Source organism: Daucus carota, chromosome 3 (genome assembly GCF_001625215.2).
Source record: "Daucus carota subsp. sativus chromosome 3, DH1 v3.0, whole genome shotgun sequence".
In the NCBI taxonomy this organism is placed as follows: domain Eukaryota; kingdom Viridiplantae; phylum Streptophyta; class Magnoliopsida; order Apiales; family Apiaceae; genus Daucus; species Daucus carota.
Genome location: NC_030383.2, coordinates 27,542,329 through 27,830,686, shown reverse-complemented (window position 1 = coordinate 27,830,686; position 288,358 = coordinate 27,542,329). Strand labels below are relative to the sequence as shown.

General features: G+C 37.7%; 4 protein-coding genes, 1 long non-coding RNA gene and 4 other non-coding genes across 14 annotated transcripts; 1 reads left to right on the top strand and 8 right to left on the bottom strand.

Moving 5' to 3' along the window:
* Positions 1–118,470: 118,470 nt before the first annotated feature.
* Positions 118,471–118,577, bottom strand: LOC135151772 (small nucleolar RNA R71). Its single transcript, XR_010290691.1, has one exon. It is a non-coding gene; the product is annotated as a small nucleolar RNA R71 (small nucleolar RNA).
* Positions 118,578–134,336: 15,759 nt separating this feature from the next.
* Positions 134,337–134,443, bottom strand: LOC135151913 (small nucleolar RNA R71). Its single transcript, XR_010290820.1, has one exon. It is a non-coding gene; the product is annotated as a small nucleolar RNA R71 (small nucleolar RNA).
* Positions 134,444–135,311: 868 nt separating this feature from the next.
* Positions 135,312–231,848, top strand: LOC135151449 (uncharacterized). The gene is made up of 6 exons (XM_064089899.1): positions 135,312–135,531; positions 137,503–137,663; positions 137,715–138,086; positions 138,213–138,969; positions 189,890–190,598; positions 230,564–231,848. Exons 1-6 carry the CDS (start codon positions 135,312–135,314, stop codon positions 231,846–231,848), a joined length of 3,504 nt encoding a protein of 1,167 aa, XP_063945969.1.
* Positions 187,381–187,487, bottom strand: LOC135151912 (small nucleolar RNA R71). The gene has a single exon (XR_010290819.1). It is a non-coding gene; the product is annotated as a small nucleolar RNA R71 (small nucleolar RNA).
* On the bottom strand, positions 206,905–208,831 carry LOC135151081 (uncharacterized). Its single transcript, XR_010289551.1, has 5 exons — positions 208,712–208,831; positions 208,432–208,500; positions 207,928–208,150; positions 207,324–207,448; positions 206,905–207,120 (listed from the first exon to the last, which is right to left on the bottom strand). It is a non-coding gene; the product is annotated as an uncharacterized LOC135151081 (long non-coding RNA).
* LOC135151902 (small nucleolar RNA R71) lies at positions 227,985–228,091 on the bottom strand. Its single transcript, XR_010290809.1, has one exon. It is a non-coding gene; the product is annotated as a small nucleolar RNA R71 (small nucleolar RNA).
* An 8,603-nt stretch (positions 231,849–240,451) lies between the features above and the next one.
* On the bottom strand, positions 240,452–241,090 carry LOC135151448 (uncharacterized). The gene has a single exon (XM_064089897.1). The coding sequence runs from the start codon at positions 241,088–241,090 to the stop codon at positions 240,452–240,454; it is 639 nt and encodes a 212-aa protein (XP_063945967.1).
* Positions 241,091–250,207: 9,117 nt separating this feature from the next.
* LOC135151447 (uncharacterized) lies at positions 250,208–250,846 on the bottom strand. The gene has a single exon (XM_064089896.1). The coding sequence runs from the start codon at positions 250,844–250,846 to the stop codon at positions 250,208–250,210; it is 639 nt and encodes a 212-aa protein (XP_063945966.1).
* A 23,094-nt stretch (positions 250,847–273,940) lies between these two features.
* LOC108205936 (uncharacterized) lies at positions 273,941–278,966 on the bottom strand. Of its 6 annotated transcripts, none has more exons than XM_064090960.1 (15): positions 277,739–278,960; positions 277,620–277,689; positions 277,444–277,551; positions 277,218–277,289; positions 277,042–277,128; positions 276,841–276,912; positions 276,694–276,753; positions 276,458–276,604; positions 276,282–276,373; positions 276,140–276,200; positions 275,455–275,526; positions 275,306–275,369; positions 275,064–275,184; positions 274,870–274,985; positions 273,941–274,247 (listed from the first exon to the last, which is right to left on the bottom strand). In XM_064090960.1, exons 1-12 carry the CDS (start codon positions 277,754–277,756, stop codon positions 275,359–275,361), a joined length of 870 nt encoding a protein of 289 aa, XP_063947030.1. In that variant the 5' UTR covers positions 277,757–278,960; the 3' UTR covers positions 273,941–274,247; positions 274,870–274,985; positions 275,064–275,184; positions 275,306–275,358. The 6 variants fall into 6 exon arrangements, with proteins under 6 accessions (XP_063947030.1, XP_063947028.1, XP_063947029.1 ...); XM_064090958.1 differs by having other exon boundaries at positions 275,101–275,184; XM_064090959.1 differs by having other exon boundaries at positions 274,890–274,985; positions 275,101–275,184.
* Between the last annotated feature and the right edge of the window lie 9,392 nt (positions 278,967–288,358).

The window sequence follows — 288,358 nt, the reverse complement described above, 5'->3', positions numbered from 1 at the left end:
CCTCTTCATTTAGATAGACAGTGCAGAGGATTTCCAAGTGAACAAACTTGACACAGTAAGGGTTCTTAACAACCTGAGGACTGTTGAAAACAGCACAATCCAACAGTTTGTCACGAAGAAGTTCATTCAAGTTTGAGCAACGCTTGACTTTGTTGCGAAGTACCCAGAGCTCAGATACGGAGAATGATTTGAGAAATTCGACAGATAGTCTGAATGAACCATTTCTCCGTGTGTAGACAATCAGCTCCCATTCTTCTAGCAGTCCCCTAACAGCAGTAGTTACATATTCCAGTTCTAAGGCAAAGGCATGCATAAACACATCCTCATCAGGGTTCACCTCTCGAAGATCATATATCAGAGATAAGAACTTCTTATCATCGAAAGTTTCCCTTTGAGGTCCATTGAATATTCTCCTAGCAATGTCCCAGCCTTTTCCTTCTTTTCTTTTAATTTCAAGATTCTTCTGCTTGATCGCAGCATCATAGATTTTTTGCTTTTCAATCTTGATTTGTTCCTCTGTGATCAACTTGTCTTCCAGAAGTTTCTGATAATCACGAAGCTTACGCTTCCTGGCTTCATTTTCTGCTTTGAACTTCCTGACATTCTCCTCGTGTTCAGGATCAACAGGTTCTTCCTGAAACAAATAGCTTTCATCAAATTTACCTTCTTCTTCAGCCTGACGATAGGTAGCATCGAATACGTCATCATCATCCATGTCTTTGGGATAATCATCATAATTGTCAGTGTTGAAGACATTTTCAGATTGATGTAGTGGTTCTTTGCCTTTAGACCTTTTATAGCTTTTATCAGCTTCAGAAGATTCTTTGCCACTTGCTCTTTCTCCACCCTTATCACTCCTGTCAGCATCATCCTTATTACTCCTATCACCAGCATCAGCATTGCTGTGATCATCTTTGTCCTTATCTTCCTTATCCTTCTCCCCCTTAGTTGAGGGATCCTCTGGAGTGGACTGAGCTGTTGACGGATTAAGCTTTAAGTGATGAATAACTTGAGCCAGAGTTTGCTCCAAGTTTCCAAGCTTTGTCAGACAGAGCTCCTGAGATTGATCAAACTTGTCCATCCTAGAATGAATACCCTTGACATGAGCATCTAATGCCTGTTTGAGAGAAGAATATGAAGGATCAACAACCTTTTCCTGTAGAGTTACCAACTCTCCACTTCTGAATCTGGCATTCTCAGCATTCAACCTTGAAATCTCAGCTTTCATAGCAGCCAATTGTTCCTGTAACAGATCAGTGTTGGTGTGTGCACTCACCTCACGAACACTCAAAGATTTATCACTATCCTCTCGTGCATGTGTTTCGCTCGGTGTTTGCCTGATTTCACTCTTGTTTTTCACACCGTCACCAGTACCTGTATAGACAACCATAGTTCCCTGAGATGGAACTGTAGGTTGTGAAGGAACAAATTGTCCTTCAGATGCCTGTGAAGGCTGATGTACTTGCAGGTTGCCAAGTAGATCCTGATCCAAAAAGAAAGAGTGATCAGAAAGTTTTTCATATGACAATTTTTGAATATCTGTGCTCTCTCTAAGTGAAGAATTAAAAGACAAAGGTTCAACTAGCGTGAGTGCTAGTTGTGTGCTTGACTCTTTACAGGATACCGCGGTCGGACGGCCAATTTCAATAAATGCATTCTGTGGAGAGAATGAATCTAGAGACTGTATATTTACCATGTCAGTGTCCAAATCCTTTTGGGAGGAAATGGATGCGGCTGCAGTTGTCTCCGGTTCTGCCACCCTTTGCTTCTTATGAGACAGAGCTGCGGGTTCTCTCAGAATTGCACTACCACTCCGTTTCCGGGCTACCTTTCGAACAACTGGTGTTTGAGTAGTGTCGGTTGATGTGTTTGACGAAGAATCAGTTGTTGAAACGAAAACGTCAGCTTGGTTATGAACCTGGGTGTTTACAGGTTCAATGCTGGGAGTCTGGAAATCAAATCCAATATCACAATCAAAATCTGCGATATCAATATTAAAGGTATCAGTGAGATTAGAAAGTACCTGAGCTACCTGTAAATCTGTCCTGAAGTCCTGTAGCTCTGGATTGATAGCAGAATCAGCAGGCAGAGGCTGAGAGGTGGATTGTGGTGGAGGAATGGTATGTGTATGTGTAGGTGAAGGTGTTGGTTCAGATTGAGAGGGAAGAATGGAGGCTTGTTGGTCTGGGAAGAAGTTGTATTGTGGAGGGGATTGATGTTGAGATTGGTGAGGTGATTGTTGTGGTGAATTATAAGGAGGGTTGTAGGGAGAGTAATGTGAGGATTGGCTTGATGATTGATAATCTTGTAGAAGTTGAAGTGGTTGGAAGTTGTGAGGAGGAGATTGTTCCTGAGGTTGGTCTTCTTGAAGTTCAGGTTGATATTGTTGTTGTTGTAGTGGCTGAGGAACTTGGACAGGTTGAAGGGGAACATTAAACTGTTCCAACATGTAAGGAGTCACAACAAGAGGCACATTCTCATGCTTCTTTTGATTAGCAAGTCTTGATTGAATCTTGGTGCAAGTTCTTAGAATGGGCACCACTGCAGAATCAACGTACATTGCTCTATCTTCATCATTCATCTTGTCACTTAAGAATAGCATTAAGAACCTTGGAAAGTGACACTCCACCTTGTCATTGTCATGAATGGATCTCTGAGAGACAGAACCCATTTTTCTGATAATCTCCTTTAGTAATATCTTCCCGAAGTTAATTCGACGATTATAAGCCACGGAGAATCCAAAGATTTGTAGCATGGAAGATATATTGTGAAAATTCTGCCTCGTAGTTGGAGCAAATACCTTTGCCAAGGTATCGAAGAAGACATCCCATTCAGCCTTCAATTTGCTTTTAGACATTCTAGGGAGAAAAATCTGTCCCTGGTAGTGGATGTCTTGGAAGAATTGAGTTAACTCAGCACTGGTTGGTTCCACTTGAAAGTTATTCCTTGGAAACCCTAGAATTCTGTTCACATCATCAACAGTTATAACAATCCTTCGTCTATTTGGTAGATCACCAATCAACTTATAATTCTCGAGAGTTGTAGAGTTGACGGCATTAGAGTAGAAGTCGAAGAGTGGGTGCACTTGAATAGGAACATCAGCGGTTAGTGCAGTACTGACAAGACTTTGTTGAGTCAGAAAGCGGATCCACTTCTTGAAACGATCAGAACAATCCTCGTAGTTCAGGCTAGCACAATAGTTGGTCTCAGCAATCTCAAATTCTCCGGCCATTTTTAGTAATTAAAAATTGAATTAAGCGAGAAATTTTCAAATAAAAGATTAATTCTCAATTATCTCGCAAAGTTCAGTTAATAATTAAAAATGATTAATTAATTATTAATTCGAAATTTTAGAAAAAAAATCGAATTAAAAATTAATTAAATAAAATGGAGCTTAGTCAAATAATCCAACTCAGCCAAACACTCCCTTAAGTTCAAACACCACAAACTCACAAAATCAGCCAAACAGTCCCTAATTGAGAAAATCCCCAAATTAACCAAGAACCCTAACTCCAAATCCTTTCAAATCAGTTCGAAGGTCACACGAATAACACAGATTAATCGAACTCTAGTCAATCCACAGTACAAACTCAGTCGAAGAGCTTTAAAAATCGACTAAACTTCGGCGAAAATCTGACTAAAATCCGGCAGAGTTTCGTTTAAACAAGGACGAAATCGAGTAACCAGCAAGCGTGAAAGCTTGTAAAAACGAAACCCAGCAAGTTTTTGATGATAAAACTTGAAAAACAATGAACGGAAATCGTGTATAGGAGAGGGCAGATGGAGAAGATGAAGTAGGATCAGCAAGACAATCGAATTGTCTTGCACGATTGTCTTGTAGATATATATATACACGTACGCAGTAAGACAACGGGAGAGTAGTCTCGGTAAGACAATTCAAAATTGTCTTGCCGAGACCAAGTATAACAGACAAAAGGCTGTGTCAGTAAGACAATCTGATTGTCTTACTGATACGACAACTGACTTAAGACAGACTCGGTAAGACATGGGATTGTCTTGCCGAGTTGTTTGAAAATCGGTGAAAAACCGGTTCAGCAAGACAATCTAATTGTCTTGCCGAGCCTAATTGTAGACAAAACCATTGTCTTGCCGAAAATCAAATAAAAATAATAGGATTTTTGATTATTTTAAAAGATAAAACATTTTGCAATTAAACTCAAAAATCTATAATAAAAACAATAGTATATAATACACGAATATTTTGTAAATTTCAACTTTAGTTAAATATAAATATTTACGACTTTAACTTTAATTCAATAAAATGAATTAACTTAAAATCAAATATTTATACTTAATTAATTTTGAAAAATACAAAATAATTACAAATAATTATCTAGATGCCTAGAGAATATTACAGGGGAGTGTATGAGCATTTAGAAAATCATTTACTAATTTACAGGCATGCATAATTAATTAGAATATTATCAGATAATATACAGGAAATCATATAAAATCTAATAATATAGATATAATTACACAGAAAATTCACAATAAGTATACAAACACATATAATACATATGAAAAATATATACAAGAGAACTATGTCATATTTAACATCCCTAACTCACAAACCAGCTTAGAGAAAGTGGATTCATCCAGTGGTTTCGTGAAGATGTCAGCAATTTGCTCAGTCGTGGGTACAAAATGTAACACCACTGTACCATTCATGACATGTTCTCGTATGAAATGATACCTGATATCAATGTGCTTGGTTCTTGAGTGTTGAACCGGATTGTTGGAAATGGCTATGGCACTTGTATTATCACAAAATATAGGAATTTTGTTTACTACAACACCATAATCATTCAGTTGATTCTTGATCCACAAGATCTGAGCACAGCAGCTACCAGCAGCTATATACTCAGCTTCAGCAGTAGAGGTAGACACAGAGTGCTGCTTCTTGCTATACCAGGAAACCAACCGACGTCCTAGAAATTGACAGCTTCCAGACGTACTCTTCCTATCAATCCTGCATCCTGCATAATCAGAATCTGTATAGCCGGTTAAGTCAAAACCAGTATTCTTAGGGTACCAAATACCTAAACCAGGTGTACCCTTAAGATATCTAAAGATTCTTTTGACGGCTATAAGATGTGATTCTTTAGGATCAGCTTGGAACCTAGCACACAAACATGTTGCAAACATGATATCTGGTCTACTTGCAGTAAGATAAAGTAAAGAGCCAATCATACCACGATAGCTTGTGATATCAACTTTCTTACCAGAATTATCCTGGTCAAGCTTTGTGGCAGTGGCCATGGGTGTCTTTGCCGGTGAAGAGTCTTCTAGATTGAACTTACGAAGAAGATCTCTGACATACTTGGATTGGCAAATAAATATTCCATCATCCTTTTGGCTTACTTGAAGACCAAGGAAGTAGGACAGCTCACCCATCATACTCATCTCATAGTTACTCTGCATTAACTTAGCAAATCTCTTGCACAAGTTATCGTTAGTAGAACCAAATATAATATCATCAACATATATTTGTACAAATATCATATCTTTATCATGCAATTTGTAAAAGAGAGTTTTGTCTATGACACCTCTAGTAAAGTTGTTTTCTATTAAAAACTCAGAGAGAGTGTCATACCATGTCCTTGGTGACTGCTTGAGTCCATAGACAGCTTTGAATAGGAAGTATACAAAATCAGCAAACTCTGGATTTTCAAAGCCAGGGGGCTGTTCCAGATATACTTCTTCTTCTAGCTTTCCATTCAGAAATGCACTTTTCACATCCATTTGATATACCTTGAAGTTGGAGTGTGCAGCAAATGCAAGAAATATTCTGATGGCTTCAAGACGAGCAACTGGAGCATAGGTTTCATCGTAATCAATTCCTTCTTCCTGAGAATAACCTTTTGCAACCAGTCTGGCTTTGTTTCTTACAACAATGCCATCACCATCTAACTTGTTACGGAAGACCCATCTAGCTCCAATGGTAGATTTTCCTTTTGGTCTTGGAACCAGGGCCCAGACTTCTTGTCTCTCAAATTGATTGAGTTCTTCTTGCATGGCAAGAACCCAATCAGGATCAGCAAGTGCTTCTTCTATTTTCTTTGGTTCTAGTTGAGATAGAAACCCAGAGAATAGGCATTCATTTGTCGTAGCACTTCTAGTCCTTACACCAACATCAGGATCACCAATAATTAGATCAAAGGGATGATCTCTGCTCCAAATCCTTTCCCTTGGAAGGTGTGTCCTTGATGATTCAGCTGTATTAACATTTGGCTGATGTGTATGACTAGTTGATCCACCAACTCCCCCTGAGTTGTTGCCAGGTTGACTTGATGATCCACCACTGGCATCAGTGGAATCTCCAGCATTATTGCCATTTCCTCCACCATTGCCTGGATCATCATCATTGTTGTCATCTCCTGTTGCAACCTCAGGTGGGACATCATCATCTGAATCAGAATCTGGATAGTTGTCAAACTTCAGAGATTCAGATGGATCAGCAGATTGTATACTTGGAAGTTTAGTGTCATCAAATGTAACATTGACACTAACTTTTACTGACAGAGTATCAATTATAAAAACTCTATAAGCATTATTTGTATAACCAACAAAAATTGCTTCAGAAGCCTTTGGCTCAAACTTGTTTAAGTTCTCTTCACCATCCTTGAGAACATAACACTTGGCTCCAAAGACATGAAGATGTTTGACATAAGGTTTCTTGTTGTTATACAGATGAAATGGAGTTTTCATATGATCCTTGTTGATCAAAGTTCTATTCTGGGTATAGCAGGCAGTAGACACAGCTTCAGCCCAAAAGTACAGAGGAAGCTTTGCTTCAGCAATCATAGTCCTTGCAGCCTCGATCAGTGTACGATTCTTTCTTTCGACGACTCCATTCTGCTGAGGAGTCCTTGGTGCTGAATACTGCCTTCTAATTCCCTTTTCAGAATAAAAGTTGATTAGAGTTTGATTCTTGAATTCAGTGCCATTATCTGACCTTACAGCTTTCACTGGCACACCTTTTTCTAATTCAACTGACTTTATATGATCAATCACTGTCAGGGGAGTTTCATCCTTGGAAGACAGGAAGTAAACCCAAGTAAATTTCGAGAAGTCATCCACAATGACTAAGGCATATCTTCCTCCATCAATAGATGCAACATTCACGGGGCCAAACAAATCCATATGCAACAAATGAAGTGGATCTGTAATGGTATTGATGGTTTTGCCTTTGTGAGATGCTCTCTTCGCTTTTCCTTTTTGACAAGCTTCACAAAGATCATCAGTTGAGAATTCCAGGGAAGGCAACCCTCTCACTAGATCTCTCTTGACTAGAGAGTTCATGGTTTTGAAGTTGAGGTGTGAGAGCTTCTTATGCCATAACCAACTATCTTCAGCAGACGCTTTGGCGTAGAAACAGTGAACTTCGTTTCCTGGTCCTGAAGACAAATCAGCTACGAATATATTGCCTTTCCTTATGCCACATAGTGAAGGACGCTTATCCTTGATATGTTTAATGATACATATCTCTTTTTCAAAATGAACATAATAACCTTTGTCACAGAATTGACTGACACTCAGGAGATTATGTTGAAGTCCTTCAACTATTGCAATATCTTCTATGATGATCCTTCCAATTTTGTACTTGCCATATCCCACAGTACGACCTTTGCTATTATCAGCAAAACTGACTGTAGGGCCAGCTCCTTCTCTTATGTCTTCCAGCAGGGATTTGTTGCCAGTCATGTGCATTGACGCTCCACTGTCAAGCACCCAGGTAACACGAACAACTCCACTGGCACCCTGCAAAAGACAACTTGATTAGACAGTCTTTGGGACCCACACTTGATTGGGTCCGGCAGTCTTAAAGAACTGATTTCTATCAGGTAATACAACAGAGCCCCTTGGACTGATACTTGGTTCAGATTTGACTGAACTTACTTCCTTAACAACAGCCTTACAAACCTTGGTTTTAGGCTTTGGAACATAAGTCTCCTTTCTCTTGTGAGAAGGACTAGCAGTCTTTGATCTAGCATGCTTGTAGTTTGTGTGTTGTCTAGGTGATGTGTTTTCATTTTTAGCATGCAAATTTTTAAAATAAGCAGACATCAAATTGAAAGCACAAGTCATACAATTATCAACACTACAAGATTTATGACATGCATCAAAAGCAGGAGCAACAGGAGTATCAGTCATAGTAGTAGGAACATCAATAGATTCTACTTTAACCTTATTATCAGATTTAAAGTTCTCAGTAGAATGACACCTATTGTTCTTGTTCTTACTATTAACAAAATTATTGGGCTTGTTGAATTTAGTTCTCTCAGAGTTGACACCTAAACCAGCTTTAGGCAACCTAACATTGCCTTTCACTTTAATTGGTTTCAGGTTTGTCAGAATCTCATCTCTCATCTCATTACTCTCTTTCATTTTAAGGTCTTCCTGTTTTAGTTCATATCTAATGACAACAGGAGTCTCTAAAAGAGGTTCAGCTTCTGAGGTTTTAAACAAAGGTTTAAGGGAATCTTTCAAAACAAAAGGAATCCCTCTCTCTTCAGCACTCTTCTTAAAAGGAGTAATGTTACTAGCCTTACCTACAGATTTGTTATAGTCAAAGCCTATTCCAACAGTTCTCTTGATCTCTTGTTTATCATTAAGTTCTTTGACTATCAAGGAGGCATCCTTAAAGGCTTTACACTTCACTTTCTCTTCATCTAGCTGAAGTCTTAAAGCAATCTCACCTTTCTCTAGAACTTTGACTTTAGCACATTGTAATCCTAAATCCATAGTCAATTGTTCTATTTTAGGTTTTAATACTTTCATCTCATTCATTTTATAAGCATGAATTTCTAAGACTAAAGTATCAATTTTAAGATTAGCAGCTTTCATCCTTTTAATAGCATCATCTCTTTCAAGTCCTAATTGCATAAAAAGTTTAGGGCATGTAGGATCTACCTGAAAGCTTCCAGCAGGAGGAGGTGAGGATGATCCAGTGTTAGCCATGAAAGCAACATTCCCTAGCTGCTCCTCTTCATCACTATCTGTATCATCCCAGCTTTTGCCTTCTGCCAGATAAGACTTGCTTTTGAAACCTTGACTTCCAGAAGTACCATGATGCTTTCTAACCAGTGCATCATACTTCTGCTTCAGCTCATCATACGAATCTTTTCTTTTTCCTTGAACCTTGGGCTGTTTGCATTCAGTTGCAAAGTGTCCAGGTTCACCACAATTGAAGCATTTAAACTTGCTTCTATCCACCATCCCAGTCTTGTATCCTCCTTTGCTTGTAGAAGATGAATAGCCTCCCTTCTGAAACTTACTAACAGTAGGTTTGTATTTATAGGAAGGGTTCTTCCGGAATCTCATGTTTCCAAACTTCTTGGCAAACAGTGATAGAGATTGATCTTCTAACAGTTCAAGCTCTTCCATCGTATAGAACTCTTCGTCACCACTGGTAGAAGCAGTCTGACCCATCTCAGGTACAACAAATTCCTGAGTAGTCTTAGAAGGAACAACAACATCCTTCTTCTTTTCTTCCAGTACAGGTGACTCAACAACTAGAGCTCTCGAATGGTTCTGTGTTTTACCCCAGCCATATCTCTGTTTACTCTGAACTTGCTCCAGTTCATAAGTTTTCAAAACTCCGTAGAGTCTTTCCAGAGAAATCTCATTCAGATCTCTGCTTTCCCTGATGGCAGTGATTCTGTGTTCCAGATGTTCGGGAAGGGTTAAGAGAAACTTCATGTTGACCTCTTTCTTGTCGTAGAATTTCCCATTCAGATTTAAATTATTTATCAAATTATTAAGTCTGATAAATACTTCTGAAATCCCTTCACCGGGATGGGAACCAAACTGTTCATACTGAGCCATCAGTATCTCTTTCTTGTTTTCCCTAACTTCCTCTGAGCCTTCATTGATAATCTCTAACGTATCCCAGATTTGCTTGGCGTTTTTACAATTAACAACAGCATTGTACATTACTGGATCTAGAGATTCCACCAATATTAGTTGAAGAGCGTCATCTAAATTCATCTGTTCACTCTCTTCATCTGTGTACTCAGAAAGTTCTTTCGGAATGATCTGATGAGGTATTAACACACCATCCTCTTCGTGTGCTAATATGACATTCATCGGAGTAGTAACACCTTTGTCCAAAATCCCGATGTATTTTCTGTTCGCAGTGCGGAGGAATAGGAACATGTGCCTCTTCCATAGGCCAAAGTGTTCCTTGCTGAACGGTGGGATTTTAATGCTACTGATCTTTTGTGTACTCATGTTTAAGGATTTGAAGTGAATAGTGTTTGGATGAGATTTGGATTTTTGAAAGAAAAATATTTTAAATCAAAATTAATTTTTGGAATAAAATTAATTCGAATAAAAAATATTTGGACGTTACAGAGTGTGTATAGGATCTGATACGGAAAAATGGTATCAACCGCTCTGATGCCAATTGTTAGGTCCAGATATGATTGTAGAAGGGGGGGGTTGAATACAATCAGTACCAAATCGTCGCGGAAGTGAATCTGATTGAATATGATTTGTTAATCAGATTATAATTAATTAATATAACAATGTTTGAAGTCGTTATATAATTAATATGGTTCAGTTTTAATGTCCACTAAAGTTCGTAGAATAAATTCGACAGGGTATATTCTAGATTTAGTGATTAAAACAACCGGGTTATCAAAGCACAGAAAACTGTGGATATAACGAACAAGCAAGTTACTAACAACTTGAAAGCTTTACAAATGCTTTGAATACAAAGTGAATGAACACTTTCAAATGAAGAAACCAAGCCATATTTATAGGCAAGGCTTTGTACATGCAAGACAATCACTAGACAAGACAATTACAAGCTAGCAAAGACAATTACAAGAAGGGTAAGACAATCTAGGCTTGGGCAAGACAATAAGGGGCAAGGGAAGACAATCTCAGATTGTCTACCAAGCTTCAACCAAGTCAGTAAGACAATCAAAAGGGAAGGGAAGACAATTCCTTTGTCAGAAAGACAAACACTACAAACGGCAAGACAATGGAGGATTGTCTTGCACACCTTAAGCATTCGGCAAGACAAGACAAACAGATTGTCTTGCTGGAAGTGTGTCTCTCGGCAAGACAAGACAAACAGATTGTCTTGCAGACTTACACATGCCTTCGGCAAGACAATCTTCAAGGATTGTCTTGCACACCATTGAAATGAATCGGCAAGACAATTAGAGATTGTCTTGCTGATTCAATCAAGGCTAATGCAGACAATGAAGAATTGTCTTGGAAGCATGATGAATCCACTCGGCAAGACAATCCAGAATTGTCTTGCTGAGGTGATTTTTGTGATTAAATAAAGAAATAAAATGGTATATTAAAATAGAAAATTATTCACTTAATTAATTTAATCATATAAATTCATAAATTAAATTAATTCGAGAGTGAATTAATTTAATAAATAAATTACATAATTAATATAATTATTTGAGAAGTGAAATAATAGTCTATTAAAATATTTAATCACACAATCTTCAGTAGAACAACTTCCGGTCTTCTTTAAACTTGAATAATTTCTTCTTGATTTGTCGAACGAGCGAACTACCACTTCTGCTTGACTTTAAATATTTAATTTGGATAACTGATACATAGATGTACTGTCTGGTTCATCTGTATCTAGTTAAATCAAATATTCTTCGTCAAATAAACAATAAGAATTTGGTTAGTTCGTCGAGTCTTCGTCTTGTACGTACATCTTCATTAAATGGAATCTTCTGATGAAATAAAGTATAGAAACTTTATGTCTTCTGAATTCCTGGACGTGCCACAAAGGATTATTTGTGCACTGAGGCTTGAACATATTAATGAACTTCTTTCAGTGGCGTGCAGCAGCATCCTGGAACTTATCTGACATATGATTTCCATAAATCATTTGACGTTCTTCGTACTGATTCCGATGACTTGCTATTTACTGAGCTTTCTTATCTGAGTTGAGTTGTACCTCTTTAAATACAAATAGGCTGAACATATGCCTTTCAAAGAGCAGTATGTATGTATGCTTATTTGTGTGTGCTTCTGTATGTATATATTCATGATTGTAGTATATATTGATTGTTGAGAGTTGTGCTTGAATTGAATATACAGTCACTGACAAAAGCATATGACCAGGAACCATACATATAAACATCAATAAAGGTTGCAAATAATGTCACAAAAGTTGCAGCTGGTAATAGTAGTTGAATAAATACATATAAAATTCAGTTGCGTATCGATCTTATGTAGTCATGAGTGTTTGTTTGAGTGTATTATATTTTGGCAAGTGAATGCATATTTATGATATGATGTTTGTGATTAAATAAGACTTTGTTTATGATGTTTGTCATGCTTAATTAGACTAAGTGTTTGGTATTGTGATTACATTCTGTTGAGGAGGCACCGTATTATGTTGCTTTGCAAAAAGGGGACAAAAAGTGGCACACATGATATTAATCTATTTCTAATGAATTATAGGCCCTGGAGTATCTTACTTGTTTTAGTATATACTTGTTAAACATAATGTATTGCTGGATGCAGAGGAGAACATTGATATTGTAAGGTATATTTGGAAGCCTTTTGTTTTTCATCGATGGATTAGCAAATGTGATCAAAGTGTTCAAGATGCAACAAGTAGATAGTCTAAGGCTAGAGAAACTCGGAAGCAGAGCACAAGAATGATTAGCTAATGAACGGGAAGCCCGAGTCACTCTCATCCTAGAAGAGCAAGGGAGGATAAAAAGGAATAATGTAGAAGTTCAACATAGCACAACTCCAAATCCAACTCCTTATAGAGATGTTCTTGTTGATCAGAACTGAGCAGTCGATACTTATATTTACATTAGTATGTCGATGTCCCATTATAATATAATTCTGCAATCATATCTAGGTCCATGACTTCTAATTTGCTTTGTAAACTCATTTGATCCACATATCAAGCATAAAGGACTTCTTCCATTTCTTCTTTGCTTTGATTATATAATTTTGTATACCTACTGTATATATATATATACTTTTATAGTATTTTTGACTTTGAGTAGAATTACATGTTCATCAAGTTGCAAAAAGATTGTGTATTTTGTTTAAACAGAAAAACTATATGTCATAAGTAGCATATGTGGTTTGGAACTTTTGCAACCATGGTTGCAACTCCTGCAACCATGGTTGCAAAAATTGTAAATAAATTTACAACCCCTACAAACAAGATTGAAATATGACTTAATTGCCAATTTTTTTGGAATCTTAATTGCGATTAAGAAGAATGTCTCTGCGGGGCGTATTCTAGATAAAACCATCAAATGGAAAAATTAATGAATAGATATTAAATAAATCATAAGTGAATTGATAATTTGATTAAGTTGAAAATATTAGTGGAACCGATATGATTTGTGTTTCTAAATTTTAAAGTTTTTTTTTTACTTTGAGCAGAATTACATGTTCATTAAATTGCAAAAACATTTCATATTTTGTTTAAACAAAAAAACTGTATGTTATAAATAACATATGTGGTTTGCAACTTTTGCAACCATGGTTGCAACTAGTTGCAAATGCTGCAACCATGGTTGCAATTATTGCAAATAAATTTACAACCCCTGCAAACAAGATTGTAATATGACTTAATTGACAAATTTTTGGAATCTTACTATTGAGATAGGTGTCCCTACAGGGCCTATTCTACATAGAATCATCAAGTGAAAAAAAAATAATGAATTGATGTGAAATTAATCATAAGTGAATTGATAATTTGATTAAGTTGAAAATACTAATGGAACCGATATGACCAGTGTTTATAAATTTTCAAGTTCTTTTGAATTTGAGTAGGATTACATGTTGATTAAGGTGCAAAAAGATTACGTATTTTGTGTAAACAGAAAAACTATAAGTAATAAGTAGCATATGTGCTTTGCAACTTTTGCAACCACAATTGCAACTTGTGCAACCATGGTTGCAACTTCTGCAACTATGGTTGCAAATAAATGTCTAACCCCTACAAACAATTGTAAGATGATTTAACGGATAGATTTTTGGAATCATACTATTAAGATGGTTGCCCTGCGAGGCCTATTCTACATAAAATCATCAAATGAAAAAATTAATGAATAGATATAAAATAAGTATCATATGTGGTTTGCAACTTCGGCAATTATAATTGCAACTTTTTCAACTGATGCCACCATAGTTGCAACTTCTGCAACTGCTGCAAGCAAGGTTGTAACAATTTGCAAACAAATTTTCAACCCCTGCAAAAAAGATTGTAATAGAATTTAATTGACATATCTTTTGGAATTTTACTATTAAGATGGTTGCCCTGTGCGGCCTATTCTGCATAATCATCAAGCGAAAAAAATTAATGAATAAATATAAAATAAATCATAGGTGAATTGCTAATTTGATTAAGTTGAAAATACTAATGAAACTGATATGACTTGTGCTTATATATTTCCAAGTTTTTTTGAATTTGAGTATAATTACATGTTCATTAACTTGCAAAAGAATTGCGTACTTTGTTTAAACAGAAAAATCATATGTCATAAGTAGCATACGTGATTTGCAACTTTTGCAACCACAGTTGCAACTTTTGCAACCATAGTTGCAACTGCTGCAATCATGGTTGTAACTTCTGCAACCATGATTGGAACAATTGCAAGTAAATTCCCAACGATTGTAATATGATTTAATTGGCAATTTTTTGAAATCTTACTATTAAGATGGGTGCCCCTGCGGGGCCTATATAATATCATCAAGTGAAAAAAAATAAATGAATAGATATTAAATAAACTACTGTACTCTGTTTAATATCATTAAAATCTCAAAATAATAAACATGCATCATCAACAATGATAATTGCGTTTTAACAATCGAATTCATCAAACTAAAAGAAGTACAGAATATTATCAACAACCTTGATTCTCTACTACCTAATGTCATTGAACAAAGAACGCAAGTCATTCTTTCACATCTTTTGTCTTCACATCTTTCCTTTTTCTATTTCTATCATACGCTCGTTTTGATGGAGCCTATATTGTTGGGAGCCTTTACAGTGTTATTAGACTCACTCTCATAGTCGTATATTTGCTTTGCCATTACATACGAATAAATCAATAGGGCAAGCCTGCTTTTGTGAGCACTGATATCTAGTTCACCTCTGGGAAAATCCGGCATAGTAGCATAATACTCGGCATTTGATGACATGTAAATTCCATTGTCACTGCATCAAGAAAAATATATCAAACTAAATAATAGCGTATAATATGATTATGCATTACATAAATTTGAATAGTTTTGTAACTTACATAGGTGATGAAGTAAAATCCAAATAATACAAAGTCACTCCAAACCAATCAAGAGTTGACTTCTTAGAATATGCATCTGCTGTGAAATCCGATCATAAAAACCAGTTGCCTCGAGATACTTTGGCAATAATTGGACGAAAGGATTGGATGCCTTTGTCAGAATATCCCTCACACCATCGCAGTTCAATGTATAATAGACATTGGACTACGTATCCATGTACTGTGACAATTAATGGATCATAACAAATAACGAAGTGTCTACAAACATAGCTGAATGTTAAACAAACTACTGAATTTTACTGCTTTTAAAGGATGAACTAATGGACATACATAAGAGGCACCAACTCACTATATAGTACTCCCTTCGTTTCAAAATACATGTCCACTTTAGAAAAAAGAATTCTTTCAAAATACTTGTCCACTTCAACTTTCAATGTACATTTATATTTCCAAAATCAACTCTCCTTCACATATTTCAAATTTATATTTCCAAGATCAACCATATACCACATATTAGGTTCAATGAATGTCTTAATACACCTCTTTCTTCCCACAATCCAATTTTCTTAAACTATGTGATTTTTTTTAAAGTGGACATGTAATTTGAAATGGAGGTAGTAGCTGGGTGATACAAAGACTTCAAAAAAAACCTCAATTACTTAATCAACTACTCCTAATATTACTGACCAGTATCCCACTTCTGTAAATTACAGATCAGTTATCACAACTATCATTGACGACTTCCCATAATGTTTATTGACTCTGAAAGACTAGTTCAACTACAAAGAAATAGAATGTACTAATTTTCAACAAACATAAAACATAAAGCCTGTTATCAGATGGTAGATAACAAAAAGTACAAAAGCAATTAGCAACTAATTTATTAAGTTAAAGCAAAGTTAAACAAGTGCTTTAATTTATATACACATAACTAGCTTGAAAATCACAAAATCAATCTGATACACCATTCTAAATCATGTGTGTGCGTGTGAGTGACAGAGGGAAAGCAGAGGAAGCGAGCGAATGAGAGAGTGAGAGAGGGGAAGAGAGATGGAGAGGGAGTGAGAGTACAGATCTGGATAATTGTAACAACAAACGATGAAGAAACTCGTCCGCATAGTTTCGAGGTCGCCGAACTTTAAACTGCCGTGAATGAAGGAGAAGAAGAGCAGCGGAGACAAATGAAAACAGTGAAGAAGAAGCAATTGTCGTAAAATTGAAAAGAGAGAAAGCTAAAACTAAAAAGAGTCCTAATAATAAGAAAATAGTAATATAAAACTCAAAGAGAAAACGAGTAACAGTAAATTTGTAAACATAAGTTAAAAGTATATGTATTTTTATAAATTTCTCAAAATATAATTATAATTCAAAATATCAGGTTCAGGGATTCTAAAAATAATACGATTTTATTTATTGGAATCTTAAGATAATAAAATTCTTTCCTTATTTAAAAATCCTAAAAGGACTAGGATTATATAAACTAACAATCATACATAGTGTAACGCCTGCAATATTTGACTTAATATATATTACGATATCTCGTTTTGGTGTTATATAAATTTTCATCTCTTAATTGTCAAACTAGCATAAAAGCCCGTGCGATGCACAAGCCTCTAGTTTATGTCGTGTTTTAAATAATATTGACGTGTCATCATATGTTTCGAGCAACCTAATAACAAATATGAAAATTAAATAATATTGACGAATTTTTTATTTTTTGACCAAATAAGTAGATATGAAAATGTTATATTTGCAACCTAATAGCATTAATGATGATGATGATGATGATGATGATGATGATGATGATGATGATGATGATGATGATGATGATGATGATGATGATGATGATGATGATGATGATGATGATGATGATGATGATGATGATGATGATGATGATGATGATGATGATGATGATGATGATGATGATGATGATGATGATGATGATGATGATGATGATGATGATGATGATGATGATGATGATGATGATGATGATGATGATGATGATGATGATGATGATGATGATGATGATGATGATGATGATGATGTGATGATGATGATGATGATGATGATGATGATGATGATGATGATGATGATGATGATGATGATGATGATGATGATGATGATGATGATGATGATGATGATGATGATGATGATGATGATGATGATGATGATGATGATGATGATGATGATGATGATGATGATGATGATGATGATGATGATGATGATGATGATGATGATGATGATGATGATGATATGATGATGATGATGATGATGATGATGATGATGATGATGATGATGATGATGATGATGATGATGATGATGATGATGATGATGATGATGATGATGATGATGATGATGATGATGATGATGATGATGATGATGATGATGATGATGATGATGATGATGATGATGATGATGATGAGGACGACGACGACGACGACGACGACGACGACGACGACGACGACGACGACGACGACGACGACGAAGATGATGATGATGATGATGATGATCATAATAATAATAATAATAATAATGATAACAACAATAACAACAATAAGTACTATATTTTTTAAAAATTTATGTATCAAAAACTACAACTGAATTGATTTTTCTATATTCAAATTCGTGAGGATATAGAGGTCATCATCATATTATCTATATATTATTCCTCATTAAAAGTATTTGTAGTTTATTGTTGAAATTTATTAAATTATTTCACCTAACATAACATGATTTTGATGAAAACTTGTTCTTGATATATTGAATTACGATATCCTAAATCGTCATTAGAAGAATATGTGTGGCGTGCATTGTTTCACATTTATTTCTTCTTTTTGAGCGTAGATTTGGCGTCATAGTTTATAATATCGGCGTGTTGTTAATTTTTTTTTATAATTAGTTTTCTAAGCTTGATGATTAAGACTTTTAATGATTCTTCATGTAATTGTTATAAACCAGATCTCAAACAACGATTTCTTGGAATTCGAAATAGCAAAAACAGAGTAAATATAAGTCACACCCCATAAAGTTCACAAAGACTTGAAATATTTAGTTCAATTAGTTGTGTATTTATTTTTTTTAACTTTTTGCAAACTTAAATTTTTAAATATTTTGATACTCGTATTTGTTAGGAGTGAGCAATGTAGCATATCAAGTTCATTTATTAAAGATTAATTCAGATATTCAATATCCAATATTCTGGATTACGAAAAAAAACTATTCTTGTTTTAGTTCCGTTTAATCAGACATTAGTTTTCACCGTATCGCGTCAGATTATCCGGTTCAAAATTAATTATATTTTTGGATTAATTTGTAAATGATTAGTTAATTTAATTGTAGTTTGAATCATTTTGTTTAACTGGTATGTTATATATTGATCGATGACATATTAAAAATTATAGTTTTAAGACTTTAATATATATATATAGCTTATTTCTCCGTGTTATTTTATTTTAACAAAGTAATTTTTTTAAAAAATAAATCAAGAAAAAGTTATAACTCAATTCTTTTTAGTAGGTCTCGTAAACGTTTTTATTATTATCTGATTGACTTTTGATTAACAATATAGAATTTCCCTAAAATCAACTTTATATCACAAGTTATAATATTTCAAATTTATATATCATTAAAATTACATCATTTAGATACATATTATGACACCAAATTTGATGTCTTTAACATTATTCTTATATCTATATTTTTTTAAAATAGATTTAGTTATACGACCAATTCTGAATCCATAAGTTTAAAATAAAAAATATTTTAAATAAGAATATTCTTTTAGTTACCTTATTTAGTAATCTCCAAAATATTGTAATCTCTTTATAAATTACCTTTCATATAAATTTTTTTAATATGACATAGTCTATTTTGAAAGCCCATCAACCTTTTGTTTCAGATATGCTCACTGAAATCTTAGTTTTTGAGCTTATTTGTCACATTCATTTCTTAAAATTCTGTAATATCGTATTGGTACTCGTTTAAACTATTAAGTTAGATTTGAATTTGTTCATTTTTATTCGAATATGAATTATATCTATTTTTAGAAAGTGGAATCATGATTCGAGGCCTATTATTCAGATTCTTTTTCAATATATGAGACTTAGCTGAAATAAGGGGAATTACCTTGTATACTTTTTTTCAATCTTATTTTCAAAAATACTACCTTCGCCAATCTTATTTTCAAAAATACACCTTCTCTAAAATCTTTCAAATATACTATCTTTTTAAAAATATTTTCCAAAAATACGGTGATTTCATATGCAACCATATATGCAACTACAATTCCTGATTTCAAGTTTCAGTTTTCAAATGTCATTTTCGACCTCATCTTTGAAATCGATATATAAACTGAAACTTGAAATCAGGAATTGTAGTTGCATATATGGTTGCATGTGGTTGTATTCAGTTGCATATATGATTGTATATGGTTGTATTCAGTTGCATATGGTTGCATTCAGTTGATTTTATTGTAATCTAATGGCCCCGCCAGGGGCACAGCATACATCCGTTGCAACTTACAGTTTTCAGTTGCATATGATGTTGCATTCAGTTGATTCTATTGCAATCTAATGGCCCCGCCAGGGGCACCCATACATCAATTGTAACTTACAGTTTTCAGTTGCATTTAGTTGCATATAAGGTTGCATGCAACCTCATATGCAACTGAAAACTGTAAGCTACAACTGATGTATCGATGCCCCTGGCGGGACCATTAGATTACAATAGAATCAACTGAATACAACCATATGCAACCATATATATATATATATATATATATATATATATATATATATATATATATATATATATGGATTCCAAGGATGAGGTCGAAAATGACCTTTGAAAACTGGTACTTGAAATCATGAATTCAGTTGCATATATGGTTGCATATGCAACCACCGTATTTTTGAAAATATTTTAGAGAAGGTAGTATTTTTGAAAATAAGATTGAAAACTTGGCTATGAATAAAAAAAAAGCCCCTGAAATAATAACTTATCTTAAATAAATAAGATATGGAAAAGAATATAGATACAATAGTTTTAATGTAATGTGGTTAATGCTTTTGAATAACATGTTGATTGCTTGTGTAGCTCAAGTGGTTTAAGTGGTGCACATGAATTAGAGAGGTCACGGGTTCAATTCTTGTCAAAAACATTTTTTTTTTATATAAATGAGGAGGAGGTAGGTTCGGAGTTAGGCTCGGGTTTGGAGTTAGGTAATTTATTTGCTCAGAAAGGAGGCTTAACACGAACCTGTTGTGCTATTATATATATATATATATATATATATATATATATATATATATATATAAGTAGATAAGTAGAAGTAGATTATGTGGATTCGACTTACTTTTCGTTATATGACTTCCGGATATGATAAGAATGTACTTGTTTGATTTTTGGCGAATAAATTCGCTACGCGATTAAATGATATTCTAGTTGCGACAATTTTGATTTAATAATTTTATTCGTGATCGTTGTCGCTACCCTATTTAATAATAATAGAGATTTAAATGATTTAGTGATATTTGACAAAATTGCGAGTAGCCGATAGATTTAACTTGTAAAATAGCAATTCGAAATATATTTCTCTTGCGATATTACGTGTAATTATATTCTTGTCACTTTATTTTGTGTGGTGTGTAAATTAGAGCTTCCATTGTATTCATTCTTTTTAAAGTATTTTCTTGTCCAAAATTTTTGAAAACTATTTTATTAAACTTCTAAAATCTCATATTATTTGTGATATTAATTTCATGATTTATAGATTTGTACTTTATTTATTAAAACTCTTTCTTTAAATACTTTTTAAATCACACTTATAATAATTAGCAAATGTCTAGTCTACCCTTGCATGCATTTTCCACTAACAGTTGGTGGGAGGATAATCTTGTCATCTCTACATTCCACTACCACAATTTTGGTCAAGTCAAGCACAAAACAACAAGAAAATACATACTCTCACACCCCACTCATTCTCACACACCCACCAAAAATCAAAACCCTCCTCTCTCATCTCTCTCTTCTCTCTCCCTCTCCTCTCCCTCTCGGCTGTTTACCTCTCTCCCCTCTCCCCACCATTTTCTTTCATTTCTTCATCTTTCCAAGCTTTGTCAAGCCAAGTCTTTCAACATTCAAGCTTGTATATTCAACTTTGAGGTTAGTTTCACTTTGCATGTTGTAAATGGAGCCGAAATAGGGCCTTGGTTCTTATGAGCTTAGGGTCTCTATTTTGGTGGCTCCTATTAAGATGATCAAGATGAGGTTTTGGAGAGGTTACCCACCTCTATTTGACCAAAGCACAATTGATTCATCACATTTGGCAATGACTTCCTAAAGGAGTCGAATGTATATGTAATGGTTTTAGAGATTTCATGATTTTTGAGTTTGGTTTCTTGAATATACGAAGGGTATGATGATTTGGTGAGATTTTGGTGTATTTTCAGCCCTTGCATGTCTAGTATTTGGATGATACGATATGATTTAGAGCTATATATAAGAGGTTCTAGTGATGCATGTTGCTTTATGTGAAAACCGAATGAAATGCCATGATCTTGAGTTTTGTATGAGATTTTCATGTAATGCATGCCATGATTCTAGCGATAAAATGTTAGATTAGAGTATGTATGATGATATTAAGTGATGCTCAGTGGTTATGCTATAGATAACATGCTTGTTAAGTCAAAAATTTGATCAAAGTTGCCATGTAAAAATCTGCTCTGTTTTGCTATGTAATTTTCCTCGGTTATGTGCATTTAGGTGGCTAATTATTGTTGTAAACTCCCTTGAGATGGTAGTCAGTAGATATATGTAGTATATAGAATAGGATTTGTGGCTTGGCTGATTGATTATGGAGTTTTGGAGGGAGTTAAGGTGGAAGGAGACACACACACACTATGGCAGAATTTTTGCACTAGATAAACTAAGGGAGATAGTTATGTTTTGGTTAGGCCCTCATAGGCCTGAGTTTCTTGGAGTTGGGACTTGGTTTTTACAAGTCTCCAGTAACCTTAGAAGTCATAAAAACTTCCATTTAGATAGGTGCACACACCCATTTCAGAGTACAACTCAGAACAGGGTACTTTGTAGTATAATGCATCTTTGAGTGATTTAAACCTTGTCATTGGTGAGGCCTTCATGGGGCCTTGCTTTAGATAAGTCTAATGAAGTCTTAGGAACCTTAAAAAGTAATTAGAATGGTTAATTGAATTAGTTAATGAGTTTTTAAGTGAGTGAAATCAGGGCAGTGTACACAGCAGGGTAGGCTGTTCTGTGCCAACTTGGCATGGAGGCCTAGGGAGGCCTGAGCATGGCCTTAGTGTCAAACCAATTGCACAACTTATATTTAGGTCTTAGGTATCCAGAGGAGTAAATAGTTCACCAAGGCACAAGGTGTAAGCAATTGTTTTTGCAAAGGCACTCCAAGAGGTGCCAAAGTGCCTAAGCAGAGTAGTCACTTTAGTGCATTAGTTTTTAAGGGTCCTTGTAAGCAAGGCCTTTGAGTCACACCACTTCACAATGTTAGTTTAAGATCATGTCAACCTTTAGAAATTAAGTTGGAGTGAATTCCTTAAATGGAGATGCCTCATTTCCACTAAATTACACAAGTATCACCTAGAGAGTCACATTTTAGAACCAAGTTGGCATGCATTGCATATGAGTGTGTCAACAGTGAGGCCTAAACCTCATATTGAGTTCATAAGTTAGTTTTAGGTCATATAAGATAGTGCAAGTTAGTTTAGGTCAATGCACTTAGTATAGATGCATCATTTTTGCCAAGGCACACAAGTGTTGCCAAGGTAAGCATTCTAGTAAGCCAAGTAGGATGCACTTCATTTGTGAGTCTTGTGATGTGGGGCACAAGTGTGCCTTACTCTTATTTGGTTAAGTTAAAGTCAGTAGGGTGTAATTAGGAAGTGTTGGTCTTAGACCATATGTGTTACTTGACTAATTGCTTAAGTGATTTAGGGGATAACTAGAGATTATTGAGTAATATTAACTAAGTAGTAGAATGCCATGCCTTACTTGTTACGTGCATTACTTGTTGAACATGTTACTTGTTATTAGTTGAGCTTAAGTGTATATGGTTATATATGTGTATATATTTATATATATATATATATATATATATATATATATATATAGGGTCATGTTCTCGTACAAACTGCTTATTGTACAAATCTACAAACTAACCCAGGCCCAGCCCAATTCCTAAAGACAGCCCAATTAACTAACTAGCCCAGTTTAAAAAATAAAAACCACGCGACTGATTTAAAAACAGAAAAAGGAAACTATACACGCGCATATACATACATAACCGTTACTCTCTCTCGCTCGCACTGTTCATCTCTCTCGCTCGCACAAGGTTAATCACTAAAAAACTGAGATTAACTACTGTTATTCTTCGATTTCTTGTGTTTTCTTCAATTCTAACAAGTTCTAATACTTCGTTTCGAACAAAATTTGCAGCAAATCGTAAAACTCACACTGGACTTGGCCTCGAACTCAAACTGAAGAAGAATACCTTCAAATTTTTCGAATCGGTAACTAACTACACTCCAAATCTCGTATTGTAGTTATAGTAATGCTATATTTTCAATGCATGCTGGTGCGACAATTTTTCTAGGGTTTTGATTGTAAATATTATCAAAAACTAACAAATTATGTTTATGTGTTCTGAAAACAGCAACTAGTTGTCTAAAATATCACTGTGAAAGGAATATATTATGGCTAGGACTAGAGGAGGTATGTTTTTGGGGTTTTGTATTTTTTCCTTTTCAAATTGCAAAAAGTATATGTAAAATTTTGTGATCAATATATGTACAATTTTGTGATCAATATATGTACAATTAGTTATTACTGTGGTTATTTATTGCTAATTCTGAACAGTGTTACTGATTTTGTGTTGATTTGGTATTTTTTGTGATGATTTTTTGATTTTTTAATGATTTTGAATAGTGTATATATCTTTGACTCCTTTAATGGATGTTGTGATATGAATTGTGCTGATTTAGTGATTTTAAGTTTGAAACTAAGGAGAAACTTGTTTATTGTAGTGCAGAGTAGTTGTTTTTTATGTGCAAAGTAGATGTGTCGAAGTAGTTTCAAGGAGATTATTGTAATGAGCGGTATGGTATTAGTGATAACTGTATTCTCCGTATCAAGTAGATAGTAGGAATCTAGATGTTATTTTTTTATATAGTGGGAAATTAATAAACAAAAAAGTTATGATAATTGTTAATGAGGCTCAGAGGCTTGAAACTGTGACATTATTAGGAATTAAATTAGTCAAAATATACATGAAACTAAAAATAAATAAGGTTTTTGGTAAAAAATACTAGTGATTCTTCATGGTTATTGTTGTACATATTAGTGATTATTACTTGATATATTAATGATTATATGATTTGCTGCGAGTCCCACTCCGAGTCTTTTCTGAGTTCTGTTCAAAGCACCACTGCTACTACACTGAGTTTTTAGTTTCATTTTTGATGTCCGAAGTCTTCACCAATCTGAGTCATGGGTCGAGTCCTGGCTTGAGTTGTGCTGCATTGCTTTGCTTGGTTTTGTTTGTATCCAGTTTTTGTCCGAGTCAATGTCAGTTGTAGCCTAGTTGCGTCCGAGCCTTGTGCGAGTTGGGTTTAGGAGTTTAGATGGGTGGTTTTTCGTTTATTTGGTGCTCAGCTTGTCTTCTGGTTTTGTAATTGAGTTGAGCGTCGAGTTTTGATTCATGTTTGCTGTATTAGTTTTCGCCAAGTAGTGTAAGTCTTGCTAACCGAGTCATTCCCCTGTATCGAACCTCCGAGTTGCTATGTTTCGTTTTGAGTCGGTATCGAGTTATTGCTTTCTCGAGTACTTAGTTCTGAGCGTTGCCAAGTATTAGTGTTTGGCTGTTTATTGTGTTGCTGCATATTTCTCTCATTTTAGTCCTGTGTTTCGTCCGAGTCACTGCTGTTTTGTTTTAATTTGTTTCGTTTCAGAGTCATGGTCTCAGTTTTATTAGTTTAAGCCACATATTTTATTTATTAAGTTAATAATAGGCCGCATAGGTTTTGGTATATAAATTGAATTCATGGAAATAATTGACATGCCTGCCGTTGTTTTGAGTTTTGTGTGATGTGACCACTTATCAATATGTATTAATTTAATTTATTAAGTTGTGCTGCATTGCTTTGCTTGGTTTTGTTTGTATCCTGTTTTTGTCTGAGTCAATGTCAGTTGTAGCCTAGTTGCGTCCGAGTCTTTTCCGAGCCTTGTGCGAGTTGGGTTTAGGAGTTTAGATGGGTGGTTTTTCGTTTATTAGGTGCTCAGCTTGTGTTCTGGTTTTGTAATTGAGTTGAGCGTCGAGTTTTTGATTCATGTTTGCTGTATTAGTTTTCTCCAAGTAGTGTAAGTCTTGCTGGCCGAGTCATTCCCCTGTATTTCGCCAAGTAGTGTATTAGTTTTATTAGTTTAAGCCACATGTTTTATTTATTAAGTTAATAATAGGCCGCAGCATAGGTTTTGGTATATAGATTGAATTCATGGAAATAATTGATATGCCTGCCGTTGTTTTGAGTTTTGTGTGATGTGACCACTTATCAATATGTATTGGTTTAATTTATTAACTTAGCTTTGTTTATAATTCCCTCGCTATATCTCGTTTTTAGAAGTGCATATCACTTCCATTTTTCAGTGCTGACAACTACTGAATCAAGAAACAGTTATTGCTATACTAATTACTTCTACTTATGCATATTTTATCTCTATGGCTTGTCTTAACTTGTTTTATGTAATGGATAATAGTCTTTTTAATCAATCATAGAATGACAAAAGGAGATGAAGTACTCAGAAATGTAGAATCACCACAAAGATACTAAAATTATCCCTATAGATAGCAAGTTGATTTACAGTGCTCATTCTAGGCTAAGTTATGATAAAAACTATTATGTTTCTTTCATAAAAAGGTAATAGTGATTGATATGTATTGATCTCTTTTCCTATATTTTAATTAATGCCTCTACAAGAAACTAAATTTTCAGGATATAGAGTACAATTGTGAAGAAGTTCCAGGCTTCAAAGGTGCAACCGCTTCAGCAACACTGCAGATGACCCGATCGACCTCGAACCTACCAAACAATCTGAAGTAAATAACAATATGGAAGATGATCAGCAGAATAGTACTCCTACCACATCTGAAGGAAGTAGAAAGAAGAGATATAAACATGCAGCAAAGAAAAATAAAGTCAAACCTGGACAAAAATCTACCCCTGATTCTGATGTATATTTCTATACTATCTATTACAGTTCAATTCCTCCTTCTAACTTTACAATTGATTTTAATTATTATTCCGAATGTTAATGTAATATTCTTTTACACAGGAAAGTAATGAAGAGACCTATTCAATTCATGAATTGTACAGGGCTCAATTTCAAGCTACAAATGCTAACAATCAAAGTGAAGCTACACAAGCTCAGAATCAAAGTGAACAAACTGAAGATGCACGGCAGACTGAGGATCAAACTGAAGGAAATTTTCAACCTCCAACTGAAGAAAATTTCATGAAGATCAAACCATGGATGAAGAACATGCTGAAGAAAATCAACAATCTCAGAGTCAAGAAGAAGCTCAAAATAAAGACAAATCTCCCACTGCAAAAAATAAGAAATGGAAAAGAAAGAAGACCGAAGAGGTACATAATTAGTTTTTTATTTACAATCATAAATATGTGTTTGTGCCTTTTTTTAAAAAAATATGAGTGTTATAGCTATTGTCTTTATAAAAACATATTGTGTAGCTATCAATCTTTCATCACTTTTATCATTTCAATTCTATAGAAATTGTGAGCAATATAACGTGTAATATATAATACATTACTGACTAATCAGTAATATATTACTGACTAATCACTAATATAATGTAATATGTTTAGTTTTATAATATAACATTTAATCACAAATATATTGTAATACATTCCTGACTAATCAGTAATATATTGTAATATATTACTGACTAATCAGTAATATATTCCTACTAAATATTAAAATTCCAATCCCTAATAAATTTGATATGCAACAGGAGGAAGCTCAGCCTAAAGCAAAGCGGCCAAACTTTCATTTGCCAACAAAGAAAGATGCAAATGAAAAATATGAGGTATATTCCTAAACATAAATGTATTTAATTTCACTTATTGCTTCTGTTAGATTCCAACATCTAACTTTTATTAACTATCAAACAGGGTCAACCTGCAAAACATTTGCAGACTCCAAAAGATGACTTGAAATTAAGAAATTCACCAAGGCTTTTTAGTGAAATGATCTCTGATCTCACAGAAGACCAGAAGAAATGGGTTGAGAGAACTGGATTTGGACGACTTCTTGATTTTACATTGGAGCTTATTCCGGCGAACTTAGCCTATAATGTTTTTCAGATTTTTGACCCAAACACTGTTTCACTGAACTCGAACAACGAGCTGATACCAATTTTGGAGGAAGATGTATATGAAGTTCTCGTGTTGCCATGTGGACGTGAGAGCATAACCCTTGGAACATATGATTACTATCGTTCTAGAATTGACGAGTGGTCAGCACAGTTCAAAACAGAGAAAGAAAGTACTCAAGTGACAGTGGCAAAACTAGTTCAGTTGATTAAAAATCAAGGCTTAACTCAGAATTTCAAGTTCAATTTCTTACTTGTCTTGTCCAATGTTCTCATAGGAACACCTACATACTCATACATTGACAGACAAATGCTAAGATTACATGGGAACCTTGACGAGTGCTATAGATACAACTGGGCAGAGTTCCTAATTAGTTATCTCGCGTCTGCCACTAAAAGTTGCATGAAAATGCATCAAGTCATTTCAGAGGTTCAGCCATTTTTCTAACGGTAAGAATCATCATAATTTACATCTACCAGTTTATTTTGTTTAGAACTAGTAATAATTATTGAAATTTATCTTGCAGTTGTTTTATGCTGATCGAGTTAGACACAAGGGGATTAAGCTTGTTGAGAGGCAGTGTCCTTTCAAAGGCTGGACACAGGAAAAACTAAGAGAAAGACAGGCAATTGATGTCTATGGCGGCCCTTTTGGATTTGGCTTAATTATGAAGCCATTACGGGACTTGCCATCTTCTCAGGAACAGACTGCAACAGAGGTATACAACTTAATAAATTAGTCATTATATATCAAACTTAATAACAAAATCTTTTAATTAGCACTGTGCTTGTAAGTAGCTACTAGTATTTGAATCAAACGATCATTGATGCTAAATTACAACTTGTAACAATATTTAGTAATTTACTGATTTTTTTATTTTCAATAATTGATGCTAAATTATATCTTTCATGATTTTTTTTCCTAATTTTAGAATGCAAAAGGAAATGACAAAGGTACAGATGTCCCTAATCCACCTTTGCATGACTGGAATTCTCATCAAAATGATGATGACCTATGGGAAGAATGGGAAAGGGCACAAAGACAATCAGTTCAAAATGAGGTAAATATTTATACTACATAGTCGATATTCATTTTCTCTTAAAATCAAACACTGGTACATACTAATTTTTGAAATTTAGACCAATGACCGTGAGGATGTCCGTGATACTGAACAACACATCCAAGTTGAGCAACAACATGATGATGGACAGGCATCATCTGAAAAGGTACAGGTAATCTTACATAGATGGTAACAAAACCATAATATGTGATTGATTATTTACATATTAATGATTGATTGTCCATAATTTAGAAATTAAGTGCCTTAGAACTTAGGGATTTCATGTTAATTTTAAAATAATATGACAAAAAATCATATTATTTTACCTCAATGAATATACCCTAAAATTTCATAACTGCGGTGATTAGGATTATCAAATTTTCAATCCAATTTCAAGAAACTGAACCTTCGACATGGAATAGTCGATTTTGCTCACCCCAGTACCTTCGACAAGAAAGAATATTTCACACCAAAACTTGAAAGAGACTGAATGAATTAACTTAATTATGACATGCATTAAACTCTCTCTCTTAACGTATGTGCATGCTACTATAAATAACATATATACCGGTCAAGTTTTAACTCAAAGACATGGACCCTGGAGTCTGGACTCTGGACTGTTGCCATGCTCACCCTCACTCTAGACCAGGCCTGCCACGAACCAGCATCTATATTACCACCAGGCCTGCCACAAACCACCATCTACATTACCACAACTGCATAATATGTATTGTAATTTGGAATAACTCAGCCCAGAAAAAGCTTCAACAGCAAACTTACAGGTGCAAGTGTGCAGCTGATAGGACTATCTTTAGTCTTTACAAACAAGTGAAGACTGAGGAAAAACTTTTTAAGGAAGAAGATAATGATAGTAATAACAAATGATGATCCATATATAGGAAAATAAAAAAGTTTTGCACGTGCACCACTTTCAGTTTTTAATAGTAATTAAAAAACACATGCATTATTTTACTATTCTAATCAAATTCTTCTAGTATTGTAGTAGTTTAGTTTTTTTTTTTAACTTACTTTACTGAATATTTTTAATTCTATAATGTTTTAACAGGATTTTCTAGAGAGTATTAGGTCAATGGCTAATGAGCTCATTGATACTAAATTGCTCTTTGACACTGAGCTAAACCTAGCCTTGCAAAAATACCCAACAAATGAACAGCTCCTTGATAACAAAAACATTGTTTTTAATGTTTTCCATCAACAAGGAACTGAAAAAACCACAAACACTGGTCCCCCTGAACAAACAACAAAGACTCTTCCTCCTGAACAAATGACAAACACTCGTCCTACATACTCTCGTCCATCAGAATAATGCACAGACTCTTCTCCTCCTGAAGAAAACACAGATACTGAAGAGTTTCAAGATTGTTATGAAGAAGAGGATTTCCATCTGACAATAGAAGATGTTGAGCAGCTTGATCTTTTAAGTTTTGTAGACTCAGCAAAGATTAATGCTCAGCAGACGGATTTATTTGAGACTGACACTGTGGGTGAGATATATCCTTCCTTTTCACTTGGAATAGATGATGAAGAAGATATTCCACCAATTACTCCCAAACCAGCACTATGGGAAAAGAGTTCCAGAGCACTGAAAATTGGTCGATATGGAAAATCTCCCTTCATTGAAAGGGTGATTGACATCCATTCAAAAATAACTAACCAAGAATTTGGAGTTTGGCGTTATATGACTGAAATTAAGGATCCAATGTAAGTTTCTCTGTATCTAACTTAAGTTTCATTCCCCCCCCTCCAATATATATACTTTTAACCACACACTTAAACTACTATTTTGTGCAGGGAGCAAATATTTCTATGCAATGATTTCTTCTCTTTAAGAGAAGATATGCAATCACTAAATATTGGAAAGCATATAGAAACCATGGTTGTTGATACATGGGCTATAGTTCTCAATGATGCAGAGAAATTCAAGTCGGATGATTCGCCCCTTCGGCTTTTCTTTACAATAGGATGTGTGGTAATTAAATTTATATGTTTTCTCTATATTTTTGCTTTTAAATGTATATTTCAGTTTCCTATCTTATATGTCTCTAAATTTTTGCTATAAAGAATGCCACATTGGATGAAAAAAAGACTCTTGCAACAACATACAAATTGTTTGCTGAAAATGTTGATAGTATGCTGATCCAATGCAATCGTACAAAGCTGGATCTCATTGATATGGTAAGACAGTAAATATTTCGATTATAATTTAATTTGAAATTTCCATACGTTATATATAATTTTTGCTTTTTTCCTTTCTTTATAGGCATTTTTTCCAATTTGTGCATTTGAGCATTACTACTTGATTGTCTACCACTTGAAGAATTGGACATATGAAATCATAGATAACATTGATAGATCTAAAATTGATCCGAAAAAATGCTATGGCGAAAAGCCAAAGATTCTGGTATGTATTAGTCCTATGTAACCTACTTTGTACCTTGCCCTGTAATAGTTTATAGCTCACATTACATAAATTTGTCCACTGATCATTTGCTTTTACATTATTTCACAGCATTCTCACTTTGTCAAATATCTGCACGCGAAGGGTCATGTTGGTATTTCAGGAAAAGTTAAAAAGATGAAGCCATCATATCTACATTTGCCATGGCAGACAAGGAACAACTCCATTGATTGTGGAGTTTTCCTCATGCGACACATGGAAAGTTACAAAGGAGATCTAAAATCATGGTCAACTGGATTGAATGCAGAAAAGGTAAAAAAATATCAACTTTCTTTAACATTATAAACTATTTCATTTCTGTATTTCTAATTGGATTAATTCAAAAATGAAGGATGGCCAAGACCATCAGCTGATTAAACTAAGAATCAAGTACAACAATGCCATTCTTTCGTCTCAATTAAATCAGAAGAAAAAAGAAATTCTGAGACAAGGCAAAGAACTTTACATTGAGGCTGCATCAAAAAAACTTGTCGACCTGGTCATCAACTCGTCACAACAATCTCAGGAAGAAAGGCCAACAAGTACTATTGCAGCAAAGTCTCAGAACAAGAAAAAAGTCACCTTTGCCAAGAATTTGATTACTCCATTTGATGAAGTTGGTGATCCACCAAAAGATGTCTAATGCACTTAGTTGAAATTCTGTGAATACTGATTGTTATTGGCACTGTTATTTTGTGATTACTGATGCAATATATTAGTGATTGGTACTGTTGCTATTTGTGATTACTGCTACAACTATTAGTGATTGGTATTATATAAAAACTGTGATTAATGATTTTTCTTTAAAAACTGTTATTGTTATTGTTGTTATTAATGTTCATCAGTGCCTAAGTGTTAAAATTTATAAAATCAGTGTACTAATATATGTTATTAGTGTATTTGAAACTGTCTGCCATTTTAAACTAGAAATAGTGTCATGTTCGAACACAAAAATAAACATATTAAAACACTAAAAAAATTTGACTACTATAATTTTACTTGAGAATATTTTGTATTTTTAATATTAAAATTTACAGTAAACGCTAACGAGTGGTTGGTTATGGTAAAGCTTACGTGCATTTTTCTAAAACCCAAAAAGAAAACACTAAACACTTATTGTTAAAAAAGCCTCCCGGCCCTAAAGCCTCGCATAGTAACGAGTGGATAGTTACTATAAAGCTTATGTGGATTTTTTTAAAACCCAAAAAGGAAACATTAAACCCTTAATGTTAAAAAAACAAAATATTTCTTTTTCCGAATTTAATATACAGTATGAATTAAATCATTCTACAACCCAAACCTAAACCCTAAATGTTAACGGTTATAAATTTATTTATTCCGCCGGAGTCTCGGCTTCACGGCCTTCGGCCCTTCAGCCTCGCTTAGTTAGGGTTTAGGCTCGGAGGAGTAGGGCCTACCGGCCCTACACCCTCAATCCTAAACCCTAACCGTCGGCCAATTTATTATACATTACGAATTAAATCATTCTGCAACCCAAACCTAAACCCTAAATGTTAACGGTTATAAATTTATTTATTCCGCCGGCGTCTCGGCTTTAGGGCCTTCGGCCCTTCAGCCTCGCTTAGTTAGGGTTTAGGCTCGAGGGAGTAGGGCCTACCGGCCCTACACCCTCAATCCTAAACCCTAACCGTCGGCCAATTTATTATATAGTACGAATTAAATCATTCTGCAACCCAAACCTAAACCCTAAATGTTAATGGTTGTAAATTTATTTAGCCTCGCTTAGTTACTGTAAAGTGTACGTGGATTTTTCTAAAACCCAAAAAGGAAACATTAAACCCTTAATGTTAAAAAATGAAAAATATTTCTTGTTCCAGTTTCTCGGCTTCTGGGCCTCCCGACCCTGAATCCTCGCAATAATTAATGTTAAAAAACGAAAAATATTTTCCTAAAACTTTATTTTTACAAAAATATTTAATATTTTTTTTACATTTGATATATTTATTCAAATTGAAGTAGAGCTCAACTAATAATATTTATGAAAGATTCTAAAACACCTAAAATTTACAAATACCTATGCTCTAGACTCAAAAAAGATAAAAGATAATAATATCAAATGAAGCATTTATCTAACAATGATAACATTAAAACCAAAAAAAAATTCAACAAATATCACTAGTGCAAGAGCAAAAATGAAAATGACTAAACAATTCATTACATAAAAAGCAACATCTCATTTACATAATAGTTTTTTGCCAAAAAACAAAATAAGAAGATATTCTACGAATCTTTATTTCTGTAACTTCTTCTTTGGACAAGTACGTGAATCATGAGTAGTTGCTAAACATTCTTTACACTATCGGATTCTCTTTTTGGTAATTGCTTTCTCTCTCTCTCGCTAATCAACCTTGTTGATTTGAAATAGTTTCCTTTGTTTTTGGATACATTAGGAACTAAAACTGTAATCTCACCCTGAGGTTGGTCACCAATCAAAGAAGCAAGATGGTCTTTTTTTGAAAAACCACCACCATCAGTACAACCACCTCCAACTTCATTGCCCAACTGCTTGACTGTCTTATGAACAAATTCCAGAGCTTCCATCTGCAATCCAGCCTTGTTAAGAACTTGACGAAAGTCAAACCAAATGTTCATCAATTTCAAAGAAACATTTTCCATCTTCAAGTAATTAGTAGATATCATATCACATGAGCTTCCAGAGTCCGCAATTTTGGACCAACGGTTAAGAAGAAGACTTCTAGGGAATTTAGTTACTCCAATTTGCTTCATGCCACATAAGCTATGTCGGCAAACTATACCACACATCACAAACTTTTTGCAGGAACAAACAGCATGATCTTTACTGACCGACACCTGAATAAACATCAACTTTATTCAGGTATAAACTTAATTTGGCAGATCTGCTGAAATAATTTCAGAGGTTTTCCCTGACTTTACTAGAATGGCAGTTTAATTTTGCAGGTTGAGAATGCAAAAATAAAATAATCAATCAATATATGAACATAACAAATATAAGTTTGACTGACAACACAACAAATTAAACTACATCAGTAGAAAAGAAAAAAGACACATGATTGGGAAAATTATAATCGTACTAAAGCACTAAAAATATACAACAATCACTAACATATTGAACAACAATCACTACCATTTAGGATCAATAATCACTAACTTAAGCAACAACAATCACTATTCTTTGAACCAAAACTATATCATAGGATTACATAGGATTGACTATATCAGAAATGAATTGTTACAGGGAGTCCAAATTTAATGGTGCAAATCACAAGCAAGTAAGTTAAAAAAAATTATCAAACTGTAATAAATATAAGTGGAAGAATAATATAATACCTTGAAGATCTTTTCTTTAACTTTCACATCCTTAATTTCAAAGTTCATAACACCATCTATTTCTTCACTCATTCGCTTTATCTGCATATCCAAACAAGCTGCCAGAATTTCCTGCTGAACTCTGTAAAAAACCGTTCGAGTGAACAAATCAGCTGCATCGTCTTCAATAAACCATCTAGACAAAGTAGTAGGAAAGCTTGATTTCGACTCTTCATCCAGTCTCTTTGTCTCATTTTTTTGTCTTTCTATGGCACTTTGAAACCGCAACCAAAACTCACATAATGTGTCAGCTTGTCTATGAAACTGAGCAAAGAAAAAATTCTCGCTTTCTGACCTAGATGTGGTCCTCATCAACCCAAACATAGGCTTATCTCTGAAAAAGGCTGGAATCCATAATGATCTAATAGCATACATATCAGTCAGCCACTTGTCATTCTCCAAATTAAATTCTTTGATAACAGCTTCCCAATTGTTCAAAATCAGTAATCTCTAGGTGTGTTGACCACATATATTTTTTCATTTTCTCCATAAAGTCTGTTTCTTTACATAATCGATTACCAAGCTGTAAAAATATTTAAAAGCCACGTCAAATAATAAAAAAGCAAAAACATATTACTATACAGTTTTACATTGGAAAATAAATTAAACTAAGCTAAGGAAATTTCACCAATACCTTTATAGGAAACTTTTGCATGATATGCCACATGCACAAACGGTGCTTAGTAGCAACAAGACCATTTTTCGAAGAAAGCGACGAAGAAAATGCAATTTTCATTGCAAGACACTGATCTGTCACAATAACAACAGGATGTCGCCCCATACATGTAGAAAATTGATCAAAAACCCATTTATAGTGCGTGACATCTTCCTTTGACAAAAGGCATGCAGCAAAGGTTATGCATTTTTCATGTTTATCAACCCCAGTAAATGGGGCAAAAATCATGTTATACCTGCAAAAATATATAAAATACCCCTGTATAAGAAGACATCAAATCCAGTTTCTTTTAAAATTTATAATAAAAACATCAAGGACTGAAACCATCCACTTAGGACCACTACACATTTACCTACCTCAAACTAATTTTTTATTAAACATGAATGCAAATGTCTTGCCAGAAGTTCCAAGTACAATGCAAAAGTCTAACACAAGTACTAGATACAATGCGATCGTCTACCAGAAGTTCTAAATACAGTCTGCAGACTGAATTACTCCTCAACTAACAACTGATGTATCAGGAATTCACAACAATCCACCATATTTGCAAGGACTATAACTGATTCCTAAAGCTCATCAAAAACACCATGCCAGGTTGTTCTAAATGTTTTTGAGTTACATAGGAATCACTTAATGATACCCATACCTGACACTAATCTCATGGGAAAAAACCTATGATACTAACTCATCAATTACGACAGCAAATCCATTAAGGTGAAAAGACTCAAAAGGCAGGTGACAATACTAGACTTAAACCATCCAGTCTTACAAAGTTAGGAACTATATTTAGGTCTACTTGAAAGATATATCTTCTGTAACCGACTGTCTTCTGCTGCTCAACAACAGCATACTTAATTGGAAAATTCCAAGCATATAACAAACACTACTGAGATAATTCAATCTCATGCATATTCAAATAACTCTTAATCAGAACTTTCAAAATTTAAGAATATTAAATCTATAGCACAACCTGTTAATGAGATAATTCAATCTGATTTGTTTAAATGCTAACAAAACTTCATGAAGAATGGTCCAACATTACTGTCTACAAGAAATTGTTTTAACAACTAAAACAACAAGTTAACAAAAATTATGCATCATCACACAAAAATTCACTAGCTGACATGAAAGTTTTTCTTACTTATTTGTGTCAAACGTCGCATCAAATGAGACGGCATCACCATAAACCTCAAAATTCCTCCGAGAAATTGCATCAGCCCAAAAAAGCTTTGTCAAACGCCCTGCTTCATCAAGCTCATACGCATAATAGAAAGAACTTGAGCTCTCCTGAAAAACTTTAAACTTATCAATCAACATCTGCCCATCTCTTTCACCAACGTACTCTTTCAAATCCCGATTACAGTTCCTAAAATCCCTCAATGTAGCTCCAACATTCGAATAACCACAAACCATTTCTTTCATCAATCCATAAGCTTTACTACAACCAATGTTAACTTTTGCAGCATCAAACACAAAATTTCTAGAACTAACTGTCATTTCCCGACTAGATCGCAAAAACTGCCTTCCAGATTCATCAACCAAGGGGTGATTATGCACTTCATCAAACTTAAACACAAAGTATTGTCTATCTTTATTAAGCTTCAAAACTAACTTCGCTTTGCAACAACACCTTGTAGAAGCAGTTCGCCTACGCTTCACATTACTTGAATTACTGTCCGAAATACTACGAAACTCATTAGAACCTTCTTTATTGCATGTATAGTGTTTGAAAGTAATAGTACCAAATGCATCCTTCTTTTCAGTTCCCTTCCTCACATCAAAACCACTTAAACGACCATAATCTTTATAGAATACAAAAGCCTGATCCAGACTCTGAAAAGATTGATTAATATTTGGCTTTGAAACATCAGGAACATTAACAGGAAGATAAAATCTTTCACGAACATCTGAGTAACTTGTCACAGATTCTTCGTTCCGACTCGAGGGAACATTTCCACTAGCAACGGAAGTAACATCATCACAGCCACGATTAACAAGAGAAGAATCCCCACAACTCGAACCTATCATATGAAATATAAATAATCAATACTTATAATAAAATAATAACAGCCATCGCAGTCACAAAAATGTCAATCAAAGTCTCACATATATCAGATTTAAAACATGCAATTACCCTCTCCACAAAAAATATCTAAATTAGATGAAAATACAACAACAACCAATAATATATGTACTTATAATCATTATTTTAAACAAAAATTACTAATACATTTAAATTAATAAAATATCAAGACACAAAACTAAAATTATCATTATAACCATCTACAATCACTACTGTATGTGTTAATAATCACTAACATATGAAACAACAATCACTATCAAAAGCTAATAATTTTGAACTTGCTCTGATCCTTTCTATAATTCTTCTCATCTGACTAATATCATTAACACAAACTAATTGGAAATATAGAACAAATCATCATCCAGGCATAAACAAATAACAGTAATCACAATAATCACAAGAATACTAACCTTGATTGTGGCTAATCTTCACTAAATCTGAAATTATCATCCTCCAAGCATAAAAAAATCAATTTCCTGCAAACAAAATTATTAACACTGTAGTTTACTAAAGCTACATATCAAACAAAAGCTATCTGAATTGATTTACTCAAGCTCAATTAAACAATTCATCACTGAAAACTACCAAACAAATCAAAAATTAACACACTTTGCACTCAATTAAACATAATGATACAAAGATTTGTAAAATTTAAAGAATATACATACATACAAACAAAAGCTATCTGCAGATGATTATTGTACCTCGAACGAGATTAAGCATGATTCATATCATATTAAACTCATCAAAACTATAATCTTCCAAATCAAGCTCTAATTATATCAGATTACACCGAAGTCTACTCTCAAAATCAAGCTCGAAATACCTCCGACAGCGCGTTAACTCTGACACCGAGTTAACTCCGGCAGCGCGTTAAGATTGCAGCGAGTTAACTCCGACAGAGCGTGAGAGAGAGATACCGGCAGCGCGCAAGATAAAGGAAGAGAAGAAGAGAGATAACGGCCGCGCGAGAGAAACAGATAACGGCTAGAGAGAGAAAGAACTGTAAGAAAGAGAAAACAAAACTTCAACTGATTCCAGTCAAACCTCAAGTCAATCCTTTTAAATATTAAATTAATGAATGGACAGGATTTAATAACATATAAATTAATTGGACGGCTCAGATCTAGTTTGTAGTTTGTACAATTAAAAAGTTCGTATTTGTGCAAAATCCTATATATATATATATATTGACACACACACACACGAAAGGGTAGTTAGCATTGTGGTGACGAGGATACTATTAATTATAGGTGCAAGTAGGAGGCCAGGCAAGGAACCTCTAGAAGATTCAGTGCAAGTGTTCAGTAAGCTTATACTACGCCATAAGTTCTCATATGCAACGCTCAACAGTGTTGCCTTATACCCCAAATGGTGTTGCCTTAGGCACGAAATCGAGATATGCAACACTTCCTGAGCGTTGCATATGCGAGCCTTGCCTTTGACCTATAAGGCAACGCTTATGGCTATCTAATGCAACACGAATAGGTATTGCATTATACCTATAATGCAACACCACAGTTTCATAAAGGCAACACTTATTGGTGTTGCCCCTAAAGATGGACACACAATAGAGGTGGGTCCCACTTCATCTGCCACGTTAGCTTTGGTCCCTCCTGACACGTCACCTGGCACGTAAGTTGGGTCCATCTGCCACGTCATTGATGAGTCACTTGCCATGTCATTGATGAGTCACTTGCCACGTCATGGTTGGGTCCCACATGATCCGAATATTTAGTGGGTCCCACATAGCTTTTGCAACACTAAATATTATAATATGCAACACTATGTTGTTTATATTGGCAACACTGATAAATGATATATGAAACACTAAATAAATTCAAAATTGCAACACTGGAAAAAATAAAATGTAACACTTTTTATAAAAAATTTGCAATAGCAGTTTTGGACATTCATAAATCCTTTCCTAATTAAACAAGACATCAACCAACAAAGCAACCCTGTCATAATCTTTTACCAAACCAACAGTCACAAAATCCAACTAACTACCAATCCCAACAACCAACAAAATAGCTAAGTACTGAATCTTTCAATGGCTTAAGACAGTAACAAATCTGTCATACTACATAGACTAAGTTCAAAATAACCAACTCTTAATAGTTCTAGACAATAGCAGAATAATAGGACTATGACGTGGCCCCTCCTTGAGTCACAGGAGTGTCGTTGTCATCTTGATCACTGGACAATGTAGCACAAAAGTCCTCGATATTTAATTTTAAATCAGGATTTGCATCCCCTAGTTTTTTCAGTACCCAAGTTAAATTTTCCTGCACTTTGTGGTTAACGTTGGCTTCCAGTTCAATTTCTGAGTCATGCTTGATCTTGCTGGTCAACTCCTGCACATATTGTTCCGCAGGAATTGCTGCCGAACCAGAGCATTGACCAGTTTGATTTGTACCAGCTCTTCCTACTAGCCAATCACATGAATGTTCCTTGTCGCCGCTAACCATTAGATTTGCTTCAACTTCTTGTCCAGAATTAACTAGTTCCTTGATCGCGGTCTACACGAAATTGATACACCAGATTATAAAATGAATTATGAAGATAGATTTAATACTACTTGAAATGTCCTTACAATTCTTTTTCCCACTTTTTCAATATTTGACTTGTACTCTTCCCTCTCTGTCACTCTCTCTGTCCCCCCCTCTCTGTCACTCTCTCCCTCCCTTCTCTCTCTCTCTCTCCCCCCCTCCCTCCCTGTCACTCTCTCCCTCCCTACTCTCTCTCTCTCTCTCTCTCTGTCACTCTATCCCCCCCTGCCTCCCTCCCTCCCTCCCTCTCTCAGACTAAAAAAGCAAAACAACTCAGCATGAATTACAAGCATGCAACACCCAACCTAGCTAATATCAATTAAAAATACAAATTACAAGCAGATAGCAACTAAAAAAACAAAATCTTAATCACAAAAAGCCCTATATGCAAAATCTATACCTTAAATATAAAAGAGGAATTACCAGAGCTAACTGAAGAACGGAGAACTTGAACCCACAACCAAAACCACAACCGAGAAGCTTAATTGCAGATGCCCAAATCCCAAAATCGAGAGCTGAGAACACCGAAATCCCCAAATCAAGCACCGTGATGGAGAACTATGATGAAGAACTGAGCAAAATCCCTAAATCGTGAACACCGAAACCCTAATTTGATATTGAGAATGAGACTGCAGTGAGGTGAGAATGGAGGTCGAGATTGTGAGGTGAGGAAGTTGAGAGAGGCGTGGTCGAGACTGTGAGAGCGGCGAGGTCGGGACTGCGAAAGAGGCGAGATGGAAATGGAGGTGAGAGTGGCGAGGTTCGGGAAATGGAGGAAGTTTCTGAGTGTTTGAAATATGACTGTTTGTTTGTCTGAAATCATTTGGGGGAGTTTTACCCGCTTAACATTTCAGCAACTGACGTGGAATATATGAGGTTATAATTTATATATTTTATTTTAGATTTTTAATTTAAATTAAATGATATATGTGAGAAATACTTACTTTTAATTAAATTAAAAATTAATACAATAATTCACATCATATACTATTAATCTAAAAAAATTGAATTCGTCGAAAACGAATTTAAAAAAAATAGAATTCGTATTCAGGACAACACTACTTAATTAGACTACCTTCTTGGACAGCTTTGACTATTATAAACTCACATCTTCTAAATATGGAAATTTTTGAAAAAAATTTCTTATTCCTAAATTTGATAGATATTAACATCCGTACGGTTGGATCGTCGAAAATGAATTTAAAAAAAATAGCATTCGTATTCGGGACAACACTGCTTAATTAGACTACCTTCTTGAACCGCTTTGACTATTATAAACTCACACCTTCTAAATGTGGAAATTTTTGAAAAAAAATTCTTATTACTAAATTTGATAGATATTAACATCCGTACGGTTAGATCGTCGAAAATGAATTTAAAAAAAATAGAAATTACTTTCGGGAGAACACTGGTTAATTGGACTGCTTTGACTATTATAAACTCACACCTTCTAAATGTGAAAATTTTTGGAAAAAAATTCTTATTACTAAATTTGATAGATATTAACATCCGTACGGTTGGATCGTCAAAAACGAATTTTAAAAAAATAGAATTCGTGTTCGGGACAACGCAGTTTAATTGGACTACCTACTTTAACCACATTTGACTATTATATTTTAGTTATGCAACACACAACATAAATAAAAGGTTGGTGGAGTGGTGTGCAACATGTTTTGTTATGTGAGAGGTCATGGGTTCAATTCCCTTGGCCTTCAAAAATTTTCAAAGCTTTTTATATCAAAATGGGTCAGTAGGACCCACTGCCACGTTAGCAAAATGGGTCCAGAGGTGGGCCCCACTGCCACGTCAGCCTCTAGGGCCCACTGCCACGTCACCTGAATGGGACCAGATGTGGGACCCACTGCCACGCCAACACGTGGGACCCACTGCCACGTCACCTGAATGGGACCAGATGTGGGGCCCACTGCCACGTCAGCACTGAGACCCACTGCCACGTCAACAAAATAGGTCCAGTAGTGGGGCCTACTGCCACGTCAACACGTGGGACCCACTCCCACGTCACCAGAATGGGTCCGTCAGTGGGTCCCACTGCCACGTCAGCACGTGGGACCCACTGCCACGTCACAAGAATGGGTCCAGCAGTGGGGAACACTGCCACGTTAGCACGTGGGACCCACTGCTACGTCACCAGAATGGGTCCAGCAGTGGGGCCCACTACCAGGTCAGCACGTGGGACCCACGGCCACGTCACCAGAATGCATCCAGCGGTGGGGCCCACTGCCACGTCAACACGTGGGACCCACTGCCACGTCAGCACACTGGGTCTAGTGGGTCTCACTGCCAAATCAAGCTCTGGGGGCCCACTGCCACGTCAATAAGTGGGTCCAACAATGTCTACTGCTATAATGCAACACTACAAACTCCTATAATGCAACGCCATTTGAGCTCTATTGCAGAAGATAGAAAACCAAGGGTCTATTGCAATACTTTCCATGCAACACTAGGAATAAGCGTTGCATATGAGCACTTATGGATTAGTCCAGGCAAGTGGAACTCTCAACTTACCTTTATACTTGTTTGTTGATTATATACCCTGTGAATACATTGTTACTGTTTATTTAGAACTGAATCACCTTATCATCACCCTATGATCAAACTTTAGAGTTCAATAGTAGCCTTAATACTTGAATTGACCTTCTCATATAATATCACCTCACACCCACATGAATATCTTCTAATAGGCCCTTGATACATATTGATAACTTGATACCCCACATTGAACTGAATTATCTCTTTTGGGACCCTGATCTTAATAACATTCCCTTATTTTAGAAAGATCACTTAAACCTTGAAAACGCCTTTGCTAAATGACTTGTCTTTGATCAAGACCCTCTTTATTGAAACTGAATTAAATTGACTTAAAAAGGAATTGGATAATATTTTTATTATAAGATTGACGCGCTAGTCAATTAATTACAGCATCAGTAGCGGGGAGCCTGATGTTTGTATATGGCCAATGTGTGCCGAGGATTCTACCTGGTTGAATCACTTTATGTGGTTCAGAGCTTGTTGTGGGCTGACCACCCCACAATGCTCGTAGCGCTGTGTGTTTCCAATTCCAATAATTTGCTATCTCATTTTGCATCTTTACTTGAGATTATACCTTGTGATATCCATTGTTATGGTTGCACTTGTTTATATTGCATGTTGTGAACTGTTATATATTGCTTTCACTTGCTAAGCTTTTTGCTCATTTATTGTATTGTTTATTATAACCCTTCAGTGAAACCCGAAGATGGCTCGTTTCAAGCAAACCACCCGTAAGACCACCTCAAGATCGGGTATTGCCTACCACCGTATGATGGAGCAGGTTGGAAACTTGTAGTTCCCTAACTTTTCTTTATCTTTTGGGGATTTAAAACTTGTAGTAATGACTTAGAATTTTATTTTGGTTTATAATAACTTTAGATGTTGTTCATACTCATTCTTGGCGATTCCGGGGATTGTGGATTTAGACATGTGGTTCTAATATTTAAGATTCGGTAGTTTAATTTATTTATCGTATTATGCATGCTTTAGTCGGTTATTATTGTGGGTCCGTCATAGTTGGTATCAGAGCGATAGGTTTGAGTCACTGAACAATATATGATAAACGAACATAAGATAGGATTTAGAGGATAAGATGAACTTAGATCATTTGGGATTTAGGACGTTAGAATCTTTTAGGTTTTCTCACCCTTTTTACTTATAACCACGTCTATATATATATATATATATATATATATATATATATATATATATATATATATATATAATTGTTGGCAGGCATCGTCTTCGACTAGTCCCGGATTCCCGACTACTGTATCATTCCCGGTTTACGAGCAGATGGTGAGGCTTATCGACCGACTCGAGGGCGAGAACACGATTCTCCAGCACCGGATTGATCAGTTGTACATTGAGGACTTCGATGATGAGGGCAACTGTCCCGTTTGATTACTAAGGTCGAGGAGATCATTCGTATGGCTGAGGACCGTTTGGAAGCTATTCCTGTTGGAACAATCGGACCTTGGTCCTGCGTTTTATGATACTAATTAAAAGTTCAAACAGAATATTAACCTTAATCGCTACGGCGCAAGCGATTCAAATCCACGTCTTCTACTGTATTCCCTGATTCTCCTTGGACGAAGTGTGGCTTCGATCTCCCAAGGTGTGCCTCTCCTTAAAGCTCCGAAAACCCAAAACCCTAGCTGTCTCCTTGAGAAAAACGTCTGCCTCTCTCATACTCCAGGATGAATTCGTTTTGGTGTGTCTTTCAGCTTTAGGAGAACGAGAATATATATAGGCTACAGTAGGGATCATGGACCATTAGGTCAGGCATTCTAATGATATTCCGGGCTAGGCCCAATGTCATTAAATATTAATTCAATCCACTATAGAATTAATATTTGCACTACCTTTCCTAATTTCGTAAATTAATTATTTCATTCGGCTCCCATATTAATTGCTTATAAATTCCCCATGTTTAAGATATCGCATGTCCATTAATTAAATTAATTTCTGACAATTAATTTAATAAATATCTTTTATCCTTGATCATCCACTCAACCTTATAATTATGCAAAAACGAATCTACCTGCAGGACTAAAGCATAATTATCTTTATGAGCTTTCAAGAGGACATCATCACCCGAATGTATTTTTCGGACACGGTTTCCTTCTATAGTCAATATCCCACTCTGTATATAATGTCATTGCCCAATACATAAATTCGTAATTTAAAATAAATTACTTAACTTATGAGTCAAGGCATGTGCATTAAATACAAGTGTCAATCACTATATCCAGATTAAGAACTTAAGCATTAATAACATCATAGAATCTTAGTTCTTTATTGTCAGAATTAAAGAAACAATTATTCTACTATTTTGATCCCGCTCAATATACACAAAGTATATAAGTATTATTCAGTAGTCAAGATAAACTATTTGCAAATAATACTTCAGCCGTTCCAGTGGTTTGTCTAACACCACCTCGACTGTGAACCTTAATTATATTATATAATGAGTCTGACAATCTAATCTTCTACTATCCCATTTGATACTAGATTGTCTACAATATATAATATACAGACAATGTGAAAACATGCATTCAAGATTCTCAAATAATTGTTATATACTTCAAACGAATATTTCAATATAATCCTAACAATCTCCCACTTATACTCAAGATATTCTTTGAGTATATCAGCGTTTATTATAAGCAATCCACTACCAACTATAACAACTATGTGACCAAGTATCTGACTCCTATCGCTTCCATGTGCTCCTAAAAAGCCTTAGCTGGTAAGTTCTTCGTGAAAGGATCTGCCCGGTTATCCTTCGATGCTATGTCAGCCACAATAATATCTCCTCACTTAACGAACTGTCGTATGAGGTGATACTTACGCTCTATGTGTTTCGCTGCCTTATGGGCCCGTGGTTCCTTGGTATTTGCCACAACACCAGTGTTATCACAATAAATCGTGATTTGCTGAGGCAAATTAGGAACCACACCCAAATCCAGCAAGAAGTTTCGGAACCATATAGCCTCTTTGGCTGCCTCAGAGGCTGCCACATATTCGGCTTCCGTGGTTGAGTCTGCAATGCATTTCTACTTCACACTCCGCCATATTACGGATCCACCTCCCATAGTAAAAACACATCCTGAGGTGGACTTTCTCTTATCCTTATATGTCTGGAAATCCGAATCAGTATATCCCAGAGGCAATAAATCAGAGGACTTGTAAACTAGCATATACTCCTTAGTCCTTCGCAGGTACTTGAGTATTGCTTTTACAGCACTCCAATGTTCCTGTCCTGGGTTTGACTTGTATCTGCTAACCATGCCCACGGCAAAGCAGATATCAAGCCTCGTACATAACATTGCATACATTAGGCTTCCACATGCTAAAGCATAAGGAACTGCCTTCATGTTCTCTACCTCTTTAGGTGTCGAAGGACACTGACTCTTTGATAGAGTAACTCCGTGTCTAAAGGGTAATTACTCTTCTTGGAGTCCTGCATGTTAAAACGAGCTAATACGTCATCTATGTAGGGCTCCTGAGATAAAGCCAACATCCTTTTCTTGCGATCCCTTATAAGTTTGATCCCAAGGATGTATGCTGCTTCACCCAAGTCCTTCATTTCAAATTGTTTGAACAACCATGCCTTTATTGAAGACAACATCTTAACATTGTTTCCAATGAGTAAAATGTCATCAACATAAAGCACTAGAAAAACCACTGCATTTCCCTCACATCTCTTATACACGCATGCTTCGCTTGGGCATTGATCAAATCCATACGACTGGATTGCCTGATCAAAGCAAATGTTCCAATACCTAGAAGCTTGTTTAAGTCCATAAATAGACCTTTGCAGCTTACATACAAGATTCTCTTGGCCTTCTTTAATGAATCCCTCTGGTTGCTGCATATAGATGGTTTCCTCAAGATTTCCATTAAGGAAAGCTGTCTTCACATCCATTTGCCAAATCTCATAATCGAGATGAGCTTCTATAGATAAAAGAATACGGATTGACTTAAGCATGACTACCGGCGAAAAGGTTTCCTCATAATCGATACCTTCTTTCTGAGTATACCCTTTCGCAACAAGTCTTGCTCTCCAGGCTTTCACCCTTTTGTCTGATCCCCTCTTTTTCTTGTAGACCCACTTACATCCAATAGGTTTTATACCTTTGGGTGGTTCCACGAGCTCCCAGACCTGATTAGAATACATTGATTCCATCTCAGAATCCATTGCCTTTTGCCAAAGACTTGCATCTTTGTCTTGTATTGCCTCTTCGTATGTCCGGGGATCATCATCATGTTCACCAGAGACCAAGTCTGAAGACTCTCCCAAAAACATGAATATGTCGGGCTGTAGAACAACCCTCCCACTACGACGAGGAACTGGTGCGGTATTAGTGATCGGTTGCACAGTCTGTTGTGGTTGTTCTACTTGTACTACAGGTTCATTATTCGTCCCTCCCACTATTTCCTCTAAAACGATACTACTCATGGGTTTGTGATTCATTATATAGTCTTCCTCTAAGAATCTTGCATTGGTGCTAACAGTGAAATCCCGATCCTTAGGACTAGAAAATAAATAACTTTTTGTTCCCATGGGGTAGCCTACAAACAGCTTTACTTCTGTATGAGATTCTAGCTTAGTCGCGTTCTTGTTCAGCACATGTGCTGGACAACCCCATATCCGAATGTGTCTCACTCTCGGTTTGTCCCCGGTCCAGAATTCTAAAGGGGTTTTAGGAACCGACTTAGAAGGTACTAAGTTCAGAAGATAAGCTGCAGTCTCTAAGGCATGTCCCCAAAATGACTTGGGTAAATCCGAATAACTCATCATCGATCTAACACTCTCTAAAAGAGTCCGGTTCCTTCTCTCTGCTACACCGTTCTGCTGGGGTGTGCCTGGTGCAGTCAACTGAGATTCTATCCCATTCTCTAATAAATATTCCCTGAATTCCCCAAGCAAGTATTCGCCACCACGATCAGATCGTAGTGACTTGATACTTTTATTATGTCGCTTCTCCGTTTTAGCTTTGTACTCTTTGAATTTCTCAAAGCACTCAGACTTACGGCGCAACAAATAAACGTACCCATATCTAGAATAATCGTCAATAAAAGTGACGAAATACTCATAACCACCTCTTGCTTGGATATTCATAGGTCCACATAAATCAGAGTGAACCAATCCTAACACTTCTTTGGATCTATTCCCCTTTGCCTTAAAAGGCCTATTGGTCATTTTACCTTCCAAGCAGGATTCACAAATTAGAAATGGCTCCACTGCCAATGAGCCTAAAGGCCCGTCTACTACCATTCTTTGAATCATCCTCAAGTTAATATGACCTAATCTCAAGTGCCAAAGATATGTTTCGTTCAAACTAGAAGGTTCCTTTCTTTTATTAGAGGTAAAAGATGTGTTGTTCAATACCCTATCTTGTAGTTGCAGTGCAGGTTGACTAGGATTAATTATATACAAATTGTCTTGCAATGTACCAGAACATATAATCCGTTTATTCATCATAATAGAAAGATTACGATCCAAACAAACATTATAACCATCCATAGAAAGTTTAGAAACCGAAATCAAATTCCTTCTAAAAAAAGGTACATAAAGACAATTTTTCAAAACCAAAATCCTATCAGAACCAAAAGATAAATGAATAACTCCTACTGCAACTACTGCTACTTTCGTAGCATCTCTCATGAACACGTAGATCTCACCATCTCTAAGCATTCTGGATTGCTAGAACCCCTGCATAGAGTTACAAACATGATCAGTGGCTCCAGTATCTACACACCAAGTGCTCGTAGATATAGCCGCTATAAATGTTTCTGTAACTAGAGAAAGAGACATACCAGTATTGTTTGTCTTCTTAGGAAGAGGACAATCCTTTTTCCAGTGACCCGACTGCTTGCACCGATAGCACTTCCCCTTAGGATTTTTCACACCACCTTTGAACTCCCACTACCTTCAAAGCTTGCTGTGTCTGAGCCTTTTTCTTTTTCTTATTGCCTTTCGGCTTAGAGGAAGAACCTTTCTCAGCCACATTCACTTGAACACTCTGGCGAAACAATCCTTCAGCTGCCTGAAGTTCTGTCTGTAATTCCGCAGGACTATACTGCCTCTTGTTCATGTTGTAATTCTAGCGGAACTGCTCAAAACTCTTGGGCAAGCTCATAAGGACAATGTCAATCTGGGTTTCCCCGTCAAGCTCAGCACCAAGAATCTCTATCTCATTCAGATGTGACATCATCTTGAGAACATGATCCCTTACAGGTGTACCTTCAGCCATCTGAGTGTTCATTAAAGCCTTCATGGCTACTTGCCTAGCAGCCCTATTCCCATCTCCAAAAAGTTCTTTGAGATTAAAGAGCATATCCGAAGCAGTGGCCATAGCCTGATGCTGATGCTGCAAAACACCCGACATCACTGCCAGAATGTAACTTCGCGACATCTCATCAGCCTTTATCCACTGCTTATAATACTCTTTCTCCTCATCAGGAGCATCAGCAACGGGCTGCTCAGGCTTGGGTTCATAAGTGCAAAACTTGTACTCCTCAACAGTCAACACAATGTCCAAATTACATTTCCATTCAATATAGTTAGGTCCGGTAAGTTTGTTATCCTTAAGTATGATGAACAGTGGATTAAAGCCCATTTTATCCTGAGAATCATGCATGAAAAAATCACATTACACATAAAGAAGGGTGCATTAAAAATTAAGACCTATTGGTTCCTCTAACAATTATTAAAATTAAATGCACTAACGTTTAAACACCATAAGTTTCTGGTACGTCACGATGGGTGACATGTATACCACCTAAATTTGTTTAAACGTTACTTCGGTCCTATTACTAAACAATAAGCCACGTTGGGGTGGTCTATATTATTTTTCATAGCTAAGTGTATACCATCATCAAATCTTAAATTATCCGAAACCTATGGAACTTGGTACGCCACGATGGGCGGCATGTATACCTTCCAATATTCTTTGAATAGAATACTTCAATTCAATATTCGTGTCTGGTTTGATTTCTAGGCAGTGGAGGAGTCACACCGGTCTCACTTAATACCCATAAGCCTTAGAAATCACCTCAAATCAGAGATAAAGAAAATTTGTATCTATTCGTATTAATTTAAGAAGTTTGTTCCAGTAATATCTATAACATTCTAGACACCATAAATTACATGCCACGATGGGTGACGTATACATAATTTATATTCGTCTTTATGTTAAATTACATACAAACAATGATAGAGACCATGGGATTTAATATCATATTAATTCCCTCTCCCACTTAGAATTTACTTTGAGGATTTTAATCTAGATGCATCGCCCTATGTTAGTTCTTCAAAGTCCACATGCATACTATCATGGTAATAGCAACACAAAGAACACATAACATGGCAGCATACTAGCATGATTAAAGCATGAATTAAAAACATCCCTATGTCCATGTCATTCTAGCATGCGAAGGGTTTAGTATCATATGGCATAACAACACAGACAAGAAACACATAATAACCATAATCAAGAATTATGTAAAACATGATAAAACACATCCACTATTATGGCCCTGGAAAAATCAGCTTCGAATTCATCCTTCGAAAAATTCCAGAAAACTTCGAGAGCCCGTTTGGATGCCTAAACGGCCTCAGAATGCCTCGAAAAATTCCGAAAAACAGACTCAAAAACATTAAGTTTGTAGGTCTCGTTCTGCCGTTTCCGAAAAGTTCTCGTTCGCCCAAATCGGACATCGTATGCAAAAGTTACGGCAAAAACAGTGCAGCATCCCCGAAACTAGATCGCAGCAGCGGAAGACCTCTGTTTCTTGCCCCGTTGATCAAACAATTACATACAAATTGTACAGACGAACCAGCCTATTCTATTACATCAGATCATAATCTAAAACAATTATAAATTGAATTACAAGATTAAACTATCACGATCAACCCTCGTGATTTACAACAGCCATGATAAACCACGTGGAATCCAAACATAACAGAATTAAAACACGGCCATAATAGTGGATCACAACCTGCATCACAGAATCACTATATACATGCATATATAATCATGACATGGACTACATATCATAAATCGCAGAACCGCAACCTGGCTCTGATGCCATTGTTGGAACAATCGGACCTTCGTCCTGCGTTTTATGATACTAATTAAAAGTTTAAACAGAATATTAACCTTAATAGCTACGGCGCAAGCGATTCAAATCCACGTCTTCTACTGTATTCCCTGTTCTCCTTGGACGAAGTGTGGCCTTCGATCTCCCAAGGTGTGCCTCTCCTTAAAGCTCCGAAAACCCAAAACCCTAGCTGTCTCCTTGAGAAAAATGTCTGCCTCTCTCATACTCTAGGATGAATTCGTTTTGGTGTGTCTTTCAGCTTTAGGAGAACGAGAATATATATAGGCTACAGTAGGGATCATGGACCATTAGGTCAGGCCTTCTAATGACATTCCGGGCCAGGCCCAATGTCATTAAATATTAATTCAATCCACTATAGAATTAATATTTGCACTACCTTTCCTAATTCCGTAAATTAATTATTTAATTCGGCTCCCATATTAATTGCTTATAAATTCCCCATGTTTAAGATATCGCATGTCCATTAATTAAATTAATTTCTGACAATTAATTTAATCAATATCTTTTATCCTTGATCATCCACTCAACCTTATAATTATGCAAGAACGAATCTGCCTGCAGCACTAAAGCATAATTATCTTTATGAGCTTTTAAGAGGACATCATCACCCGAATATATTTTTCGGACACAGTTTCCTTCTATAGTCAATATCCCACTCTGTATATAATGTCATTGCCCAATACATAAATTCGTAATTTATAATAAATTACTTAACTTATGAGTCAAGGCATGTGCATTGAATACAAATGTCAATCACTATATCCAGATTAAGAACTTAAGCATTAATAACATCATAGAATCTTAGTTCTTTATTGTCAGAATTAAAGAAACAATTATTCTACTATTTTGATCCCGTTCAATATACACAAAGTATATAAGTATTATTCAATAGTCAAGATAAACTATTTCCAAATAATACTTCATCCGTTCCAGTGGTTTGTCTAACACCACCTCGACTGTGAACCTTTATTATATTATATAAGGAGTCTGACAATCTAATCTTCTACTATCCCATTTGATACTAGATTGTCTACAATATATAATATACAGACAATGTGAAAACATGCATTCAAGATTCTCAAATAATTGTTATATACTTCAAACAAATATTTCAGTATAACCCTAACAATCTCCCACTTATACTCAAGATGTTCTTTGAGTATATCAGCGTTTATTACAAGTAATCCACTACCAACTATAACAACTATGTGACCAAGTATCTGACTCCTATCGCTTCCATGTGCTCCTGAAAAGCCTTAGCTGGTAAGCTCTTCGTGAAAGGATCTGCCCGGTTATCCTTCGATGCTATGTCAGCCACAATGATATCACCTCGCTTAACGAACTGTCGTTTGAGGTGATACTTACGCTCTATGTGTTTCACTGCCTTATGGGCCCGTGGTTCCTTGGTATTTGCCACAGCACCAGTGTTATCACAATAAATCGTGATTTGCTGAGGCAAATTAGGAACCACACCCAAATCCAGCAGGAAGTTTCAGAACCATATAGACTCTTTGGCTGCCTCAGAGGCTGCCACATATTCGGCTTCCATGGTTGAGTCTACAATGCATTTCTACTTCACACTCCCCCATATTACGGCTCCACCTCCCAAAGTAAAAACACATCCCGAGGTGGACTTTCTCTTATCCTTATTAGTCTGGAAATCCGAATCTGTATATCCCAGAGGCAATAAATCAGAGGACTTGTAAACTAGCATATACTCCTTAGTCCTTCGCAGGTACTTGAGTATTGCTTTTACAGCACTCCAATGTTCCTATCCTGGGTTTTACTGGTATCTGCTAACCATGCCCACGGCAAAGCAGATATCAGGCCTCGTACATAACATTGCATACATTAGGCTTCCACATGCCGAAGCATAAGGAACTGCCTTCATGTTCTCTATCTCTTTAGGTGTCGAAGGACACTGACTCTTTGATAGAGTAACTCCGTGTCTGAAGGGTAAATTATCCTTCTTGGAGTCCTGCATGTTAAAAGAAGCTAATACATCATCTATGTAGGGCTCCTGAGATAAAGCCAACATCATTTTCTTGCGATCCCTTATAAGTTTGATCCCAAGGATGTATGCTGCTTCACCTAAGTCCTTCAATTCAAATTGTTTGAACAACCATGCCTTTATTGAAGACAACATCTTAACATTGTTTCCAATTAGTAAAATGTCGTCAACATAAAGCACTAGAAAAACCACTGCATTTCCCTCACATCTCTTATACACGCATGCTTCGCTTGGACATTGATCAAATCCATACGACTGGACTGCCTGATCAAAGCGAATGTTCCAATACCTAGAAGCTTGTTTAAGTCCATAAATAGACCTCTTCAGCTTACATACAAGATGCTCTTGGCCTTCTTTAATGAATCCCTCTGGTTGCTGCATATAGATGGTTTCCTCAAGATTTCCATTAAGGAAAGCTGTCTTCACATCCATTTGTCAAATCTCATAATCGAGATGAGCTTCTATAGATAAAAGAATACGGATTGACTTAAGCATGACTACCGGTGAAAAGGTTTCCTCATAATCGATACCTTCTTTCTGAGTATACCCTTTCGCAACAAGTCTTGCTTTCCTGGCTTTCACCCTTTTGTCTGATCCCCTCTTTTTCTTGTTGACCCACTTACATCCAATAGGTTTTATACCTTTGGGTGGTTCCACGAGCTCCCAGACCTGATTAGAATACATTGATTCCATCTCAGAATCCATTGCCTTTTGCCAAAGACTTGCATCTTTGTCTTGTATTGCCTCTTCGTATGTCCGGGGATCATCATCATGTTCACCAGAGACCAAGTCTGAAGACTCTCCCAAAAACATGAATATGTCGGGCTCTCGAACAACCCTCCCACTAGGACGAGGAACTGGTGCGGTATTAGTGACCGGTTGCACAGTCTGCTGTGGTTGTTCTACTTGTACTACAGGTTCATTATTCGTCCCTCCCACTAGTTCCTCTAAAACGATACTACTCATGGGTTTGTGATTCATTATATAGTCTTCCTCTAAGAATCTTGCATTGGTGCTAACAGTGACATCCCGATCCTTAGGACTATAAAATAAATAACCTTTTGTTCCCATGGGGTAGCCTACAAACAGCTTTACTTCTGTACGAGATTCTAGCTTAGTCGCGTTCTTGTTCAGCACATGTGCTGGACAACCCCATATCCGAATGTGTGATAAGTGCATATTTTTGTATATTTTAAATGCCGAATTATTGCTTGTTCTCACTTATTTATTTGTTTATTTGTCTTTTTTTTAGGAAATTTGCAAATGCTTGAAGAAATAAAAGAATAAAGCAAAAAGGAGAAAAAGATGGGAAGAAAAGGATCATAGGGGAATATTCTCAAGGAAGCATCTAGATGGGACACCTACACCCCCCCCCCTCTACCCTAATTTTCCCCTATAAATACACACCTCCCCATCATGTTTCAACCTACCTAGGATTTTCACTTTTTAGTAGCCTCTCTTTTCTAGTATAGATCTAGTTTTAATTTGTATGCTCTCTTCTCATTTTGTAAAGACATTTTAATATTTTAATGCAAAAGTTCATCTTTGTTCTTACATTCTTGTTGTTTATGTTTCCTTTGGCAATGAAATCTTCCTCTAACTACAAAAAATTCAAAGTTGTTTGTAGATTGGAAGGAACCATTTATTAGTTGTAGCTCTTTATATTTAAATTTAATTTTTGGAAGAAACTTGAACTCTAACACAAAAATCATTTGTGTGGGGGTTTAATGTTTTGGGAAAAGATACGATTTAGTTAACTTTCGGTAGTTTCGTTTTTGGCTACTAAACTTTCAACACTCATTTTCTTTAAACAAAATTACACACAAGCTTTGGTTATAATATATATAAAAAAATTCTAACCTTTCACTCTATTTTTAGCTCTAATTCTTGCTTTTCATCTACTGACTTGATTTCCAAAAAAGGTTCATAAAACCCTCCCCTGTCTTTCTTTCGCGTAAAACCCCCGACCCCTGCTCTGTGTTCTCTAGTTTTAAAAATCGAAATTCATTACTGAGTTGCTTCACCGATTCTGTTTTGTGTGCCGAGTTTTGTACGAGTTCGTTACCGAGTCATTTCGTTTCTTCCGAGTCACTGAGTCTGCACATGAATTTGTTGGCTGATTTCGAGCATTTGTATAATGGGTTCCCGAGTAATTTTATATGCTACTCATCTTGAGTCCTGTAGTTTTGTATTCTGAGTCGCAAGTCTGTGTCCGTTGAATAGCTGGGTTTTTGTATTTTAGTCGACTAGCTGAGTTCTGTTTCTGCTGGGTTTAGTTTGTGTTACTGAGTCCTTTGTACTAGGTTCGAGTCCGTTGCTCTGTTTCTTTCGTTGTTGCTGTGATGTGCTGCGTTTCTGCCGGGTTCAGGGGTTTAGTTTAAACTGAGTTTGGTTCGTCCGAGTTGTAGCAATTCTGTTAATCTCTGAGTCGAGTTTATAAGATGGTCCGAGTTATGCTGAGTTGGGGTGTTGCTCTCGTTTTGTTTACTGAGTATATTAACCTGAGTTTTGTTTAATCGAGTCTGCTGTTCGTTTTCGTTGCTGTGTCGAGTTTTCAGTTTTGAACTTGTTTGTTTCTGTTCATCGCAGCTGAGTTTTATGTTTTGTATTGAGTTTTGTAGCTGTCGAGTCGCGTAGTTCGAGTCAGTGTATAGTTGTTGAGTCCTTTTGCTGATTTGCTGTTCTTCGGCTGAGTTTGTTTTGATTTCTGGGTTGTGATGGTAAGCTTTAGTTTTGATCGTGGTTGCACAGGAAGTTTGTTAGTGAGTCTTGAGTTTTAGGGAATCTTTCAGCCGCACCTAGTGGCTAGTGTTACTCAGTTGTATTGTATTTTCGATTCTCTATTTCGTTGGTTTAAGTTTTCTTGAATTGTATCCTGTTACTTAGTTTATTTTGCCAAGTTGAAGTTGTTTGTTTCGTCGAATTTCTTTTAGGTGGTTTTTCATTTTCTGAGTTTTGTTGGCTGTTAGTGGAGTAGTTTATATACGTGAGTTAATTATTTTATGTCTTCGATTTTCGCTTTGCCATTTTCTTACTGTTTTTTTTATTTTGTTTTTAGATTTAAACTTTTTGTTTTTGATTAATTAGATAAATCCAATCTATCCAAATTTCCAAAGGATGTTCTAATTCGCCTAGGTTAATAATAATAGGTTGCGAAAATAATTTTAATCTCTGTGGATCGAATCATAAGTATTAAAACGGTGATCGTGCGCTTGCGATTTAAAAGGTAATATCTTTAGCACATCAAGTTTTTGGCGCCGCTGCCGGGGATTAAAATTAATTTTTCGCACCTTTATTTTTAATCTTTCGGATTAGTTTGTTTCTCACTTTCTTTTGTTTTTATTTCGAGGAGGAATATTCGGGAAGCATGGAGTAAAGTGGACAAATTTTGCTCGGATTTGGAAGCTTGCTTTGGTAACCGTATCTCCCCACTTTTTCGTCATTATTTAGAAAATCCCAAACAAGTTTGAAAATTGAAAAACACAAACAAATTAAAAATTTTAAAATACAAAAATATTAGTTAGAAATACATATGTGTTGCATCATGCATTTTTACACCTAGGGCACATCATTTAGATTTTAATTTTTGTTTTTAAATTTTCGTACTTATATTTGTGGTGATCGCTGGAGGACCCAAAGGTACGTTAATTTTTTCTTTTCTTTAGATAAAACACGTAGTGTAGAGCATCCATAATTGTTTACCGTTTTTAATAAATCTCGTTGTGTGGAGCATCATCTAAATAAATCTTAAGGGCAAAACCCAATCACAAGATAAGGGGGGGGATTTCATCACTCTTTCCTTGGCCCACAACAATTTAATTCTTCATTTTGCATACCCCTCCTTTAATAAAATTGAATTAGACTCTAGCCCTAGGATATCGCGCTCAATTAGGAAGGAACCTAAAAGACGAGATAATCTTTAATTATTCCGACTCTTCGGTGTCTAAGGACAAGCGAAAGCTTACCTGGCCGATTAAGGTTTAGTGTCTAAGCGCGGAGATTGGCCTCTTGGCAATGCCTGCTCCAAACTGGCCAACCCGGTCCGAATAATTTTGGATTTATCAAGTTTTTGGTGGTCCTTAAAGTTAGGAGCAAGGTCTAGTTCATTTTATTAGGGAACCCTAGACTTAAGTTTTTCTTTCTCTTTTACACCCTTTATTTTGTTTGTTTTACTTTTTCGCACTTATTTGCTACATGTTTATCGTTTATGCGAACTACTTGGGTGAGGAACGAATCATCTAGATTAGTAAGACCGATAGTCGAGATTCTTTCTTCTTCGTCTTCTTCGGACTCCGAACCCATAGAAGCTAGCAATTCGATATCAAACATGGTCGTGTCTCTTATAAACTGTTGTTACCCGTCTCGTTCAATTCAACCTTCGTGCATCACCCTTCCTCCCGATAATGGTAATAATTTTGAAATCAAAGCTCACCACATTAGCATGTTACCTAAATTTACTGGGAGTGAGGGTGAGGATCCTTATCTTTTTATCCAAGAGTTCGAGGAAGCTTGTTCCCTCCAAAAGCTCCACCAATTAACGGAAGATTCGATTAGACTTAGGCTCATTAATTTTGCGCTTAAGGAGAATGCAAAGAAATGGCTATATAGTCTTCCCGTTAATTCCATCTCCGCGTGGGAGGGGTTTGTTGTGGTGTTTCTTAAAAAGTATTTTCCAAATCATAAGACTACTCGAATTACAAATGAAATAAATCAATTTCATCAAAAGGAAAATGAGTCTTTTTGGATTTTCTTTGACCGCTTCAAAAATCTTCTTTCGCAATGCCCCCACCACGGAATTGAAAAATGGAGACTTTGTAAGATAGTTTACGAGGCCTTAGATAGTCAAACCACTGTGTTAATAGAGTCTATGTGCCAAGGTAAATTCATGGAAAAAGATGAGGACCAAGGGTGGGAATTTTTTGTGGATTTAGCGGAAAAGACTATGATGTGGGAGTCAACTAGGGAGCCCAAAAAGTCAATTCAATCATCTAGCGCTAGGGGCCTGCATTCGATAGGAAATAATGTAGCAACCGACGCCAAACTAGCCACCCTAACTAGGAGACTTGAAGCTTTAGAAACTAGTAAATCTCCCCCACAAATGTCGATGCTCCCTAATTACAATTTTCAAAATCCCGGAACCCAACCTTCGCACGAACTTGAACAAGTAAATGCGATGTTTCAAAATCCTAGGAATGATGCGTTTGCACCCACTTATAATCCCGGGTGGAGAAATCACCCAAATTTCTCATGGACCCAAGGTCAAATTTTTCAAAATTAGGGCCCAACTTCTTTTCAAACTCCTCAAACAAATTTTCAAAGGCCCAACCAAAACTCTTGCCCAACTCAAAGTCCGAACTCATTTCCTAACCCAATTCAAACACGGTTGAATCCTCCGGGTTGTAATGATTCAGATAAACGTCTTAATTCCTTATAAAAGAGTTTGGAGCCTTAGTGAAATCGCAAACTAATTTGACCCAATCTCAACAAACTTTCATGACAACCCTAACCCAAGATAGGCAAATCTTGCATTCTAACGTGCAAGCCGTGTCTAAGTTAGAGGCCCAATTGAGTCAATTAGCTAGCGCGTTGTGTGAGCGAGAAAAGAACAAATTCCCTAGTCAACCCGAGGTCAATCCTAAGTTTCCTCTCAATCAAAGACCTCCTGAGAATGTTAATGCGATTATTTCTCTAAAGTCGGGAAACCAAGTGGATAACAAAGTTGGTGAGAACGTTAATGAAAATGAGGAGTCGATTCCTAACACAAATCCTTCTTTGTCTAGCACTAATCATGATAAGCCCGAATGTTCTAGAGTCCGTGAGTCTATGAGTGAACCTAGTCCTGGGCCCATCTCTCAAAGGCCCAACGAAGAAGTTTACAAGCCAAGGGTTCCTTACCCACAAAGACTCATTCCTCCTAAACAATCGGCCCAAATGGAACAAATTCTAGAGGTTTTCAAACAAGTCAAGATAAACATTCCTCTTTTAGATGCCATTCAACAAGTTCCTTCTTATCCCAAGTGTCTAAAAGATTTGTGTACCCATAAGAAAACCACGCATGTTCCAAAGAAAGCCTTTTTGACCTCACAAGTTAGCTCGATTCTTTCAAATCAAATTCCCGTGAAATATAAGGACCCCGGTTGTCCTACAATTTTTTGTGTCATAGGCGATACTTATGTCGATAAGGCTTTACTTGATTTAGGAGCGAGTGTTAATCTTCTTCCGTTCTCGGTCTACCAAGCCCTAGGTTTAGGGGATCTCAAGACCACCAATATGACCCTTCAACTTGCCGATCGTTCCATTAAAATGCTAAAGGGGATTATTGAGGACGTGTTGATAAAAATCGGTGATTTTATCTTTCCCGTTGACTTTGTTGTTCTCGAGACTCAACCCATCTCGAATCCTAAGAACCAAATTCCTATAATTTTAGGATGGCCTTTTCTTGCTACATCCAATGCCTTAATCAATTGTAGGAATGGTTTGATGAAGCTCACATTCGGAAACATGACCATAGACTTAAATATTTTCAATGTAGGAAAAGAACCCAACGAGCTTTATGAACAACCGATAGGGGTCAATGTGGTCAACAAGTTTGTCACATGATCTAGTTTCGAGGATAGTGAAATTTAGTCACTTCTTAATGAGGATTTCAAAGTCAACAATGAGAATAATAGAGAATATCAAGAGTCTTTGAGAGAGTTGACCTCGGAGGAGTTGTTAGGAGAATTGAACGATATCTGTTCAAAATGGGAAACTCCACCCAAGATGGTTAGTGTTGACCCTAGGCCCGATTTTGAGAGTCATGTAGGTGAACCACCAACATTTGACTCGTTGTTCCATCATTCGCATAGTGCCTTAGGAAAAGATGACACTGTTTCTTACATCATTCCTAGTGATTTATCCTATGACCAAAATTGCATAGTCTCTAATTTGCTTGATAATAAAGAAGCATTAAGTTGGTTTAGGGAGAACATTAGTGATACTTGTCCTATAGGTTTAAATGATTGTCACATGCTAGAGAAAGTCTTTGTGCCTAAAAATTTTCATACACATTTTGACTCTTTCTCGAAGCTCCCTCCCATCTTTCCTTCCGGAATTGGCTGATTCGCTTCCGTCTTCGAACCTTCCCTCGTGAAGTTCAGGTATGGGGAAGGAAATGTGTGAGTGTGTGGGTCGTGTTAGTGTTTCATTCGTTAATAAAAATCCCCTTCATATCCATTTCAGGTATTTTTTCTCTTTACTCTCTCATTTTAATTCTCTCTTTTGCATACATTGAGGACAATGCATGATTTAGGTATGGGGAGGACTTTAGTGTAATTCTTAAAAAATGAAAAACCCTAAAAATAAAAATATTAGGAAAATCCAAAAATAAGAGAAGTTTTAGCTAAGTTGTCTTTCCCTCACTCGAACTTTAGTAGTAGTTGGTGTTGGCATGTTTTCGAAAAGTATATATATGTAGTGTCTTTTAGATAATTTGAACGTAGTTGAGTAAGGTTGTCTTTTTGGAACTTGTATCGACTGATTTGTACTCGTAATTCCAAGATGGCACACACATTTCCACAAGACCTTTGATGGAGAGATTGTCTAGTGATATTATTCGATACCTGAGAGAGAACACACATGTTGAAACAATGTCGAATCGAACCTTTGCGAAAAAAATAAAAAATAGAAAAAGAAAAAAGAAAAAAAAAGAGATAGAAAAAGAAAAGGAATAACTACTTCAATACCCATTGTTCTTTATAGATAAAATCTTTGGATAAATGGGCAAAATTAGATTGGCTAGTCTCGTTTTGTGGCCTTTGTTACTCGAGCAATTAAGTCCGTAGGGGGATTTCAAAACCTAGTGCCCTAAGACCGTTTGGTTTGGGAGTCACTGACCCAAAGCTCGTGTTAGGTCCTGAAACGATTGTAGAAGGGGGGGTTGAATACAATCGTCACTAAAAATCGCAGCGGAATAATCTGATTTGAATTAAACTTGTTAATCAGATTTTAATTAATTAATATAACAATGTTTTAAGTCGTTATATAATTATTAAGGTTCGTTTTAATGTCCACTAAAGTTCGTAGAATAAATTCGACAGGATGTATTCTGGTTTAGTGATTAAAACAACCGAGTGATCAAAGCACAGAAAACTGTGGATATAACAATTGCAAGTTACAAACAACTTGAAAGCTTTTACAATGCTTGAACAACTTAGAAATGAAGAAGTGAAGCCATATATATAGGCAAAGCACTTGGAACTAGGTATGACATTGAAAGGAATGACTTTCTAGCTTAGGAATGACATTACAAAGCAAAGCCATGCCAAAAGGAAGGAAGGAATGACATTTAAAAGGAATGTCATACTGCCATACACGGTATGACATTAATTCCTTGGCCTTCAAGGGTCATTTAGCATGACATAACTAGCCAAAGTCATAGGGAATCAAGAGGTATGACTTAATAAGACATAGAACATCAAAGGGTATGACATTTTAAGTCATATAACACAAGTCATACACATTTACTAAGAATGTCATACTGATTGACACGGTATGACTTTCTTAAGTCATACAAACGAATTTTAGAAGCAAGCAAACGGTATGACTTTCTATCAGAAAGTCATATCTACTGATTAAACCATGCTAAGCTCATCAGAATGACATTTTTAAGACATGGGAGGAAAGCCATGATGAGTGACACGGTATGACAATATTGAATAATGTCATACCGACTGCTATATGTATATAAACACTTGTTTTTTTATTAAATAAATATTCAATAATCACTTAATTAATTATATTAATCATATAAATTCATAAATTAAATTAATTCGAAGGTGAATCAATTTAATAAATAAATTATACAACTAATTTAATTATTTTGATAAGTGAAGTGATTAAAGAAATATTTATATAATTCTTTTCTTCAAGCAGCAGGGACTCCAGACATGATTAAACGCTGTAGATCTTTGTCTTGATTGAACGGCCACTTATAGTTGATGCAGAACACTTAATCTGAGTAGATGACACACAAATGTACTGTCTGGTTCATCTGTATCTAGCTGAATTAAATATTCTTTATCAAATAAACATTTGAAACATGGCTTGTTCGTCGATTCTTTATCTTCGTAGTTTTTCTTCATTAGTAACAATAGTATGGAATCTTCTGAATAAATAAAGTATTAAAACTTTATACCTTCTGGACTTCTGGACATGCTACAAAAGATTATTTGTACACTGAGGCTTGAACATATTAATGAACTTCTTCCAATGGTGTGCAGCAGCATCCTGAAATTCTTCAGACATATAATTTCTGTTAGGAATCAATAATTTTTGATGATAACATAAACATTTTGTAACATGTCTTACTTAGAATCTTTATCAAATTTCAGTTGTAATTGTTACATTTCTTGTGTTTGGGAATTATCAACGGATGGGTAGAATAGGATGGCTAATTGTAAATATCCAATGCCATGTAATTTTATCTAAGTGAAGGATATTCAACTGATGAGATGTAACTATTCAACTGATGAAGACTGGATGATGTTTCAACTGATGAAAATCAAGCATTCAACTGAAGACAAAGTATTCAACTGATAATGCTGAGGGATTCAACTGATGAGACTGGAACAGCATTCAACTGATGGAGTCTGTAATTCATTCAACTGATGAGCCGGGCATTCAACTGATAAAGTAAAGAGCAGTTGAAAGCAACCAGAACTTTCAACTGATGAAGCAAAGAGCAGTTGAAAGTGACTAGAGCTTAAGTCTGACAAATCACATGGATCGAATTACACTAAAATAGACATGGAAGCCTAATTAGGAAAATAAAGAAGAAGCAGAAACATACTTATCTCATGCAGTGCAATCTGGATCAAATCAAGATGATGGTCAAAGATGAAGACATCTCAGAAAGCATGCATAAGACAAAGTTGTGCAGCATTGTTTTTAGATTAGAGTGCATTTTGTAATCTAGCTAAAAGCTTTGTAAAACTTGGAGTATATAACCAAGTTAGTAGCATCAGTTGAACTTGTTCAAATTACTTGAGAGAAAAATCTGAGAGTTAGAACTTGTTTGAGTAATGAACCAGCAGCTGTGCGAATTGTAAACAATCCACAGATTCTTCAATATAAAATCTCACGGGTGGATCATTCAATCCACCCGTATTTTTTAATACTTGGTGTTTTTCTGTTTACTGTGTTCTTAGTATATTATTCTTGAATCTTTTAAATTTGTAAAAGATTGTATTCAACCCCCCCTTCTACAATCTTTCTCTTAGTTGGTGTAAAATAACAATTGGTATCAGAGCCAGGTTCCCAACAAACAGGGAAAAAGATCAACACTGCTAGAGAAAGATGGGAAAGAAGGATGCCGGAGTGAAGATTCCTGTTCTTGACAAAGACAACTATTTTCACTGGAAAGTGAGAATGCATCTGCATCTGTTGTCCATTGATGAAAGCTATGTGAACTGCATTGAAAAAGGACCTCATGTCCCCATGAAGGTCTGCACAAGTATGGGAGCTGATGGTGAAGACATGGTAGGTAAGATGATTCCAAAACCTATCCATGAATATTCTCAAGAAGATACTGAAGAAGTGCACAAGGACAAGAAAACCATGAACCTTCTGTTCAATGGTTTGGATCAAGAAATGATTGATAGTGTTATTAGCTGCACCAGTGCCAAAGAAGTTTGGGACACCATCAGGACCATCTGTGAAGGGAATGAGCAAGTAAGAGAGAACAAAATGCAGCTTCTGATTCAACAATATGAGTCATTCCATTTCAAGGCTGGTGAAAGTTTGAGTGATACATTTAACAGATTTCAAAAACTGTTAAATGGTCTAAAGCTCTTTGGAAGAGTATATCAAGTTAAGGATTCAAACTTGAAATTCTTAAGAGCCCTTCCCAAAGAATGGAAACCCATGACAGTTTCTCTCAGAAATACACAAGAGTTTAAAGACTATACTCTAGAGAGACTGTATGGAACCTTAAAGACTTATGAGCTTGAAATGGAGCAAGATGAAGAGATTGAGAAAAGCCAAAAGAAAGGGCATTCATCTGTGGCTCTAGTTGCATCTCTGGAGGATACTGTCAAGGACAAGGGAAAGTCTCAAGTTGAAGAAACTGAGAAGTTGGTCAAAGAGGAGAGCTCAGAGTCAAGCAAAGGAAGAAGAAAGGAGAAAGAAGTAGCTGATTCTGGTGAAGAAAGTGATGGAATTGATGAGCATCTAGCCTTCCTGTCAAGAAGATTCTCCAAACTGAAATTCAAAAAGAATTTTAATTCTGCAAAATCTTTTAAAGGCAATCCCAAGTCTGATAGAAGCATGGTAGACAGATCAAAATTCAAGTGCTTCAACTGTGGGAATGCAGGTCACTTTGCAAATGAGTGCAGAAAGCCTAAAGTTGAGAAGAAGTCAAGTGAAAACATTGACTACAAAAAGAAATATTATGAACTTCTCAAACAAAAGGAAAGAGCATTCATCACAAAGGATGATTGGGCAGCTGGAGATGATTCTGATGAAGAGGAGGAGTTTGTTAATCTAGCTCTAATGGCCAACTCCACAGATCAATAAGAAAACACTGGAAGCAGTAGTCAGGTATTCACTACAAACCTAGTTGAGTTAACTAAAGATGAATGCAATGCTACCATTAATGAAATGTCTACAGAATTGTATCATTTGCATGTTTCTTTAAAATCTCTCACTAAGGAAAATAGTAGAATTAAGGAAGCTAACACCTTTCTTAGTGATAGAAACAGTGTCTTAGAAGCTCAATTTATTGAGTTTGAGAAGCTGAAAATCGAGTGTCAGACAGCCAAGGATGATCTCTTGGTTGTTCTGAAAAGAGAAGAGATCATAAGAAAGCAGCTTGATAAGGAACAAGAGATTATTGCCAAATGGAAATCTGGTAGGGATGCTTCCACCAATATCATTAACATGCAAGGTAGAGAGACCTTTGTAAAGCAATACTGATGATGATCATCAGTTGAAAAGCAAAGTCTCAACTGATGAGAGTCATCAGTTGAACAAAAACTCATCAGTTGACAAGAGTGTTCTCAAGAAGCTTAACAAGAAATATGGTCCTGTTAAAAAGAACTTTGTTAAAGGTGAGAATAGTTCTTCTGAGACCAGTGATAGTGTTAATAACACTCTTAATTCCAGTAACAAGAACAAGAAGAAGTTGGATACCAGTGAGCATAAATCTGAGGAGACTAAAAAGAAGAAAGGAAATAGAAATGGCAAAATAGGAGTTAACAAGCACACCAATTACACTCCCAATGCTAGTGCTCTTAGGAAAACCTGCAGCAAGTGTGGTAGTGTAAATCATTTATCTGCCAATTGTAAAACTGTGATTGCTCCTAATTTATCTTTGCCTATTCCTATGACATCTGTTCCTCACATGAATTTATCTGCTATGAATATGATGCCTGGTTTATTGCCTCACAATCCTTATTCTCAGCCTAACATGCCATATATGTTCAATCCTTATTTTAATGCCTTTAACATGCCTCAATTTCATTCAAATTTGCATGGAATGAACAATGTATGCATGCCTCAAAGGCCTGTGTTTGAAAACAGAGTTGATATTCCAATTTCTCAACCAAAACCAAAGATTGAACCAATTCAATCCAAGGAAAAGGTTGAGAAAGTGGAAAAGACTGCTAAGACTAACAAATCTGGACCCAAAGCAATTTGGGTACCAAAATCAACTTGATCTGTTTGTAAAATGTGTGCAGGGAAACCACAAGAAGAATTTGTGGTACTTGGATAGTGGATGCTCCAGGCACATGACTGGTGATTCCTCCCTGCTCACAAAGTTTGTGGAGAAAGCTGGCCCTAGCATTACCTTTGGAGATGACAACAAAGGATATACTATGGGATATGGCTTGATTGCAAAAGAGAATGTCATCATTGATGAAGTTGCATTGGTGTCTGGTCTTAAGCACAACTTGCTTAGCATCAGTCAGCTCTGTGACAAAGGTTACAAAGTTAATTTCACTCCTGCAGCCTGTGTTGTCACCAAAGGAGATGACAACAATGTGGTTCTGATTGGACAAAGGAAAGGAAATGTATATGTAGCTGACTTTAATTCTGTAAAGTCTGAATCTATCACTTGCCTTCTCAGCAAAGCAAGCTCAGATGACAGTTGGCTATGGCATAAGAGATTGTCTCATCTAAATTTCAAAACCCTGAATGAGTTAGTAAAGAAGGACTTGGTAAGAGGTCTACCCAAGCTGGAATTCTCCAAAGATGGATTATGTGGAGCCTGTCAGCTAGGAAAGCAAAAGAGAAGCTCTTTCAAAAGCAAAACTCTTTCATCAATTGTGAAGCCCCTTCAGCTCTTGCATATGGATTTATTTGGACCAGTCAACATAATGTCCATTTCAAAGAAGAAATATTGCTTAGTGATTGTTGATGATTTTTCAAAATTTACTTGGACTTTCTTCCTGCATTCTAAGGATGAAGCTGGGAAAACCATCATCAATCATATCAAGGCATTAAACAACAATCCAGATGTCAAAGTTGGAAGGATAAGAAGTGACAATGGAACAGAATTCAAGAACTCTGTGATGAAAGAATTTTGTGAAGAAGAGGGAATTATTCATGAGTTCTCTGCACCAAGAACTCCACAACAAAATGGAGTTGTTGAAAGGAAGAATAGAACTCTTATTGAGGCTGCAAGAACCATGATTAATGAAGCTCAACTTCCAACCTATTTTTGGGCTGAAGCTGTGAACACTGCTTGTTTCACTCAAAACATTTCACTAATTACCAAACCTCATAATCTAACTCCCTTCCAACTCTTCAAAGGAAAGAAGCCAACAATTAGCTTCCGTCATGTATTTGGATGCAAGTGTTATGTTCTAAGAAATCAAGGTGAAAATCTTGGAAAATTTGAGGCCAAGGCAGATGAAGCTATTTTTGTTGGATACTCTGATGGAAAATCATTCAGAGTATATAATCTGAGAACCAACATTGTTATGGAATCAATCCTTGTAGTTTTTGATGATAAGAAGATTCAAGGATTCTCAGATGAAGGATTTCATGATAATCTCAGATTTGAGAATGAAGGTGAAGGTGATATGTATGATAGTGATGATGATGATGACTTTATTCAAAATGTTGGAATTAATCCTGGAATTAATGTTCCAACTGATGACTCTCTGGTGCAAGAAACAACTGCAATTAGAGATTCAACTGAAGCATCAGTTGAAACTACATTGGAGGGATCAGTTGAAACACCTCAAGGATCATCAGTTGAAAGAATGTCTCAAAGTTTCAATCAGTCTAGAAATAATGAGATGTCAAATTTAGGGGGAGCTTTCCAACATGGAAACCTGAACTTCAATAATGAAGCCACATCATCAAGACAATCACTTCCACCACAAAGAAAGTGGACAAGGGATCACCCTTTTGAGCTGATTATTGGAGATGCAAATGCATCTGTACAAACAAGAAGAGCAACTCAAGATGAGTGTTTGTACAGTGCATTCCTTTCACAGGATGAACCTAAAATCATAGAAGATGCTCTCAAAGATGCTGATTGGGTTCTTGCTATGCAAGAAGAATTAAATCAATTTGAGAGAAACAATGTATGGAAGCTGGTACCCAAACCTAAAAACAGAACAATTGTAGGAACAAGGTGGGTATTCAGAAACAAGGTGGATGAGAATGGAGTTGTCACCAGAAACAAGGCAAGGCTTGTTGCTAAAGGATACTCTCAATCTGAAGGAATTGATTTTGATGAGACCTTTGCACCAGTTGCAAGACTAGAAGCAATAAGAATCTTCTTGGCCTATGCTGCTCATGCAAACTTTAAAGTTTATCAAATGGATGTCAAGAGTGCTTTTCTAAATGGTGAACTGGAAGAGGAGGTATATGTCAGTCAGCCTCCTGGTTTTGAAGATCCAGAATTTCCAGAGTATGTTTACTTCTTATTAAAAGCACTCTATGGACTAAAGCAAGCACCAAGGGCATGGTATGACACTCTGTCTCAATTCTTGTTAGATAATCATTTTTCCAGAGGAACTGTGGATAAAACACTATTTTACAGAAATGTAAATGGTGCCTTTATTCTGGTTCAAATTTATGTAGATGATATAATTTTTGGTTCTACAGATGAGAAACTTTGCAAGAAGTTTGCTAATCTTATGAAAAGTCAGTATGAAATGAGCATGATGGGAGAGCTCACCTACTTTCTTGGTTTACAAGTTAAACAAGTAAAGGAAGGTATATTCATAAATCAAACTAAGTACATTTATGATCTACTTAAAAAGTTTGATTTATTGGATTGCAAAGAAGCTAAGACTCCCATGCCAACAGCCACCAAATTAGAGTTAAGTCCTAATGAGAAATCTGTGGACATCTCTAATTATAGAGGCATGGTTGGTTCTCTTTTATATTTGACAGCTAGTAGACCAGATATTATGTTTTCTACATGCCTCTGTGCTAGATTTCAATCTGATCCTAAAGAATCACATCTTATTGCTATAAAAAGAATATTCAGATATCTTAAGGGAACACCAAATCTTGGTATTTGGTACCCTAAAGACTCTGGATTTGATCTAATTGGATATTCAGATGCTGATTTTGCAGGATGCAAAATTGATAGAAAAAGTACAACAGGCACCTGTCAATTTCTTGGTGACAGATTGATTTCTTGGTTTAGCAAAAAGCAAAATTCTGTATCAACCTCTACAGCTGAGGCTGAGTACATTGCAGCTGGAAGCTGTTGTGCACAATTATTGTGGATGAGAAATCAATTACTTGATTATGGATTAAATCTCTCAAAAATCCCAATATTTTGTGACAACACCAGTGCTATTGCTATAACTGAAAATCCAGTACAACACTCAAGAACCAAGCACATTGACATCAAATACCACTTCATAAGAGAACATGTGATGGCTGGTACTGTTGAAATGCATTTTGTTCCAAGTGAAGAACAGATTGCAGATATTTTCACAAAGCCTCTTGATGAATCCACATTCACAAGGTTGGTAAGTAAATTAGGTATGTTAAATTTCTCCTAATTTAGAGTGAATTTTTCTGTAATTTGGCAGCCAGAATTTGATTAATTTTGATTTATCAAAATTGAATTAGTTATAATTCTGGATAAAGTCTATAATATTTCAACTGATGAACTAGTGAAATTGTTTCAACTGATGTTTGAAACAATATCCTCTTGTTTTGTTTTTCATTCAACTGATGACACCAGTTGAAGACACTTTCAACTGATCTTCATCAGTTGAATAGGAAGTTTTAAGAGGCGCTTATTCCATCCGTTGAAAGCATTATCAGATCTGAGCCGTTGAAATTTCTTTTATCTCTCTCCTACTTTATACACACGATCGTGTGTGTAATTTTTGTAGAGTTCAATAAGAGTAATTTCTTCTCAACGGTAATTTCTCAGCCAATCACAGCAATTTTCTGAGAAAGTATTTAAGTGTTTTAATTCATTTTCACTTCTTTTCATCTCACTCTTTCAAATTCTCAAAGCTCTCTTCTCTCTCTGTGCAAAAGCAAGTTCTAATTTCTCTTCAAGCTTTCTCTGTAACTGCAATGGCACCAATGAAGAAGTATACTGCACCAAGTGGGTTCATTTATGAGAAGAACAACTTCGCATCATTTGTGGATACCAAGGCAGTAGAGGAGAAGGAGTATCACAGGATGATGGAGTTCATCAAGTCAAGCCAGCTCTCTTATGCTATGCTTGAAGCTCCTACCATCTACCATGAAATAGTGGAGGAGATGTGGACCTCTGCAGAGTTTAATAGTGAGCATGAAACTCTAACCTTCTCTGTCAATAATGAAATTCATTCTGTCAATGCTGATGTTATGAAAGCATGCTTTAAGATTCCTGAAGATACTGTCTTATCTTTGCCTAGTGATAATCAGTTGGTTAATTTACTTTATGCCATGAATTATGTTTTGCCAACTGATGCCTTAGGTAAAATAGAAAGAAGGGGTCTTAGGAGAGAATGGAGTTATTTATGTGATGCTTTTATTAAGGCATTTTCTGGTAAAATTAGTAATTTCAATGCACTTACTTCCCAGATTTTACAAATGCTTTACATGTACCTGACTAATGAATATTTCAACTTTGGTGGTTTGATGATCCAAGAAATTGGGGAGAAACTAGGTGATAAAACTGGTAGACCTAGGAATATTTATTATGTCAGATTTCTCATGATGCTAGCTAATCATCTCAACAAAAAGCTAGTTATTACTAACAAGGAAGCCAAGCTTCCCAGTTTTGTGCAGGAAAAGAGAGTCTTTAAAGACCTCTTTAGGATGAATTTATACCCCTCCTTGGAGGTGGTGTTCCTGCCAATAATGGAGGCTGGAAAAGAAAAGGAGGTACATGGCTTTCCTACTACTCTTTCTCAACCCTCAACTTCTTTGCTTTCTGCCATCAGGGCTGTTGAAGAGGCCCATCAACAGTCCACACAAGTGGCAAAACCTTCTAAAACCAAGTCTTCTAAACCAACCTCAGATGCCTCCCAAAAGGCATCTGTTGTAAAATCCAAGAAACACAAACCTGAGGGGAGTGTGATTGGAGGATGTGAGGGGGAGGGAAAGGGTGAACATAAAAGAAGCCCTAAGAATAAGGAAGGAAAGGTGTGTGCTGACCAGCCTGGCCACTCTGCAGTCTCCCAAAAGACTGTAGATGTTAATATGGAATTAAACTCATCCCTAGCAGCATCCTCCCAAAAGGATGTTGCTATTGAAAATAGTCCTCAACCAGGGACACAGTTAAAAAGGGGGAGGGACACCACTTCTTCACCAATAAAAGCTTATGGGAGAAAGAAGATGAGAAGTGACAAAGTTAAGCACTCTGCACACACACAGGCATCCATTCTGGATTTTATGCCTTTAACTTCTCAAAGTCAGATTGATGTGACTCCAATAAATGTGGAGTCACAGCCCCCTTCTTCATCTCAACCAATCACCCATATTTATGATCTCACCATCTCTACTACTCAAACACAATCCCCAACCTCTTCTGTGGATGTGGAATTAATTCACACCACACTTGTAAATTCTCCATCTTTGGATTTCATGGAGAAGCCCCCATCTGAGATTGATCATCATCATTTTGATGATTTGTTGGATCTTTCTCTTCCATTTCCTTCTTCTATGACAGTGTGTTCTGTGGATTTTCCTTTAAAATCAATCACCACAGACTCAACTATCACAGCTTCTAAACCTATTTCTTCATTTTCTTCAACTGATCTCCCTCATCAGTTGAACAGTGTTTGTCCTTCAACTGATCTGCTTAACAGCTCTCATCAGTTGAATGCCTCCTCTACTTATGTTTCAACTGATGTCTCTCATCAGTTGACAACTGCTGCTACTTCAATTAATTTACCTCTTTCTACAGCAGTTGATCACATGGTAGCACAAACACTTCTAGGATTGAGTGGAGTGAGCTATGGAGTGGAGAGGCAGCCTAGTGAGCTGGCAAAAGGAGAGGGTGTGGAGAGTCTGGCATTTTCTTCTAGCCAGGAAAAAGGAGAGGATAAGAGTGACCCTTTAGTAAGGGTAAGTGAGGGAGAGGTAAGTGGTGTGGTGAGCCAAGGGGAGCCCTTGATGCAAGAAAAGAGAGAAATTGAGAGAAATGCAGGTGTCAATGAAGGGTTTAGTGAACAAGAGTTTCAAGCTGAATACAGATCCATATTGGATGGTGTTTCACTAGACCCTGAGACTTTTACTCATGGGATGTCCTCCATTCAAGATTTTGCCAGATTTGTCAATCATGCAGCTGAGAGGCACCTCAATCTGATTCACACTACATCTTCAATGCTTAGAGCAAAGGAGGCATTTACAGCTCTGCCTGCCAATGCTGGAGATGATTTTCATTATGATGATAGTGATGAAGACCTCAATGTTGCTCTTGAGGAATCCCTTGTTGAACAACCTCCAACTTCTCTACCTTCATGGCTCTCCATGCAGTCTGCCAATGCAATTGCTGTTAGCATGGAGCTGGAAAGGCAAGCCTCCACCATTCTTCAATCACAATCTGGAAGCTCATCCTCCTCTCCAGCCATCTCTGCCACCATTGCCAGTCAAGCTCTGGACAATCTCAAGCTTCACAAATATCAATCTCTCCATTTTCAGCATGAGATAGAGCATCTCAATTCTCTCATTGCCTCTGTTAAGACTGATCTGACCAAACAAATTGATGAAAAGCTTCCAGCTCAGGTCAAATCAGCTCTTTCTGCATCTGAGCAAAAACAACTCAAATTGGAAAAGCAAGTGGAAGCTCTGGAAGGAAATGTCTATATCCTAAACTCTAGAATGGATGAGATGTTGCAGCATCAAAGAATTCAGACTGGACTTCTTCAACATCTTCTTCTTGCCTCTGGTGTTTCTCTTCCCAGTCCATCCCCTACACTTGCTGCTAACAAAAAGGGGGAGAAAGAATTACCAACTCCTGCAGAATTGATCAGCCAAATTCCTCCTCCTTTCCACACTGAAAGGGAAAAGCTAAAGATTGAAAGGATGAAAGAATTGGACTCTATTGCAAAGAGAGTGGCTCAACTGGGCAAGAAATCTTCTACATCTTCTACAGCCACCACAGCTCAAATCTCTTTTCCAACCACAACCACAATTCTCAGGGTGATTACACCTGAGATTGTTATCCCTTCCAAGACAGAAAAGGGTGAGCCATCATTTTTGAATGAGTTCAAGCCCATTCTGTTTCCAAGCAATTGTGGCTACTCCAAGCCTGGAAAAGACTCAAGCTCATTCTACTTTCCACTAGCCAGGCCTGACAAGAATGAATACAAGCTTTTGGGCCAAGAGATCAAAAGTTACAAAGACTGTGCAGATGTGGCCTTAAAAGCTCATTTTGCCATCATCTACAGAGAAGGCCAGAAGCTGTTTATTGGAACTGGCCATCCTCACTACTCATTTGCAAAAGCTGAAGAGGTGGCCAGAGAATGTGAAAAAGAGGAGTTTGAATCCCAACTCTCTTTGAACCAAATAGAGGTTGATGAAAGGTATGCTATTGAGCTGGAAGAGGAGTTGGCAGCTGAGCTTCTAAATGAGAAAAGATTGCCTCTTGAATCTTCTCCAAAGAAAAAGAGAGTCAAATCTAAAACTAAGATGCCTGAGGCAGCCAAGAGAAGAGAAGAAGTGCCAGAAAAGCCTATCTCAAAGCCTTCCTATCCAATCAAGGACACCACAGTGGTACATCCAGATGTCAACTTCCAAGATGAGCCAATAATGCCAAAGGAGGAGCCAATTGACTTGGAAGATATCCCAATTCCAGCCTTTCTTGTTCAAGAAACTTCCAAGCCTAAGAAGAAAGTCAAGTCTGTGGCTAAGAGGATGGCTAATCCTCCTAAACCTCCAAAAGAACCTGAAAACCCTGATGACTATCTCATTATTGCTAACATTGAAGAAATTTCTGAGTTGGAGCTGGAGCTGGATGATCTTCAAGAAGTAAGAGGAATAGAAGCAACTTCAAAATTACCTGAAAGATTGGTATTCTCTTACAAAAACAAGGGTGATGTCATCTGGCCTCTTCACAGAGTTCTGAATTCTGAGGGATTCAGTTCTCTAACAAAAATATATGGATCTATGAAGAGGACTGGAGGATTTACACCACCTGCAAAGCAAATGGTACTAAAGAGAATCCTTGAGATCAGGAAGGAATGGAACTCAGATGCTAGTCTACAAAGAAGGCTGAAAATTCCCTACACTGGAAAGAAAATTCATCATGAACCTACTCCAGTCATGGAATTTAGGGACAATCAAGGTGTTAGGAGATTTTTCAGACCTAAAGATCAACTCAAGGTTGCTAGCTTGAATACTCTGAAGACTCTCCAATCCAAGCTCAACAGACAAGACAGTGATGAAGAATGGTTCTACAGGATCTTTCAGAAACAGATCAATATTCTTGAAGAAAAACTTAAGTCCAGAAGAAGAAGATCTTCTAGGAACAAGTAACTGCTCAGTCTAGAGGAGCATAATTTTCTGTAAACTTTTCTAACTCTTGTATTTAAATTCTGCATTTTATTTTACTAATGTTTTGTTATCATCAAGTGTAGAATTTATGTCTGCATCTTCTCTAGTCATAAATTGGGGGAGATTGTTAGGAATCAATAATTTTTGATGATAACATAAACATTTTGTAACATGTCTTACTTAGAATCTTTATCAAATTTCAGTTGTAATTGTTACATTTCTTGTCTTTGGGAATTATCAACGAATGGGTAGAATAGGATGGCTAATTGTAAATATCCAATGCCATGTAATTTTATCTAAGTGAAGGATATTCAACTGATGAGATGTAACTATTCAACTGATGAAGACTGGATGATGTTTCAACTGATGAAAATCAAGCATTCAACTGAAGACAAAGTATTCAACTGATAATGCTGAGGGATTCAACTGATGAGACTGGAACAACATTCAACTGATGGAGTCTGTAATTCATTCAACTGATGAGCCGGGCATTCAACTGATAAAGTAAAGAGCAGTTGAAAGCAACCAGAACTTTCAACTGATGAAGCAAAGAGCAGTTGAAAGTGACTAGAGCTTAAGTCTGACAAATCACATGGATCGAATTACACTAAAATAGACATGGAAGCCTAATTAGGAAAATAAAGAAGAAGCAGAAACATACTTATCTCATGCAGTGCAATCTGGATCAAATCAAGATGATGGTCAAAGATGAAGACATCTCAGAAAGCATGCATAAGACAAAGTTGTGCAGCATTGTTTTTAGATTAGAGTGCATTTTGTAATCTAGCTAAAAGCTTTGTAAAACTTGGAGTATATAACCAAGTTAGTAGCATCAGTTGAACTTGTTCAAATTACTTGAGAGAAAAATCTGAGAGTTAGAACTTGTTTGAGTAATGAACCAGCAGCTGTGCGAATTGTAAACAATCCACAGATTCTTCAATATAAAATCTCACGGGTGGATCATTCAATCCACCCGTATTTTTTAATACTTGGTGTTTTTCTGTTTACTGTGTTCTTAGTATATTATTCTTGAATCTTTTAAATTTGTAAAAGATTGTATTCAACCCCCCCTTCTACAATCTTTCTCTTAGTTGGTGTAAAATAACAATTTCAATAAATCACTTGACGTTCTTCGTACGGATTCCTTCATCAGTACTTGCTATTTACCTTGCTTTCTTATCAGAGTTGAGTTGATACCTCTTTAATTACAAATAGGCTAAACATATGCCTTTCAGCTCGCTACATGGGTAACACTGTTTGCCTAAGAAAACGGACAAAATAAAGTCAATGCAAAAAAAGAAAGAAAAAGAAAAGAAAAATGAAAAAAAAAAGAAGAATAAGAGTTTGTGAAGTTTGGCTAGATATTTGTTTCGATAGAGATTGGGTCAGTTCAAAATTGGTTGAAAAAGAGAAAATGTTATTAGACGATTAGGATCCTGTTAGATATAATTGATGATTACTAATGTTCTTAAAGTTTGTTTTAGAACAGGAGTGATCAGAGTTTAAGCTGGAAGCTGATCAGAGTTTAATAAAGTCTGACCAGAGTTTGATAAAGTCTGATCAGAGTTTACATAGTCAAGACTTATCAGAGTTTACACGTGGAAAGAGCTCAGAAGCGGATATACTTCAAGGAAGGATAGAAGCGGAGTAGTGATTTGCAGACTATGGAAACTAAACAGAAAACAGTAGCAATCTTTGATTGATAGAATACATAGCTGATTTATAGGATATCAAATCAGAGATTGATTTTGTAACTGTGTCTATATAAACACAGATTAGGGTTACTCTATATGAGTTAAGTTATCGAGTATATACTTAGAAGAACCCTAGCAGCTCTTAGTGATAATATATAAATCAATGAGAGAGTTTTTGTAACCTACTGAGCTTTGTGAATAAGAGTTTACTGCTTTCAATCTCTTATATTGTCATACTGGGTTATTGATTGTGTTCACTATATTAACTTATATAGTGAGTTTATAGGACCTAAGAAGTGGTATCAGAGCCAGCTCTGTTAAGATAACTACAGTGAGATCTTAACCACAATCATGTCTGAAAAATCACAAGCTCCGTCTTTTAGAGTTCCAGTCCTTAAGGCATCTGAATATCCAGTCTGGAAAGAGAGAATGATTATATTTCTAGACTCTGTCGATCCAGAATACCTTGACAGGATCTATGATGGACCACATATGCCCACCAAGCTCTCTGTTGGGATTGCAGATGAGCCTCAGAAGATGATTCCAAAAGATAAGAAAGATTATACTCCTGAGGACATCTTGTCAATTGGTAAAGACTCAAAGGTGAAACACCTTCTGCACAGTGCCCTTGATAATGCAATGTCTAATAGGGTGATTGGGTACAAAACTGCTAAACAAATCTGGGATGCTCTGGAAACCAGATGTCAGGGAACTCAAGCCATCAAGAAGAACAGAAAAACCATCCTTACACAGGAGTATGAGCACTTTGACTCAAAATCTGGTGAGTCCTTGACAGATCTGTATGACAGATTTGTCAAACTGTTGAATGACTTATCTCTGGTGAACAAGGAATATGATCTTGAAGACTCAAACCTCAAATTCCTTCTGGCTCTTCCTGAAAAATGGGATTTGAAAGTCACTACAATAAGAGACAATCTTGATCTTGGAGAAATGTCTCTTGATGATGTTTTTGGAAGACTGAAGACTCATGAACTTGAGATGGAGCAGAGGAGCAAACGTCATGGAGGCAAATCAAAGTCTGTTGCTCTAAAAGTTCAAGAGGAAGCTGCTAAGAGCAAAGGAAAAGCTCATGTCACAAAGTCTGACATTGAGTCATCAAACTCTGATGACTCAAACTCTGATGTTCCCTGAGACTCTGAAGAAAGTGATGATGAGATGATGCAGTTAGCAGCATTGATGGTGAAAAGCTTCAAGAAGTTGGCTTACAAAAAGTTCAACAAAGGCAAAAGTTTCTCAAGGAAAGACAGAAACTCTGACAGAGTTTATGATAAGAAGAACTTCAGGAAGAATGAGGGCAAGGAAGGAAAAGCTGGAAAAGCTGACAAGTATACCTGTTTCAACTGTGGTGAAAAGGGTCACTTTGCATCTGAATGCAAGAAAGCCAAGAAAGAAAAGGAAAAAGCCTTTATCACCAAGAAAGGAAACTGGACAGATACATCTGATTCAGAGGAAGAAGTCAATTATGCTCTGATGGCAAACATTGACAACAACTCTGAATCTACTGCTAAGGTACCTCATTCTACTCTTGCCTTTGATACTGAAGATATAACTGAGTTAAGATTATTCCTTAAAACTTTGCATATCAGCTTTAGAGATCAGACTTTAGAAAATGAAAGATTAAAATCTGAAACTCTAAGTGTAAAGAAAAGGAATGATTATCTAGAAAAAGAATTAGTTCAGATGTTAGAAGTTCAGAAAGAGAGAGATGATGCTGTCATTGTCAAAGATGAACTATTAAAGAGGTATGCATCTCTTCAATCAGAACTTGCTAAGGAAAGGGATATTATTAAGACATGGACTAATTCAGGCAAAACTACTCAGGATATCTTAGGTAGTGGAAACTGGAAGAAGGGACTAGGTTACACTGATAACTCAGAAGCTGAGTCATCAAAAACAGAGTTTGTTAAAACTGTAAAACCTAAGATTAAACCTGTTAAATTTGTTGCTGAATCCGCTAAGTCTAAACAGAGTAGACCAGAATCAGAGATTAACAACAATTTAAAATCTGATAAGCCCAAACAGGTTAACATAGGACTGATGACTCAGAAACAGCTTAAGCATAAGCTTAAAGAAGTAAAGTCTGATAACAAAAATAAGGAGCCTAGGAAAAATAGAAATGGCAAGATTAGAATAGACAAGAGTAATAACTACATGCCTATTCCAAATGCACCTAGGAAGACATGCCATAACTGTGGAAATACTAATCATCTTGCTAATTTTTGCAGGAAGAACAAGGACATTAACTCCTTACCTACAAAGTCTGGAGTTAGAAAAAGTAGTATTAGATATAAACCACAAGATCCATGTTTTCATTGTGGTAGTTTATGGCATTCTATTTATACTTGCAAAGAATATCATAGTTTGTATTATGATTATTATCAATTGAAACCTTCTTTGAAAAAGGTTAATAAAAACTCTGCAAGTACAAAATCTGTTTCTAGTACAAACTCTGTTCCAAAGTCTGTTAGCTCAAACTCTGATAATGATAATTCCGCTGCAAAAGCTAACAAACTTAATAAGGCCAAGGGATCCAAGCAAGTCTGGGTCCTTAAAACTAACAATTAGTGGTCTTTGTGATTGCAGGGCAACAGGAAGAATATCCTAGTCTTGTGTTAGGTCCTGAATAAGGCGTAAATTAAGCTAAAAGGGGGGGTTGAATAGCTTAATGTCCAATTTAAAAATTATAATTGCCTTTTAAAAATATTTTCCAAGTTTTAAATATTATTACCGTGTTGTTTAGCAATTATATGTGCGGAAGTAAAGAGCAAATATCACACGGTCGATTTTATCCTGGTTCGCTATGGAGCAACCTCTAATAGATTCTCTCACCCCTAGTCCAGTCCCCGAGCTCCTCTCCGGACTCGAGATTTTTCACTATAAGAAAGATGTACTCCTTATAGCCGGCGGAGAAGCCTTTACAATCTAAACTTACAAATATTTATCTTGGTTCGTAACTACCCGTTACAACCTCACAATAAATGTAAAAACTCTACTTGACTTATCTTAGAACGTAACTTCTCGTTACTTCTTCAAAGTCGGCGTAGAACCTTGGTGTAGTCTTTGTATTCCTAAGCTTTTGCGGGTCTTGGATCTTAGGTCTTAGATCTTGGGTCTTTTCTTTTCTTCACGGTGCGAAGACGACTAACTCCCCGTTAGTTCGTCTAGGACTTGGGTCTTAGAACAAGAATCACCTCACTTCACTTCACCTCACTGCAAAAGTTAGAACACAATATCTACGAACAACAAATAAGTTATAAAAGATGTGTTTTGAACTAGTATGTTACTGTACTAGTTCGGAGATGACAATAATATTCAAGTTATAAATATTATAGTCAAGTATAGTATACTTTCTTTGGATCTATAATATAAGATCAAGTATACATTTAATTACTCCAAGTATAGTTAAGTTGGGAGTAAGTAATCAAGCCTTTTCTTTTAAGCAAAATATGCTTAAGGCTACACAAGTATTCTTTTCTTTTGATTCAAAATGTTGATCAAAGAATACTTGGTTTACAAAACTCCGTTTTGAGATATAATGAGAGATCTCGGAGATTGTAAAATATCCTTTCTTTAACTTCTTGCACAACTTGATAAAGCCAAGATAAATAAAATGTGGGTGGCTAGCCTCTTTGAGTTGTGCTCTTTGAAGTTTAGGATGTAGAAAGCTTCCTCGAACAATAGTTCGGAATATTCGATATTTTCCCGAGATAATAAAGTTAAGTTAGTGCGGGATCGAATATGCTTTCTTTAGCTTCTCAAAGTTTAGCCAAGATAATAACAAATAAGTTGCTAAACTTTGCTTTTGAAGCTATAGTGATTAAAAGCTCTTTTGTCGTAAATCTTTCTTCCACACAACACTAAGGTGATAGATGGAAGGACGACGATGCTTTTATCACAAATCTCTTGTAGAGATTAAGTACTCTTGAAACTATGTTCAAATCTTTTGTCTCTTTGAAGAGATCGAGTACTTCCTCGGATGTTCTTTCTTTGTTCTGTTTAAAAAGAGAGAGATATATATATCTTTTATATCTTAAACAAATCCGGATCTTTTGGTCTCGTTTAGAGAACCTTGTTGAAGAACTTGTAAGATGAAGAGAGTTTAAGTACAAAGCCCTGAAACAAAATGGTCGGTTAAGACACAAATAAGAAGCTAAGAAGAAACCACTTACGGGAGATGACCGGAAAAGTTCGCCGGAAAAATTCGCCGGAGGTTCGGCCGGATTTTGGGCACTTGGACGAACTTGGGCAGCCCCTACGGAGGCTTGGAAGTGGTTGTGGGTGAGCTAACTTGGTGGGTTAGAGCTTGAGAATCAAAACCTTGTATATATGAAAATATATTTGAGAGAGAGAAGGTTTTGGTGGAGAAGTATTAAAGAGAGAGAGTATAAACTTGAAAAACTTGATGACTTCTCAAAATCTCAGCACTTTCTTGGCTCTTAGCTTGGAAGTATTTGGTGTGTGGGAGGTGGGTATTTATAGAGGGAAGTGGGTGGAGTGAATGGTTGAGATGAAAGGAAAATAAAGGGTGGAGATTGAAAAGGTGTGGATTGTGGTTTTGTTGTGTTTGTTGGCCACTTGCACAAGAAGACAAACAACTTTATGGGAGAAATCTCAGCTGAGTTGTGTCACTAAAAGACAAACACGCTTCCCGAGAATTTGATTAATAACGTAACTTTGTATCGTTATTAAATGCGACGATTTTTCGAAACCTCCAATAAATTACACCAAAAATATGATAAATCATAGAATATTGGAAAATGGTGATCTGGAAATTTTGGTCAATTTTGGTCAATGTTGACTTGGTCAAACGTCCAGTCAAAGATCCAAGTCAGCCCCTAAAAATAGCGTCCGGACCAAACTTCTCAGAAAATTACGAAAATTTTACTATGCACCAAAAACATTATTCAAATGATCCATCTCAAGTTTCAAGTCATTCTAGCAAGTAAAAGTATTTTATTTGTATTTAAAACGATAAAAACCAGTCTTTGGGTTTGAATAAAATACGATTAGCCATTTGCGAGTTTGAACAGAACTTTGGCTAATATTTTGACTTGAGTAAAAAACTTTAAAATATATTTCCTTGAAGATAAAATATTTTGAGAGTTTAAAATAATTTATTCCGTAAAATAATAAATTGAATAATTGGGAATAAATTACTTTAAACTAAAAGACTTGAATAATAAATTTTTGTCTTTTCAAATACATGTCAAAAGAGTGTTGTAAAGAATATAATGGATGTATATTCCTTCTTCAAGCTTCTTTTGCATTTTTGCTTTTGCAATTGTAAAACAAGAAGATACCATTAATCGATATTTCTTGTCCGATAAATTGCGGTGTAAAAACTTTGAATACTCCTTTAGAAAAATATTGAAATCTTTTTGTAGATAAGGAGTATCATTTATATTTATATGATATAAATATAATTTTGGAAATTCTTTTTGAGCTAGTTTGACCATTTGACTTTTGACAGAATCAATTAAATAAAATGTCCTATTGGAGAGGATTCTAAGTGAATTTAAATTTTATGTAAGTTATGCAAATATCAAAATAATCTTTTATCGAAGATGTCCTTTCAATCTTCCCCTTTTTGGTATTTGTCAAACAAACATAAAATTTAAATTTTCAGTTGTGTGCTTCCCCTACGTGTATGCATGAATTTTTAGAAAAATAATTTTTGCCATTAAAATTTGGGAGCATATAATCTAAGTCCTCTTGATTGATTCCTGCACAAGCCAATTTTAATTTGTCAGTATGGGCTCAAAAAGAATATAAATATTGAAGAAATTTAAAATTTTAAAAATTGGAGTCCAATTTCTTCTTCCCCTTTTGTTTGGAAAAATGCCAAAAAGTAATAATTCTGCAAAGGAAATTAGTGAGCAGTGATATCTTCACAAGGTACAGTAGCTAACTAGTCATGTTTTAAGAGAATCTACAACACGATTAATCATGGCAATTAGGCATGACAAAAAAAAATAGTGCCAACACGAATACTCCTGTAAATAGTGCCAACTAATCAGTTTACTAAACCAGCAGTATTTTATAACTTTGTCTCCACGAGCCCTGCAAGTACATGAGTCGAGTTTGGAGAAGTCTGCAATATATATCATAGATATTGAAGAAATACTAAGACTTAAAGGATGACAATATCTGTGAATAGGCTCCTAAGTGATCAACAGAGTTACTGACTTTTAATATTATATCAGACTATTCAAAAGAATGCAGTTAGCACAACGCATCTTTAATCTCTAAACAGATTCTTGACAATTATGAGTACAGGTAAATCCACATATAGCAGTCACAGATCCAAAAAGCCGTTTTGAGATGTTAAGCACACGTTCTTTTCCTGATGCGTTGTTTGTACGGCTATATTCGCAGAACAATTTTCCTAGTTTATCAGGAAAGACAACATATATATGACATAGATTAGCCAAAAAAATGCCAGTTGAGTATAGTTCCCAGCAAAAACCCAAAGTCAGTATCAGTATCATCTATTTTAGGAGTAATATCAAGCCAAGCAGGACTCACATACATAATAATGATATTGACAGGGATATCATGAAGCAAAAGTCCTAGAAGAACACTACATATACTTGATATAAACTTCAGACAGCTAGCATGGCAAGAAAATTTCATCTTATTGTCAATATCTTAAACACTGAAATTAGATAATGCAGCAATTATAGAAGATATATTCAATTTTATCAGGGAGGCACACAATATCATTCAGGAAGCTTCGGTACAGTTTGAGAAAGATTTGACAGAGCTAGCATGAGACAGAGATTCATATAAGAGCATAAACTATATAAATTGCAGGCACTAGGCAGATCAAGAGAGTTTGCATCTTATTATCAATATCTTAACTCAAATGATATACTAGTCTAGTCATGTAAATCTGTCCAGCAATCTATATATGCCAGGCTAAAATTTAGAATGGATTAGAGATAGCTTAAGCATAATGTCTATTCTAAACAGCCAGGACAGGCAAAGAGTCAAGCATATAGGAAACACCATTAAATAAAAATCATTTAGACAAATTTATCAAGATATATTTATAGAGTTTGATCAGCAAATCAATTTGAACCATTTCTTTTATATAGAACAAATATTCACTCAGTAAGAATATTAAGCAGAGGTTACTAGTACTTAGCACTATATGGCAAACTATCCACAAGATGTCAGTTAATACAGTTTTAGTCAAGCAACTGCTTAAACTTGAGATTAAGAGGCCTGAGCAAGTAATTTTAATTATTCAGGGAAGTTAATCCAATCACATAATGAGAAGCCAAAAAAAAACTTGAAAGTCTGTTGATGAGCAGCATGATGCAGGTTTAACAATCAATCAGTTTTGCATCTTAGTAGCAGCAAACATGTCTGGAAAGTCATAAATATATTGAGAGATAAGTCTAGCATTCATGTCAATATAATAGATTAGACTCAGGACTTATGTTTTAGACACACAGGCCAGATGAAACTTAATCAAGTAAGCATGAGATGTACTGGCTTCTATGGAGCATTTAATATTGACTAAACTTTACAGTGGAATGCAGCCATTTAGAATAGGTGTCACAGGCATGTCTTGAGATAAAAAAAAATGCTGTTGAAATATACAGACAGATGAAGGCAGCATAGTCATAGAAGGTATGCACAGTTGCACACACAGGTAAGATAAATTAGTAGACTCTCACAGAAGTTAGGGATTTATTGAATTTCAGAAGCATGATATTTGAGAGACTTTAGCTAGAGAGTATATCTAGTGAATGCACATTGATCTATACCATAAAACCTATTGTTATCTCCATTTGATATTAATACTCCAAAATCCAATCTTGCAAAGTAATTTAACTAAAAGATATATAATGATTATGAGTACAGAGCAGATATACAGCATAAACTGCAAATCTTATACTGATGATAGTCATGAGATCAGCAAGCAAAAAGAAATCTTATAGCTCAGTTCTGCACAGTTTCAGTCTAGAGTCCATAAATATAACTTTGAATTTTCACTAGTGTAAACACATCAGTGTAGAAGGGGGGGTTGAATACAATCGTCACAAAATAATCGCGGCGGAATAATCTGATTTGAATTAAACTAGTTAATCAGATTTTAATTAATTAATATAACAATGTTTTAAGTCGTTATATAATTAATAAGGTTCATTTTAATGTCCACTAAAGTTCGTAGAATAAATTCGACAGGATGTATTCTAACTTAGTGATTAAAACAATCGAGTGATCAAAGCACAGAAAACTGTGGATATAACAATTGCAAGTTACAAACAACTTGAAAGCTTTTACAATGCAATGAACACTTGAGAAATGAAGAAGTGAAGCCATATTTATAGGCAAACCACTTAGATCTAGGTATGACATTGAAAGGAATGACTTTTAAGCTTAGGAATGACATTACAAAGGAAGATATGACATTGTTACACAAAGCCATGCCCTAAAACAAGAAAGGAATGACATAAACAAGTAATGTCATACTGCATAGGCACGGTATGACATTCTATACTTGGCCACTAAGTCATTCGGTATGACATACAACTCAAAAGCCATCCAGATCACTTCGGTATGACATTTATATGTCATTATAACGCAAGTCATACACACAACCATGAATGCCTAATACACAGACACGGTATGACTTTTTAAAGTCATACCAGACAATGCCATGAAGCATACACACGGTATGACATTTCCATGTCATGCCAGATTATGTCTGTACATAGCATACGGTATGACTTAGTCTGAGAAAGTCATACCGAATGTCATTAACATCAAAACAGCCATGTCATGACTTTATAAAGACATATCGGATAAAGCCTACTCAACTGACACGGTATGACATTCTCTGAGAATGTCATACCGAGCCAAATATGCATTAAATCAATTGATTTAATTGAATAAATACTTACTAATTACTCACTTAATTATATTAATTATATAAATTCATAAATTAAATTAATTCGAAGGTGAATTAATTTAATAAATAAATTATACAACCAATTTAATTAATTTGAAGAGTGAAATAATTAAATAAATATTTATAAAATTATATTCCTTTAGCAGCAGGGACTCCAGGCTTTGTTGAACGTTGTAGATCTCTGTCTTGATCGAACGGCCACTTGTAGTTGATGCAGAACACTTAATCTGAGTAGCTGACACACAAATGTACTGTCTGGTTCATCTGTATCTAGCTGAATTAAATATTCTTTATCAAATAAACATTTGAAATGAGGCTTGTTCGTCGAGTTTATGTCTTCGTAGATCTTCTTCATAAGTAACAATAGTATGGAATCTTCTGAATAAATAAAGTATTAAAACTTTATACCTTCTGGACTTCTGGACGTGCTACAAAAGATTATTTGTACACTGAGGCTTGAACATATTAATGAACTTCTTCCAGTGGTGTGCAACAGCATCCTGAAATTCTTCAGACATATAATTTCAATAAATCACTTGACGTTCTTCGTACGGATTCCTTCAATAGTAGATGTTATTTACCTTGCTATCTTATCAGAGTTGAGTTGGTACCTCTTTAATTACAAATAGACTAAACATATGCCTTTCAATCTCCCCCTATTTGTTTGTTAACATAACATGCAAATTATCGAGAGGATAACTCAACTAACTGATAAGACAAAGGGTTAAACATGAATTGTAAATAGCAAAAAGTTTCTGGTATTTCATTAAACATTTACCAGAATTCAAAAGATTACATTAGATTACAAAAGGATGTTCTTATTGAACATATATTACAAATCCCTAATGAATCTAAAGATCAACTTCTCCTTCTTCGATATCAGAAGTGTGAAGGATAGGAGTTGATGGTTCTTCCCTGGTTGGCACTTCAGATGTAGTGGATTCACCACGCTTCTTTCGTTCCTTTGCCAGAGCCAGTTGATGAAGTACTTCCAAATCCACAGGGTCTTCGCAGAAGTCTGATGGCTGAGATTTTGTAACATTTTTCATCCTTCGAAAGTACTGTGCAACATTCTTTCGAGTGCAGTAAGCAAGAATCACATCATCAGCATCAGACTTAGCTTTAGAAGCAAAGCCCTTGGTTCTTAACAGAGTGGAGGCAAGAGCAAGTTGTTTAGCTGGATACTTTGGCAAGGCTTCTTCGTTGAGATAGACAGTGCTGAAGATCTCCTTGTGAACGAACTTAACACAGTAAGGATTCCTGACAACCTGAGGACTGTTGAATACAGCTTGTTCCAGCAGTTTGTCACGAAGAAGTTCATTCAGGTTGGAGCTTCGCCTAACCTTGTTTCGAAGCACCCAGAGCTCAGATACAGAGAATGATTTCAGAGATTCGACAGATAGTCTGAAAGAACCATTCCTCTGTGTATAGACAATTAGCTCCCATTGCTCTAGCAAATTGTTGACTCCCACAGTCACATAATTTAATTCTAAAGCAAAGGCATGCATAAAGACATCCTCGTCAGGGTTTACCTCTCTAAGATCATAGATCAGAGATAAGAACTTGTTGTCATCGAAAGGCTCCCTTTGAGGTCCATTAAAGACTCTTCTTGCAATGTCCCAGCTTTTTCCTTCTTTCCTCCTTATATCAAGATTCTTCTGCTTGATTGCAGCATCATAGATTTTCTGTTTCTCGATCTTGATTTGTTCTTCTGTGATCAATTTGTTCTCTAGAAGTTTTTGGGAATCACGAAGCTTACGCTTCCTAGCTTCATTTTCAGTTTTGAACTTCCGGACATTCTCCTCATGTTCTAGGTCAACAGGTTCTTCATCCTGAAACAAATAACCCTCATCAAATTTACCTTCTTCTTCTTCTGCTTGACGATAGGTAGCATCGAAGATGTCATCATCATCCATATCCTTTGGATAGTCATCATAACTATCGGAATTGAAAACATTGTCGGACTGATGTAACGGTTCTTTGCCTTTAGACTTATGAGTTTCCTTGTCAGGGGCAGATCCAGAAGTGGTATTATCTTTGTTGCTTTGATTTGAGCTATTGCCTCTATCATCCCTGTCACCTTTGTCTCTATTCTCCCCCTTAGTTGAGGGATCCTTTCCAGAGGGTTGATCATCAGACTTGTTGGAGTTCCTGAGGAGTTGATCTAGTTTACTGTCGATGGTCTGAAATTTGGACATGTAAAGCTCATGATTAGACCTCATTTCAACAGCTAACTCATGGATTTCCTCTTTAAGCTCATCCCTGTAAGAACTGGATGGCCTCTCCTCAGCTTTCTGTTGCAGGGTCACCAACTGTGCACCCTTGAGCTTCTCGTTCTCAGCAATCATTCTGGCAAGCTCAGCTCTTAGCTTTGCCATTTGTTCCTCAAACAGAGCAGGGTTAGTGTGTGCGCTCACCTCACGTACACTCAAAGCTGTTTCACTAGCCTCACGTGCATGTGTATCGCTCGGTGTTTGCCTTACATCACTCTGTTCAGTCACTTTTCCCGCTGTACCTGTATATACTACCAATGTCCCCTGAGATGGGTTCAAAGGTAGTGGAGGAACAAATTGTCCTCCGGACGCCATTGACGGCAGATGTACTTGCACATTGCCAAGCAGCTCCTGATCATTAAAGAAAGAATGATGATCAGCAAATTTTTCATTTAACATGTTTTGAAAATCTGACCAAAGTAAGCATCCACGAAGATAAAACATTTTAAATACCAATTTTGAACAATAAGGTTTAAATTTGGTAAACAGTGGGTGTCTCACTAAAACATTCTGCAGGTGTATCACTCGATACTCAAAATATCTCTCAGTTTATGGGTAAAGGTGTCACTCACAAGTTCTGTAAGTGTTTCACTCCACACAAATCCTGAGCTTCCAAAGTTTGATGTACCTGCAATTAAGATCACCTTTGCCTCCTCATGGAAGGTCATTGGTGGTGCAATGGGAGTTCGTAATTCCCAGTCCTCGTAGACTCGTCAGATAAATCCAAGTCATAGTCCACAAGTTGCCTACTACTTTCAGAGAGTAGTAAATCCTTTAAAGGATCCAGAGTTTGATTCTGGGAGGGTAGACAATAGGCCTTTCCATAGCATGAAACCTATGTTTCCCCCAGATACCTGTTAAGGCACTTGATCCTTAGAAGAATCCTCTACCAGAGTAGATTGCCTTTCACCTACAAGGGTGAAAGATCCCGTTGGGGATCCGGAAATGTTCCTTCCGGGAGGGTAGACAAGGACGTTTTAGATGGCAACGTGTCCAAGTTTCCCTCAGATGCCTATGAAGGCACTTGGTTCAATAAAGAACCAGCAATTCCAATGTCTATCCCTGATATGGACGACAAAGTTATTGCAACCGTCAATTACTTGAATATTTACAAATCACATAAATATTCACAACATAGATACCAATAAGAAATACGTTACAAGCATGCAACAAACTTAAAATGGAAATAAATATATAAATTTTATTTTTGATTTCTTTGAAGTGATAAAACATTTTGCAATAAAAATCAAAAATCTATAATAAAAACAATATTATATATTACACATATATTTTGTAAAATTCAACTTTAATTAAATATAAATACTTATGAACTTAACTTTAATTCATAAAAAATGAATTAACTTAAATTCAAATATTTATGCTTAATTAATTTTGAAAAATACAAAATAAATACAAATAATTATCTAAATGCTTAGAGAATAATACAGGGGAGTATGCAGGCATTTAGAAAATTACAGATAAATATATAGACATGCATAATTACACAGATCATTATCAAATAATATACAAACAATCATATAAGATCTAATAAAATACCTATAATTACACAGAAAATTCACAAAATTATATAAAAACATATAAAGTATATTAAAAATATATACAAAGAGAATCATGGCATATTTAACATCCCTAGATCACAAACCAACTTAGAGAAAGTGGATTCATCAAGTGGTTTAGTGAAGATGTCTGCAATCTGATCAGCTGTGGGTACGAAATGTAACACCACAGTACCATTCATGACATGTTCTCTAATGAAATGATACCTGATATCTATGTGCTTGGTCCTGGAGTGTTGCACTGGATTGTTTGAAATGGCTATGGCACTGGTGTTGTCACAAAATATTGGAATTTTGTCGACAGAAATACCATAATCATTTAATTGATTCCTGATCCAGAGAATCTGAGCACAGCAACTTCCAGCAGCTATGTACTCAGCTTCAGCAGTAGAAGTGGACACTGAGTGTTGCTTCTTGCTGTACCAGGAAACCAACCGACGTCCTAGAAATTGACAACTTCCAGACGTACTCTTTCTGTCAATCCTGCAACCTGCATAATCAGAATCTGTATAGCCGGTTAAGTCAAAACCAGTATTCTTAGGGTACCAAATACCTAAACCAGGTGTACCCTTAAGATATCTAAAGATTCTTTTGACGGCTATAAGATGTGATTCTTTAGGATCAGCCTGAAACCTAGCACATAAACATGTTGCAAACATGATATCTGGTCTACTTGCAGTAAGATAAAGTAAAGAGCCAATCATACCTCGATAGCTTGTGATATCAACTTTCTTACCAGATTTATCCTGGTCAAGCTTTGTGGCAGTGGCCATGGGTGTCTTTGCCGGAGAAGAGTCTTCTAGATTGTACTTTCGCAGAAGATCTCTGACATATTTGGATTGGCAAATGAATATTCCATCTTCCTTTTGGCTTACTTGAAGACCAAGGAAGTAGGACAATTCACCCATCATACTCATCTCATAATTACTCTGCATTAACTTAGCAAACCTCTTGCACAAGTTATCATTAGTAGAACCAAATATAATATCATCAACATATATTTGAACAAATATCATATCATTATCATGCAATTTGTAAAAGAGAGTTTTGTCTATGACACCTCTAGTAAATTTATTTTCAATTAAAAACTCAGAGAGGGTGTCATACCATGTTCTTGGTGACTGCTTGAGTCCATAGACAGCTTTGAATAGGAAGTACACAAAATCAGCAAACTCTGGATTTTCAAAGCCAAGGGGCTGTTCCAGATATACTTCTTCTTCCAGCTTTCCATTCAGAAATGCACTTTTCACATCCATCTGATAAACTTTGAAGTTGGAGTGTGCAGCAAATGCAAGAAATATTCTGATGGCTTCAAGACGAGCAACTGGAGCATAGGTTTCATCATAATCAATTCCTTCTTCCTGAGAATAACCTTTTGCAACAAGTCTGGCTTTGTTTCTTACAACAATGCCATCACCATCTAACTTGTTACGGAAGACCCACCTAGATCCAATTGTAGACTTTCCTTTTGGTCTTGGAACCAGGGCCCAGACTTCTTGTCTCTCAAATTGATTGAGTTCTTCTTGCATGGCAAGAACCCAATCAGGATCAGCAAGTGCTTCATCTATTTTCTTTGGTTCTAATTGTGAAAGAAAACCAGAGAATAGACATTCATTTGTCGTAGCACTTCTAGTCCTTACACCAACATCAGGATCACCAATAATCAGATCAAAGGGATGATCTCTTCTCCAAATCCTTTCCCTTGGAAGATGTGTCCTTGATGATTCAGCAGTATCATCATTAGGCTGATGTGTATGACTAGTTGATCCACCAGCTCCCCCTGAGCTGTTGCCAGGTTGACTTGATGATCCACCACTAGCATTAGTGGAATCTCCAGCATTATTGCCATTTCCTCCACCATTGCCTGGATCATTATCATTGTTGTCATCACCTGTTGCAACCTCAGGTGGCACATCATCATCTGAATCAGAATCTGGATAGTTGTCAAACTTTAGAGATTCAGATGGATCAGCAGATTGTAAACTTGGTAGTTTAGTGTCATCAAATGTTACATTGACACTAACTTTCACTGACAGAGTATCAATTACAAAAACTCTATAAGCATTGTTTGTATAACCAACAAAAATTGCTTCAGATGCCTTTGGCTCAAACTTGTTCAAGTTCTCTTCACCATCCTTGAGAACATAACACTTGGCTCCAAATACATGAAGATGTTTGACATAAGGTTTCTTGTTGTTATACAGATGAAATGGAGTTTTCATATGATCCTTGTTGATCAAAGTTCTATTCTGGGTATAGCAGGCAGTAGACACAGCTTCAGCCCAAAAGTACAGAGGAAGCTTTGCTTCAGCAATCATAGTCCTTGCAGCTTCGATCAGTGTACGATTCTTTCTTTCGACGACTCCATTCTGCTGAGGAGTCCTTGGTGCTGAATACTGCCTTCTAATTCCCTTTTCAGAGTAGAAGTTGATTAGAGTTTGATTCTTGAATTCTGTGCCATTGTCTGACCTTACAGCTTTGACTGGCACACCTTTATCCAATTCAACTAACTTTATATGATCAATCACTGTCATCGGGGTTTCATCCTTAGAAGCCAGGAAGTAAACCCAAGTAAATTTGGAGAAGTCATCCACAATAACCAAGGCATATCTTCCTCCATCAATAGATGCAACATTCACAGGGCCAAACAAATCCATATGTAACAAATGAAGTGGATCTGTAATGGTATTGATGGTCTTGCCTTTGTGAGATGCTTTCTTCGCTTTTCCTTTCTGACAAGCTTCACAAAGATCATCAGTTGAGAATTCCAGGGAAGGCAAGCCTCTCACTAGATCTCTCTTGACTAGAGAGTTCATGGTTTTGAAGTTGAGGTGTGAGAGCTTCTTATGCCATAACCAACTATCTTCAGCAGAAGCTTTGGCGTAGAAACAGTGAACTTCGTTTCCTGGTCCTGAAGACAAATCAGCTACGAATATATTGCCTTTCCTTATGCCACATAGTGAAGGACGCTTATCCTTGATATGTTTAATGATACATATCTCCTTTTCAAAATGAACATAATATCCTTTGTCACAGAATTGACTGACACTCAGGAGATTATGTTGAAGTCCTTCAACTATTGCAATATCTTCTATGATGATCCTTCCAATTTTGTACTTGCCATATCCCACAGTACGACCTTTGCTATTATCAGCAAAACTGACTGTAGGGCCAGCTCCTTCTCTTATGTCTTCCAGCAGGGATCTATTGCCAGTCATGTGCATTGACGCTCCACTGTCAAGCACCCAGGTAACACGAACAACTCCACTGGCACCCTGCAAAAGACAACTTGATTAGACAGTCTTTGGGACCCACACTTGATTGGGTCCGGCAGTCTTAAAGAACTGATTTCTATTAGGTAATACAACAGAGCCTCTTGGGCTGATATTTGGCTCACTCTTGACTGAACTTACTTCCTTAACAAAAGCCTTATAAACCTTGGTTTTAGGCTTTGGAACATAAGTTTCCTTCCTAACTCGAGGAGGACTAGCAGTCTTTGATCTAGCATGCTTGTGGTTTGTGTGTTGTCTTGGTGTCGTGTTTTCATTTTTAGCATGCAAATTTTTAAAATAAGCAGACATAGTATTGAAAGCACAGAGCATACAGTTATCAACACCACAGAATTTATGACATGAATCAAATGTAGGAGCAACAGGAATATCAGTCATCACAGTAGGAACATCAACAGATTCTACTCTAACTTTGTTAACAGTTTTAAAGTTCTCAGTAGAATGACATCTGTTATCTCTGTTCTTACTGTTCACGAAACTATTAGGCTTGTTGAATTTGGTTCTTTCAGAGTTGACACCTAAACCAGCTTTAGGCAACCTAACATTGCCTTTCACTTTGATTGGTTTCAGGTTTGTCAAAATCTCATCTCTCTTCTCATTACTCTCTTTCAATTTAAGGTCTTCCTGTTTGAGTTCATATCTAATGACAACAGGAGTCTCTAAAAGAGGTTCAGCTTCTGAGGTTTTAAACAAAGGTTTAAGGGAATCTTTCAAAACAAAAGGAATCCCTCTTTCCTCAGCACTCTTCTTAAAAGGAGTAATGTTACTAGCCTTACCTACAGATTTGTTATAGTCAAAGCCTATTCCAACAGTTCTCTTGATCTCTTGTTTATCATTAAGTTCTTTGACTATCATGGAGGCATCCTTAAAGGCTTTACACTTAACTTTCTCTTCGTCTAGCTGAAGTCTTAAAGCAATCTCACCTTTCTCTAGAACTTTGACTTTAGCACTTTGAAATCCTAAATCCATAGTCAATTGTTCTATTTTAGGTTTTAATACTTTCATCTCATTCATTTTATAAGCATGAATATCTAAGACTAAAGTATCAATTTTAAGATTGGCAGCTTTCAATTTTTTAATAGCATCATCTCTTTCAAGTCCTAATTGCATAAACAGTTTAGGGCATGTAGGATCTACCTGAAAGCTTCCAGCAGGAGGAGGTGAAGATGATCCAGCATCAGCCATGAGAGCAACATTCCCAATCTGCTCTTCTTCATCACTATCTGTATCATCCCAGCTTTTCCCTTCTGCTAGATATGATTTGCTCTTGAAGCTTTGACTTCCAGAAGTACCATGATGCTTTCTTACTAAGGCATCATACTTCTGCTTCAGCTCATCATACGAATCCTTTCTCTTTCCTTGAACCTTGGGCTGCTTGCACTCAGTTGCAAAGTGTCCAGGTTCACCACAGTTGAAACATTTAAATTTACTTCTGTCCACCATCCCAGTCTTGTATCCTCCTTTGCTTGTTGAAGATGAATAGCCTCCCTTCTGAAACTTATTAACAGAGGTTTGTATTTATAGGAAGGGTTCTTCCGGAATCTCATGTTTCCAAACTTCTTGGCAAACAGGGATAGAGATTGATCTTCTAACAGTTCAAGTTCTTCCATTGTATAGAACTCTTCGTCACCACTGGAAGAAGCAGTCTGACCCATCTCAGGTACAACAAATTCCTGAGTAGTCTTAGAAGGAACAACAACATCCTTCTTCTTTTCTTCCAGTACAGGTGACTCAACAACTAGAGCTCTCGAATGGTTCTGTGTTTTACCCCAGCCATATCTCTGTTTACTCTGAACTTGCTCCAGTTCATAAGTTTTCAAAACTCCGTAGAGTCTTTCCAGAGAAATCTCATTCAGATCTCTGCTTTCCCTGATGGCAGTGATTCTGTGTTCCAAATGTTCAGGAAGGGTTAAGAGAAACTTCATGTTGACCTCTTTCTTGTCGTAGAATTTCCCATTCAGATTTAAATTATTTATCAAATTATTAAGTCTGATAAATACTTCTGAAATCCCTTCACCGGGATGAGAACCAAACTGTTCATACTGAGCCATCAGTATCTCTTTCTTGTTTTCCCTAACTTCCTCTGAGCCTTCATTGATAATCTCTAACGTATCCCAGATTTGCTTGGCGTTCGTACAATTAACAACAGCATTGTACATTACTGGATCTAGAGATTCCACCAATATTAGTTGGAGAGCGTCATCTAAGTTCATCTGTTCACTCTCTTCATCTGTGTACTCAGAAAGTTCTTTCGGAATGATCTGATGAGGTATTAACACACCATCCTCTTCGTGTGCTAATATGACATTCATCGGAGTAGTAACACCTTTGTCCAAAGTCCCGATGTATTTTCGGTTCGCGGTGCGGAGGAATAGGAACATGTGCCTCTTCCATAGGCCAAAGTGTTCTTTGCTGAACGGTGGGATTTTAATGCTACTGATCTTTTGTGTACTCATATTTAAGGATTTGAAGTGAATAGTGTTTGGATGAGATTTGGATTTTTGAAAGAAAAATATTTTAAATCAGAATTAATTTTTGGAATAAAATTAATTCGAATAAAAAATATTTGGACGTTACAGAGTGTGTATAGGATCTGATACGGAAAAATGTTATCAACCGCTCTGATGCCAATTGTTAGGTCCTGAAACGATTGTAGAAGGGGGGGATTGAATACAATCGTCACAAAATAATCGCGGCGGAATAATCTGATTTGAATTAAACTAGTTAATCAGATTTTAATTAATTAATATAACAATGTTTTAAGTCGTTATATAATTAATAAGGTTCGTTTTAATGTCCACTAAAGTTCGTAGAATAAATTCGACAGGATGTATTCTAACTTAGTGATTAAAACAATCGAGTGATCAAAGCACAGAAAACTGTGGATATAACAATTGCAAGTTACAAACAACTTGAAATCTTTTACAATGCAATGAACACTTGAGAAATGAAGAAGTGAAGCCATATTTATAGGCAAACCACTTAGATCTAGGTATGACATTGAAAGGAATGACTTTTAAGCTTAGGAATGACATTACAAAGGAAGATATGACATTGTTACACAAAGCCATGCCCTAAAACAAGAAAGGAATGACATAAACAAGTAATGTCATACTGCATAGGCACGGTATGACATTCTATACTTGGCCACTAAGTCATTCGGTATGACATACAACTCAAAAGCCATCCAGATCACTTCGGTATGACATTTATATGTCATTATAACGCAAGTCATACACACAACCATGAATGCCTAATACACAGACACGGTATGACTTTTTAAAGTCATACCAGACAATGCCATGAAGCATACACACGGTATGACATTTCCATGTCATGCCAGATTATGTCTGTACATAGCATACGGTATGACTTAGTCTGAGAAAGTCATACCGAATGTCATTAACATCAAAACAGCCATGTCATGACTTTATAAAGACATATCGAATAAAGCCTACTCAACTGACACGGTATGACATTCTCTGAGAATGTCATACCGAGCCAAATATGCATTAAATCAATTGATTTAATTGAATAAATACTTACTAATTACTCACTTAATTATATTAATTATATAAATTCATAAATTAAATTAATTCGAAGGTGAATTAATTTAATAAATAAATTATACAACCAATTTAATTAATTTGAAGAGTGAAATAATTAAATAAATATTTATAAAATTATATTCCTTTAGCAGCAGGGACTCCAGGCTTTGTTGAACGTTGTAGATCTCTGTCTTGATCGAACGACCACTTGTAGTTGATGCAGAACACTTAATCTGAGTAGCTGACACACAAATGTACTGTCTGGTTCATCTGTATCTAGCTGAATTAAATATTCTTTATCAAATAAACATTTGAAATGAGGCTTGTTCGTCGAGTTTATGTCTTCGTAGATCTTCTTCATAAGTAACAATAGTATGGAAAATTCTGAATAAATAAAGTATTAAAACTTTATACCTTCTGGACTTCTGGACGTGCTACAAAAGATTATTTGTACACTGAGGCTTGAACATATTAATGAACTTCTTCCAGTGGTGTGCAGCAGCATCCTGAAATTCTTCAGACATATAATTTCAATAAATCACTTGACGTTCTTCGTACGGATTCCTTCAATAGTAGATGCTATTTACCTTGCTATCTTATCAGAGTTGAGTTGGTACCTCTTTAATTACAAATAGACTAAACATATGCCTTTCAATCAGGCATTCAGAAGACAATCAAAGATGCATGCTTAGACAGGTTCAAACTCATAAGTCATTTCTTTAACCAATGAAGGCAAGCAATAAGCTTTCACAGAATAAAACAAGCTTTCTATATATAAACAGATTAGCAGCAGTAACCAGAACTTGACTCATACAATCACATATTAAGTAAACTCATTTGCCATCAGTTCTATTTATACAGATAGTATGCATTGCTTAAGCAGACATCAATACAACCAGAATATAGCAGACATAATTGAGTCTGCAAAGTTTAGCTCAAGACAAGGGTGTTAACAGAATAAACCTGATTTTTCCAAGGAATTGCAAAGAGCCTTGCCTTTACAGATCAATCATTAGCAAAAATACTAGCAACCAGAAGAGACATCTGATGTTCTTTATCCTGCAACCTCAAACAACAGACTATATTTCTAAAGCACAGATACACAAATATATTTAAGGGAAGCAGGGGAAATATATTACAAACCAAAAGAGTTCATAATAATCAGTGATGAGCACTGATTACTTTGAACTAAGTCTCATCCCTGTTTTAGGTTACAGACGGAAGTGTTTAAGCACTTCAAAATGCAAAGTCAGTTAAAGTTAAACATTACACAGATTAAAACAAGCATACATCACTTGAGTTAAACACTCAAGGATCAAAAGCAGTCCAAGCACATGTCACAGAAGCAGTACATCAAGTCATAGCATCCTCCAAGGCTGCAGTAAAGCTACCAAATTGTGTGCCAAATTCAATTAGATCATCCGATCCCTGTCCTCCGATTCCTACCCCAACCGCCTCAATGGAATGAAACATGTCAATATCTTGTATAGCATTACCCTCATTAAGCATTGGAACTTGATAGATAGGGTCTATTTCCATGCCCCTTTGGCTAGACTCTCCTAAAGTACCCGCAGCAACACTCTCCAAGTAGCTCAACCTACCCAAGATGTTCACATTTTCTTCCTTAAACCTCCTAATCTCAGATTTAAGCTCACTCACCAACAACCTAACCGAACCATTGTTAGCCAAGGTGATGTCTTCTTCATCTAGTTTGGGTGACACCCTACCATTTTTAACCTCTTGAGGCTCACATTCATCTAAAGGCACTTGAGCACGAATGTTTGAACGAGAAATTTGAGAAGTGGCTTTAGTTTCAAGTGAGGAAGGCATGGAAAGGTGATAGATATTAAAAACGGAGGTCAACAAGAAACCATATGGCATGTAATCAACTAAGTTGGCATTGATCATGTTAAGCAAAATGATGTAAGATATGCTAAAATCAATTTTGTTAGTCACAAGCATAAACATCATTTTTAAATCAAAGAAATCAAAGAACTTGTCTTGATTTGGTTTAGGGAGAATGTTTGACCTTACAATCAAAGCAACAAGTTGAAAAGTAGGAGTGAAATGCTTGTAGTGAATGCCATAGTTTGAAACACACAATCCGGGAGGCACATCCGAATCACAAAAGAAACCAACATACAATTCAAACTCATTTTTGTTAAACACATAGGTGGAGTAAATATCAATGCAAGGCAAGTTAGTGAGTGGATGTGGCAAGTGTAGTGCCTTGTTAAGAGTTTTGACATCTACTAGCATGGGTTTACCTCCAACTATAGTGGTGAAGTGCAAGATACCCTCCAAACCCCTAATGGCCTTAAGATTGCAATAAAACTCCCCCATTAAATGAGTAAAATACCTTGATCCTATCCCATAAACCAAATTTTGGAGTTGAGCATTGACTACAATCTCCTCTATTTCCCCTTTAACCTCAACATTTGTTCCCGGTTGGATGTTCTTGTACATCTCTAGCAATTTCTTAGAATCCGAAGGGTTGATGAGCTTAGGGATGGGAGGGGTGATTGTGATATGGTTAGGGTGGATTTGGTTAACATAGTTCCTCCTATGGTAGGTGATAGGTTTTTGTATCTTGTATCTAGGGCTTTGGTAGAATGGAATGCCATAGCTTGCATTTCCATATCTTGGCTTCCTAATGAGATTGGATTTTGGTTTGTGAGTGTATTGGTGGAAGGATGAAGCATGAGAGTGTTTGAATTGATTTCTTTCCATGTTGATGAGAAGAGATGGAAAATCAGTTGGATTTCTAGTATAGTTTGCTTGAAGAGGTTTGTATTCCATATAAATATATGGCTGTGCAGACTTGTGTAATGCATGTATATATATACAGATTTATATCAATGCTTCATATAAATTTTAAACATGAATCAAGTGTACACTGCCCAAGGTAATCTGTGGCAGTTTTTTTTTTATTATTATATGAATAATGCAGTGCAGATTAAGTGTCAAAATGCATGCTCAGATTTTCATACACCTAGGTGATGGCAGCAGCTGATTGTAGCACAGGTAAGTAAGAATAATGCATATATAAGTAAGCCATAGAAGATATGGTACGCATGCATAGAATTATACAAAACACAATATATGAAGAGACATATAAAGTATGTAATTACAAATAGTTTACACAGACCTGAAGTGATGTTTTACAACCATGAATAGTACTTTAGTGCTGGCCATTTGTTGGCTATATATGATAGAGGTAGAAGGGTTATCAGTCAGAAGTACATAGGTGGCATAAAGATTTTACAATCTAATTGCTACAGGGCTAACTGTACTCCTTAGTGCAATTTGGTGACAGTTACAAGGCTGACAAATCAGTACCTAGTGATGTAGTAGGTATATATAAGAGACTTAGTATATATTCACATATAACTGGCAGCAGAAACAAAGTATATTAGAATAAATTTATCTTCCTGATGAGTTTCTTCTGCAGGCATACAATGACAGTGATACAGGTGACTTAGCTGGCATCAGATTAACTAGCATACAAATTAGCTATATAAATATACTGCATCCTCAACAGGCAATCAAATAATACATTCACAGAATTGAAAGGGAGTGAGGCTGCTTAGCATTTCAAAAATCAGTTTATATATATCACATGTATGCACACTTGATAATTAGCTGAGAACATATACACACCCAGAAGTATCAGAAAGCACTGAAACTCAGTGCACATGTCGTAGAGAAATATAGAGAGGGACTCTTAATTTTTCTAAAGTAGTCAGCTTTAAAATTTTAAAAAAAATACTGTGCATAAATGTAACACTCAGGTATATAAGTAGATTAAATTTTTTTTAAAAAACACAGAGATGTATAAGAGCACTCACACACAGTGTGCACAGGTATGGGCTAATAAGTCTAGTTGTGACCAGAGTCACAGCATTGCCAGGCAACAGCACCAATTTTCTAAATTTAAACACAAAATGCACAGGAATGGATACACAGCAGTGTCTCAAAAGTTATCAACTACAGTGCTTTATAGTACAACAAGTACTTTGTACACCTTACCAACTTTTTGCACACCTAAGTCATTTGCAGCAAGAAAGTACATATGCATTTAAGGAATGCTGCATCCATAGAATAAAAGAATAAATTTATGAAGGTAGGATTGTAGCTACTACTGAATAGAATTGTCAGAGCCACACCAACCATTAGCTGGAATTTATATACACACAAGTGCATTATTCTAAGCAAGAACACTAAGGCTATTTCAACAATACTGTAAATGTTCAAACAATGAAACATACATTCAGAAAATATCAATTCTACCATTATACCAATACTTCACATATAGCTTAAAAAAAATATTCAAGCAATATCAAAAATCAGTGAGAATGAACAACATTTTAACTAGACAGAAATTCACTTCCAGTGAACCGATTGAACTCACAGACTTCAAGAATTTTCAGCTAGGACAGATTATTTTCTTACCTCGACTTGTGGTGTCTATTCACACAAGTCCCAAATTTTTTTTTAAACAAAGATACAAACTTGTCTAAAGCATGCTTTGGACAGCTTGTTCTGAGGAGTCATTCTGCATAGACTATCCTTGAACCATTTCTCGACTTAGGCCTGCGGCTTCAGCTTTAACAGTTGTCGTGAATTAGCTCTCTGACATCGCCAAACATCCATCTTCAGCAGGATTCAGTCCTCTCCGTAGCTGCGTTACTTGGGGCTCCTGCAAACTTTCTCAAACCAAGAGTTAGAGTTCCCACAGTTTCTTCGATACATATATGTATATATGTAAATCATAGCTGAGTAGCCGAGTGAGGAAGCACCAGTAATAGGTGCATTTGTAGATTTCGACATGAATCCCCAAATTCATTGAATCGAATTAGGGCAGAGATGAACGAAATCAGCTTGTTTTTACCAAATCAGCCTCGACACACAAATCTGAATGCAGAAGTATGTGTTTTATGTAGAAAATTTCTTAATTCAAACTGCAATACGAGGTATCCTGTAGAACTAGGATTCAATTTGTGACAATTGCTGCAGTCGAATTGAAAGAAACTGAGAAGAGAAGAAGAAAGAGATAGCTTCAACCCATTTTTTTTTTAAATGTATATGTATTTTAGAGAACGAATGGTTCAGATTAAGCCTGGTAGATATTAACGGTTAAGATTTTAGAAATAAACTGAAAGGGGTCGAGTTAGTTGGCTGATTCGGGTTACACACGCAAAAATACATATAATAAAGTCTTTAAGATAATCATCTAAATAATTATTAAAGATAAAAAATATATATATATCAAAGATAATAAAATAAAAGATATTTGATCAATATTGGGAAAATAAAGTGCATAATTTTAGTATCTTAGAAGTATTGAATGATACTCGCTCGAACAAACAATTTGATCGATTACTTCGAATTTCTCGAATACCTCATAAAATCCGATTGACAAATTTCTTCATCAATGAATCTGAATTTTTGAGATATTGAGACGTTCGATCGAAAAGTTTATTTGCTCGTAAGATAACTAAATGTTATGTAAATTATCTTTACCCCAATATATATATATATATATATATATATATATATATATATATATATATATATATATATATATATATATATATATATATATATATATATATATATATATATATATATATACATATATATTTAAATATAAATATACGCAAACCTGTACACTAAGTTATTTAGTGTATTCCAGCTTTCCGAGATCCAAGCGCAATTTGGCATATCGTTCCGAATGTAGTGGCTTGGTAAAAATGTCAGCAACATTGTTCTCTGTATCAATGTGAGTAATTTTTATATCTCCTTTGTTCACGTGATCACGTAGAAAATGATGTCTCACGTCGATGTGTTTTGATCTCGAGTGTAGCACGGGATTTTTGCTCAAATCAATAGCGCTTGTGTTGTCACACAGAATTGAGACCAAATCAAATTTCTCATTATAGTCAGCCAATGTTTGCTTCATCCATAAAATTTGAGCACAACATTTTGCGGCTGCTATATACTCAGCTTCCGTAGTAGATATCGATACGGAATTCTGTTTCTTTGAAAACCACGAAATAAGACATCCACCGAGAAACTGACACGTACCACTAGTGCTTTTTCTGTCGACTAGATGCCCAGCATAGTCAGAATCAGAAAAACACACTAAGTCGAATGATAGCCCTTTAGGATACCATAGACCAAGATCAGTGGTTCCTTTCAAATATCTCAGTATCCTTTTGACAGCGGATAAATGAGATTCCTTTGGAGCCACTTGAAATCGTGCGCACTTACAAACACTGTATTGGATATCGGGCCTACTTGCAGTGATGTAAAGCAAGCTTCCAATCATTCCCCGATATTTCTTTATGTCTACAGGAATCCCCTTTGGATCTTCCGTTAATTTGTTGGATGTAGACATAGGAGTAGAGATGGGTCTGGCATCATCCATTTCAAATTTCTTTAACATCTCTTTACAGTATTTTGATTGAGAGATGTGGATGCCTTCGTCAGATTGCCTTATTTGCAATCCCAAAAAGAAATTCAATTCTCCCATCATACTCATCTCGAATTCTTTGCTCATGCTATCCGAGAATTCTTTACACAACGTACCATTTGTAGAACCGAATATGATATTGTCTACGTATATTTGGACAAGTAGGATATCATCTTTTTCTTGTCGTGTAAACAAGGTTTTATCAGCAGTTCCCATTTTGAAGTTGTTGTCGAACAGGAACTTGCTTAACCTTTCATACCAAGCTCTCGGAGCTTGTTTTAATTCGTATAGAGCTTTGTGCAATTTATACACATGCTCCGGATGTGTTGCATCTTCAAAACCGGGAGGTTGTTTGACATAGACTTCTTCCTCGAGTATCCCATTTAAGAATGCAGATTTCACATCCATTTGGTACACTTTGAAGTCTTTATGACACGCGTAAGCTAATAGCATTCGAATAGATTCAATTCGAGCTACGGGTGCATAAGTTTCATGAAAGTCAATACCCTCCATTTGAGTGTATCCCTGAGCAACTAACCTTGCTTTGTTTCGAACAACCGTTCCATTTTCATCAAGTTTGTTGCGAAACACCCACTTTGTTCCAATGATAGAAGTATCCTCAGGTTTTGGAACAAGTTCCCAAACTTTACTTCGAGTGAATTGGAGCAATTCATCTTGCATTGCAGAGATCCAATCCTCGTCTAATAATGCATCTTTAGCAGTTTTGGGCTCAATTTGAGATAGAAAGCTGAGATGATTAACAACGTTCTGAACTTGTGAGCGCGTTTGAACTCCTTTGTTTAAGTCACCCAAAACGTTGTCCAGGGGATGACTTCGAACAATAGGAATTTCCTTCGGGAGATCATCTTCAACATTAGCCAATTCCAATGGATTATTTGGCATAGATGTACCAAAATCCATATTCTCAAATTGACGAATAACATCTTCCACATTATCTTTGCCATCATCATCTTTATCAACAAGATCAATGTATTTAGAGGATGGCTTTGACTCATCAAATGCCACATTCATTGACTCTTCCACCACAAGAGTCTTGAGATTGAACACTCGATAGGATTTACTATTCTTCGAATAGCCAAGAAAAATACCTTCACTTGACTTTGGATCGAACTTTGTGAGATAATCCTTGGTATTCAAAATATAGCATTTGCTTCCGAATACTTTGAAGTAGCTCAGCTTCGGAGTCTTGCCAAAATAAAGCTCGTATGGAGTTTGCAGCTTTATTGGTCGGAGTAACACCCGATTTAGAATATGGCAAGCAGTTGACATTGCTTCGGCCCAGAAGTACTTAGGCCGACGATACTCATTTAGCATTGTATTCGCCATTTCTTGCAGCATCCGATTCTTCCTTTCGACAACTCCATTTGATTGAGGAGTATAGGGAGCCGAAAAGTTATGAGTGATTCCATTTTCATCACAGAAAGTTTTGAAGCTAGAATTCTCAAATTCCTTACCATGGTCCGTCCGTATATAGACAATGGTATTCTTTTGTTGATTTTGAATCTTTTTGCATAGAGCGGAGAAAGATTCAAAAGCATCACTTTTAGCCTTGAGAAATTCCGTCCACGTATATCTTGAATAATCATCAACTATCACTAACGTATAAGAATTTCCTCCGAGACTTTGAACCGGAACGGGTCCAACTAAGTCCATGTGTAGAAGCTCGAGAGGCCTTGAAGTAGATATCATAGATTTTGCTTTGTGAGTCGCCCGAATTTGCTTTCCAATCTCACAAGCATCACAGATGTGATCTTTTTGATAGTTTAGCTTTGGTATCCCTCGAACATGATCTTTTGCGGAAAGATTCTTAATCAACTTCATGTTTGCATGCCCCAATCTCCGATGCCATAGCCATGGATCATCATTTGTAGTGATTAGGCACACATTCTTGATTTTGCCCATGTCACAAGTGTAGACATTTTTGTTGCGAGGGCAAGTAAGAACCAACTTTCCATCCTTGTTCAAAATAGAACAGTGAGTAGGATAGAAGATTACTTTGTATTCATTGTCACAAAGTTGACTGATTGAAAGAAGATTGTATTTCAGCCCGGTGACTAGTTGAACATTTGATATTTTGACTCGATCATTTCCAATGTCCCCAATTCCAATGATACGACCTTTGCTACTATCTCCAAATGTGACATCTCCGGCAGCAACCTTTTTAATGTTGTTTAAGAGCGACTTGTTTCCAGTCATATGCCTCGAACAACCACTATCAAGGTACCACATGTCTGATTTAGCAGCAAGGCACACCTACAAACACAATCAATAAAACTTGTTGGTACCCTTTTTTCTTGAGGGTCCAGGGGTTAGTCCAACATAAGCAGTTCTAGAGTTTGCATAATAAAATTTAGGCATGGGATAATCACTTTGAGGCACATACAATAATCTAGATGCATGATTCCTAGCATAATAAGCATTTTGCCTTAAATCATTTCTAGGATGCACATAGTTTCTATCATAACTATGATAAGTAGTTGGGTGATGATAGAAACTCTGTTTAGGCACATTATGACTTCTAGGAATATTGCCTCTAGAGTTTGTATTCTTCTTTTCGTTTCTACTTTGAAACGCAATTGGTTGTTGATGATAGCTAAACCTTGGTTGCCTTTGATTTTCATTGGCACCATTTTTCTTTGGTATAGCTTTGTCAACCCGAGTGTATGATTTTGATTTCTTTGGAATCCATACATGCTTCCCCTTAATTTCACCACTCTTATATTTACAAAACGAGACAGAATGTCCAATTTTGTTGCAATATGAGCACTTTAGAGTTGGTGGTTTGGGAGCAACTTTTGGTGGTTCCACACATGGTTTCACTCGTTTACTTTGAGTGTTTATATCATATCCTAAACCTTCACGGTTAAAGGAGTTCTTTGAGTATACCATTTTATTTAGTATCTCATTTCCATGTGTGAATCTTTGAACCACTATCTCAAGATTTTCTTTTTCTTTAATCAAAGAATTAATCTTTTGATTTAAAGATATCTCCTGATCCTTAACTTGAGATAAGAGCTTAATATTCTCATCCTTTAGTCTTTGTGTTTCCAATTGAAACTTTTCATTTTCTTTTAAGACTAGGATCATCTCTTTTTCAATTTCAAGAGAGCTCTTTTGATGACTCGGAGTTGACCTTTCTTGAGTCAATGATTCATTTAGAATCTTCAAGTTTAACGCATCAACGTGAAGCTTACAATTATTTTCATTTAATTGTAACTTTTCATTTTCCAACTCTTCAGCTTGAAGTAACAAGGAAACATTCTCTACTTCGAGATTTGTGATGTTATCCTTGTACTTGTTGTTTTCAAGCTTTAGGAAATCATTTTGATCATTGAGGGAATTTATCTCGTCCTCACTTTTGATCATTGATTCCATAATTCGAGTCAACTCCTTTTGTTGATCTTTACTCGAACTTTTGAGTTTTTCATGTTCCGACCATATTGATAGGAACCGTTGATCAGCATCACAATATCTACTATTTATATGAACTAGCAAATCAATTAAATCACTTTTAGTCATGTCAAGCAGATTTAAGCTAGAGTCAATAAATAGATGCATATTTTCTAATATTCGTGAGGGACCACTTACCTCTTGGTTCGTAGTGGAATCTTCCGTAGAAGTAGATGCATCATCCGAAGCCATTAAGCATAGATTAACCATTTCTTCGCTTGCTTCGGAGGCTTCTTCATCCTCACTTAGATCCCAACCGTTTTCTGCTACGAGAACACGTCCTTTGGCTAGCTTAGGACATTCCCTTTTGTAGTGTCCCGGTTGTTTGCATTCAAAACAAACATCTTGTGTCTCCTTTTTAGCAGGCTCTTTCGGCTTTGGAGGAGTATAGTTGTTGTTGTTGTTGATGTTGTTGTTGTTTGCATTGTTGTAGGAATTCGAATTTGAATTTTGAATTCCTTTGCCTTTGTTGTAGCCCGAAGCAGGAAAATTACTCTTGTAGTTAGGAGCGTAATTTTGAGAGTAATTAGGCCTTCCATTAGAGTTGAATACTCTTTGTTGATTGTTTGACTTGAGGAAGCCTTTTCCATATCTTTGAGCTTTGCTTTGGAGCACACGACGAAGTTGTCTTGTTAATAAAGCGATTTCGCCTTCATCGAGATTTTTGAGTTCCTCGTTTAGCTCTTCGTCGTTATCATCATCTCATCGATTAATATGGCCTTGAGTGCCATATTTTTCTTCTTTTCTTCCACTTTAGGAACGACGATATCCGGAACATTGTCTTCCTCGTAAGCACGAAGATTTCCGAAGAGGTTGTCGATGTGATAATCATTGAGATTGTGCATCTCTTTGATTGTTGTAACTTTGACTTTCCAACTCGGAGGAAGAGATTTAAGAACTCGCCGATTCTTTTCATTTTGCGTGTAGTTCTTCCCGAGTTGAGCAAGCTCATCGACAATACGAGTGAATCTCGTTTCCATGTCGATGATATTTTCTCCTTCTTGGAGTTTAAAGTTCTCGTACTCCATGATTAAAGTATCCATTCGAGAATCTTTAATATCGGTGGTTCCTTCGTAGGTGACCACAAGTTTATTCCACATTTCTTGTGCCGACTTGCAATTGTTCACACGCTTGTATTCTTTTTCAGCAAGTGCACTTGTGAGAACCATTTCGGCTTTGGCAGCAATGTTCATTCTATCTTCCTCTTCGTGAGTATATTCACTCACTTTCTTCTCGTAGATGACATCATCGATAATTTTGGTTGGAATGATAATGCCATCCTCTATAGCCATCCAAACTTTGACGCCTTGAGATCGAGCATAGATGCGGAATCTCGTTTTCCATGTTGCAAAGTTGGTGCCATCAAATAGAGGTGGTCGAGAGCTAGATAGACCTTCACCGCAGCCAATGGTATTCAGATACGCCATTTAGGATCACTGCTTGTTGTGCCTGTAGATCTGAAAATCACTTAACAAACACGTTAAGCAGCACAGCTCTGATACCAATTGTTAGGTCCTGAGTAAGGCGTAAATTAAGCTAGAAGAGGGGGGGGGGTTGAATAGCTTAATGTCCAATTTAAAAATTATAATTGCCTTTTAAAAATATTTTCCAAGTTTTAAATATTATTACCGTGTTGTTTAGCAATTATATGTGCGGAAGTAAAGAGCAAATATCACACGGTCGATTTTATCCTGGTTCGCGATGGAGCAACCTCTAATAGATTCTCTCACCCCTAGTCCAGTCCCCGAGCTCCTCTCCGGACTCGAGATTTTTCACTATAAGAAAGATGTACTCCTTATAGCCGGCGGAGAAGCCTTTACAATCTAAACTTACAAATATTTATCTTGGTTCGTAACTACCCGTTACAACCTCACAATAAATGTAAAAACTCTACTTGACTTATCTTAGAACGTAACTTCTCGTTACTTCTTCAAAGTCGGCGTAGAACCTTGGTGTAGTCTTTGTATTCCTAAGCTTTTGCGGGTCTTGGATCTTAGGTCTTAGATCTTGGGTCTTTTCTTTTCTTCACGGTGCGAAGACGACTAACTCCCCGTTAGTTCGTCTAGGACTTGGGTCTTAGAACAAGAATCACCTCACTTCACTTCACCTCACTGCAAAAGTTAGAACACAATATCTACGAACAACAAATAAGTTATAAAAGATGTGTTTTGAACTAGTATGTTACTGTACTAGTTCGGAGATGACAATAATATTCAAGTTATAAATATTATAGTCAAGTATAGTATACTTTCTTTGGATCTATAATATAAGATCAAGTATACGTTTAATTACTCCAAGTATAGTTAAGTTGGGAGTAATTAATCAAGCCTTTTCTTTTAAGCAAAATATGCTTAAGGCTACACAAGTATTCTTTTCTTTTGATTCAAAATGTTGATCAAAGAATACTTGGTTTACAAAACTCCGTTTTGAGATATAATGAGAGATCTCGGAGATTGTAAAATATCCTTTCTTTAACTTCTTGCACAACTTGATAAAGCCAAGATAAATAAAATGTGGGTGGCTAGCCTCTTTGAGTTGTGCTCTTTGAAGTTTAGGATGTAGAAAGCTTCCTCGAACAATAGTTCGGAATATTCGATATTTTCCCGAGATAATAAAGTTAAGTTAGTGCGGGATCGAATATGCTTTCTTTAGCTTCTCAAAGTTTAGCCAAGATAATAACAAATAAGTTGCTAAACTTTGCTTTTGAAGCTATAGTGATTAAAAGCTCTTTTGTCGTAAATCTTTCTTCCACACAACACTAAGGTGATAGATGGAAGGACGACGATGCTTTTATCACAAATCTCTTGTAGAGATTAAGTACTCTTGAAACTATGTTCAAATCTTTTGTCTCTTTGAAGAGATCGAGTACTTCCTCGGATGTTCTTTCTTTGTTCTCTTTAAAAAGAGAGAGATATATATATCTTTTATATCTTGAACAAATCCGGATCTTTTGGTCTCGTTTAGAGAACCTTGTTGAAGAACTTGTAAGATGAAGAGAGTTTAAGTACAAAGCCCTGAAACAAAATGGTCGGTTAAGACACAAATAAGAAGCTAAGAAGAAACCACTTACGGGAGATGACCGGAAAAGTTCGCCGGAAAAATTCGCCGGAGGTTCGGCCGGATTTTGGGCACTTGGACGAACTTGGGCAGACCCTACGGAGGCTTGGAAGTGGTTGTGGGTGAGCTAACTTGGTGGGTTAGAGCTTGAGAATCAAAACCTTGTATATATGAAAATATATTTGAGAGAGAGAAGGTTTTGGTGGAGAAGTATTAAAGAGAGAGAGTATAAACTTGAAAAACTTGATGACTTCTCAAAATCTCAGCACTTTCTTGGCTCTTAGCTTGGAAGTATTTGGTGTGTGGGAGGTGGGTATTTATAGAGGGAAGTGGGTGGAGTGAATGGTTGAGATGAAAGGAAAATAAAGGGTGGAGATTGAAAAGGTGTGGATTGTGGTTTTGTTGTGTTTGTTGGCCACTTGCACAAGAAGACAAACAACTTTATGGGAGAAATCTCAGCTGAGTTGTGTCACTAGAAGACAAACACGCTTCCCGAGAATTTGATTAATAATGTAATTTTGTATCGTTATTAAATGCGACGATTTTTCGAAACCTCCAATAAATTACACCAAAAACATGATAAATCATAGAATATTGGAAAATGGTGATCTGGAAATTTTGGTCAATTTTGGTCAATGTTGACTTGGTCAAACGTCCAGTCAAAGATCCAAGTCAGCCCCTAAAAATAGCGTCCGGACCAAACTTCTCAGAAAATTACGAAAATTTTACTATGCACCAAAAACATTATTCAAATGATCCATCTCAAGTTTCAAGTCATTCTAGCAAGTAGAAGTATTTTATTTGTATTTAAGACGATAATAACCAGTCTCCGGGTTTGAATAAAATACGATTAGCCATTTGCGAGTTTGAACAGAACTTTAGCTAATATTTTGACTTGAGTAAAAAACTTTAAAATATATTTCCTTGAAGATAAAATATTTTGAATTTTGAAGAAAATATTTTGAGAGTTTAAAATAATTTATTCCGTAAAATAATAAATTGAATAATTGGGAATAAATTACTTTAAACTAAAAGACTTGAATAATAAATTTTTGTCTTTTCAAATACATGTCAAAAGAGTGTTCTAAAGAATATAATGGATGTATATTCCTTCTTCAAGCTTCTTTTGCATTTTTGCTTTTGCAATTGTAAAACAAGAAGATACCATTAATCGATATTTCTTGTCCGATAAATTGCGGTGTAAAAACTTTGAATACTCCTTTAGAAAAATATTGAAATCTTTTTGTAGATAAGGAGTATCATTTATATTTATATGATATAAATATAATTTTGGAAATTCTTTTTGAGCTAGTTTGACCATTTGACTTTTGACAGAATCAATTAAATAAAATGTCCTATTGGAGAGGATTCTAAGTGAATTTAAATTTTATGTAAGTTATGCAAATATCAAAATAATCTTTTATCGAAGATGTCCTTTCATCTTGGACAGTGGATGTTCAGGACACATGACTGGAAATAAGGCCCTGCTGTCAGAGTTTGTGGAGAAAGCTGGCCCAAGTGTTTCTTATGGAGATGGCAACATAGGAAGGACTCTGGGATATGGCAACATCAATCTTGGAAATGTCATCATCTCAAATGTAGCTCTTGTTCAAGGGCTAAAACACAATTTACTCTCTGTCAGTCAGATCTGTGACAGAGGATATCATGTTGATTTCTATGAAGAACACAGTGAGATAGTAAGCAAGTCAACAGGCAAGGTGGCAGTGATTGCTCACAGACATGGAAACATTTATGAAATCAACTTGCCTACAAACTCTGAAGGAAAAGCAATTTGCTTATCAACAAGAATCTCTGCAGAAGAAAGTTGGAAGTGGCATAAGAAGCTCTCACATCTCAATTTCAATTCCATAAATGAGCTTATAAAGAAAAAGCTTGTGAGAGGACTACCTGAATCACTACTCACTTCAGATGGTCTATGTGATTCATGTCAAAAGGCCAAGCAGAGAAAGACATCCTTCAAGAGTAAGACTGAATTCTCAATAAAGAAGCCATATCATCTTCTACATGTTGATCTATTTGGACCAGTTAATGTACCATCCATTGCAAGGAAGAAATATGCTCTTGTCATTGTTGATGAGTATACTAGATACACTTGGGTATATTTTCTTCACTCTAAAGATGAAACAGCTTTGCATCTGATGGATCATGTGAAGCAACTGGACCATGGATCTGAAGACAAAGTAAAGATTACTAGAAGTGATAATGGAACTGAGTTCAGAAATTCAACAATGGAAGAGTTCTGCAAAGAAAGAGGTATAGTGCAACAATTTTCTGCACCTGGAACACCACAGCAAAATGGTGTAGTTGAAAGGAAAAAAAGGACTCTAATAGAAGCTGCCAGAACTATGCTTTATGAGGCTAAATTACCTACTTATTTCTGGGCAGAAGCTGTTCAAACGGCTTGTTTCACTCAAAATGCAACTCTGATTAATAAGCATGGCAAGACCCCATATGAGATGGTGAAGAAAAAGAAGCCAAATCTGAAGTACTTTCATGTATTTGGGTGCAAATGCTTTGTATTGAAGACTCATCCAGAACAGCTTACCAAGTTTGATTTAAAAGCAGATGAAGGCATTTTTGTAGGTTATCCTCTGACAACAAAGGCCTTCAGAGTCTATAATCTAAGAACCAAGGTGATCATGGAATCCATACATGTGTCATTTGATGACAAAAGAATTGTGGGTTTAGCAGACATGGATGATCATGAAAAACTGCATTTTGAAAATGAAGAAATATTCTCTGATTCGACAAACTCTGATGAACAGTCAAACTCTGACTGTGAGCAAAATACAGCAAACTCTGGTGAAAATTTACAAGTTCATGATGATGAAACATATGTTGAGGGGGAGCATCAGAATGTTTCAGACTCTACCCAAGACTCAAACTCATCAGAGAATGCTGACTCAAACTCATCAGAGAATACTGATTCAAACTCTGAAAGCACAAATTCAGGGGGAGCTACAGAGGAAGATCAACAGAATCAAGAGAGCATGGATCAAGGGGGAGGATCCAATGATGAAAGTAGCCAACTTCCACATGCTAGGAAGTGGACAAAATCTCATACACCTGATTTAATAATTGGAAATCCAGAAGCAGGTGTGCAAACAAGGACAGCTACAACAAATGAGTGTTTACATCATTGCTTTCTGTCACAAACAGAACCTAAAAAGGTGGAGGAAGCTCTTCAAGATGCTGACTGGATTCAAGCAATGCAAGAAGAGCTAAATGAGTTTGAGAGAAATAAAGTCTGGACCCTAGTACCAAGACCTAAAGATAGATCCATAGTTGGTACAAAATGGGTTTTCAGAAACAAAACAGATAGTGAAGGTGTCATTACAAGGAATAAAGCAAGACTTGTGGCAAAAGGGTATTCACAACAGGAAGGTATTGATTATGATGAGACATTTGCTCCAGTTGCAAGATTGGAGGCAATTAGAATCTTTCTGGCCTATGCTGCACAAAAGAAATTCAAGGTATTTCAGATGGATGTCAAAAGTGCTTTTCTTAATGGGAAACTGGATGAAGAGGTATATGTTGAACAACCTCCAGGCTTTGTGGATCCAAAGCATCCAGACTATGTTTATAGATTGGACAAAGCACTCTATGGACTAAAGCAGGCTCCAAGGGCATGGTATGAAACTCTGGCTCAATTTCTTCTTGAAAGTGGATTTACTAGAGGTACCATAGATAAAACCTTGTTCTATTTGAATCATGGTAATGATCTGCTTTTAGTTCAAATCTATGTTGATGATATCATTTTTGGTTCCACTAATGCTAAACTCTGTCAAAGATTTGCCAAGCTCATGCAGTCTAGGTACCAAATGAGCATGATGGGGGAACTCAGTTATTTTCTGGGTTTACAAGTTAAATAGACTGAAGATGGGATCTTTATCAATCAAGCCAAGTATACCAGAAATCTCTTGAAGAAATTTGGTATGCAAGACAGTTCAGCTGCAACTACTCCTATGGCAACAGCAACCAAGCTAGACAAAGATACTGGTGCATCAGTGGATATCACAAACTACAGAGGAATGATTGGATCTTTGCTTTATCTGACTGCAAGTAGACCATACATAATGTATGCCACATGTCTATGTGCAAGATTTCAGGCAGATCCAAGAGAGCCTCATCTGATTGCAGTAAAGAGGATATTCAAATATCTCAAGGGAACCACATCATTGGGATTATGGTATCCTGGAGAATCAGATTTTAGTCTAATTGGATACTCTGATGCAGATTTTGCAGGTTGCAAAATTGACAGGAAAAGCACAAGTGGGAGTTGTCAATTTCTGGGTGGAAGACTTGTTTCTTGGTACAGCAAGAGAAGAATAAGAGTTTGTGAAGTTTGGCTAGATATTTGTTTCGATAGAGATTGGGTCAGTTCAAAATTGGTTGAAAAAGAGAAAATGTTATTAGACGATTAGGATCCATCAAAGGCCTTAAATTCATTACACTACTTGGATTTCGAGTGAATTTTTGAGTCGATTTCAAGTAGATTAGAGGCAACTGTATCTTGATTATTAGTAGAAGAGTCGTTGAGTCGTATTTTCCTTAAAACGCCTTTTTTGTTAACACCAACGAAAATAGGGTAGAGTCGAGTAGACACTTGCTAGACTGTCTTAAAGATTTTATGGGTATATCTTCTGTAAACCCTTAGGAGACAAAACTCCTCTTGTACAGATCGTCTACGAGTTTAACGGGTTGGTGAACCTAAAATCACCCGTCACGCCTACGACAAGGAGCCTAGGAATCGCATCTAGTTTTCATAGTTTATTTTCTTTTCTTTTGATTTTACTCGAGGACGAGCAAAATATAGGTATGGGGAAGTTTGATAAGTGCATATTTTTGTATATTTTAAATGCCTAATTATTGCTTGTTCTCACTTATTTATTTGTTTATTTGTCTTTTTTTTAGGAAATATGCAACTGCTTGAAGAAACAAAAGAATAAAGCAAAAAGGAGAAAAAGATGGGAAGAAAAGGATCATAGGGGGATATTCTCAAGGAAGCATCTAGATGGGACACCTACACCCCCCCTCTACCCTAATTTTCCCCTATAAATACACACCTCCCCATCATGTTGTTGGGTTTCGGGGCAACAAACGCAGCGGATAATCGACGTAAAATAAAAAAAATCCGAAACCCTAACCCGAGGATCCATCTATAAAGAACGGTTGATCATGGAGATAAAAAATAATACCTTGTTGAAGCTTTACGTTAGCGAAAGATGGAGGTCCGGAACAAGCAATCACCACGCAGCCCTCGTCTAAGGATCGCCTCTCTAAGCAGTCCACACGAACGTCTGATCGCCAAAGATCACCGGAGCCGGTACTAGCCGAATGCAGCCTCTCTCTCTCTCTCTCTAGCCTCTCTTGATGTAGAGCTGCTAGGGTTCTATAATAAAACGAATTTTATGTTGCTTAACCCTAAAACAATACATCATTATGTATTTGTAGGGAAGAGAGATAGATGGGCCAAACCCTAATCGGATTTGGGCTTCTCCAAACCTAATCCGATTTTGGTTTTAATATTAAATTCGAAATTCTAATTACTTAATTAAGACTGGCTCAATTAAATAATTTATTTCGAACTTAATCATTTAATTTAAATTCAGAATTTAAATTAAAATTCCTTTAAACGTTCAAAGTGTGTGACCCTTTAGGTTATTATTACGCTGGCAATAATTTTAATATCCAATAATAAAATTATAAACAATGAGCGGCATCTAGTAATACATCATTGCTACCCAAGTAATAATAATAATTGGTGATTCAATTAAACCTTTTGTGAATAATGTACAATGTAATATAATCCCTTTAACCTTATATTATAGATCAGACTCAAGGCATGTATTGTGTCATCCTCTTCATCGTCTAATCCGAATTTCCTTGATCAATGAGTAGACTATTAAACAAAAGAGCACGGCCATGCATTTTATAGTCTCACTCAATCAAGAGGCCAATAATATCACTCCTAAAATAGGAGGGTTAAATCCTTTCTAGATCATTCATATTTCTCATACGATTCATAATATACCCAATGTACATTTCATCATTACCCGGTCAAAAGTAACTTTTAGTGCAACCAAAGTATATTAATTCTCATATAGAAATATAATGATATCAAGTCAGAGGATCATTACATCATTATCACAGTGAGAATTTCTAATGACACTTATTAACATGTAAAATCTCACGGTGGGTCATTCCAGTGCCATGTGTCGATACATGCACTTATGTTCTTGACTTTAGCATCACTATACCTATGATCAATGAGATGTGATCATCAGTCAACAAACATACTAGTCTTAATGCATCATTATTGTCCCTTAACAATGATACTCGACTAGGGACATTTAGGAATTTGATATTATTCTCATAATCTCATTTCTAAGTCACATACTTAGAGATATAGAATTACATATAATATTCCAAGGACATTTATTATGCTTTCAATTTATTACGCAGTAAACAAAGACACAATAAATATTTATTCGATAATCAATATAACATAATCCATAAATGTCTACGATAGAACACAATAGTATTGTCTCTAGGACACCAATACTAACAATCTCCCACTTGTACTAGAGCCAATCTCTGATGTATCTAATACCCATGGAACTAGTATGACCTTCGTGCTTCTGCTGCGACAAAGCCTTGGTCAGTGGATCTGCAATGTTATCATCTGTATGCACTTTACATATATGTATATCCCCTCGAGTGTTAATCTCTCGGAGTAGGTGGTATCGTCTGAGTATATGCTTAGTGCGGGAATGAGATCGGGGTTCCTTAGCCTGTGAAATGGCTCCATTATTGTCATAGTACAAATCTATCGGATCTGATACTGAAGGAACCACATCAAGTTCTGTAAGAAATTTCCTGATCCAAACAGCTTCCTTGGCTGCTTCACAAGCAGCTATATACTCAGCCTCCATTGTAGAATCGGCAACCGTCTCTTGCTTTGAACTTTTCCAACTAACAGCACCTCCATTTAGACAAAATACAAAGCCAGACTGAGAGATCGAATCATCTTTGTCTGTTTGGAAACTAGCATCTGTGTAACCTTTTACAACTAGTTTCTCTTCTCCTCCATATACCAAGAATTGATCTTTAGTCCTCTTTAGGTACTTAAGAATATTCTTGACTGCCGTCCAGTGACCTTCACCTGGATTAGACTGGTATCTACTCGTCATGCTCAAGGCATACGAGACATCAGGACGAGTACATATCATTGCATACATTATGGAACCAATTGCCGAAGCATATGGAACTTTGCTCATACGGTCCTTATCATCCAATGATTTCAGACTGTTTTTTTTCGAGATCAATATCCCGTGAGACATTGAGACATATCCCCTTTTTGCCTCTTGCATCCCAAATCGATGCAATACCTTATCAATGTATGTACTCTGACTTAGGCCGATTAGTCTTCTTGATCTATCTCTATAGATCCTGATCCCTAATATATAGGTCGCATCGCCCAAGTCTTTCATCGAGAAATTTTTGCTCAACCAAGTCTTAACAGCCTGTAAAGAAGGTATGTCATTCCCCATTAGTAATATGTCATCCACATATAGCACTAGGAATGCCACATGGCTCCCACTCACTTTCTTGTAAACACAAGGCTCATCTTCATTTTGAATGAAGCCAAACTCTTTGACTGTTTCATCAAAACGAATATTCCATCTCCTTGAGGCTTGCTTCAATCCATACATCGTCGCAACTTACAAACCATTTTGGGAAATCTCGGATCGACAAAACCTTCAGGTTGTGTCATATACACATCCTCTTCTAGGCTTCCATTCAAGAAGGCGGTTTTGACATCCATCTGCCAGATTTCGTAGTCATAGTAAGCAGCTATTGCAAGCAAAATCCTGATGGATTTGACCATAGCAACTGGTGAGAAGGTTTCATCATAGTCAATACCATGAATCTGTCTGAAACCTTTTGCAACTAGTCGTGCCTTATAGGTCTGAACATTTCCATCCATGTCGGTTTTCTTTTTGAAAACCCATTTACACTCAATAGGTTTAACTCCCTCGGGTAAATCAACCAAAGTCCGTACTTGGTTTTCATACATGGAATCCATCTCAGATTTCATGGCATCAAGCCATCTCTTGGAATCTGGAGTGTTCTTAGCATCTTTGTAGGTTAGAGGCTCATCATTATCCATAAGCATCACATCACCAGTTTGAGTCAAGAGAAAACCATAATATCTCTCTGGCTCATGGCGAACCCTACTAGATCTACGAACAACCTGTGTTTCCGGAACAGGATTACTCTCAATATTTTGATGTACATCCTGCTCAGGTTCCTGCTCTGGTTCAATGTTATCATGTGGTTCTCGAACTTCATCGAGATCTATTATCCTCCCACTGTTTTTCTTAGAAAGCATCTCTTTTTCAAGGAACATGATAAGTGGTATTTATACACACTTATAGGCCTTCATTTCCACTTAAATTGGTTGGTTGTACTTAAGTGTTTAGTGTCTTTTGATGTGTTTTTAGTGTTTTTCTGTGCAGGTCACGAGTTGAGGTGATGAAGTGATTTTCTCTCATTTTAGGTTGTTTTTGGTGCATTATTTGCAAGAATAGAGAATTGTGGATTCATCACGACTTGGGATTTTGTGGGTACATCTTCTACAAACCCTCACGAGAACACACTCGTCCACTAGAGCTATCTAGGGGTTTAAAGGGCTTGTTGCATGTGCTAAATGCAACCGTGATCACCTACGGAAGTGGTACTAGAGCGAGGAAGGACATGCACGCGAGAACGAGCGGAATTGGAGAAATTGGCCATCCGGGGGCAGACACTAGCGCGCCCGCGCTAGTGCCTAGCGCGCCCGCGCTACCTCACAGTCAACTAGTGCGCCCGCGCTTGATTAGCGCGGCTGCGCCCAGCAGAATTGTTCCGGGCCGAATTTTGAAGCTTTTCTGAGGGAATTGAGCAGCGGTCGAGGCCCGGTTGACTTGGTCAATGTAATTTATTTTCTCATGTGTAAAACCCTAGCCTCCAAGTAGTTTTTAGAGAGAATAATATGATAGTTTAGTTTTTCTTGGTAATCAAGCACATTATCAGTTTTGTAGTAGATCGTTCTTCGCGAGGAAGTGACAGTTTCGAGCGAGATCGTGAACATCAATTCTGTAACGTTGTGTTCTTTATTATTAATTCAAGTATTTTTATTCCATTTAATTCTCGTATTTTATTTATCATGTTTTCACTAGAATCCATGATGTCGATTAGTTCGATTATGAACTAACCGCCTTCATGGGATTCTAATGGATTTATCGATGTAGTCTAGTAACGAATATTAATTGCTTGATTTTGTGACGTACGTTGATTTCTTTGCATGCGCCGTGCTTATTCTTCTTAGGAGCGTAGCTAACTTCTAAGTTGTTTGTTAATTCTTTCTGAAGCGAGAGTGGATGGTTGAATTTAGAACTATGCCATGTAAACATAGGATTATGTGAATGAAACATAATTTGTGGTAGACTTGAACTATTTTTATCACCCTGTGTAATCACGATAGACGACATGTTATTAAACCTCTCTGCTTACACTACCGCTATAGAGATATAGGGTCTGAGCTTTGTTGGTGTCCATGAGATTTCTGTCTTAATTGTGGATTTTGATTGGTATGATATGTGTGCAACGAGAGTTGGCATGTATTACTTTCGTGTTGTCTGATTAGGATCAACAGTCACATGTTAATCAGTAATTTCAATTCTAGATGAATTCAATAATGAAGTTAGAATCCCATGTGTTTTCCTATTCTGAATTTGATTAGTAAATTTAGTTATTAGTATAAAAGAACACATCCTTGTTAATTGTCTTAGCAGTGAAAATTACTCATACATTGTTGCATAGGTGCGTATTCTTAATTCACCAGTCTCTGTGGGAACGAACAAATATATTACTTGTGATCACGTGCGCTTGCGTGTAGATTTTTGCGAACAAGTTTTTGGCGCCGCTGCCGGGGACTCGGTGTTAATTAATTAGTTTATGTACTTGTCATCAGTGTGCATTAAAAATTCACTGACTAGGATTCTATTCTCTTCTCACTTTTCTTCTTTTCTTTATTTCAGGTACTTGGGTCGCGTTTATGCTAACACGTTCTAAAGCTCGTAAGGAAGCAATTGATTCAACTTCTTCTTCTGATTCTGAAACGATGACAGAACCTGAAGCACAACCAGACAGTAAGGCATTAAAGGATTTCTCTATGCCAAAGATCGATGATATCCAGTCAAGCATTGTCAGGCCTGCAATCGTAGCCAAAGCCTTTGAAATCAAACCAGGAACTATTCAAATGGTCCAGAACTCGGTACAGTATGGGGGTTCTCCTACTGAAGACCCTAATATGCATATACGTAATTTTATAGAGATCTGTGACACCTTCAAATTTAATGAAGTCTCTGATGATGCTGTGAAGCTAAGGCTTTTCCCATTTTCACTGAGAGATAAGGCTAAGGGATGGTTGCATTCTTTACCATCTGGCTCTATTACTACATGGGAAGATCTATCTCAGAAATTTCTCACTAAATTCTTCCCCATGGCAAAGACTGCTGCACTACGAAATGCTCTATCTCAATTCTCTCAACAATCAGGAGAAACATTCTGTGAAGCCTGGGAGCGATATAAGGAGATGCTAAGGAAGTGTCCCCATCATGGCATGCCGGATTGGATGCAAATAAACTGTTTCTATAATGGTCTTGGACCTCAATCCAGACCTATGCTTGATGCTGCTTCTGGAGGTGCGCTATGGGCTAAAAGTTATGAAGAAGCTTATGATCTTATTGAAATGATGGCTGCTAATGAATATCAGAACCCTACCCAAAGACTTACTCGAGGGAAGGTAGCCGGAGTTCTTGATCTTGACACGTCTACAGCTATTGCTGCTCAACTTAAGGCTCTCACGATGAAAGTCGATTCTCTGGCTCACCAAGGAATTCAACAGCCAATCTCAATTTGCGAATTATGTGCTGGTACTCACTCTACTGATCAGTGTGCCATTTCTAGTGAATCAGCACAATTTGTGAGCAACTTTCAGAGAGGTCAACAGCCTGCTCCAGCTACTTACCATCTTAACAACCGAAATTATCCGAATTTCAGCTGGAGTAATAATCAGGGTTATAATCAGCCTCAACAAGGATTTCAACAAGGACCTAAACAATATAGTCAGGCTGGAACTTCACAACAGTATGCACCTAAACAGCCATATCATCCTCCGGGATTTCAGAATCATGGGCAATCAGCTAACGAAAGGTCTGACATGGAAGAACTAAGACTCATGTACAAGAGTCAGGCAGTAACTTTAAAAGCCTTGGAGACAAAAGTCGGTCAGTTAGCTAATGCTTTATTAAGCAGACCACAGGGGAATCTCCCTAGTGATACAGAGGTACCAGGTAAGAGGGACTCTAAGGAGCAAGTCCAATCCATTACGCTGAGATCTGGAATAACTACAACAGGGCCAACCTCAACATTAGTACAAGATCAGGATGATGAACCACAAGAAATTCTAGCAGAACTCCCTTCGAATACAATGGGCATAAAACCTAATGTTGAATTGGATAGGGCTATTCCTGCAGCTGCTACTATGCCAAAGCAAATATACCCACCACCTCCGTTTCCTAGGAGGTTGAAGAAACAACAGCTGGATAAGCAATTTGGTAAATTCCTTGAGGTTTTCAAAAAGCTTCACATCAACATTCCGTTTGCAGAAGCACTCGAGCAAATGCCTAGCTATGCCAGATTCATGAAGGGTATTCTTTCAAAAAAGCTAAAGCTCGAAGAATTAGAGACAGTGGCACTAACAGAGGAATGTAGTGCTGTACTTCAACAGAAATTACCACCTAAGCTGAAAGATCCGGGAAGCTTCACTATCCCTTGCACTATTGGGGAGTTCTCTTTTGATAAGTGTCTGTGCGACTTGGGAGCTAGCATCAATCTGATGCCTCTATCTATCTTCACACAACTTGGCCTGCCAGAGCTCAAGCCGACAAACATGTCTTTACAGCTGGCTGATCGTTCGATCACATATCCGAGGGGTATAATTGAATATGTGCTGGTCAAGGTTGATAAATTAATATTTCCAGCCGACTTCGTCATTCTTGATTTTGAAGAAGACAAAAGAATTCCTATCATCTTGGGTAGACCCTTTTTAGCCACCGGGCAAACTTTGATCGATGTCCAAAAAAGGGAACTTACAATGAGAATACAAGATCAGACGGTCACGTTCAACGTATTCAATGCAATGAAATTACCGACTGATGAGGAATCTTGTTTCAGTATGGATGTACTTGATACTACGGCAGAAGCTAATAGCCAGCGGGTTTTACAGAATGATGTATTGGAAGCAATCCTTACCAATGATGAGGAATTGGACAGTGAAGAAGAATTGGAAGAACTCCATCATCTTAACTCATCACCTTGGCGAAGGAATTTTGAACCACCTGTCGAATCTCTTGGCTTGGAGGAACAAAAGGAAGATCATAAACCACTACAACCATCAGTGATCGAAGCACCTAAACTTGAACTTAAACCGCTACCGGATCACTTGAGGTATGCTTTTCTTGGTGAAGGTTCTACTCTTCCTGTTATTATTGCAGCTAACTTGTCAGGTGAGGAAGAGGAAAAACTTTTGAGGGTGCTAAGGGAATTCAAAACAGCAATTGGTTGGACTATAGCTGATATCAAGGGAATCAGTCCATCCTTTTGTCAACACAAAATTCTCATTGAAGAAGGAAGCAAACCTTCAGTGGAACAACAGAGAAGGTTAAATCCTATCATGAAGGAGGTTGTAAAGAAAGAGATTCTTAAATGGCTCGATGCAGGTATCATATATCCAATTTCAGATAGCTCATGGGTGAGTCCAATACAATGTGTGCCTAAGAAAGGAGGCATGACAGTAGTAGCCAACGAAAAAAGGGAACTCATCTCAACTAGAACTGTCACTGGTTGGAGGATTTGCATGGACTACAGAAAGCTGAATAAAGCTACAAGGAAGGATCACTTCCCTCTGCCTTTTATTGATCAGATGCTTGACAGGTTGGCTGGTCATGAATTCTATTGCCTGTTGGATGGGTATTCTGGCTATAATCAGATTGCTATTTCTCCGGAGGATCAAGAAAAGACAACCTTTACATGCCTTTATGGTACATTTGCATTCCGAAGAGTACCTTTTGATTTATGCGGTGCACCAGCCACTTTTCAAAGGTGCATGATGGCAATATTCTCAGAGATGATCGGCATCAATGTGGAGGTATTCATGGATGATTTTTCTGTATTTGGAACATCTTATGACGAATGCCTCACGAATCTGAGAATGGTTCTTAAGCGCTGTGTGGAAACTAATCTGATTCTCAATTGGGAAAAATGCCATTTCATGGTGCAAGAAGGAATCATATTGGGACATAAAGTATCTGCCAAGGGACTGGAAGTGGATAAAGCGAAGGTGGAAACAATTAAAAATCTTCCTCCACCACTCTCGGTTAAAGGCATCCGAAGCTTCCTTGGTCATGCAAGTTTCTATCGGAGATTCATCAAAGACTTCTCAAAATTTCCAAACCTCTGTGCAATCTGTTAGAGAAAGACAATCCATTCAAATTTGATGAGGAGTGCTTGGAAGCATTTGAAATTTTGAAAAAGAAGTTGACATCAGCACCTATCATCACTGCACCTGATTGGAGTAAACCATTAGAATTGATGTGTGATGCCAGTGATTATGCTGTAGGAGCTGTACTGGGCCAGCGTACAAGTAATGTGTTTCATGTTATCTACTACGCCAGCAAAACTTTAAATGATGCACAGTTGAATTACACTACTACAGAAAAAGAACTTCTAGCTATTGTCTTTAGCTTTGAGAAGTTCAGGTCTTATCTTCTTGGAACAAAGGTAGTGGTATACACTGATCATGCAGCCATTCGGTATCTCATTTCAGAGAAGGATTCCAAACCAAGGCTAATTCGTTGGGTTCTATTACTCCAAGAATTTGATGTAGAAATTAAAGATCGGAAGGGCACAGAAAATCAGGTAGCGGATCATTTATCCCGACTAGAAGATCATAGTAAACAAACTACCGACAGTATTCTAATTAATGAATTCTTCCCAGATAAACAGTTGTTTGGGGCTGAGGCCGAAGAGCCATGGTTTGCTGACATTGTAAATTATCTGGTGAGTAAGGTCATTCCTCCAGAATTCTCTTATGCTCAACGCAAGAAATTCCTTCACGATGTGAAATGGTATATTTGGGATGAACCATTTTTGTTTAAACAAGGAGTCGATCAAATTCTCAGACGGTGTATCCCTAATAATGAAGTTGAGGGAGTTTTGCCCGAGTGCCATTCCACTGGTTATGGAGGCCATTATAGCGGAGAGAAGACAGCAAAGAGGGTACTTCAAGCAGGTTTTTACTGGCCAACTCTGTTTAAAGATGCTCATCAGTTTGTGTTGGGTTGCGATCGATGTCAACGTACAGGTAATATTTCTAGGAGGAATGAAATGCCTCTTAAATGCTTTTGGAAGTCGAAATATTTGACGTTTGGGGTATTGACTTTATGGGACCGTTCATTTCGTCTTGCAACAACCAGTATATTCTATTAACAGTTGACTACGTGTCTAAATGGGTGGAGGTGAAAGCCTTACCTACAAATGATGCTAAGGTGGTCTTGCAATTTCTTCAAAAACAAATCTTTACCCGTTTCGGAGTCCCTAGAGTCATTATCAGTGATGAAGGCTCTCATTTCTGCAATCGGAAATTCACAACCTTGATGACGAGGTATAATATCAATCACCGGGTTGCTACTGCTTATCATCCTCAAACGAATGGTCAAGCTGAAGTGTCTAACAGAGAGATCAAACGCATATTAGAGAAGGTAGTTAACCCTTCTAGGAAAGACTGGTCCTTGCGATTAGACGAGGCTGCTTGGGCTTATCGAACAGCTTACAAAACACCATTGGGTACTTCTCCATTTCAGCTAGTGTTTGGGAAAGCTTGTCACTTACCAGTAGAGTTGGAACATAAAGCTTATTGGGCACTAAAGAAGTTGAATTTCGACTTACAATTAGCTGGAGAGAAACGCATGATTCAACTCAATGAGTTGGAGGAGTTCCGCCTCCGTGCTTATGAAAATAACAAACTCTACAAAGAGAAAGTGAAAAGATTGCATGATCAGCGGTTGATACAAAAATCTTTTGTGGTAGGACAATTGGTTATATTGTATAACTCTCGGTTGAAGCTGTTTCCAGGGAAACTCAAGTCACGCTGGTCGGGACCGTTTACAGTCAAGACAGTATTCCCCCACGGTGCGGTAGAAATCTATGCCAAATCACCGGATGAATCATTTAAGGTTAATGGTCAACGGTTGAAGCCTTACTTTGGCGGAAATGTGAACCGTGAGGTACAAACCACGATTCTTCAATCGAAATCGGATTAATTCTGGACTTCACGTCGAGCTAACGACGTTAAACAAGCGCTTCGTGGGAGGCAACCCGCGCATTGGAACCATGTTGTACCGTTGTAAACCTCAAAAACGCAAAAAAAACGAGAAAATTTGGCCCTGGGTGGCAGACACTAGCGCGCCCGCGCTAGTGTCCAGCGCGCCCGCGCTAAAGTGTACAGCGCGCCCGCGCTATACTTAGCGCGGCCGCGCTACTGTCTGCCCAGAAGCCCGATTTTCTCCCAAAAATATTTATTTTCCGTTTTTAAAAGCCCACAATCCTAATTTTGCATGCCTAGCCCGAAATATATCCTCAATAACCCTAACTCAGCTCTCAAAATCCTATATAAACACAAAACCCATCTCCAATTCCTATTCTAATTCTACAAACCCTACTTATATATACACACCTCCATACACACAACCACCATCAAATCTCTCAATCCCACCACACATAAACCTCTTGCAACTCTAAATCTCTATTAATGGCACCCAAAAGAGCCCGAAGATCACAAGGACCAAGCACCCAAGCCCCTACATCTAGCGATTCTTCCTCGATGGGTGATGTTGAGTTCACCTCCGATGGTGCACGAAACGAGTTTCAACGGCTTATGAATAAGTCGATAGTCAAGGAGAGGGGATTCTTACCCACGGCGGAAGATGGTGATCTCTTGAAGATGATTCAAGAAAGGGGATGGGAGTCTTTTTGCGAGGCTCCGGAGGCGGTTCCCTTGGCCATTATTCGCGAGTTCTATGCTAATGCCAAGGAGAATCGCGATGGGTTCACGGTGGTGCGAGGAATCCGTGTGGATTATAGTGCGGAGGCGATCCGTAGAGTGATTGGGGGCGTGCCAAGCGCCGTCGTAATGAAGAAGATTGGGTTGTAGAGAGGATCGGGCGTGCCAAACGCCGGTTTTGACGATGATCCGGTTGATCTTGAGCGGTTGGTGTATGATATGTGTGTGCCGGATACGAATTGGAAGATGACAGCACCTCCTTTGCCGGCACATGTTTCTTTTCCGGCAGCCGCTTTAAACCGGTATGCGAAGGCGTGGAACGCCTTCATCTGTGCTAACATCATGCCATCTTCACATGGGCATGAGGTGACGGTGGATAGAGCTATTCTGCTCTTTGGGATTGTCTCGGACAAGTATATTGATCTGGGACATGTTATTCATCAGGGGATTCTGAGGTTCTTACAGGGAGGAGGAACCACTGGTGCCATTCCATACGGCACAATTGTTACGAAGCTATGTCGAGCAAGCGGTGTTCGTTGGCCAGCCAACGAGCAATTACAGTTGCCAGCAGCACCTATTGATCATTCGGCGATCAGTCGGATGACGGAGTGGGATAGAGGAGTCCCCACCCTCGAGGCCTCGGGTACATATATGATGAGATGCCAGGGGGACGTCCAGGATTTATTAGGAGGGAGCGTACTAGAGCTCTGGAGGGTACTTCTCAGACGGAGAGGAGCTCCGAACCGATGGGAGATGTTCATTATCCGACTAGCGAGACGGATGGACAATGCATGACATCCACCAGAGGTTTGCATTGACTTGACACAAGCTCTGTGGTAATGCTTTACCGCACAGGGGGTCACAGTTCAGTGGCCAGTATTCGGAGCAGGGATGCAGTATCCTCCACCTGATTCACCTCCAGCAGAGGAGGGGAGGACTCGGACTCCGAGTAGGTATGTGGGTGCTCTAGCCTTTTTACCGCTTTCAATGGGGACATTGAAAATTTTAAGTTTGGGGTGGTCATCTAAGGAGAGCATATTATTATAATGTAGTTTATTATTGTATGGATTTATCGATGTAGTCTAGTAACGAATATTAATTGCTTGATTTTGTGACGTACGTTGATTTCTTGCATGCGCCGTGCTTATTCTTCTAGGAGCGTAGCTAACTTCTAAGTTGTTTGTTAATTCTTTCTGAAGCGAGAGTGGATGGTTGAATTTAGAACTATGCCATGTAAACATAGGATTATGTGAATGAAACATAATTTGTGGAGACTTGAACTATTTTTATCACCCTGTGTAATCACGATAGACGACATGTTATTAAACCTCTCTGCTTACACTACCGCTATAGAGATATGGGTCTGAGCTTTGTTGGTGTCCATGAGATTTCTGTCTTAATTGTGGATTTTGATTGGTATGATATGTGTGCCAACGAGAGTTGGCCATGTATACTTCGTGTTGTCTGATTAGGATCAACAGTCACATGTTAATCAGTAATTTCAATTCTAGATGAATTCAATAATGAAGTTAGATCCCATGTGTTTTCCTATTCTGAATTGATTAGTAAATTAGTTATTAGTATAAAAGAACCACATCCTTTAATTGTCTTAGCAGTGAAAATTACTCATACATGTTGCATAGGTGCGTATTCTAATTCCCAGTCTCTGTGGGAACGAACAAATATATTACTTGTGACTCACGTGCGCTTGCGTGTAGATTTTTGCGAACAAGTTTTGGCGCCGCTGCCGGGGACTCGGTGTTAATTAATGTAGTTTATGTACTTGTCATCAGTGTGCATAAAAATTCACTGACTAGGATTCTATTCTCTCTCACTTTTCTTCTTTTCTTTATTTCAGGTACTTGGGTCGCGTTTATGCTAACACGTTCTAAAGCTCGTAAGGAACGCATTGATTCAACTTCTTCTTCTGATTCTGGAAACGATGACAGAACCTGAAGCACAACCAGACAGTAAGGCATTAAAGGATTTCTCTATGCCAAAGATCGATGAATCCAGTCAAGCATTGTCAGGCCTGCAATCGTAGCCAAAGCCTTTGAAATCAAACAGGAACTATTCAATGGTCCAGAACTCGGTACAGTATGGGGGTTCTCCTACTGAAGACCCTAATATGCATATACGTAATTTTATAGAGATCTGTGACACCTTCAAATTTAATGAAGTCTCTGATGATGCTGTGAAGCTAAGGCTTTCCCATTTTCACTGGAGAGATAAGGCTAGGGATGGTTGCATTCTTTACCATCTGGCTCTATTACTACATGGGAAGATCTATCTCAGAAATTTCTCACTAAATTCTTCCCCATGGCAAAGACTGCTGCACTACGAAATGCCTATCTCAATTCTCTCAACAATCAGGAGAAACATTCTGTGAGCCTGGGAGCATATAAGGAGATGCTAAGGAAGTGTCCCATCATGGCATGCCGGATTGGATGCAAATAAACTGTTTCTATAATGGTCTTGGACCTCCATCCAGACCTATGCTTGATGCTGCTTCTGGAGGTGCGCTATGGGCTAAAAGTTATGAAGAAGCTTATGATCTTATTGAAAAGATGGCTGCTAATGATATCAGCAACCTACCCAAAGACTTACTCGAGGGAAGGTAGCCGGAGTTCTTGATCTTGACACGTCTACAGCTATTGCTGCTCAACTTAAGGCTCTCACGATGAAAGTCGATTCTCTGGCTCACCAAGGAATTCAACAGCCAATCTCAATTGCGAATTATGTGCTGGTACTCACTCTACTGATCAGTGTGCCATTTCTAGTGATCAGCACAATTTGTGAGCAACTTTCAGAGAGGTCAACAGCCTGCTCCAGCTACTTACCATCTTAACAACCGAAATTATCCGAATTTCAGCTGGGAGTATAATCAGGTTATAATCAGCCTCAACAAGGATTTCACAAGGACTAAAACAATATAGTCAGGCTGGAACTTCACAACAGTATGCACCTAAACACGCCATATCATCCTCCGGGATTTCAGAATCATGGGCAATCAGCTAACGAAAGGTCTGACATGGAAGAACTAAGACTCATGTACAAGAGTCAGGCAGTAACTTTTAAAAGCCTTGGAGACAAAAGTCGGTCAGTTAGCTAATGCTTTATTAAGCAGAGACCACAGGGGAATCTCCCTAGTGATACAGAGGTACCAGGTAAGAGGGACTCTAAGGAGCAAGTCCAATCCATTACGCTGAGATCTGGAATAACTACAACAGGGCCAACCTCAACATTAGTACAAGATCAGGATGATGAACCACAAGAAATCTAGCAGAACTCCCTTCGAATACAATGGGCATAAAACCTAATGTTGAATTGGATAGGGCTATTCCTGCAGCTGCTACTATGCCAAAGCAAATATACCCACCACCGCGTTTCCTAGGAGGTTGAAGAAACAACAGCTGGATAAGCAATTTGGTAATATCTTGAGGTTTTCAAAAAGCTTCACATCAACATTCCGTTTGCAGAAGCACTCGAGCAAATGCCTAGCTATGCCAGATTCATGAAGGGTATTCTTTCAAAAAGCTAAGCTCGAAGAATTAGAGACAGTGGCACTAACAGAGGAATGTAGTGCTGTACTCAACAGAAATTACCACCTAAGCTGAAAGATCCGGGAAGCTTCACTATCCCTTGCACTATTGGGGAGTTCTCTTTTGATAAGTGTCTGTGCGACTTGGGAGCTAGCATCACTGATGCCTCTATCTATCTTCACACAACTTGGCCTGCCAGAGCTCAAGCCGACAAACATGTCTTTACAGCTGGCTGATCGTTCGATCACATATCCGAGGGTATATTGAATTGTGCTGGTCAAGGTTGATAAATAATATTTCCAGCCGACTTCGTCATTCTTGATTTTGAAGAGAACAAAAATTCCTATCATCTTGGGTAGACCCTTTTAGCCACCGGGCAAACTTTGATCGATGTCCAAAAAAGGGAACTTACAATGAGAATACAAGATCAGACGGTCACGTTCAACGTATTCAATGCAATGAAATTACCGACTGATGAGGAATCTTGTTTCAGTATGGATGTACTTGATACTACGGCAGAAGCTAATAGCCAGCGGGTTTTACAGAATGATGTATTGGAAGCAATCCTTACCAATGATGAGGAATTGGACAGTGAAGAAGAATTGGAAGAACTCCATCATCTTAACTCATCACCTTGGCGAAGGAATTTTGAACCACCTGTCGAATCTCTTGGCTTGGAGGAACAAAAGGAAGATCATAAACCACTACAACCATCAGTGATCGAAGCACCTAAACTTGAACTTAAACCGCTACCGGATCACTTGAGGTATGCTTTTCTTGGTGAAGGTTCTACTCTTCCTGTTATTATTGCAGCTAACTTGTCAGGTGAGGAAGAGAAAACTTTTGCAGGGTGCTAAGGGAATTCAAAACAGCAATTGGTTGGACTATAGCTGATATCAAGGGAATCAGTCCATCCTTTTGTCAACAATTCTCATTGAAGAAGGAAGCAAACCTTCAGTGGAACAACAGAGAAGGTTAATCCTATCATGAAGGAGGTTGTAAAGAAAGAGATTCTTAAATGGCTCGATGCAGGTATCATATATCCAATTTCAGATAGCTCATGGGTGAGTCCAATACAATGTGTGCCTAAGAAGGAGGCATGACAGTAGTAGCCAACGAAAAAAGGGAACTCATCTCAACTAGAACTGTCACTGGTTGGAGGATTTGCATGGACTACAGAAAGCTGAATAAAGCTACAAGGAAGGATCACTTCCCTCTGCCTTTTATTGATCAGATGCTTGACAGGTTGGCTGGTCATGAATTTCTATTGCCTGTTGGATGGGTATTCTGGCTATAATCAGATTGCTATTTCTCGGAGGATCAAGAAAAGACAACCTTTACATGCCTTTATGGTACATTTGCATTCACGAAGCATACCTTTTGATTTATGCGGTGCACCAGCCACTTTTCAAAGGTGCAGATGGCCAATATTCTCAGAGATGATCGGCATCAATGTGGAGGTATTCATGGATGATTTTCTGTATTTGGAACATCTTATGACGAATGCCTCACGAATCTGAGACTGGTTCTTAAGCGCTGTGTGGAAACTAATCTGATTCTCAATTGGGAAAAATGCCATTCATGGTGCAAGAAGGAATCATATTGGGACATAAAGTATCTGCCCAAGGGACGGGAATGGATAAAGCGAAGGTGGAAACAATTAAAAATCTTCCTCCACCACTCTCGGTTAAAGGCATCCGAAGCTTCCTTGGTCATGCAAGTTTCTATCGGAGTTCATCAAAGACTTCTCAAAATTTCCAAACCTCTGTGCAATCTGTTAGAGAAAGACAATCCATTCAAATTTGATGAGGAGTGCTTGGAAGCATTTGAAATTTTGAAAAAGAAGTTGACATCAGCACCTATCATCACTGCACCTGATTGGAGTAAACCATTAGAATTGATGTGTGATGCCAGTGATTATGCTGTGGAGCTGTACTGGGCCAGCGTACAAGTAATGTGTTTCATGTTATCTACTACGCCAGCAAAACTTTAAATGATGCACAGTTGAATTACACTACTACAGAAAAAGAACTTCTAGCTATTGTCTTTAGCTTTGAGAAGTTCAGGTCTTATCTTCTTGGAACAAAGGTAGTGGTTATACACTGATCATGCAGCCATTCGGTATCTCATTTCAGAGAAGGATTCCAAACCAAGGCTAATTCGTTGGGTTCTATTACTCCAAGAATTTGATGTAGAAATTAAAGATCGGAAGGGCACAGAAAATCAGGTAGCGGATCATTTATCCCGACTAGAGATCATAGTAACAAACTACCGACAGTATTCTAATTAATGAATTCTTCCCAGATAAACAGTTGTTGGGGCTGAGGCCGAGAGCAGACTGGTTGCTGACATTGTAAATTATCTGGTGAGTAGGTCATTCCTCCAGAATTCTCTTATGCTCAACGCAAGAAATTCCTTCACGATGTGAAATGGTATATTTGGGATGAACCATTTTTGTTTTAAACAAGGAGTCGATCAAATTCTCAGACGGTGTATCCCTAATAATGACGTTGAGGGAGTTTTGCCCGAGTGCCATTCCACTGGTTATGGAGGCCATTATAGCGGAGAGAAGACAGCAAAGAGGGTACTTCAAGCAGTTTTTACTGGCCAACTCGTTTAAAGATGCTCATCAGTTTGTGTTGGTTGCGATCGATGTCAACGTACAGGTAATATTTCTAGGGGAATGAAATGCCTCTTAAAATGCTTTTGGAAGTCGAAATATTTGACGTTTGGGTATTGACTTTATGGGACCGTTCATTTGTCTTGCACAACCAGTATATTCTATTAACAGTTGACTACGTGTCTAATGGGTGGAGGTGAAAGCCTTACCTACAAAGATGCTAAGGTTGGTCTTGCAATTTCTTCAAAAACAAATCTTTACCCGTTTCGGAGTCCCTAGAGTCATTATCAGTGATGAAGGCTCTCATTTCTGCGGGAATGAGATCGGGGTTCCTTAGCCTGTGAAATGGCTCCATTATTGTCATAGTACAAATCTATCGGATCTGATACTGAAGGAACCACATCAAGTTCTGTAAGAAATTTCCTGATCCAAACAGCTTCCTTGGCTTTCACAAGCAGCTATATACTCAGCCTCCATTGTAGAATCGGCAACCGTCTCTTGCTTTGAACTTTTCCAACTAACAGCACCTCCATTTAGACAAAATACAAAGCCAGACTGAGAGATCGAATCATCTTTGTCTGTTTGGAAACTAGCATCTGTGTGTAACCTTTTACAACTAGTTTCTCTTCTCCTCCATATACCAAGAATTGATCTTTAGTCCTCTTTAGGTACTTAAGAATATTCTTGACTGCCGTCCAGTGACCTTCACCTGGATTAGACTGGTATCTACTCGTCATGCTCAAGGCATACGAGACATCAGGACGAGTACATATCATTGCATACATTATGGAACCAATTGCCGAAGCATATGGAACTTTGCTCATACGGTCCTTATCATCCAATGATTTCAGACTTTTTTTTCGAGATCAATATCCCGTGAGACATTGAGACATATCCCCTTTTTGCCTCTTGCATCCCAAATCGATGCAATACCTTATCAATGTATGTACTCTGACTTAGGCCGATTAGTCTTCTTGATCTATCTCTATAGATCCTGATCCCTAATATATAGGTCGCATCGCCCAAGTCTTTCATCGAGAAATTTTTGCTCAACCAAGTCTTAACAGCCTGTAAAGAAGGTATGTCATTCCCCATTAGTAATATGTCATCCACATATAGCACTAGGAATGCCACATGGCTCCCACTCACTTTCTTGTAAACACAAGGCTCATCTTCATTTTGAATGAAGCCAAACTCTTTGACTGTTTCATCAAAACGAATATTCCATCTCCTTGAGGCTTGCTTCAATCCATACATCGTCGCAACTTACAAACCATTTGGGAAATCTCGGATCGACAAAACCTTCAGGTTGTGTCATATACACATCCTCTTCTAGGCTTCCATTCAAGAAGGCGGTTTTGACATCCATCTGCCAGATTTCGTAGTCATAGTAAGCAGCTATTGCAATCAAAATCCTGATGGATTTGACCATAGCAAACTGGTGAGAAGGTTTCATCATAGTCAATACCATGAATCTGTCTGAAACCTTTTGCAACTAGTCGTGCCTTATAGGTCTGAACATTTCCATCCATGTCGGTTTTCTTTTTGAAAACCCATTTACACTCATAGTTTAACTCCCTCGGGTAAATCAACCAAAGTCCGTACTTGGTTTTCATACATGGAATCCATCTCAGATTTCATGGCATCAAGCCATCTCTTGGAATCTGGAGTGTTCTTAGCATCTTTGTAGGTTAGAGGCTCATCATTATCCATAAGCATCACATCACCAGTTTGAGTCAAGAGAAAACCATAATATCTCTCTGGCTCATGGCGAACCCTACTAGATCTACGAACAACCTGTGTTTCCGGAACAGGATTACTCTCAATATTTGATGTACATCCTGCTCAGGTTCCTGCTCTGGTTCAATGTTATCATGTGGTTCTCGAACTTCATCGAGATCTATTATCCTCCCACTGTTTTTCTAGAAAGCATCTCTTTTTCAAGGAACATGATAAGTGGTATTTATACACACTTATAGGCCTTCATTTCCACTTAAATTGGTTGGTTGTACTTAAGTGTTTAGTGTCTTTTGATGTGTTTTTAGTGTTTTTCTGTGCAGGTCACGAGTTGAGGTGATGAAGTGATTTTCTCTCATTTTAGGTTGTTTTTGGTGCATTATTTGCAAGAATAGAGAATTGTGGATTCATCACGACTGGGATTTTGTGGGTACATCTTCTACAAACCCTCACGAGAACACACTCGTCCACTAGAGCTATCTAGGGGTTTTAAAGGGCTTGTTGCATGTGCTAAATGCAACCGTGATCACCTACGGAAGTGGTACTAGAGCGAGGAAGGACATGCACGCGAGAACGAGCGGAATTGGAGAAATTGGCCATCCGGGGGCAGACACTAGCGCGCCCGCGCTAGTGCCTAGCGCGCCCGCGCTACCTCACAGTCAACTAGTGCGCCCGCGCTTGATTAGCGCGGCTGCGCCCAGCAGAATTGTTCCGGGCCGAATTTTGAAGCTTTTCTGAGGGAATTGAGCAGCGGTCGAGGCCCGGTTGACTTGGTCAATGTAATTTATTTTCTCATGTGTAAACCCTAGCCTCCAAGTAGTTTTTAGAGAGAATAATATGATAGTTTAGTTTTCTTGGTAATCAAGCACATTATCAGTTTGTAGTAGATCGTTCTTCGCGAGGAAGTGACAGTTTCGAGCGAGATCGTGAACATCAATTCTGTAACGTTGTGTTCTTTATTATTAATTCAAGTATTTTTATTCCATTTATTCTCGTATTTTATTTATCATGTTTTCACTAGAATCCATGATGTCGATTAGTTCGATTATGAACTAACCGCCTTCATGGGATTCTAATGGATTTATCGATGTAGTCTAGTAACGATATTAATTGCTTGATTTTGTGACGTACGTTGATTTCTTTGCATGCGCCGTGCTTATTCTTCTTAGGAGCGTAGCTAACTTCTAAGTTGTTTGTTAATTCTTTCTGAAGCGAGAGTGGATGGTTGAATTTAGAACTATGCCATGTAAACATAGGATTATGTGAATGAAACATAATTTGTGGTAGACTTGAACTATTTTTATCACCCTGTGTAATCACGATAGACGACATGTTATTAAACCTCTCTGCTTACACTACCGCTATAGAGATATAGGGTCTGAGCTTTGTTGGTGTCCATGAGATTTCTGTCTTAATTGTGGATTTTGATTGGTATGATATGTGTGCAACGAGAGTTGGCATGTATTACTTTCGTGTTGTCTGATTAGGATCAACAGTCACATGTTAATCAGTAATTTCAATTCTAGATGAATTCAATAATGAAGTTAGAATCCCATGTGTTTTCCTATTCTGAATTTGATTAGTAAATTTAGTTATTAGTATAAAAGAACACATCCTTGTTAATTGTCTTAGCAGTGAAAATTACTCATACATTGTTGCATAGGTGCGTATTCTTAATTCACCAGTCTCTGTGGGAACGAACAAATATATTACTTGTGATCACGTGCGCTTGCGTGTAGATTTTTGCGAACAAGTTTTTGGCGCCGCTGCCGGGGACTCGGTGTTAATTAATTAGTTTATGTACTTGTCATCAGTGTGCATTAAAAATTCACTGACTAGGATTCTATTCTCTTCTCACTTTTCTTCTTTTCTTTATTTCAGGTACTTGGGTCGCGTTTATGCTAACACGTTCTAAAGCTCGTAAGGAAGCAATTGATTCAACTTCTTCTTCTGATTCTGAAACGATGACAGAACCTGAAGCACAACCAGACAGTAAGGCATTAAAGGATTTCTCTATGCCAAAGATCGATGATATCCAGTCAAGCATTGTCAGGCCTGCAATCGTAGCCAAAGCCTTTGAAATCAAACCAGGAACTATTCAAATGGTCCAGAACTCGGTACAGTATGGGGGTTCTCCTACTGAAGACCCTAATATGCATATACGTAATTTTATAGAGATCTGTGACACCTTCAAATTTAATGAAGTCTCTGATGATGCTGTGAAGCTAAGGCTTTTCCCATTTTCACTGAGAGATAAGGCTAAGGGATGGTTGCATTCTTTACCATCTGGCTCTATTACTACATGGGAAGATCTATCTCAGAAATTTCTCACTAAATTCTTCCCCATGGCAAAGACTGCTGCACTACGAAATGCTCTATCTCAATTCTCTCAACAATCAGGAGAAACATTCTGTGAAGCCTGGGAGCGATATAAGGAGATGCTAAGGAAGTGTCCCCATCATGGCATGCCGGATTGGATGCAAATAAACTGTTTCTATAATGGTCTTGGACCTCAATCCAGACCTATGCTTGATGCTGCTTCTGGAGGTGCGCTATGGGCTAAAAGTTATGAAGAAGCTTATGATCTTATTGAAATGATGGCTGCTAATGAATATCAGAACCCTACCCAAAGACTTACTCGAGGGAAGGTAGCCGGAGTTCTTGATCTTGACACGTCTACAGCTATTGCTGCTCAACTTAAGGCTCTCACGATGAAAGTCGATTCTCTGGCTCACCAAGGAATTCAACAGCCAATCTCAATTTGCGAATTATGTGCTGGTACTCACTCTACTGATCAGTGTGCCATTTCTAGTGAATCAGCACAATTTGTGAGCAACTTTCAGAGAGGTCAACAGCCTGCTCCAGCTACTTACCATCTTAACAACCGAAATTATCCGAATTTCAGCTGGAGTAATAATCAGGGTTATAATCAGCCTCAACAAGGATTTCAACAAGGACCTAAACAATATAGTCAGGCTGGAACTTCACAACAGTATGCACCTAAACAGCCATATCATCCTCCGGGATTTCAGAATCATGGGCAATCAGCTAACGAAAGGTCTGACATGGAAGAACTAAGACTCATGTACAAGAGTCAGGCAGTAACTTTAAAAGCCTTGGAGACAAAAGTCGGTCAGTTAGCTAATGCTTTATTAAGCAGACCACAGGGGAATCTCCCTAGTGATACAGAGGTACCAGGTAAGAGGGACTCTAAGGAGCAAGTCCAATCCATTACGCTGAGATCTGGAATAACTACAACAGGGCCAACCTCAACATTAGTACAAGATCAGGATGATGAACCACAAGAAATTCTAGCAGAACTCCCTTCGAATACAATGGGCATAAAACCTAATGTTGAATTGGATAGGGCTATTCCTGCAGCTGCTACTATGCCAAAGCAAATATACCCACCACCTCCGTTTCCTAGGAGGTTGAAGAAACAACAGCTGGATAAGCAATTTGGTAAATTCCTTGAGGTTTTCAAAAAGCTTCACATCAACATTCCGTTTGCAGAAGCACTCGAGCAAATGCCTAGCTATGCCAGATTCATGAAGGGTATTCTTTCAAAAAAGCTAAAGCTCGAAGAATTAGAGACAGTGGCACTAACAGAGGAATGTAGTGCTGTACTTCAACAGAAATTACCACCTAAGCTGAAAGATCCGGGAAGCTTCACTATCCCTTGCACTATTGGGGAGTTCTCTTTTGATAAGTGTCTGTGCGACTTGGGAGCTAGCATCAATCTGATGCCTCTATCTATCTTCACACAACTTGGCCTGCCAGAGCTCAAGCCGACAAACATGTCTTTACAGCTGGCTGATCGTTCGATCACATATCCGAGGGGTATAATTGAATATGTGCTGGTCAAGGTTGATAAATTAATATTTCCAGCCGACTTCGTCATTCTTGATTTTGAAGAAGACAAAAGAATTCCTATCATCTTGGGTAGACCCTTTTTAGCCACCGGGCAAACTTTGATCGATGTCCAAAAAAGGGAACTTACAATGAGAATACAAGATCAGACGGTCACGTTCAACGTATTCAATGCAATGAAATTACCGACTGATGAGGAATCTTGTTTCAGTATGGATGTACTTGATACTACGGCAGAAGCTAATAGCCAGCGGGTTTTACAGAATGATGTATTGGAAGCAATCCTTACCAATGATGAGGAATTGGACAGTGAAGAAGAATTGGAAGAACTCCATCATCTTAACTCATCACCTTGGCGAAGGAATTTTGAACCACCTGTCGAATCTCTTGGCTTGGAGGAACAAAAGGAAGATCATAAACCACTACAACCATCAGTGATCGAAGCACCTAAACTTGAACTTAAACCGCTACCGGATCACTTGAGGTATGCTTTTCTTGGTGAAGGTTCTACTCTTCCTGTTATTATTGCAGCTAACTTGTCAGGTGAGGAAGAGGAAAAACTTTTGAGGGTGCTAAGGGAATTCAAAACAGCAATTGGTTGGACTATAGCTGATATCAAGGGAATCAGTCCATCCTTTTGTCAACACAAAATTCTCATTGAAGAAGGAAGCAAACCTTCAGTGGAACAACAGAGAAGGTTAAATCCTATCATGAAGGAGGTTGTAAAGAAAGAGATTCTTAAATGGCTCGATGCAGGTATCATATATCCAATTTCAGATAGCTCATGGGTGAGTCCAATACAATGTGTGCCTAAGAAAGGAGGCATGACAGTAGTAGCCAACGAAAAAAGGGAACTCATCTCAACTAGAACTGTCACTGGTTGGAGGATTTGCATGGACTACAGAAAGCTGAATAAAGCTACAAGGAAGGATCACTTCCCTCTGCCTTTTATTGATCAGATGCTTGACAGGTTGGCTGGTCATGAATTCTATTGCCTGTTGGATGGGTATTCTGGCTATAATCAGATTGCTATTTCTCCGGAGGATCAAGAAAAGACAACCTTTACATGCCTTTATGGTACATTTGCATTCCGAAGAGTACCTTTTGATTTATGCGGTGCACCAGCCACTTTTCAAAGGTGCATGATGGCAATATTCTCAGAGATGATCGGCATCAATGTGGAGGTATTCATGGATGATTTTTCTGTATTTGGAACATCTTATGACGAATGCCTCACGAATCTGAGAATGGTTCTTAAGCGCTGTGTGGAAACTAATCTGATTCTCAATTGGGAAAAATGCCATTTCATGGTGCAAGAAGGAATCATATTGGGACATAAAGTATCTGCCAAGGGACTGGAAGTGGATAAAGCGAAGGTGGAAACAATTAAAAATCTTCCTCCACCACTCTCGGTTAAAGGCATCCGAAGCTTCCTTGGTCATGCAAGTTTCTATCGGAGATTCATCAAAGACTTCTCAAAAATTTCCAAACCTCTGTGCAATCTGTTAGAGAAAGACAATCCATTCAAATTTGATGAGGAGTGCTTGGAAGCATTTGAAATTTTGAAAAAGAAGTTGACATCAGCACCTATCATCACTGCACCTGATTGGAGTAAACCATTAGAATTGATGTGTGATGCCAGTGATTATGCTGTAGGAGCTGTACTGGGCCAGCGTACAAGTAATGTGTTTCATGTTATCTACTACGCCAGCAAAACTTTAAATGATGCACAGTTGAATTACACTACTACAGAAAAAGAACTTCTAGCTATTGTCTTTAGCTTTGAGAAGTTCAGGTCTTATCTTCTTGGAACAAAGGTAGTGGTATACACTGATCATGCAGCCATTCGGTATCTCATTTCAGAGAAGGATTCCAAACCAAGGCTAATTCGTTGGGTTCTATTACTCCAAGAATTTGATGTAGAAATTAAAGATCGGAAGGGCACAGAAAATCAGGTAGCGGATCATTTATCCCGACTAGAAGATCATAGTAAACAAACTACCGACAGTATTCTAATTAATGAATTCTTCCCAGATAAACAGTTGTTTGGGGCTGAGGCCGAAGAGCCATGGTTTGCTGACATTGTAAATTATCTGGTGAGTAAGGTCATTCCTCCAGAATTCTCTTATGCTCAACGCAAGAAATTCCTTCACGATGTGAAATGGTATATTTGGGATGAACCATTTTTGTTTAAACAAGGAGTCGATCAAATTCTCAGACGGTGTATCCCTAATAATGAAGTTGAGGGAGTTTTGCCCGAGTGCCATTCCACTGGTTATGGAGGCCATTATAGCGGAGAGAAGACAGCAAAGAGGGTACTTCAAGCAGGTTTTTACTGGCCAACTCTGTTTAAAGATGCTCATCAGTTTGTGTTGGGTTGCGATCGATGTCAACGTACAGGTAATATTTCTAGGAGGAATGAAATGCCTCTTAAAATGCTTTTGGAAGTCGAAATATTTGACGTTTGGGGTATTGACTTTATGGGACCGTTCATTTCGTCTTGCAACAACCAGTATATTCTATTAACAGTTGACTACGTGTCTAAATGGGTGGAGGTGAAAGCCTTACCTACAAATGATGCTAAGGTGGTCTTGCAATTTCTTCAAAAACAAATCTTTACCCGTTTCGGAGTCCCTAGAGTCATTATCAGTGATGAAGGCTCTCATTTCTGCAATCGGAAATTCACAACCTTGATGACGAGGTATAATATCAATCACCGGGTTGCTACTGCTTATCATCCTCAAACGAATGGTCAAGCTGAAGTGTCTAACAGAGAGATCAAACGCATATTAGAGAAGGTAGTTAACCCTTCTAGGAAAGACTGGTCCTTGCGATTAGACGAGGCTGCTTGGGCTTATCGAACAGCTTACAAAACACCATTGGGTACTTCTCCATTTCAGCTAGTGTTTGGGAAAGCTTGTCACTTACCAGTAGAGTTGGAACATAAAGCTTATTGGGCACTAAAGAAGTTGAATTTCGACTTACAATTAGCTGGAGAGAAACGCATGATTCAACTCAATGAGTTGGAGGAGTTCCGCCTCCGTGCTTATGAAAATAACAAACTCTACAAAGAGAAAGTGAAAAGATTGCATGATCAGCGGTTGATACAAAAATCTTTTGTGGTAGGACAATTGGTTATATTGTATAACTCTCGGTTGAAGCTGTTTCCAGGGAAACTCAAGTCACGCTGGTCGGGACCGTTTACAGTCAAGACAGTATTCCCCCACGGTGCGGTAGAAATCTATGCCAAATCACCGGATGAATCATTTAAGGTTAATGGTCAACGGTTGAAGCCTTACTTTGGCGGAAATGTGAACCGTGAGGTACAAACCACGATTCTTCAATCGAAATCGGATTAATTCTGGACTTCACGTCGAGCTAACGACGTTAAACAAGCGCTTCGTGGGAGGCAACCCGCGCATTGGAACCATGTTGTACCGTTGTAAACCTCAAAAACGCAAAAAACGAGAAAATTTGGCCCTGGGTGGCAGACACTAGCGCGCCCGCGCTAGTGTCCAGCGCGCCCGCGCTAAAGTGTACAGCGCGCCCGCGCTATACTTAGCGCGGCCGCGCTACTGTCTGCCCAGAAGCCCGATTTTCTCCCAAAAATATTTTATTTTCCGTTTTTAAAAGCCCACAATCCTAATTTTGCATGCCTAGCCCGAAATATATCCTCAATAACCCTAACTCAGCTCTCAAAATCCTATATAAACACAAAACCCATCTCCAATTCCTATTCTAATTCTACAAACCCTACTTATATATACACACCTCCATACACACAACCACCATCAAATCTCTCAATCCCACCACACATAAACCTCTTGCAACTCTAAATCTCTATTAATGGCACCCAAAAGAGCCCGAAGATCACAAGGACCAAGCACCCAAGCCCCTACATCTAGCGATTCTTCCTCGATGGGTGATGTTGAGTTCACCTCCGATGGTGCACGAAACGAGTTTCAACGGCTTATGAATAAGTCGATAGTCAAGGAGAGGGGATTCTTACCCACGGCGGAAGATGGTGATCTCTTGAAGATGATTCAAGAAAGGGGATGGGAGTCTTTTTGCGAGGCTCCGGAGGCGGTTCCCTTGGCCATTATTCGCGAGTTCTATGCTAATGCCAAGGAGAATCGCGATGGGTTCACGGTGGTGCGAGGAATCCGTGTGGATTATAGTGCGGAGGCGATCCGTAGAGTGATTGGGGGCGTGCCAAGCGCCGTAATGAAGAAGATTGGGTTGTAGAGAGGATCGGGCGTGCCAAACGCCGGTTTGACGATGATCCGGTTGATCTTGAGCGGTTGGTGTATGATATGTGTGTGCCGGATACGAATTGGAAGATGACAGCACCTCCTTTGCCGGCACATGTTTCTTTTCCGGCAGCCGCTTTAAACCGGTATGCGAAGGCGTGGAACGCCTTCATCTGTGCTAACATCATGCCATCTTCACATGGGCATGAGGTGACGGTGGATAGAGCTATTCTGCTCTTTGGGATTGTCTCGGACAAGTATATTGATCTGGGACATGTTATTCATCAGGGGATTCTGAGGTTCTTACAGGGAGGAACCACTGGTGCCATTCCATACGGCACAATTGTTACGAAGCTATGTCGAGCAAGCGGTGTTCGTTGGCCAGCCAACGAGCAATTACAGTTGCCAGCAGCACCTATTGATCATTCGGCGATCAGTCGGATGACGGAGTGGGATAGAGGAGTTCCCCACCCTCGAGGCCTCGGGTACATATATGATGAGATGCCAGGGGGACGTCCAGGATTTATTAGGAGGGAGCGCACTAGAGCTTCTGGAGCTGGTACTTCACAGACGGAGAGGAGCTCCGAACCGATGGGAGATGTTCATTATCGCCGACTAGCGAGACGGATGGACACTATGCATGACATCCACCAGAGGTTTGCATTTGACTTGACACAAGCTCTTGGTAATGCTTTACAGGCACAGGGGGTCACAGTTCAGTGGCCAGTATTCGGAGCAGGGATGCAGTATCCTCCACCTGATTCACCTCCAGCAGAGGAGGGGGAGGACTCGGACTCCGAGTAGGTATGTGGGTGCTCTAGCCTTTTTACCGCTTTCAATGGGGACATTGAAAATTTTAAGTTTGGGGGTGGTAATCTAAGGAAGAGCATATTATTATAATGTAGTTTATTATTGCATGTGTTAGTTAGTTCATGTAGTTCACGTTTATTTTATTTTTTATTTTGCTTTGATTATTTCGCACGTTTTCTTTCTATTTTTCTCAATTTTTTTTAATTTACATGTTTAGTGGTAATTGTCGTAGTCAGTATCACGAGCATTTGCATGAATTATGAAGTTAAGCCAAGTTAATTGCCTATGATGAGTTATGTGCGTAGTTCTTGATTAGTAATTTCAATCGCAATGCGAGGTTAGTACTTGGAAATTGCTTGTGTTGGAAATTGTAATTCACATATGTTCTTGAGATAGGATTTAGACGAAATTCCATGAATTCTAGGATTGAATTGAACACCCTTCAGCTTAGGTCTGTAATTCTTAAGTTTGGGGGAACTGAGGAGTAGATATGCCTATCTAAAAAAAAAAAAAAAGAAGAGAAAAAGTAGTAAATAAAATTCACTAGAAAAAATAAGTGGTAGAATTAACTAGGTTGAGCTCATTAGTACTCGAGTAATTAAGTCTGAGGGGACTTTGTGCCTAACAACCTAAAGCCCTTCGTGGTTTGGGATTGTTGACCCAACACTCGCTACATGGGTACTAGTGCATAAATCTTTAGGGATCTCAACCATTGCACGGTTAAATAAATCACTAGAATAGAGTGAATAATTGGTGTGTGAAGTCTTGTGGTGTTCGAAACGCATTTACACTGCGAAGCGCTCTGACCTTAGACCGAGCAATTAATCACCAATAATAAAAATAAAAAGAAAAAAAAAAGAAAAAAAAATAGTGAATAAAATAGAAGGGTGTGGACATTCTTTGGGACCTTGGCTTTTGGTGGGACTTGAGTGACGGGGTGTTAGTTTTAAACTTTTACGATTCTTGATTGGGATTCTGTGGGATTAGTAGTTTTTGTCTTGTCTCAATAAAAGAGCATGCTTGCACACACTGGCACTCCACACTTGTAAATAGAAGAGCAATTGACTTAGTAGCGAGAGAGATGAAATTCGAGAACATTAGCACAATCTGAGGTATTATAATTGGCAAGGCAATTACTTCATAGTTCACTCATTCATCACGTAGTTGCATTCATGCATTGCATTGTATTATTGTATAGTGTCGTTGACGCTTGGGGACAAGCATCAGTTTAAGTTTGGGGGTGTGATAAGTGGTATTTATACACACTTATAGGCCTTCATTTCCACTTAAATTGGTTGGTTGTACTTAAGTGTTTAGTGTCTTTTGATGTGTTTTTAGTGTTTTTCTGTGCAGGTCACGAGTTGAGGTGATGAAGTGATTTTCTCTCATTTTAGGTTGTTTTTGGTGCATTATTTGCAAGAATAGAGAATTGTGGATTCATCACGACTTGGGATTTTGTGTGTACATCTTCTACAAACCCTCACGAGAACACACTCGTCCACTAGAGCTATCTAGGGGTTTAAAGGGCTTGTTGCATGTGCTAAATGCAACCGTGATCACCTACGGAAGTGGTACTAGAGCGAGGAAGGACATGCACGCGAGTACGAGCGGAATTGGAGAAATTGGCCATCCGGGGGCAGACACTAGCGCGCCCGCGCTAGTGCCTAGCGCGCCTGCGCTACCTCACAGTCAACTAGTGCGCCCGCGCTTGATTAGCGCGGCTGCGCCCAGCAGAATTGTTCCGGGCCGAATTTTGAAGCTTTTCTGAGGGAATTGAGCAGTGGTCGAGGCCCGGTTGACTTGGTCAATGTAATTTATTTTCTCATGTGTAAAACCCTAGCCTCCAAGTAGTTTTTAGAGAGAATAATATGATAGTTTAGTTTTTCTTGGTAATCAAGCACATTATCAGTTTTGTAGTAGATCGTTCTTCGCGAGGAAGTGACAGTTTCGAGCGAGATCGTGAACATCAATTCTGTAACATTGTGTTCTTTATTATTAATTCAAGTATTTTTATTCCATTTAATTCTCGTATTTTATTTATCATGTTTTCACTAGAATCGATGATGTCGATTAGTTCGATTATGAACTAACCGCCTTCATGGGATTCTAATGGATTTATCGATGTAGTCTAGTAACGAATATTAATTGCTTGATTTTGTGACGTACGTTGATTTCTTTGCATGCGCCGTGCTTATTTTTCTTAGGAGCGTAGCTAACTTCTAAGTTGTTTGTTAATTCTTTCTGAAGCGAGAGTGGATGGTTGAATTTAGAACTATGCCATGTAAACATAGGATTATGTGAATGAAACATAATTTGTGGTAGACTTGAACTATTTTTATCACCCTGTGTAATCACGATAGACGACCTGTTATTAAACCTCTCTGCTTACACTACCGCTATAGAGATATAGGGTCTGAGCTTTGTTGGTGTCCATGAGATTTCTGTCTTAATTGTGGATTTTAATTGGTATGATATGTGTGCAACGAGAGTTGGCATGTATTACTTTCGTGTTGTCTGATTAGGATCAACAGTCACATGTTAATCAGTAATTTCAATTCTAGATGAATTCGATAATGAAGTTAGAATCCCATGTGTTTTCCTATTCTGAATTTGATTAGTAAATTTAGTTATTAGTATAAAAGAACACATCCTTGTTAATTGTCTTAGCAGTGAAAATTACTCATACATTGTTGCATAGGTGCGTATTCTTAATTCACCAGTCTCTATGGGAACGAACAAATATATTACTTGTGATCACGTGCGCTTGCGTGTAGATTTTTGCGAACAGAACACAGCGGTTCGAGCAACAAACACTTTGTTCTCAGAAGGATTATAGAATGAATAACCTCTTGTTTCAATTGGGTATCCCACAAAATTACATTTATCAGACTTAGGTCCTAGCTTGTCAGAATTTTGACGTTTCACAAACGCCTCACATCCCCAAATTTTCATAAATGACATGCTATGACGTTTCTCAGTCCATATCTCATATGGAGTGTTCTGGACCGTTTTAGTAGGAACTCGGTTAAGTGTATAGGCAGCCGTCTCTAGGGCATAGCCCCAAAAACTAATTGGAAGATCTGCATGACTCATCATTGATCGCACCATGTCCAACAAGGTACGATTTCTCCTCTCGGAAACTCCATTCCATTGTGGTGTTCCAGGAGGAGTAAGTTGTGATACAATACCACACTCTTTTAAGAAATTCTTAAATTCTTGGCTTAAGTATTCACCTCCACGATCTGATCGTAGAGTCTTAATACTTTTGGTAGTTTGCTTTTCTACTTCAGCTTTGTACTCTTTGAACTTTTCAAAAGAATCGGATTTATTCTTCATAAGATACACATATCCATATCTACTGAAATCATCAGTAAATGTTATGAAGTAGTAAAAGCCACCTCTTGCCATAGTTCGCATTGGACCACATACATCACTATGTATTAGTTCCAATCTCTCAGTGGCCCTCTCACCTTGTCCTGTGAAAGGTGCTTTAGTCATTTTTCCAATGAGACATGGTTCGCATGCTTCGTATGATTCAAAATCAAACTTATCCAAGTATCCATCCTTATGTAACTTGGAAATGCGCTTCTCATTTATATGGCCTAAACGACAGTGCCAGAGGTATGTTTTATTTGAGTCATCAGTTTTAAGTCGTTTATTATTCACATTATAGATGGGAGTATCCAAGTCAAGAACATATAAACCGTTAAATAAACGTGCAACCCCATAGGTAACATTATTCAAAGAAAAGGAACAACTATTGTTCTGAATTGAAAAAGCAAAACCTTTCTTGTCCAAACAAGAAACTGAAATAATGTTTCTGCAAATTGCAGGCACGTAAAAACAATTCTCAAGTTCTAAAATAAGCCCAGTGGGCAACGATAAATGATAAGTCCCTACAGCTATAGCAGCAACTTTTGCTCCATTGCCAACTCGTAGGTCGACTTCTCCCTTTTCCAACGTCCTACTTCCCTGTAGCTCCTGCACATTCATACAAATGTGAGAACCACATCCAGTATCTAATACCCAAGATGTTGAAGTAGACAAATTGACTTCTATAACATAAATACCTGAATCAGAAGCGGCAGCAGCCTTCTTCTTCTTCAGATCCTCCAAATAAGCATGACAGTTCCTCTTCCAATGACCTGGTTTCTTGCAATAGTGACAATCACCCTCCTTCTGAACACCACCTTTTGGCTTCAAGGCCTTAGTTGGACCAGGTTTCGGATTGGCATTAGAATTAGATCCCATCTTCTTCTTGCCTTTCCATTTACCCTTTCCTTTGGCCTTCCCCTTATTCACCATCAATATGGGAGTAGGGGACGCCTTCTGAATGTTGGTTTCAGCAGTTTTCAACATTGCCAACAATTCGGCGGGGTTCTTGTTTATCTCATTCATATTGTAATTCATTACAAACTGAGAATAGTTATTGTTTAGAGATTGAAAGATCAGATCAATTTGGTGCTCAGGACCAATCGGGGCACCCAATTTTTCAAGATAATCAATATACCCTATCATCTTCAGAACATGCGGTCCTACCGGATCACGTTCACCCTGCTTACAAGCATTCAAAGATTTGAAAGTATCAAACCTCTCCTGACGAGCCTGTCCCTCAAACATACGCTTAAGGTGCTCAATCATATCATAAGAATCCATATTCTCATGTTGTTTCTGAAGTTCAGCACTCATGGTCGCTAACATGAGACATTGAACATCCGTGTCATCATCGATATGCTTCTGATAAGCAGTATGCTGAGCACGGGTTGATCCTTCAGCGAGAGGTGTAGGGCGAGGAATATCTATGACATAGAGCTTGCGCTCTTGTTTGAGGACAATCCTCAAATTCCTTTGCCAGTCAAGGAAGTTGGTTCCTCTCAGCTTGTCCTTCTCAAGGACTGATCGTACAGAGAAGTTGTTTGAATTATTTGCCATTGGATATCTACAATATTTTCAAATACATAAGATAAATTAGTCTACAGATGTTTATTAAATTATGTTCAAGTGATTATAAATATATATTCAAAATATATATCTCCCACTATTTTGTTCAAATCAATAGCCCTAACTATTAATTCGGAAAGCATTTCTGCGAATCTTTCTAGTGAGCCAAGATCCATATTTCATCCATGTTTTAAGTTAGCGTGGGCTAATACTCTCAAAACATGACTATTTAGGTAGACAACATTTGTCAATTATATCAAATATAACTCTTGGATAGTTTGGTGGAGCAACCCTTTGCACATATTTATGTAATAAATCTCACCAAACTCCATGCCTCTAAACCCACAATCCTATTGTGATGGTTTAGTTAAGTTAGACCCAATAATTCAATAACTAAGTACATTTACTTATCACGTCTTCCCATGATTGATTAAAGCACTTTGCTTTGGCAAACCTACTTCTTTCAATCTAGATCTTGACGAGTATTAATCATTGGAAGGCATCTGATTAACTTAATATTTTTTTAATTAGGGATTTTATTAAAACGACCATGATCCTGTCATAAAGAGATCCTCTATTTTTCCTTGAATCAAATATTTCAAATCAATACTCTTTGATTGGTTGAAAACCCGACCTGAGGTGTTGGCACAACGGCTATACTTAAAAACCCCAAATCCGACGGAATCTTCCTCTCATTGAATATCGAAAATCCATAATTAATTCCGTGTTTCATAAATACGAGAATCTCATGATCGTTGTATTCCTTTTTAAAATCTTGAGTCGTTACAGATTTTATCTTGTTTAAACAAGCATGGCATGGGTGTCGTATCGAATACATACATCTTAATCTAATTAAGCATGCATCTCTATAACTACGCATACATATCATCATCTCATGCATCATATATGTAAAGTGCAGTATGTAAACGTGCATGGTTATGGCCTTTATCCTATATGATTCTTTCAAGCTAATGAAAGAATCTAGGTCAATCTATGGTGAAGATGTATAACTATTACAAGTCTTCATGCTCCTTGATTGCCCCTCCTTGTGGATCATCCTTCAATCTTCAAGTACATTACAATGAATAATTGAATACAACCTATTCTAATGTACTTACATGAGAAAACTCGAGTTACATTCGAGATTAAAATTACAAGAATGAATATCACGACATGCAAGTCGTATTTATACAACCAAAACCAAAAACATTAAACTAGGGGTCCTTAAGGCCATAACCAGCACCATGCTCAAGTAAACAAACAAAAATACATAACAATACAAAGCGGGGGTCCGGGGGCGGCAGCCCCTGGGTGGGGGTTCGGGGGCGGCAGCCACCGGGCGGGGGTCCGGGGGCGGCAGCCACCGGGCGGGGTCCGGGGGCGGCAGCCCCAGGCTGGGGTCGAGCTGATTAGAAATTTTTGATTCCGGAATACAAGTGCTATACAAAAATCATCAATTTCGGAACAACAGATCATATCTGTTACCTTCTGCCACTACTGCATCATATGCAGTTTCAGAAGCATATATCACATACATGCTGATCATTCCCCAGTGACCAGATCATGTCCATACACCATCTATAAACAACACATCATATGCAGAACATACAAATCGCATACTAATCAGTCATGGCAAATCATAATCATGCTAGTATCATCATATCATTATATTTAACATAACAGAATCATATATGATCAATATAGCATGTTATAATCAACATATCTCAAAACCATATCAAGGCAGATTCATAAAACATGCATACATGCATCGAATACTGTAAACACGTAACCAAATCAGCCCCTTATAGACATAGCTCTGATACCACTGTTGGGTTTCGGGGCAACAAACGCAGCGGATAATCGACGTAAAATAAAAAAAATCCGAAACCCTAACCCGAGGATCCATCTATAAAGAACGGCTGATCATGGAGATACGAAATAATACCTTGTTGAAGCTTTACGTTAGCGAAAGATGGAGGTCCGGAACAAGCAATCACCACGCAGCCCTCGTCTAAGGATCGCGTCTCTAAGCAGTCCACACGAACGTCTGATCGCCAAAGATCACCGGAGCCGGTACTAGCCGAATGCAGCCTCTCTCTCTCTCTCTCTAGCCTCTCTTGATGTAGAGCTGCTAGGGTTCTATAATAAAACGAATTTTATGTTGCTTAACCCTAAAACAATACATCATTATGTATTTATAGGGAAGAGAGATAGATGGGCCAAACCCTAATCGGATTTGGGCTTCTCCAAACCTAATCCGATTTTGGTTTTAATAATAAATTCGAAATTCTAATTACTTAATTAAGACTGGCTCAATTAAATAATTTATTTCGAACTTAATCATTTAATTTAAATTCAGAATTTAAATTAAAACTCCTTTAAACGTTCAAAGTGTGTGACCCTTTAGGTTATTATTACGCTGGCAATAATTTTAATATCCAATAATAAAATTATAAACAATGAGCGGCATCTAGTAATACATCATTGCTACCCAAGTAATAATAATAATTGGTGATTCAATTAAACCTTTTGTGAATAATGTATAATGTAATATAATCCCTTTAACCTTATATTATAGATCAGACTCAGGGCATGTATTGTGTCATCCTCTTCATCGTCTAATCCGAATTTCCTTGATCAATGAGTAGACTATTAAACAAATCAATATTTGAGCACGGCCATGCATTTTATAGTCTCACTCAATCAAGAGGCCAATAATATCACTCCTAAAATAGGAGGGTTAAATCTTTTCTAGATCATTCATATTTATCATACGATTCATAATATACCCAATGTACATTTCATCATTACCCGGTCAAAGGTAACTTTTAGTGCAACCAAAGTATATTAATTCTCATATAGAAATATAATGATATCAAGTCAGAGGATCATTACATCATTATCACAGTGAGAATTTCTAATGACACTTATTAACATGTAAAATCTCACGGTGGGTCATTCCAGTGCCATGTGTCGATACATGCACTTATGTTCTTGACTTTAGCATCACTATACCTATGATCAATGAGATGTGATCATCAGTCAACAAACATACTAGTCTTAATGCATCATTATTGTCCCTTAACAATGATACTCGACTAGGGACATTTAGGAATTTGATATTATTCTCATAATCTCATTTCTAAGTCACGTACTTAGAGATATAGAATTACATATAATATTCCAAGGACATTTATTATGCTTTCAATTTATTACGCAGTAAACAAAGACACAATAAATATTTATTCGATAATCAATATAACATAATCCATAAATGTCTACGATAGAACACAATAGTATTGTCTCTAGGACACCAATACTAACACATGTTTCAACCTACCTAGGATTTTCTCTTTTTAGTAGCCTCTCTTTTCTTCTCATTTTGTAAAGACATTTTAATATTTTAATGCAAAAGTTCATCTTTGTTCTTACATTCTTGTTGTTTATGTTTCCTTTGGCAATGAAATCTTCCTCTAACTACAAAAAATTCAAAGTTGTTTGTAGATTGGAAAGAGCCATTTATTAGTTGTAGCTCTTTATATTTAAATTTAATTTTTGGAAGAAACTTGAACTCTAACACAAAAATCATTTGTGTGGGGGTTTAATGTTTTGGGAAAAGATACGATTTAGTTAACTTTCGGTAGTTTCGTTTTTGGCAACTGCATTTCCCTCACATCTCTTATACACGCATGCTTCGCTTGGACATTGATCAAATCCATACGACTAGACTGCCTAATCAAAGCGAATGTTCCAATATCTAGAAGCTTGTGTAAGTCCATAAAAAGACCTCTTCAGCTTACATACAAGATGCTCTTGGCCTTCTTTAATGAATCCCTCTGGTTGCTGCATGTAGATGGTTTCCTCAAGATTTCCATTAAGGAAAGCTGTCTTCACATCCATTTGCCAAATCTCATAATCGAGATGAGCTTCTATAGATAAAAGAATACGGATTGACTTAAGCATGACTACCGGTGAAAAGGTTTCCTCATAATCGATACCTTCTTTCTGAGTATACCCTTTCGCAACAAGTCTTGATTTCCAGGCTTTCACCCATTTGTCTGATCCCCTCTTTTTCTTGTAGACCCACTTACATCCAATAGGTTTTATACCTTTGGGTGGTTCCACGAGCTCCCAGACCTGATTAGAATACATTGATTCCATCTCAGAATCCATTGCCTTTTGTCAAAGACTTGCATCTTTGTCTTGTATTGCCTTTTCGTATGTCCGGGGATCATCATCATGTTCACCAGAGACCAAATCTGAAGACTCTCCCAAAAACATGAATATGTCGGGCTGTCGAACAACCCTCCCACTACGACGAGGAAGTGGTGCGGTATTAGTGACCGGTTGCACAGTCTGCTCTGGTTGTTCTACTTGTACTACAGGTTCATTATTCGTCCCTCCCACTAGTTCCTCTAAAACGATACTACTCATGGGTTTGTGATTCATTATATAGTCTTCCTCTAAGAATCTTGCATTGGTGCTAACAGTGACATCCCGATCTTTAGGACTATAAAATAAATAACCTTTTGTTCCCATGGGGTAGCCTACAAACAGCTTTACTTCTGTACGAGATTCTAGCTTAGTCGCGTTCTTGTTCAGCACATGTGCTGGACAACCCCATATCCGAATGTGTGATAAGTGCATATTTTTGTATATTTTAAATGCCTAATTATTGCCTGTTCTCACTTATTTATTTATTTATTTGTCTTTTTTTTAGGAAATTTGCAAATGCTTGAAGAAATAAAAGAATAAAGCAAAAAGGAGAAAAAGATGGGAATAAAAGGATCATAGGGGAATATTCTCAAGGAAGCATCTAGATGGGACACCTACACCCCCCCTCTACCCTAATTTTCCCCTATAAATACACACCTCCCCATCATGTTTCAACCTACCTAGGATTTTCTCTTTTTAGTAGCCTCTCTTTTCTAGTATAGATCTAGTTTTAATTTGTATGCTCTCTTCTCATTTTGTAATGACATTTTAATATTTTAATGCAAAAGTTCATCTTTGTTCTTACATTCTTGTTGTTTATGTTTCCTTTGGCAATGAAATCTTCCTCTAACTACAAAAAATTCAAAGTTGTTTGTAGATTGGAAGGAGCCATTTATTAGTTGTAGCTCTTTATATTTAAATTTAATTTTTGGAAGAAACTTGAACTCTACACAAAAATCATTTGTGTGGGGGTTTAATGTTTTGGGAAATGATACGATTTAGTTAACTTTCGGTAGTTTCGTTTTTGGCTACTAAACTTTCAACACTCATTTTCTTTAAACGAAATTACACACAAGCTTTGGTTATAATATATATAAAAAAATTCTAACCTTTCACTCTATTTTTAGCTCTAATTCTTCCTTTTCATCTACTGACTTGATTTCTAAAAAAGGTTCATAAAACCCTCCCCTGTCTTTCTTTCGCGTAAAACCCCCGACCCCTGCTCTGTGTTCTCTAGTTTTAAAAATCGAAATTCATTACTGAGTTGCTTCATCGATTCGGTTTTGTGTGCCCAGTTTAGTACGAGTTCGTTACCGAGTCATTTCGTTTCTTCCGAGTCACTGAGTCTGCACATGAATTTGTTGGCTGATTTCGAGTATTTGTATACTGGGTTCCCGAGTAGTTTTATATGTTACTCATCTTGAGTCCTGTAGTTTTGTATTCTGAGTCGCAAGTCTGTGTCCGTTGAATAGCTGGTTTTTTGTATTTTAGTCGACTAGCTGAGTTCTGTTTCTGCTGGGTTTAGTTTGTGTTACTGAGTCCTTTGTACTGGGTTCGAGTCCGTTGCTCTGTTTCTTTCGTTGTTGCTGCGATGTGCTGCGTTTCTGCCGAGTTCAGGGGTTTAGTTTAAACTGAGTTTGGTTCGTCCGAGTTGTAGCAATTCTGTTAAACTCTGAGTCGAGTTTATAAGCTGGTCCGAGTTATGCTGAGTTGGGGTGTTGCTCTCATTTTGTTTACTGAGTATATTAACCTGAGTTTTGTTTAATCGAGTCTGCTGTTCGTTTTCGTTGCTGTGTCGAGTTTTCAGTTTTGAGCTTGTTTGTTTCTGTTCATCGCAGCTGAGTTTTATGTTTTGTATTGAGTTTTGTAGCTGTCGAGTCGCGTAGTTCGAGTCAGTGTATAGTTGTTGAGTCCTTTTGCTGATTTGCTGTTCTTCGGCTGGGTTTGTTTTGATTTCTGGGTTGTGATGGTAAGCTTTAGTTTTGATCGTGGTTGCACAGGAAGTTTGTTAGTGAGTCTTGAGTTTTAGGGAATCTTTCAGCCGCACCTAGTGGCTAGTGTTACTCAGTTGTATTGTATTTTCGATTCTCTATTTCGTTGGTTTAAGTTTTCTTGAATTGTATCCTGTTACTTAGTTTATTTTGCCAAGTTGAAGTTGTTTGTTTCGTCGAATTTCTTTTAGGTGGTTTTTCATTTTCTGAGTTTTGTTGGCTGTTAGTGGAGTAGTTTATATACGTGAGTTAATTATTTTATGTCTTAGATTTTCGCTTTGCCATTTTCTTACTGTTTTTTTATTTTGTTTTTAGATTTAAACTTTTTGTTTTTGATTAATTAGATAAATCCAAACTATCCAACTTTCCAAAGGATGTTCTAATTCGCCTAGGTTAATAATAATAGGTTGCGAAAATAATTTTAATCTCTGTGGATCGACTCATAAGTATTAAAAAGGTGATCGTGCGCTTGCGAAAATAATTTTAATCTCTGTAATCTATTAATGATCACGGTTTAATGTTTAATGCAAAGCCATAAACTTTTGCTATTTACATTCCTTTGTTTAAATCTTTGTCTTATCTGTTAGTTGAGTTATCCTCTAGGAAATTTGCATGTTATGTTAACAAACAAATAGGGGGAGATTGAAAGGCATATGTTCAGACTATTTGTATTTAAAGAGGTACAACTCAACTCAGATAAGAAAGCTCAGTAAATAGCAAGTCATCGGAATCCGTACGAAGAACGTCAAATGATTTATGGGAATTATATGTCAGATAAATTCCCGGATGCTGCTACACACCACTGAAAGAAGTTCATTAATATGTTCAAGCCTCAGTGCACAAATAATCTTTTGTGGCACGTCCAGGAGTTCAGAAGATATAAAGTTTCTATACTTTATTTTATCAGAAGATTCCATTTAATGAAGATGTACCTACAAGACGAAGACTCGACGAACAAACCAAATTCTTAATGTTTATTTGACAGAGAATATTTGATTTAACTAGATACAGATGAACCAGACAGTACATCTGTGTATCAGTTATTCAATTTAAATATTTGAAGTCAAGCAGAAATGGTAGTTCGTTCGTTCGACAGATCAAGGAGAAGTTATTGAAGTTTAAAGAAGACAGGATGCCATTCTACTGAAGAATGGGTGTTTAAATTATTAATGCACTATTATTTCACTTCTTGAATAATTATATTAATTATGTAATTTATTTATTAAATTAATTCACTCTCGAATTAATTTAATTTATGAATATATATATAATTAACTTAATTAAGTGGATAATTCTCTATTTAAGTTAAACTACATATTACATTTATTCATCTATACAAACGCAGCAAGACAATTATAAATTGTCTTGCCGATCTGTTTATTGGAAAAGATGTGTATGCTGCAAGACAATATAGAATTGTCTGGCCGAATTATCAACTAGGGGTAATTGAAGCTACGCAAGACAATTGGACTTTGTCTTACCGAAGTGGGCAATCAAAACCTGCAAGACAATCAAGCATTGTCTTACCGAATGAGTCATGCCTCCTGCAAGACAACTGATTTTATCTGACCGAATGTTGAAGGGGGTCTGCAAGACAATCACATTGTCTTACCGAAGCTTTTTGATTGCCTGCAAGACAATAGAATTGTATGGCCGAAAGTAAAATCCTGCCAAGACAATTAGAATTGTCCTACCGAAGTCCTGTATTGTCTTGCTAGTTATTAATTGTCTTTATGCCTTGTTTTAGGCTTGTTAGACAATCCAGAATTGTCTTCCCTTGCTTTATAATTGTCTTACCCTTCTTGTTTTGTCTTTGCAAGCTTATTTGTCTTGTCTTTTCATTGTCTTACAAGTACAATGCTTTGCCTATATATATGGCTTAGCATTCTTCATTTCAAGTGTTCATCACTTTGATATTCAAAGCATTTGTAAAGCTTTCAAGTTGTTCGTAACTTGCTTGATCGTTATATCCACAGTTTTCTGTGCTTTGATAACCCGGTTGTTTTAATCACTAAATCTAGAATATACCCTGTCGAATTTATTCTACGAACTTTAGTGGACATTAAAACTGAACCATTTTAATTATATAACGACTTCAAACATTGTTATATTAATTAATTATAATCAAATTAACAAATCATATTCAATCAGATTCACTTCCGCGATAATTTGGTATCGATTGTATTCAACCCCCCCTTCTACAATCGTATCTGGACCTAACAATTGGCATCAGAGCGGTTGATACCATTTTTCCATATCAGATCCTATACACACTTTGTAACGTTCAAATATTTTTTATTCGAATTAATTTTATTCCAAAAATTAATTTTGATTAAAAATATTTTTCATTCAAAAATCCAAATCTCATCCAAACACAATTCACTTCAAATCTAAATATTTTAATTCGAATTAATTTTTTTAAAAAAATTAATTTTGATTTAAAATATTTTTCTTTCAGTAATCCAAATCTCATCCAAACACTATTCACTTTAAATCATTAAAAATGAGTACACAAAAGATTAGTAGCATTAAAATCCCACCGTTCAGCAAAGAACACTTCGGCCTATGGAAGAGGCACATGTTACTATTCCTCCGCACTGCGAACAGGAAATACATCGGGATTTTGAACAAGGGTGTTTCAACTCCGATGAAGCTTATAATAGCACACGAAGAGGATGGTGTGTTAATGCCTCATAAAACTGTTCCGAAAGAACTTTCTGAGTACACAGATGAAGAGAGTGAACAGATGAACCTTGATGACACTCTCCAACTGATCTTAGTTGAATCCCTAGATCCTGTCATGTACAATGCTGTTGTTAACTGTATGAATGCGAAGCAAATCTGGGATACCCTATAAATCATCAATGAAGGCTCAGAAGAAGTAAGAGAGAACAAGAAAGAAATACTGATGGCTCAGTATGAACAGTTTGGTTCTAATCCTGGAGAAGGGATTTCAGATGTATTTATCAGACTTAATAATCTGATTAACAACTTAAATCTGAATGGAAAATACTACGACAATAAAGAGGTCAACATGAAGTTTCTCTTAACCCTTCCTGAACATCTGGAACACAGGATCACTGCAATCAGGGAAAGCAGAGATCTGAATGAGATATCTCTGGAAAGACTCTACGGAGTACTGAAAACTTATGAACTGGAACAAGTTCAGACAAAGCAGAGATATGGATGGGGTAAAACACAGAACCACTCAAGAGCTCCAGTTGTTGAATCACCTACACCGGAAGAAAAGAAGGATGTTGTTGTTCCTTCTAAAACCACTCAGGATTTTGTTGTACCTGAGATGGGTCAGACTGCTTCTTCCAGTGGTGATGATGAGTTCTATACAATGGAAGAGTTAGAACTGTTAGAAGATCAATCTCTGTCACTGTTTGCCAAGAAGTTTGGAAACATGAGATTCCGGAAGAACCCTTCCTACAAATACAAACCTACTGCTAGTAAGTTTCAAAAGGGAGGTTATTCATCTTCTACAAGCAAAGGAAGATACAAGACTGGGATGGTGGATAGAAGTAAATTTAAATGTTTCAACTGTGGTGAACCTGGACACTTTGCAACTGAGTGCAAGCAGCCCATGGTTCAAGGAAAGAGAAAGGATTCGTATGACGAGCTGAAGCAGAAGTATGATGCCTTAGTAAGAAAGCATCAGGGTACTTCTGGAAGTCAAAACTTCAAAATCAAATCTTATCTGGCAGAAGGAAAAAGCTGGGATGACACAGATAGTGATGAAGAGGAGCAGCTAGGGAATGTTGCTTTCATGGCTAATACTGGATCATCTTCACCTCCTCCTGCTGGAAGCTTTCAGGTAGATCCTACATGCCCTAAACTGTTTATGCAATTAGGACTTGAAAGAGATGATGCTATTAAGAAGTTGAAAGTTGTCAATCTTAAAATTGATACGTTAGTCTTAGATATTCATGCTTATAAGATGAATGAGATGAACGTATTGAAACCTAAAATTGAACAACTGACTATGGATTTAGGATTACAAGTTGCCAAAGTCAGAGTTCTAGAAAAAGGTGAGATTTCTTTAAGACTTCAGCTAGACGAAGAGAAAGTGAAATATAAAGCCTTTAAAGGATGCCTCCACTATAGTTAAAGAGCTTAATGATAAACAAGAGATCAAGAGAACTGTTGGAATAGGCTTTGACTATAACAAATCTGTAGGTAAGGCTAGTAACATTACTCCCTTTAAGAAGAGTGCTGAGGAGAGAGGAATTCCTTTTGTTTTGAAAGATTCCCCTCATCCTTTGTTTAAATCCTCAGTAGCTGAACATCTGTTAGAAACTCCTGTTGTCATTAAATATGAAGTCAAACAGGAAGACCTTAAAATGAAAGAGAGTAATGAGATGACAGATGAGATTCTGACAAACCTGAAACCAATCAAAGTGAAACGCAATGTTAGGTTGCCTAAAGCTGGTTTAGGTGTCAACTCAGAAAGAACTAAGTTCAACAAGCCTAATAACTTTGTGAATAGTAAGAACAGAAACAATAGATGCCATTCTACTGAGAACTTTAAATCTGTTAATAATGTTAGAGTAGAATCTGTTGATGTTCCTACTATTGTGACTCATACTCCTGTTGCCCCAATATTTGATGCATGCCATAAATTTTGTGGTGTTGATAATTGTATGCTTTGTGCTTTCAATACTATGTCTGCTTATTTCAATAATTTGCATGCTAAAAATGAAAACACGTCACCAAGACAACACACAAACAAGAAGTATGCTAGGGCAAAGACTGCTAGTCCTCCTCGTGTTAGGAAGGAGACTTATGTTCCAAAGCCTAAAACTAAGGTTTATAAGGCTGTTGTTAAGGAAGTAAGTTCAGTCAAGTCTGAACCAAGTATCAGTCCAAGAGGCTCTGTTGTTACACCTGATATAAATCAGTTCTTTAAGTTTGCTGGACCCAATCAAGTGTGGGTCCCAAAGAATATTTAATCAAGTTGTCTTTTGCAGGGTGCCAGTGGAGTTGTTCGAGTTGTTTGGGTGCTTGACAGTGGAGCGTCAAGGCACATGACTGGCAATAGATCCCTGCTGTCTGAAGTGAGAGAGGCAACTGGACCTACAGTAACTTTTGCTGATAATAGCAAGGGTCGTACTATTGGATATGGCAAGTATAAAGTTGGAAGGATCATCATAGAAGAAATTGCACTAGTTGAAGGACTACAACATAATCTCCTTAGTGTCAGCCAGTTTTGTGACAAGGGTTATTATGTTCACTTTGAAAAGGAAATATGTATAATCAAACATACCAAGGATAAACGTCCTTCACTATGTGGCATCAGGAAAGGCAACATATTTGTAGCTGATCTATCTACTGGACCAGGAAATGAATATCACTGTTTCTATGCAAAAGCATCTTCTAAAGACAGTCACCTATGGCATAAGAAACTCTCACACCTCAATTTCAAAACTATAAACTCTCTGGTCAAGAGAGATTTGGTGAGAGGTTTGCCTTCACTGGAATTTACATCTGATGATCTCTGTGAAGCTTGTTAGAAAGGAAAAGCAAAGAGAGCATCTCACAAAAGCAAGACCATCAATAGTATCACTGAACCATTGCACCTATTGCACATGGATTTATTTGGCCCAGTGAATATTACTTCAATTGATGGAGGAAGATATTCTTTGGTCATTGTAGATGACTTCTCAAAGTTCACTTGGGTTTACTTCCTAGCTTCCAAGGAAGAAACTCCCCTGACAGTAATTGATCATATCAAGTTGGTTGGGTTGGAAAAGGGTGTTCCTGTAAAAGCTGTAAGATCAGATAATGGAACTGAGTTCAAAAATCAAACCTTAATCAACTTTTACTCTGACAAGGGAATCAACAGACAGTACTCAGCACCAAGGACTCCACAACATAATGGAGTTGTCGAAAGAAAGAATCATAGACTGATTGAAGCTGCTAGAACAATGATTGCTGAAGCAAAGCTTCCTCTGTACTTTTGGGCTGTAGCTGTGAGCACTGCCTGCTACACCCAGAACAGAACCTTGATCAATAAGGATCACATGAAAACTCTCTTTCAACTGTATAACAACAAGAAACCATATGTCAAACATCTTCATGTCTTTGGAGCCAAGTGTTTTGTTCTTAAAGATGGTGAAGAGAACTTAAGTAAGTTTGAGCCAAAGGCATATGAAGCAATCTTTGTTGGTTATACCAAAATTGCTTATAGAGTTTTTGTGATTGACACTCTGTTAGTGAAAGTTAGTGTCAATGTTACTTTTGATGACACTAAACTTCTTAGTCTACAATCTGCTGATCCATCTGAGTCTCTGAAGTTTGACAACTATCCAGACTCTGATTCAGATGATGATATACCACCTGAGGTTGCAACAGGAGATGACAACAATGATGGTGATGATCCAGGCAATGGTGGAGGAAATGGTGGAAACACTGGAGATTCCACTAGTGCCAGTGGTGGATCATCAAGTCAACCTGGCAACAACTCAGGGGGAGCTGATGGATCAACTAGTCACACAATTCAGCTCAATGATAATACTGCTGAATCTTCAAGGACACATCTTTGAAGGGAAAGGATTTGGAGCAGAGATCATCCCTTTGATTTAATTATTGGTGATCCTGATGTTGGTGTCAAGACTAGAAGTGCTACGACAAATGAATGCCTATTCTCAGGGTTTCTATCTCAACTAGAACCAAAGAAAATAGAAGAAGCACTTGCTGATCCTGATTGGGTTCTTGCCATGCAAGAAGAACTCAATCAATTTGAGAGACAAGAAGTCTGGGCCCTGGTTCCAAGACCAAAAGGAAAATCTACCATTGGAGCTAGATGGGTCTTTCGTAACAAGTTAGATGGTGATGGCATTGTTGTGAGAAACAAAGCCAGACTGGTTGTAAAAGGTTATTCACAAGAAGAGGGAATTGATTATGATGAAACCTATGCTCCAGTTGCTCGTCTTGAAGCCATCAGAATATTTCTTGCATTTGCTGCACACTCCAACTTCAAGGTTTATCAAATGGATGTGAAAAGTGCATTTCTGAATAGAAAGCTGGAAGAAGAAGTATATTTGGAACAGCCCCTGGCTTTGAAAATCCAAAGTTTGCTGATTTTGTATACTTCCTATTCAAAGCTGTCTATGGACTCAAGCAGTCACCAAGGACATGGTATGACACTCTCTCTGAGTTTTTAATTGAAAACAATTTTACTAGAGGTGTCATAGACAAAACTTTCTTTTACAAATTGCATGATAAGGATTTGATATTTGTACAAATATATGTTGATGACATTATATTTGGTTCTACTAACGATAACTTGTGCAAGAGATTTGCTAAGTTGATGCAGAGTAACTATGAGATGAGTATGATGGGTGAGTTGTCCTAATTCCTTGGTCTTCAAGTAAGCCAAAAGGATGATGGAATATTCATTTGCCAATCTAAATATGTCAAAGATCTTCTTCGAAAGTACAATCTAGAAGACTCTTCACCGGCAAAGACACCCATGGCCACTGCCACAAAGCTTGACCAGGATAAATCTGGTAAGAAAGTTGATATCACAAGCTATCGAGGTATGATTGGCTCTTTACTTTATCTTACTGCAAGTAGACCAGATATCATGTTTGCAACATGTATGTGTGCTAGGTTCCAAGCTGATCCTAAGGAATCACATCTTATAGCCGTCAAAAGAATCTTTAGATATCTTAAGGGTACACCTGGATTAGGTATTTGGTACCCTAAGAATACTGGTTTTGACTTAACCGGCTATACAGATTCTGATTATGCAGGATGCAGGATTGATAGGAAGAGTACGTCTGGAAGCTGTCAATTTCTAGGACGTCGGTTGGTTTCCTGGTATAGCAAGAAGCAGCACTCTCTGTCCACTTCTACTGCTGAAGCTGAGTATATAGCTGCTGGAAGTTGCTGTGCTCAGATCTTGTGGATCAAGAATCAACTGAATGATTATGGTGTTGTAGTAAACAAAATTCCTATATTTTGTGATAATACAAGTGCCATAGCCATTTCCAACAATCCGGTTCAACATTCAAGAACCAAGCACATAGATATCAGGTATCATTTCATTCGAGAACATGTCATGAATGGTACAGTGGTGTTACATTTTGTACCCACGACTGAGCAAATTGCTGACATCTTCACGAAACCACTGGATGAATCCACTTTCTCTAAGCTGGTTTGTGAGTTAGGGATGTTAAATATGACATAGTTCTCTTGTATATATTTTTCATATGCATCATATGTTTTTATATATTTTTTGTCAATTTTTTGTGTAATTATTTCTATTTTATTAGACTTTATATGATATTTTGTATATTACCTGATAATATTCTGAGTAGCTATGCATGCTTGTATATTAGTCTGTAATTTTCTAAGTGCTCATATACTCTCCTATAATTTTCTCTAAGCATTTAGATAATTATTTGTATTTATTTTGTATTTTTCAAAATTAGTTAAGCATAAATACTTGAGTTTAAATTAATTCATTTTATTGAATTAAAGATAAATTCATAAGTATTTATATTTAATTAAAATTGAAATTTACAAAATATTTGTGTAATATATAGTATTGTTTTTATTATAGATTTTTGTTTTAATTGCAAAACGTTTTATCTTTAAAATTTATTCAAAAATCATATATAATATTTTATATTTTAGTCTTTTTTGGTAAGACAATCGAATTGTCTTACCTGGATGAGTCTATTAAGAAGCTCGGCAAGACAATTCAATTGTCTTACCGAGTCTGATATGTACCTACGCGTATATCGGGAAGACAATTTACTTGTCTTACTGGTTTTTCTTTCTACACTTCCTTCGCAAGTCTCGGCAAGACAGTTTCAAATTGTCTTACCGAGACTCACCTGCCTTATGCGTATATATCTCTCTCTCAGACAATCGATCAAGACAATTTCGTTTGTCTTGCCCGAAGCTTCATCTTCTACACTGAGTACATACACACACGATCGAGTTCACACACACACGATTTCTGCTCGGTTTTCAAGTTTGTACCACAAAAACTTGCTGTGATCGTATTTCAGGCCTTAGTTGCTTGCTGGGTTTCGATTATTTCGAGTTTTTATACCGACACTCTGCCCGATTTTTGTGAGAAATCGACCCGACTGGTGGTGTTTATGCTCGTGGTTTGACCTGGAACTGAGTTTGTACTTCGTCTGGGTTGTTGTTGTGAAGATCGTTGGCTCAAATTAGTACCGATTGTTTGATTTCGAATATTAGGGTTTGTGGACTTGTTTGGATTTAGGGTCATTTGAAGAAGTTGGGTTATTTTTGGTCTTTAGGACTTGTTTGGTGGATTTGTATTGGAAGCTTAATTGATTAATGCCATTTAAATTAATTAACTTTTAATTCGATATTATTCAAATATTTCGAATTATTAATTAATTAATCATATTTTAATTATTAGTTGAAATTTGTGAGAAATTTGAGAATTAACATTTTATTTGAAAAATTCTCGCTTAATTCAATTTTTAATTATTAAAAATGGCCGGAGAATTTGTGATCGCTGAAACTAACTACTGTGTCAGCCTGAACCCTGATGACTGCTCGGATAGATTCAGGACTTGGGTCAAATTTCTTTCGAGACAATGTTTGGCCAGTACCGCACTTACAGCAGATATTCCAATCCAAGTGCAACCACTGTTTGACTTCTACTCAAATGCTGTAAATTCAACGACTCTGGATAACTTCAAGCTCATAGGTGATCTACCTAACCGGAAGAGGATTGTCATCACGGTTGATGATGTAAACAGAATTTTGGGATTTCCAAGGAAAAATTTTGAGCAAGATCCCTCAGATGATGAAATCAGACAATTCTTTCAAGATATTAACTATCAAGCTCAGATCTTTCTCCCTAAGATGTCTAAGGGAAATCTGAAGGCTGAATGGGATGTGTTCTTCGACACCCTGGCAAAGGTGTTTGCTCCCACTAATCGAAAGAATTTTGGCAATATATCTTCGATGCTGCAAATCTTTGGATTCAGCATAGCTTATAATCGACGGATTAACTTTGGGAAGATATTGCTGAGGGAGATTATCAGAAAGATGGGGTCTGTTACACAACGATCAATTCATCAGAATGAGAAAGTTGAATGCTTCTATCCAAGGTTTCTGATGTTATTTATGAATGATAAGATGAATGAAACTGATAGGAATATGTACGTTGGTTCTCCTGTTGTTCCTATTCAGAGGACTTGTGCTAAGATCCAGACCAGGCTGGTAAACAAGAAAAAACATGACAATGTGCCACTGGTGGTGACTCCTTTCATGTTAGAGCAATTCAGTGCTCCATTTCAGCCTATTCAAGTTCCTGAACCACTACAACAGCAACAATATCAACCTCAACAACAACAACAGGCTCATCCAGACATTCAACAAGAACAACTGCAACAACAATCACCTCCACAGAACCCTCAACCACTTCAACTTCTTCAAGACTATCAATCATCCAGCCAATCATCACATTACTCTCCCTACAACCCTCCTTACAATTCACCACATCAATCACCTCACCAATCTTCATACAACTCTCCTCACCAATCTCACAACCAATCCCCTCCACATTACAACTTCTTCCCAGACCAACAAGCCTCCATCTTTCCCTCTCAATCTGAACCAACACCTTCACATACACATACACATAACATTCCTCAACCACAATCTACCTCTCAGCCACTGCCTGCTGATTCTGCCATCAATCCTTAACTACAGGACTTCAGGACTGATTTCAAAGTAGCTCAGGTAATTTCTAACCTCACTGATACCTTTAATATTGATATTGCAGATTTTGATTGTGATATTGGATTTGATTTCCAGACTGCCAGCATTGAACCTGAAAACACCCAGGTTCATATCCAAGCTGACGTTTCCATTTCAACAACTGATTCTTCATCAAACACTTCAAACAACACTACTTCAACCCCTGTTGTTAGAAAGGTTGCCCGGAAACGGAGTGGGAGTGCAATTTTGAGAGATCCCGCAGCTCTGTCTCATAAGAAGCAAAGGGTGACAGAACCAGAGACAACTGCAGCTGTTAGGGTTATACTGAAATATTCGTTTGAAGTATATAACAATTATTTGAGAATCTTCAATGCATGTTTTCACATTGTCTGTATATTATATATTGTAGACAATCTAGTATCAAATGGGATAGCAGAAGATTAGATTGTCAGACTCCTTATATAATATAATAAAGGTTCACAGTCGAGGTGGTGTTAGACTAGACAAACCACTGGAATGGCTGAAGTATTATTTGGAAATAGTTTATCTTGACTATTGAATAATACTTATATACTTTGTGTATATTGAACGAGATCAAAATAGTAGAATAATTGTCTCTTTAATTCTGACAATAAAGAACTAAGATTCTATGATGTTATTAATGCTTAAGTTCTTAATCCGGATATAGTGATTGACACTTGTATTTAATGCACATGCCTTGACTCATAAATTAAGTAATTTATTTTAAATTACGAATTTATGTATTGGGCAATGACATTATATACAGAGTGGGATATTGACTATACAAGGAAACCGTGTCTGGAAAATATATTCGGGTGATGATGTCCTCTTGAAAGCTCATAAAGATAATTATGCGTTAGTCCTGCAGGCAGATTTGTTCTTGCATAATTATAAGGATGAGTGGATGATCAAGGATAAAAGATATTAATTAAATTAATTGTCAGAAATTAATTTAATTAATGGACATGCGATATCTTAAACATGGGGAATTTATAAGCAATTAATATGGGAGCCGAATTAAATAATTAATTTACGGAATTAGGAAAGGTAGTGCAAATATTAGTTCTTTAGTGGATAGAATTAATATTTAATGACATTGGGCCTGGCCCGGAATGTCATTAGAAGGCCTGACCTAATGATCCATGATCCCTGCTGTAGCCTATATATATTCTCGTTCTCCTAAAGCTGAAAAACACACCAAAACGAATTAATCCTAGAGTCAGAGAGAGGCAGACGTTTTTCTCAAGGAGACAGCTAGGGTTTTGGGTTTTCGGAGCTTTAAGGAGAGGCACACCTTGGGAGATCGAAGGCCACACTTCGTCCAAGGAGAATCAAGGAATACAGTAGAAGACGTGGATTTGAATCGCTTGCGCCGTAGCGATTAAGGTTAATATTCTGTTCGAACTTTTAATAAGTATCATAAAACGCAGGGCCAAGATCCCATTGTTCCTACAGCAGCTGCATCCATTTCCTCCCAAAAGGATTTGGACGCTGAAATGGTAAATATACAGTCTCTAGATTCATTCTCTCCACAGAATGCATTTATTGAAATTGGCCGTCTGACCGCGGTATCTTGTAAAGAGTCAAGCACATAACTAGCACTCACGCTAGTAAACACTGAACCTGTGTCTTTTGATTCTTCACTTAGAGAGAGCACAGAATTTCAAAACATGTCATATGAAAAATTTTCTAATCACTCTTTCTTTTTGGATCAGGATCTACTTGGCAACCTGCAAGTACATCAGCCTTCACAGGCATCAGAAGGACAATTTGTTCCTTCACTTCCTACAGTTCCATCTCAGGGAACTATGGTTGTATATACAGGTACTGGTGACGGTGTGATAAACACGAGTGAAATCAGGCAAACACCGAGCGAAACACATGCACGAGAGGATAGTGATAAATCTTTGAGTGTTCGTGAGGTGAGTGCACACACCAACACTGATCTGTTACGGGAACAAATGTCTGCTCTGAAAGCTGAAATAGAAAGGTTGAATGCTGAGAATGCTAGATTCAGAAGTGGAGAGCTTGTGACTCTGCAAGAGAAAGCTGTTGATCCTTCCTTTACTTCTCTGAAAAAGGAATTGGATGATCATGTCATGGGCATTCACTCTAGGATGGACAAATTTGATAAGACTCAGGAGCTCTGTTTGACAAAGCTTGATAACTTGGAGCACACTCTGGCTCAAGTTGTTCAACACTTAAAGATTAATCCGTCAACATCTCAGTCTACTCCAGAGGATCCCTCAACTAAGGGGGAGAAGGATAAGGAAGATAAGGATGACAAAGATGATCACAGCAATGCTGATGTTGCTGATAGGAGTAATAAGGACGGAGATACTGATAGGAGTGATATGGGTGGAGATGGAGCAAATGAAAAGGATTCTTCTGCAGCTGACAAAAGTTATGACAAGTCTAAAGGAAAAATGCCTAAATCTGAGAACATCTTCACTAATCAGGATTATGACAACATTCCTGAAGATGTTGATGATGATGATGCATTTGATTCTGCTTATTTTGAAGCTGAGGAAGAAGGGCGTTTTGAGGAAAGCTTTCTTTTCAATGAAGATCAGTCTGTGGATCCTGAGCACATGAAAAAGGTCAGGATGTTTAAAGCTCAACATGAAGCTAGCAAAGCAAAGCTTCAGGAATTACAGAAACTGGTGGATGAGAAGAGGACAACTGATGAGTTGGTCAAGCTAGAGAAACAAAAGATATGGTGTGACACCCTCCAAATCCGGGTCATAGACTTGGGGGTCACACACAACAATATAAACCTGTAAACCATAATAATATATGCATTGACCCTAAACATCCACGGATCGCTCCAGGTTATAGTATGAAACAAGCCACAACTTAAGTTATATTACAATACGTCAAATCCCAATCCATATCTTACAACTTACAAACATAAAACGCAGTGCTTACACACAACGATACACGAAAGTTTATAATATCGGCAACTCCTAGCAAGGCTTTCCAACACTCATCCTGATACCTTAGCTTGATGGCTAGCCTGTGGGTCCTCGCTAACAGTAGTCTCTTTCTTCACTGAAAAAGAACATAAGGCGTCGCAAGAGTGAGCTTACAGCTCAGCAAGTAATATAAACAATAAACTGAAGTTCAACATTTATCAACAAGAATGGATCAAGGTATCAAATTCCCTTTTTAAAACAATGATTAGAATTGGATATTCAAGTTTTTATTTAAAACCAAGGTTAGGCTGCTGATCAGTCACGCACTAACCCCGAGCCAGGTACATACCAAGCTCTATCACTGGATCCAAGGCACACATTGGCCTAATGACCACGAATCTGGTCTGACCACGAATCTGGTCCACATTTATAAAACCATCCAATTCTTTAACAACATAATGAAATCAACAATATCTCAATAAATCATAATCAATACCATTTGAACAGAAGCAATATTACCAAAACAGACTCATAATCGTCAAATCAGAATCATGATAATTAGTGGTGCAATAAATATCAGGATCAAAGGACAATTCAGAAGTAGGTTTAAATATCCTCACAATATGTTTGAAGAATGTTTTGAGGTTGAAAGAAAGATCAAGTATATGGTGAAGCTAATTTGAGGTTTTGTAGAGAGAACAATGTAAGTGAAAATAGCTTGAGGTTTCAAATATGTTTAAGTTGTAGGAATTTCAAGTGTTAGGGTGTATATGTGTGAACATTCTTCAAAAGAGTAATATAGGTATTTGGTAAGACATTGTATAATTTGGTGAAGTATTGTAACATATGGCTTGTACTGTTTGGGCATTGAAGGATGGAAGAATATCGGAGCAAGTGATCTGTGTTGTCAAGTCTCAAAGAAATGGGTATAAGTTTAATCGAAATCAAAATCAAGGTTCAGCTTGTAATTCAGGTGTTGAAAGGATTGAATAAGGTTTATCAATAATCAGGATCAATAGCACAATATATCAACAGAAGTACTTTCAAATCTATCCAGAACAATGACACTATATGCAGAAGAGTAACTCAAGGAGTTTACAGAAGTATAAGTTGAGAATAGAGCACTTGCATTATCCTGAAGATTTACTTCTCTTTATAGCTTTCACTAAACACAATCACTCCAATACTACTTGCTTTCCCTTTCTAAGCCTGTCCTTCTCTGATAATCACAATATTCATCTATCAATACTCAATCTTATATCATTCTATTTGTTTCATAATCGAAACAAGCTTCTAGCTACCCTTCGTTTCACTTAAATCCGATATACGGTTCAAAAGATACTATTACAACAATTATACAGTGTTCACATAAGTATTTCACATATCAATCAAGTAACACATAGCACATAACACATAAGTTACTCAATAAAATAACCTTTCAGAAAAGGTTTGGGGTTAAAATGATTTTTCTGGTATTTGTTATGAATTCTTAAACATTTTTCAGAATAAAAACGGGTAAAAGAATCAATTTATAATTAAATAAACAAGTTTAAATACTCGAGATAAGGTTCGAAATCACTTGAAATCAATTAACAAACCTTTAATATACTTTAGAATAATTTTCTAAAGCTTGAAACTATTTTTCTGGGTTTTTAAAACAATTAAAACATTTAAATCTAATTAATAAATCAATTAAAATCAATTAATAAATAATTAAAACAATTAATCACTTAATATTTACATTAATTGACTAATTATAATAATTAATTACTAATTAAAGTTAATTAATAAATTAAATTAGATTTATTTTTGAATAAAGAAATAATTAAAAACTATTTTTGAAAATAATTAAATGATTTTCGAAATAAAAATAATTTAAATAAAACTGTTTTTAAAAGTTTTTGAAACTTCAAGGTTTAAACTGCAAGTTTTGAAAACTTGAGGGTCTGAATTGCAAGTTTTAAAACTACAGGGTTTAAAGTGTTAAAAACGAAACCACAGTACTGAATCTTTATCCCCCCCAAAAGTTGGGGGGGTCTAATTGCAATTTTCCCGCCGCCACCGTTCCACTCGCCGGAAACGGTGTTGCAGCACTCCGTTGATCACCAGGAACTCCAGAAATGGTCTATGCACTACCATAAACTCATACCAATCATCAATTTGATCACCTAAGCCCTGGTTTGGCCGGAAAAATGTGAAGAAACTCGCCGTCGCCGGCGAGTCTTCTCCCCATCGATTCCGGCCATCCGGACACCTCACGTACAATCTAAACACATGTACAGATTCCTGGGGACGAGATGAACGTGATGGTGCCTTCCAATTTCACCCAGAACCCCTAGATTAAAAAGCCCTAATTTCAATTGAGAATATTCATCGGGTTCATAAACCCTAATTTCAATTTCGAACAATCAAACCTATTTTTGAACATGTTATTGAACTCCAAATCATGCATATGATATACCAAAATGACCAGGAGAAGATTATCAACAACATGGAAGCATAAAATCACATAAAACACATCAAAATCAAAAAGCCCTAATTTAACCCTAGTTAATTCGAATTTTAAAACTCAAATTACTTCTAACCTGTGAATCTAGAGTGGTTTTTGATACTGAATATGGATTCTACGCTTCGATATCTTCGATTTGACTGCTTGCAGGCTCGATTCTGAGTCCGATAACGTCCTCAAATCTTCGATTGAACTCCAAGAACACGAAGAACGATAACCCGGTTTCTCTCGATTCTCGTGTATTGAAATGATAATTATGAAAAATAAAATAATAATTATCCTATTTATAATTACGAATAACTGGCCCCCATTTGGATCATACCGGATATAAAATACACTTCTTAATCATTAAGTATTAATAAAACTGATCCGTTCGGGACCGACTTTGAAGATAAATATTAAATACACACATTACGAGAAACTTATGGGGCTCCGAGCTTTGTCTGGCACGAAGTACGAAAATATAATATTTGAGTTAAGATAATTTGGGGTGTTAAAATTATCCGGTGTACACAATTATTGATACGATAAATAATAATAAAATATTCATAAAATCGTTCCGAAAATCTTTCACGTAAATCCGTACACCAGATGGGAAAAGTTAAAACACGAAAGTTGTTCAGAATGTCTCAAATAACAAACCGGCGAAACTTTCCCTGAAGCCCCCCGGGGTTTAATTATCGAGTAAACGGGTTTAAAATCAATTTAATAATAGTATTTTATAATATACTTAATTAAATCCTTAAATCAAATATCAAATCATATAATAATCCATAATTTGCCAAATGAGTGCCTAAATTCTCCATATTTTGATCTGATCATATAAAAATTATAATTTAACAAGTCATAACATACATAGACGATTATTCAACAAGTCACTTAACATATAATTCACAATTAATTCACATAACATTCACATACTGATATAAACAAATACACGTCGAAATCCCGGATATTACATATGGGATGCTAAGTGCAAGGAAAAGAGAGAAGATATCTCCAGGAAAGTTGGTGAAAGCTGGGATATTGCTAGGCAAATCTTCTCTGGACCTCAAAGGGAGCCTTTCAATGATGGTAAGTTCAAATCTTTCATCTATGACCTGAGAGAGGCTAACTCTAATGAGGATATGTTTATGCATGCTCTTGCTCTCGAGTTAGAATACATAACTATTGGTGTCAAGAATCTTCTCAATGAATGGGAGATCATTATGTTAGATATAATTGATGATTACTAATGTTCTTAAAGTTTGTTTTAGAACAGGAGTGATCAGAGTTTAAGCTTGAAGCTGATCAGAGTTTAGTAAAGTCTGACCAGAGTTTGATAAAGTCTGATCAGAGTTTACATAGTCAAGACTCGTCAGAGTTTACACGTGGAAAGAGCTCAGAAGCGGATATACTTCAAGGAAGGATAGAAGCGGAGGAGTGATTTGCTGACTATGGAAACTAAACAGAAAACAGTAGCAATCTTTGATTGATAGAATACATAGCTGATTTATAGGATATCAAATCAGAGATTGATTTTGTAACTGTGTCTATATAAACACAGATTAGGGTTACTCTAGATGAGTTAAGTTATCGAGTACATTGTTAAGAACCCTAGCAGCTCTTAGTGATAATATATAAATCACTGAGAGAGTTTTTGTAACCATTCAAGCTTTGTGAATAAGAGTTTACTGCTTTCAATCTCTTATATTGTCATTCTGATTTATTGATTGTGTTCACTATATTAACTTATATAGTGAGTTCATAGGACCTAACAAGTGGTATCAGAGCCAGCTCTGTTAAGATAACTACAGTGAGATCTTAATCACAATCATGTCTGAAAAATCACAAGCTTCATCTTTTAGAGTTCCAATCCTTAAGGCATCTGAATATCCAGTCTGGAAAGAAAGAATGATCATATTCCTAGACTCTGTTGATCCAAAATACCTTGACAGGATCTATGATGGACCACATATGCCCACCAAGCTCTCTGTTGGGCTTGCTGATGAACCTCAGAAGATGGTTCCAAAAGAAAAGAAAGATTATACCCCTGAGGACATCTTGTCAATTGGTTAAGACTCTAAGGTGAAACACCTCCTGCACAGTGCCCTTGATAATGCAATGTCTAATAGAGTGACTGGGTGCAAAACTGCTAAACAAATCTGGGATGCTCTGGAAACCAGATGTCAGGGAACTCAGGCCATAAAGAAAAACAGAAAAACAATCCTTACACAGGAGTATGAGCACTTTGACTCAAAATCTGGTGAGTCCTTGACAGATCTGTATGACAGATTTGTCAAACTGTTGAATGACTTATCTCTGGTGAACAAGGAATATGATCTTGAAGACTCAAACCTCAAATTCCTTCTGGCTCTTCCTGAAAAATGGGATTTGAAAGTCACTACAATAAGAGACAATCTTGATCTTGGAGAAATGTCTCTTGATGATGTTTATGGAAGACTGAAGACTCATGAACTTGAGATGGAGCAGAGGAGCAAACGTCATGGAGGAAAATCAAAGTCTGTTGCTCTGAAAGTTCAATAGGAAGCTGCTAAGAGCAAAGGAAAAGCTCATGTCACAAAGTCTGACATTGAGTCATCAAACTCTGATGACTCAAACTCTGATGTTCCCTCAGACTCTGAAGAAAGTGATGATGAGATGATGCAGTTAGCAGCATTGATGGTGAAAAGCTTCAAGAAGTTGGCCTACAAAAAGTTCAACAAAGGCAAAAGTTTTTCAAGGAAAGACAGAAACTCTGACAGAGTTTATGATAAGAAGAACTTTAGGAAGAATGAGAGCAAGGAAGGGAAAGCTGGAAAAGCTGACAGGTATACCTGTTTCAACTGTGGTGAAAAGGGTCACTTTGCATCTGAATGCAAGAAAGCCAAGAAAGAAAAGGAAAAAGCCTTTATCACCAAGAAAGGAAACTGGACAGATACATCTGATTCAGAAGAAGAAGTCAATTATGCTCTGATGGCAAACACTGACAACAACTCTGAATCTACTGCTAAGGTACCTCATTCTACTCTTGCCTTTGATACTGAAGATATAACTGAGTTAAGATTGTTCCTTAAAACTTTGCATATCAGCTTTAGAGATCAGACTTTAGAGAATGAAAGATTAAAATCTGAAATTCTAAGTGTAAAGAAAAGGAATGATTATCTAGAAAAAGAATTAGTTCAGATGTTAGAAGTTCAGAAAGAAAGAGATGATGCTGTCATTGTCAAAGATGAGTTATTAAAGAGGTATGCATCTCTTCAATCAGAACTTGCTAGGGAAAGGGATATTATTAAAACATGGACTAATTCAGGCAAAACTACTCAGGATATCTTAGGTAGTGGAAACTGGAAGAAGGGACTAGGTTACACTGATAACTCAGAAGCTGAGTCATCAAAAACAGAGTTTGTTAAAACTCAAAAACCTAAGGTTAAACCTGTTAAATTTGTTGCTGAATCCTCTAAGTCTAAACAGAGTAGACCAAAATCAGAGATTAACAACAATTTAAAATCTGATAAGCCCAAACAGGTTAACATAGGATTGATGACTCAGAAACAGCTTAAGCACAAGCTTAAAGAAGTAAAGTCTGATAACAAAGACAAGGAGCCTAGGAAAAATAGAAATGGCAAGGTTGGAATAGACAAGAGTAATAACTACATGCCTATTCCAAATGCACCTAGGAAGACATGCCATAACTGTGGAAATACTAATCATCTTGCTAATTTTTGCAGGAAGAACAAGGACACTAACTCCTTACCTACAAAGTCTGGAGTTAGAAAAAGTAGTATTAGATATAAACCACAAGATCCATGTTTTCATTGTGGTAGTTTATGGCATTCTATTTATACTTGCAAAGAATATCATAGTTTGTATTATGATTATTATCAATTGAAACCTTCTTTGAAAGAGGTTAATAAAAATTCTGCAAGTACAAAATCTATTTCTACTACAAACTCTGTTCCAAAGTCTGTTAGCTCAAACTCTGATAATGATAATTCCGCTGCAAAAGCTAACAAACTTAATAAGACCAAGGGATCCAAGCAAGTCTGGGTCCTTAAAACTAACAATTAGTGGTCTTTGTGATTGCAGGGCAACAGGAAGAATATCCTAGTCTTGGACAGTGGATGTTCAGGACACATGACTGGAAATAAGGCCCTGCTGTCAGAGTTTGTGGAGAAAGCTGGCCCAAGTGTTTCTTATGGAGATGGCAACATAGGAAGGACTCTGGGATATGGCAACATCAATCTTGGAAATGTCATCATATCAAATGTAGCTCTTGTTCAAGGGCTAAAACACAATTTACTCTCTGTCAGTCAGATCTGTGACAGAGGATATCATGTTGATTTCTATGAAGAACACAGTGAGATAGTAAGCAAGTCAACAGGCAAGGTGGCAGTGATTGCTCACAGACATGGAAATATTTATGAAATCCACTTGCCTACAAACTCTGAAGGAAAAGCAATTTGCTTATCTACAAGAATCTCTGCAGAAGAAAGTTGGAAGTGGCATAAGAAGCTCTCACATCTCAATTTCAACTCCATAAATGAGCTTATAAAGAAAAAGCTTGTGAGAGGACTTCCTGAATCACTACTCACATCTGATGGATTATGTGATTCATGTCAAAAAGCCAAGAAGAGAAAAACATCCTTCAAGAGTAAGACTGAATTCTCAATAAAGAAGCCATATTATCTTCTACATGTTGATCTATTTGGACCAGTTAATGTACCATCCATTGCAAGGAAGAAATATGCTCTTGTCATTGTTGATGAGTATACCAGATACACTTGGGTATATTTTCTTCACTCTAAAGATGAAACAGCTCTGCATCTGATGGATCATGTGAAGCAACTGGACCATGGATCTGAAGACAAAGTAAAGATCATTAGAAGTGATAATGGAACTGAGTTCAGAAATTCAACAATGGAAGAGTTCTGCAAAGAAAGAGGTGTAGTGCAACAATTTTCTGCACCTGGTACACCACAGCAAAATGGTGTAGTTGAAAGGAAAAACAGGACTCTAATAGAAGCTGCCAGAACTATGCTTGATGAGGCTAAATTACCTACTTATTTCTGGGCAGAAGCTGTTCAAACAGCTTGTTTCACTCAAAATGCAACACTGATTAATAAGCATGGCAAGACCCTATATGAGATGGTGAAGAAAAAGAAGCCAAATCTGAAGTACTTTCATATATTTGGGTGCAAATGCTTTGTATTGAAGACTCATCCAGAACAGCTTACCAAGTTTGATCTAAAAGCTGATAAAGGCATTTTTGTAGGTTATCCTCTGACAACAAAGGCCTTCAGAGTCTATAATCTAAGAACCAAAGTGATCATGGAATCCATACATGTGTCATTTGATGACAAGAGAATTATGGGTTTAGCAGACATGGATGATCATGAAGAACTGCATTTTGAAAATGAAGAAATATTCTCTGATTCGACAAACTCTGATGAACAGTCAAACTCTGACTGTGAACAAAATACAGCAAACTCTGGTGAAAATTTACAAGTTCATGATGATGAAGCAAATGTTGAGGGGGAGCATCAGACTGTTTCAGACTCTACCCAAGACTCAAACTCATCAGAGAATGCTGACTCAAACTCATCAGAGAATACTGATTCAAACTCTGATAGCACAAATTTAGGGGGAGCTACAGAGAATGATCAACAGAATCAAGAAAGCATTGATCAAGGGGGAGGATCCAATGATGAAAGTAGCCAACTTCCACATGCTAGGAAGTGGACAAAATCTCACACACCTGATTTGATAATTGGAGATCCAGAAGCAGGTGTGCAAACAAGGACAGCTACAGCAAATGAGTGTTTACATCATTGCTTTCTGTCACAAACAGAACCTAAAAAGGTGGAGGAAGCTCTTCAAGATGCTGACTGGATTCAAGCAATGCAAGAAGAGCTAAATGAGTTTGAGAGAAACAAAGTCTGGACCCTAGTACCAAGACCTAAAGATAGATCCATAGTTGGTACAAAATGGGTTTTCAGAAACAAAACAGATAGTGAAGGTGTAATTACAAGGAATAAAGCAAGACTTGTGGCAAAAGGGTACTCACAACAGGAAGGTATTGATTATGATGAGACATTTGCTCCAGTTGCAAGATTGGAGGCAATTAGAATCTTTCTGGCCTATGCTGCACACAAGAAATTCAAGGTATTTCAGATGGATGTCAAGAGTGCTTTTCTTAATGGGAAACTGGATGAAGAGGTATATGTTGAACAACCTCCAGGATTTGTGGATCCAAAGCATCCAGACTATGTCTACAGATTGGATAAAGCACTTTATGGACTAAAGCAGGCTCCAAGGGCATGGTATGAAACTCTGGCTCAATTTCTTCTTGAAAGTGGATTTACTAGAGGTACCATAGATAAAACCCTGTTTTACTTGAATCATGGTAATGATCTGCTTTTAGTTCAAATCTATGTTGATGATATCATTTTTGGTTCCACTAATGCTAAACTCTGTCAAAGATTTGCCAAGCTCATGCAGTCTAGGTACCAAATGAGCATGATGGGGGAACTCAGTTACTTTCTGGGTTTACAAGTTAAACAGACTGAAGATGGGATTTTTATAAATCAAGCCAAGTATACCAGAAATCTCTTGAAGAAATTTGGTATGCAAGACAGTTCAGCTGCAACTACTCCTATGGCAACAGCAACCAAGCTAGACAAAGATACTGGTGCATCAGTGGATATCACAAACTATAGAGGAATGATTGGATCTTTGCTTTATCTGACTGCAAGTAGACCAGACATAATGTATGCCACATGTCTATGTGCAAGATTTCAGGCAGATCCAAGAGAGCCTCATCTGATTGCAGTAAAGAGGATATTCAGATATCTCAAGGGAACCACATCATTGGGATTATGGTATCCTAGAGAATCAGATTTTAGTCTAATTGGATACTCTGATGCAGATTTTGCAGGTTGCAAAATTGACAGGAAAAGCACAAGTGGGAGTTGTCAATTTCTGGGTGGAAGACTTGTTTCTTGGTACAGCAAGAAGCAAAAGTCAATTTCAACATGAACAGCAGAGTCAGAGTATATAGCTGCAGGCAGCTGCTGTGCCCAAATTCTTTGGATGAAGAATCAATTGTTGGACTATGGGTTATCCTTTTCTAAAATTCCTATTTATTGTGATAACCAAAGTGCTATTGCTATGACAGGAAACCCAGTTCAACATTCTCTGACAAAGCACATCAGTATCAGATATCATTTTATAAGGGAGCACGTGCTGGAAGGAACCATTGAACTTCACTTTGTTCCCACAGAACAGCAGCTAGCAGACATATTCACCAAACCACTAAGTGAAGCAACCTTTACTAGGCTGGTGAATGAGCTAGGAATGATATCAGGAACTGAGTAAACACAATGGTCAGATCCTTCAAGTTTAAATTGTCAAATTACCATATGAATTGCTCACAAACTTGCCATGATTTACTCTGATTGTTAAACTCTGATGACATTCTCTGATGATATACTCTGTTTGTTATACTCTGATTGTCATTCTCTGACGATATTCTCTGATGTTTGAAAACTCTGAATCTTGATAAATGATCTCATTTTTAACTCTCTGAGACAAATAACCTGTGAAGATACTATGAAGCATGATCTGAATTAGTAATCATGAATCTCAGTTAAATTCTTTAATCTTGATCTCAATTTTGTGCTACTATTTTACACTATATGCATGTTGATATCATTGAGACTCTATTACTTCACATATCTTAATTATAAGTGAGACTGATTAATTTGCATTTTCTCTCAGTAAAATAGACAGTGATTATAAACTCTGATACTATACACACCCCTGAAAATAAGCATAGTACTTGATGTGCTAAAAATATGATTTTAATCGCAAGTGCACGATCCCGTTTTAGTAATATAAGATTCGTTCCACAAGGACTAAAGTTATTTTCGCGAAACTTAATTCTTAACTTAATCGAATTAGACCAAATTTTTTGAGATATTGAATTAATCTAAATTATAACAAAATCTAAAATATATATTGTTGAATAGTAATTAAACTCAGATTATTAGAATCTAAAATAGAATTATACTAATCGAATAACTAACAAAATAAATTATATGCTAATTAAAATATAAAAGATAATCAGGAGGCGTAAAAAAAAACAAAAAAAAATAAAAACAAACAAACAAAACAGAGGCAGCGCGGAAAGAAGCAGCGGAACAGAGTAATACACAGAAATGAATCAGATTATACACTGACTGCGTGCCGTCGCAAATCTAACAAAAGTTAACCGCCGGAAATCATGGAGGTGCCCGGAATAACTTAAATTTCGCCGGAAAATTAATTTAACCGGAAAATCTAGCCATTCCAAATCTATATAATCAAACCCCACTAAACTCTAAATCAAATTTAACAACAAATTCTACACTAAATAGCCTCTAAACTACCCATTTCTTACCAAAACAAGACCCAAATTAAGCCAAAACAACTCCAAAATACACCAAACTTTAAATCTAGCCTATTTAAAATATAACTAACCAAAACCCACTAACCTCAATTCAAAATCATAAACTAAAATTTACACTAAAAAGCCCACAAGACTACCAAAACCAAGAACAAGAACACTACCAAATTTTACCAAACTAACTCCAAATCAAACAAAACTTCAAAACTAGCTTATCTACCATGTATCTAACAAAACCCCATCAAACTACAAGCTAAAATCAAAATCTAGAATACTAAACCATTGAACCCACTAATAATATTGAGAATTAAATGGGGCTCAATCTAAATACTAAAAAAATGCAATCTTAAAACATATAATTAGGCTCCTTTCAATCCACAAGTAATTTTGAGTCTCATGTGGTTAGAGAAAGATTTCATAGCCTAGAAGTAAAAGTAAAGAGCAAGATTTAAGAACAAAAATGAATACTTGTATTGATATAATAAAAGTGTTTACAAATTTAGAGTGCTACTACTAGATCTACTACATAAAAGAGAGGCTATTAAAAATATGAAATCCTATGTTGCTTGAAACATGATGGGAAGATGTGTATTTATAGGGGGAAATTAGGGTTGAGGGGGGGTGTAGGTGTCCCATCTAGATGCTTCCTTGAGAATATTCCCCTATGATCCTTTTCTTCCCATCTTTTCTCCTTTTTGCTTTATTCTTTTATTTCTTCAAGCTTTTGCAATTTTCCTAAAAAAAAGAGAAATAAACAAATAAATAAGTGAGAACAAGCAATAATTAGGCATTTAAAATATACAAAAATATGCACTTATCAGTACTCCTTTGAGATCTTAGATGTCTATATGACAGTGACTGGGAAGACCCAAACATTTGCTGGTATTAAGTAAGTGCTAAGATTTTATAATCTATGGTGACCAGTCACAATCTCTGATTACTGGAGAAATACTGTTGCAAAATTATATTTAAAGGTCGTGATTCATTTACACTGAAAAGCGTCCTGAAAAAAAAAAAGGGGGGGGGGGGGTTAGTTTATTTTATATATTTGTTCATCAGAGTATGTCTGTTGTCTATGTCTTGAGAGTTTAAATAAATTATTTTTGTCTACCTTATAATTACGAAATTGTGAAATTCTTTAGTCTCTGATTTAATATGTTAAATCACACACATTATTTCACAAGCACATTATTGAGCTATGGATTTTATGACAAACTCTGATTTTTTGATGAATGTTCTAAACATTATGTCTTATTCTGAGGTACTTAGAAATTTATTTTCTTTGTTTTAAATCTCAGAGTTTAAAATTCGAGGAATTTAATCTTGATTTTTAAAATCTCATACAATTTCAGGAGTTCAAATATTCAGAGAATGTGAAGAGAGTGTACCAAACGGCTGTATTGTTAGTGGGTTTACATGTAAAACATTTTAATAGGAGAACGTGTAATCAGCATTTATAACTGCACAAGTTTTACTGCGCTCATGATTACTATTTTCTTTTCTCCATGCCACTAACATTCATCTACCAGTTAAAATCTGACAGGTGTCCAGCTGAACAAAAAGCCCAAGCGTGTACAGCTAAACAAAATCTGAAGAGTTTATCACATCAGATTTTATTGCTTATTGTTCACTTATACACTTCATCTTTACACACACTCTCTCAACAAACTCTTACGCTTTTCTCTCTGCAATTCAAATCTTCTCTTACACACCTTCTCAAACACTTTCCTTCCTTCACAAACTCTGCTCTAATGGCCACTACAACGTTTATTCATGCAGGTGTGGAATTTGTTCCCAACAACCATGCTGCCATTCTTAACACAGCAGATGCACCAAGGGATTATCATCCAATCCAGCACTTTCTGGCACAGAGTGCCCTTGCTACTGCTCTTACCACTCCTGCTAGACTCTCTGGAAGCCAAATCATCAATTTTTGGAGGACGGGTCAATATGATAATGGTGGTGCAGATGGATCACCATCTATTGTGTTCTCATATGAAGGGGAGGAGTATGCTGTTACTCCTGCCACAGTTCGTCAAGCATTCAACCTGCCAGAGAATGCAGCTTATATCACTAATGGAGACACCAATCTTAGGGGCATGATGAATGCTCTAGGCTACAGTGAATCACTTGATAAACTGGGACAATTGAAGCGTCCAGGACTCAAAAGAGAATGGAGCTTCTTCTTTGATTGTATCACAAGGGCTTTCCAGAAGAAAAGCACCAACTGGGATGCTATACCCATGGATATGCTGCAAATTGGGTATTCTCTGATCTACTCTACTAATTTTGATTTTGGTAGATTCGTTCTTAGAAATATTGGTGAAAGAATGCATGAAAATAGACAAGTCATTTATTTCTCAAGATTCTGTCAATTACTGTTTAATGCAACTGTTGGTGAGGTGAATTTTGATGCTGATGATGAGATTAAGCCCTTTAGGCTTCATAAAAGGGTGTTCAAGGACCTCATCTCAAAAGATGAGAAGTATCCAGTTCAGAGGCCACTCCTTATTCCAGCTCCAGTTAGAGCTAGGATGGATTTGCCCCCAGTCCAACAACCACAACCACAACAACAACAGCCTCAACCTCCAGTCTCTCCTACAGCCACCAGACAACCCAGAACATCAACACCAAAAACATCAAGGGCTACAAAGTCTGATGCAGCCCTTTCCACTAAGAAGACCAGAACCTCTGTTGCTACACAAGTTCTGAAGACAAACTCTGATGTACCATGAAACTCTGATGCTGTAAACTCTGATACAGTCTCTAAGACTTTAAACACTGGAGCTGCTTCTCCACCAAAGCAGAAAAGAAGGAGACTGGTTGCAGCTTATGATTATGATGATCTTGAACCTTCTCCTGCAACAAACTCTGAACCCTCACAGGCCAGTCCTAAATCAAAGACAGCTAGATTTAAAAGAAGGGCGAACAAGCCTAAGAGGGCAAAGGTGCCCATTACTGAGATCACAAATTTTACTGTTGAGGAAGAGCAAGCACCATCCACTACAATTCCTGATTTATCTCAAGCTCTGATGGTGCACCCTCTTCAAGCTGTTCCAATCTCTGCTGCTACAGCATCCTCTACTTCATCTGAAGTAGATGAGGAAATAATATGCAAGGAACAAGCTGAAGCTGAGACAACAGTGTCTGATTCTCAAATTCCAATATCTGATCATGGACCCTCCACTCCAATTCCTCACTCTCCATTGAAGTTTCCTGAGGGTGCCATTATTCATGATACAGCTCCAGAAAACTACAAGTCAGATGCTGTAGTTGAAGAATCTGACAAGGTAGCTTTGGAAGCACTACAGTCCCTTGCTAAGGCTGGTGAAGAGCAAAATCTGAAGTTCAAGAAAAATCTGTTCCAGATCCTGTTGAGAATGTTGAAGATCCTGCATCTGATGATGATGAGGATGATGAAAGTTCAGATGATGAAAATGATGATGAAGTCCCTTTGTCTCATCAACAACAAAAGTGGGAGTCTACCAGCCAATATAATGCCAGGCTGCAGACTCTGAACACAAACTCTGAGCCACTTCCCAGGGATCTTCAGGTTGATCCACCAAATGAAGTATGGGATAAGCTCTGGCTGAGCCACCAGCATTCTCTGGAGCCAGCAAAAGCTGAAGATTTCCTATCTATGGCAGAGAATAAAATCACAAACTCTGATGTCATGTCAAGTCTCAAAGCTACAGTTCTTTATCTGAAGACATTTCATCCTGCTCATGCTCAGACATCTAAGTCTATAGATGGACTTAGAACAGAGGTAGCCAACTTTAAAGAAACTCAGAATATGGACAAGAAAAGGCATTTGCTACCTCTAAAGGAAGACATGAAGAAGCTGGTGTCTGCCAATCAATCTCTGGAACAGAGGATGTCCACCATTGAGTCTACTCAATCCACAATGTCCAAACAGCTTGAACCCATCCAATCTTCACTTTCTCTGATAACTTCAATACTGATTCCTGATGAGGATGATGTCAAAAAGGGGGAGAGAGTAGCTAATGTCAAATGCAAGACTACTTCTCAAACTCTGAAGAGAAAGAAAAATGATGATGATGATGATGATGTGGATGACTTTACAAAGAACAAAAGATTTCAAGCTGCAACTGGTGGAAGAGTTTCAAACTCTGACAGTTCAAAGTCTAAGCAAAGCTCAAAGTCTGCTCCAGTTCCAACACATAATGTCACATCTGGATCAAAGCAAAGACCAGTGGCTGGATCAGGTAAACCAATGACTGATGAAGAACTTGCTAGACTGATATTTGAACAAGAAAATCCAGAAGCCAAATTGGATTTGGAGTTGATTGCTGCAGAGGAAGCAAAACTGAAGAAATAACATGTTGAAGCTATAACCTCAGGCAAAATTCAGAAACCTGCAAAATCAACTGCCAGACCAAAGGAGAAAGGGATACTGATCAAGGAAGCTACTGTTGCTGATCAGAGTTTACCAGTCAAAAAGATATACTCTGAAGATGAGTATACATCCAAGGGAAAAAGCAAAGTAGATGAACACCTAGAAAAAGGGTTGACTCAGAAGAAGCCTACAACCTCTGACAAAGATCAAGTTGTAAAGAGAAAGAAATCAGAAGCTGCAATCTCTGACAAAGCTCATGTTGCAGAATCACAACAAGAAAAATTAACCTCTGACACAGCTCAAGTTAATAAGGAAACAAAGAAAGACACAACCTCTGACAAGGCTCAAGCTGTGTTCAAACCAACAACAACTCCATTACCAGGATTTGCAAAGCCAAGTCTGATGACTGAGATAAATTTTGAAAAGGGCTCAATTCAACCAATCTCTCATCGAAAAGCAGGAAGAGATAAAGGAGGACTGGGATCTAAATATGAAAAATTTGATCAGAGTATAGGATCAATGTCAACAGACCCCTCATCTCTCTGTGCTCCCAAGACTGGAGCATTGCAAGAAAGAATGAACAAACTTGATTCAGTCCAACTAGTGAAGAATGACAGAGGTGATAACATTCTTATCTACTTCATGTCTGATGGAACAGTGTTTAGAGTAATTGAAGCTGATCTCTATGCTAAACACTGGGAGGAATTGAGATATGTCTCACACATATTTCAAGTGAAGAACAAGTCATGTCAACACATCTCTAATCTGCTCAAAGATCAAATCAGAAGAAAGATGGGTATTACAGGAAACAAGAATGCTGGACCTTTTATTCCTAAATACTTCAATCATCAAGGACAGCTGGTTGAGATGAAGAAGAATTCAGCAAAAATAGAAACAATAGCTGGAATCAGTACTCTTGCATTCAATGAAGAGTCTGATAAAGCTTACAATATCAGGCTGGATAGAGACATGAGAAGAAACAAGATCTATGATCTCAGAGCTGCAATTTACCAAACTGGAGTTTCAGATCCAGAACTAAGGGAGATCAAGAGACAGATGATCACAGCACTTGCAGAAGCTGAAAGAGAACTCCTCAGAGAATATCTAAAGACAGCTCATGGTGTCTATGAAGCTAAGGAGTAAAGTATCTGTAAGTTTTAAAAGTTTTCTGTTATGTAGCTAAACTCTGTTGCATTTGACTTATTTGTTTTGACATCATCAATTATCTGTTAACTTGCACATAAAATATTTATGCACAAGTTGGGGGAGATTGTTAGATATAATTGATGATTACTAATGTTCTTAAAGTTTGTTTTAGAACAGGAGTGATCAGAGTTTAAGCTTGAAGCTGATCAGAGTTTAGTAAAGTCTGACCAGAGTTTGATAAAGTCTGATTAGAGTTTACATAGTCAAGACTCGTCAGAGTTTACACGTGGAAAGAGCTCAGAAGCGGATATACTTCAAGGAATGATAGAAGCGGAGGAGTGATTTGCTGACTATGGAAACTAAACAGAAAACAGTAGCAATCTTTGATTGATAGAATACATAGCTGATTTATAGGATATCAAATCAGAGATTGATTTTGTAACTGTGTCTATATAAACACAGATTAGGGTTACTCTAGATGAGTTAAGTTATCGAGTACATTGTTAAGAACCCTAGCAGCTCTTAGTGATAATATATAAATCACTGAGAGAGTTTTTGTAACCATTCAAGCTTTGTGAATAAGAGTTTACTGCTTTCAATCTCTTATATTGTCATTCTAATTTATTGATTGTGTTCACTATATTAACTTATATAGTGAGTTCATAGGACCTAACACATTATTTCTACTCAGAGAAACGGAACATTCAGGGTTTCAATTGATTTATTCAAGTTTCTATCTCTAACTGAAATCTGGGTGATTCGTAACAAGATCAGGCGCAGCTCAAATCTGAATGAACTCCTTCGTGACAGACTTATGGATTGTGCAATTCATAACAGTCCACAAGTTGTCAGAAATCCCTACTGTGTTAAGTTCATTCACGAGAGATACTGTGTTAAGTTCATTCACGAGAGAACCTACTGTGTTAAGTTCATTCACGAGAGAAAGTTTGGAACCTTCTACCTAGACCAGGGGCAGTGGGCCCCTGGTCTGGACCTATTCAGGTGACGTGGCAGTGCGCCCTAGAGGCTGACGTGGCAGTGGGGCCCACCTCCGGACCCATTTTGCTGATGTGGTAGTGGGTCCTACTGACCCATTTTGATATAAAAATCTTTGAAAATTTTTGAAGGCCAAGGGAATTGAACCCCTGACCTCTCATGTATCAAAACATGTCACACACCACTTCACCAACCTTTCATTTATGTTGTGTGTTGCATAACTAAAATATAATAGTTATCTGTGGTCAAAGTGGGTAGTCCAATTAACCTACGTTGTCCCGAACACGAATTCTATTTTTTTTAAATTTGTTTTCGACGAACCAACCGTACGGATGTTAATATCTATCAAATTTAATAATATGAATTTTTTTTCAAAAATTTTCATATTTAGAAGGTGTGAGTTTATAATAGTAAAAGCGGTCCAAGAAGGTAGTCCAATTAATTAGTGTTGTCTCGAAAGTGAATTCTTTTTTTTTAAAATTCATTTTCGACGATCCAACCGTACGGATTTTAATATCTATCAAATTTAGTTATAAGAAATTTTTTTCAAAAATTTCCATATTTAGAAGGTGTGAGTTTATAATAGTCAAAGCGGTCCAAGAAGGTAGTCAATTAAGCAATGTTGTCCCGAATACAAATTCTATTTTTTTAAAATTCAATCTTGACGATCCAACCGTACGGATGTTAATATCTATCAAATTTAGCAATAAGAAATTTTTTTCAAAAATTTCCATATTTAGAAGGTGTGAGTTTATAATAGTCAAAGCGGTCTAAGAAGGTAGTCAATTAAGCAATGTTGTCCCGAATACAAATTCTATTTTTTTAAAATTCAATCTTGACGATGCAACCGTACGGATGTTAATATCTATCAAATTTAGCAATAAGAATTTTTTTTCAAAAATTTCCATATTTAGAAGGTGTGAGTTTATAATAGTCAAAGCGGTCCAAGAAGGTAGTCAATTAAGCAGTGTTGTCCCGAATACAAATTCTATTTTTTTTAAAATTCAATCTTGACGATCCAACCGTACGGATGTTAATATCTATCAAATTTAGTAATAAGAAACTTTTTTCAAAAATTTCCATATTTAGAAAGTGTGAGTTTATAATAGTCAAAGCGGTCCAAGAAGGTAGTCCAATTAATCAGTGTTGTCCTGAATACGAATTCAATAGTATAAGATGTGAATTATTGTATTAATTTTAAATTTAATTTAAAGTAAGTATTTCTCACCTATATCATTTAATTTAAATTAAAAATCTAAAATAAAATATATAAATAATAAATATATAAAATAAAATAAAACAAATAATAATCCACGTCAGCTGAAATCTTAAGCGGGTAAAACTCCCCCCAAATAATTTCAGACAAATTAACTCCATATCAAACAAACACTCTCACCTCCATTTCCCGACCTCGCCACTCTCACCTCCATTTCCCGACCTCGCCGCGCCACAGTCCCGACCTCGCCGCTCTCACAGTCCCGACCTTCATTCTCACCTCACTCAACTTCCTCACCTCACAATCTCGACCTTCATTCTCACCTCACTGCAGTCTCGACCTCAATATCAAATTAGGGTTTCGGTGTTCACGATTTGGGGATTTTGCTCAGTTCTCAGTTCTTCATCCCAGTTCTCCCTCACGGTGCTCAATTTGGGGATTCTGGTGTTCTCAGCTCTCGATTTGTGGATTTGGGCATCTGCAATTAGGGTTTCGGTGTTCTCGATTTAGGGATTTCAACTTCTCGGTTGTGGTTTTAGTTGTGGGTTCAAGTTCTCCATTCTTCAGTTAGCTCTGGTAATTCCTCTTTTTTATTTAAGATATAGATTTTGCATATAGGGCTTTTTGTGATTAAGATTTTGTTTTTTTTAGTTGCTATCTGCTTGTAATTTGTATTTTTAATTGATATTAGCAAGGTTGGGTGTTGCATGCTTGTAATTCATGCTGAGTTGTTTTGTTTTTTTAGTCTAAGAGAGATAGAGTGACAGAGAGAGAGAGTAGGGAGGGAGAGTGTGGGAGAGAGAGAGAGAGAGAAGGGAGGGAGAGAGAGACAGGGAGGGGGGGGGAGAGAGACAGAGAGAGAGACAGGTGATAAGTGGTATTTATACACACTTATAGGCCTTCATTTCTACTTAAATTGGTTGGTTGTACTTAAGTGTTTAGTGTCTTTTGATGTGTTTTTAGTGTTTTTCTGTGCAGGTCACGAGTTGAGGTGATGAAGTGATTTTCTATCATTTTAGGTTGTTTTTGGTGCATTATTTGCAAGAATAGAGAATTGTGGATTCATCACGACTTGGGATTTTGTGGTACATCTTCTACAAACCCTCACGAGAACACACTCGTCCACTAGAGCTATCTAGGGGTTTAAAGGGCTTGTTGCATATGCTAAATGCAACCGTGATCACCTACGGAAGTGGTACTAGAGCGAGGAAGGGCATGCACGCGAGAACGAGCTAAAAAACGAAGAAACGGGCTGCCAGTGGCAGACAGTAGCGCGCCCGCGCTAGATCTTAGCGCGCCCGCGCTAGCTACTGTCCCACTAGCGTGCCTGCGCTAGTTTAGCGCGACCGCGCCCAGCAGAGCTGTTCCGGGCCGATTTTTGGAGCTTTTCTGATGGATTTTAGAAGCGGTCAAGGCCCGGTTGACTTGGTCAATGTATCTAATTTCTCAAGTGTAAAAACCCTAGCCTCACTTGTATCGTAGAATCGTAATATAGTTTTATCAGTTTTTCTCTTGTAATCAAGCACATTATCAGTTTTGTAGTGGATCGTTCTTCGCGAGGAAGTGACAGTTTCGAGCGAGATCGTGAACATCAATTCTGTAACGTTGTGTTCTTTATTATTAATTCAAGCACTTTTCTTCCGCTTAATTCTCGTCTTTTATTTATCATGTTTTCATTAGAACCCATGATGTCGATTAGTTCGATTATGAACTAACCGCCTTCATGGGATTCTAATGGATTTATCGATGTAGTCTAGTAACGAATATTAATTGCTTGATTTTGTGACGTACGTTGATTTCTTTGCATGCGCCGTGCTTATTCTTCTTAGAAGCGTAGCTAACTTCTAAGTTGTTTGTTAATTCTTTCTGAAGCGAGAGTGGATGATTGAATTTAGAACTATGCCATGTAAACATAGGATTATGTGAATGAAGCATAATTTGTGATAGACTTGAACTATTTTTATCACCCTGTGTAATCACGATAGACGACTTGTTATTAAACCTCTCTGCTTACACTACCGCTATAGAGATATAGGATCTGAGCTTTGTTGGTGTCCCTGAGATTTCTGTCTTAATTGCGGTTTTTGATTGGTATGATATGTGTGCAACGAGAGTTGGCATGTATTACTTTCGTGTTGTCTGATTAGGATCAACAGTCACATGTTGATCAGTAATTTCAATTCTAGATGAATTCGATAATGAAGTTAGAATCCCATGTGTTTACCTATTCTGATTTTGATTAGTAAATTTAGTTATTAGTATAAAAGAACACATCCTTGTTAATTGTCTTAGCAGTGAAAATTACTCATACATTGTTGCATAGGTGCGTATTCTTAATTCATTAGTCTCTGTGGGATCGAACTTAATATATTACTTGTGATCACGTGCGCTTGCGTGTAGATTTTTGCGAACAAGTTTTTGGCGCCGCTGCCGGGGACTCGGTGTTAATTAATTAGTTTATGTACTTGTCATCAGTGTGCATTAAAATTCACTGACTAGGATTCTATTCTTTTCTCACTTTTCTTCTTTTCTTTATTTCAGGTACTTGGGTCGCGTTTATGCTAACACGTTCTAAAGCTCGTAAGGAAGCAATTGACTCATCTTCTTCTTCTGATTCTGAAACAATGACAGAACCTGAAGCACAACCAGACAGTAAGGCATTGAAGGATTTCTCTATGCCAAAGATCGATGATATCCAGTCAAGCATTGTCAGGCCTGCAATCGCAGCCAAAGCCTTTGAAATCAAACCAGGAACTATTCAAATGGTCCAGAACTCGGTACAGTTTGGGGGTTCTCCTACTGAAGACCCTAATATGCATATACGTAATTTTATAGAGATCTGTGACACTTTCAAATTTAATGAAGTCTCTGATGATGCTGTGAAGCTAAGGCTTTTTCCATTTTCACTGAGAGATAAGGCTAAGGGATGATTACATTCTTTACCATCTGGTTCTATTACTACATGGGAAGATCTAGCTCAGAAATTTCTCACTAAATTCTTCCCCATGGCAAAGACTGCTGCACTACGAAATGCTCTATCTCAATTCTCTCAACAATCAGGAGAAACATTCTGTGAAGCCTGGGAGCGATATAAGGAGATGCTAAGGAAGTGTCCCCATCATGGCATGCCGGATTGGATGCAAATAAACTGTTTCTATAATGGTCTTGGACCTCAATCCAGACCTATGCTTGATGCTGCTTCTGGAGGTGCGCTATGGGCTAAAAGTTATGAAGAAGCTTATGATCTTATTGAAATGATGGCTGCTAATGAATATCAGAACCCTACTCAAAGACTTACTCAAGGGAAGGTAGCCGGAGTTCTTGATCTTGACACGTCTACAGCTATTGCTGCTCAACTTAAGGCTCTCACGATGAAAGTCGATTCTCTGGCTAACCAAGGAATTCAACAGCCAATCTCAATTTGCGAATTATGTGCGGGTACTCACTCTACTGATCAGTGTGCCATTTCTAGTGAATCAGCACAATTTGTGAGCAACTTTCAGAGAGGTCAACAGCCTGCTCCAGCTACTTACCATCCTAACAACCGAAATCATCCGAATTTCAGCTGGAGTAATAATCAGGGTTATAATCAGCCTCAACAAGGATTTCAACAGGGACCTAAGCAGGATAGTCAGGCTGGAACTTCACAACAGTATGCACCTAAACAGCCATATCACCCTCCGGGATTTCAGAATCATGGGCAATCAGCTAACGAAAGGTCTGACATGGAAGAACTAAGACTCATGTACAAGAGTCAGGCAGTAACTTTAAAAGCCTTGGAGACACAAGTCGGTCAGTTAGCTAATGCTTTATTAAGCAGACCACAGGGGAATCTCCCTAGTGATACAGAAGTACCAGGTAAGAGGGATCCTAAAGAGCAAGTCCAAGCAATTACGCTGAGATCTGGAAAAACTACAACAGGGCTAACCTCAACATTAGTACAAGATCAGGATGATGAACCGCAAGAAAATCCAGCAGAACTTCCTTCGAACGTAAGTGACATAAGACCCAATGTTGAAATGGATAGAGCTATTCCTGCAGCTGCTACTATGCCAAAGCAAATATACCCACCACCTCCGTTTCCTAGGAGGTTGAAGAAACAACAGCTGGATAAGCAATTTGGTAAATTCCTTGAGGTTTTCAAAAAGCTTCACATCAACATTCCGTTTGCAGAAGCACTCGAGCAAATGCCTAGCTATGCCAGATTAATGAAGGGTATTCTTTCAAAAAAGCTAAAGCTCGAAGAATTAGAGACAGTGGCACTAACAGAGGAATGTAGTGCTGTACTTCGACAGAAATTACCACCTAAGCTGAAAGATCCGGGAAGCTTCACTATCCCTTGCACTATTGGGGAGTTCTCTTTTGATAAGTGTCTGTGCGACTTGGGAGCTAGCATCAATCTGATGCCTCTATCTATCTTCACACAACTTGGCCTGCGAGAGCTCAAGCCGACAAACATGTCTTTACAGCTGGCTGATCGTTCGATCACATATCCGAGGGGTATAACTGAAGATGTGCTGGTCAAGGTTGATAAATTAATATTTCCAGCCGACTTCGTGATTCTTGATTTTGAAGAAGACAAAAGAATTCCTATCATCTTAGGTAGACCCTTTTTAGCCACCGGGAAAACTTTGATTGATGTCCAAAAAGGGGAACTTACAATGAGAATACAAGATCAGACGGTCACGTTCAACGTATTCAATGCAATGAAATTACCAACTGATGAGGAATCTTGTTTCAGTATGGATGTACTTGATACTACGGCAGAAGCTAATAGCCAGCGGGTTTTACAGAATGATGTATTGGAAGCAATCCTTACCAATGATGAGGAATTGGACAGTGAAGAAGAATTGGAAGAACTCCATCATCTTAACTCATCACCTTGGCGAAGGAATTTTGAACCACCTGTCGAATCTCTTGGCTTGGAGGAACAAAAGGAAGATCATAAACCACTACAACCATCAGTGATCGAAGCACCTAAACTTGAACTTAAACCGCTACCGGATCACTTGAGGTATGCTTTTCTTGGTGAAGGTTCTACTCTTCCTGTTATTATTGCAGCTAACTTGTCAGGTGAGGAAGAGGAAAAACTTTTGAGGGTGCTAAGGGAATTCAAAACAGCAATTGGTTGGACTATAGCTGATATCAAGGGAATCAGTCCATCCTTTTGTCAACACAAAATTCTCATTGAAGAAGGAAGCAAACCTTCAGTGGAACAACAGAGAAGGTTAAATCCTATCATGAAGGAGGTTGTAAAGAAAGAGATTCTTAAATGGCTTGATGCAGGTATCATATATCCAATTTCAGATAGCTCATGGGTGAGTCCAGTACAATGTGTGCCTAAGAAAGGAGGCATGACAGTAGTAGCCAACGAAAAAGGGGAACTCATCTCAACTAGAACTGTCACTGGTTGGAGGATTTGCATGGACTACAGAAAGCTGAATAAAGCTACAAGGAAGGATCACTTCCCTCTGCCTTTTATTGATCAGATGCTTGACAGGTTGGCTGGTCATGAATTCTATTGCCTGTTGGATGGGTATTCTGGCTATAATCAGATTTCTATTTCTCCGGAGGATCAAGAAAAGACAACCTTTACATGCCCTTATGGTACATTTGCATTCCGAAGAGTACCTTTTGGCTTATGCGGTGCACCAGCCACTTTTCAAAGGTGCATGATGGCAATATTCTCAGAGATGATCGGCATCAATGTGGAGGTATTCATGGATGATTTTTCTGTATTTGGAACATCTTATGACGAATGCCTCACGAATCTGAGAATGGTTCTTAAGCGCTGTGTGGAAACTAATCTGATTCTCAAATGGGAAAAATGCCATTTCATGGTGCAAGAAGGAATCATATTGGGACATAAATTATCTACCAAGGGACTGGAAGTGGATAAAGCGAAGGTGGAAACAATTAAAAATCTTCCTCCACCACTCTCGGTTAAGGGCATCCGAAGCTTCCTTGGTCATGCAGGTTTCTATCGGAGATTCATCAAAGACTTCTCAAAAATTTCCAAACCTCTTTGCAATCTGTTAGAGAAAGACAATCCATTCAAATTTGATGAGGAGTGCTTGGAAGCATTTGAAATTTTGAAAAAGAAGTTGACATCAGCACCTATCATCACTGCACCTGATTGGAGTAAACCATTCGAATTGATGTGTGATGCCAGTGATTATGCTGTAGGAGCTGTACTGGGCCAGCGTACAGTTAATGTGTTTCATGTTATCTATTATGCCAGCAAAACCTTAAATGATGCACAATTGAACTACACTACTACTGAAAAAGAACTTCTAGCTATTGTCTTTAGCTTTGAGAAGTTCAGGTCTTATCTTCTTGGAACAAAGGTAGTGGTATACACTGATCATGCAGCCATTCGGTATCTCATTTCAAAGAAGGATTCCAAACCAAGGCTAATTCGTTGGGTTCTATTACTCCAAGAATTTGATGTAGAAATTAAAGATCGGAAGGGCACAGAAAATCAGGTAGCGGATCATTTATCCCGAGAAGATCATAGCAAACAAACTACCGACAACACTCTAATTAATGAATTCTTCCCAGATGAACAGTTGTTTGGAGTTGAGGCCGAAGAGCCATGGTTTGCTGACATTGTAAATTATCTGGTGAGTAAGGTCATTCCTCCAGAATTCTCTTATGCTCAACGCAAGAAATTCCTTCACGATGTGAAATGGTATATTTGGGATGAACCCTTTCTGTTTAAACAAGGAGTCGATCAGATTCTCAGACGGTGTATTCCTAATAATGAAGTTGAGGGAGTTTTGCGCGAGTGCCATTCCACTGGTTATGGGGGCCATTATAGCGGAGAGAAGACAGCAAAGAGGGTACTTCAAGCAGGTTTTTACTGGCCAACTCTGTTTAAAGATGCTCATCAATTTGTGTTGGGTTGCGATCGATGTCAACGTACAGGTAATATATCTAGGAGGAATGAAATGCCTCTTAAAATGCTTTTGGAAGTCGAAATATTTGATGTTTGGGGTATTGACTTTATGGGACCGTTCGTTTCATCTTGCAACAACCAATATATTCTATTAGCAGTTGATTACGTGTCTAAATGGGTGGAGGTGAAAGCCTTACCTACAAATGATGCTAAGGTGGTCTTGCAATTTCTACAAAAACAAATCTTTACCCGTTTCGGAGTCCCTAGAGTCATTATCAGTGATGAAGGCTCTCATTTCTGCAATCGGAAATTCACAACCTTGATGACGAGGTATAATATCAATCATCGGGTTGCTACTGCTTATCATCCTCAAACGAATGGTCAAGCTGAAGTGTCTAACAGAGAGATCAAACGCATATTAGAGAAGGTGGTTAACCCTTCTAGGAAAGACTGGTCCTTGCGATTAGACGAGGCTGCTTGGGCTTATCGAACAGCTTACAAAACACCGTTGGGTACTTCTCCATTTCAGTTAGTGTTTGGGAAAGCTTGTCACTTACCAGTAGAATTGGAACATAAAGCTTATTGGGCACTAAAGAAGTTGAATTTCGACTTACAATTAGCTGGAGAGAAACGCATGATTCAACTCAATGAGTTGGAGGAGTTCCGCCTCCGTGCTTATGAAAATAACAAACTCTACAAAGAGAAGGTGAAAAGGTTGCATGATCAGCGGTTGATACAAAAATCTTTTGTAGTAGGACAATTGGTTCTATTGTATAACTCTCAGTTGAAGCTGTTTCCAGGGAAACTCAAGTCACGCTGGTCGGGACCGTTTACAGTCAAGACGGTATTCCCCCACGGTGCGGTAGAAATCTATGCCAAATCACCGGATGAATCATTTAAGGTTAATGGTCAACGGTTGAAGCCTTACTTTGGCGGAAATGTGAATCGTGAGGTACAAACCACGATTTTTCAATCGGAATCGGATTAATTCTGGACTTCACGTCGAGCTAACGACGTTAAACAAGCGCTTCGTGGGAGGCAACCCGCGCATAGGAACCATGTTGTACCGTTGTAAACCTCAAAAAAACACAAAAAAACGAGAAAACTCGGCCCTGGGTGGCAGACACTAGCGCGCCCGCGCTAGTGTCCAGCGCGCCCGCGCTAAGTTGCTCAGCGCGCCCGCGCTGCACTTAGCGCGCCCGCGCTACTGTCTGCCCAGAAGCCCGATTTTCTCCCAAAAATATTTTATTTTCCGTTTTTAAAAGCCCACAATCCTAATTTTGCATGCCTAGCCCGAAATATATCCTCCATAACCCTAACTCAGCTCTCAAAATCCTATATAAACACAAAATCCATCTCCAATTCCTATTCTAATTCTATAAACCCTACTTATATATATACACCTCCATACACACAACCACCATCAAATCTCTCAAACCCACTACACACAAATCTCTTGCAACTCTAGATCTCTATCAATGGCACCCAAAAGAGCCCGAAGAACACAAGGACCAAGCACCCAAGCCCCTACATCTAGCGATTCTTCCTCGATGGGTGAGGTTGAATTCACCTCCGATGGTGCACGAACTGAGTTTCAACGGCTTATGAATAAGTCGATAGTCAAGGAGAGAGGATTCCTACCCACAGCAGAAGATGGTGAGCTCTTAAGCATGATTCAAGAAAGGGGATAGGAGTCTTTTTGCGAGGCTCCGGAGGCGGTTCCCTTGGCTATTATTCGCGAGTTCTATGCTAATGCCAAGGAGAATCGCGATGGTTTCACGGTGGTGCGAGGCACCCGGGTGGAGTATAGCGCGGAGGCGATCCGTAGAGTGATTGGGGGGCGTGCCAAGCGCCGTAATGAAGAAGATTGGGTTGTAGAGAGGATTGGGCGTGCCAAACGCCGGTTTGATGAGGATCCGATTGATCTTGATAGGTTGGTGTATGACATGTGCGTGCCGGATACGAGTTGGAAGATGACGGCACCTCCTTTGCCGGCACATGTTTCTTTTCCAGCAGCCGCTTTGCACCGGTATGCGAAGGCGTGGAACGCCTTCATCTGTGCTAATATCATGCCATCTTCACATGGGCATGAGGTGACGGTGGATAGAGCTATTCTGCTCTTTGGGATTGTCTCGGACAAGTATATTGATCTGGGACATGTGATTCATCAGGGGATTCTGAGGTTCTTACAAGGAGGAACCACTGGTGCCATTCCGTATGGCACAATTGTTACAAAGCTATGTCGAGCAAGCGGTGTTCGTTGGCCAGCCAACGAGCAATTACAGTTACCAGCAGCACCGCTTGATCATTCGGCGATCAGCCGGATGACGGAGTGGGAAGGAGGAGTTCCCCACCCTCGAGGCCTCGGGTACATATATGATGAGATGACAGGGGGACGCTCAGGGTTCATTAGGAGGGAGCGTACTAGAGCTTCTGGAGCTGGTACTTCTCAGACGGAGAGGAGCTCCGAACCGATGGGAGATGTTCATTATCGCCGGCTAGCGAGACGGATGGACACCATGCATGACATCCACCAGAGGTTTGCGTTTGACTTGACACAAGCTCTTGGTAATGCTTTTCAGGCGCAGGGGGTCACGGTTCAGTGGCCAGTATTCGGAGCAGGGATGCAGTATCCTCCACCTGATTCACCTCCAGCAGAGGAGGGGGAGGACTCGGACTCCGAGTAGGTATGTGGGTGCTCTAGCCTTTTTACCGCTTTCAATGGGGACATTGAAAATTTTAAGTTTGGGGGTGGTAATCTAAGGAAGAGCATGTTATTGTAATTTTGTTTATTATTGCATGTGTTAGTTAGTTCATGTATGTTAGTTAGTTCATGTAGTTCACGTTTTTTATTTTTTTTGTTTTGATTATTTCTCACGTTTTTTTTTAATTTTTCGCAATTTTTTTATTTTTTTATTTTACATGTTTAGTAGTAATTGTCGTAGTTAGTATCACGAGCATTTGCATGAATTATGAAGTTAAGCCAAGTTAATTGCCTATGATGAGTTATGTGCGTAGTTCTTGATTAGTAATTTCAATTGCAATGCTAGGTTAGTACTTGGAAATTGCTTGTGTTGGAAATTGTAATTCACATATGTTCTTGAGATAGGATTTAGACGAAATCCTTGAATTCTAGGATTGAATTGAGCACCCTTCAGCTTAGGTCTGTAAATCTTAAGTTTGGGGGAACTGAGGAGTAGATATACCTTTCTAGAAAAAAATATAGAAAAAAAATATAGAAAAAAAAAAGAAATAGTAGTAAATAAAATTCACTAGAAAAATAAGTGGTAGAATTAACTAGGTTGAGCTCATTAGTACTCGAGTAATTAAGTCTGAGGGGACTTTGTGCCTAACAACCCTCGCTACATGGGCACTAGTGCATAAATCTTTAGGGATCTCAACCATTGCACGGTTAAATAAACCACTAGAATAGAGTGAATAATTGGTGTGTGAAGTCTTGTGGTGTTCGTAACGCATTTACACTACGAAGCGCTCTGACCTTAGACCGAGCAATTAATCACCAATAAAAAGAAAAAAAAATTATAGTGAATAAAATAGAAGGGTGTGGACATTCTTTGGGACCTTGGCTTTTAGTTGGCCTTGAGTGACGGGGTGTTAGTTCTAAACTTTTACGATTCTTGATTGGGATTCTGTGGGAGTAGTAGTTTTTGTCTTGTCTCAATAAAAGAGCATGCTTGCACACACTGGCACTCCACACTTGTAAATAGAAGAGTAATTGACTTAGTAGCGAGAGAAGTGAAATGCGAGAACATTAGCACAATCTGAGGTATTATAATTGGCAAGGCAATTACTTCATAGTTCACTCATTCATCACGTAGTTGCATTCATGCATTGCATTGTATTATTGTATAGTGTCGTTGACGCTTGAGGACAAGCATCAGTTTAAGTTTGGGGGTGTGATAAGTGGTATTTATACACACTTATAGGCCTTCATTTCCACTTAAATTGGTTGGTTGTACTTAAGTGTTTAGTGTCTTTTGATGTGTTTTTAGTGTTTTTCTGTGCAGGTCACGAGTTGAGGTGATGAAGTGATTTTCTATCATTTTAGGTTGTTTTTGGTGCATTATTTGCAAGAATAGAGAATTGTGGATTCATCACGACTTGGGATTTTGTGGGTACATCTTCTACAAACCCTCACGAGAACACACTCGTCCACTAGAGCTATCTAGGGGTTTAAAGGGCTTGTTGCATATGCTAAATGCAACCGTGATCACCTACGGAAGTGGTACTAGAGCGAGGAAGGGCATGCACGCGAGAACGAGCTAAAAAACGAAGAAACGGGCTGCCAGTGGCAGACAGTAGCGCGCCCGCGCTAGATCTTAGCGCGCCCGCGCTAGCTACTGTCCCACTAGCGCGCCTGCGCTAGTTTAGCGCGGCCGCGCCCAGCAGAGCTGTTCCGGGCCGATTTTTGGAGCTTTTCTGATGGATTTTAGAAGCGGTCAAGGCCCGGTTGACTTGGTCAATGTATCTAATTTCTCATGTGTAAAAACCCTAGCCTCACTTGTATCGTAGAATCGTAATATAGTTTTATCAGTTTTTCTCTTGTAATCAAGCACATTATCAGTTTTGTAGTGGATCGTTCTTCGCGAGGAAGTGACAGTTTCGAGCGAGATCGTGAACATCAATTCTTTAACGTTGTGTTCTTTATTATTAATTCAAGCACTTTTATTCCGCTTAATTCTCGTCTTTTATTTATCATGTTTTCATTAGAACCCATGATGTCGATTAGTTCGATTATGAACTAACCGCCTTCATGGGATTCTAATGGATTTATCGATGTAGTCTAGTAACGAATATTAATTGCTTGATTTTGTGACGTATGTTGATTTCTTTGCATGCGCCGTGCTTATTCTTCTTAGAAGCGTAGCTAACTTCTAAGTTGTTTGTTAATTCTTTCTGAAGCGAGAGTGGATGATTGAATTTAGAACTATGCCATGTAAACATAGGATTATGTGAATGAAGCATAATTTGTGATAGACTTGAACTATTTTTATCACCCTGTGTAATCACGATAGACGACCTGTTATTAAACCTCTCTGCTTACACTACCGCTATAGAGATATAGGGTCTGAGCTTTGTTGGTGTCCCTGAGATTTCTGTCTTAATTGCGGATTTTGATTGGTATGATATGTGTGCAACGAGAGTTGGCATGTATTACTTTCGTGTTGTCTGATTAGGATCAACAGTCACATGTTAATCAGTAATTTCAATTCTAGATGAATTCGATAATGAAGTTAGAATCCCATGTGTTTACCTATTCTGATTTTGATTAGTAAATTTAGTTATTAGTATAAAAGAACACATCCTTGTTAATTGTCTTAGCAGTGAAAATTACTCATACATTGTTGCATAGGTGCGTATTCTTAATTCACCAGTCTCTGTGGGATCGAACTTAATATATACTGAGTTTCATTATAACTAAATATTGAAGACATGATTTAAGTTTTCTTTTTCCTGTAAACACCGAATACTTGCTTTTCAAATAATTAATGAATAATATGAAAAGAGTCTGTTTGTCTTTTTAGTGTGTCTGATTAAGTGTTAAAACCTAATGCAAAGTTCTGTTGTAATAATTTCCTAGCAGAATGGGATGTTGACATGTTTAGAATTTTAGATGCCATTATGAAGTTATATACATTAAGGAATTTCTTAGTCTGAAACTATATGAAGCAGAGAGTCTTATATTACAAAGTAGTAGTACTGGACATGTCTTAAATCCTTGGGGATATATAAATTAAGTAGTAGTATCATTTCAAAAGTTAAGTAGGAATAATCATTGACACTGACTGACAGGAGTCCAGCCCTGTCGAAAACTGGTAATCACGAGTAATCTGCTGCTATGCTAAGTGAATTAGTAAATATGTGTTTTTCTCTGAAATATAAACATGTTAACTAGTTTTGTATGTTGATTAACATGTTAATTAGTAAATATGTGTTTTGTATGCTGCTATGTTAACTTATTAGAATTTTGTTTTTATGTCAACCACTGATTTTATATATTTATACTATATTTCAGTATAACTGCTGGATTGCGGTGAAGAGGGCCACATAAGACAAGCTGAGATACAGGGCTGCATTCACACAAGAAGTTGTTAGAATTTTGTGCTTTATAAGGTATATCACATACAGATCAATGAATTTTGTGCTTTATAAGGTATATCACATACGGATCAATGAATTTAAGCCACAGTACTTGGCCAATCATACTAGTGCTTAATCGGAGACTACCTCCGTTACACTGAAGTTGGAGGAGTGTATATGAGCAAAGGAAAAAGGCTGGTTGGGAGCTTTTGACAGATGACAAAGACTTAATCGGACTCTTAGAAGCCTGCAAAGATGGTGAAGAAATTGAGTTTTTTGTTGACACTATTGTCGACAAGGAAATTGAGCCCATGACTCGAATACAACCACATGTAGTGGTGCGGCCAAGAAAAAATATAATTGGAGGTATACATATACATATACATATACATATATATATATATATATATATATATATATATTTATATATAATGTTTCACCTTCCCTGGCATATATAATGTACATATTATCTTTTTGATTTTACAGTGTCTCCAAAGAAGCTTGTGTCTCCGAAGAAGCCCGTAAAGCGTACATTTGTCACAAGACAACAACTCCAGCAGCATAATCAATTACTTAGGAGGTCACCTAGGGGGAGCAAGCGAAATAAGGAAGAACAACTGGAGAAGGAGGAAGAAAGAACAACAGTGAGAAGGAAATTAAATCTTCAAAAGGATACAAGCAGATGCGAAACTACTGGAGAAAACGAGGCTGTTAGTTGGATCTATTTTTAATTTCTAAACATAGTCAAGCCTTGTTAGTTGGATCTATTTTTTGCTGCAGAATCCACCATTGACAAACTATGAGAAAGAAAGACTCGATCGTATGAAATGAAATGAAGGCGTTCTTCAAGCTTATGGGGTTCGTAGACTAGTTGCTAGTCTTAAAGAGGGTGCTGGACAGAATAGCACGACAGAACCCCGTCATTCTAAGGATCCTGATGAGGACGATGAGTACGTTCCTGAAAAAGAGCCTCAAGTTGAGAGTGATGAAGATATATCAGAGATGGAGGTACCATGTATTTGTTTAATTTTTTAATTATAGCAAAATACATTTCCATCTTTCTAAAATGATTTTCCTGATTTACAATAATGCTTCCACTCCACAAAAAGAATCTTACTTTGAATTTAGCCTGATTGGCCATCCCTTATAGTTTATTATTATAAATTACGAAAGTTCAGAATATAATGGCTGTTTGTATTTACAAATAAACCTTCTGTGTAGTCAGCTATACTTCACATTTTGAATTTTACAATTTTGTGGGCACTTAAGGTATCAAAATTGGAGATAGAACAGGTGATAGATTGTTAAATACATATCTTTTAAAAAATGTAGTACTGTCAAGCTGCCACTTAGAGCACCTACTTCTGAATAGTTATAAAATTCTCACGGAGCTGATTTATTGTATTCAGGGACAAAGATAGTGAGTCCAGACCAGCATGTGCCTTTTCGACCTAAAACAAGGATATACATACATATATATATATATATATATATATATATATATATAGAGAGAGAGAGAGAGAGAGACCAAAACTAAGTATAGTAAGAATGTTGAAAATTGTCTAAGTGTTACAATAGGTTTGTTATTTACCTAGACAATATATCACCGCCTTACTGTAGTATGACAATAATTATTAAATTACATGCCAGAACTAAAAGTTAAACTTAAGGTCATATAAAAAGGCTATGTCTGACAAGGGTGTGGATGGGAGCCAGATTCGTACTTTTATGATAATCAGGATTCTTGGAAATGTATCTGAAATTAGACACGGGGCCGAGGACTCAGGAATTAAGCTTAATGCGAGTAAAAGTTTATATAGACTGATTTATTTTACATTCATAAAAGTAGCGTCTATTGCACATAAATCACATACAATTAATTACATGTTATATTATAGTATAAAACTAATAAAATAACATCGAAACAAGTCAATCATGGACCTTGATCTCTATAAACAAGTTGCAAGACCTTAATGTTCATTTGATACAATTAATCACTTTGTATATTTTCAAATTTAGAGATAAAATGATAATAATGATACAATTGCATGATTACAGAGAAAAAGAGTTGCCAAGGCAAATAAGACAGGGGTGGGACGTAGGACTCGTGCACAAACAAAAGCACAAGAGCCTGCTGACATTGAAAGAGAATCGACACATGTCGCCACTCCCGTCAGGAACAAAGGGAAGAAAGCTGCAGTTGAGAAGGAGGTGACAAGTTCTTATCGTGCACCTACTGTAAAACCAACTTGTTCCAAATTGTTGAACAAGGCAGTCAATGGAGTACCTCCCGGTTCGATAAATGCTTATCTAGCACTGCGGGAACAACAAAAATTGAGTACTGCACCTCAATTACAAGAGGATGATGTTCCTGAACTTAATGTGGACCAAGCTACAGATGAGGAGGAAGCTGTTAAAGGTGCTGTGTACATGCATTTTTACTCTATTTAATTAGCCTGAGAATCTGGATTTATTGATCTACCTCGTGTTTTCATTTTTAATGCATTCTTTGTTTTTTGTTTCCTATTTCACTATGAGCCGTAGTGAATTAATATATATTAAATATAAATATGTTCCTCTGACAGTAATTAAGAAATTGACTTTATGCTCCATTTTTACTCTATTTAATTAGCCTGGCAATCTGGATTTATTGATCTACCTCGTGTTTTCATTTTTAATGCATTCTTTGTTTTTTGTTTCCTATTTCACTATGAGCCGTAGTGAATTAATTTTTTTTATTTGTTCTGTGCATGGAATATGATATGCTAGCTCCTAGAAAACCCAGGGGACCTACAAAAATGATTAAAGTTCATGCAAGGACAGCTGAAAATAAAGTTGTCATTACGTTGAATGAAGATCATCAACCCGTTTCGGATAATCAGAAAATTATCACAGAGCTCAGTAATTTTGTGGGAACACTAGCAAGGGATAACGTGTCACTTACGTACGTAAATTGGCATGTAGTTCCTGACAGCCTGAAGAAGCAATTATGGGAACAAACTCTGGTACATTTTATTAGTTGATTGTCATGTAGTTCATACTTATGAATTATATTGTAATTGGTATGTAGTCCACACAATTGCATTAGTTCATACTTAATTTTGCATTATATCGTAACAGTATAAATAACTGATTTTATGTTCGATATTTACATTTTTAGGCTAAGTATGTCATTCCTGAACAAGGTAGAAAATGAGTGTACAACACACTCAATGCTGCTTGGAGGCTTCACAAAAGTCGTTTTAAGACCAAGTACTATACCAGCCTTGAAACTGACGCGGAAAGGTTGGAAAAAAGGCCCCAAGAAATTTCACTAGAGGACTTTAAGCTGCTCCTGGCATACTGGGGAGATGATGAAGTTAAGGTATTATATCTACTATGTTGGATGCTAATTTAATTACATTTAATTAGCATGCTATTTAAAAAATTATGTAATCTGCATAATCTATGTTCTGCCTGATTTACAAGGATAACTACAAGATTAATGTAAATTTTATTATTTTTCTCTTTTATTTTCTAGAAACTGGCAAGGAACAATACTGCCCGTCGTAGTAATTTAACTGAGACACACACTATGGGTCCAAAAACACTAGCACAAGTTCGGGAGGAGATGGTATATATCCTTATCTTATAATATACTGTGAAAGTGAATTTTGGATAACAGTACATGTCCATTAATTGATCATTTTCAGATGCAATTGATGCCCATTAACTTCTACTGAATTCAAATTGAGCTAAATTGTTTTCCTTTTCTTCAATAATTGCAGAAAAAGAAAAGCCCCGACCTTGCCTCGCCAACAGATGCGGAAGTGTTTCTGGAAACCCGTAAGCGAAAACCCGGGTAAGAGTACAAGTCAAATACTGAAAAAGTGGAAAAAAGAATGGTAAGGACATTTCAAGTAGTATTAAATCTATCTTCATAATTCATTTTATAATCTGGTGTATCATTTTCTTGTAGACCGCGATCAAGAAACTAGTTACTTCTGGACAAGAAGTTGAAGCAAATTTAATGGTTAGCGGCGACAAGGAACATTCACGTGATTGGCTAGTAGGAAGAGCCGGTACAAAGGAAACTGGTCAATGCTCTGGTTCGGCAGCAATTCCTACGGAACAATATGTGCAGGAGTTGACCACAAAGATCAAGCATGACTTAGAAATTGAACTGGAAGCCAAAGTTAACCGCAAAGTGCAGGAAAATTTAACTTGGGTACTGAAAAAACTAGGGGATGCAAATCCTGATCTAAAATTAAATATCGGGGACTTTTGTGCTACGGTATCCAGTGATCAAGATGACAACGGCACTCCTGTGACTCAAGGAGGGGCCACATCATAGTCCTGTTATTCTGCTATTATCTAGAACTATTAAGAGTTGGTTATTTTGAACTTAATCTATGTAGTATGGCAGATTTGTTACTGTCTTAAGCCATTGAAAGATTTAGTACTTAGCTATTTTGTTGGTTGTTGGGATTGGTAGTTAGTTGGATTTTGTGACTGTTGGTTTGGTAGAAGATTATGACAGGGTTGCTTTGTTGGTTGATGGCTTGTTTAATTAGGAAGGGATTTATGAATGTCCAAAACTGCTATTGCAAAATTTTTATAAAAAGTGTTGCATTTTACTTTTTCCAGTGTTGCAATTTTGAATTTATTTAGTGTTTCATATATCATTTATCAGTGTCGCCAGTGTTGCAAAAGCTATGTGGGACCCACTAAAAATTCGGATCATGTGGGGCCCAACTATGACGTGGCAAGTGACTCATCAATGACATGGCAAGTGACTCATCAATGACGTGGCAGATGGACCCAGCTTACGTGCCAGGTGACGTGTCAGGAGGGACCCAGCTGACGTGGCAGATGAAGTGGGACCCACCTTTGTTGCGTGTCCATCTTTAGGGGCAACACCAATAAGTGTTGCCTTTATGAAACTGCGGTGTTGCATTATAGGTATAATACAATGGATAATCGTGTTGCATTAGATAGCCATAAGCGTTGCCTTATAGGTCAAAGGCAAGGCTCGCATATGCAACGCTCAGGAAGTGTTGCATATCTCGATTTCGTGCCTAAGGCAACACCATTTGGGGTATAAGGCAACACTCTTGAGCGTTGCATATGAGCACTTATGGCGTAGTGAGATGAAGTATATCAACCAATCTTAGCCAGCAGATTTCATCGAAGACCCTGTGGACATAGAAGTTCAATATCATCTTCCATTTGCTCGTGAAAGAAAGAAGCGTGGAGAATCCACTGCAGCTGAAGAGCCTACTCAGAATGAGCCTTCTACTCCAATTATTCACTGTTCAGATGCTGAAGAAGGAGAAGTCACTCGTTCTGAGTGAATAGATTGATTAGGATATTTGTTAGATATGTTCGAGGAACATCCTTTTGTAATCTATTAATTATCATGGTTTAATGTTTAATGCAAAGCCATAAACTTTTGCTATTTACATTCCTTTGTTTAAATCTTTGTCTTATCTGTTAGTTGAGTTATCCTCTAGGAAATTTGCATGTTATGTTAACAAACAAATAGGGGGAGATTGAAAGGCATATGTTCAGCTTATTTGTATTTAAAGAGGTACAACTCAACTCAGATAAGAAAGCTCAGTAAATAGCAAGTCATCGGAATCCGTACGAAGAACGTCAAATGATTTATGGGAATTATATGTCAGATAAATTCCAGGATGCTGCTACACACCACTGAAAGAAGTTCATTAATATGTTCAAGCCTCAGTGCACAAATAATCTTTTATGGCACCTCCAGGAGTTCAGAAGATATAAAGTTTCTATACTTTATTTTATCAGAAGATTCCATTTAATGAAGATGTACCTACAAGACGAAGACTCGACGAACAAACCAAATTCTTAATGTTTATTTGACAGAGAATATTTGATTTAACTAGATACAGATGAACCAGACAGTACATCTGTGTATCAGTTATTCAATTTAAATATTTGAAGTCAAGCAGAAGTGGTAGTTCGTTCGTTCGACAGATCAAGGAGAAGTTATTGAAGTTTAAAGAAGACAGGATGCCATTCTACAGAAGAATGGGTGTTTAAATTATTAATGGACTATTATTTCACTTCTTGAATAATTATATTAATTATGTAATTTATTTATTAAATTAATTCACTCTCGAATTAATTTAATTTATGAATATATATAATTAACTTAATTAAGTGGATAATTCTTTATTTAATTTAAACTACATATTACATTTATTCATCTATACCAACGCAGCAAGAAAATTATAAATTGTCTTGCCGGTCTGTTTATTGGAAAAGATGTGTATGCTGCAAGACAATATAGAATTGTCTGGCCGAATTATCAACTAGGGGTAATTGAAGCTACGCAAGACAATTGGACTTTGTCTTACCGAAGTGGGCAATTAAAACCTGCAAGACAATCAAGCATTGTCTTACCGAATGAGTCATGCCTCCTGCAAGACAACTGATTTTGTGTGACCGAATGTTGAAGGGGGTCTGCAAGACAATCACATTGTCTTACCGAAGCTTTTTGATTGCCTGCAAGACAATAGAATTGTCTGGCCGAAAGTAAAATCCTGCCAAGACAATTAGAATTGTCCTACCGAAGTCCTGTATTGTCTTGCTAGTTATTAATTGTCTTTCTGCCTTGTTTTAGGTTTGTTAGACAATCCAGAATTGTCTTCCCTTGCTTTATAATTGTCTTACCCTTCTTGTTTTGTCTTTGCAAGCTTATTTGTCTTGTCTTTTCATTGTCTTACAAGTACAATGCTTTGCCTATATATATGGCTTAGCATTCTTCATTTCAAGTGTTCATCACTTTGATATTCAAAGCATTCGTAAAGCTTTCAAGTTGTTCGTAACTTGCTTGATCGTTATATCCACAGTTTTCTGTGCTTTGATAACCTGGTTGTTTTAATCACTAAATCTAGAATATACCCTGTCGAATTTATTCTACGAACTTTAGTGGACATTAAAACTGAACCATTTTAATTATATAACGACCTCAAACATTGTTATATTAATTGATTATAATCTGATTAACAAGTCATATTCAATCAGATTCACTTCTGCGATAATTTGGTATCGATTGTATTCAACCCCCCCTTCTACAATCGTATCTGGACCTAACAACCATGCCTTTATTGAAGACAACATCTTAACATTGTTTCCAATGAGTAAAATGTCATCAACATAAAGCACTAGAAAAACCACTGCATTTCCCTCACATATCTTATACACGCATGCTTCGCTTGGACATTGATCAAATCCATACGACTGGACTGCCTGGTCAAAGCGAATGTTCCAATACCTAGAAGCTTGTTTAAGTCCATAAATAGACCTCTTCAGCTTACATACAAGATGCTCTTGGCCTTCTTTAATGAATCCCTCTGGTTGCTGCATATTGATGGTTTCCTCAAGATTTCCATTAAGGAAAGCTGTCTTCACATCCATTTGCCAAATCTCATAATCGAGATGAGCTGCTATAGATAAAAGAATACGGATTGACTTAAGCATGACTACCGGCGAAAAGGTTTCCTCATAATCGATACCTTCTTTCTGAGTATACCCTTTCGCAACAAGTCTTGCTTTCCAGGCTTTCACCCTTTTGTCTGATCCCCTCTTTTTCTTGTAGACCCACTTACATCCAATAGGTTTTATACCTTTGGGTGGTTCCACGAGATCCCAGACCTGATTAGAATACATTGATTCCATCTCAGAATCCATTGCCTTTTGCCAAAGACTTGCATCTTTGTCTTGTATTGCCTCTTCGTATGTTCGGGGATCATCATCATGTTCACCAGTGACCAAGTCTGAAGACTCTCCCAAAAACATGAATATGTCGGGCTGTCGAACAACCCTCCCACTACGACGAGGAACTGGTGCGGTATTAGTGACCGGTTGCACAGTCTGTTGTGGTTGTTCTACTTGTACTACAGGTTCATTATTCGTCCCTCCCACTAGTTCCTCTAAAACGATACTACTCATGGGTTTGTGATTCATTATATAGTCTTCCTATGAGAATCTTGCATTGGTGCTAACAGTGACATCCCGATCCTTAGGACTATAAAATAAATAACCTTTTATTCCCATGGGGTAGCCTACAAACATCTTTACTTCTGTACGAGATTCTAGCTTAGTCGCGTTCTTGTTCAGCACATGTGCTGGACAACCCCATATCCGAATGTGTCTCAGACTCGGTTTGTCCCCGGTCAACAATTCTAAAGGTGTTTTAGGAACTGACTTAGAAGGTACTAAGTTTAGAAGATAAGCTGCAGTCTCTAACGCATGTCCCCAAAATGACTTAGGTAAATCCGAATAACTCATCATCGATCTAACACTCTCTAATACCATCCGAATAATCCGAATGACTTGGGTGTGCCTGGTGTAGTCAACTGGGATTCTATCCCATTCTTTGATAAATATTCCCTGAATTCCCCAAGCAAGTATTCGCCACCATGATCAGATCGTAGTGACTTGATACTTTTATTATGTCGCTTCTCCGTTTTAGCTTTGTACTCTTTGAATTTATCAAAGCACTCAGACTTACGGCGCAACAAATAAACGTACCCATATCTAGAATAATCGTCAATAAAAGTGACAAAATACTCATAACCACCTCTTGCTTGGATATTCATAGGTCCACATAAATCAGAGTGAATCAATCCTAACACTTCTTTGGCTCTATTCCCCTTTGCCTTGAAAGGCCTATTGGTCATTTTACCTTCCAAGCAGGATTCACAAACTGGAAATGGCTCCACTGCCAATGAGCCTAAAGGCCCGTCTACTACCAGTCTTTGAATCCTCCTCAAGTTAATATGACCTAATCTCAAGTGCCAAAGATATGTTTGGTTCAAACTAGAAGGTTCCTTTCTTTTATTAGCACTACAACAAAAACAGCATCAGACAACGGTTTTTGCCCGTTGTCTGATACCCAAGAAAACCGTGGTCTATTGCGATGCCGTCTGATACGCGCCTCAGACAACGGTACGAACCATTGTGTGAAATAAAGAAACACATCGGTTTATGTTTAGCTGCGTGTTGTGTTATATCCGGAAACAACAACGGAATCATTTCAGAAGGTGTTGTTATAAACATTTCACAACAACAGCCATATTTTGGATTTGTGTTGTTGTTAGGAGTTTCTACAACAGTTTATGGTTTACTCACTTGTTAGTAAGAGTATCAGACAAGAATTTTTGCGTGATAAAGGCTCATGTTTTACTAGCTTGTACAACGGTCTTACAGAAGTGGCCACTTGTGTAAGGCTCCATATAACAATAGTCTGTATATTAGAACAATTGTGTGAAAGCTAATCTACAACGGTTTTTATTTTCAGATGCTCGAGTAATATTGCTTCAGACAATGGTTTGAGACTGCTATTTACTTATTTGTATATGTCTTAGACAACGATTTTATTCTTAATATTGTGTTGTTTGTCGGGCTTAGGACAACTGTGTTCTTTTTCTTTTCCTTTTGTATTTAGTTATGTCCGACAATGGTTTTACATAACCTAATTAACTATGCTGGAGAACATAATTAACAAGCCATAAATGAGTAACAAAAGTTTTCATTAACAACTATAGTAACAACATACAGCCACATACAAAAATTTAAAATCTTGTTATGTTTCATAGGCACATAAGAAGCAAGGCTTTAAGATCCACTCCGTACTCCTCGTCTTCTTGACCACAACTCCATTTCATGCCCTTGGCCATGGTTGTAACTGCATCTGTGTAATAGAATGACTTGTGGATAATTGCATCTGGCCATGGAACTTTACCTGTTTGTAATGATGTCAAGTAAACTATCACGAAGTAAAAGCAACAAACTCTATCTGCTATTTTTGTGAGACAAATTAGACACTTTATACATGCAACTGAACAATATATACTCTGGAAAAACTTGTTTCAAACAACATGAAGAACAATTCTGGGAAAACCAAAACATAAATGATCATCAACAGGGAAAAAGCTTAAAACTAACCTTTGACATAATAATAGCAGAAATCTGTGAGGATAAATGTTTGGACAATTTCAGAGAAAATGACCATACCAGGCTACAAACCATCACTTAAAGGTTGTTAACATCCGTCCCCTTGTTTCGAGTACCTGAATGTGACATGGACAGTGGTTCTTAGTGATATATTGTTCCATAGAATTAATTTTTTGTAAAAAAAATAGCATTATATAATATACATGGAGAATCCAATGTGCACAGGTAAGAATGAACAAAGTGTAAACAGAAAAGGCCCAACAAATCCTGTCAAACAGAAAAGGCACAGCAATTGCAAGAAGACAACGGGAACATAAGCAACTAATCAGCTATGACTATGATTAAATTTATCAACCGAAAGCAAAAGCAACTCATTCATGAGGCACAACTGTATTTACATATAGTATTTACACCAGGAGCACCACCGGCTTTTAGTGAACATTGCAGCAAGAGCAAGAGTCATTGCATTTGATAACCAATATGCTAAAGTTTCATTGTTGTCCTGTGTCTACAATCACAGAAGCATATCTTAAATTACCAAGCCAACAATTAAATATGGCAGGCCACGTAATTTGATTTAAGAACATATACACACCTCAATAGCATGGCCAATTGTTTGTATGATTCAATCAAAAATACTAGTTCTTTCGACTTCTAATGATCTCCACTGCCTTAGGCATTTGTGTATGATGCAGGCTGCAACAGGCCTGCCTTTAGAAAATCCAAGGTGATGTGCAATACAACGCATAAGAAAATCTTGATACTCTTGCTGGGTTTTTTTCCAGTGATTTTTGGGGTCTCTCCTCTACCTCTGCTGCCTGTTTTTATTTGCAATTATATCAAAAGCCCAGCAGCTGACTAAAAATATACTGTATTATGCTGTATTATGTAATCAAAGACAGTTTAACTCCATAGTTTAGCAACTCATTGATGAGGCAGAACTTTCATATTTACATTTAGTATTTACAGAAGCACTAAGATTTGGCAAGCATAATATCAAACACACACATTCATACGGCGGTGAACAATTAGTGACACATTCATACTCAATATGCAACTGATTAAAAAAAAATATCAATTGAGAATCTAGGGTTTGGACCTGCAAAAGGGGAATGAAGATGCGAATCAAATCCTAATTCTCCTTTAGCTACTCCAGAGAATCAACACACTGCACTTACAAATCAAGCCAAAAACAACTGTTAGTACGATAAAAACAATCCTAATCACAAACAAAAAGAGGATAAAGAGAAGAGCGGCCGCGAGAGAGAAGAGAAGAGAGAGTCGGACAAAGAAGAGAGACAGCGAGAGAGAGATTATTGGAGAGAGTGAAGAGAATAGAGCTAGATGGCCAGAGAGAAAAGAGAAAAGAAAATAGACACCTGAGAGAGAAGCATAAGGAGGGAAAACCTGCTATCGGAGTCCGAGATGCAGAAGAAGAAAGATAAGTGGGAAATCAAAATTTGGGATAATGCTGAAGGGGGGAAACGAAAAATTATGTGGGGGGAATGAAATGGCTCAGCTCCAAAGTTTGACATACAAAATTGTATTATAAGTATTAAAAATATTATATTTTATTATATTGTCTAGTTGAATTATGAAAAAATTGAATGTTTTAAATATTTAATTATAGTTGATTATCAAAATATTTAATATATTTTCTTGAATTATGTAATATTATTACATATTACATATTATATACTTAAATTTAAATTAATTGAAATTAGCATATTTTAAGAGCTAAATATAATTGTAATATAAATAACTGAATATTTTTGTGGATACTAATTGTTATTTTGGGGTAAATAACCCCGCTCATTTTTTCACCTAGCTAGATAGATGTGCTATTTTTTTTTGAGTAATTTTTTTGTTATTTATATAGTATTAATAATTGAAAAATATTATAAAATGGTATTAGTATGTGTTTAACATTATAATTAAGGAAGTACACAATAAAAATTTTGTTATATATACGATTAACATTGTATCAATTATTCATTAGTAATCATTTTTGGGATTACCATTGTATTAATTATTAATTATTTATGGGAACAAAACTTTTTTTGATTAATTTTTCTTTTCAAAAGTTAAAAATTCTCTATTCCTTGATAAAATTTTATTTTTCGATTGTTTATCTTAAAACATAAATTTATATTATGCATATATGCAAATATAAATTGTTCATTTGTACAATGAAGATAATTTTGTAGTTATGATGTAGGTATTAGTATGTGTTTTATGTTTACAATCTAGAAAGTACTGAATAGAATCTTTGTTATATATACGATTAGCTATGTATTAATTTATAAATATTTTTTTTCGATGATCAGACCGTACGGATGTCGAGAACTAACAATATTAGTCATATATAAAAAAATTCAAATTTTTTTATATATATTTTGTATGTTTTTTTAACAATACCAGTCAAACATAAATTTTGTCTTATTGTGAAAAGGTAAAATTTGTCTTGTAGTGTCCAGCAGACAAGGGTTTTTATACGCACCTATGTTGTGTCATTGAAAATGACACAACTGTTCCGGAAGTTATACCGTTGTAAGAGAATCCATTGTCTAAAATAGGTTCAAACAACTCTTCGGAGAAAAACCCTTGTATAAAAATAGTGTAGACAACGGTTTATGAGAAGGAAACCGTTATATAACAAATTTTCTTTTTTAAGGATTAAAAATTCGCATTTTCTTGATCAATTCTTGGTTTTGTACTTTTTGTCATAATAAATATATTTATATTATGCATTTATGAAAATATGTATTGTTCATTTGTAATATCAAAATAATTTTGTAGTTCGGACTTATGTATTAGTATGTGTTTCATGTTTACAATTCACAAAGTACTGGATAGAATCTTTGTTATGTATAAAATTAGCTCGATATTAATTTATAAATATTTTTTTCGATGATCTAACCGTACGGATGTCGAGAACTAACAATATTAGTCATGTATAAAAAAAATCAAAAAATTTAATGTTTATTTTGTATGTTTTTTTAACAATAGAAATCAAACGTAAATTTTGACTTATTGTAAAAAGGTATTTTTTGTCCTGTAGTGTCTAACAGACAACAGTTTATATACGCACTTATGTTGTATCATTGAAAATGACACAACCGTTACCAAAGGTATATCATTGTAAGATAATCCATTGTCTAAATTAGGCTCAAACAACGCTTCAGGGAAAATCCGTTGTATAAAAATAGTGTAGACAATGGTTTATGGGAAGGAAACCGTTGTATAATAAATTTTCAATTTTAAGAGTTAAAAATTCGCATTTCCTTGATCAATTCTTGATCTAATGCAAGAAAACCTATGACTATGAAGAAGTTGACTATTTTTTGTTATAATTTTGGTTAGGACTTTTGAATATTTGCACTCTCTTATGTACGTTTATTTTCTTAAAAGTCATTCAATCAGACAATGTTTTATTAGTTAAAGGCTTGTCTATAAGGCCATGATACGATGCTAACAAAAACACTTGTATGTTACCTTCCCAGTCACACAACACTATGTGGAACCCTTGTTTGAACTGCTCGTAAACAACACAACAAATAAAACACTTGTCTCATTACAACAACGGTTTCTCGGAATATTGTCTGAAGTTTCTTCACACATCGGCTCTAAAAACAGTTGTCTAATGTGCATCATTAGACAATACTACAATTAAGATACCGTTGTCTGATTAAATTTACTAGACAACAGTTTTTTAACCGTTGTAGGTAGTAGGTGTTAGACAATAGTTGTTCGAGGACGAAAATAAAGTGTTGTGTCTTTGTTTCGGCCAACACTTTTTTCAGCGTCCGTTGTCTGTCTAGTGTTGTCTGATGCCAGTTTTGTTGTAGTGTAGAGGTAAAAGATGTGTTGTTCAATACCCTATCTTGTAGTTGCAGTGCAGGTTGACTAGGATTAATTATATACAAATTATCTTGCAATGTACCAGAACATATAATCCGTTTATTCATCATAATAGAAAGATTACGATCCAAACAAACATTATAACCATCCATAGCAAGTTTAGAAACCGAAATCAAATTCCTTCTAAAAGAAGGTACATAAAGACAATTGTTCAAAACCAAAATCCTATCAGAACCAAAAGATAAATGAATAACTCCTACTGCAACTACTGCTACTTTCGTAGCATCTCCCATGAACACGTAGATCTCACCATCTCTAAGCATTCTGGATTGTTGGAACCCCTGCATAGAGTTACAAACATGATCAGTGGCTCCAGTATCTACACACCAAGTGCTCGTAGATATAGCCGCTATAAATGTTTCTATAACTAGAGAAAGAGACATACCAGTATTGTTTGTCTTCTTAGGAAGAGGATAATCCTTTTTCCAGTGACCCGACTGCTTGCACCGATAGCAATTCCCCTAAGGCTTTTTCACACCACCTTGAACTCCCATTGCCTTCAAAGCTTGCTGTGTCTGAGCCTTTTTCTTCTTCTTATTGCCTTTCGGCTTAGAGGAAGAACCTTTCTCAACCACATTCACTTGAACACTCTGGCGAAACAATCCTTCAGCTGCCTGAAGTTTAGTCAGCAGTTCCGCAAGACTGTACTGCCTCTTGTTCATGTTGTAATTCAAGCGGAACTGCTCAAAACTCTTGGGCAAGCTCATAAGGACAATGTCAATCTGGGTTTCCCCGTCAAGCTCAGCACCAAGGATCTCTATCTCATTCAGATGTGACATCATCTTGAGAACATGATCCCTTACAGGTGTAACTTCAGCCATCTGAGTGTTCATTAAAGCCTTCATGGCTACTTGCCTAGCAGCCCTATTCTGATCTTCAAAAAGTTCTTTAAGATTAAAGAGCATATCCGAAGCAGTGGCCATAGCCTGATGCTGATGCTGCAAAACACCCGACATTGCTGCCAGAATGTAACATCGCGACATCTCATCAGCCTTTATCCACCGCTTATAATACTCTTTCTCCTCATCAAGAGCATCAGCAGCGGGCTGCTCAGGCTTGGGTTCATAAGTGCAAAACTTGTACTCCTCAGCAGTCAACACAATGTCCAAATTACGTTTCCATTCAATATAGTTAGGTCCGGTAAGTTTGTTATCCTTAAGTATGATGAACAGTGGATTAAAGCCTATTTTATCCTGAGAATCATGCATGAAAAAATTACATTACACATAGAGAAGGGTGCATTAAAAATTAAGACCTATTGGTTACTCTAACAATTATTAAAAGTAAATGCACTAACGTTTAAACACCATAAGTTTCTGGTACGTCACGATGGTGACATGTATACCACCTAAATTTGTTTAAACGTTACTTCGGTCCTATTACTAAACAATAAGCCACGTTGGGGTGGTCTATATTATTTTTCATAGCTAAGTGTATACCATCATCAAATCTTAAATTATCCGAAACCTATGGAACTTGGTACGCCACGATGGGCGGCATGTATACCTTCCAATATTCTTTGAATAGAATACTTCAATTCAATATTCGTGTCTGGTTTGAATTCTAGGCAGTGGAGGAGTCACATCGGTCTCACTTAATACCCATAAGCCTTAGAAATCGCCTCAAATCAGAGATAAAGAAAATTTGTATCTATTCGTATTAATTTAAGAAGTTTGTTCCAGTAATATCTATAACATTCTAAACACCATAAATTACATGCCACGATGGGTGACGTATACATAATTTATATTCATCTTTATGTTAAATTACATACAAACAATGATGGAGACCATGGGATTTAATATCATATTAATTCCTCTCCCACTTAGAATTTATGTTAGGTCCTTTAAACTCACTATATAATATGATATAGTGATCACAATCTGTAAAACAGTAAGACAATATGAGTAATTGGAATCAATAAACTCTTATATTCACAAAGCTTTTAATGGTTACAAAAACTCTCTCAGTGATTTATATTGTATCACTAAGAGCTGCTAGGGTTCTTAACAATATACTCGATAACTCCACTCCTATAGAGTAACCCTAATCTGTGTTTATATAGACACAGTTACAAAATCAATCTCTGATTTGATATCCTATAAATCAGCTAATAAATCTATCAATCAAAGATTGCTCCAGTTTTCTGTTTAGTTTCCATAGTCAGCAAATCACTCCTCAGCTTCTATCCTTCCTTGAAGTATATCCGCTTCTGAGCTCTTTCCACGTGTAAACTCTGTCGAGTCTTGACTATGTAAACTCTGATCAGACTTTATTAAACTCTGTCAGACTTTGCTAAACTCTGTCAGACTTTGCTAAACTCTGATCAGCTTCCAGTTTAAACTCTGATGATTCCTGTTCTAAAACAAACCTTAAGAACATCAGTAATCATCAATTATATCTAACAATCTCCCCCAACTTGTGCATGAATAAATTATGTGCAAGTTAACAGATAATTGATGATGTCAAAACAGTTAAGTCAAATGCAACAGAGTTTAACTATATAACAGAAAACTTTTAAAACTTACAGAAACTTTTACTCCCTAACTTCATAGACACCATGAGCAGTCTTTAAGTATCCTCTGAGGAGTTCTTTTTCTGCTTCTTCAAGAGCTGTAATCATTTGTCTTTTGATCTCTCTCAGCTCTGGATCTGTAACTCCAGTTTGATAAATTGCAGCTCTGAGATCATAAATCTTGTTCTTCTTCATGAGGTCCTTATTTAGCATAATGTGGCCTTTGTCAGATTCTTCATTGAAACTCAGAGCACTGACTCCAGCTAATGTCTCTATTTTGGCTGAATTTTTCTTCATCTCAACCAGCTGTCCTTGACTGTTGAAGTATTTTGGAACAAAAGGTCCAGCATTTTTGTTTCCTGTAATACTCATCTTTCTTCTGATTTGATCTTTAAGCAGGTTGGAGATGTGTTGACAAGACTTGTTTTTCACTTGAAATATGTGTGACACATATCTCAATTCCTCCCAGTGTTTAGCATAGAGATCTGCTTCAAGTACTCTAAACACTGTTCCATCAGACATGAAGTAGATAAGGATATTATCTCCTCTGTCATTCTTTACCAACTGGACTGAATCAAGTTTATCCATTTTGTCTTGCAATACTCCAGTCTTGGGAGCACAGAGAGATGAGGGGTCATCTGGTCTTGATCCTATACTCTGATCAAATTTTTCATACTTGGATCCCAGCCCTCCTTTATCTCTTCCTGCCTTTTGATGAGAAAATGGTTTAATTGAGCCTTTTTCAAAACTTATTTCAGTCATCAAAGTAGGTTTTGCAAATCCAGCCAGTGGTGTAGTTGTTGGTTTGAACACAGCTTGAGCTTTGTCAGAGACTGTGTCTTTCTTTGCTTCTTTATTGACTTGAGCTGTGTCAGTGGTCAATTTTTCTTTTTGATGTTCTGCAATATGAGCTCTGTCAGAGATTGCAGCTTCTGTTTTCTTTTCCCTCACAACTTGATCCTTGTCAGAGGTTGTAGGCTTCTTCTTTTCCCATCCTTTTTCCAGACGTTCATCTACTTTGCTTTTACCCTTGGAGGTGTATTCATCTTCAGAGTATACCTTCTTGATTGGTAAACTCTGATCAGCAACAGTAGTTTCTTTGATCAGTATCCCTTTTTCCTTTGGTCTGGCAGTTGATTTTGCAGGCTTTTGGATCTTTCCAGAGTTTATGGCTTCAATATGTTCCTTTTTCAGCTCTGCTTCTTCTGCAGCAATCAACTCCAAATCCAAATTTGCTTCTGGATTTTCTTGTTCAAAAATCAATCTAGCAAGCTCTTCATCAGTCATGGGTTTGTCTGATCCAGTCACTGGTCTTTGATTAGATCCAGATGTGATGTTGTGAGTTGGACCAGACTTTGTGCTTTGCTTAGATTGTTTCTGACTGTCAGAGTTTGAAACTCTTCCACCAGTCCCTGCTTGAAATCTTTTGTGCTTTGTAAAATCATCAGCATCATCATCATCATCCTTTTTCTTCCTTTTCAGAGATTGAGTAGTAGACTTGCATTTGACTTGAGCTACTCTCTCCCCCTTTTTGACAGCATCATCATCAGGAATCAGAATTGATGTGATCAGTGAAAGTGAAGTTTGGATAGCTTCCAGCTGCTTTGACATCTTTTCTTGATTTGATTCAATCAAGGTCATCCTTTGGTTAAGGGATTCATTTGTAGTGACCAGCTTCTGTACACTTTCTTTCATAGGATTGATTGTCCTTTTCTTTTCCAGGTCATTTGTCTCCTTGACCTTTGCCACCTCTGTTCTTAGACTATCAATGGATTTAGATGTCTGGGCATGAGCAGGATGAAATGTCTTTAGATATAGAATTGTGCCCTTGAGGCTTGACATAACATCAGAGTTTGTAATTTTCTTCTCTGCCATAGCTAAGAACTCTTCAGCTTTAGGTGTTTCCAAGGAGTGCTGGTGACTCAACCAGAGTTTATCCCAGACTTCATTTGGTGGATCAACCTGAAGATCCCTTGGGAGTGGCTCAGAGGCTGTATTCAGAGTTTGTAGCCTTGCACTGAACTGGCTAGAAGACTCCCATTTCTGTTGTGTCAAAGGGATTTCAGCATTGTCATCCTTGTCAGTATCTGAACTGGTATCATCCTCAGTATCAGAATTTGCTTTTTCATCTGCAGGAACAGGATCTGCAATTTTCTCCACATTATCCTGAGGAGATTTGTCTTGTGCTTCAGACTGTGACTTGATGGGCTCTTCACCAGTCTGAGCAAGAGTTTGTAAAGCTTCCACAGCTACTTTGTCAGTTTCATCAACTACATCAGACCTGTAGTTCTCTGGAGCTGTATCATGAACAATGGCATCCTCTGGAATTTTCATTGGAGATTGAGGAATTTGACCATGATCAGATAGTGGAGTTTGACAATCAGACTGAGTTGCTCCAGCTTCAGCAGTAACTGGTTCATCACACCTGATCTCTTTATCTACTGCAGATGCTGTAGGAGTTGCTTTAGGAGATGTTGTAGGAGATAATGGTGTGGCATCAGTGATAGGAACAGCTTGAAGAGGTTCCACCATCAGAGTTTGAGAAGGATCAACAGGAATTGGACTTGATGGTGTTTGCTCTTCTTGGATAGTGAAATCAGTAATTTCAGATTCTGAAATCTTGGCTCTCTTTGGCTTGTGTGCCCTTCTTTTGAATCTAGCTGGTTTTTGTGGAGGGCTAGACTGAGCAGGTTCATTGGTTGTAGGTTCAGAGTTTACATCTTGTGCAGGTTCAAGATCATCAAAGTCATATGCTGCAACAAGCCTTCTCCTTCTTTTCTGCTTTGGTGTAGAAGCAGCTTCAGAGTTTACTAGAACATCAGAGTTTGGGGCTTCAGAGTTTGTTGGTTTATCAGACTTTGTCTGTAGAACTTGTGTATCGACAGAGGTTCTGGTTTTTGTTGTAGAGGGTTGGTCATCAGACTTTGTTGTTTTGGATGGTTTTGTAGTTGATGATCTGGGTTTTCTGGTGACTGTGGGAGAGGTAGGATGTTGTGGTTGAGGTTGTTGAGGCTGTGGTTGTGGTTCCTGAGGAAGATTCAGCCTTGCCCTGAATGGAGCTGGGATTTGCAGTGGTCTGAGAACTGGTCTCTTCTCATCTTTAGATATGAGATCCTTAAAAGCCCTTTTATGAAGTTTAAAAGGCTTGATCTCATCTGCAGCATCAAAATCCACTTCTCCAACAGTGGCATTAAACAACAATTGGCAAAATCTTGAGAAATAAATAACATTCCTGTTCTCAAGCATTCTTTCACCAATATTTCTAAGAACTAATCTACCAAAATCAAAAGCAGTAGAATAGATCAGAGAATACCCGATTTGTAGCATGTCCATTGGAATAGCATCCCAGTTTGTAGATTTCTTCTGGAAAGCTCTGGTAATGCAATCAAAGAAGAAACTCCACTCCTTATTGAGCCATGGACGCTTCAACTGACCCAGTTTATCCAGAGATTCGTAGTACCCCAAATCAAGCATCATTGTTCTGAGATTTGCATCTCCATTTGTAATGTATGCAGGATGTTCTGGCAAGTTGAGTGCCTGACGAACTGTTGCTGGAGTAACTGCATACTCCTCCCCGTCATAGGAAAACACAATTGATGGTGATCCATCTGCACCACCATTGTCAAATGTACCCGTCCTCCAAAAGCTGATGATTTGGCTTCCCGAAAGTCTTGCAGGAGCGGTGAGAGCTGTACCGATGACACTTTGTGCCAAGAATCGCTGAAAGGGATGATAATCCCTTGGGGCTTCAGCAGTATCAAGGATGGCTGCATAGTTGTTGGGAACAAATTCAACACCTGCCACGATAAAAGCTGTAGTTGCCATTATATCAGAGATTGTGTTTGAGAAAATGTGCGTGAGAAGATTTGAATATTAGAGAGAAGAGAGCAAGAGTGTGTTGAGAGAGTATGTGTAAGTGAAGAAGTGAATAAGTGTATAAGTGAATGATAAGAAATAAAATCTGAAGTGAAAGACTCTTCAGATTTTGTTTCACTGAACACGCATGAGCTGTTTGTTCACTTGGACACCTGTTACAATATAACTGGTAGATGAATGTTAGTGGGATAGAGAAACGAGAGTAATCATCATGAGTGCAGTAAAACATGCGCAGTAATAAATGCTGATTACACGTTCTCCTATTAAAATGTTGTGCATGTAAACCCACTAATAATACATCCGTTTGAAACATATTCTCTTCACATTCTCTGAATATTTGAAATAAAAATCAAGATTAAATCTCTCGAATTTTAAACTCTGAGATTTAAGTCAAAGAAAATAAATTTCTGTGAACCTCAGAATAAAGACATAATTATCAGAATATTCATCAATAAATCAGAGTTTGTTCTAAAATCCATAGCTCAATAATGTGCCTGTGAAATGTGTGTGTGGTCATGTTAAATCAGAGACTATAAAATTTCACAATTTCGTAATTATAAGGTAGACAAAAATAATTTATGCAGACTCTCAAAATTTAGACTGAGATATACTCTGATGATAACAATAAAATAATATAACCCCCTTTTTTTTTTTTTTTTTTTTTTTTTTTTTTTTTTTTTTTTTTTTTCAGGACGCTTCTCAGTGTAAGTGAGGCACGACCTTTAAATATACTATTGCATTGGTATTTCTCCAGTAATCAGAGATTGTGACTGGTCACCATAGATTATAAAATCTTAGCAATTACTTAATACCAGCAAATGTTTGGTTCTTCCCAGTCACTGTCATATTAACATCTAAGATCTCAAAGGAGTACCATGCTTATTTTTCAGGGGGGGTTTTGTCTCAGGTAACAAAAACATCAGAGTTTATAATCACTGTCTAGTATATGAGAGAAAATTTAAATTAATCAGTCTCACTTATAATTAAGATATGTGAAGTAGTAGAGTCTCAATGATATCAACATGCATAGTGAACTATTGTAGCACAAAATTGAGATCAGGATTGAGGAACTTAGCTGAGATTCATGATTACTCATTCAGAACATGCTTCATGGTATCTTCATAGGTGTTTTGTCTCAGAGAAGATAAAAAAAATGAGATCATTTATCAAGATTCAGAGTTTTATAAGCATCAGAGAATATTGTCAGAGAATGTTATCAGAGTAAAGCAAACAGAGTATATCATCAGAGAATGTCATCAGATTTTATCAATCAGAGAATATCATGGCAGATGTGTGAGTAATACATATGGTAAATTTGACAAGTTAAATTTTAAAGATCTAACCAATATGTTTACTCAGTTCCTGATATCATTCCTAGCTCATTCACCAGCCTAGTAAAAGTTGCTTCACTTAATGGCTTGGTGAAAATGTCTGCTAGCTGCTGTTCAGTAGGAACAAAGTGGAGTTCAATGGTTCCTTCCTCCACATGCTCCCTTATAAAATGATATCTTATACTGATGTGCTTTGTCAGAGAATGTTGAACTGGATTTCCTGTCATAGCAATAGCACTTTGGTTATCACAATAAATAGGAATTTTAGAGAAGGATAACCCATAGTCCAACAGTTGATTCTTCATCCAAAGAATTTGAGCACAACAGCTGCCTGCAGCAATATACTCTGATTCTGCTGTTGATGTGGAGATGGACTTCTGCTTCTTACTGTACCAAGAAACTAGTCTTCCACCCAGAAATTGACAACTCCCACTTGTGCTTTTCCTGTCAATTTTGCAACCTGCAAAATCTGCATCAGAGTATCCAATTAGACTAAAATCTGATTCTCTAGGATACCATAATCCCAATGATGTTGTTCCCTTGAGATATCTGAATATCCTTTTTACTGCAATCAGATGAGGTTCTCTTGGATCTGCCTGAAATCTTGCACATAGACATGTGGCATACATAATGTCTGGTCTACTTGCAGTCAGATAAAGCAATGATCCAATCATTCCTCTATAGTTTGTGATATCCACTGATGCACCAGTATCTTTGTCTAGTTTGGTTGCTGTTGCCATAGGAGTAGTTGCAGCTGAACTGTCTTGCATACCAAATTTCTTTAAGAGATTTCTGGTATACTTGGCTTGATTTATAAAAATCCCATCTTCAGTCTGTTCAACTTGTAAACCCAGAAAATAACTGAGTTCCCCCATCATGCTCATTTGGTACCTAGACTGCATGAGCTTGGCAAATCTTTGACAGAGTTTAGCATTAGTGGAGCCAAAAATAATGTCATCAACATAGATTTGAACTAAAAGCAGATCATTACCATGATTTAAATAAAACAGAGTTTTATCTATGGTACCTCTAGTAAATCCACTTTCAAGAAGAAATTGAGCTAGAGTTTCATACCATGCCCTTGGAGCCTGCTTTAGTCCATAAAGTGCTTTGTTCAACCTGTAGACATAGTCTGGATGTTGTGGATCCACAAAACCTGGAGGTTGTTCAACATATACCTCTTCATCCAGTTTCCCATTTAGAAAAGCACTTTTGACATCCATCTGAAATACCTTGAATTTCTTGTGTGCAGCATAGGCCAGAAAGATTCTAATTGCCTCCAATCTTGCAACTGGAGCAAATGTCTCATCATAATCAATACCTTCCTGTTGTGAATACCCTTTTGCCACAAGCCTTGCTTTATTCCTTGTAATGACACCCTCACTGTCAGTTTTGTTTCTGAACACCCATTTTGCACCAACTATTGATCTGTCTTTAGGTCTTGGTACTAGGGTCCAGACTTTATTTCTCTCAAATTCATTTAACTCTTCTTGCATTGCTTGAATCCAATCAGGATCTTGAAGAGCTTCCTCCACCTTTTTGGGTTCTGTTTGTGACAGAAAGCAATGATGTAAACACTCATTGGCTGTAGCTGTCCTTGTTTGTACACCTGCTTCTGGATTTCCAATAATTAAATCAGGTGTATGAGATTTTGTCCACTTCCTAGCATGTGGAAGTTGACCATTTTCATCATTGGATCCTCCCCCTTGATCCATGCTCTCCTGATTCTGCTGATTATTCTCTGTAGCTCCCCCTGCAATTGTGCTATCAGAGTTTGAATCAGTATTCTCTGATGAGTTTGAGTTAGCATTCTCTGATGAGTCTTGAGTAGAGTCTGAAACATTCTGATGCTCCCCCTCAGCAAGTGCTTCATCATCATGAACTTGTGAATTTTCACCAGAGTTTGCTGTGTTTTGTTCACAGTCAGAGTTTGACTGTTCATCAGAGTTTGTTGAATCAGAGAATATTTCTTCATTTTCAAAATGCAGTTCTTCATGATCATCCATATCTGCTAAGCCCATAATTCTTTTGTCATCAAATGACACATGTATGGATTCCATGATGACCTTGGTTCTCAGATTATAGACTCTGAAGGCCTTTGTTATCAGAGGATATCCTACAAAAATACCTTCATCAGCTTTTAAATCAAACTTGGTAAGCTGTTCTGGATGAGTCTTCAATACAAAGCATTTGCACCCAAATATGTGAAAGTACTTCAGATTTGGCTTCTTTTTCTTCACCATCTCATATGGGGTTTTGCCATGCTTATTAATCAAGGTTGCATTTTGAGTGAAACAAGCTGTTTGAACAGCTTCTGCCCAGAAATAAGTAGGCAATTTAGCCTCATCAAGCATAGTTCTGGCAGCTTCTATAAGAGTTCTGTTTTTCCTTTCAACTACACCATTTTGCTGTGGTGTACCAGGTGCAGAGAACTGTTGCACTACACCTCTTTCTTTGCAGAACTCTTCCATTGTTGAATTTCTAAACTCAGTTCCATTATCACTTCTAATAATCTTCACTTTGTCTTCAGATCCATGATCCAGTTGTGTCACATGATCCATCAGATGCAAGGCTGTTTCATCTTTAGAGTGAAGAAAATATACCCAAGTGTATCTAGTATACTCATCAACAATGACAAGAGCATATTTCTTCCTTGCAATGGATGGTACATTGACTGGTCCAAATAGATCAACATGTAGAAGATGATATGGTTTGTTTATTGAGAATTCAGTCTTACTCTTGAAAGATGTCTTTCTCTGCTTGGCTTTTTGACATGAGTCACACAATCCATCAGATGTCAGAAGTGATTCAGGAAGTCCTCTCACAAGCTTTTTCTTTATAAGCTCATTTATGGAATTGAAATTTAGATGTGAAAGCTTCTTGTGCCATTTCCAACTTTCTTCTGCAGAGATCCTTGTAGACAAGCAAATTGCTTTTCCTTCAGAGTTTGTAGGCAAGTGGATTTCATAAATATTCCCATGTCTGTGAGCAGTTACTGCCACTTTGCCTGTTGACTTGCTTACTATCTCACTGTGTTCTTCATAGAAATCAACATGATATCCTCTGTCACAGATCTGACTGACAGAGAGTAAATTGTGTTTCAGCCCTTGAACAAGAGCTACATTTGATATGATGACATTTCCAAGATTGATGTTGCCATATCCCAGAGTCCTTCCTATGTTGCCATCTCCATAAGAAACACTTGGGCCAGCCTTCTCCACAAATTCTGACAGCAGGGCCTTATTTCCAGTCATGTGTCCTGAACATCCACTGTCCAAGACTAGAATATTCTTCCTGTTGCCCTGCAATCACAAAGACCACTAATTGTTAGTTTTAAGGACCCAGACTTGCTTGGATCCCTTGGCCTTATTAAGTTTGTTAGCTTTTGCAGCGGTATGATTATCAGAGTTTGAGCTAACAGACTTTGCAACAGAGTTTGTACTGGTAACAGAGTTTGTACTTGCAGAGTTTTTATTAACCTTTAAAGAAGGTTTCAGTTGATAATAATCATAATACAAACTATGATATTCTTTGCAAGTATAAATAGAATGCCATAAACTACCACAATGAAAACATGGATCTTGTGGTTTATATCTAATACTACTTTTTCTAACTCCAGACTTTGTAGGTAAAGAGTTAATGTCCTTGTTCTTCCTGCAAAAATTAGCAAGATGATTAGTATTACCACAGTTATGGCATGTCTTCCTAGGTGCATTTGGAACAGGCATGTAGTTATTACTCTTGTCTATGCCAATTTTGCCATTTCTATTTTTCCTAGGCTCCTTGTTTCTGTCATCAGACTTTACCTCTTTAAGCTTATGTTTAAGCTGTTTCTGAGTCATCAGTCCTATGTTAACCTGTTTGGGCTTTTCAGATTTTAAATTGTTGTTAATCTCTGATTTTGGTCTACTCTGTTTAGAGGATTCAGCAACAAATTTAACAGGTTTAACTTTGGGCTTTTGAGTTTTAACAAACTCTGTTTTTGATGACTCAGCTTCTGTGTTATCAGTGTAACCTAGTCCCTTCTTCCAATTTCCACTACCTAAGATATCCTGAGTAGTTTTCCCTGAACTAGTCCATGTCTTAATAACCTCCCTTTCCTTAGCAAGTTCTGATTGAAGAGATGCATACCTCTTTAATAATTCATCTTTGACAATGACAGCATCATCTCTTTCTTTCTGAACTTCTAGCATTTGAACTAATTCTTTTTCTAGAAAATCATTCCTTTTCTTTACACTCAGAGTTTCAGATTTTAATCTTTCATTCTCTAAAGTCTGATCTCTAAAGCTAGTATGTAAAGTTTTAAGAAACAATCTTAACTCAGTAATATCTTCAGTATCAAAGGCAAGAGTAGAGTGAGGTACCTTTGTAGTAGATTCAGAGTTGTTGTCAGTGTTTGCCATTAGAGCATAATTGACTTCTTCTTCTGAATCAGATGTATCTGTCCAGTTTCCTTTCTTGGTGATAAAGGCTTTTTCTTTTTCCTTTTTGGCCTTCTTGCATTCAGATGCAAAGTGACCCTTTTCACCACAGTTGAAACAGGTATACTTGTCAGCTTTTCCAGCTTTCCCTTCCTTGCCCTCATTCTTCCTGAAGTTCTTCTTGTCATAAACTCTGTCAGAGTTTCTGTCTTTTCTTGAAAAACTTTTGCCTTTGTTGAACTTTTTGTAGGCCAACTTCTTGAAGCTTTTCACCATCAATGCTGCTAACTGCATCATCTCACCATCACTGTCATCAGAGTCTGAGACATCAGAGTTTGAGTCATCATAGTTTGATGACTCATTGTCAGACTTTGTGACATGAGCTTTTCCTTTGCTCTTAGCAGTTTCCTCTTGAACTTTCAGAGCAACAGACTTTGATTTGCCTCCATGGCGTTTGCTTCTCTGCTCCATTTCAAGTTCATGAGTCTTCAGTCTCCCAAAAACATCATCAAGAGACATCTCTCCAAGATCAAGATTGTCTCTTATTGTGGTGACTTTCAAATCCCACTTTTCAGGAAGAGCTAAAAGGAATTTGAGGTTTGAGTCTTCAAGATCATATTCCTTGTCCACCAGAGATAAGTCATTCAGCAGTTTGACAAATCTGTCATACAGATCTGTCAAGGACTCACCAGATTTTGAGTCAAAGTGCTCATACTCCTGTGTAAGGATGGTTTTCCTGTTCTTCTTGATGGCCTTAGTTCCTTGACATCTGGTTTCCAGAGCATCCCAGATTTGTTTTGCAGTTTTGCACCCAATTACCCTATTAGACATTGCATTATCAAGGGCACTGTGTAGAAGGTGTTTCACCTTAGAATCTTTACCAATTGACAAGATGTCCTCAGGGGTATAATCTTTCTTTTCTTTTGGGACCATTTTCTGGGGTTCATCTGCAAGCCCAACAGAGAGCTTGGTAGGCATATGTGGTCCATCATAGATCCTGTCAAGGTATTCTGGATCAACAGAGTCTAAGAATATGATCATTCTCTCTTTCCAGACTGGATATTCAGATGCCTTAAGGATTGGAACTCTAAAGGACGAAGCTTGTGATTTTTCAGACATGATTGTGTTTAAGATCTCACTGTAGTAATCTTAACAGAGCTGGCTCTGATACCACTTGTTAGGTCCTTTAAACTCACTATATAATATGATATAGTGATCACAATCTGTAAAACAGTAAGACAATATGAGTAATTGGAATCAATAAACTCTTATATTCACAAAGCTTTTAATGGTTACAAAAACTCTCTCAGTGATTTATATTGTATCACTAAGAGCTGCTAGGGTTCTTAACAATATACTCGATAACTCCACTCCTATAGAGTAACCCTAATCTGTGTTTATATAGACACAGTTACAAAATCAATCTCTGATTTGATATCCTATAAATCAGCTAATAAATCTATCAATCAAAGATTGCTCCAGTTTTCTGTTTAGTTTCCATAGTCAGCAAATCACTCCTCAGCTTCTATCCTTCCTTGAAGTATATCCGCTTCTGAGCTCTTTCCACGTGTAAACTCTGTCGAGTCTTGACTATGTAAACTCTGATCAGACTTTATTAAACTCTGTCAGACTTTGCTAAACTCTGTCAGACTTTGCTAAACTCTGATCAGCTTCCAGTTTAAACTCTGATGATTCCTGTTCTAAAACAAACCTTAAGAACATCAGTAATCATCAATTATATCTAACAATTTACTTTGAGGATTTTAACCTAGATGCATCGCCCTATGTTAGTTCTTCGAAGTCCACATGCATACTATCATGGGAATAGCAACACAAAGAACACATAACATGGCAGCATACTAGCATGATTAAAGCATGAATTAAAAACATCCCTATGTCCATGTCATTCTAGCATGCGAAGGGTTAGTATCACATGGCATAACAACACAGACAAGAAACACATAATAACCATAACCAAGAATTATGTAAAACAAGATAAAACACATCAACTATTATGGCCCTGGAAAAATCTGCTTCGAAATCATCCTTCGAAAAATTCCAGAAAACTTCGAGAGCCCGTTTGGATGCCTAAACGGCCTCAGAATGCCTCAAAAAATTCCGAAAAACAGACTCAAAAAGATCGCATTTGTAGGTCTCGTTCTGCCGTTTCCGAAAAGTGCTCGTTCGCCCAAATCAGACATCGTATGCAAAAGTTACGGCCAAAACAGGGCAGCACCCCCGAAACCAGATCGCAGCAGCGGAAGACCTCTGTTTCTTGCCCCGTTGATCAAACAATTACATACAAATTGTACAGACGAACCAGCCTATTCTATTACATCAGATCATAATCTAAAACAATTACAAATTGAATTACAAGATTAAACTATCACGATCAACCCTCGTGATTTACAACAGCCACGATAAACCACGTGGAATCCAAAGATAACAGAATTAAAACACAGCCATAATAGTGGATAACAACCTGCATCACAGAATCACTATATACATGCATATATAATTGATAAGTGGATTTCATATCCACTTGGAATGTCTTTGTTTCGACTTAAATTGATGATTTGGCCTCAAGTATGTGGTGTTTTTGATGTGTTTCTTGTGGTGTTGTGTAGGTTTCCTAGAAGGAGGATAAAGGGTGGATTCAAGGCTAGAAGGTGGAAGAAACAACGTAAGGATCGAGCGAGCAAGGAAGGAGAAAATGGAAAGGAGGTTCCAAAAGCGTTAAGGCCTGCCCAAATGGGGTCTCCACCCCACTTACGGGGTCTTCACCCCGTTCTGAAGAAGAAAAATCTGCCAAGATGGGGTCTCCACCCCACTGATGGGGTCTCCACCCCACTTCAGCAGAATAGGGGCTGCCAGGACAGGGTCTCCACCCCACTGACGGGGGTCTCCACCCCACTGACGGGGTCTCCACCCCACTGACGGGGTCTCCACCCCATTCTTATGGGAGAAAAAGCCCAAATTGCCTATTCTTGATCCGTTTGAAGGCCCGATTGCTGTGGGACTTAAATAAAAGCTCAAGGGAGAAGTCTAATAACCACATTCGGAGAGCACGTGACGGCTACAAAGAAGATCTAGTTTTCATAATTTCAACTTTGTAATTCTTCGAAGTAGGCGTAATTATGGATGCTCGTTTGGTTTTGTTGCATGACTCTTACTCTAGTACTTTCGTATTTGTTTTAGACATCTAGTATAATGTTTACATTCGAACCCATGATGATGAGAAGTTCGATTATGAACTAATCATTGTCATGGGGTTTTAGCGGATTTATCGATGGATTTCAGTAATTAATTTGTCTTATTCATATGTGATGGTTTGATTTCCTCGTATTGGTTGTGCTTATTCGTCTTGGATGCGTAGCTAACATCTTAGATTGTTTGTTAATCTTTATTGAAGCGACAGTGGATATATAGATTTAGAACTTGCCATGCGAGCATAGGTTTTGTGTTCGATAACATGACTTGTGATGTGATTTTACCCATCTTGCATCGCCCTATGTAATCTTGATAGATAACTTGATCTTCAACCATTATGTTTTCAAATTCTATAGACATATAGGGTCTAAGCATAATTGGTGTCTGTTTACCTTCTATCTTAATTGTGGATGTGTAACACTATGGTGCACGTATAACGACAGTTAGTGTGTATCAGTCTCGTGTTATCTGATTAGTTATCAACCATTACAATCGAATATAGGCATAATTATGAATGAAGTTTTTGATGAAGCCAGAACTCCATGTTTTATTCTCATAGTAATTTGATTTCAATTATCTTAGTTATAATTCGACTTGATTTAGTTAATTTAGATAAAACCAACCAAATTGTTATTTGTCCAAGCATTGAATAATAATCATACATCGGTGCATAAGTGCATATTTATGAATACACCAGTCTCTGTGGGAACGAACTGAATTTGAATTTCTATACTACTTGTGACCACGTACGCTTGCGTGATTTTGTGCGAACAAGTTTTTGGTGCCGCTGCCGGGGACTCGGTGTTTTACTTTAGTTTATGCGCTTGTCATTAGTGGTCGTTAAAGTTCAGTGACTTGGATTCTTTTCTCACTTTAGTTCGTTGTGTGTGTTTCAGGTACTTTAGTGACGTGTATGCGAACACGTTTTCAGGCTCGTAAGGAAGCATTGGTTAAGGAAGAAACGATTGTGAATACTACAATGGGTGATCAACCACCAGTTGCGAATGATACTAAGGCTCTTAAGGCTTTCTCTGAGCCTAAAATCAATGACATTCAGTCGAGCATTGTCAGGCCAGCAATTCAGGCCACCACTTTCGAGATCAAACTGAGCACTATTCAAATGGTGCAGAACTCAGTGCAGTTTGGGGGTTCTCCGACTGAGGATCCTAATACGCATATTCGGGACTTCATTGAAATCTGCGACACTTTCAAGTTTAATGGTGTTACTGATGATGCCATCAGATTGAGGTTGTTCCCATTCTCTCTGAGTGATAAAGCTAAAGGATGGTTGCATTCTCTTCCTACAGGATCTATTACGACATGGGAGGATCTGGCTCAGAAATTTCTTACTAAGTTTTTCCCTATGGCCAAAACAGCTGCAATCAGGAATGCTATCACTCAATTCTCTCAGTTGTCTTGTGAAACTCCATGTGAAGCTTGGGAACGCTACAAGGAGATGCTTCGAAAGTGCCCACATCATGGGATGCCTGATTGGATGGTGATTAATTGCTTTTATAATGGCTTGGGTCCTCAATCGAGGCCAATGCTCGATGCAGCATCAGGTGGAGCTCTAGGGGCTAAGAGCTATGATGAGGCTTATGAGTTGATCGAGATGATGGCCGCGAATGAATATCAGAATCCTACTCAGCGTCTTCATCAGGGTAAGGTAGCAGGGATTCTGGATGTTGATGCTACTTCAGCAATAGCTGCTCAGCTTAAGGCTCTTACTATGAAGGTGGATTCTCTGGCACATCTGAGAAATCAGCAGCCACCTTCAGTCTGCGAGCTCTGTTCTGGAGCACATTCTTCGGATCAGTGTGCTATATCGAGCGAATCCGCTCAGTTTGTGAGCAACTTTCAGAGGTCGCAACAGCCAGCTCCGGCCACTTATCATCCCAATAATCGGAATCATCCGAATTTCAGCTAGAGCAATAATCAGAACTACATGCCACAACAGCAGCAACAGTTTCAGAAGCAAGGATCTTGACCTTTTAACCCTTCTGGTTTTCAACAACAGTTTGCACCGAGGCAGCAATTCCATCCACCCGGATTCCAGCAACAAAATCATGGGCTGGCTGGACAGTCTTCCAATGAAAGATCAGAATTGGAAGAATTAAGACTAATGGTTAAAAGCCAATCGGTCTCAATCAAGACTTTGGAGAATCAGATTGGGCAAATTGCTAATGCGTTGATTAATAGACCACAAGGAACTCTTCCTAGTGATACTGAGGCCAATCCGGGCAAGAAGGAAGTGAAGGAACAGGTACAGGCTGTCACCTTGAGGTCCAGAAAGGTTACGAAGGATAAAGAATCAGCAACAGAGCGAAACAAGGAAGAGAGTGATCAACAGGGTGTAACACCCGTGCTCTCATCTGAGTCTGATAGTGAAAAAACGGTTGTTGAAGCTGACAAGAATAAAATCAACGAGGAAGCAAGCAAGGATTCAGCCGAAAAGTCTAGCCCGAAAACTGATACTGGGGTCAAGCAAGTGTATCCACCTCCACCTTTTCCGAAGAGACTTCAAAAGCATAAGCTCGACAAACAATTCGCAAAATTTCTAGAGGTTTTCAAGAGATTACAAATCAACATACCTTTTGCGGAGGCTCTAGAACAAATGCCGAGTTATGCTAAATTCATGAAAGGTATTCTATCTCGAAAACTCAAACTTGAGGAATTGGAAACCGTGGCTTTGACCGAGGAGTGTAGTGCTGTATTACAACAGAAATTGCCCCCGAAGCTGAAAGATCCGGGAAGCTTCACAATCCCGTGTACTATTGGGCAATTGTCATTCGACAAGTGTTTATGTGATTTGGGAGCTAGCATTAATCTGATGCCCTTGTCTATTTTCTTGCAACTTGGTCTTCCGGAGCTGAAACCTACTAATATGTCCTTGCAGCTGGCTGATCGTTTGATTACATACCCAAGGGGGATAGTCGAAGATGTGTTAGTAAAGGTAGATAAGCTAATCTTCCCTGCTGATTTTGTCATTCTCGACTTTGAGGAAGATAAGAAGATTCCCATCATCTTGGGGAGACCATTCCTTGCGACAGGGCGGACTTTGATTGATGTACAGAAGGGTGAACTCACAATGAGAGTTCAAGATCAGATGGTCACTTTCAACGTGTTCAATGCCATAAAACTTCCATCAGATGAGGAGGAATGCTTTAAAGTGGATATGCTCGAGGCTGCAACTCGTTCGTAAATTGACAACAGGCTAAAAACTGACATCTTGGAAAGGGTTCTATCAGGTGACTCAGAATTCGGAGATGAGGAGGAAGAAGAACACCTTCAATACTTAAATGCTTCTCCTTGGAGAAGACGGATGGATCCTCCAATTGAATCTCTTGGGCTATCGGAGTTGAAGGATTCTCATGAAAAGCTGAAACCCTCTATTGTCGAAGCTCCTAAACTGGAGCTTAAGCAACTTCCCGAACACCTAAGGTATGGTTTTCTTGGCGAAGCTTCTACATTACCTGTAATTATTGCATCTAACCTTTCAGGTATCGAGGAAGAAAAGCTTTTGCGAATTATTAGGGAGTTCAAATCAGCCATTGGATGGACTATTGCAGATATCAAAGGAATCAGCCCTTCTTATTGTCAACATAAAATTCTGATCGAGGAGGGTAGTAAACCCACTGTTGAGCATCAAAGAAGACTCAACCCAATCATGAAAGAAGTGGTGAAGAAGGAGATTCTTAAGTGGCTTGATGCCGGCATTATTTATCCAATCTCGGATAGTTCTTGGGTGAGCCCTGTTCAGTGTGTGCCTAAGAAAAGAGGCATGACCCTGGTAGCTAATGAGAAGAATGAGCTCATTCCGACTCGTACAGTCACAGGTTGGAGAATATGCATGGATTATCGGAAGCTCAATAAAGCCACCAGAAAAGATCACTTCCCGTTGCCTTTCATTGATCAGATGCTTGATAGGTTGGCCGGTCATGATTACTACTGTCTTCTTAATGGGTATTCAGGGTATAATCAGATTTGTATCGCACCAGAGGATCAGGAGAAGACCACTTTCACTTGCCCTTTCGGCATATTTGCTTTCCGTCGTCTTTCTTTTGGACTTTGTGGTGCACCAGCAACTTTTCAGAGATGCATGATGGCTATTTTCTCCGAGATGATTGGTACCAATGTTGAGGTGTTCATGGATGACTATTCTGTGTTCGGTTCTTCGTATGATGAATGCTTGAGCAACTTGACAATGGTGCTAAAAAGATGTGTGGAAACTAATCTCGTTCTTAATTGGGAAAAATGCCACTTCATGGTTCAAGAAGGCATAATTCTTGGGCATAAAGTTTCGAACAAGGGTCTTGAGGTGGATAAGGCTAAGGTGGAGACAATTGAAAATCTTCCTCCACCAATTTCAGTGAAGGAGATTCGGAGTTTTCTTGGTCACGCGGGTTTCTATCGACGGTTCATCAAGGATTTCTCTAAAATCACCAAACCCTTGTGCAACTTGTTAGAAAAGGATGTGCCCTTCAAATTTGATGAAGAGTGCTTGGCTGCGTTCGAAACTCTTAAGAAGAAATTAACCACAGCACCTAATTGGAATGAGCACTTCGAGATCATGTGTGATGCTAGTGACTATGCAGTGGGAGCCGTGCTTGGTCAGAGAAAGAGTAACGTCTTTCACGTGATTTACTATGCTAGTAAGACTCTCACTGGTGCTCAGCTGAATTACACTACTACGGAGAAGGAGCTGCTGGCTATTGTGTATGGATTCGAGAAATTCAGGTCTTATTTGCTTGGGACGAAGGTGTTGGTTTACACTGATCATGTTGCCATTCGGTATTTAGTGTCGAAGAAAGATTCGAAGCCTCGTTTGATTCTTTGGGTTCTCTTACTTCAGGAATTCAAGTTGGAGATCAAGGATAGAAAGGGCACTGAAAATCAGGTGGCTGATCATCTTTCTCGGTTGGAAGATGAAGCGCGAGCATCCAAAGACACCACTTTGATCAACGAGTCTTGCCCTGATGAACAGCTATTTGGGGTACAAGAAGAAGAGCCATGGTTTGCAGACATAGTGAATTATCTTGTGAGTAATGTCATTCCTCCTGATTTGTCTTATGCTCAAAAGAAAAAGTTTCTTCATGAGGCGGAGTGGTATCGTTGGGATGAGCCATTCTTGTTTCGTCAAGGTTCCGATCAAATTATCAGAAGGTGCATTCCATACAGTGAGATTGAAGGAATCTTGCAAGCTTACCACGACTCTACTTATGGAGGACATTATGGAGGATAGAAGACAGCTGCTCGTATTCTGCAGGCGGGGTTCTTTTGGCCTACGCTCTTTAAGGACGCTCATCAGTTTGTGTTGAAGTGTGATCGTTGTCAAAGGGTTGGTAATATCTCTAGAAGGGATGAAATGCCCCTCAATGTAGTCCTTGAGGTTGAAATCTTTGATGTGTGGGGTATTGACTTCATGGGACCCTTCATCTCGTCTTGCAATAATCTCTACATTCTTCTCGCTGTGGATTACATATCTAAATGGGTTGAAGTCAAGGCTTTACCAACCAACACCGCTGCGGTAGTCATCAGTTTTCTTCATAAGAACATATTCACTCGTTTTGGTACTCCTCGAGTTATAATCAGTGATGAAGGATCACACTTTTGCAATCGCAAGTTCACAGCGCTGATGGAACGGTTTGGTATCAATCATAGAGTTGCCACTGCGTATCATCCTCAAACGAATGGGCAAGCTGAGGTATCTAATCGTGAAATCAAGCGAATCCTAGAGAAAGTTGTGAGTCCTTCGAGGAAAGATTGGGCGTTGAAGCTTGATGAGGCCGTCTGGGCCTATAGAACGGCTTATAAGACTCCATTGGGGATGTCACCTTTTCAGTTGGTCTATGGAAAAGCATGTCATTTGCCCGCGGAGTTAGAGCACAAAGCATATTGGGCCTTAAAGAAATTGAATTTTGATATGACAGCTGCTGGTGAGAAACGAATGCTTCAAATCAATGAACTCGACGAGTTCAGGCTTCAGGCGTACAAAAACAACAAACTTTACAAGGAAAAAGTCAAGAGATGGCACGATAAGAAGTTGGTGCAAAAGGAGTTCTTCGTTGGCCAACAAGTTCTACTTTATAACTCTCGTCTCAGACTATTTCCGGGTAAGTTGAAGTCCAGATGGTCTGGTCCTTTCACGATTAAAACGGTATTTCCACATGGAGCAATTGAAATCTTTGGGACAACACCGGATGAATCATTTAAAGTGAATGGACAGATATTGAAGCCTTATTTCGGTGGAACGGTGAATCGCGAGTCGGTAAGCATCGTTCTTGCAATTGTGTAATTTCTTGGACTTCACGTCGAGCTAAAGACGTTAAAAAAGCGCTTCGTGGGAGGCAACCCACGCCCTTTTTCGAGTTTTCGTTATTCAAAAAAAAACAAAAAAAAAAGAGAGAAAAAAAAAGAGTGGAAAAAAATGTTCTGATGAAATGGGGTCTCCACCCCATGAATGGGGCGGCCGCCCCAAAGCACCAGAATAATGAAGAGATAACAGCCATTGCACACTGCCAGAGTAGCGCGGCCGCGCAATGGGCGAGGCGCCCGCGCCAGTCACAGCGCGCCCGCGCCATGGGCGCCGCGCCCACCCCGGTCCAGCAGTATTAAAAAAAATTGCTTATAACTGAAATTTTATGCTCGTTGTTTTTTCATGCCCAGCCGATTGTTTCACATCTTAAACCCTAAAATTATCCTCCTACAACACTCTTAAACAACCCCATCCCTTCCCAATCCAACACAAACATCTACACCTATACATACACCTATATATACACAAAATCTCTAATTCTTTCAAACCATCTACCAAGCTTCAAAATTTCAAAACCAATGGCACCTAAGAGAGCAAGGAGGGCAGTGAGTTCTAGTGTGCAAGCCGGATCGATGGATTCATCTAGTTCAGGGTACGGTGCTATCAATTTCACAACTCCGGAGGCTCAGGCCGAGTTCACTCGATTGATGGGCAAATCAATTGCGAAGGAGAGGGGATTCTTACCTTCACCTACTGATGGGAAGTTGGTGGAGATGATTCAGAGTAGGGGTTGGGAGTCCTTTTGTGAGGCACCGGCGGCGGTGCCATTGAGAATTGTGCGGGAGTTCTATGCCAATGCCAAAGCCGATCAGAATGGGTTTTCGGTGGTTTGGGGTTTGACAGTGGATTATACTGTAGAGGCGATCCGCCGGGTTATTGGTGGTACGGAAATGGGGCCAACTCAAGATGATTGGGTGCGGAAGAACAAGAGGAACATGGATTTGGACCGGATTATCTACTATTTGTGTATGCCGAATACGGAGTGGAGGCGCAATCCTTCCACCAATGAGCGGTTATCTTTTCCTGCCTCTGCAATGAACAGGTATGCCCGTGCATGGAACCTATTTATTTGTGCCAATATCATGCCTTCGACACATACACACGAGGTCACAGTAGATAGGGCTATTCTATTGTTTGGGATTCTGATGGTATAGTATGTGGACATTGCATATGTGATCCACCAAAATATTCTGTGCTTCCTGAGGGTAGTACTACTGGGGCCATCCCTCATGCCACGATAGTGACTAAGTTGTGCACTGCTGTGGGGGTTCGTTGGTCAGCTGAGGAGCAGTTACAGATGTCGAGCTCTGCTATAGATCATTCTGCTATTGAGAGATTACCTGAGTGGGATGGTGGTCGACCCCATCCTAAGGGGTTGGGATATTTTGTGGATGATTCGGAGGGTGGTCTCCATCGGGCACCTCGAGAACCACCAGCTACAGCAGGACCTTCTCGTCAGTCGGAGGGGCATTCGGGTCTTAGTGATGCACAGTACAGGAGGCTCACTCGGCGTATGGATACCATGCACAACATTCATCGTCAGTTCGCTCAGGATTTGACACAGGCCTTGGGTACTGCATTTCGTGCTACAGGCATAGATATTGAGTGGCCTGTGTTCGGTGCTGGCATGCCTTATCCACCACCCGACTCTCCACCCGATGAGGGCGAGGAGAGCGATCGCTCGGACTCCTCCTAGGTACATTCGATCCTTTTTATCACCTTCAATGAGGACATTGAATATTTTAAGCTTGGGGGTGGTAATCTAAGGACTAGTAGTAGTGTGTGTTCATATAGGTTGCATGAGGCATATAGTTAGCTTATTATCTAGTATATTATCTCATTTAGTTGCATATTAGTACGTGTTTTTTTATATATATGTATATGCTTGTGTTTAAGATGTCTTAGTAGTTTCATATAGTTGCTTTTGCATTAATCTTGAAGTTGTTTTCCAAGTTGATTTCCTATGATGAGTTAATGTGCATGATTTCTTGGCTAGTAGTTTCGATCATATGTGATGCCGTGTTACTTGGAAATTAATTGTGTGGAATTTGTAATTACACTTATGCTCTAGAGATAAGACTTAGACTAACTTATTTCTTGAGTCCTCGCGTTGAGTCGAGCGGAGAGTTAAGATTATTCCCCTTTTGAACTTGGAGTTTGTAAATCTTAAGTTTGGGGGAGTTAAGGGATGAATATGCCTTTCTAAAAAAAAGAATAAAAAGAATAAAAATTATCAGGTACTCCTTTGAGATCAATGGGTAAAATGCAATGTCATGTGAAAGGGACGATCCATGTACTTGTGCTGGTATTAAGTGCATGTATTAGAATAAGCAGATTCTTGGTGACTTTTCACAACCCTTGATTACTAGAGGATTACTTGATTTAAAAAAAAGAATAATAATAATAATAAAAGAATAAGCGAAGTCGAATGGAGGTCGTGACTCACTTACACTGAGAAGCGTCCCAACCTTAGACTTAGCAAGAAAAAGAAAGAAAAAAATAGGAAAGGCATAGGAATTCTTTAGTGACCCTAAATTGTAGTTGACTCTTTTAGTAAAGAAGTGTTTAATCCTGATTCTGATTAACGGCTCATAGTGAGGACTCTGTTGAAGTTTGATAGTCTTTGTTTTGTTTCACTAGAGAGCATGCTAGCACACACGATGCACTTCACACTTGTAGTGGAAGAGAACATGGCTAATATGTGAAAGAGATGAATGCCGAGAATGTTGCATATTCTGAGGATTGTATGTTAACAAGGATTACACTTCAGGATTCGAGTAGACGTAGGCATATAGTTGCATTCATGCATTGCATTAGTAGTTTGTGTGTGTGTCTATGCTTGAGGACAAGCATCGGTTTAAGTTTGGGGGTGTGATAAGTGGATTTCATATCCACTTGGAATGTCTTCGTTTCGACTTAAATTGATGATTTGGCCTCAAGTATGTGGTGTTTTTGATGTGTTTCTTGTGGTGTTGTGTAGGTTTCCTAGAAGGAGGATAAAGGGTGGATTCAAGGCTAGAAGGTGGAAGAAACCGCGTAAGGATCGAGCGAGCAAGGAAGAAGAAAATGGAAAGGAGGTTCCAAAAGCGTTAGGGGCTGCCCAAATGGGGTCTCCACCCCACTTACGGGGTCTCCACCCCGTTCTGAAGAAGAAAAATCTGCCAAGATGGGGTCTCCACCCCACTGATGGGGTCTCCACCCCACTTCAGCAGAATAGAGGCTGCCAAGACAGGGTCTCCACCCCACTGACGGGGTCTCCACCCCATTCTAATGAGAGAAAAAGCCCAAATTGCCTATTCTCGATCCATTTGAAGGCCCGATTGCTGTGGGACTTAAATAAAAGCTCAAGGGAGAAGTCTAATAACCTAGAAACATTCGGAGAGCACGTGACGGCTACGAAGAAGATCTAGTTTTCATAATTTCATCTTTGTAATTCTTCGAAGTAGGCGTTGTTATGGATCAAAAATCGAGGGGTGAGCTTCGTGCTTTTTGACTGATCTCGCGAGTCGGTACTCAGACGGGTCCTCACGAGGTGCCTACGTATCTTCGGCGGGGTGAAGAATCAAGTCAAAAAACGTAGTTCTGTTTTGGAGGGGTAGAGCCCTTTATATAGATGTCTCAGGGTTAGAGACTGATTAGAAGTAGGATCCCTGGTGTTTGTGTCCTAGTAGAAATAGGTATTTGAGTCAGAGATAGGATAGGACTGATCTCTAATCCTTATCTTGAGCTACTGGAGGTTATCTAGGACTCTAGATAGTTATCCACGAAATTCAGAGTTCTTGTAGGACTCTCGGAGTCCTGGACTCGTCAGTCAGACTCCTAGTAGGACTAGGATTCGAGTTCTGGGCCCTGACCGGGCTGGGGGCTCGTGCCTTGAGTTTGGGCAGCCCATGTTTCTCAAACATGGATGCCCAACGGGCTTTTTATAACCTCAATCTGCTAGCCACGAATTTTGGGTGATAAACCCAGAATCCGGGCCTTATATTCTGGCCTTTAATCAGACCCGGGCTCAAAATAACCCAATAATTTTTTGGGCCAATTCCAGACCCATATCATTTGCCCCCAACTTTGGGTAAGTTTCGTAGAAACTTTTCTAAAGTTTTAGAGCATTTTAGACTACTTCTCTAGCCTATTACGAGTAAAGTCAGCCACCTGGGCCGATTCTGGACTTTCCTCAGTCGATCCGAGGCATTTTGGGGAACATCAAGTGTTCGGAGGCGCTTTCCGAGCATTTAAGGGGCTCTTCTAGGGCACTCGACCTCGCCCAGGTCGATTTAGGGCGCATTGGGCGCCCAGGTCGACGCTGGCGCGCACCTCGGGCGCTCATGGGCGTTCGACCTCGCCCAGGTCGATTAAGAGCGTTTTGGGCGCCCAGGTCGACCGCTGGCACGCTCCTTGGGCGCACCTCGGGCGCTCTCGGGCGTTTCGTGTTTTTTGACATCGATATTGATTTTCGACCTCACCCAGGTCGATTTAGGGTGTCTTAGGTGCCCAGGTCGACGCTGGTGTGGTCCTTAGGCGCAGCTCGGGCGCTCTTGACGCTTTTGGAGCGCTTAGAGGGCGCTCCTAGGGCGCTTCTAAGGCGCTCTCGAGCGTTGGGGGTTTTTTAACATCCAAGTTGATTGTCGACCTCACCCAGGTCGATTTAGGGCGCATTGGGTGCCCAGGTCGACGCTGGTGAGGTCCTCAGGCGCACCTCGGGCGCTCTTGGCGCTCTTGCGGCGCTCAGAGGGCGCTACTGGGGCGCTTCTAAGGCGCTCTTGAGCGTTGGGTGTTTTTTTAGCACCCAAGTCAATTTTCGACCTCGCCCAGGTTGATTTAGGGCGTCCTTGGTGCCCAGGTCGACACTGGTGAGGTCCTCAGGCGCACCTCGGGCGCTCATGGCGCTCCTGGGGCGCTCATAGGGCGCTCCCAGGGCGCTTCTTGGGCGCTCTCGAGCGTTGGGTTTTTTTTTAATACCCAAGTTAATTGTCGACCTCACCCAGGTTGATTTAGGGCGTTTTGGGTGCCCAGGTCGACATTGGTGAGGTCCTCAGGTGCACCTCGAGCGCTCATGGCGCTCCTGGGGCGCTCATAGGGCGCTCCCAGGGCGCTGCTTGGGCGCTCTCGAACGTTGGGTGTTTTTTAACACAAAAGTTCATTTTCGACCTCACCCAGGTCGATTTAGGGCGTCCTTGGTGCCCAGGTCAACACTGGTGAGGTCCTCAGGCGCACCTCGGGCGCTCATGGCGCTCCTGGGGCGCTCATAGGGCGCTCCAAGGGCGCTTCTTGGGCGCTCTCGAGCGTTGGGTGTTTTTTAACACCCAAGTTCATTTTCGACCTCACCCAAGTCGATTTAGGGCGTCCTTGGTGCCCAGGTCGACACTGGTGAGGTCCTCAGGCGCACCTCGGGCGCTCATGGCGCTCATAGGGCGCTTCTTGGGCGCTCTCGAGCGTTGGGTGTTTTTTAACACCCAAGTTTATTTTCGACCTCACCCAGGTCGATTTAGGGCGTTTTAGGTGCCCAGGTCGACCATGGTGAGGTTCTCAATCGCTTCTCGGGCATTCTTGGAGCGCCTGGGGCGCTCATAGGGCGCTCCCCAGGCGCTTCTAGGGCGCTCTCGGGCGTAATCATGTTTGATTATGATAGACCTAGTTCAGGTTGATTTAAGAGTTTAGAAGGCTTTTAAAGCCAAGACTCGCTGTGTCGAGTTAGCTTATTGTCTAATCGAGACTAGTCTTTTATTTGTTAAGTCAAACAATAATCACTCAAGCATATCATAGGTCAATCTCTTAGCTAAGTCTAAGCCACGACATGTGTTTTAGGGGCCCTTTCTAGGCTTATTCTATAATGAAGTTATATTAGGGTTTCTCAGGCTAAAGCTTGGAAGGATCAAGCTGAGGGCCACAGAAAGACCATAGAACCCCTGTTTCGAGTTGATTAATTCGTTGTAGATAAACAAATACTCAAGGAAAACATTGAAACATTAGATAAGGAACAATCCTAGAGAAATTTTATTGAAACTATAGTAGAAGAGATAAATAACTGAAATCAACAAAGTTTAAAACTAAATGACAATGGTCTATCAGACCTTATTCAATGGTTATCTACTTACTAAGACAATCAAACATAATAAATCTTGAAGTTGGTGGCGTGCCAACTCCTTGGAACCTTGACTCCATCCAGGGTCTGAAAGTTGTACGAGTCGCGACTAGTGACACCACTGTTTTGGCTCCATAAGCTAACTGAAAGACTTCAAGTCTTGAGTCTCCACAGACTTTTAAGTTCTTGATTCTCAGAGTTCTAGCTAGTCCAAGGCACGCCAATAAGGCTTCACATTCAGCCTCGTTATTTGTGGCCGGGAAATCTTGCTTTGTAGAAAACTCAATGACGAACCCATCAGGGGTTTGGAGCACAAGCCCTGCACCATTTGTTTTTGAAACTTCGTCAAAAAGCTCATTAAGTTTCTCCTCTTCTTCGGGTTCCTCTACCCTACTCTCCTGCCCCCCGACTTCCTGGTTGTCAATGGTGCATTTAAGTAGGAAGTCATCCAGAGCTTGAGCTTTGATTGCCACCCGTGGCTTGTATCGAATGTCGAAATTTTCAAGCTCTACTGCCCACTTAATCAATCTTCCACTAGCCTTCGGGCTATGCATTATGATCCTAAGGGGTTGGTCAGTCAAGACTTCGATCTTATTTGTCCTCAGGACTCTGAAAGCCTCTCTCAGGCGCTCAAGGTGATCAGCTTTCTTCAAGCTCTTCACTAGCATATCATTGACATAGACCTCCACGGTCTTCTCATTTAGATGCTTAAACATCTTATTAGCTAAGTGCCGATACGTGGCTCTTGCATTCTTAAGATCAAACGCCATAACCTTTTCTGGTTTACCTCAATACAAGGAGATGGGAACCAATTCCTTAATTGATAGAACCTGCCCCCCGACTCCCCCGAGTTTCAAGGCTGCAACATAACAACTCCTGGCCATTTTCTGGTCTCCTTTTTCTTCTCCTACCCCGTTTCTTGTGGGGAACTTGATTTTCAAGTGATATATGGATGCTATGGCTTTAAAAGCATGCATCCCTGTCCTTCCTAGGATAGCGTTGTAGGTTGATGAGGCCTTAATGACCATAAAGTTCAACACATAAGTGGCCTGTCGTGGCTCCGCTCCCATGGTCACTGGTAATTGGATCATTCCTTCAATCTTGGATTCTACTCCGTTGAAACCATAGATCGGCATGTTGGACGGTGTCAACTGTGAATCAGCATACCCCATCTTTTGATAAGCAACATAGAAGAGGATGTCTACAGAAGCTCCATTATCAACAAGAACCCTCTTAATAGATGAGTTTCCAATAACGGGAGTTATGACCAACGGGTCGTCATGGGGGAACTTCACCCCTTCTAGATCAGAATCATCAAAGGTTAACGCAATCTCGGTCTTGGCCCTCTTCGGGGGTTCTCCAACGATACACATCACTTCACGAGCATAAGCTTTTCATGAGTTACTAGACAAGCCTGCTGCAGTCGGTCCTCCAGAGATCATATTGATCACGGGCCCTCGAGGCTCGGTTCTCCTATCATGATCATCATTGTCCCTATCGCGACTATCATTGTCATGGGATTCCTATCTGCATCCCTAGTATACCTGGACAACTTGCCTTTCCGGATCAAAAACTCAATCTCATCCTTCAACTGCCGACAATCATCGGTCTTATGTCCTGTATCCTTATGAAACCTGCAATACAAGTCCTTGTTTCTTTTTTCGGGGTCAGTCCTAATTGGCTTCGGCCATCGAACTCCTCCCCCTTTCTCAATTTCCATCTGAATCTGACTCCTGGGGGCATTCAGCCTTGCATACTCAATGAACCTCGGTCCTGATTGCTTCTTAGTGGGTGACTTTTCACCATCTTCCCTTTTCAAATACTTGTTATCAGCATCATATTCAGTATCGTTCCCACGCTTCTTAGAGTCCGTGGTAGGTCCTTGGTTATTCTGGGATTTTCTCATGCTTTCTTCCGCCTTAATATACTTCCCGGCTCTCTCCTGGAGCTCATTCATATTTTCAGGGGCCCTCTTGGCTAGGGATCGGCGGAAATTATCATCCGTGGTTCCTTGCTGTAGGGCAATCATGGCTACTTTCTGGTCTAAATCCGGGACCTTAAGCGCCTCCTTAGTGAACCTATTCATATAGTCTCTAAGGGATTCGTTCCTGCCTTGATGAAGGTTCATCAACGAGGCTGAACTCTTAGCGTGGGTCTTGCTCCCAATAAACTGGCCTATGAAAGCTCGGCTCAAATCTCCAAACGAGGATATAGAGTTAGGGGGTAGTCGACTATACCAGTGTGTTAGTATTGGTGTCCTAGAGACAATACTATTGTGTTCTATTGTAGACATTTATGGATTATGTTATATTAATTATTGAATAAATATTTATTATGTCTTTATTTACTGCGTAATAAATTGAAAGCATAATAAATGTCCTTGGAATATTATATGTAATTCTATATCTCTAAGTACGTGACTTAGAAATGAGATTATGAGAATAATATCAATATTCCTAAATGTCCCTAGTCGAGTATTATTGTTAAGGGACAATAATGATGCATTAAGACTAGTATGTTTGTTGACTGATGATCACATCTCATTGATCATAGGTATAGTGATGCTAAAGTCAAGAACATAAGTGCATGTATCGACACATGGCACTGGAATGACCCACCGTGAGATTTGTTCTTGCATAATTATAAGGTTGAGTGGATGATCAAGGATAAAAGATATTAATTAAATTAATTGTCAGAAATTAATTTAATTAATGGACATGCGATATCTTAAACATGGGGAATTTATAAGCAATTAATATGGGAGCCGAATTAAATAATTAATTTACGGAATTAGGAAAGGTAGTGCAAATATTAGTTCTTTAGTGGATAGAATTAATATTTAATGACATTGGGCCTGGCCCGGAATGTCATTGGAAGGCCTGACCTAATGATCCATGATCCCTGCTGTAGCCTATATATATTCTCGTTCTCCTAAAGCTGAAAGACACACCAAAACGAATTAATCCTAGAGTCAGAGAGAGGCAGACGTTTTTCTCAAGGAGAAAGCTAGGGTTTTGGGTTTTCGGAGCTTGAAGGAGAGGCACACCTTGGGAGATCGAAGGCCACACTTCGTCCAAGGAGAATCCAGGAATATGATAAGTGGTATTTATACACACTTATAGGCCTTCATTTCCACTTAAATTGGTTGGTTGTACTTAAGTGTTTAGTGTCTTTTGATGTGTTTTTAGTGTTTTTCTGTGCAGGTCACGAGTTGAGGTGATGAAGTGATTTTCTATCATTTTAGGTTGTTTTTGGTGCATTATTTGCAAGAATAGAGAATTGTGGATTCATCACGACTTGGGATTTTGTGGGTACATCTTCTACAAACCCTCACGAGAGCACACTCGTCCACTAGAGCTATCTAGGGGTTTAAAGGGCTTGTTGCATGTGCTAAATGCAACCGTGATCACCTACGGAAGTGGTACTAGAGCGAGGAAGGACATGCACGCGAGAACGAGCTGAACACGAAGCAACAGGGCTGCCATGACAGACAGTAGCGCGCCCGCGCTACTTGTTAGCGCGCCCAGCAGAAGTGTCCCGGGCCGATTTTTCTAGCTTTTCTGACGGATTTTCGCAGCGGTCGAGGCCCGGTTGACTTGGTCAATGTAATTTAATTTCTCGTGTGTAAAACCCTAGCCTCGTAGAAGTAGTTTTTAGTAGAGAACAATATCGTAGTTTCAGATTAATCATTCAAGCACATTATCAGTTTTGTATTGGATCGTTCTTCGCGAAGAAGTGACAGTTCGAGCGAGATCGTGAACATCAAATCTGTAACGTTGTGTTCTTTATTATTAATTCAAGTACTTTTATTCCGTTTAATTCTCGTCTTTTATTTATCATGTTTTCGTTAGAACCCATGATGTCGATTAGTTCGATTATGAACTAACCGCCTTCATGGGATTCTAATGGATTTATCGATGTAGTCTAGTAACGAATATTAATTGCTTGATTTTGTGACGTAAGTTGATTTCTTTGCATGAGCCGTGCTTATTTCTTCTTAGGAGCGTAGCTAACTTCTAAGTTGTTTGTTAATTCTTTCTGAAGCGAGAGTGGATGATTGAATTTAGAACTATGCCATGTAAACATAGGATTATGTGAATGAAACATAATTTGTGGTAGACTTGAACTATTTTTATCACCCTGTGTAATCACGATAGACGACCTGCTATTAAACCTCTCTGCTTACACTACCGCTATAGAGATATAGGGTCTGAGCTTTGTTGGTGTCCATGAGATTTCTGTCTTAATTGCGGATTTTGATTGGTATGATATGTGTGCAACGAGAGTTGGCATGTATTACTTTCGTGTTGTCTGATTAGGATCAACAGTTGCATGTTAATCAGTAGTTTCAATTCTAGATGAATTCGATAATGAAGTTAGAATCCCATGTGTTTTCCTATTCTGAATTTGATTAGTAATTTTAGTTATTAGTATAAAAGAAACCATCTTTGTTAATTGTCTTGGCAGTGATAATTGATCATACATTGTTGCATAGGTGCGTATTCTTAATTCACCAGTCTCTGTGGGATCGAACTTAATATATTACTTGTGATCACGTGCGCTTGCGTGTAGATTTTTGCGAACAAGTTTTTGGCGCCGCTGCCGGGGACTCGCTGTTAATTAATTAGTTTATGTACTTGTCATCAGTGTGCATTAAAATTCACTAACTAGGATTCTATTCTCTTATCACTTTTCTTCTTTTCTTTAATTCAGGTACTTGGATCGCGTTTATGCTAACACATTCTAAGGTTCATAAGGAAGCAATGAATTCATCTTTTTCGTCTGATTCTGAAACAATGGATTATGCTAGGACAGCAGTTGGTGAGGCATCACGTGGATTTTCTCGGTTGAAAATCAATGATAATCAAGCTGACACAATTGAGCCAGCGGTATCAGCCAGTGGTATTCGAATCAAGCCATCAATCATTCTAAAGCTGCAGGATACTATTCAATTTGGGGGATCTGTTCTTGAGGACCCAAACTTGCATCTAAGGAATTTCGAGAAATTCATTATTGCATTGGATTTCAATATCGGACCTAAGGACCTGGTGAAGCTGAGACTCTTTCCATTCACACTACGTGATGTAGCACGATCGTGGTTTATCTCTCTCTCGGCAAGCACTACTAATAGCTGGAACAAGATGGAGAAAATATTCTGCACAAGGTTTTATCCTCTAATTAAAGTAGCAGCTATTAAAAACACTGAAAGTAAATTCTCTCAATTCTCGGGAGAATATCTTTGTTTAGCTTGGGACCGGTTCAAGAAGATTCTCGAAAATCTTAATGAAGATGACATGCCTCCTGGAATGGCAATCCATTATTTCTACAGGGGTCTTAATGATCAATGTAGAGCAGAGTTAGACGTGGCAGCTGGAGGAAACTTGTGGAGTAAAAGCTTCGATGATGCTTACGAACTGATAGAGAACCTAGCTGCTGCTGAGCACAGAGACCTAAAGTGGAAAATTCCAAAAGAGGAAGAATCAGAGAATGATGAAGCGGTCGAAGTCACTCAGGAAATTCAGATGACTAATTGGCACAGAATTAGAGCTCACTCAAACTCAATTCCTAATGCATGTGGAGACACTTGTCCTCTACTCTCTAGCAGTGCGAGTAGCCAATCTGTAATTCAATCACCTGCTGATTAAACATTGAACGAAGTACAGTACCGAAGGATAATCCGGCGTATTGACGCGGTGGAAGAACGAATTGGTCGCTTTGCTGATATATTAACAGATTCTCTTGCTGAAGCATTCTTGGCATTAGATGTTAATGTTACTTGGGATTCGTTTGGTTATGGAACGAGGTATCCTCCACAGGATACTTCATCGGAATCAGATTAATTCTGGACTTCACGTCGAGCTAACGACGTTAAACAAGCGCTTCGTGGGAGGCAACCCACGCATTAGAACCATTTTGTACCGTTGTAAACCTCAAAAACACAAAAATCGAAAAATTTTGGCCCCGGGTGTCAGACACTAGCGCGCCCGCGCTAGTGTCCAGCGCGCCCGCGCTAAAGTGAACAGCGCGCCCGCGCTACACTTAGCGCGGCCGCGCTACTGACTGCCCAGGAGTCCGAAATTTCTCCCAAAAATATTTTATTTTCGTTTTTAAAAGCCCACAATCCTAATTTTGCATGCCTAGCCCGAAATATATCCTCTATAACCCTAACTCAGCTCTCATATCCTTATATAAACACAAAACCCATCTCCAATTCCCATTATAATTCTATAAACCCTAATTATATATACACATCCATACACACAACTACCTCCAAATCTCTCAAACCCACTACACACAAAACTCTTGCAACTCTAAACCTCTACCAATGGCACCCAAAAGAGCCCGAAGATCACAAGGACCAAGCACCCAAGCCCCTACATCTAGCGATTCTTCCTCGATGGGTGAGGTCGAGTTCACCTCCGATGGTGCACGAACCGAGTTTCAACGGCTTATGAATAAGTCGATAGTTAAGGAGAGGGGATTCCTACCCACGGCGGAAGATGGTGAGCTTTTGAATATGATTCAAGAACGGGGTTGGGAGTCTTTTTGTGAGGCTCCGGAGGCGGTTCCCTTGGCTATTATTCGAGAGTTTTATGCTAATGCCAAGGAGAATCGCGATGGATTCACGGTGGTGCGGGGAATCCGTGTGGATTATAGTGCGGAGGCGATCCGTAGAATGATTGGGGGGCGTGCCAAGCGCCGTAATGAAGAAGATTGGGTTGTAGAGAGGATCGGGCGTGCCAAACGCCGGTTTGATGATGATCCGGTTGATCTTGAGCGGTTGGTGTATGATATGTGTGTGCCGGACACGACTTGGAAGATGACTGCACCTCCTTTGCCGGCACATGTTTCGTTTCCTGCAGCCGCGTTAAACCGGTATGCGAAGGCATTGGTATGCCAAGACAGGGTCTCCACCCCACTGACGGGGTCTCCACCCCATTCTAATGAGAGAAAAAGCCCAAATTGCCTATTCTCGATCCATTTGAAGGCCCGATTGCTGTGGGACTTAAATAAAAGCTCAAGGGAGAAGTCTAATAACCTAGAAACATTCGGAGAGCACGTGACGGCTACGAAGAAGATCTAGTTTTCATAATTTCATCTTTGTAATTCTTCGAAGTAGGCGTTGTTATGGATCAAAAATCGAGGGGTGAGCTTCGTGCTTTTTGACTGATCTCGCGAGTCGGTACTCAGACGGGTCCTCACGAGGTGCCTACGTATCTTCGGCGGGGTGAAGAATCAAGTCAAAAAACGTAGTTCTGTTTTGGAGGGGTAGAGCCCTTTATATAGATGTCTCAGGGTTAGAGACTGATTAGAAGTAGGATCCCTGGTGTTTGTGTCCTAGTAGAAATAGGTATTTGAGTCAGAGATAGGATAGGACTGATCTCTAATCCTTATCTTGAGCTACTGGAGGTTATCTAGGACTCTAGATAGTTATCCACGAAATTCAGAGTTCTTGTAGGACTCTCGGAGTCCTGGACTCGTCAGTCAGACTCCTAGTAGGACTAGGATTCGAGTTCTGGGCCCTGACCGGGCTGGGGGCTCGTGCCTTGAGTTTGGGCAGCCCATGTTTCTCAAACATGGATGCCCAACGGGCTTTTTATAACCTCAATCTGCTAGCCACGAATTTTGGGTGATAAACCCAGAATCCGGGCCTTATATTCTGGCCTTTAATCAGACCCGGGCTCAAAATAACCCAATAATTTTTTGGGCCAATTCCAGACCCATATCATTTGCCCCCAACTTTGGGTAAGTTTCGTAGAAACTTTTCTAAAGTTTTAGAGCATTTTAGACTACTTCTCTAGCCTATTACGAGTAAAGTCAGCCACCTGGGCCGATTCTGGACTTTCCTCAGTCGATCCGAGGCATTTTGGGGAACATCAAGTGTTCGGAGGCGCTTTCCGAGCATTTAAGGGGCTCTTCTAGGGCACTCGACCTCGCCCAGGTCGATTTAGGGCGCATTGGGCGCCCAGGTCGACGCTGGCGCGCACCTCGGGCGCTCATGGGCGTTCGACCTCGCCCAGGTCGATTAAGAGCGTTTTGGGCGCCCAGGTCGACCGCTGGCACGCTCCTTGGGCGCACCTCGGGCGCTCTCGGGCGTTTCGTGTTTTTTGACATCGATATTGATTTTCGACCTCACCCAGGTCGATTTAGGGTGTCTTAGGTGCCCAGGTCGACGCTGGTGTGGTCCTCAGGCGCAGCTCGGGCGCTCTTGACGCTTTTGGAGCGCTTAGAGGGCGCTCCTAGGGCGCTTCTAAGGCGCTCTCGAGCGTTGGGGGTTTTTTAACATCCAAGTTGATTGTCGACCTCACCCAGGTCGATTTAGGGCGCATTGGGTGCCCAGGTCGACGCTGGTGAGGTCCTCAGGCGCACCTCGGGCGCTCTTGGCGCTCTTGCGGCGCTCAGAGGGCGCTACTGGGGCGCTTCTAAGGCGCTCTTGAGCGTTGGGTGTTTTTTTAGCACCCAAGTCAATTTTCGACCTCGCCCAGGTTGATTTAGGGCGTCCTTGGTGCCCAGGTCGACACTGGTGAGGTCCTCAGGCGCACCTCGGGCGCTCATGGCGCTCCTGGGGCGCTCATAGGGCGCTCCCAGGGCGCTTCTTGGGCGCTCTCGAGCGTTGGGTTTTTTTTTAATACCCAAGTTAATTGTCGACCTCACCCAGGTTGATTTAGGGCGTTTTGGGTGCCCAGGTCGACATTGGTGAGGTCCTCAGGCGCACCTCGAGCGCTCATGGCGCTCCTGGGGCGCTCATAGGGCGCTCCCAGGGCGCTGCTTGGGCGCTCTCGAACGTTGGGTGTTTTTTAACACAAAAGTTCATTTTCGACCTCACCCAGGTCGATTTAGGGCGTCCTTGGTGCCCAGGTCAACACTGGTGAGGTCCTCAGGCGCACCTCGGGCGCTCATGGCGCTCCTGGGGCGCTCATAGGGCGCTCCAAGGGCGCTTCTTGGGCGCTCTCGAGCGTTGGGTGTTTTTTAACACCCAAGTTCATTTTCGACCTCACCCAAGTCGATTTAGGGCGTCCTTGGTGCCCAGGTCGACACTGGTGAGGTCCTCAGGCGCACCTCGGGCGCTCATGGCGCTCATAGGGCGCTTCTTGGGCGCTCTCGAGCGTTGGGTGTTTTTTAACACCCAAGTTTATTTTCGACCTCACCCAGGTCGATTTAGGGCGTTTTAGGTGCCCAGGTCGACCATGGTGAGGTTCTCAATCGCTTCTCGGGCATTCTTGGAGCGCCTGGGGCGCTCATAGGGCGCTCCCCAGGCGCTTCTAGGGCGCTCTCGGGCGTAATCATGTTTGATTATGATAGACCTAGTTCAGGTTGATTTAAGAGTTTAGAAGGCTTTTAAAGCCAAGACTCGCTGTGTCGAGTTAGCTTATTGTCTAATCGAGACTAGTCTTTTATTTGTTAAGTCAAACAATAATCACTCAAGCATATCATAGGTCAATCTCTTAGCTAAGTCTAAGCCACGACATGTGTTTTAGGGGCCCTTTCTAGGCTTATTCTATAATGAAGTTATATTAGGGTTTCTCAGGCTAAAGCTTGGAAGGATCAAGCTGAGGGCCACAGAAAGACCATAGAACCCCTGTTTCGAGTTGATTAATTCGTTGTAGATAAACAAATACTCAAGGAAAACATTGAAACATTAGATAAGGAACAATCCTAGAGAAATTTTATTGAAACTATAGTAGAAGAGATAAATAACTGAAATCAACAAAGTTTAAAACTAAATGACAATGGTCTATCAGACCTTATTCAATGGTTATCTACTTACTAAGACAATCAAACATAATAAATCTTGAAGTTGGTGGCGTGCCAACTCCTTGGAACCTTGACTCCATCCAGGGTCTGAAAGTTGTACGAGTCGCGACTAGTGACACCACTGTTTTGGCTCCATAAGCTAACTGAAAGACTTCAAGTCTTGAGTCTCCACAGACTTTTAAGTTCTTGATTCTCAGAGTTCTAGCTAGTCCAAGGCACGCCAATAAGGCTTCACATTCAGCCTCGTTATTTGTGGCCGGGAAATCTTGCTTTGTAGAAAACTCAATGACGAACCCATCAGGGGTTTGGAGCACAAGCCCTGCACCATTTGTTTTTGAAACTTCGTCAAAAAGCTCATTAAGTTTCTCCTCTTCTTCGGGTTCCTCTACCCTACTCTCCTGCCCCCCGACTTCCTGGTTGTCAATGGTGCATTTAAGTAGGAAGTCATCCAGAGCTTGAGCTTTGATTGCCACCCGTGGCTTGTATCGAATGTCGAAATTTTCAAGCTCTACTGCCCACTTAATCAATCTTCCACTAGCCTTCGGGCTATGCATTATGATCCTAAGGGGTTGGTCAGTCAAGACTTCGATCTTATTTGTCCTCAGGACTCTGAAAGCCTCTCTCAGGCGCTCAAGGTGATCAGCTTTCTTCAAGCTCTTCACTAGCATATCATTGACATAGACCTCCACGGTCTTCTCATTTAGATGCTTAAACATCTTATTAGCTAAGTGCCGATACGTGGCTCTTGCATTCTTAAGATCAAACGCCATAACCTTTTCTGGTTTACCTCAATACAAGGAGATGGGAACCAATTCCTTAATTGATAGAACCTGCCCCCCGACTCCCCCGAGTTTCAAGGCTGCAACATAACAACTCCTGGCCATTTTCTGGTCTCCTTTTTCTTCTCCTACCCCGTTTCTTGTGGGGAACTTGATTTTCAAGTGATATATGGATGCTATGGCTTTAAAAGCATGCATCCCTGTCCTTCCTAGGATAGCGTTGTAGGTTGATGAGGCCTTAATGACCATAAAGTTCAACACATAAGTGGCCTGTCGTGGCTCCGCTCCCATGGTCACTGGTAATTGGATCATTCCTTCAATCTTGGATTCTACTCCGTTGAAACCATAGATCGGCATGTTGGACGGTGTCAACTGTGAATCAGCATACCCCATCTTTTGATAAGCAACATAGAAGAGGATGTCTACAGAAGCTCCATTATCAACAAGAACCCTCTTAATAGATGAGTTTCCAATAACGGGAGTTATGACCAACGGGTCGTCATGGGGGAACTTCACCCCTTCTAGATCAGAATCATCAAAGGTTAACGCAATCTCGGTCTTGGCCCTCTTCGGGGGTTCTCCAACGATACACATCACTTCACGAGCATAAGCTTTTCATGAGTTACTAGACAAGCCTGCTGCAGTCGGTCCTCCAGAGATCATATTGATCACGGGCCCTCGAGGCTCGGTTCTCCTATCATGATCATCATTGTCCCTATCGCGACTATCATTGTCATGGGATTCCTATCTGCATCCCTAGTATACCTGGACAACTTGCCTTTCCGGATCAAAAACTCAATCTCATCCTTCAACTGCCGACAATCATCGGTCTTATGTCCTGTATCCTTATGAAACCTGCAATACAAGTCCTTGTTTCTTTTTTCGGGGTCAGTCCTAATTGGCTTCGGCCATCGAACTCCTCCCCCTTTCTCAATTTCCATCTGAATCTGACTCCTGGGGGCATTCAGCCTTGCATACTCAATGAACCTCGGTCCTGATTGCTTCTTAGTGGGTGACTTTTCACCATCTTCCCTTTTCAAATACTTGTTATCAGCATCATATTCAGTATCGTTCCCACGCTTCTTAGAGTCCGTGGTAGGTCCTTGGTTATTCTGGGATTTTCTCATGCTTTCTTCCGCCTTAATATACTTCCCGGCTCTCTCCTGGAGCTCATTCATATTTTCAGGGGCCCTCTTGGCTAGGGATCGGCGGAAATTATCATCCGTGGTTCCTTGCTGTAGGGCAATCATGGCTACTTTCTGGTCTAAATCCGGGACCTTAAGCGCCTCCTTAGTGAACCTATTCATATAGTCTCTAAGGGATTCGTTCCTGCCTTGATGAAGGTTCATCAACGAGGCTGAACTCTTAGCGTGGGTCTTGCTCCCAATAAACTGGCCTATGAAAGCTCGGCTCAAATCTCCAAACGAGGATATAGAGTTAGGGGGTAGTCGACTATACCAGTGTGTTAGTATTGGTGTCCTAGAGACAATACTATTGTGTTCTATTGTAGACATTTATGGATTATGTTATATTAATTATTGAATAAATATTTATTATGTCTTTATTTACTGCGTAATAAATTGAAAGCATAATAAATGTCCTTGGAATATTATATGTAATTCTATATCTCTAAGTACGTGACTTAGAAATGAGATTATGAGAATAATATCAATATTCCTAAATGTCCCTAGTCGAGTATTATTGTTAAGGGACAATAATGATGCATTAAGACTAGTATGTTTGTTGACTGATGATCACATCTCATTGATCATAGGTATAGTGATGCTAAAGTCAAGAACATAAGTGCATGTATCGACACATGGCACTGGAATGACCCACCGTGAGATTTGTTCTTGCATAATTATAAGGTTGAGTGGATGATCAAGGATAAAAGATATTAATTAAATTAATTGTCAGAAATTAATTTAATTAATGGACATGCGATATCTTAAACATGGGGAATTTATAAGCAATTAATATGGGAGCCGAATTAAATAATTAATTTACGGAATTAGGAAAGGTAGTGCAAATATTAGTTCTTTAGTGGATAGAATTAATATTTAATGACATTGGGCCTGGCCCGGAATGTCATTGGAAGGCCTGACCTAATGATCCATGATCCCTGCTGTAGCCTATATATATTCTCGTTCTCCTAAAGCTGAAAGACACACCAAAACGAATTAATCCTAGAGTCAGAGAGAGGCAGACGTTTTTCTCAAGGAGAAAGCTAGGGTTTTGGGTTTTCGGAGCTTGAAGGAGAGGCACACCTTGGGAGATCGAAGGCCACACTTCGTCCAAGGAGAATCCAGGAATATGATAAGTGGTATTTATACACACTTATAGGCCTTCATTTCCACTTAAATTGGTTGGTTGTACTTAAGTGTTTAGTGTCTTTTGATGTGTTTTTAGTGTTTTTCTGTGCAGGTCACGAGTTGAGGTGATGAAGTGATTTTCTATCATTTTAGGTTGTTTTTGGTGCATTATTTGCAAGAATAGAGAATTGTGGATTCATCACGACTTGGGATTTTGTGGGTACATCTTCTACAAACCCTCACGAGAGCACACTCGTCCACTAGAGCTATCTAGGGGTTTAAAGGGCTTGTTGCATGTGCTAAATGCAACCGTGATCACCTACGGAAGTGGTACTAGAGCGAGGAAGGACATGCACGCGAGAACGAGCTGAACACGAAGCAACAGGGCTGCCATGACAGACAGTAGCGCGCCCGCGCTACTTGTTAGCGCGCCCAGCAGAAGTGTCCCGGGCCGATTTTTCTAGCTTTTCTGACGGATTTTCGCAGCGGTCGAGGCCCGGTTGACTTGGTCAATGTAATTTAATTTCTCGTGTGTAAAACCCTAGCCTCGTAGAAGTAGTTTTTAGTAGAGAACAATATCGTAGTTTCAGATTAATCATTCAAGCACATTATCAGTTTTGTATTGGATCGTTCTTCGCGAGGAAGTGACAGTTCGAGCGAGATCGTGAACATCAAATCTGTAACGTTGTGTTCTTTATTATTAATTCAAGTACTTTTATTCCGTTTAATTCTCGTCTTTTATTTATCATGTTTTCGTTAGAACCCATGATGTCGATTAGTTCGATTATGAACTAACCGCCTTCATGGGATTCTAATGGATTTATCGATGTAGTCTAGTAACGAATATTAATTGCTTGATTTTGTGACGTAAGTTGATTTCTTTGCATGAGCCGTGCTTATTTCTTCTTAGGAGCGTAGCTAACTTCTAAGTTGTTTGTTAATTCTTTCTGAAGCGAGAGTGGATGATTGAATTTAGAACTATGCCATGTAAACATAGGATTATGTGAATGAAACATAATTTGTGGTAGACTTGAACTATTTTTATCACCCTGTGTAATCACGATAGACGACCTGCTATTAAACCTCTCTGCTTACACTACCGCTATAGAGATATAGGGTCTGAGCTTTGTTGGTGTCCATGAGATTTCTGTCTTAATTGCGGATTTTGATTGGTATGATATGTGTGCAACGAGAGTTGGCATGTATTACTTTCGTGTTGTCTGATTAGGATCAACAGTTGCATGTTAATCAGTAGTTTCAATTCTAGATGAATTCGATAATGAAGTTAGAATCCCATGTGTTTTCCTATTCTGAATTTGATTAGTAATTTTAGTTATTAGTATAAAAGAAACCATCTTTGTTAATTGTCTTGGCAGTGATAATTGATCATACATTGTTGCATAGGTGCGTATTCTTAATTCACCAGTCTCTGTGGGATCGAACTTAATATATTACTTGTGATCACGTGCGCTTGCGTGTAGATTTTTGCGAACAAGTTTTTGGCGCCGCTGCCGGGGACTCGCTGTTAATTAATTAGTTTATGTACTTGTCATCAGTGTGCATTAAAATTCACTAACTAGGATTCTATTCTCTTATCACTTTTCTTCTTTTCTTTAATTCAGGTACTTGGATCGCGTTTATGCTAACACATTCTAAGGTTCATAAGGAAGCAATGAATTCATCTTTTTCGTCTGATTCTGAAACAATGGATTATGCTAGGACAGCAGTTGGTGAGGCATCACGTGGATTTTCTCGGTTGAAAATCAATGATAATCAAGCTGACACAATTGAGCCAGCGGTATCAGCCAGTGGTATTCGAATCAAGCCATCAATCATTCTAAAGCTGCAGGATACTATTCAATTTGGGGGATCTGTTCTTGAGGACCCAAACTTGCATCTAAGGAATTTCGAGAAATTCATTATTGCATTGGATTTCAATATCGGACCTAAGGACCTGGTGAAGCTGAGACTCTTTCCATTCACACTACGTGATGTAGCACGATCGTGGTTTATCTCTCTCTCGGCAAGCACTACTAATAGCTGGAACAAGATGGAGAAAATATTCTGCACAAGGTTTTATCCTCTAATTAAAGTAGCAGCTATTAAAAACACTGAAAGTAAATTCTCTCAATTCTCGGGAGAATATCTTTGTTTAGCTTGGGACCGGTTCAAGAAGATTCTCGAAAATCTTAATGAAGATGACATGCCTCCTGGAATGGCAATCCATTATTTCTACAGGGGTCTTAATGATCAATGTAGAGCAGAGTTAGACGTGGCAGCTGGAGGAAACTTGTGGAGTAAAAGCTTCGATGATGCTTACGAACTGATAGAGAACCTAGCTGCTGCTGAGCACAGAGACCTAAAGTGGAAAATTCCAAAAGAGGAAGAATCAGAGAATGATGAAGCGGTCGAAGTCACTCAGGAAATTCAGATGACTAATTGGCACAGAATTAGAGCTCACTCAAACTCAATTCCTAATGCATGTGGAGACACTTGTCCTCTACTCTCTAGCAGTGCGAGTAGCCAATCTGTAATTCAATCACCTGCTGATTAAACATTGAACGAAGTACAGTACCGAAGGATAATCCGGCGTATTGACGCGGTGGAAGAACGAATTGGTCGCTTTGCTGATATATTAACAGATTCTCTTGCTGAAGCATTCTTGGCATTAGATGTTAATGTTACTTGGGATTCGTTTGGTTATGGAACGAGGTATCCTCCACAGGATACTTCATCGGAATCAGATTAATTCTGGACTTCACGTCGAGCTAACGACGTTAAACAAGCGCTTCGTGGGAGGCAACCCACGCATTAGAACCATTTTGTACCGTTGTAAACCTCAAAAACACAAAAATCGAAAAATTTTGGCCCCGGGTGTCAGACACTAGCGCGCCCGCGCTAGTGTCCAGCGCGCCCGCGCTAAAGTGAACAGCGCGCCCGCGCTACACTTAGCGCGGCCGCGCTACTGACTGCCCAGGAGTCCGAAATTTCTCCCAAAAATATTTTATTTTCGTTTTTAAAAGCCCACAATCCTAATTTTGCATGCCTAGCCCGAAATATATCCTCTATAACCCTAACTCAGCTCTCATATCCTTATATAAACACAAAACCCATCTCCAATTCCCATTATAATTCTATAAACCCTAATTATATATACACATCCATACACACAACTACCTCCAAATCTCTCAAACCCACTACACACAAAACTCTTGCAACTCTAAACCTCTACCAATGGCACCCAAAAGAGCCCGAAGATCACAAGGACCAAGCACCCAAGCCCCTACATCTAGCGATTCTTCCTCGATGGGTGAGGTCGAGTTCACCTCCGATGGTGCACGAACCGAGTTTCAACGGCTTATGAATAAGTCGATAGTTAAGGAGAGGGGATTCCTACCCACGGCGGAAGATGGTGAGCTTTTGAATATGATTCAAGAACGGGGTTGGGAGTCTTTTTGTGAGGCTCCGGAGGCGGTTCCCTTGGCTATTATTCGAGAGTTTTATGCTAATGCCAAGGAGAATCGCGATGGATTCACGGTGGTGCGGGGAATCCGTGTGGATTATAGTGCGGAGGCGATCCGTAGAATGATTGGGGGGCGTGCCAAGCGCCGTAATGAAGAAGATTGGGTTGTAGAGAGGATCGGGCGTGCCAAACGCCGGTTTGATGATGATCCGGTTGATCTTGAGCGGTTGGTGTATGATATGTGTGTGCCGGACACGACTTGGAAGATGACTGCACCTCCTTTGCCGGCACATGTTTCGTTTCCTGCAGCCGCGTTAAACCGGTATGCGAAGGCGTGGAACGCCTTCATCTGTGCTAACATCATGCCATCTTCACATGGGCATGAGGTGATAGTGGATAGAGCTATTCTGCTCTTTGGGATTGTCTCGGGCAAGTATATTGATCTGGGACATGTTATTCATCAGGGGATTCTGAGGTTCTTACAGGGAGGAACCACTGGTGCTATTCCATATGGCACAATTGTTACGAAGCTCTGTCGATCAAGCGGTGTTCGTTGGCCAGCCAACGAGCAATTACAGTTGCCAGCAGCACCTATTGATCATTCGGCGATCAGTCGGATGACGGAGTGGGATGGAGGAGTTCCCCACCCTCGAGGCCTTGGGTACATATATGATGAGATGCCAGGGGGACGTCCAGCATTTATTAGGAGGGAGCAGACTAGAGCTTCTGGAGCTGGTACTTCTCAGACGGAGAGGAGCTCCGAACCGATGGGAGATGTTCATTATCGCCGACTAGCGAGACGGATGGACACCATGCATGACATCCACCAGAGGTTTGCGTTTGACTTGACACAGGCTCTAGGGAGTGCTTTCCAGGCACAGGGGGTCACATTTCAGTGGCCAGTATTCGGAGCAGGGATGCGGTATCCTCCACCTGATTCACCTCCAGCAGAGGAGGGGGAGGACTCGGACTCCGAGTAGGTATGTGGGTGCTCTAGCCTTTTTATCACTTTCAATGGGGACATTGAAAATTTTAAGTTTGGGGGTGGTAATCTAAGGAAGAGCGTATAGTATGTAGTTTATTATTGCATGTGTTAGTTAGTTCATGTAGTTAGTTCATGTAGTTAGTTCATGTAGTCCACGTTTTTTTTTTATTATTATTATTTCTCATGTTTCTTTCTATTTTTCTCATTTTTTTTTATTTTATTTTACATGTTTAGTGGTAATTGTCGTAGTTAGTATCACGAGCATTTGCATGAATTATGAAGTTAAGCCAAGTTAATTGCCTATGATGAGCTATGTGCGTAGTTCTTGATTAGTAATTTCAATTGCAATGCTAGGTTAGTACTTGGAAATTGCTTGTGTTGGAAATTGTAATTCACATATGTTCTTGAGATAGGATTTAGACGAAATTCCATGAATTCTAGGATTGAATTGAGCACCCTTCAGCTTAGGTCTGTAAATCTTAAGTTTGGGGGAACTGAGGAGTAGATATACCTTTCTGAAAAAAAAATATATATAAAAAAAAAAGAGAAAAAAAAAAAATATAGTAGTAAATAAATTCACTAGAAAAATAAGTGGTAGAATTAACTAGGTTGAGCTCATTAGTACTCGAGTAATTAAGTCTGAGGGGACTTTGTGCCTAACAACCTAAAGCCCTTCGTGGTTTGGGATTGTTGACCCAACACTCGCTACATGGGTACTAGTGCATAAATCTTTAGGGATCTCAACCATTGCACGGTTAAATAAACCACTAGAATAAAGTGAATAATTGGTGTGTGAAGTCTTGTGGTGTTCGTAACACATTTACACTGCGAAGCGCTCTGACCTTAGACCGAGCAATTAATCACCAATAAAAAGAAAAAAAAATATAGTGAATAAAATAGAAGGGTGTGGACATTCTTTGGGACCTTGGCTTTTAGTTGGACTTGAGTGACGGGGTGTTAGTTTTATACTTTTACAATTCTTGATTGGGATTCTGTGGGAGTAGTAGGTTTTTGTCTTGTCTCAATAAAAGAGCATGCTTGCACACATTGGCACGCCACACTTGTAAATAGAAGAGTAATTGACTTAGTAGCGAGAGGGATGAAATTCGAGAACATTAGCACAATCTGAGGTATTATAATTGGCAAGGCAATTACTTCATAGTTCACTCATTCATCACGTAGTTGCATTCATGCATTGCATTGTATTATTGTATAGTGTCGTTGACGCTTGAGGACAAGCATCAGTTTAAGTTTGGGGGTGTGATAAGTGGTATTTATACACACTTATAGGCCTTCATTTCCACTTAAATTGGTTGGTTGTACTTAAGTGTTTAGTGTCTTTTGATGTGTTTTTAGTGTTTTTCTGTGCAGGTCACGAGTTGAGGTGATGAAGTGATTTTCTATCATTTTAGGTTGTTTTTGGTGCATTATTTGCAAGAATAGAGAATTGTGGATTCATCACGACTTGGGATTTTGTGGGTACATCTTCTACAAACCCTCACGAGAGCACACTCGTCCACTAGAGCTATCTAGGGGTTTAAAGGGCTTGTTGCATGTGCTAAATGCAACCGTGATCACCTACGGAAGTGGTACTAGAGCGAGGAAGGACATGCACGCGAGAACGAGCTGAACACGAAGCAACAGGGCTGCCATGACAGACAGTAGCGCGCCCGCGCTACTTGTTAGCGCGCCCAGCAGAAGTGTCCCGGGCCGATTTTTCTAGCTTTTCTGACGGATTTTCGCAGCGGTCGAGGCCCGGTTGACTTGGTCAATGTAATTTAATTTCTCGTGTGTAAAACCCTAGCCTCGTAGAAGTAGTTTTTAGTAGAGAACAATATCGTAGTTTCAGATTAATCATTCAAGCACATTATCAGTTTTGTATTGGATCGTTCTTCGCGAGGATGTGACAGTTCGAGCGAGATCGTGAACATCAAATCTGTAACGTTGTGTTCTTTATTATTAATTCAAGTACTTTTATTCCGTTTAATTCTCGTCTTTTATTTATCATGTTTTCGTTAGAACCCATGATGTCGATTAGTTCGATTATGAACTAACTGCCTTCATGGGATTCTAATGGATTTATCGATGTAGTCTAGTAACGAATATTAATTGCTTGATTTTGTGACGTAAGTTGATTTCTTTGCATGAGCCGTGCTTATTTCTTCTTAGGAGCGTAGCTAACTTCTATGTTGTTTGTTAATTCTTTCTGAAGCGAGAGTGGATGATTGAATTTAGAACTATGCCATGTAAACATAGGATTATGTGAATGAAACATAATTTGTGGTAGACTTGAACTATTTTTATCACCCTGTGTAATCACGATAGACGACCTGCTATTAAACCTCTCTGCTTACACTACCGCTATAGAGATATAGGGTCTGAGCTTTGTTGGTGTCCATGAGATTTCTGTCTTAATTGCGGATTTTGATTGGTATGATATGTGTGCAACGAGAGTTGGCATGTATTACTTTCGTGTTGTCTGATTAGGATCAACAGTTGCATGTTAATCAGTAGTTTCAATTCTAGATGAATTCGATAATGAAGTTAGAATCCCATGTGTTTTCCTATTCTGAATTTGATTAGTAATTTTAGTTATTAGTATAAAAGAAACCATCTTTGTTAATTGTCTTGGCAGTGATAATTGATCATACATTGTTGCATAGGTGCGTATTCTTAATTCACCAGTCTCTGTGGGATCGAACTTAATATATTACTTGTGATCACGTGCGCTTGCGTGTAGATTTTTGCGAACAGAATACAGTAGAAGACGTGGATTTGAATCGCTTGCGCCGTAGCGATTAAGGTTAATATTCTGTTCGAACTTTTAATTAGTATCATAAAACGCAGGACCAAGGTCCGATTGTTCCTACAATGGTATCAGAGCCAGGTTGCGGTTCTGCGATTTATAATATGTAGTCCATGTCATGATTATATATGCATGTATATAGTGATTCTGTGATGCAGGTCGTTGTCCACTATTATGGCCGTGTTTTAATTATTCTGTTATGTTTGGATTCCACGTGGTTTATCGTGGCTGTTGTAAATCACGAGGGTTGATCGTGATAGTTTAATCTTGTAATTCAATTTGTAATTGTTTTAGATTATGATCTGATGTAATAGAATAGGCTAGCTGGTTCGTCTGTACAATTAATATGTAATTGTTTGATCAACGGGTCTGCAAGAAACAAGGATCTTCCGCTGCTGCGATTAGGGTTTCGGGGGTGCTGCACTGTTTTGGGCGTAACTTTTGCATACGGTGTCCGATTTGGGCGAATGAGCACTTTTCGGAGACGACTGAACGAGACGGAGCTAGTCACCACCCGGGAAAATTTGGTTGAGCTGATTTCGAAGGTGTTTTTCGGGATTTTTCGAGGCATTCTGAGGCCGTTTAGGTCTCCAAACGGGCTCTCGAAGTTTTCTGGACAGATCTGGATTCTGACGAAGGATGAATTCGAAGCTGATTTTTCCGGGGCCATAATAGTGGATGTGCTTTATTATGATTCTTGATTATTGTTATTATGTGTTTCTTGTTTGTGTTGTTATGCCATGTGATACTAACCCTTCGCATGCTAGAATGACTTGGACATAGGGATGTTTTTAATTAATGCTTTAATCATGTTAGTATGCTGCCATGTTATGTGTTCTTTATGTGTTCTTTATGTTGCTATAACCATGATAGCATGCATGTTGACTTCGAAGAAATAACATAGGGCGATGCATCTAGATTAAAATCCTCAAAGTAAATTCTAAGTGGGGGAGGGAGTTAATATGGTATTAAATCCCATGGTCTCCATCATTGTTTGTATGTAATTTAACATAAAGGTGAATATAAATTATGTATACGTCACCCATCGTGGCATGTAATTTATGGTGCCTAGAATGTTAGAGATATTACTGGAACAAACTTCTTAAATTAATACGAATAGATACGGATTTTCTTTATCTCTGATTTGGGGCGATTTCGAAGGCTTATGGGTATTAAGTGAGACCGATGTGACTCCTCCACTGCCTAGAAATCAAACCAGACACGAATATTGAATTGAAGTATTCTATTCCAGAAATATTGGAAGGTATACATGCCGCCCATCGTGGCGTACCAAGTTCCATAGGTTTCGGGTAATTTAAGATTTGATGATGGTATACACTTAGCTATGAAAAATAATATAGACCACCCCAACGTGGCTTATTGTTTAGTAATAGGACCGAAGTAACGTTTAAACAAATTTAGGTGGTATACATGTCACCCATCGTGACGTACCAGAAACTTATGGTGTTTAAACGTTAGTGCATTTAATTTTAATAATTGTTAGAGGAACCAATAGGACTTAATTTTTTATGCACCCTTCTTTATGTGTAATGTGATTTTTTCATGCATGATTCTCAGGATATAATGGGGTTTAATCCACTGTTCACCATACTTAAGGATAACAAACTTACCGGACCTAACTATATTGAATGGAAACGTAATTTGGACATTGTGTTGACTGCTGAGGAGTACAAGTTTTGCACTTATGAACCCAAGCCTGAGCAGCCCGCTGCTGATGCTCCTGATGAGGAGAAAGAGTATTATAAGCGATGGACAAAGGCTGATGAGATGTCGCGATGTTACATTCTGGCAGCAATGTCGGGTGTTTTGCAGCATCAGCATCAGGCTATGGCCATTGCTTCGGATATGCTCTTTAATCTCAAAGAACTTTTTGGAGATCAGAATAGGGCTGCTAGGCAAGTAGCCACGAAGGCTTTAATGAACACTCAGATGGCTGAAGGTACACCTGTAAGGGATCATGTTCTCAAGATGATGTCACATCTGAATGAGATAGAGATCCTTGGTGCAGAGCTTGACGGGGAAACCCAGATTGACATTATCCTGATGAGCTTGCCCAAGAGTTTTGAGCAGTTCGGCTTGAATTACAACATGAACAAGAGGCAGTATAGTCTTGCGGAACTGCTGACAGAACTTCAGGCAGCTGAAGGATTATTTCGCCAGAGTGTTCAAGTGAATGTGGCTGAGAAAGGTTCTTCCTCTAAGCCGAAAGGCAATAAGAATAAGAAAAAGGCTCAGACACAGAAAGCTGTGAAGGCAGTGGGAGTTCAAGGTGGTGTGAAAAAGCCTAAAGGGAAGTGCTACCGGTGCAAGCAGTCGGGTCACTGGAAAAAGGATTGTCCTCTTCCTAAGAAGACAAACGATACTGGTATGTCTCTTTCTCTAGTTACAGAAACATTTGTAGCGGCTATATCTACGAGCACTTGGTGTGTAGATACTGGAGCCACTGATCATGTTTGTAACTCTATGCAGGGGTTCCAGCAATCCAGAATGCTTAGAGATGGTGAGATCTACGTGTTCATGGGAGATGCTACGAAAGTAGCAGTAGTTGCAGTAGGAGTTATTCATTTATCTTTTGGTTCTGATAGGATTTTGGTTTTGAACAATTGTCTTTATGTACCTTCTTTTAGAAGGAATTTGATTTCGGTTTCTAAACTTGCTATGGATGGTTATAATGTTTGTTTGGATCGTAATGTTTCTATTATGATGAATAAACGGATTATATGTTCTGGTACATTGCAAGACAATTTGTATATAATTAATCCTAGTCAACCCGCACTGCAACTACAACATAGGGTATTGAATAACACATCTTCTACCTCTAATAAAAGAAAGGAACCTTCTAGTTTGAACCAAACATATCTTTGGCACTTGAGATTAGGTCATATTAACTTGAGGAGGATTCAAAGACTGGTAGTAGACGGGCCTTTAGGCTCATTGGCAGTGGAGCCATTTCCAGTTTGTGAATCCTGCTTGGAAGGTAAAATGACCAATAGGCCTTTCAAGGCAAAGGGGAATAGAGCCAAAGAAGTGTTAGGATTGGTTCACTCTGATTTATGTGGACCTATGAATATCCAAGCAAGAGGTGGTTATGAGTATTTCGTCACTTTTATTGACGATTATTCTAGATATGGATACATTTATTTGTTGCGCCGTAAGTTTGAGTGCTTTGAGAAATTCAAAGAGTACAAAGCTAAAACGGAGAAGCGACATAATAAAAGTATCAAGTCACTACCATCTGATCGTGGTGGCGAATACTTGCTTGGGGAATTCAGGGAATATTTATCAGAGAATGGGATAGAATCCCAGTTGACTGCACCAGGCACACCCTAGCAGAACGGTGTAGCAGAGAGAAGGAACCGGACTCTTTTAGAGAGTGTTAGATCGATGATGAGTTATTCGGATTTACCCAAGTCCTTTTGGGGACATGCCTTAGAAACAACAGCTTATCTTCTGAACTTAGTACCTTCTAAGTCGGTTCCTAAAACCCCTTTAGAATTGTGGACCGGGGACAAACCGAGTCTGAGAAACATTCGGATATGGGGTTGTCCAGCACATGTGCTGAACAAGAACGCGACTAAGCTAGAATCTCGTACAGAAGTAAAGCTGTTTGTAGGCTACCCCATGGGAACAAAAGGTTATTTATTTTATAGTCCTAAGGATCGGGATGTCACTGTTAGCACCAATGCAAGATTCTTAGAGGAAGACTATATAATGAATCACAAACCCAATAGTAGTATCGTTTTAGAGGAACTAGTGGGAGGGACGAATAATGAACCTGTAGTACAAGTAGAACAACCACAGCAGACTGTGCAACCAGTCACTAATACCGCACAAGTTCCTCGTCGTAGTGGGAGGGTTGTTCGACAGCCCGACAGATTCATGTTTTTGGGAGAGTCTTCGGACTTGGTCTCTGGTGAACATGATGATGATCCCCGGACATACGAAGAGGCAATACAGGACAAAGATGCAAGTCTTTGGCAAAAGGCAATGGATTCTGAGATGGAATCAATGTATTCTAATCAGGTCTGGGAGCTCGTGGAACCACCCAAAGGTGTAAAACCTATTGGATGTAAGTGGGTCTACAAGAAAAAGAGGGGATCAGACAAAAAGGTGAAAGCCTGGAAAGCAAGACTTGTTGCGAAAGGGTATACTCAGAAAGTAGGTATCGATTATGAGGAAACCTTTTCGCCAGTAGTCATGCTTAAGTCAATCCGTATTCTTTTATCTATAGCAGCTCATCTCGATTATGAGATTTGGCAAATGGATGTCAAGACAGCTTTCCTTAATGGAAATCTTGAGGAAACCATCTATATGCAGCAACCAGAGGGATTCATTAAAGAAGGCCAAGAGCATCTTGTTTGTAAGCTGAAGAGGTCTATTTATGGACTTAAACAAGCTTCTAGGTATTGGAACATTCGCTTTGATCAGGCAGTCCAGTCATATGGATTTGATCAATGTCCAAGCGAAGCATGCGTGTATAAGAGATGTGAAGGAAATGCAGTGGTTTTTCTAGTGCTTTATGTTGATGACATTTTACTCATTGGAAACAATGTTAAGATGTTGTCTTCAATAAAGGCATGGTTGTTCAAACAATTTGAAATGAAGGACTTAGGTGAAGCAGCATACATCCTTGGGATCAAACTTATAAGGGATCGCAAGAAAAGGATGTTGGCTTTATCTCAGGAGCCCTACATAGATGACGTATTAGCTCGTTTTAACATGCAGGACTCCAAGAAGGGTAATTTACCCTTCAGACATGGAGTTACTCTATCAAAGAGGCAGTGTCCTTCGACACCTAAGGAGATAGAGAACATGAAGGCAGTTCCTTATGCTTCGGCATGTGGGAGCCTAATGTATGCAATGTTATGTACGAGGCCTGATATCTGTTTTGCCGTGGGCATGGTTAGCAGATACCAGTCAAACCCAGGACAAGAACATTGGAGTGCTGTAAAAGCAATACTCAAGTACCTGCGAAGGACTAAGGAGTATATGCTGGTTTACAAGTCCTCTGATTTAGTGCCTCTGGGATATACCGATTCGGATTTCCAGACGGATAAGGATAAGAGAAAGTCCACCTCGGGATGTGTTTTTACTTTGGGAGGTGGAGCCGTAATATGGAGGAGTGTGAAGCAGAAATGCATCGCGGACTCAACCATGGAAGCCGAATATGTGGCAGCCTCGGAGGCAGCCAAAGAGGCTATATGGTTCCGAAACGTCCTGCTGGATTTGGGTGTGGTTCCTAATCTGCCACAGCAAATCACGATTTATTGTGATAACACTGGTGCTGTGGCAAATACCAAGGAACCGCGGGCCCATAAGGCAGCGAAACACATAGAGCGTAAGTATCACCTCATACGACAGTTCGTTAAGCGAGGAGATATCATTGTGGCTGACATAGCATCGAAGGATAACCGGGCAGATCCTTTCACGAAGAGCTTACCAGCTAAGGCTTTTCAGGAGCACGTGGAAGCGATAGGAGTCAGATACTTGGTCACATAGTTATTATAGTTGGTAGTGGATTGCTTGTAATAAACACCGATATACTCAAAGAATATCTTGAGTATAAGTGGGAGATTGTTAGGGTTATACTGAAATATTCGTTTGAAGTATATAACAATTATTTGAGGATCTTGAATGCATGTTTTCACATTGTCTGTATATTATATATTGTAGACAATCTAGTATCAAATGGGATAGCAGAAGATTAGATTGTCAGACTCCTTATATAATATAATAAGGGTTCACAGTCGAGGTGGTGTTAGACAAACCACTAGAACGGCTGAAGTATTATTTGGAAATAGTTTATCTTGACTATTGAATAATACTTATATACTTTGTGTATATTGAACGGGATCAAAATAGTAGAATAATTGTTTCTTTAATTCTGACAATAAAGAACTAAAATTCTATGATGTTATTAATGCTTAAGTTCTTAATCCGGATATAGTGATTGACACTTGTATTTAATGCACATGCCTTGACTCATAAATTAAATAATTTATTTTAAATTACGAATTTATGTATTGGGCAATGACATTATATACAGAGTGGGATATTGACTATAAAAGGAAACCGTGTCCGAAAAATATATTCGGGTGATGATGTCCTCTTGAAAGCTCATAAAGATAATTATGCTTTAGTCCTGCAGGCAGATTTGTTCTTGCATAATTATAAGGTTGAGTGGATGATCAAGGATAAAAGATATTAATTAAATTAATTGTCAGAAATTAATTTAATTAATGGACATGCGATATCTTAAACATGGGGAATTTATAAGCAATTAATATGGGAGCCGAATTAAATAATTAATTTACGGAATTAGGAAAGGTAGTGCAAATATTAGTTCTTTAGTGGATAGAATTAATATTTAATGACATTGGGCCTGGCCCGGAATGTCATTGGAAGGCCTGACCTAATGATCCATGATCCCTGCTGTAGCCTATATATATTCTCGTTCTCCTAAAGCTGAAAGACACACCAAAACGAATTAATCCTAGAGTCAGAGAGAGGCAGACGTTTTTCTCAAGGAGACAGCTAGGGTTTTGGGTTTTCGGAGCTTGAAGGAGAGGCACACCTTGGGAGATCGAAGGCCACACTTCGTCCAAGGAGAATCAAGGAATACAGTAGAAGACGTGGATTTGAATCGCTTGCGCCGTAGCGATTAAGGTTAATATTTTGTTCGAGCTATTAATTAGTATCATAAAACGCAGGACCAAGGTCCGATTGTTCCTACACTCTGATCCTTATCTTGAGCTACTGGAGGTTATCTAGGACTCTAGATAGTTATCCACGAAATTCAGAGTTCTTGTAGGACTCTCGGAGTCCTGGACTCGTCAGTCAGACTCCTAGTAGGACTAGGATTCGAGTTCTGGGCCCTGACCGGGCTGGGGGCTCGTGCCTTGAGTTTGGGCAACCCATGTTTCTCAAACATGGATGCCCAACGGGCTTTTTATAACCTCAATCTGCTAGCCATGAATTTTGGGTGATAAACCCAGAATCCGGGCCTTATATTCTGGCCTTTAATCAGACCCGGGCTCAAAATAACCCAATAATTTTTAGGGCCAATTCCAGACCCATATCAGGCGTAATTGTGGATGCTCGTTTGGTTTTGTTGCATAACTCTTACTCTAGTACTTTCGTATTTGTTTTAGACATCTAGTATAATGTTTACATTCGAACCCATGATGATGAGTAGTTCGATTATGAACTAATCGTTGTCATGGGGTTTTAGCGGATTTATCGATGGATTTCAGTAATTAATTTGTCTTATTCATATGTGATGGTTTGATTTCCTCGTATTGGTTGTGCTTATTCGTCTTGGATGCGTAGCTAACATCTTAGATTGTTTGTTAATCTTTATTGAAGCGACAGTAGATATATAGATTTAGAACTTCCTATGCAAGCATAGGTTTTGTGTTCGATAACATGACTTGTGAAGTGATTTTACCCATCTTGCATCGCCCTATGTAATCTTGATAGATAACTTGATCTTCAACCATTATGTTTTCAAATTCTATAGACATATAGGGTCTAAGCATAATTGGTGTCTGTTTACCTTCTATCTTAATTGTGGATGTGTAACAGTATGGTGCACGTATAACGACAGTTAGTGTGTATCAGTCTTGTGTTATCTGATTAGGTATCAACCATTACAATCGAATATAGGCATAATTATGAATGAAGTTGTTAATGAAGCTAGAACTCCTTGTTTTATTCTCATAGTAATTTGATTTTAATTATCATAGTTATAATTCGACTTGATTTAGTTAATTTAGATAAAACCAACCAAATTGTTATTTGTCCAAGCATTGAATAATAATCATACATCAGTGCATAAGTGCATATTTCTGAATACACCAGTCTCTGTGGGAACGAACTGAATTTGAATTTCTATACTACTTGTGACCACGTACACTTACGTGATTTTGTGCGAACAATAATCATGACATGGGCTACATATCATAAATCGCAGAACCGCAACCTGGCTCTGATGCCATTGTTGGAACAATCGGACCTTGGTCCTGCGTTTTATGATACTAATTAAAAGTTCGAACAGAATATTAACCTTAATAGCTACGGCGTAAGCGATTCAAATCCACGTCTTCTATTGTATTTCCTGATTCTACTTGGACGAAGTGTGGCCTTCGATCTCCCAAGGTGTGCCTCTCTTTAAAGCTCCGAAAACCCAAAACCCTAGCTGTCTCCTTGAGAAAAACGTCTGCCTCTCTCATACTCTAGGATGAATTCGTTTTGGTGTGTTTTTCAGCTTTAGGGGAACGAGAATATATATAGGCTACAGTAGGGATCATGGACCATTACGTCAGGCCTTCTAATGACATTCCGGGCCAGGCCCAATGTCATTAAATATTAATTCAATCCACTATAGAATTAATATTTGCACTACCTTTCCTAATTCCGTAAATTAATTATTTAATTCAGCTCCCATATTAATTGCTTATAAATTCCCCATGTTTAAGATATCGCATGTCCATTAATTAAATTAATTTCTGACAATTAATTTAATCAATATCTTTTATCCTTGATCATCCACTCAACCTTATAATTATGCAAGAACGACTCTGCCTGCAGGACTAAAGCATAATTACCTTTATGAGCTTTCAAGAGAACATCATCACCCGAATATATTTTTCGGACACGGTTTCCTTCTATAGTCAATATCCCACTCTGTATATAATGTCATTGTCCAATACATAAATTCGTAATTTAAAATAAATTACTTAACTTATGAGTCAAGGCATGTGCATTAAATACAAGTGTCAATCACAATATCCAGATTAAGAACTAAGCATTAATAACATCATAGAATCTTAGTTCTTTATTGTCAGAATTAAAGAAACAATTATTCTACTATTTTGATCCCGTTCAATATACACAAAGTATATAAGTATTATTCAATAGTCAAGATAAACTATTTCCAAATAATACTTCAGCCGTTCCAGTGGTTTGTCTAACACCACCTCGACTGTGAACCTTTATCATATTATATAAGGAGTCTGACAATCTAATCTTTCATATCCCATTTGATACTAGATTGTCTACAATATATAATATACAGACAATGTGAAAACATGCATTCAAGATTCTCTAATAATTGTTATATACTTCAAACGAATATTTCAGTATAACCCTAACAATTCCACCCTATCGCGAGCGAGAGAGCCGTATCAATTTTACCGCCATTACCAACGAGCTCCGCCGTGTGATTAGTAGTCTCTGTGAGCCCGTGGCAAATCCACCAGCTTCGCCAGCATCATCATCCTCCTATACTATCATTTAGTCTATTTATTCCATCATTACGTTATCAGTACTTTGACTTTCCATTCGTACTTTGTACCCCGGATTGTTTCGGGAAGACTTATTCGTACTTTATTTCTGTTAGTACTTTGACTTGTACTTTATTTCGACTTAATGTTTAATTTCGCATTTTGACTATCATATCTATTTCATTTTGCCATCATATTACCATTATATATGCCATGCTTAGACAGATTTTGCCATATTAATCCCTTAGAACTTGAACATGTTTAGACTTTCCAATATACCATGAATATGACCTTGACCACATAATTATACCCTTGTGATGTGATACTCTAGACTCTAATAAATACACACATACCATCATGCCATAATAACAATAATAGACCTTTACATTGTGAATAACCCTTGAATAATACCTTGATGCCTAATATTTACCCTTTGATATAACTTGTATGTATATATTGAACTGTGAATAAGCTTTTCTTGTCTACATTCAGAATCATGCCTCCTCGAAGAACCCGCAACACCAATACTGAGAATACCGAAGAACCACCACTAAATTTGGCTCAACTTATGCAACTTCTTCACCAACAATATGTTACCCTTGCTCAACAACAACTCCAGCAACAACAACAAGCACCTCCACCAACACCTACTACCTTCAAAACCTTTCAAGTTGTGAAACCACCCGAGTTCCGAGGAACTCAAGACCCTGTTGAAGCTCAATCTTGGCTTAAGGAGATGGAGAAAGCTTTCACACTAGCTGTTGTAACCGATGAGAAGAAAGTTGAGTATGCATCTTATTTTCTGAAAGGTGAACGAATTATTGGTGGGAGTCAGCCCGTACTTTGGAAGAAGGTGAAGTTATTGCTTGGGATAGATTCAAGAAGATTTTCTTAGACAATTATTTTCCAATGTATATGCAAACTCAAATGGAGTTGAAGTTTTTCAAGTTGAAGCAAGAAGGAATGACTGTTGGAGAATATGAGAAGAAATTTACAGAATTAGCAAGGTTCGTGGGAGATTATGTGGACACGGACGAGAAAAGAGCAAAGAGATTTCAACAAGGATTGAAGCCTTAGCTACGAAGCAGAGTGGCTGCTTTTGCATTGGCCACATATGCTGAAGTGGTCCAGAAGGCAATGGTGATTGAAGGAGAAAGTGATGAGACTCAGAAAGAGAAAGAAGGCAAGAAAAGAAAGTTTGGAAATATAGTTTTGTTTCATTTCTTGGCACGCGTTTAAAGATTTCCACAAAATATAGTTTTATTACTTATTTTTAAATTTTCTTTGGTTCTGAATAAAAATTTAAAAATTATATTTTAATCCCTGAGAAAAAAATAAAATAAGTTATGAAACTATATTTTATAAGAATTTTAAAATATCTGTCAAGACCTCTCTACCAAACATATATAATTCACCGGCACAGAGAGAGTAAATATGTGGATTTATTCGTAAGACTTTTTTTTTGTTCGGAATTTTTCATGAACTTTTTATTTTATTGAGTGTGCTTTTTTTTTTTTGTAATAATAATCTAATACGTAGTGAATATCAATTATCTATAGAAAAAATTAAAATATATTTAGAATTTTCATTTACAAAAAATATACATCTAAAAAAAATAAAATATTATTTTTTTTATTTGGTTATAATATATGTCATAATTAGTAACTGAATGTTGAATTGGTATTGTTTATTAATGTAATGTCGAACATAATTTCATTTTTTTCTGCTAATTTAAATTTTTAATAGTTGTTAAATAATTGTATGAAAAAATAAAAGTAAAATTTAATATACAGAAATATAACAGTTAAATGAAAGTTCATCTTATCAAAATAGTAAATTATACACACACATATACATAAATATTTAGTTTGATTACATATCATGTAAATATTTTGTGTTTGATTTAAATATAACTATATATGATTTATTAAAACTAAATCATATATTTTATTATAATTTAAACTAAATATATTATTAAAATCTCTTCTATATTTTAAATTTTATACACAAAAAAGATTTATCAACAATAATAATAATATATATTAATTATTAAAAATAATATACTAATAATTCAATTTCGGTTTTTCTAGTGTGTGTCCATCAGCACATGCTAAGGAGGGAATTTTATATGTTTGAGAGATTTTGATTGGCTCTCATATTTTAATAATGGTGGACCCTGCATATAGCACACCAATCAAAATCTTTGAAAAATATAAAATTTGCATGTGACACACTAGACAAACCCATTCAATTTTAATATATACTCCCTCTGTCCCATCCAATTCTTATCATTTGAAATGGAATGCTCGACACGCATTTTAAGGCTCATAAAAAATATAGCTTCATAACTTATTTTTAAAATTTTCTTTTTCTGAATAAAAGTTTAGGCATTAAATTTTTATTCAGAAAATAAAAATTTTAAAAATAAGTTATAGAACTATATTTTTAATGAGTCTTAAAATGCGTGTCGAACACTCCCCTCCAAATGATAAGAATTGGAGGGGACGGAGGGAGTATAATTTTTGAAGCAATGTATATGCAGGGACACATCCAGTGAATTAATACGTGAAAACCAAATAACTAAATGAATTATCGGAAATAATACTATCGTAGTCACTGATTATTAACACTAGTATATCTTGCCCGTGCTTCGCACACGGGTAATGTATGTTACTTTCGTATTTTTATAATTGTTAACTTATATGTACACATCCAATAATCACATGTTCACTGCATATTGTTACGTGTCCCTTATTCTAACTCCATGATTCCACAATTTTACGAAACGTATATACCATAGTTGTGTTATTAGATCGGCATCTAAATCTTTTTAGGAATTCATTGGAAAAACGCTATCTCATAAAACCACTGAATCGAAAGACTTCTTGTTTCGAAAACTTTAAAACCTAAATACTCCAGTCAAATGGAACTTCTTAACAAAAATAGAAATTCTTAGACAAACACCAGTAAATTTAATAATATCCATTGAGTAAAGAATAATAATAATAATAATAATAATAACTGAAATGCAGAAATGGAAGTGGAGAATCCAAGGGAGAGCTCCTCATGCAAATCGTGAAAAGCAACAAATAAAATCACCTTTTATTAGCATCAGTGGAACTCACGGTTCCTGCATTTTTATAGAGTGGATGTAATCGGTTAAGTTTTAAATAAACACATGCGTGTAATGAATGAGGGAATATTAGGCATCAAGAATAAACCAACCACTTTCATTTTTTTGGAAGAAGATTTTGAGGTTGATGGTGTGTCATTCCCCTCTGAAAACTTGACGACAGAGCTCTGCAAGTAAAGTTTTTATCCCAGGAAATAATATTATGTCTTATATGGAGTATTTTGCATAATAAAATGCTTATATTATCAATAGAAGATGTTGTGTTGGAAGTTTCCGACACACTAATAGCAGAGACATGACGTCAACACTAAAAAAACAGCCTGTTATTCACCTTAACATTTTCTTCATTGATCAATAACTCAAACCTGAGTTAAAGACCACCAAACACGTGCATAATAAAAATAATAATCTTAACCAAGATTAACAATGTTGAAGCATAATTGACTTATTTAAACATTAAAAATTGATCAAAATTGTAGAATAAAGAACACACTTCAACCGTCGCGTGCTTCAAATACTTGGATGTACTTAAATAATTTACCACATATTCTAAGATGATAAAAAATTGAAGTCAATAAGAATCCTCAACAAAACATCACTATGTGTAATTATAATAAATATTTTATATTTACAATAATATGTTTTGGTAATTAAAAATCTAAAAGTAATTATTTTTTTCTTATTGTATGATGTGGCGACTTCATTTTTAGTGATAGACGGTGAATCCTTGTAATTTCGAGATTGAGTATAAGTTTTAGGAGTTCATATATGTTAAATATCGATTTAAACATTTATAATGATAGACAATGAATCCTCGTAATTTTGGATCGGAGCATAAACTTTGTCATTGATTCTCGTATATATTAAAAGTCGGTTTAAATCGTCTACATCCCACTCATCAAGGGAACGATGTACCTAGTTATTTATTCCAAATGTCCTCCTAATTAGCCCAAATGTTGGTCTATATTCAGATGGTCAAGCTGGCCTGTCCCAAGTAAACGATTTGCTGAGTTTTTTTTTTTTTGAAATATTTTAAAAATAATAGTATCTCTAAAATATTTGTAAAATATTTTTTTTATAGAGGAATGTATTATTTTGGACGATATTGTGAAGAAATTAATAAACTTTATGTCTTATTTATAGTTTCATATTATGTTTTATACACCAATTTGGATCTGTATTTAAAATAGCGTATTTACCAAGTGAAAAACTTATTCATAATAATCTATTATTCTTTCCGTCTTCTTATAATTATAATTTTGATTTTTTACACATAATTTAAGGTGGCTAAAGAAGGTACTATAGTTCAATTTATTCTCATTTATTTCGGAAAAAAACGAAAAAAATATAAAGTATAGTTTGAACCAAAAATTCTTTTTAATAGTGAAAATTTATTTTTTTAGACACATTAAATTTTGTGTGAAAAAGGCGACCTTTTATTTTTGAAAGTTCGAAGCAAAATGAGATCCAAAAAAGTATTATTTAATAATCAGCAATTTTTTAAAATAACAATTTAATAGTTATTTTAATTTATAATTTCAAATTAAAAGTTTAGAGTTGAATTTTTTTTTAAATAATGAGAAATTATATTTCTTTTTAGTGACCTTAAATTATGTGTAAAGAAGGCAATCTTTAATTTTCAAAAGTTCGGAATAAAATGGGATTCAAAACAACATAGTATAATTCTTTTTGTAACTTTTCGGTTAATGCAATTTGAAGCAATTTTGTCCGTACACCGTACTACTACGCACACAGATAATGAGATCGAAAAATTATTATTTAATAATCGGTAATTTGTTAAAATAGTTATTTTAATTTCTAATTTCTTGCTAAAATAGTTATTTTAATTTATAATTTCTAATTAAAATTTAATGTTTTTTTTCTAATTTCTTCTAAAGAAAAAACTATAAGTTATAAATTTTAGAGTTGAAAAAAGAAGTTTTTCAAATAATGAGAAATCAACTTCTTTTAGTGACCTTAAGTTATGTGTAAAGAAGACAATCCTTAATTTTTAAAAGTTCGGAATACAATGTGATCCAAAACAACATTGCATAATTCTTTTTATAACTTTTCAGTTAATGCAATTTTGTCCATACTACTACGCTCATTTTTTAAATTATTTTCTATACAATAATATTTTAAAAAATTCAAAATTTAATAGCGTCTTAAAATATAAAACACTATCATTTGTTATTTTGTATTGCAAATGTTAAAAAAATTTGATATGTCAAAATAATTTAGACATTTGTAAATTGGATATCTAGCTACATGATTTATATATATTAGCACTTTCTGTAAATTAAGTAATTTCATGCCTATGGCTAGAAACTTTTAAATAAAAGACAGATTAATTTAAAATCACTTTAAAATAAAAACAGATTAACTTAAAATGAATAATGCAAGCAACTGAAAATTCTTATAATTGTAGCCGAAGCCTGCATTTGAACTGAAGAAATAAACACTCCGTAATTCATAACAATAGAAAATTGCATATCAGAGATAGCCACAACCTCTTTATGCAGAATCTGGTCATTCGTATGACCAAGACAGTTGCAATATACCGTGGTGTGCTACCAATTTTAGTTCAGAGAGCATCCCAGTGGCATTGGTTTCTGGGGCTGAGCAAGTCACTTCGGCTTGTTCATTTCAGCAAACTTGGATCAGGGACACACTGCACCACTTTCGGCAGCCCTGACAGAACTACCTTGAATTTGGAAATATAAATTTATCAGTGATAAGCCTAGCAAAAGAACATCTCAGTTTGAACCAGTAACAATGCCTATGGTGGACCTGTTAGTTGAGCACAGATAGTCATAACAGAAATTTCACAGCACTGACAGGGGAGAAACATAGAACTATTATCAGCCTACATGTTTCACGTAGTGGTTAAACATACCACATGACCAAACTCATGGCAAAGACTAACTACTTGAGGAAAAAAATCAAGTAATAAGCGTGTCAAGATATCAATCATGTCATCTTGTGTAGACACATAATAATTATCATAAAAGACACCAAAGAGAGAATCTATCAAGATTATATGTTAGACCATGTTTCCCTCTGTAACTAAAATTATAATCAAGTTAGCGAGGAATAATAGGTCTCTATGAAAATCCTAACCAATCAAGACTAATCTAAGTGATGTTTTTATATAAATCTCAATTTAATTCTTCGTCAATTTCAAAGTCAGCCGAAAGCACTGAAATCATATAGAGAGGCATGAAACATAATCTCTACAATTCCATACTCTACTGCAACAGAGATGTCTGGTGGTTTAAAGATAGGCATAACAAAATTCTCACAGCCCAGACAGGGAAGAAACATACCATAAGTATACATGCCACACCTTAAACAAAGCAAAAAGATATTGTAAAAGTTTGCTCCAACGTAGAACTATTTCACTTGTTATAAAGGGATGTGATGCTAAGAAGAAAGCCACCATCTGCAATTATCAACATACAATTGTCTCACTTTCATTTTAAACAACATTAAAGTAGGGTGGAGTTTATGTGCATGCTACCATCACAAATATGAGTACTAATTGGACAGAGTGTTACCGTAGTGAATGAAGCTCCATAATAAGGGAAAGGTGTTGTTAAAAATCTCTCGTATTCATTGTGTCTGAAAAGTCGAACTGGAACCTGCATATATTTGGTCAGCGCAATGCTTAGCAAAGATGCAATATATTTGGTGTAAGACATTTATTATTATTATTTGGTTGAGCGAATATAGCTACACATAAGATGTGGAAAATGGCATTACCTGATGCATGGCCAACACTTCCAGGCTTATTGTACTGAAGATCAGATGGTGTACTAAGCGCAAGCTTTGTCATGGCAGTAAGTAACATCAGGTAACTAAAGAAGTTATGAGCAAATATAAAATCTGAAAACCACAAAAGTGTATTTCACCTGATGCTTGGGTAGAATGTAATGGCATCTGGCATGAATTGTAGGCGAGAGTTGGAGTTCCAAGGCATAAACCTGGATTAAAATTGTTATAGACTGTATTATATAACTTAATTTGATCTTATAATAACTAACCGCGTTTCTGCGACAAATGATTAAAATCAAGAATTGATTTGGCACAAAAAAGTGTCAGTGGTTCACAATCTGAATAGGTGTTTATATTATATTTATCCATTTGTACTGCTAATTCCTAATCTTGTATTTGGTTAGCACTTAGAATCTTTGGCAGGACAGTAGAATAAACAGAACTAATCTGTTAGGATATTAACTAAAGTTCCTAATTTCTACTCCACAAACTTTGTTCTCATTTTGTCCATTTTCTAAACACTCTTTAGTCCGTCTATACCGATCACCTCTTTTTCACTACCTCTCATGTCATTTCTACTAAGAAAAGAAAAACATTGTATGAGGAATTATATCTACAGCAAGGTGGTGATTTCTTCTAATTTAAAATAAAAAATCCAGGATTTTCCATTGCAGGTTTCTTCCATACCTTAAGGCCACTACAAAAAAAAATTATCAACCTTACATGAAGTCCGAGTTCTATATCTACTTAAATTTCTTTATAAACCCAATAGCAAGAGTATTAACCACAAATATATATATTCCTTTCCATACATGTACATACCATTCTTCAAGTCAGCACACGGAAATAGCAGACCACAGCGAACATAATTAATATGCTTCTCCTGCAGTACAGGTTCTTTTCAGAAATCACTTGCTCTTTTTCCCATAACAACAAATAAGGTATAAATAACATTAGATAAGACCTGAGTAATTAGTATTTTGACCACATGTTTTCCCATGAGAAGGGCGCGATTCTCTGACATAGTTTTGTCGATTTCTGCCGGGAGAAAACTTTCTACCATAAATTGTAAAAGCAAGATTGATTAGAAAGGAAATTCAATCACAGTCACTCAATAAGGACATGTAACAGAACATATACCCGCTGTGCTTGCAACAGAACACTGGGAAGCCTTGAGACTGCTTATTTGAAAACAGTTGAAAATGGTAGGTTGAAAACGGTTACTCACGCTCTGCTTATTTGACTGTATCGCTATAAGCCGGGCCAGGGGTGTTCGTTGAGTAACAGCTGCAAAAACACGGTTGGTTAGTCCTGAAAACCACGAATAACATACATCGTCATGAGAGCTTGGTTGGAAGTATTCCTCATTGTCATACCAGACAAATCAACGTCACGCAACCTCCTCTGCGAAGGAGAGGAAAAGTCATCAGTAGTACCTGTGTGTGGAATGAAAACTACATGTCATTCTGTTCTAAAAAAAGAGGTCACACTGATTAATGTGATGCTTGAGGTGTTAAAGTTACCGAAAGAGGTTCCACTACCAGGGTTCACATCATCATTACCTCTTGAAATAGGTATTCTGGTCGGGTTGTTTTCTGCATAATTTACAACCACACAACGCTATTCAGAGATGAATGTGTTCGACCATGATGGTTAACAAAGACTGTATGCAATCAATTAATCAAGTAATATGCAAAGGAACATCACAGAGGTAGAACACTGACCTCCTCTATTCCCAAGAAAAGATTTCCTTTCAGCGGGGCAAGTTTCCTTCAAATACTTGTGTTGGTTTTCTGAATTGACTACGCTTTCTACAATAAAATATAAAATGAATCAAGATTATACGGGAGAATGAACAACAGTTACCAAACACTGAGATGTCAAAGTACTGAACCACTACCCGCCGTGCTTGGACCAGAACATTGGGAAGTCTTTAGGCTGCCCTTGTGCAAAATACCCGGTATGGTATTACCTTCACAGACGTCAAAAATATATGATATCCAGGGTTTAATCTGAAATACTCTTAGTAAAACACAAACACGGGTTTGTCTCACGACTCTACAGGTGTTGGACTATGCTATACACAAATACCATAAAGCTATAAAGCTATATATAAACTGGTGTACCTCCAGAACCAAAGGTTTGTGCTTTCCGAAGTGGGTTCTGGTTCTCTTTGCAAAGCAGGCTTCCGTTCCCATCGGTGGAGTCGTGAGCACCACAACGTCTCCTCTGCCCTGCAATCACGCAAAATGATGAGGGTTGAAACTATAATTCAGATTGATGACGGATTAAAGAGTCTCACTCTCTCGTAGAGACGACGGTGACAGCGGAGAAAGAGGACGCCGCTTCAAACCTGCGACAGTTAGCAAAGATTAGAAAGGGGATGATCCACGACATGATTTTCATTAGCAGCGGAGAGTACAAACCTAACGGATCCATCACAAACTGATGCAGGTTTGATTTCACCTTGTCCACGGTAATAGCAATAGTGGGAGGCCATTAACTTCCACATTTGAAATTTGAAGATAACCTAATCACACGCCTTATTTCGCGGAACTGATCGGAAACTGATTGTGTGAGAGTTTTGCAGTGTGTTCGACCCAGATGTGATGGAGCGACCCGGTTTGTGTTGAAAACATCTGTATTCAAGTCGGGCACGACCCAGCAGAAAATGGATCATCCGAAGTTGCGGTTAAAAGTCTGAAATAACCCTGTGTCTGTAATAAAAGATGTGCAAGATGCTTAATTCACACAACACTCATAGCAAAAAGAAGGTGGCATTTACATTGTTTCTGTACATCTTATTTTTTTTGCTGCAAGCCTTATGGTAAACAGGAGTGTCACCACTCTGTCCAATCTCAACAACATTGTTCTAAAGAATTATATTTCGGAAGTTAGTTGAGTACTGTGATTCATACAGAGCAAAGATACTGAAAATAAAACAATTTATTGAACTTACATCACCAACACTGGAATGCTTAATGCTTAAGTAGGAGTTGGCAAAATGCTTAAGTAGGAGTTGGCAAAATGCTTAATGAATGAAACATAAAGATTATCCTACAACAGTATACTAAAACAGATATGAAACACATTCAAGTGGAGGAATGACAAACCTTCTTAGTAAGCACTTGGCCATTGTTTGATACCAAGTAATTGTTCCAATCTAATTATTGTCAAACTACAGAAATGGATGAGCAACACTCTCACCAACAGGTGTTTTAAGCCAGTAAAATGAATCACAATAGTAAACCTATTTCACATCAATTACTATAAACCCAAATTTGACATGATCCATCTTGCTCCACAAATCTGGAATAATTGAATCGCCTTAAAATCAGATGACGATTAAATTGAAAAACTATATACTTTAATTTGGGAAATCATATCTAGGATTTCTTGGACATTTTCATCCTTGTCGTCACTAATGTACTCACCACGGTGTGCTGCAATAAGAGTTATATTCACAGGTGACATTTTAAACGAAAATGTAAAATTTTTCTCGACAAAATAATTTAGGCAAGAGGTAAAAAAAGTACAGTGATCATATATTCCAAATCAATATGTAAGTAATCTCAAGAATATACAGGAATATATATCTGAAAAACCTTTTTGCTCTTGTTCTGGTTGTTGCTGTTCAGTCGTGTGCTCCTCGCCAACTTGGCTGTGAAACTTGATAAAATAAAAGCTCTTATATTAAAGTCATATATTAGTTAAACTGAAGCTTGTGCGGGATAAAATTTTTAAAACTGAAACTTGATAAAATAAAAAATATAGCTTCATAACTTATTTTTAAAATTTTTTTTTTCTGAATAAAAGTTTAGGCATTAAATTTTTATTCAGAAAATAAAAATTTTAAAAATAAGTTATAGAACTACTCCCTCCGTCCCACCAGGTTCTTTACAGTTTCCTTTTTGGGATGTCCCATCCAATTCTTTACATTTCAAAACTTACCAAAAATAGTCAATGGGTCCCACCACTTCCCAACTTTTCTTTCCTTTTCACACTACTTTTACTCCCTTTTCACACTACTTTTACTCCACTATCTCTCTTTTATACATTAAAAATTGATGGGTCCCGCCACTTCACCCATTTTTCTTTCTCTTTTCCACTACTTTATACATATTTCTTAACCTCCGTGCCCAAACCAAACGTAAAGAATTGGCTGGGACGGAGGGAGTATATTTTTAATGAGTCTTAAAATGCGTGTCGAACACTCCCCTCCAAATGATAAGAATTGGAGGTGACGGAGTAAAATGCGTGTCGAACACTCCCCTCCAAATGATAAGAATTGGAGGTGACGGAGGGAGTATAATTTTTGAAGCAATGTATATGCAGGGACACATCCAGTGAATTAATACGTGAAAACCAAATAACTAAATGAATTATCGAAAATAATACTATCGTAGTCACTGATTATTAACATGACATGAGTTGAAATAATTGGTACCAGATCCATTACATAAAATAGGAACCCTACTGACGCACGAGTAAAGCTAAGTAGTTAAATCTCCAATAAGCATATCCCTCTCTCGATTCCCAGCATCTTATGCAAACATCCAAATATTCTTCACACTTGCTCTCATCCTACGGCTCTCCTTCCTTCTCACCTTCCCATCTCAGCCTCCTTTCAATCGTCAAAAACAACTTCCTTATATACTCATCCATCCTTTACTCATTCTCCAACCAAATAACAACAAAAAAAACCAAAGGCTTATCATTTTATTTCGTGCCAAAAAGATGAATGCCTTTAGCTCTCCGCTTGAGTCTGTTGCATTCGATTATTTCATCTCCGATGTATCGACTATTTTTGTCAGCAATATTTGGACGTGCCTCGCGGTGTTCTTTGCTGGTGCTGCCAGCTTTATCTGGCGGGCTAAGTCTCCAGTCAAATTTCAGCTGGCTTCTCCAGAACCCGAAGGCCGGGTTGCTTCCTTAAGCCCTAATATTTCAGTAACTGCGCCATCTGAGCCTGATGAGGTGGTGTTATCAGAACCAGGTTATCAAATAGTTGAGCAAGCGACAATTCTGGAGAGTGGTATTGGAGTTACGAAAGGGAAATTTGTGGCGTATTATTACCCTGATGAGGAGAATGAAAATGTATGTGACGATGAAGAATGCGAGTCTGGTGAGGAGCATGCCGAGTTGATGAGATTGTTTAAACTTGACAGATTGGAGAGAGTGAAAGAGATGAATGAAATGGGATTGTACTGCAGTCAGGATTCGTCATTTCTTAGTGGCGATATCGTTAGATTATGGGATGCTAGATTAATGTAATTGTTTTCTACTTCGTATGATAAATTGCCAATTGTATATAATTCTATCAGCAAATAATAATTTGAGGTCACTTAATTCTCTGCATGGCTTTCAGTTATCAATTATACTTTAGTTTAGTATTGCTGACGTTCAATTCGGTTGGGCATTTGTTAAGGGGTGAACGAGCTGAATTGAATGAATTTCGTCTCAATTATTTTTTGTATAAAAATTTTATGTTTTGTAGTTCTTTCTTTCGTACGTTCAGAACAAGTGAATATTTGAATGAATTCCGTCCCGATTATTTTTGTTGGAAATTTTTATGTTTTGTCCCATTTTCTCGTGCTCAATCAGTACTAGGACACTAGGTTGTGCTCATTTGGATAGAATTGGGGAGAATGAAACGAAAAATTATATAGAAATTTTATGGAGAAAGAAGAAATTAGGAGATAATAGTGACTGAATATGAATGGGTTTAAATTTGTTTTGATAAAGATCGTAAGAAGACATGATTTAGAATTGGAATCAGCATTCGTCCCCAAATATGTGGGTTAAAATTTTGGTTGAAATGGTAGTAATGAAATGAAGGAATGCCTGAAAATTATAAACATTTTCTCTAATCAACATCATGTTATGATACAATATTCATTTAATTCGCCTTTTATTTCATTTCATCCAAATGAACACAATCGTAATGATTCTGAAAAAAGATTTTTGAACAAGTAAATAAATAAATCGAAGAATTAATAGACAGAGCATTAACACTCAATCTTGAATTTTGAATGTCAAATTCAACATTTTTAAGAATAATATATCATAGAAATAATGTATATCGAGTAATTCAACGTTTTTAAGAATATATCATATATATTGAGTAATTACATCTTGGCTAGAGTACATATATTGATTTGCTAATAATATAGCACTCTGGACTCTGGAGTACTCTAATCAGTGCAGAAATTAGACAATTTAGAATCGATTTTGTGCAAGAATGTGATGGGGCATGTGTATTGATACTTGAATGGCAGGGACAAATATGTGAAATTAATGAGCAATATATTGTATTTTGACCGTAACAAATTTGAAGAGTAATAATACAACAGTTGTCTTGTGTATAATGGTGGACCTTAGGCGATCAAGTTTAGCCACAAAACTCAGACCACCTTTTAATTGCTAGTTGTACCTTCTCGCTATCTGGTTCTGGCTGCTTCTACGGTTTCAAGTTCAATTACCACTCGTTTTCTCTAATCTCTATGTTTTTTATAGTATACTTTAGTTATGCTATGCGTCTGTAGCATGATATTCCCTCTGTCTCAATTTATAGGTCCTCTTTGGGAAAAAAATTTGTCCCAAAATACTTGTCCATCTCTTATTTCAATACAAATTTATTTACATATTAATTGTGATTTTTTTGAAACTCAACATTATTCTCATTTCTCAATGCACTAAATCCCTATATTTATTGTAATTTTTTTGAAATTCAACTATATTCTCACTTATCAATGCACTAATTAATGATATATGAAATAAGATTCTATCTAACCAATTTTTTTCTTAATATGTGTGTTTATTCCAAAATGGACCCATAAATTGAGACGGAGGGAGTATTATGCAAACCGAACTGAGTCCATAATTTAAGATGAATTTTAGTCCCTTGCCTTTTTATTAAATAACTTGAGTCAATCCGAAATATTTAATGGAATTTTTTTTTTGAAGAGATCGGTTTAATAATAACAAATCGAATATGAGTTTATAGTGACTTATCTCTCGAATCCGGGTGCCTTGATCTGGTGTCACTCATTTTAAAATCTAAATTTCTTTTTTTAATAAGAAAAAAAAATTCAAAACCTTGTGTTTTTTTTTTTGAAATGGAGTTATATCAAATAATTGAAATGCTGGATATTCGTAAAATGACTTAAAAGAGAATCAATTTAATCTCCTTAAAATAGGATCACATACATGTTACAATATTGAAATCAGAAACCAAACTAACAAATATTAATTACAACATAATCTACATTATCAGATAAACTTCGATAAGAATAATAGTCGATAACCAAACTAATCATTTGTTTTACACTGAATCCAAATTAAGCCAACTTCAGTTACCATTATTGTGGAAGACATCTTTTTCAGAACCTTAATGATCCAGAAAAATTTGTTCAGATTTAACAAATGAGCCCTTAATCACTTGGAATTATTGCCTAGCATTTATCAACGCTCAGCCTAGGTAGGAGAACCATCTTTAACACTATTTGAAAGGGTTAGAATAAATAATAAGTATGAGCCAAGGAATGCTTAGCAAGTATAATAGTTAAAAGCGAAATTTGAAATAATGATATATAAATGAACTGAAAGTACGGTGAGAAATCTGAAAATGTTTGTTTTGAAAATAAGAAGGTGAGGAAACGAGTGCTAATATAATAAATTTAAATAAAGTTTAAAACAACTGGTATACAAACAAAAGTATGATTAAATCTTGAAATCATAATCATTTCAGAAATATAACTTATTTCAAAATTAATCAAATTAATTGGAGTATTAATGATTATTGTAGATGATCAGTCTACTGATAACCCACACAAATGTTACACAATTTCCCTAAAAATAAATCATTTCCATAACCAAAGCATAGCTAGGTCTTTATGCAATGATGGCCCATTGATTTACAATGGACCTAGCTCTTACGCAAACTTCTAGGATGGGTCATTGATTTACAAGGGACATAAACTTTAGGCTGGACCATTAATTTACAATGAACCTCGTACACAACTCTTATATCTGATGTTTTTACTTCCAAGTTCTGAAAGAAATTCTTTATAATAAGCCTATCTCGTTTCAAGGGAAATAACATTCACGGCTACTATAAATCATTTAATTTACTTTTCAAAACAAATACTAGTAATGACTTTTGTCAGTTACCAAATTCATGTGCAAAGGGATAGGCTACTATGAAAATCAATTTAGTTTTTATTTGAACAACCTAGGTTTCCAACTAATGATGAGAAATCAAGTTTGAATCAAGAAGTTTTTTGACAAGAATAGTGATGCTATCGAAAAAACTGCAACCTCGAAAGAGATGGTCAAATATACTTGTCTTGATAAGCTAGTTCAGTGACTGACTGGCTTGAATATGGAACGCTGACCGGAACTCATTGTAATTCGAACAACAGATGTAGGGTGGAGTTGGTCGCCGAAGACGGCAAGGCGGCAGCGTTTCGGGCCAGAGAAAAAAACAAACTGCAACCGAAAAACATACAGTGGTGGTGCTGTGATGTTAGGAAGCGAGGGGATTACATAGAAAGAGAAATACAGTTGTGCAGAAAAGGAATAAGGAAGGACAAGAAGGTAACAGGAATGGAGGGGTGTGATCAGTGTGGGCGAGAATCGAGATTAGAGAGGGATTTTAAATGAGAGAGTGAGAGGGGTCTGATAAAGAAAGAAAAAAAAAGACAGTGGAAGAAAAGGAAAAGAATATGTGTACGTGTGCAACTTTGAATTTACCACCCATATAAATAGGCTGACTCATCAAACTAATACCTGCTTAATTGATTTACGGAATAACTCGTGATAGAACTGAAATAACACTTAGAGGGGGGGTGAATAGGTGTAATTAGCTACCAATGTCAGTTTTAAACTTTTACCAGATATTTCAGCTTACTGTTTTGCAATTATAGCAGGCTGTTATGAGAGCAGATATTAAAACAGTAAAGAGCAGAAAGGTAAATCAGACACAAGCGATTTTAGCCAGGTTCGACCCCTATATCTAATGGTCTATGTCCTGGTCCCTTACCAACTCGGTAAAAGAATATATTATTACTGAAAATCAAACAATTACAGAATAATAATATATCTTCCTTTTACCCAGTCACTGAAACAGCTTGCTGTTATTCCCTTAACCTTGAGCAACTTGCAACTAGCTTCCCACTGACTTCTCCAAGCAACTCGTTCCTTGAACCTCTGAATTCGTGAGCTTTCTCTCCTTGAATTCCTTCGTTCATGAACCCTTTGCACTTGAGAATCAATGTAACTAATTATCTAGCTCTTTCCGTTCTAATCCACTAAGAACCCATGCTAGTTTCAGTGACTAATCACAATAATCAATTACAAGAAGAATGATTACAACTCAAAAGTATTCTCTAAATAATATATAATAGCAGTGAACAGTTCAAGCTCGAAGTTTAGAGAAAGATTGTTGTTTTTCAAAGTGAGTTGATTGCTTTTCTGAAAAACACATGAGCCATATATATATAGAAATAATATAACGGCTAGAGATCTGAATATCTCCATCAACGATCTTGTGAATGTTGTTCTGAACATTGGAGAGAAATCAGATGCAAAACTATAGGAGTATAAAGTTTGAAAAACGATTACAAATCAGCTCCTATAATTTAGGGATAAGATAGAAGTTGTTAAGAGAAAAGATTTTGAATTCTTCTCAACTTCTTCCCATATTTAGAAAACGTTTTATTGATTTTAAATGAGCTTAAAACGTTCACTAAAATCATATACTAAACAGAGAATTTACAATATATAAGTCCTAACCCTTGTATAAATCTTGAGTTCAAAATCCGGGTAGAACACTGCTTATGTCCAGACTCTGTTCAGCTTGCTGTTATCACATAACAGCTCGTTGTTTTCAACTCCTGCAAAACTGAATTAGTAGATACAAAACGGCAGGCTAAAGCAAGTAATATCAAAAGAGTAGGCTTTATATTAAAGCAGCTTGCTGAAGTGTGATCATCAAAACTTGTGATTTACAATCTCCCCTTTTTGATGATTACACTTATATCAGGAGATTCTCCCCCTGAATTTTATAATACCTGAACTCCCCCTGAATTTTATAATTCCTGCAATCTTGTCAGTCCAATAACAAAAATACATTCCGCTAAATAACATTTACTTACTCCTGAAATATTCTCCCCCTTAATCAGCATAAAGGGTAAGCTACATACCGGTAGCAGCTTGCTGTTTTAAATAGTGCACATGCCCAATTCTCTTCGAATGATTAGAAATCTTTCTTCAGGCAGAGGCTTGGTGAATATATCAGCAAGTTGAAATTCTGTTGGGATATAGACAAGGTTAATTTTACCTTTAGCCACATTGTCTCGCAAGAAATGATGTCGAACGTCGATATGCTTTGTGCGAGAGTGAAGAACCGGATATTCTGAGATATTTATTGTGCTAGTGTTGTCACAATAAATTGGAACTTTTTCACATTTGATTCCAAAATCCTTGAGAGTTTGCATCATCCATAGAACTTGAGAACAACAGCTCCCTGCAGCTAGATATTCGCCTTCGGTTGTAAAGAGAGCCACAGATGTTTGCTTCTTGCTTTGCCAACATACCAAGCTAGAACCAAGAAAGTTGCAAACACCACTTGTACTTTTTCTATCCGTTTGTGATCCAGCATAGTCTGCATCACTATACCCCACAAGATCAAATGTATTTGAAATAGGATAGAATAAGATTAATAGTACCACTTAAGTAACGAAAAATCCTTTTAATAGCATTTAAGTGGGACTCCTTAGGATTAGCTTGAAAACGTGCACAAACACAAACACTATACATGATATCAGGTCTAGAGGCTGTTAGATATAATAGAGATCCAATCATACCTCGATATCGTGTTATATCAACACTTTTACCCGATTTATCTGAAAACAGCTTGCTGTTTTGAGGCATTGGAGTTGATTTTGGCTTGACACTTTCAAAGCCAAATCTCTTCAGCAACTCTTTCACATATTTTGTTTGGTGCACATAGATATCATCAGGAGTTTGCTTGATTTGTAGACCCAAGAAATAGTTGAGCTCACCCATCATGCTCATATCAAATTCACTATGCATGCACTTAGTAAACCACTCACAAAGTTCATCATTAGTAGATCCAAAGATAATATCATCAACATAAATTTGAACTACTAAGATTTCACCATTAAGAGATTTTGTAAAGAGAGTAGGATCAATTTTACCTCGTACGAAACCATTCTTAATCAAGAACTTACTGAGTCTTTTATACCATGATCTAGGAGCTTGTTAGGTCCAGATACGATTGTAGAAGGGGAGGTTAAATACAATCGATACAAAATAATCGCGGAAGTGAATCTGATTGAATATAACTTGTTAATCAGATTATAATTAATTAATATAACAATGTTTGAAGTCGTTATATAATTAATATGGTTCAGTTTTAATGTCCACTAAAGTTCGTAGAATAAATTCGACAGGGTATATTCTAGATTTAGTGATTAAAACAACCGGGTTATCAAAGCACAGAAAACTGTGGATATAACGATCAAGCAAGTTACAAACAACTTGAAAGCTTTACAAATGCTTTGAATACAAAGTGATGAACACTAAAAATGAAGAATGCAATGCCATATTTATAGGCAAAGCATTGTACTTGTAAGACAATGTAAAGACAAGACAATCTAGAAAGGAAAGACAATTTAAATGTCTTACAAAGCCATTTACACAGAAGAAAGACAATCCACATGAAGGGCAAGACAATTAACCTTCGGTAGGACAATTAGAATTGTCTTGCAGGAGCCATTCGGCCAGACAATCAAGGATTGTCTTGCAAGCCTTCAATCGGTCAGACAATTCATGATTGTCTTGCTAGAATCCATGTCTCGGTCAGACAATCAATTGTCTTGCAGGCAATCACCAATCTTCGGTCAGACAATTTAATTGTCTTGCAAGCATCCCTTCGGTCAGACAATTGTAATTGTCTGGGCTGTCTTCAAACACCCTTGAAACAGATTCGGTAAGACAATCTAGGATTGTCTTACTGAGTCTGTTTTGATGATTAAGAATGTATTTTAAATAAAATATTAAATAGAAAATTATCCACTTAATTAAGTTAATCATATAAATTCATAAATTAAGTTAATTCGAGAGTGAATTAACTTAACAAATAAATTACATAATTAATATAATTATTTGTGAAGTGAAATAATAATCTATTAAATATTTAATCATCAATTCTTCAGTGGAACAGCTTCTCGTCTTCCTTAAACTTTAATAACTTCTTCTTGAATTGTCGATCGATCGAACTACCACTTCTGCTTGACTTCAAATATTTAATTTGAATAACTGATACACAGATGTACTGTCTGGTTCATCTGTATCTAGTTAAATCAAATATTCTCTGTCAAATAAACATTAAGAATTTGGTTTGTTCGTCGAGTCTTTGTCTTGAAAGTACATCTTCATTAAATGGAATCTTCTGATAAAATAAAGTATAGAAACTTTATATCTTCTGAACTCCTGGACGTGCCACAAAAGATTATTTGTGCGCTGAGGCTTGAACATATTAATGAACTTCTTTCAGTGGTGTGCAGCAGCATCCTAGAATTTATCTGACATATAATTCCCATAAATCATTTGACGTTCTTCGTACGGATTCCGATGACTTGCTATTTACGGAGTTTTCTTATCTGAGTTGAGTTGTACCTCTTTAAATACAAATAGGCTGAACATATGCCTTTCAACCTCCCCCTATTTGTTTGTTAACATAACATGCAAATTTCCTAGAGGATAACTCAACTAACATATAAGACAAAGATTTAAACAAAGGAATGTAAATAGCAAAAGTTTATGGCTTTGCATTAAACATTAAACCATATTCATAAATAGATTACAAAAGGATGTTCCTTGAACATATCTAACAAATATCCTAATCAATCTATTCACTCAGAACGAGTGACTTCTCCTTCTTCAGCATCTGAACAGTGAATAATTGGAGTAGAAGGCTCATTCTGAGTAGGCTCTTCAGCTGCAGTGGATTCT

Bases quoted from the DNA above. Each gene is read 5' to 3' on its own strand.
- LOC108205936 (XM_064090960.1), bottom strand. The intron at 276,754-276,840 runs GTAACTTTAACA...TTCCACACACAG, and splicing joins TGGTAGTGGAACCTCTTTCG to GTACTACTGATGACTTTTCC. The intron at 275,527-276,139 runs GTATGTACATGT...ATTTTAATCCAG, and splicing joins GTGTGCTGACTTGAAGAATG to GTTTATGCCTTGGAACTCCA.
- LOC135151448 (XM_064089897.1), bottom strand. From the start codon at position 241,090: ATGAATAGGTTCACTAAGGAGGCGCTTAAGGTCCCGGATTTAGACCAG.
- LOC135151449 (XM_064089899.1), top strand. From the start codon at position 135,312: ATGGGCATAAAACCTAATGTTGAATTGGATAGGGCTATTCCTGCAGCT. The intron at 138,970-189,889 runs TAGGACAATTGG...TCTATTGCCTGT, and splicing joins GATACAAAAATCTTTTGTGG to TGGATGGGTATTCTGGCTAT. The intron at 190,599-230,563 runs CAGCAAAACCTT...CTACTGTCTTCT, and splicing joins TTTCATGTTATCTATTATGC to TAATGGGTATTCAGGGTATA.
- LOC135151447 (XM_064089896.1), bottom strand. From the start codon at position 250,846: ATGAATAGGTTCACTAAGGAGGCGCTTAAGGTCCCGGATTTAGACCAG.